Source organism: Dermacentor variabilis, chromosome 4 (assembly GCF_050947875.1).
Source record: "Dermacentor variabilis isolate Ectoservices chromosome 4, ASM5094787v1, whole genome shotgun sequence".
Classification (NCBI taxonomy): Eukaryota; Metazoa; Arthropoda; class Arachnida; order Ixodida; family Ixodidae; genus Dermacentor; species Dermacentor variabilis.
Window position 1 is genome coordinate 54115983 of NC_134571.1, and position 288358 is coordinate 54404340.

Genomic DNA, 288358 nt, shown 5'->3' on the forward strand with positions numbered 1-288358 from the left:
GGAGCATTGCTAAAAAGGTTTCTTGAAGGGACGCTACAAAATATAATGAACTGAATTCAGTCGAAAGTACTTCTGCCGTGTCGCCTATACTCAGTGTTCTACCTCAGTCCCTGATGATTCTCGTGCTTGTTCCTACTCCTGCGTCAAATGCATTTCCGCTGGAACGTCGCCAGACCATTTGTAGTGTTACACACTGACATGAAAAGGACGGCTGAAGTCACTTTTATAGGCATTACTGGCGACGCTCCACAGCCGCTCTCCTTGAATGCTAACCAGCGGGCCGGCATTACTGGTCTATATATATATATATATATATATATATATATATATATATATATATATATATATATATATACATATACATACATATATATATGTGAATAAACGAGAGAAGAAGGGAAACAGAGCGGCCTGATTTTGTTAATCGTGGCAGTAAAGAGTGTCCAGACACTAAAACCAAGGAAGCCAACGTGGAAATTATCTTTTGGTGGAAATTGAAATCTAGAAATTAATAAAGAAAAGGGGGGGGGGTAAAGAAAGTCGATGAAAAGATAACTTGTCGCCGCTAGAATCCGAACCCACAACATCGCCATTACCTGTGCGCTGCTCGCGCAGTGCCCTAAACGTTATCTTGTAAGTTATATTTTCGCCCACTTCCATGTCCGTTTTGTTCATTATTTTTCATACATTTCAATTTCAACCAAAAGGCAATTTCCCCGATGCTTTCCTTGACTTCACTGTCTGTAGGCATTAGTGTGGTCATGATTAACAAAAACTAACCCTTCGATGTGCCTTCAACTCTCCTTTATTCGTAGGGAGTGTCTCTAATCTAGCAGCCACCCGCCGTGGTTGCTCAGTGGCTATGGTGTTGGGCTGCTGAGCACGAGGTCGCGGGATCGAATCCCGGATACGGCGGCCGCATTTCGATGGGGGCGAAATGCGAAAACACCCGTGTGCTTAGATTTAGGTGCACGTTAAAGAACCCCAGGTGGTCAAAATTTCCGGAGTCCTCCACTACGGCGTGCCTCATAATCAGAAAGTGGTTTTGGCACGTAAAACCCCAAATATTATTATTAATCTAGCAGCCTTGATGTCATTAGTCAGCATACGAGGGTTTGCTAACCACGTGCCTGATCTGCTATGTTGACGTATCACGTGACGCCAGCGGGCAAAAAAAAAAAAAGAAAGGATGCTCGACATCCGGCCCACCACAGTTCCGAGTGGTGCTGCAGCGCTAGCTCTCGTACGGCTAGATCTAGTAAGCATACATACCAAAGTTAGTGGACGAATTGATAGCTGTTCCCGCCGCACAATTTGTAGTGCACCGTGGTTGGGCAACGGTTCTGGGCCGTGTAGGAACTTTTTTTTCCTTTCTTTATTATTTTTTTTTATTTTACGCACGGGTACCTAAGAGCAAGACTCGCTTCTGGGACATTCAATTGTTAAAAGATTCCTGAGAAACCAGAAATTAAATAAAATAACACTTGTCTGAACAATATATCTTGTTACGCTTACCCTCCTACATTTTGGAGAAGCTACAGGTTGCGCGATGCATCTGCAACTGCTCATCGTTAATTGCTACATAACAAAGCACTGTCGCTTGTTGTGTCTTTTCTTTATTGATCTGCTCTACTTTCTTGGTGTTATCCTTACGCGAAGCGACAAATTTTGTCGGTGCTAGCTACGCATTGTGTTTCTCAACAAGAAAGAAATAGACGGATAAAGAGAAAGGATTGACAAGATCTCAGAAAGATCGCATTGGCACCCGAGATTTATTCTACGCAAGCTGCCGCGCGAGGAAGGGCCAAGTGCGAATAAAATGAGCAGATGTAAAACATATTCTCCGTTGGAACTACCACGTTCGTGCGTCTTGTTGGCACGATATAAGCTAAGTTTCCTTTGGAAATCATTTACTCCGGTGTGGACAGTGTACGAGGCTGGAACGAACAAACTCAAGCCAAACAACATCGTTAATGACACGTGCCGAGTGATTCCGTATCGTGTTCGCAAATAATCGCGGATTTCGCGTGATATCAACGGCACTGAACGTAGCTGCTTTGACCCGCGCTGAATTTTGCTCCTCCGATCCACAAGGATGGAGATGTGGCCTTGTTGAGCACTACATTTTGACCAAAGGTAGTAGAGCGCATTTAAGCACAAAACGACAAAATTAGGCACATATGACGCACAGGCGTCAATTGGCCGAGGTGTCAATGTGTCAAAGCGCCTGTGCGTCCAATGTGTCTTCTGTAGTACTGGTGTTCGCCTACGCTCAACCACCTGTAGCCTCTCATCCAGCTCTATTCGCTCCATCAAGTCTCGGAAGTGAAGAACCCACTTCAATCGTTGCAACTCTTTTCCAATACGTTGTGTAAAGTATAGTCGCCCCATGTCTTGCATGGGATATTTCGGAGCTATTTTAGGATTGTCGGTTTTGCGCCAAAAACCGGGAGGCGTTGCGATCTGGATAGAAAGCTGTAGCATATGCATTGAAAAGTCATTAGCACTGCTTTCCAGTCTTGATACATGGGCTTGCAGAATGCAAATACCAAAGCTAAACGGGTAACCCATCGTCAGAGAGGAACATCCAGTTTTTGACCAGATCCTGAGGGTGTATATGGACCTTTCTATACTAGCAGAAAGAAAGCGAAAAATGGCCCACTTTGGTACTGCGATGACATCATCTTATTTGTGCTCACGAAAGAAACAACGAAAACATTAATTCCACTTTCTTCTGAACTGCTGTGTACAAGTTGACTAAGCTTACCCTCACACTGATATTTCTAAAGAGAATGAATAGCCAATACATTAAAATATACAAGTTTATTTATTCATAACAGCGTTAGGCTAACGGCCGCAAGGCTGGAGCTATAAGTGGATAAAGTATTGCAGATTACGATGTACTCTTCTTTTCGCCCCGACTTTATTATCGTACTTCACAGCCATGAAGTACGATAATAAACTCTCTGTATTAGTGGCCTAAACTCAATCACCATAACACTCTATGTCTGGATACGTTCCACGACGACCTGATGAAGTTATAAAGCGGATAAAGATCTTGAAGTAGTTACTGTTTGTGTATGTTCGGAGTTAAATATACCTTGCGATTCCAGTATAAAATGACTTTTTCGTAATTTGGTCGGTCTTTGTTCGCTAATAGAGCTGCCTAAACTAATGATCGTATTTTATTGGATGACCTTCTTGTTAATGGATATGTGCATAATAATAGGGAAAGCTGATGGCAGACAGCTAGATGCCATGCTTTTATCTTTTTTAGGACGAAGTTTTGCCGTACTGCTCTTCTAATGGAAAAACTAAAGTGAAGATCACTACCACGGCCCCCGGATTACGCAAAGAAAAAAAAACTTCCTTTTTTATCAAGCGGCCGTAAAGTTACAACGAAGCCTTTCTTGCCGTACATTTATTTCATGACGGGGGGAGGGGGGGGGGAGTGATGGAAATGTCGCAGAAACATTTATGCATAATTGCACCACAGGCATAAAATAAGGCAAAGTTTCTGACATATTTTTTTTTTATCTGGCGTAAGGGAAGCCTCCCACCACAGGACAAGAACAATCATGTTGTTGTCGTCCTTATTCATCAATCACCATGAGTCCTTGCTATTCCATCGACCTGTACATTACTTCCACTGAAAAATGGTTCGGTTACCTGCTAGTTCTTTCAATGCTCGAGACATGTTAACGTACACGTAATGAGTAACCAGAATGAAAAAAATAAAATATATGTTCCCGCCATCTTAAGCACATAGAACGGATAAAGGGAGCGAATCTTTTATTTTCTTGTCTTGTCTAAATTTTCGCCTTCTTAGTAGAGTAGCATCCAAGCAAATAACAATTTCTAGAAGCTGGTCGAACTTGACGGCTGACAAGCCGCGCGAAGTTCTTGGCGCACGAATGCAAAGTAAATGGTTTAACGAATGAGCTACAGACCCAAGCCCTGACAACAAACGGAAATTTTATTGCATAATGAAGGTCTTTACAAGAACAAATAAGGGCATTATCCAACGTAAAGCAGGCACGTGTCGCTCCACTGGCCAATCAGAAACAGCAGAAACAAGCAGACGAATCCAAATTGTAAAAGAAAGAGGAAACGTCAAACAAGATTTCAGACATTCGAAGTGAGAGGCATATTGCAAGACAAAGTTAAATCTTTTGAACATAAATGCCTTGTGACCTTAAAGGTATGAACTTCTGATTTACCTTTTGCATATGTTTCCGAATTAAGCTTGTCGATTTATTTGTGTTTTCCTCTTTTTCTCGTCTGCGGAATGTGCCACGTGTGTCAATTCCAATGTTCAATAATGTAATAACCATGCGTGTTCTTACAAACAGGTTCCTTGTACAACACAACTTCAGATGGAACGGCCAGCACTTGCGGCAGGAGTTTCTTTAACCTCTTTCCTTTTCCTTATGCACTTTGTTCCTTTCCCATCCCGAACCACCAGATCAATATAGAGTCAAGCAGTAAAGGCATAAGCCCTCAAGAAATAAAGGAGCATTGCTAAAAAGGTTTCTTGAAGGGACGCTACAACATATAATGAACTGAATTCAGTCGAAAGTGCTTCTGCCGTGTCGCCTATACTCAATCCCTGATGATTCTCGTGCTTGTTCCTACTTCTACGTCAAATGCATTTCCGCTGGAACGTCGCCAGAACATTTCTAGTGTTACACACTGACGTGAAAAGGACGGCTGAAGTCACTTTTATAGGCATTACTTGCGATGCTCCACAGCCGCTCTCCTTGAATACTAACCTGTGGGCCCGCATGACTGGTTTATATATATATACATATATATATATATATATATATATATATATATATATATATATATATATATATATATACATTTATATGAATAAACGAAAGGGAAACAGAGCGGCCTGATTTTGTGAATCGTGGCAGTTAAGAGCCTACAGACACTAAAACCAAGGAAGCCAACGTGGAAATTATCTTTTAGTGGAAATTAAAATCTGGAAATTAATAAAGAAAAGGGGGGGGGGGATAAAGAAAGTGGATGAAAAGATAACTTGTCGCCGCTAGGATCCGAACCCACAACATCGCCATTACCCGTGCGCTGCTCGCGCAAGGCCTCAAACGTTATCTTGTAAGTTATATTTTCGCCCACTTCCTTGTCCGTTTTCTTCATTATTCTTCATACATTTCAATTTCAACCAAAAGGCAATTTCCCCGATGCTTTCCTTGACTTCATTGTCTGTAGGCATTATGTGGTCATGATTAACAAAATCTAACCCTTCGTTGTGCCTTCAACTCTCCTTTATTCGTAGGGAGTGTCTCTAATCTAGCAGCCTTGATGTCAGTAGTCAGCATACGAGGGTTTGCTAACCGCGTGGCTGATGTGCTATGTTGACGTATTACGTGACGCCAGCGGGCAAAAAAAAAAAATAAATAAAGGATGCTCGACATCCGGCCTACCACAGTTCCGAGTGGTGCTGCAGCGCTAGCTCTCGTACGGCTAGATCTAGTAAGCATACATACCAAAGTTAGTGGACGAATTGATAGCTGTTCCCGCAGCACAATTTGTAGTGCACCGTGGTTGTAGTGCACTACAAATGTGTAGTGTAGTGCACCGCTGTAGGTGTAGTGCACCGCTGAATTTTGCTCCTCCTATCCATCCACAAGAATGAAGGTGTGGCCTTGTTAAGCACTACATTTTGACCAAAGGTAGTAGAGCGCAGGTACGCACAAAACGACAAAATTAGGCACTTATGACGCACAGGCGTCAATTTGCCGAGGTGTCAAAGTGTCAAAGCGCCTGTGCGTCCAATGTGTCTTCTTTACACCTGGTGTTCGCCTACGCTCAACCACCTATAGCCTCTCATCCAGCTCTATTCGCTGCATCAAGTCTCGGTAGTGAAGAAACCGCTTCAATCGTTGCAACTCTTTTCCAATACGTTGTGTAAAGTATAGTGGCCCTATGTCTTGCATGGGATATTTCGGAGCTAATTTAGGAATGTCGGTTTTGCGCCAGAAACTTACAGACGTTGCGATATTGAGCGCTGAATGCAAGTGCCACTGCTAAACGCGTAACCTATCGTCAGAGAGGCAATTACATTATGTTTTCAACCCGATCCTGTGGTTGCGCATGGGCCTTTTACACTAGCAGAAAGAAAGCGAAAAATGGCACACTTTAGCACTGCGATGACATCACCTTATTTGTGCTCATGAAAGAAACAACAAGAACATTAATACCATTTTCTTCCGAACTGCTGTGTACGATTTGACAAAGCTTAATCTCACACTGACAACTTCTTTCTTTTTTTTTTGATAAGCAGGAAGAATGGCCAGTCCGTTAAAATATAAAATTTTATTTATTCCTAACAGCTTTACGCTCATTGCCGCAGTTCTTTTTTGACTGGAGCTATAACTGGATAAGGTCTTGTATATTACTATGTATTCGTTTTTTCCGTTCAGGACAATGCAGAGATTACGTAAGATAAAAGCTCTGTGTATTAGAGCCCGAAATTTAACCACAAATCCACTCTATGTCTGACCTGCAGAAACTGTAAAGCTGATAAAGCTCTTGAAGAAGTTACTGTTTATGTATTTTCGGGGTTCGATGTAGCTTACAATTCTAGTACAGATAAGTGAATTTTGTGAAATTGGTAAGTCTTTGTTCGCTAATAGAGCTGCCTAAACTAAAGAAATCATATTTTATTGACTGCGCTTTTTATTCAGCGATATCTGCTTTACAAGAGAGAAATCCAAATACACTGAAAGCCATACTTTTAGCTTTTTAAGACGAAATTTTTGCGTACGGCTCTTGTAATGAAAAAAATAAACGAATGAGAAAGAATCACTACCACAGCCGCCGGATTGAAAAAAGGAAAAATAAAAACGTTCTTCTTTATCCAGCGGCCGTGTCGCTACAACGGAATCTTTCTTGCCGTACCTTTATTTATGAGAGGTTGAGGGCATGGGGGATGGAGATGTCGCAGAAATATTTATGCATAGTCGCACCACAGGCATAAGATAAAGCAAAGTATTTCATATATATATTATTTATCTGTGCTAAGGGAGGTCTCCCACCACAGGCCGGAAACAACCACGTTGTTGTCGTCCTTATTCATTCTTGCTCTTCCATCGACCTGTACATTACTTCCACTGTCAAATGATTCGGTTATTTTCTAGGTCGTTCAATATTAGCGACATGTTAACGTACACGTAATATGGAGCCAGAATGAAAAAAAATATATATATGCTCCCGCCATCTTAAGCACCATAAAGCCAATAAAGGGAGCGAATCGTGTACACTTTATGTCGCCCCTAAATTTTCGCCTCCTTAGTGGAGTAGCATCCAAGCGAATAACAATTTCTGGAAGCTGGTCGAAGTTGATGGCTCACAAACTGCGCGAAGTACCTGGCGCATGAATGCAAAGTAAATGGTTTAACGAATGAGCTACAGACCCAAGCCCTGACAACCAAGGGAAATTTTATTGGATGCTGTTTACAAGAAGAAACAAGGTGAGGGCATTATCCAACGTAACGCAGGCACGTGTCACTCCCCTGGCCAATCAGAAACAGCAGAAACAGGGAGACGAATCCAATTTGTAAAAGAAAGAGGAAACGTCAAACAAGATTTCAGACATTTGAAGTGAGAGCCATACGACAAGACAAATCTTTGAACCTAGATGCCTCGTGACCTTAAATATATGAACTTCTGTTTGACCTTTTGCATGTGTTTCCGAATTAAGCTTGTCCATTTATTTCTGTTTTCTCTTCTTTTTCTCGTCTGCTGAAGTTGCCACGTGTGTCTATTCTAGTGTTCGATAATGTAATAACCATGCGTGTTTCTACAAATAGGTTCCTTGTACAACACAATTTCAGATGGAACAGCCAGCACATGCGTCAGGAGTTTCTTTCTTTCAGCTCTTTCCTTTTCTTGATGCACTTTGTTCTTTTCACATCCCGAAACGCGAGATCAATTTAGAGTCGAGCGGTAAAGGCATAAGTCCTCAAGGAATAGAAGAGAATTGCTAAAAAGGTTTCTTGAAAGGATGCTACGACACCTAATGAAGTGAATTTTGTCGAAAGTGCTTATGCTGTGTCGCCTATACTTAGTGTTTTAACTGAGTTCCTGCTGATTGTCGTGCTCATCCCTACTGCTGTGTCAAGCGCATTTTTCCTAGAGCGTCGCTAAACTATTTGTAGAGTTACACGCTGACGTAAGAATGGCGGCTGAAATTTATTTATCAGGCAAGTTTTCAGACACCAAAACAATTAATCAGGGAGTGCCCCTGGGCTCCATTTTGGGACCATTATTATTTATTCTCTACATAAATGACCTTTCGCAACACGCTTCACCTTCACAATGCATGTTATATGCTGATGACACAACTATCTCAGACTCAGATTTATCTTTAACATCGTGAACTCATAAATTAAACAGTGCGTTAGCTAAAATTGTTACTTGGTGTCGCAGTAATCACTTGATTTTGAATCCAAACGAAGCTAAATTCATGGTTTTTCGCTCCCCTCAAAGAAGACTACCATTTTCACCCCAGGATTCCCTTGACTCACACTTTATTTCTACTAGTGACTGTGTATTATCATTTATTGGCATCTACCTCGATCAACAATTAAAATTTCACAAACATACTGCACAAGTTCAGAAAAGAACTTCTTTCGGTACACGAGCCCTCATATAAGCTAGCTCTTTTCTGTCTGCTCCTGCTCTACTTTCGCTTTATTATGCATTCATTCACAGTCATACTAATTACGGGATTGCTGCTTACGGCAATACGTATCAGTTCCACTTAACATCTGTTCAGCACATACAAAACCAAGCTCTGCGCATTTTTTCTCGCGGCAAACGCGGCAAGGTTCCCCGATCAGACAGCTTTCGTGGATGCAGCGTACATACCGGGAAAGCACGCCTACTCGGTAGCAGTAATCGACGGACACGGGCGAACGCGCAACTCACTCACAATTTACCCCAAGAAGCCAGAGGTAGCTGAACAAGCAGCGATAGCACTATCTCTCAAAGACTCGAGCTTCACAACTGTATGCAGCGACTCTAGAGCAGCCACTCGAGCTTTCGCCAAGGGCGGGACACACAAGACGACGCTACGAATCTTAGGCGGAAGTAACATCCCCGCTCACTACATCGTATGGTTCGCGGCACACGTGGGCAGCTTAGCGGGCGGCCTGCGGAATCTCAACGAGATTCCACACGAGGTGGTGCGAGGACTCATCGACCGCGTCCCTCCGGTTTCCCCCGCTACCGCACATATCCGAGTACAGGGATCAATTATGCACTTGCAACGAGCTCACTAGACACTTTCATCTAGGCGGACGAGAGTTCCCCCTCGTGGATTATCACAAGAAGCCAACAAACACTGACACCAAGGACCACATAGGGGAAATTACTTGTGCTTAATAAATGAAATAAAGAAACGATAAATTAATGGAAATTAAACTGGATGAAAAAACAACCTGCCGCAGGTGGGAACCGAACCCACAACCTTCGCATCCGAACCAAACCGTTCCCAACCAACTTCGTTCCGAACCAAACCAACCGAAGCGAACCAACTTCGTTCCGAACCAAACCCTCGTGGATTAGGCATTAACGCGTAGCCAGTCGGTCACGTTACGCTTGCTCCAAACGAACTCATACCCCACCCCTGGCGCATGCAGCACATCGGCCCAGACTACGACGGACAACATGTGTGTGAACAGTGCAGCGAACGTGTAGATTTGAACCGTATGCTGTGCGGTTGTGCATCGAGTGACGCTTACGCCAAGCACAAGGAACATTGGGACAAAGTGCTAAACACTACACGACCAACTTGTCCAGGAGGCCCGTGCGACCACGGAGAGCTTCGGGCTCTCTGTGCCGATGTGCCCTCAATACACCTCGCGCCTGGCCGAGTGTCCTTCCGGATCCCTACTTTGGGAGATAAAGTTTTACCACTCCCACATAATAATAATAATATCATACGCATATAGAATATTGCTGACAACTACTGATTAATTCGCACTCAGCTTAATTACTATGCTTTTCAGATGGATTAATAAAGATCTCGCACACAGTTTTATTTCCTTGGATTCCTTGAAGAATATTAACCCTACTCGTTTTGCTCAGAAAAACAATTTCTCGCTGCCTAAAGCTCTTACTAATTACAGTAAAATGACAGCATCATTCTGCGCTATTAAAGTTTGGAATACATTCCTCTACCCCATCAAAACATCATCATCGCTTACTGCATTAAGAAAAACTCTCAAAACCCATCTTTTAAATAAATAATTTTGTTATAACGTATAATTACATTTACTCTGTTTTCGTGTTTGTTTGTTTCTTTCCTTTCTTCTTTCTAAATTATCTTTGTAGTTATTTCACGTGATAACGATGCACTGCTACTGTTCATGTTAACTTTACATGCATATTTTCAGTGTTAGTATGAATTTGTATTTCTCTATCACATATTTATGTCATCACAAAAATGTATATATATGTGGACCCTCTATGTGGACCGGATATATATGGACCCTCTTCTGCATATCCTTCTTTTTTGGAGCCATGCTTTGAAAAAAGAAGAATGTTTGATTTATTTCATTTTATACTTGCGACGCACCACAGTCGCTTTCCTTGAATGCTAGCATATATATATATATATATATATATATATATATATATATATATATATATATATATATATATATATATATATATATATATATATGAGAGAAGGGATACAGAGCGGCTTGATTTTGCTAATCATGGCCGTATAAAGTCGGCTGACAATGAAGCCAAGGAAACCAACGTGGAAGTTAGCTTTTGGTTGAAATCGAAATCTAGAAAATAATAAGGATAAGGGGGGGGGGGGGGGTAAATGAAAGTGGACGAGAAGATAACTTGTTGCCGCTAGGAGCCGAACCCACAACGTCACCAGTACGTGTGCGTTGGTCGCGTAATGCCCTAAACGTTGTCTTGCAAGTTATTTTTTCGCCCACTTCGATTTCTAATATTTTAATTATTTCTGATATATTTCAATTTCAACCAAACGGTAATTTCCCCGATGTTTTCCATGGCTTCATTCTCTGTAGGCATTATGTGATCATGATTAATCAACTGAGCCCCTCGGTGTGCCTTCTACTCTCGTTTATTCACAAGGAGTCTCTGGAATCTAGCAGCCTTGATGTCATTAAGTACAATACAAGAGGTTTTTTTTTTTTTGCCGCGTACCTGCTCTGCTATATTCACGTGTTACGTGACGCCATCGGGCTATAAGAGGATGCTCCACATCCGCCCACCATGGCTCCAAGTGGTGCTGACTAACTCTCCTATAGGGCTAGATCTAGTAAACATAAATACCAAGGTTAGTTGGCGAATTGATAGCTGTTCCCGCAGCACAATTGGTAGTGCTACGTATGCCTAATGCGGGAGTTTGTGGATTTGGTACCTACTGGCGACAAGTTATTTTTTTCCTCCAGTTTTATTTCCATATTTCCCCCTTGTTATTTTCTACATGTAAATTTTAACAAACAGCGTCTTTCCCCCGGTTCTTTCGTTGACTTCACTGTCTGCTGGCTTCATATATATATATATATATATATATATATATATATATATATATATATATATATATATATATATATATATATATATATATATATAACATATGAAGCGGTAGGGCAACAAAGGTAGTAGACAGAAAGATAACTTGCCACAGGTGGTGACTTACCCCACAACCCACGCTTGCAGTTAACCAATTAACCTACCGCGGCGCCATTTGTCCAGCCATCTTCTTCGTTATTTGGGTACAAAATTAGGGCCTATATATGAATAATAAAACGTGTTACGTAAGTTGGCTTCTCCGCAATAATGAGTTGCGTGTGGAGAAGCCCACTTTGACAGTTCTTCCCGCTTTACAGGTGAAATTCGCAGTGTTTAGGCAAGCGCCTTACCCGAAAGGCTTCCTTGGCAACTGTAAGCGCTGCGTAGGTGTGAGCGTTGCACACTAAGCACTGATAATGATGGTATGTTTTCTTGAAGAAAAGTGTGAAAAACGGGGTAATGCGAAGACAGTGAACATGTGAAGCTATCTTGGTGTTTGTGACCTTGGAAGCGGACATATACTTATGCTGCTTCGGCGTCCCAAGACCGCGTCGTGTACCTAAATGTGTGCATTCCTCGTTTGTGATTTTTAGAGAGTTTCAATGTGATAGGATGACAACGCGTATTTGCTAGTGCGTCGCCAGACTTCTTTCCTGCCACACGATAATTGGCAACTTGAAGAATCGGTATGCTTGCAAATTAAAACAGAAAACAGTGCGAAAGATCAAAGACAAAGTGGTGAACAAGGTCCAAATAAGGGTTTCAACAACTTCGGTGTTATTTGACACAAAGCGCATTTGTGCACAAACAATAAAAAAATTCCGTCTCCCTTTCATCCTTTGAAAGTTGATGTACAGCGAAGCTGCTGTCGACGTTAGGCAACCACAACTGACGTAAGACGACGTAAGGACGTCCGTCACGTGCGCACACATGTGTACGAAAGTGCAGCGCACATCCTCATCCTTCCAGGCCTTCCGTCAAGCTCCAGTTCTTTACTGAACTAAATGGATGTTTAAAAGTAAATCGCGTCAGAAAATGCGCAAAGTACAACCTACCCGCAAGCTGCAGAAATGATAGCTTCGGATTGTTATTCGAATGTACGAGAAAACATAAATCTGTTACGCTGGAACTCAATCAGAAAGCTTTCCAGCTGCCGTTTGTTTTGGGGTGAGCACGGCACAAAAAAATGCGCACCAACTAGAGGCTAACAACTTGGCTGTAAGACAATGAAAAATGTACATCCAACGAGTTTAAACTCACGGGTGGGCTAAGTAACAAACAGGCTAGCCTATGATCCCTGCGCTTTCAGTACATTGTCTTTGTTGAAGAGTGTGAGCGCGATATGTAGACCGTTATATTTTCGTTTTCCTCACCTGCACATATCACCATCAGCACGCGTCGCGTCTTCTCCGTCGCCATAGCTCGAGCTCGGCAAAATAAAGCGCTTCCTCATCAGTCTGTTTACTGGGTTTAGTATTTAATAAAGCATGCGGTTTCTGTTTGCTTCGAGAATTCTCGTGCATAAGCGCGCGTTGGAGCGCTCCAGAATGGCAGTCAAAACAAACGCAGATCGTATGGCTACGTCATGTTTCACAGAACCAGTATTGCTGCCGGATATATATATATATATATATATATATATATTTATATATATTTCAGTCAGTAAGACAACCAGTCAATCGATCAATCAATCAAGTTATAAGTCAGTTTTTGAATCAATTAATCATTGTTGCGAATATCAGCTGCATGCAATCGGACGAGAGTAAATGGCCATCGCCGATATTAGAATATAATATTTCTTATTGACGTTTCCTCGCGCCTGTATAGGTTATTTTTTGAGCATGGTACTCGCGGAAGGCAGTCGCTGCTAAAACTGACGGATCAGGCGATTTATTTTCTACACTGAACATATACGGCGCTTAAGGCACACGAGAAATATGTGAAGGCGCAGACAGCCAGTGTATTGAGCCCGGCTTCCCCTCAGATATATCTCACTTATCACTCAGCGCGAAAACGCTCTTTTTTTTTTTACATTGGAATTTACACACTTTCGAGATACTGCATACCTGGAAATAATACTAACCCCGATATTCTCAAACGATACTCGACTCCAAGCTCTTCCACCAATATATCGAGTGGATCATGGCGTCGCTCTTTGACTAAAATAGACGCAACGTTTCCCAAGAATTGTCGTGGAGGAGCAATGCAGAGCACTGACCACTTCTACCGAGGGAAGACGAGGAGGGTTGGGGGGAGGCGCGCTGCCATCCACTTACTTCAGTCGAGGTGGAGTGTTGGATGGAGGAACATTCTAGAACACGGGAGAGGGGGAGGGGGTAAGCCTTTCGACGCTGCACCAGTTACACAGGAAACAGTGTATACCCTTTGCCCTGTACTTCTTGTGTCTCATGAATATTCGAGTGAGAAGTTGCTGGCAACGCACTGCACCCCTCATGGTGAAGTTAATGAACATACTGGTCATTTCGCCAGGGTGACAAAGTTTGACAGACGTCGATTTTAGCAACGGTATAGAGCTCGCAACAACATTCAACAGTTTCGTTTTCGTTCCGCTACCGCAACCCTTGACTTAGATTTACGCTGTTGCTTTGCGAGAAGGATCACGCTTCTGACCGCATCATGAATAGAGAATGCACCTGCTTCAGGGTTGTAGCCCGTCAAGTACCGACTGCATCTTATTCCCCATCGCTTCTTATAGGCGGGTTTTTATTGCCTGCTACAAACAAGCGCGGAGCTCTGCAGGCTTCGAACGCAAAAATGCTAGGCAAAAAAGGAAAACAACAACATAAATAAATAGAAAGGACATAAATTGTCCGTGGGTCATAGGATTACTAGTTAAAGAGCTAGAATTGCATTTCTAAGAAACTCTTTATTATAATATAGGGTTCCCAAGGAATAATAAGGCTTGCAGGCAGTGAGTTCGCCATAAACAACCCAATGTTACGGAAAGCAAATCCCCTAGGGAGGATCTTATCTCCAGCTGGGGGGCAGCTACAAAAATATACTCATGGCGCACTCTCCGCGTTCGAGTTACATTTCTTCTCGGTTCTGAAATCCTAGAACCAATATTAAATTATTGCTAATACATCATCCAGCATACGTTACAACAGAGTATAAGCTTGTATTTTATCGATATCTCTTTTACGTGTGATAGAATTTTGGCCAACAAAAGTTAATATTTTGTTTCAAATGCCCACTTTTCTTAAGATTGGGTACAGGTTGTAGCTGTGGCCGCAACAGTGTCTGTAGGTGAGTGGGCGCCTCCATCTTTCTATTAAGGCCTTCTTTTTTGTTGCTGGTTCATTCTAAAATTAAATTATATTTGTGTTTTTACGTGTCGAAACCGCGATACGATCATGTGGCACATCTCGTTGGGGGGCTCCGAATCAATTTTGGCCACTCTTCAACGGGTACCCAGTGCATAGTGCACGAGCGTTTTTGCATTTAGGCCCCATCGAAATGCGGCCGCCCTGGTCCGCGAATCGAACCCATGACTGCAACACTGAATTTGGGACTGCGCAACGCCACAGCCGCTAAGCCGCTACCGCCGCGGGTCGCTGGTTTCGTACTGTCGTTCTCGCTCCATCTTTGACAATGAACGCGCTGCCTCTGCTGTGCGTAAGATTAGCGACAAATGCGTCGGAATTGCGATCGCAACGGGAAGTACGGTGGGAGCGTTGCTCGGCGTCGTGAACAGTGTCGTGGGGGAAGCCTATTTGCAATCACGAGCGCTGGCTCTGACCGCTGCTGGCCGTGGTTCTTTATGCGCGACGAGGGCACGCCACACCTCCGGAGAGAATTGGGCGCGCCTATTCCATCCTATACGCTGTGTGACTTGATGCGACAGCCATGCATTGATTATGCGGGGCTTTGAGTAAGCCGGGAAACATTGCAGAAGGGGTCCATGATGCTGCAGTATTGCTCTCTGAAGACGCGCAAATAAGGTCCCGCAAAATTACCTTGCTCACCGATGTGAGAATAACGTGGAAAGGGATCGAAAGCTAAATATTTGACATTCAGTCAGGAATGAGGAGATTTATTTGTTACAGAAAAATAGAATAAAGTGCGTTTGGCTTGTTATCAGAGCGGTAGCATTGCTGCATCCTGGAAAAAATATCTGAAAGAAAACGGGAGGGAAAACAAGGAAATAGAGGATGGAACGCCAGGCTGTGTCTCGAGGCCTTTGTGTGCACAAGTGGGCTAGGTGGTGATCGGGAATGCGGAAGAGATTACGAAAGTGCACTCGGGAACAATCAACAGCAGTGAATGTTGGGATCACATGAACTCTGGTGAGCGCGATTGGGAGTGATGGTAAAGCAGAGTGAGGAAATGCCAACCACGAGTAGGCCGTAAAATCTCAGAAACAAGCCTCTATATATCCACATGCTGCGACTCGAGGAGGCGTTTGGGCCACGAATCCACCAAGCCAATTGATGAGTACGTCCGGTAGTATGAATGAAGGAAAAAGAGTTTAGGTTACGTTATTTGCACTGGCTCCAGATACGGAAGCCCAATCCATGTAGGAGCACATTAAACGTCTGAGTTCACATCAGGACAGGTTAGCACAGCCCCTCTCACTGCACCAGGGGTCTCCTGCTTTTAATACCGCCGTCTTCCCTAGGCAATTAGATTGGTGAATCTAATGACAGTATCTCGGCCACTCACAATCGTCGAATTAGTACCAATATCCCTCCAATGATGTCGCACCGTGTCACCTCCCATGCTACACCTTCGCCCCCGCATATGGCGCAAGCGCATAGCAATCCCAGGTCGACGCTGTTCCCATGATAGCCTTCGACGCTGGCTCCTTTCATTACTTAGTTTATCTTGTCAGGGTCAGGTTCAGGTAAAGTGATCCTCACGGTAATCCCCACGAAATGAGCTCCTTTGCGTGTCACAGTCTATGTTGGACACCGGCGTCGTCTGGGCCAAAGCCACCTAGAAGAGCGAAGGCACCCGCGCGAACTCCTTGGCAGCTACGTCACGGTTGGGAGATGGTTGTGTCGGATGAGAAAGAGGCGAGCCGGCGCCCTGTCGTGCCTAAAGCCCCTGCATCTACGCGCCACCGCTGTTTTCTTAAGTAGCGACAACCTTTGTTGTGCGCCGCCTTCTCCCCTCAAACCAAATCCGGTTCCGGTATTTCCGGTTCCGGCGTTTCCGCTTCCTGGAGTTGCGCTGCGGGAATTTCCACTTTGACTTCTGTTAGACGATGGCTGTGGACGATGGTGAGACGCCCGCGCGTGCTTAGCAGAGCTGTGGCAGTCACCATAAGAAAAATGCAAAGGGGACACGCTGTTGTTTTCCGCTGAAGTATAGTTCGCGGTTGTAGTTGTCCAAATGCACGAAAAAACGGCAGTGGTCTCCAAGCGCCCAGGCACTACATTCCACTGTACGTTGTCGCTCGTGCCACAACCCGTCGCAGGTTGACGCGAAGCAGCGAACACGAGCAGATCGCTGGTTACAGTAGGCAGTGGTTCTTGGATGGAATCGCATTCAGTTTCAACCGCAGTTCGTGCAATTAAAGCCTCTCCAGCGGCGCGAAAGTAAACAACGCTTCCACTCGGAACTTCCACTCGGAACAGGAAGCTGCAGCTACGTAAGTTCCGCTTGACGCCGGAAGCTAAGGCAGTGAGTGGGAGGGGAGCGTGGAGGAGGTGGGCAGGTTGGCGGTGCTCATGGCGGTACTTAACCTGGTCGGCGGAAACGTGTATGGAGGGGCTTTAGTCGCGCCCGGCAGCCACCGGGCACAACAATGCCACCCCGGCGACATGTAGTTATCACGCCTGATCGTTCACTTCCAGGCGGTTCTCTTGTGGTACCCGGTGGCCCTTCAGAGGGGGGGAGGCCACCCCGGCGACGTGCAGTTGTCACGCCTCATCATTTACTTCAAGGCAGCCCGCTTGAATATAGCAACGTCGTCTCCCCTGACCGTCACCAAGAGCCCACCAAGGCCGTTATGGTCAGTCGTTCACTCCGCGACAAAACTCTAGCCACGGATGAACCAATTATGGGCAGCGAGCCGACGGCCTCGTCAGATGGGACGCTGTACGTCCACGCCGAAGTTGAGATCCATGCACGGCTACGATTCCTTACACCTGCCAGCAGCCCAAATTGGCACAATCCCGCCGGAGATGGAGTCAGCGTACCATCCCAGTTCCCCGGTTTGTGCCAGTGATGTGCTACAAAACTCCCGCCGAAGGGAAAGGGCAACAAACCTCTGGATTTTTGGTACCTTAGGTCATCGGTTTCTTGATGCCGGATTGGAGGAAGCGACTGAACAATGACGACGCAGGGCATGAAAGGCGGATAACGACAGCTGTGGAGAAGAGGAGGGTGACGCTCGGAAACAGTGTGACACCTAGACATAAAACATAGTGTGCTCCGATAGTTGGAGCCGTACTGTAAAACTCAACAGTGTACCTTTTTCTGGCTACAATCATTTTTTTTTATTCTTGAAACGTCGCTCGGAACCCTTTCTCCCGGCACCTGGCATGGCACCATCCATGGGAACTTCGTTGGCCGCACGGACCCCCGACTTCACAACATCGCGCAGGCCGCGTCGCACCCAGCGCCGCTAACATGCTTATCCTTCTTGGCTTGTCTTGGCTGAGCGTGACTCTTACAGCGTCTATGGCTTGAAAAAGTTGTTTCAGTGTCACGCACGAGAACAACGCCTTTTTGTTTCTAGTTCAATTTTTCACTCTTCTTATAATTAAGAATACACATGAAAACATATAACCCGTCATCTGGAAATATTATGATAATATAGATCGAACCATATAGATATGTAATCTTCATACTCGGTTCTCCCGATGGTTTGAGACAATTTGTGTCAGTTGCTGGCAAGACTCATTTAGGCGCACGTTGAAGGAGAAGCACATCTTTGAAAACATGGATAAGCACGGCGCATCATAAGTCGAGCTTGCAAAATTGCGGCTGGTCGTTTCTCTGTGAGACCTCATCCGTCCGAACGCAACGATGCCTGGCTGTTGCTGTGCACCCAATTGCAAATAATTATGATGGCGATCCAAGTATCCGAGGGCACAGATTTCCTACTGACGCGACGATGCGGACAGCATGGACCACAGATGTTTCCTGGAAAGACTTCTTGACAATGAATTACACAGTGGTAAGCATTCCATTTCTGTAGTGTTACTCTGGGTTCTCAGACAAAAAGCTTTCGTTGCATGATTTATCCGTTGACGGTTGCAAATGCATGATTTTGGTTACGTACGGCACCATCGTAGCGCATGTGCGGACCATATTTAATTCTTTCGCTGAGAGACATGGTCTTCGAATTTGTCAGCGCGCTTGTTATTGCCATCTTTTGTCCAGTTTCATGCATTTTATATTGATTTTATTTAAGCTCTCTGATAAGCACTTCCTGCCAATGGATTACGTGATAACAACTGCCTACATAGATGTCAAAACCGAAAAGTCGAAGTTCCCCTGAAAACCGTTCGCCTGAAACAAACTGCAGTTCCAAAGTTGCGTGGTTCAGCAAGTTTGGGAATGATGGGTAGCGCATCGATTTGCCTAAACTTCGTCCTTCCGGCTTTAAGCGGCTTCGTGACTTTGTAAACTCGTCATTTTCTACGAAGTACTGTGCGATAAACAATTAAGAAAAAAAAATTGGAGGACGCTTAAGCTTCGCCTTCAAGAGTGGAACGCGACAGCGTTCCCGTCGACCCGCCAAGGGGTGTAAGACAATGGGCTACGGCGCAGCGACTACGCGCCCCGCATCGGACGCGGTGAGCGTCGAGCAACGCAGCGTTCGGCGCGACAACGAAATGTGCGCCTGAGCAAGCGACGCACGCCTGAGCCTTAGAAACAGCTCGTTTCTAAGGCAACACCGCGTTCACTAGAGGCGCTTTTGTACCGCTTTGAAGCATCGAACTCGTGGCTCAGTGGTAACGTCTCCGTCTCACACTCCGGGGACCCTGGTTCGATTCCCACCCAGCCCATCTTGGAAGTTGCTTTTTATTTATGAAGTGCCTGCCGTGATTTATCGCTCACGGCCAACGCCGCGGACGCCGACACCGACGCCGACGACACCGGCTTTTCTGCGACACGAGCTCCTTAACGCTATCGCGTTAAAACATTAAAACTGTCCGACGGCAGGACTCACAGACCCTCTATAGCACAGATGCCCGATGTTGCAACCATTACGCCACGGACGCATGCATCGAGATGGGACATTAGGACACCGTGTTAAGACGCCATGGCGCGTTTCGATTTGGCCACCTTGAGAGGCTGAACCGCTGCCATTAGTAGCGATTGTGTATGTTCGCATAGTCTTCTGCACTCGGAAAAGTATAGATTGTTCTGAAATTTGGGACAGTGGAAGCAGATGAATCGTGATAAACAAAGCCACGAGTATGTCTGAACTCACAAGAACGAAGATCAGACAAATGCATGTACTACCCATCATTACGACAGCGGCTGCACGATTGCAGCACCAGAGTTCCCCCTAATAAAATATTGTGGCAAACTCTATGCGCCAAAGTAGGCGAAGTAGGCTATGAATGCTTATGGCATTAAAAAGGACTAGATTTTGTCCTGTCCTGTCCTGTTTGTCCGCGCTCTCGAATGTAATCCTAATTAATTTCCCAATTTCGCCAAGAAAGTGCATGTTTTATGGGCAAATGACCATCTGGCCGCCACTCCATGCGTAATTTTTATTACTCGCCTATGTCACTAGGAAATCCTCCTTGACAGGCTCGGAAATAATCACTCTATAGAGGAGACTGGGCAAGTTTCGCCTGATTTTTTACCGCATTTTTCGCGAACCGGGAAGAAGTAAGCTGCTCATCGATTCCGCCAGAGGGCTGTGATAGACCCTCTAAATGCTTAAAATCGGATATCTTGTCGGGGTTGGAAAATAACCAAAGGTCGGTAGGACGGTTGGCTTTGGGAGCCCACGGTAAAATAACCAATGAGGCAGTGGAGGGTGACATAGGTTGGGCCTTTTTTGAAGTCAGAGAAGCACGGAGCAAAATTAGTTTTAAATTAAGACTTAGGAACGGAGGTGCAAATGCATGGGTCGCTAAAGTGCACGAGTACCTGTACTTGAAAGGGTGGGCACATAATCGAGGAAGAGGTCAAGAAAACTGGCAACAAACTACACGGTAATTGAAACTGTAAATAGAGAACCAGGAGTCATCAGAAAGGAAGTGAGAGAAACAGAGACAGTTGATTGGAGGCAGAGAATGGAAACAAAGAGGACCATGGAGATTTACAAGAAAGAAATTAAAAGGGAAAATCTCTGCGATAACACAAAGGGCAGTGCCTGGCTATTTGAGGCTCTAGCCGGTTGCCTAAGGATAAAAACATACCGGAGCAAATATTCGGAACTAGATGAGGCTCATGTGTATGCTGCAGCAAAAATCAGGAGACCACTCAGTACATCCTAATGTAATGCGAAGGGATTCACCCTATGAGCACCGTAGGTAACCTACACCTTCCAGAAGCGCTTGGGTTTAACGTGGATGGAAGCGTCAACCGGTCTGCAGTCGAGATGAGCAATAGATGTTTAGAGTATAGGCAGAAAAAAAAGCAGGGAAGAGATTGATACGACCGGATTTCTCACAGTCATAGCTAGTGGTACAAGGTAGTATTTCAAGGGAAAAAAAAGAAAATATTAAAGAGATGCATACAAAAATGCTAGATAAGAAGGCCGGCAGATCCCACGCCCTGTGGGAATCGATATAGCACGAATAGCACGCCCTGCTAGATGCTATGTTTATTTGTACGCGGAAAATTTGGGAGCGCTGCAATTATGGCGCGCAAGCGGGTATGTCAACTGGTATTTCTTTTTTTTTTGTATTTCACAGGCATCCGCAGTAAGCTGAAAAACACGAGTACTTAATATATAGAAAGATAGAAACTGCCTAATCGGACGTTTTCCAAAGCGCTCTACAACTTGTTAATTGGAATTTTCTGCCTACCATCGTTGCTTCAGAAGTTAGTTAATTAAGCTTGACTAATCAAATTAAGCAAAATACAAAGAAAGTGCGTCACACATTACATGAACAAGTGAGCAACATGCATTTGGTTGCGTCGTCTTAGAATGTATCGGCATATATTTAAACTATGGCTAAAGTTAGCTGAAACGCCCAACTGCTGGTTGCAGATAACAGAATTCTAGCCCTGGAGCTGGATTATTGAAAGAGGGGGACATTACTTGTACGAGAAAGCGAAACACGTACTCAGCAAATTACTAGAGAATCACTAATTCTCTTGTAAATAATGAAATGCCCATGTTGCGATTTACACATTGTAGCTGGCAAGCTTGCACGGCGTACCCGCCTCGAATTAATTTCGAGAATGTCGCCAGTTTAGAGATATGCGCCGTGACAGTCGCCGTAAATCTGCACTGTTGTCCCACTTACTTTTTAAGAAAACGCTCTTTAATGCACCGAACCACGGCAGTAACTCGAACGCCCATGTATTTGGTCCTACATATTGCGAAGTATAGTTCAGCTCAAATCGGGGACAATAATTATGCTATCTGCAACGGGTAATCTTTTTTTTAATTCCAGTAAAACTAAAAAAAAATGATCACCCTGTATATTGTGGTCTCATGCTACCCTAAAGCGCGCGCGCTTTGACCTCGAGGCGTCGGACGACCGCCGCGGGTACGAGCACTGCGAGCTGCCATGCTTATACAGGGCGCCGCGTCCGCGCCTGCTCCGGCCCGGTCGGAGAGCACGAAGAACATTTATTAGGCTGGGTTCCGATACAGACACAACGTTTACAAACGCGACACAATCTGAACCTAAGTGTTATACGGAAAGCATGGCCCAATGGACACCGGTGGCCGCTGACAGTGCGCGGCGACAGCGAGAACAAAGAACCCAGTCTTTAGTAAACAGCGCGAATAACGGGACACAGAAAAGGGACACACGACACGGGCGCTGTGTCGTGTGTCTCTTTTCTTTGTCCCTTCATTCGCGCTGTTTACTAAGGAATGCGTTTGCATCAACAACCCCGGCTGGCCACTACTCGAAAGAAACCCGCCTACAAGAGCGGCCGCGTGTCTTTCGGCCAGCGTCTGTCACCACGCGCCCCACAGAAGAGAAAACTAGAATGACGAGCAGAGGGACAGAGAGGGGGCAAGATCGCAAGGCGCTGCCTCAGGACATCGAGACACGACGGAAGAGTGTGCGCGCCCGCTGAGCCGAAGTAACCGTATGCCGGCAGTGGACAAGGGGCCGCCTCCGGCAGAGAGGGAGGGGCATGTACGCACCTTTCGATGACAGGATGTGGTCGCCCCAGGCCCCGTGTACTGCGCGCGCCACCGCATGTTGACATTTCCGCCTTCAGGATGACAGCCGAGTGACAGTGTTTTGTGACCCTCCGTCATACCGTCGAGGCAGGGAGGAGGGATACATGAAGCTCTGTTAAACGCAACGCAACAAAATGGCATCGCACTTTTTTTGCCAGTGCTCAAGAGCTATTTATATATATATATATATATATATATATATAGCTGTGGCAGAGGAGATCACACAAGCGCCGGTACTATAAAGAAGGAAAAGAAAGTACGACGTACGTTGGATTTGCATAGCGTATTTTACAATGTTTCAGCTGGTCCACCACTTGAACTAGCTGGCTAGCACTCCCAGGGCTAGTTCTAGTAGTAAAACATAAATACCCCAAAAAGTGGACGGAAAATCTGCGCCGTGGCAGCTCACTTGGTAAGAGCATCGCTCGCGTAATGCGAGGACGTGCGTTCGTGTCCCACCTGCGGCCAGTTGTTCTTTCACACGCTTTCATTCGGATAAATTTACCATTTCTTTAACTCAATTAGTAGGTACAAGTAATTCCCCCTATGTTGTTCTTGGTGCCATTGTTTGTTGGCTTCTCATGATATGATTAATAAAGATCGCGCCCAGGGTCCCAGGGTTCTACTAGGACACATAAATACCCAAGAAAGTGGATGCGGAAACAGCGCCGCGGTAGCTCAATTGGTAGAGCATCGCATGCGAGATGCGAAGGTTGTGGGTTCGGATCCCACCTGCGGCAAGTTGTTTTTTCATCCACTTTAATTTCCAAAAATATCGTTTCTTTATTTCATTTATTAAGCACAAGTAATTTTCCCTATGTTGTCCTTGGTGTCAGTGTTGGTTGGCTTCTTATGATATGATTTTATATATATATATATATATATATATATATATATATATATATATATATATATATATATAGTTTTAGAAACGAAGGTGCACACTTACGAAAATTGCAACTTTAATGTTTTTTTACGTTTCGGCCGTGGCACGGCCTTCGTCAGAATAAAATGGAAAGATGCAATTTTCGTAAGTGTCCACCTTCGTTTCTAAACCTGTATACCTATGCACCGGACCTACAGAACTTCTCATTGAATTATATATATATATATATATATATATATATATATATATATATATATATATATATATATATATATATATATATATATATATATATAGTAATGAACAGTTCAAGGAGTTCAGATGCAACTATTTACTGCGGGCTAACTTGTGCCCGGAGAGTAAACAAAAAGACGACTGCCGCGTTCCAAACAGGAGATGAGGAATGCTTTTTTCTATCGAGCGGCGCTTCACCTCTTCTTCTTCTAGTATTCCCCGACAGCGGTCACATATGATGCGAGTGCGTGCGGTGAATGCACGTGCCATTATGTCTTCGTTTTTGTTTTTTCACCAATACGTCGTTGTCCTTTTGGAAGTCGCACGAACCTGCGCGCGTAGTTTGAAAGGGGTCTCTGCCTTGTATCGTTATCCCCCCTCCAAGAACACATCGTCCCGATGCGTAAAGCGACGAAATTGTTGACACGCTGTCGTCCATAGTAAAACGGTATATTGTAATGAGTAGATGCGTTTGGTAGAATATTCACTGCCTCTCATAATATAGCTTCATTCTGACCACATGCACAGTTTCTGTGTGACGTCGGCATCGTGGTGAGCTCACTTGTCCTTCCGGCGTAGCTTGGTAGTTTAGGGAACTGATGCGGCGAACTACTCTGTAAGAGCCTAACTATAACGGTGCAAAAGCTTCTCGGACAGGCCGCGCGTCCGCACGAGAGTCCACACCCATATTTTGTCAACTGGTGCATGCTCGACTTCTCTCTTCGCCGCAAGTTGTATCGGTCCGCGTCGATGCGCTGCCTTTGTTGAATGTGGTGTCGCGCCATCTGACGTGCTTCTCGGGCCCTCTGTGTAAAGTTGCTGATATCGGGGTTCTCTTCTGCAACATTGTATCTAAGGGTGTGGTAATTGTTCGGCAAGCTGGGATGGCATTACTTGAGTGGTCTGAGTAGGCCCAACTCGGCGTCAGACTGTTGGTGCTTGGCGATCTCAGATGTGGTCACGGCTTCAGGAAACGGAAAGTCGTGTCCATCTTCCACAGGAGCAGATTCTACCGGCGCACGTGACAAGCAATCAGCGTCACTTTGCTGCTGCTAGATTTCTACACGACCCTTATGTAGCATTCCTGTAGCCTCAGACTCCATCTAGCAAGTCGCCCAGAAGGATCCTTCAGGTTTGCAAGCGAGTACAACGAGGGATGGTCTCTGATTGCTCGGAAAGGTCTACCGTGTACGCACGGTCGTAATTTTCCTATGCCCCATATTACTGCAAGACATTCTTTTTCCGTTGCTGAATAGTCAGTTTCAGCCCTCGAAAAAGTGCGGCTAGCGTATGCAATCACTTTCCTCTCCTTATGTTCTGAGCGAGGACGGCACCAAGTCCTAAATTGCTCGCATCCGTGTGAATGTTTGTGCGCAAGAACCGGGTGGTTTAAAGTAACCATCGTAGCTCACTGAATGCATCTTCTTGTTCACTTAGCTAGACAAAAGGTACATTTTCTTTCGTCAATCGCGTTAACGGCTCGGCAATCTTCGAAGAATATTCGACGGAATGTCTGTAATAAGCACAAAGTGCGAAGAATCGCCTAACTGCCTTTTTATCGCTTGTTCCAGGAAATTTATCTCCTGCTGCGGTGTTGTCAGGGTGATGACGGATGCCTTCAGAACCAATCACATGGCCAAGGAAAAGGCGCTCAAGGAAGCCGAAGTGACATTTTTGTGGCTTTATCATCAACCTTGCTGAACTAATAGCTTTGAGCACAGTCCGTAGTCGTTCGACATGCTGATCAAAGGTGGTAGAAAAATCACATCATCAAAACAAACAAGACAGGACTGCCACTTTAACCTGGAGAGCACAGTGTCCATCATCCGCTGAAAGGTGGCAGGTGCGGAACAGGGGCCGAACGGAAGTACCTTGAATTGGTATAGCCTGTCTGGAATGAGGAATCCCGTCTTCTCACGATCTCTTTCATCCACTCCTATTTGCCAGTATCCGCTCTTGAGGTCGAGAGAGGAAAATAATTTCGCATCACGTAGTCTATCAAGGGTGTCATCGATCCTCGGAAGTGGACTAGACATCCCGCTTTGTGACAACGCTCAACTTTCGATAATCAAAGCAGACGCGCAAGGTCCGGTCCTTTATCTTTACCAGCAACACAGGCGAAGCCCACGGGTTGGTCGACGGTTGAATTAAGTCGTCTCTAAGCATTTCTTCGACTTGGTTGCTGATGACCTCTCTGTCCTTTGGTGACACTCGGTACGGATGTTGGCAAATAGGCCTCACAGCTTAGTCGATAATGATACGGTGTTTGGCGATGGATGTTCTTTGGACTTTCCATGTGGTTAAAAAAATTAAATTATGGGGTTTTACGGGCCAAAACCACTTTCTGATTATGAGGCACGCCGTAGTGGATGACTCCGGAAATTTAGACCACCTGGGGTTCCTTAACGTGGACCTAAATCTAAGTACACGGGTGTTTTTGCATTTAGCCCCCATCGAAATGCGGCCGCCGTGGCCGCGGATTCGATCCCGCGACCTCGTGCTCAGCAGCCCAATACCATGGCCACTGAGCAACCACGGCGGGTTTCCATGTCGTTGAGAAACAGGAGACGAATTCTCGTACAAGGTTCTCTATGTGCTGCTTCTGGTTCGGTGATAGCACTGCTTCGATGTTGATGGATGTGAGTATGGAGTCTAGGTTGCAAGAATTGAGTAGTGCAGCCTCGGAAGGGCTCAAATCTGTAATCTGGACGTGATAGTTACAGTGGGCAATGACAGTTCCCTTCCCAACATGCTCGACCTCATTTCCAAAATTAGTGACAAAGACATTCTAACACCCATCCCGCCGCCGAACAAGACCCCTTGCCATACAGATCCCGCTTTCGGAGAAGAGACCAGTGTTACTGTCTGCTATTCCTTCATAGCCGCCGAATACGTTGCTTCTTGCGGTGACAGCTATGCTGAATCTTGGCGATATCGTGACGTCGTCGTCTGTAATCTGAAGCGCATCTGATCGTTCTTCACACTGGAACTTCACGATGGCGTGCTTCTTTGATAATGACACACAAGATTCCTGCAAGTCGATTACCGCACGGTTAGCCTGCAAAAAGTCCATTCCGTTATTAAATCCCTTGAGCAATCACAATGAAACTAGTGTCGTATGGGAAGGCGTGTATTCCAATTCTAGAAGTGCACCTGGCCACCGGGTCGATAAGGTGTCCTCCGGCGGTACGAGCTTTCGGTCCTCTCCAAGGACTCGGCACTTTCTTCAGTCTTCTGACAACTTCTTTTTTCATAACTAAATGGTCCGCGCCTTTGTCTACTGAAGCAGTGGTCTGCCTGCTGTTGCCCTTGGAATCGCGTGGATCTTGCATTTTACTTGTGTTTTTTTTTCTATCACGCCATTTTTCTCCTCAGTTGGCTGGCTCGCTGCTTTAGCTGGGTCTAGCAAACGTTTTACGCTGTGTTTACTGCTATCTGTGCTAGCGCTATGCCGTGTTGTTGCGCATATAACTGCAGCATAAAGCCCGAATGTGGTTATGCAATCTTTATGATATCAGAAGGAAAGCGCGACAATCTGCGCAAGAAGCAGTGCACATTGGCTGAAAGAACTTTGTTCCTACAAAGAACAGTGTTTAATTAAGGGAAAATGAGACATCCATGCAATCGTAGCAATCGTTACAAAAGAAACCCATACGGGTTCCTCGAAATAAAAGCCTCGGCGTTGAAGAACCGCCATTGTACGGTTAAAATCCTCCTTAACTCAACATAATCCTCCTTCATCCACCGTAATCCATCATAATACTCCATAATACACCTCAATTCACCTTCATCCACCCTAATCCACCTTCATCGACTTTAATCCACCTTAATCCTGTTTATTACACCTTAATCCACCTTAATACATTCACTAATCTATCATTATTTAAGTACTAATGAGTAATAATCTCTTATACACGGCTCGACATGCTTTGGTTCGCTTCCGGCCTTTCTTGGGTCACTTGATATTTTCTGTACCTCACAGCCCGACCTTAAAACAGAGATCTAAGGCTTTCGCTGAATAAGCCACACGCACAGGGATGTGCCACAAGCAATACTAGTTCAGACGCACAAAGCATCTCATCATGTGACAGAAAATTGTCTGGCGCATATAACTCGCCTCAAAGCTCCTTTTACGTCAGTATACCCCGCTCATACGGCTTTAAGAAAAAACCAACCACCTCACAAACGTCGCGTTCAGCGTTATCGATGCTGTTATCTGCATTTCTCGAAACATTCAACAACACTGGGGCGCGCAACTGGCGCAACATAACGCGCCTCCATAGAATGCTGCGACTGGTGAGAAAAAGGGCGCAGTGCGCGCGGCCGGCGGGCGAGAAGAATCGAGGAGGAAAGAGCTGCGGGGAGGAGAGTGTCGCTATTTTCAAATTATCAAGGGGCTTTAGACGGCGCACTCCTCTGGCGCCATCTATTAGCGGTCGTCGCAAGTCTTGCGCTGCACTATGCGCTTTTCTTTTCACTCTGCGCTCCGCGTTCGCTTTCATATTTCACTGTGCTCGTTCGCTCGGCTACTCCGTGGGAGAACGTCGACGCTTGCCGCAGGAACGGGCGCATAAGAGCTGCGCTCTAAAACACAGTAGCAAAAACTGTGAATCATGAAACGGAGTCTTTATTGGGCAAACCTGTGCCCAGAAAGCAGGTTAGACTCAAAACACAACGATAGCGGCGATCAGAGTCGGTGATAGTCGAAAATCTCATCTGCGAGTCAAGTGCGTCGGCTTTTATACGTGACCCGTTGAAGCCCCAGTGTAATTGCTGATGCCCGCGTGCCTTACAGAGAGCGCTATAGAATTCGTGTCGCGCATGCAGTCTTATTACACAAGGTCCGGCGAGGACATACACAACACATGGAATCAACGATGACATTACAGTAAGTTCCAATTATGCTAGCGCATCTAGCGCTGAGCGATAACCTTAAGTTGTTAGCGGGTGAAATACAGTCCCCGGGCAAAGGATAAATAACTACACGTTTGAGTATTGTGTTTGCTCTGCCGCTAACCATCACCTTGACTAATTTCAGTCTGTAGTTCCGGCCTGAACTATTCTTTTTTTTGAGCATCGGCGTCCCGCGGCGTAACCGCTCGAACGCGCTCGTGCCACAACTCGAGCGTTATTCGTCGTCTTCGACCACAGCTGGCTCCGTTGGCGCTCATCATGCCGGGGTTCCCATACTGCCCCTCCCTCTGCGAAGCAACTGACGGTACTAGCCCACTGCCACTCGGTGCGGTAATTTCAGTCTCAAATTCCTTGCTTCAATATATTGCGAAAGGAAAACGCGTATCGAGCTGGACTCAAATTTCCCATTAGGAAGTATCCCAATCGTCGGACAGCCTCTTTTCTCCTTTTGCTTTTAATAAGTAGAATACTTTTTGATCCTCTCGACCAAAACACGTGGCGGTCTTCCTTTCTTTGCTGTCTGAGCCAACCTTTCCTGATACGTACTTTATTTCAGCATTTCCTTTCTTATTTTTTGCCAATTTCTGCCATTGTCACTTTGCCAACTGCGGCTTTGATAGAACAACAGGCTTCACCTCACATTTTATTTGTATTCTTACTTCTTCAAAAGGTCAATTTGGTATGTTGACGGACTTATACGTCGGAAATTGGAAGCGCAGCTGTCCTGTCTCGTTTTAGGAGTGCCAATATTCTAGCGTTTTGTGGCAAAGCGCGCCGGATATTGCAGCGTGCCATGTGAAGCCAGATACAGTAAGCGTTGCAATAGAACGGTCCGTGCCCACGCGCCGCTGTAATTTCGTCGCGATGGCGTAGTGCGTGCTGAACTCGAGGTCCCGGGTTTGATTCACGACCGCAGCGCGCCCGCATGGCGATGGGGGCGAAATGAAGAAACACTCGTGTAATTATATTTTGATATATGTTAAAGAACGCCAGGTGGTCAAAATTAATTTGAACTGCCCCGCTACCAATGGCTTATAAATAGACCGCAGTTTTGGCACGTAGGACCCGAGGATTTTTAGATGCGGCATCTAGACCCGCAGTGGTTGCTCAGTGGCTATGGTGTTGGGCTGCTGGGCACGAGGTCGCGGGATCCCGGGCACATTTCGATGCGGGCGAAATGCGAAAACACCCGTGTACTTAGATTTAGGTGCACGTTAAAGAACTCCAGGTGGTCGAAAGTTCCGGAGTCCTCCACTACGGCTTGCCTCATAATCAGAAAGTTGTTTTGGCACGTAAAACCCCATAATTTCAGGATGCGGCATCGAGACGCATCAATCGTTTCGGTGACAGGCCGATCAGAATAGAATACGCTTATTTGCGATACTCAAGAATGAAGGGTGCAGGGGGTGGAGATTGATGAAATCTAGCTGGATTTTTTTTATATACGAATGATTCAGGAAAGTGAGAAATGGTTCAAAAAGGAAACTAGGCTGAATGAAGCAAGAAGAAAAGCATTTACAAAAGGCGAAAATTTAGCTAGCAAACGTAAGAAAAAAACATCAAAGACCTTTTACGTGACCTGCTTGCTTCAACGTCTTCGTAACGTCATCTACAATTGCCCGCGGTTAGAAGTAACCTCGTGTTACAATATGATTTTGGGATTATAGCCGCAGCAAAGCTAAAGCTTCAAGATTTCAAATGCACTGCATAAACGATTGATTTTGTTGACTTGTGGGAAACGTTGCCGAGGCAATATTAGGGAGAAAACATCATTCAACCTGATGATTTGATGTCAGTTACTTAGGTAATTTATAAATTGAGATGAAACAGCACCGTGTACTTTATCATAATGAATCACTTTCAGCAACTAACTCTGGTTAGCTGAACATGATATTTTGATGAGGTCCACGGGTGCATTGAGGCTTTTACTTCATTTTCAATATTTGTAATCAGTAATTGTTTAGTCGCACGCAAGATAGATTAGGTTCTTTTATTTTTGGACACTACATTGGCTGTTTTGCAACAACAAGAAAGACGTCATGAAGGACGCTTGTTAATCAATTTTCTGCTTATGTTTCGTTTATTTTGTAGCAAGGTAGAAAAGCAGGCACCCCTATAGAAAGATCTGGCTGGCAACTGCCACCGGAAAAGGCGCGACGTTCGCCTGTTTTTAAGGAAGGAAGGAACAGAAACATACAAATTGAAGAAGGAAAGAGGGATGAAATAACTAGGTAACACATCATAATTTCTACGAGCATTTTTGCGGCCTCGCGGGTCAGAACAATTGCATTTGAAGGTGTGCAACGCCCTTATGTTATTTCTGGATGCTTGCCCCTTGAGAGAAGGACTTTAGAGCTTTATGCAAGAGTTACACTAATTTGATTTTGTGGAATGCATGCTTTTGCGGTGAGCTGCTATGTTGCATCCCTTTCCTTTATGTTTCTTCCCCCTACTTTGCAGTGGATAACGCTGTTTACACCATTATTCGTGAATTTGTGAGACCCCCGCGGTACGCGTTGGCTTCTTAAGTCTTCTGGCGTACCCTACTGAACTCCCAGATTTGGACACCTCCCAAAAGATCCCAGTCACCGTGTCCTAAAAGCTACACCAGTTACTTCCGTCGCACTTGCCCTGCGCGGTGACCTTCCGCGGTGGCAGCACCTCGGGTTCGATGGAGCGTCAGTTTGTTAATATCGTTTGGAAATACTGCTCTTCGATCTGCGAAGGCGCTGACGGCACTGATCCACTGCCAGTCGAAGCGGTGATTTCGGTGTCAAATTCTTTGCCTCAGTATATTGCAAAATGAAAACACAAATGTATACAGGGTGTCCCACATAACCTGAGCCAAGAATTTAAAAATGAAAGGGGCGTCGGAAGCGAATTGAACCGAACACATACTATTCGCAATAGCCTATAGTAACTCAGACTATTTTTTTTTGTTTTCGCCATAGCTCACTGATTAATTAAATTTAATTACGCAACTCTTTTTATTTATTGGCTGAGGACCCCAATTATGACACGCAGATTTGTAGAGCACCTTAAGAAACCACCGATCGAGTTGTTTCCTTTATGATACGTCTCACGTAGTCCTTCTTTCCGGGTTGCAAAGAGAGCCCGCTAAATATATAAAAAAAGCCACGTGACGGCGTGCTTGCGCAATGGTATTAATAATAATAATATTTGGGGTTTTACGTGCCAAAACCACTTTCTGATTATGAGGCACGCCGTAGTGGAGGACTCCGGAAATTTTGACCACCTGGGGTTCTTTAACGTGCACCTAAATCTAAGCACACGGGTGTTTTCGCATTTCGCCCCCATCGAAATGCGGCCGCCGTGGCCGGGATTCGATCCCGCGACCTCGTGCTCAGCAGCGCGCAGTGGTATTGTGCTGCTCGCAAGCGTGCGTTCTGTGAACAAAGTCGGCTGCCATTGGGTGACGGCGAAAATGCATGCTGCTGGCCGAGTGCGGCCGATGAAATAAAGGACGCCCTGCCGCTTCCTCGTCGCCCATAGAACTGTATGAAAGTCCATGTCACCGCCAGTCACGATGCCAGTGACTGGCAGTCATCGCCAGTGAAAAGATGTTTGTTTGTAGTAGGCGCCATACCTTCCCAAACCCGATAGCTAATAGTCATTATTACCCAGAATTCTATTCAGACAGATATAAAAACTGTAATCAGCGGGAGGCCCAGAGACACATAATCTGGGCTTGCCCCAACATAGTGCAGGGGCCAAACCACGCATATACGAACGCGGAGCAGTGGGCGACCGCGCTGCTCAGCTCAGACTGCGCGGTCCAACTACAAGTCATCAGGCAAGCCAAAAACGCCACTGGGACCCAAGGGCTCCTAGCCGCCGTCTAAGGGAGGGGAGATAAACTTCTTATATAGACACTTTTGTTGAATAAAAGTTGTTTTATCATCATCATCCAATGAAAAGGCAGTTAAGAAATAACGTTACTGATCAAATCTAACAAGGTTATTCCTATGTACAGTGTCATCCTATACAGAGTTACATAATAGGTGCCAAGGTAAGGGAAGCTCAGGCGAGGACGCCTGAAAATTAGGGGGAGTGATGAAATTAGGAAAACTGCAGGCGCAAGTTGGAATCAGTTGGCGCAGGACAGGGGTAATTGGAGATCGCAGGGAGGGGCCTTCGTCCTGCCGTGGACATACAAAATAGTGTGATTATTATTATTATTATTATTATTATTATTATTATTATTATTATTATTATTATTATTATTATTATTATTATTATTATTATTATTATTATTATTATTATTATTATTATTATTATTATTAATGTCATTACTTCTGTGGCTACGCATAAGACAGTCTTGACGGCATTACAGTAATAAATACCGTAATAGTGTCTCGACACATCTCAGCACGCATCGCCACGAGCCAACATCAGACAGCCTTCACTGTTTCGTACTCATAATTATTCGTGGAAGAAAGCGCACAGCCTGTGACATCACATTTTCCTATTTTAACGACATTGACTGTACTTTTTCGGGTGTTTCCATTGCTGACATAGTGGATGCATAATTTTCATCAACTAGTGTTTTGTACCGTGAGATGTATACTCGCGCTTCAATCGCAGGACCAGAATTGATGTCACTGTTGATTGCTTTGGAACCGCACTTGGAACCACCAGGTGAATTGACGTTGCTATATCCACGCCTTTACCAAGGAAGAAGTTTCGCGGCCTAACTAGAGACTTAAAGCTGAGCGGGTTTACGGGCCAGCGATAAGAGCGGGCGAGCGGAGATGGCAGCGAAGTACCTCACGAGAGGAACAGTGTTCGCTCAGCGATCCCTCGCCCGGCCGATCGGAGTATAGAGCGGAGTTAGAGCGGACTAAGATTCAGGGGGTTAGAGCGGAGTAAGAACCCCTTGATAAGTTGAAAGTAGCCACATTCTCCTCCCCGCGGCGTTTCCTCCTCGATTCTCCTCGCCTTTTCTCCTGGGCTCTCACGGAACGGCCGCATGATTCTCTGGAGGCGCGTTATTTTGGGCCAGTTGCACTCCCCATTGTTGTTGAACATATTGAGAAATGCTGATAACCGCATTGATAATGCTGAAGGCAACGTTTATGGGGAGGTTGGTTTATTCCTCAAGCCGTATGAACGGGGTATACTGATGTAAAGGGAGCTTTGAGGTGAGTTCGATACTGCACACAATTTTTCTGCCACGTGATGAGATGCTTTACTTTGCGCGTCTGATCTAGTATTGCTTGTGACGCATCCCTCTGCGTGTGCCTTATTAAACGAAAGCCATAGATCTCTGTTTCAAGGTCGCGTTGTCAGGTATATAAAATATCACATGACCCATGGAAGGCTGGAAGCGAACCAAAGCATCTCCAGCGTAGTATAAGAGATGATTACTGATTAGCAATGTTAATTAATTATTGATTAGTGAATGTATTAAGATGGATTAAGGTGTATTAAGGAGGAATAAGGTGTGTTAACGAGAATTAATGTGGATTAAGGTCTAAGAAGGTGGATTAGGGTCGACGAAGGTGAATTAATGTGCATTAAGGGGAATTAGGATGTATTAAGGTGGATGGAGGAGGATTATGGTCGATGAAGGAGGATTCAGGTGGATTGGGGTGGATTAGGATGAAAGACGTTGCAGCACTAAAGATTATTGCCTGGTTAATATTTTTTGCATTACTCCATCATGACCACAATCATGATTGATTGCTCAACCTTCGTAATCGAAGCGCATTGAGGCAATGATTTCGGCTCGTGTTAAATAAATGGAAAAAGTTTCCCCACATAACAAAACCGCAGAAAGGCGGTTTTAAAACTTTCGCTATTAAAGCGAAGATTCCCGGCCTCCGACGACTAGATGTTGACATGAACAGCAAGCGTGCACGATCATGGAAACACCCCCGGCACATTGCCTGTTTCCGCGAAAAAAACAAATAATAATCGTTGCCCACTCATGCGTGCGTGGAAGTGCAGTTCAAAGCAAATTAAAGAAAATTCAAGGTGTCCTTAGGTATCGCCTAAGAGACGCGAATGCGAAAGCCTTGTAAAGCTTACTGTAATTCACCTTAATGCACTTCCATCAACCTTCATCGTCCCTATTCCACCTTATTCCACCCTAATTGGTATTAATCATCCTTCTCCAGCCCTAATTCACTATAATTCACTTTAATCGACCTTAATCCTCTCTTATCCCTCTTAATACACCCTAATTCTCCTTAATACGCCTTAATCCTTGTTCATGCACCTTAATCAACCTTAATATAACCTAATCCAACTTAACACACCCTAATCAACCTCAGTCCTCCTTTAATCAACCTGAATTCAATCTCTAATTAATAATTAATTAACTTGGCTATTCATTAACATCTTATACACGGCTGGACCTGCTTTAGGTCGTTTCTGGCTTTCCTGAGTCTCGTGATATTTCTTGTTCACAACACGACCTTGAAACAGAGATCTAAAGGCTTTCGACATATAAGAAAAAAAACGCTGTGTGGACTAGCTAGCGCTCATCGCCTGCAATACCACAGGTATACTTGGAGCTAAATTTTTCGGGGCCTGTATTCATTGTATGACTGACGCACACATCGACGTAAGCTGAAAACAATAGCACATCTACAAGCCGCAATTTCGATTTTCAGTACAACGGGCAACGTATCCTAACAATTGTTGTATTATTATTAACAAAGCGCTTGATGTTTTGTATAATTGTTTGCTCTTTATACAGTGTAAAATTTTTGAAGCTTCCCAAGGGGCAAGAATGGCGGCACTTTCAGATTATCAAGGAATTCAGAACGGAGCGCTTTGCGGTGCAGCACGCAGCAGGTAAATGATGGGTAGACCACCAATTTGCCCAAACTTAAGTCGTTCTACTGCATGTATGTAACCTGACTTTGCCAACCAAAGTCAGTAGGTCGCGATAGTGCCATAACAAGGAGCAGGAAAACAGAGTCTCCTTCTCTCCTTCTCTCAAAATGAACATATATTACAAAAAGTCTATATTGGGCACAAGAGTTTGAAGTATCTCGCCGTATATATTTCTGGATGTAAATGCGAACTGTAATATGAAAGTATGCGTGAAATGGCCGGTTGAAAGTTATGTAACGTTCCTAAAAATTAAGAAAGGCAAGACGATAGAAACATGAGGCAAAGAGTGCTGTGGCATTCTGTCTCTATCATTCGTCCCTTCCTTATTTTTTCGCGCTGTCGCACAAGTTGCAATGAACCAACTAGCCTAGAAAGCAACCAGTCTGGCTTATATAACCCTTGCGTGTTGACCAAATTGACCAAATATGCTTACCTTTTTTCTACATAATAAAAAAAAACCTTCTGTCATGAAACCTGAACGTGTCATGTCGACCCACAGGCACCCCAATAAAACGCCGACCTGCTAAAGGAATTTCTTAACATTGCTTGATTTGCATTATTTGATGTGATTTAGCCACTTAGTATTGTCGCACTGGGTCTGTGCCCGTTCTTGGCCAATGCTCCAGAAGGGGCATCTCCCACTACGATTCGAACTTGTGAAACAAAACTAAGCAAACCAAAGTGGTCTTTGTATGCCCTCTTAGCAAGCATCAGCAATCACCAAAGCTCCGCTTGACATAGATTCCAACGTGAGCGTCAGATATCTATAACATTTGTCTCCTTTCTCTTCCTGTTTTCATTTAACGCCCTTTTTCCTCTGCAGGGTAGCAAACCGGGCACGCGTCTGATGTACCTACCTGCCTTTCTTTGTTCTTTTTGTTCTCTCAGTATTTTTTTATTCCATCATGTGTGACACAATTTCTTTTACGTACAAAATCTGGTAAAACACCCGCTAAAGAAGTTTGAGATGCTCAGGAGAAACAATTGCCGGCTAAGCGTTCAGAACTACATGTTCTGCTTTTCAAAGCTGAACAAAAAATTCTGTAAGAAGAGAGCTCTGAATTGAAGTCAGATGCATGTGGCAACGTATAATCAGTGATTTATTCACTTTGTTCACTTTGCATGGTTTCAAAAGCAATTGATGCTATTTTACCCGGTACTGCGCTACTATCCCTGACAGTCAAAAATCCTTGTTAGGTATTTTTCCAATGTCATTATGTTGCCGTGCACTCCAGGACGAATAATCAACGCAAGATGTAACTTTCTCTATGATTGTAGGTAAATATGCCTCGTTGTTTTCTTCTTTTTATTCTTTCGTTGAACAAAGTTTTGAAATGGTAACTGATGCAGACGCTACTGTGTGCACGTGTCCATGCCTTTTGATCACACAATAGTTTTTTTAGCTTTTGTTTTAATAACATGTTATTACGGAAGAGGTTGGTGTCTTTAGGTTGCACTCCTCATCACATGGCGAACAAAATGAAATGATGAAAAGCATCGAGAAAGACTGACAAGCACAAAAACCTACAACGTTCTGCATACGACCCCAGGAAGCCACATACAATAGTACAAGCACACGTACACACGTTTATAAACACGCAGTGTCATAAACAATTAAAGTGCATGATGGCGTCCGTAAAAGCGCAGTTCAGATTTTCATACGAGTAGATCATAATTACACCACATAACCCACAGCTGCGTTGAATTAGCCATGTGCTAGACTTTGATGACCGTGGCACAAAGATTCAGTATGAAGCTAAGACGTCTATATATTCTGCCACAGCTTTTTGACAGAAGTCCGCTTACTAATAAGAACTCACTGTATTAACTAAAGGCTGTTGAGTCACCATAGTCCGTTCCGTACATAGCCCTCAATGCTGTGGAGGCTAGAGAGACTTCATGCAGTGGCTTCGTTCACACTTGGATATAGTTCAACGTTTTTTGACCGCAATTGTGCACAACTGTATTTTACATAGGCTCAGTATTGAATGAAACAAGTTTCAGTCCTTAAAAAAAAGCACCTGTGGTATAGCAGAGTGTGGGTGTAGGCCAGTTGGTGATTCATGATTTTTGGAAGTTACCGCATGCAAAAGACGAGACTTGAATAAAGGGACAACGCAAAGCGGTATTGACAACTGATGATTTAATGAAACGAACGCCAAGCTTATATACATAAGACACACGTGTGCACTCGAAAAGTAGCGTAAAATCAATAAAACGCCAGTAAAAAACACAGCGACCTTAAACACAGGTGCGATACAAATACGAGGAAAACGCTGACAGACTACATGGGCATGACACGTGTCATATATAGGATTCCACTAAAGTACGGCAGGTACTACATTGGACAAACCGGTAGGTGCATTAACGTTCGCTTGCATGAGGGTGAATGTTCCCTGGGCTTGCTGGAAGGTCGAACTTGGCTATTGATTGCCCTAGTTGCTTGGGCTGCTTTCCTTTGTTTTCAAAGATAGAGATTATAGGCAGAAAAATGGCCATCTGGAAAGAGAGATTGTAGAGGTAGTGGCCATGCGACGCTTTAAGGATGCTGATTGGGTTAGCTCGCCGTCATTTCCACTTTCTCAGACAGAACTTTAGTTTCTTTCCATGTGATACACACGTGTTCGGTGCCTCAGTATAGTCTGTCAGCGTTCTCTTAGTATCTGTATCGCACCCCTGTTTAAGTTCACTCTGGGTCTTTATTGGTTTTTACGTTGCTTTCGGATCCACACGTGTGTCTGAGCTATATAAGCTTGCCGTTCGTTTCATAAAATCATCAGTTGCCAGTACCACTTCGTGTTGTCCCTTTATTCAAGTCACGTATTTTGCTTGCGGTAACTTCCCATAATCAACACTATGGCGCACGGCTGCTAGTGCGTTGTCTTAGACCATTGTTGTTGTTGTTGTTGTTGTTGTTCCTTTCTGGTTTTTAATTTGCAACCCGTCGCGAGGAGCGTCATGTGCATGCTCGCGCGAGCGAACGCTCTAGGCGCGCAGCGAAGCATGGGCGAGCGCCTAGTGAAGCAGCCACAACTTTTCTTGACCGAACTTCTTGCGTAGCTTCCACAGCGTTGACTGGTATGTGTGGAACGGAGTATAGGTTTTTCTGGGGTCGGAAGAAATTTCGCTTCGCAAACAACGGCGCGGCGTCTTGACTTCTTCGCCTGGAAAGTGAACTTCCCTCAGCGAGGGATCATATTGTCGCACTGACGCACCCCATGGCGACTGTCCGCTGCAACGCTGTACAGACGCTGCTCGTTGTTCGGAGGCGCGCGTTTGCAAACACCGACGCTTTTCCGTCAGCTCACAAATTGCGTTTTGCTTCTGTTCTCTAGGCTGTGTAGACTGGCACATGGCGCCTTCCTTACCTCTCTTCTCTCCAGGGAGTCGTAGCTTCACGAGTGGGCTTTTTGTTTTGTATTCCTTTCTTTTAGCTTCTTCTTATCTGCTTTGGTTTCGCCAACATGTCACGCGAAGTTGTCGTCGGTACCGATCGTAACACGCTCGATACGCAGTACAGCCCTAAGCCGGCATATATAGTGCCTATTCTGCAAGACCAGAGCGCTCGGTTCTGACGCAGCAACGTTAGCTCAAAGTGGTGGATAGACGCAAATAAACAAATTGACAAGGACTATAGCGCTGCTATTAAATGCTTTTTAAACAGGAGGCTACTATTTAATGCGCATGCGGCCCGTCTAGCCTTCTTGTCACTGAAGAAAAAAGAAAGGATGGCTATAAAATCACGCACCTCGAACAACGGCATTCATAATGTAAAGGAGTGTATTCAACAGTTCAGCTGGTAGCGTCGAGAGTAAGCGAGGAGTGAGGCGACGCAGCGTAGGTACGGATGGATGGACGAGTGGCTCTCACTTGTGCCAAGCAGTGGTGCGAAAAGACATTTGAGCGCGAACCTTGCGAACTCGGGCTGGATTTCGTAACAACGCCCGTGCACCTGGAGTCACATAAGGCATGCAGCCCTATCTGAGCACAAAGTTTCAAGGTCATTTTATGGCGAGCGGGCTCGTCGCGGCAACTCGCGGATGCCTCGGAATCTGCGGAGCGCATAGATTTAATTTTCGAACCTTTACAGGCATAATGTTCTCATAAACCTTTGATGCGAAAGGTGCATTGATCTTTCCAAAGTCGTACTTTAGATTTTCAATTCCGGAACTTTGTGGGTTGATTGTTCTTACAAACATTTGACGCCAAAGGTGCATTGACTTTTATAAGGTCGTACATCGCGCCATACAATGAGACAAGCGAAGTCAACGCACTATCAGACAAGTTCTCCTCGTGAAATTAAAGAAAATTGTTAGCATGTTATCATTTGCTAAACATGCTTCATAGCATGCACTTATATAAGTTTATTTTCTCGTGTGACGCCTCGAGCGTGCGTCAAACGAATAAATTTACTGCGCCGTTACGATACATATTGCGCTAGAAATTAATTGCACACTAACTACGCCGTTAAAGTTTGCAGAGAATGTGCATGGTTCTCAATGACTCAATAAGATTCACCCGACGACCACAAATGCTCCGCATGCGACCATGCGGCTCTAAAATGGGAGGACGTGTCATAGAAATGACGATTAATTTACCCCGTTCTGAGCCCTACTTATAATTCGAGGCAAAATCAAGCTCTACAGCTAGAGGTGAAGTAGTTCTTGTTACCAATCGACGTTTTAAGATCATAGGAATAGCGGCTAAAAAGTGGTACGTGTTTGCAAAGTATTTTTCGTTCATAGAAAAGCAGGCCAGCAAGTATGAGAGGAAAATAAAATAAATAGACCGCATTTGCAAGTATATTACCGCACTTCTTGGAGTCGATGAGTCAAATGGGAATGACTAAGATTTAGGGGAGGAAGGAACTTTCATTTTATTCACCCACGCGGCTAAACTTGGGAATAAAATTAGACGAAACAATGGAGGCCGTCTCATGAAGATATTACAAGATTGGCTTATGAAATGTGTCATCCATTAACCGTTAGTCGCACCTCTCTAACGTATATGAAACGCACAAGCACATTCTAATATTTGCGCTTACTGTGCTGTAGGTCAATGTGCATAGAAGTCTATATCATCGGCTAAAATTCCTCCGCCGCTTTTGACGTCTACGTCATATGCTGTCGGACACTTTGTCGTTCAATGCAGGCATCAGGTTGTCGTAAGACAGAGTAGGGTCAATACCATTCAAATGGTAAGAACGATGTCGAAGAACAATATTTATGCTGGATTATGTCTCATTGTTCAGCCAGCCCAAGCGTTGTTCATTGCGTTCAAGTTGTTCGTCCTCGTTATTTTAACATTGTTTTCTTCATGCGCTGAATATACATTATCGTGCCGACGTGTTCACATCAGAACCTCCCAATGCAACAAGAGATCCCGTGTTCTCTTCTTTGAGCTTTAAATATTCATGAAAAATAATTTTAAGGGTTGAGTTCCAGGGGCCTTTTTCTCTCAAACATTTTTTTTAAATTTCTATATTCTAAAATACCGTAAACATAAAAAATATACAAAGTATTAACGTTGGATATATTTACCAGAAATGAATTATTATTATTATTATTATTATTATTATTATTATTATTATTATTATTATTCATACGCTATTTTTTTGCGTTTCATAACTATGGAATAAAAAGCAACAAAACTCCACCGAAACTCTGCAGCCTAAGCTGTTCTAAGTCTAAACTCTAAGCTGTTCCTGCTGCTACTTTGCCCAGAAAGCTCACACACAGGTCAGTACTCTTATAACAAGGGTTCTTATGTGTAGCCCCATTTGTACGACCCCTACCTATCTATCGCTGGCAAGCGCTGTTAATTCTGTACGGAATTACGCAATGAAACAACAAACTGTACATGAATACCCTCAGCCAAGAAATATACGTCTTGAAGCGCATAATTCCTCAGTTACAGTAAAGATCTTAAAATATTTCAACGTGACAGCGTTAATGGCCGCGTGTCGCAGAAACTCCGGTGTAAGCGTCGGCGGCGTTGTCCCTATATGAGAAAGATCATCCCGAAACAATCATACCGAACCACGTAGTCCCTACTCGTGGCGCATAGACGTTACTGAGCTCATTGAATTTCGCAAAGTAAAATGCGTAAAAAAATTCATAAAGTACGACTTGCACACAACCTATAGACATGATTGCGTCGGATTGTAATTTGAATAAACGAGAAAACCTAATTCTGTTACGTGGAAACTCAAACACACAGTCCTTCTCCAGCTGTCATTTGAGGTCCGTCTTAGTAGGAACGGTGCACTCCGCCTGGTTCCTTGCTAAACCATCCAGATGGCGCTCGCCTGCTCACATCAGCGGCAACGGCGGCGCCCGCCGGGGAGGGGGGGGATGAAAGAAAGAACCAGAAAGCTCGCCGTCGTGCATAGCGCTTTGTTCGCCGCCTGCGTTTACAGGAAAACATTACGGCTAGATAAGCTGCAGTTCCCAGGAAGCGTGAAAAGTAGTCAGGATTCTTTTAAATGCTATCACCTTCCACTCTTGAAGGTAAGCTTAAGCGTCCTCCAAGTTTTCACTTTTTTCCTGGATTTTGTGCTCTTGCTCGGTCAACTCCCTATCTAGTAAAGTGGACCAGCCGTGGAGATAATGCAACGTTAAACTGGGATGATCGCGGAGACGACGCGGTGAAACCTGGGCCGATCTCAAAGGCAGTGAAATCCTTGGTTGCGCGGATCACGAGTGTCGCGTGGTGGCGGTTTCCTCGCCTTGCTCATTTGCCAGCCAGACATGTAATAGCTACGTTGCAAAACGCACTAAAGGAGATGAGTGGTTGTGTAGCTTCCCGAGAGCTTCGTTTCACATATATACCAAGATGTTCGCTGAATGTGCAGAATTTTTTTCTTTTTTTTTTCATGGTGTAAGACTACCCGCTGCGGTAGCTCTGGCCATGGCGTTAGGCTGTTGTGCTCGAGGTCGCCAGTGTGATTGCGGCCACGGCGACCACATTTTGATGGGGGCTAAATGCAAAAGCACTCAAGTACTTAAATTTACGTGCGCACTAAAGAAACCCACGTCATGAAAATCAATTCTGAGTGCCTCCACTACAGCGTGCCTCACAATTCAATATCGGTTTTCACTCGTAAAACCACAGAATTTGATTTCGTGGTGTGACAGCGCTAACTAGTGTTGCAAGAATGTTCTGTTTTTACAAGGTAAATAGTCTAGGTGGTTTTTTTACCTGCAACTTCAATGCCTTCGAGGTTTCTAGATAGTTTGGTAGACATTAGAGTAAATTGATTGATTGATTGATTGATTGATTGATTGAGTGATTGATTGATTGATTGATTGATTGATTGATTGATTGATTGATTGATTGATTGATTGATTGATTGATTGATTGATTGATTGACTGCAATACCGTCTGCTTGTCAGACTGTTTACTCTATGGCTGTTGAAACTGCCGGCGTAGAAGCGCCAATTTCGCCGTTTAGTCGAAAGTCTATCGGTTCGAAGGCCTTTGGGATACCCGCATGACACCAGTATTGGATAATCAGCACCGATGGTTTCAGCAAAAACTTTTCAAGCAGAAAGACAACGCATGTGTCACAGCCGTGGTGTTATAATATAAAAACTACTTGCTGACCACATTTTTTAAAATGTACTTTTTGTTAAGTTTGAAGCGCTCTAGCGTGGTGTCATAGAGACAGTCCAAATATTAGCTCAAGAGTGCTTAAAGCATTAAAACGACAAAATTGTAAGTTTATAACCGAGGCAATTCATACATGGAAATGGGCCCTACGCTGGTATCACATAGAAACGCTATTTCAGGCGTTTATGCTTGAAATTATTCTGTTGTTGCGACAAACGGTTGTAGGGCCGCAAAAAAAAAATAATAAAGTTTCTTTGGTCTTTAGTACTAAAACGACGGTATAAATTCGGATTCGTGCACAAATCCGCATTCCGTGCACAATAACATTAGGAAGCTGACCCTGCACCCATCAAGACTTCACTAGCGTGGGACCAAATTACGAAACTAGAATAGCCTTCTTTTTTTCAATGTGAAGTTTGCATGCCCAGAGGCAAGAACTGTGGAAGATAATCGAAATCAATCATTCCCGCTCACTTCTCAGTTATAGATGTTTACTTTTAACATTAGGCTTATAAATAGCTTTCGGCCCTTTATATTAAGAAAACTGTTGTACCATCTTTATTTTTACTTTTCAAACAACTTACTTATGTTGCCTCGTCACGGAACTTTGTCGTAAGGAACGTCCAATTTCTATGTATCTGGCAAGTACGTGGTATCCGGTATTGGTAAGTACTTTACGTAGTGCCAAGTATACGCGTGCGAGTTCCGGTTGCTTGATTTCATTTTTTTCCCTTGCTGTGGCGCTACTGAAGAGGTACGAGTGAGCATAAGCCTATTCAGCTCGTGGATGAGCATACCGAGCTATGCTATACCTACCGATTGCCCAAGTTTATATGTAAGACTTACTTAAACCAAATGTACAACCTTAGGCAAGGTTATATTTGCAGTCCTTTGACCAAAGTCTTTTGCTAAATAAATTTGCTTAAAAAACTGTTCGACCCAAATTTTGCCACTTGAAGATATTTGATTTGGACAGTTATGGCGCATCATGTGGATTATGATTTCTCTTGAGTGTGACATCATGGTGAGGTTGCCCTGTAGTCATTGCAGTGAGGTTATATAAGTAGTCGTAAGCCAAGCATATTTACTGCTTGAATCATCGGGTAGCACGGAATCTGCGTACCTGTTCGCCCGTTGTCACGGTAGTGGGTATGTATACCTTGAAAAATAAAGCCGAGACGGCTGAAGAAGTCGCCATCTAGATCTGGCCACTCTAGACCCCACCTGTGTGTGCATGGTGTGTGACTCTCGCTCAGCCGTCACTAACTTCAGGAAAGGCCGTATTTCTCCCCAAGCTCTTCGCGTCCTCTGCCAAACACCACACTGTGAAGACAGCATGATCTCCCTGACATGGAACCCGGCCCATGCGGGCCCTGTCCACCCACAGCTTCTCAACGAGGTCACACACTCCATTGTGCGAGGCCTAGTCAACCGTGCCGGAGTCACTGGAGACGAGTTGGACACCAGGGACAATCTGACCACTTATAACAACCTCGTTAAGGCCTTTTACCTCAGTCGGCGAGCCTTCCACCACCTCACCCCAAGGCCAGCCGGGCGCATGCTACCACCCTGCGTCTGCTACAAACACGCATCCTTCACCCGCCCACCTTCACCTTATATTGCCAGACATTTACGCTACCCCCAACTGCTGATGCTGTGGCATTCACCCGGCTACGCTTTCGCATATGCTATAGGAGTGCCCAGCACACACATTAACACCATGACCCTTTCGTCGAGGCTGCGTGAGGCTGAGGTCCTCCGAGCTGCGATACAACGGGCTCGAAACATCGCCGGAATCATCTTAGGGACCCTGGACTGAGGGTTCCTCCCACACTGCCCTCGCCATTCAGTTAAAACCATCATCATCAGTTGAAACTGATGTATTGATTTTCTTAAGCGTCCTGTAAACATCGGCGGTCGCATCCAGTTCTACAGATCATTCAAAGTGAACGCTGAAGATGCTGAAGATCGCCCTACCACACCTCCTCAAATTTAGATATTTTATTTAGATATTTTACCTTCTTGTCTTTCTTATTTTCCTCGCTCAATTCTCGTTCTTTCTTTGCTTTATTTTCCTCCTATTATTTATTTATTTATTTATTTGCAGAGGCACGTATTATTAATAAAGATGTTTTACTCTCTCTCTGCGGAGCCCCACCCTCGACGACCAAACCTGGGCGACCCAACACGCCCGTGAGGCGGCGGCGGGGCAAGCCCTCGACGTGCCCTCAATGGAGGCTTAGGCCCGGCCATCATAAAGTGCTGGTTCTATAATAAAAGTTTATTCCCCCCCCCCCCTAAACCATTTCGAAGCCCACTGTTTTTGTACATCAACGTCTCTTTGCGTTAAAATGGCTCAAATGCCAAAATATACTTTCAAATCCGTACTGTCCCATATCTGCGCTGCGTTTAGAGTGCGAAAATAAAATAAAGAAGACAGAAGTTTGGTTTTAATTTTCTTCATTTCCTTTTTGAATGTAGGTGACTAGTTAATCAGTGACTAGCAATCAGTTAAAACTGATGTATTGATTTTCTTAAGCGTCCTGTAAACATCGGCGGTCGCATCCAGTTCTACAGATCATTCAAAGTGAACGCTGAAGATGCTGAAGATCGCCCTACCACACCTCCTCAAATTTAGATATTTTTCATTCTTGTCTTTCTTATTTTCCTCGCTCAATTTTCGTTCTTTCTTTGCTTTATTTTCCTCCTATTATTTATTTATTTATTTATTTGTTTAGTTATTTATTTGCAGAGGCACGTGTGTAAACACGGCGAGGTTAGTACAGCGAGCCTCCACAGTCTGAGTATAGCAGGCTACACATATGCAGCGAAAAGCATGCCAGGGTTGTGAACAACATGCTCTGTGCTGAAGCTCTCTGCTGGAGACCTTGAGCTCTGTCGCAGATCAGGCGGTTTTCAATTACGGTGTGGCTACATAATGTGGGGTGGCTCCTCTGTATTCTCAGCGCGAGCAAAAAACGATAATGCCGCTTTTCTTGGAATCTCGTTTACTTCGACTACTCACTGCGCGGTCGCCAAAAAGGCACGGGGGTAATGTTCCCTCTATACGTCCTCGACGCATATGTTATATATATGCGGCTATAACGCGAGTGATGCCGTAAAGAAGCAGGAAGCAACGCATAAAATCGGATACCCGTACCCCTAGGGCTTTATTCATCGTTACTGCGAACTGCCTTCGCAAAATAAAGCGAAAAGATAAGCGCTGATGTCTTTTATGCTGTCGGCGAGAACCGCGTGACATACACCAAGGTTACCAAACAAATGGCACTTCAAAAAAGAAGGCGAAAAATTCACCGACGATTACGGTACTCCCTAATGCGAAAAGTTTGAGCGCAGCTCGAGACGTGTTTTCACCTCGCGTGGCGATATTTTGTAGTATAATTGTGTAGGTTTATATCAGGAAGAGAACGCTGTGAGCAGCGCGCTTTGTTTCCGTACAGACGATACGCGCTACTTTGGCGCCATATCTCCCCAACAACGACGAGAGCGGCCCTACGTCGTGGGTCTCTGACTTTCCTTTCCTCCTTTCTACGAATTTAGGCTTTCTTTCTTTCTTTCTTTCTTTCTTTCTTTCTTGCTTTCTTTCTTAAAATATATTTGTTTGTGCAAAATATTACAGTACTGAAGCAAGCATTATGACGTGACATATTTTAACTCACACAGAATGGTGCGGGGCCCGCACAAGAGCCCGCAATAATGCATCGCACTCATAGTCATATTAACAGGACGAGTAAAGAAGGGATGGACTTCAGCTTCTCATTTTAACTCTATATTCGTAAAAAGCGTACAAGCGGTGTGCTTTTCGTTTTTTTTTTCCTTCTAAAGAGGGTGATGCTACTATGGATTCCAGAACGTTATTAGGTTCTGATAGTTAAAAAAATCATAAAGACGAGAGATAAAGAAGTGCTAGTTGGGGAGCTGACGTCAGGTGGGGCACAACGCTTGCGCGCTCGAAAAAGAAAAAAATATTTATTTGAAGATTAATAGTGAGTGAAGGATATCAGAGATAATAAAACGGAGTGTGCATATTTGATGAAGAGGGGAGAGGTTAAAGTACACTCCAACACAGTGCAAAAAAAGAGATGCGTCTGAACAATAATTATACACTCTTTGAATGATGACGAAGAGCATGAACAAGACAACTGCATGTGTAGAACAGAAAAGAAGTGAATACACGACCACTTTGCGCCACATTGCAGTAAAAGAAATATGATCAGGAGGTTATAATAACGTCAAATTGAATGCGATTCGGAACGAACGGGTGACACGCTTGCCGTATACCTGGAACCTATGGAACCACAGTATACACTATATATATTGCCGACGTTTATAACTCACAAATCACAGCAGCAGCAAAGACACTAAATAATATTTCCGCTCAGACTTTACCATGCCGAATCCATCCTCCTCGAGAATGAACAATGTATCTCCATGAAGGCAGGTCTTAATTCCTTCGATGAAGCAGCGGTAGTTATGCGGAAGATCTCGCACCACGGGAAGGCGCGATTCCGGCTTGGCTTGGTCCCAAATGGGGCACGTGCGCCGGACGAGCGCGAACAAGAAAATCTAAGGCATCGCTCTCAGCCTGCAAGCCTCTGAGCGCATTGCTGCCATGCGCGGCAATGATAAAGCGCGCACGTTCAGTTGATTAACGGCCATCTGAAGTCAGTGGGGGAAAAAAAAAACGCGCGTTCGCCCAAAGATTACCGATGGTAGAGTCGCAATTCTCGGAGCTTCGCAGAATTCTTTCGTGATCGGCGATGCAATTCAGTGGCGCAGAGAAAGAAAACGCTGCTGCGCACCTACTCCCTTGTCACAAATTTTTGGGGAAGAGACCATGCGAGGTACACACCCCAAATATCGTCACGTTGTGTAGTGACTACGAATAACCAAAGCACCGCGAAAAGTGTGATTGAGTGAATCCTTATTGTGTGCGGAAAAGTGCGACTCTTTATTACGCGAACTTAAGGCCCATATGAACGAGCAACACTCAAAATCCTCACAACGATAGCGGCGAGCGCATGCATTCGTAGGTCCTCGATCGTCCAATATGATTCTCCGGGATGTTTGGGCTCTTTATTCGCACGAGACTTGCCACAGGTCCTCGAATAAACGGTGGTGCTCAAGCTAGAGCTGTCGGAATAGCAGTTTATTGTATAGGAGAAGTTAGGCAGTCTATGAGAAGTGGCCGAGCTTGCTGCGATCGACCTAGCAGCTGATCTCCTGCTTCAACAGCGCAGTGTTGTTTCTGCCGCGATCCTTTCGGACTCGCGCGCGGCACTGTGTATGCTGGAGAAGGATTACCTTGGACCTCCATTGGTGCAGCGCGTCGGCTCAAAGCTCCGCCATCTCGTCAGCCAGGGCTGCGATTTGGCGTTGCAATGGGTTCCAGCGCACATCGGCCTGCAAGGGAACGAAGCCGCGGACGCTCTCGCAAAGCAGGCTCACTCCCTGCGCTTCCCCCTCGCTACCTCGGTCAGCGGCTTCGACGTGGCCAAAGCAACCATTCTGCGAACGCTCCGTGCGCAGCACCCGGACCAGCGCGTCGCCGCGGGTGCGTCACTTCGGCTCCTCCCCCGCGTGGGCTTCTCCCGGGCGGACCGCTCTTTCCTGCTTCGCCTGCGCGTCGGCTGCTACAGGACGGCTGCTAGAACGCACAGGCTGCAGGGAATTGGCGACCCCGCGTGCAGTAACTGCGCCGATAAGGAGACGCTCGACCACTTGCTACTTCGCTGCCCTGCCTTCGATGCGGAGCGCACGGACTTGTGTACAGTCTATCGGCGACTGGGACTGACTTACGATACGGCGACCGCGCTGCTATTCCCTGCAGCCCACTCGTCCATCGTGAAGCATGCTCTCTCAGCACTGCTAGACTACTGCAATGCGACGCACTTGAGAGCGCGGCTGTGAGCCCCGCACTCACATTCTTTTCTTCCCCCTTCCCACGTTCGCCCAGTCTTTCTCTCCTTCATCCTTTTCTTCCCATTCCCCCTTCCCCGTGCAGTGCTGTTGAGGTGTCCTCCTGTGAGAGACAGTTACGGCGCTGCACTCATCTCTTCCGTTTCCTTTCCAAAAATCACTTCACACACACACACACACACACACTATGAGAAGCATTTCTCCCGCAGAAATGCTTACCGGGCTGAATTTGTGCTTACAGCGTAGACGTTGGTCATCCTCTTCCACCTTCTTCTAAAGAGGAAGCCTTAGCTCGGGGCCAACGCCGATTTTCCTATTCAAACACATGTTAAACGCAGAAATACTCTCATGAGACAACCATTGAAGCGATTTGAATAAACTTCGTTGTGCTTGAGACATAAAGTTACATATTAGTGACAATAGTAAGCACAATTCTCGTTTAGGGCCCGGAAGTTTGAAAAAAAAAATTAAAATTAGAAGCGCGAAGTTTGCAAATTTGTACCTCTGCACCAAAAACAAATACCGTATTTCTGTAACCTGCATCTGGTATTTCAAATAAAGCAGCCAATTTGATATATGCACGTCAAGCTTCTCTGAAATTGTTATAATGTTTACGAGCGTTTTACAAAAGTACTGCTCACAACTTTTTAGTATTAGGTGCGGCGTATAATATATCGATTCTGTTACCGTTCAGTGTATTATTAGAGGCAGTTTGCAGAATTGTGATATTGCTTTTATTGGGGAGTTGCAGCGCTAAACACGTGAAACGCCCCTTTTTTGTCTGACCATTTTAAACAATCTTGCAACAAAAATGACGGCTTGAATAAGAAATATGCTTTGTACAGTCACTAGAACCATGGTTCTCTCTTTTTCTTCTTACACTGCAACAAACCTAATCAAAATCGGTGCTGTTGTTGTCGAGAAAAATTATTTCTGCCTTCCCACGTATTTATATAAAAGCTCCCGAGCTGCAGCTTCCTTTTAACCTGCCTACCTTTCCTTTCTTCGCTACCTCTCTCTACGAAACATACGAAGTTCTTCTCGTGCTTGCGCGATCAGTACGGCAGAATGTAAAACGGTCAAAATGCGAGATAATAGCTACACAAGCGCAGCTCGAGGGCACCCCAGATGCGTTTCTGTAAAGCTCCTGGATCTTCTAAATGTAGCATACCATTGCCGGCAACGGCTCGGGATTTGTTCAAAGAGAAAACGATTTATTTGCGCGAGCTCTACGAGCGGCATCACATTAAGCGGTTCTGTGACATTAGGCGGCCAAAGCTGGAACTTTGGCGTCTCTTTTGAGGCCGTTCGCTGTTTTCTCTTTCGCTTGGCCTGAACAAACGGAGAAGAGCTCGGCAACTGCAAAAGTTATTGTCATAACATATCCATATCATATCGAAGGGCACGCCCCGGTGCAAAAGGGCGCCACGGTTGGGAATAATAAAAAAAAAAAACGATGTGCATCAGGTGCATGGCATCTGCCAGCTGCTCATGCTCCAAACCAAGGGGCGCGCTGCAGTCATCTTCCGATGGCGTAGCTCGGCGGCAAGATGAAACCCTCTCGCTACTTTTAGAAGATTCGGGGGCTTTAGGTTTACGCCGCTTCACCGCTCCTTCCTCCGTTTGTATTGAATGGGAACAAATACCGCAATCGAAAATGTGCTGCTTCTTTTCGTGAACGTAAGCTGCTGCAAGAAACAAAAGAAAGAAAAAAAAGTAGCGCGGACTCCCTCGCTTGGCATGCCAAGCGCCTCTAGTAGCAAGCTTTATTTCTGTGCACTACAGGAGCAAGAGTATGCCTGTAGAACACCACACGTTGCCTTTGGCTCGCTCTTACGTCACTGTCCCGGAGTAAGAAAAGATACGATATCAGATCGACACTCCAAAAAAATAAAAATAAAATATGTGGGCAGAAAGTGGCGCGCAGAGCAAATGAATACTTTTTCGCAGTGAGTGAACTTATTTGAACTGCGCTGTATATGCACCAAGTCTGTATCCGAGATAGTTAGTAAGGCAACACCTTTGAAGGGCACAGCGTCGAAGACAGGTCAAGCGAGTAGCAAACAATGTTGTGTCTGCGTGTTCGCCACCCACTTAGCCCGTCTTTCGCATTGTTTTCTTTTCATAAACAAAGGGGGAAGAAAGAAACAGACTGTATGAAGCGTAAACTGATAACAGCTAAACGGAAAAACTACCATAAATCGCAAAGCCAATATAATAAATTCCATTATATACACAAAAAACCCACACAGGTACTACGCACATCTTGCAATTTACGAGAACTAAAGCTTAGGTAAAGCGGTTAATTAAAGGTACGAATTGGTGATGACGGGTCTATGCAGAGAAAAGTACCGCATGTATCAAGCAACACCTCAGGGATTTTGTCACCCTTGTGTCGCAGTAGGACATACTCATCCTCCAGGATAGGTACGTCCCAGCATTCGCTATGCTCATTCTGGAATAGTAGCCAAGAACACCATGGCAGGTACAAGTGGTTAAATGAAAGAAAATATCTTAAATGAAAAGCTTCTTCAAGATAATTCGTTATTCCCTTAACAAATCGGCGTGATTTAGAGATGTCTCTGAGCGACATTATATGTACAGCTTTATTAGAGTTTATAGTCTGAGATATTGTTTTTCTTACTCAGAACATAGCTGGACATACATGGTCAGCATACAAGGTGTATCTGAGCCACTTCATCGACACACTCATACAATATTTGTATACCACGTATATATATATATATATATATATATATATATATATATATATATATATATATATATATATATATATATATATATATATATATATATATATATATATATATATATATATATATATATATATACGTGGTATACAAATATTGTATGAGTATTGTATATTATATATATATATGTATGTATGTATAGTCGTCATGACAGCAGACATGGTCACGTACGTGTGATAGGATAGGGCTTGCAAAGAAAACTCCGCTTCAAGAAAAAGTGCGATTTTATAACGTCCTTGCGGGATACTTTCATTCCGCCGTGTTATTACATCACGCCGACGCAAGACGGGTAAGCTACCGCTACGTTACTGCACAACGGCAAGCAGTTTACAGGGACACCATTGAATGTAGCGGAATTATAAGGACCACGTCCCCATAACGTCGCCAAAACTGTCCTACGCCTCATCGTTTGCGGACCAATTTGGGTGCTCGCGCTTTCTGTCACGCAGACTTTCATTGGCAAATTACCGCTAAATTTCTTTACGTGTGAAGTTAAGCGACAGGTTTCTCGCTAACTAAAGACAAAGAAAGCGAAAGAGGAATTGTAACAACGGCACGGTCAGTTTTCGTCGCTTTTCTTAACGTTCTTTTTTTGTTTTGTCTCGTCTTTCTTGAGTGGTGAACATGTCATACAGTAAATGCCGAACTAGGCCTGGTTCAAGTTGTTCTGAAGAAGTTCAGCGAGGCGTATGCGATACCGAGGGTACATGGATCGCTTAGTTCGCTTCTGGAATCTGAGGCGCCATTGGGGAACCCGCGGGCTTCCCAAATAACGGATGGTTTTAAAAACGTTTGCGTGATGTGTTTTTCTTTTTAATGTTGGATGCAGAGTTTCTAAATCGAGCTCTGAAGCGCACACACCGAGTTCATGCTTTTCTGCGAGTGAACGCCTATGGTGAGCCCGAGTCACAGTACGTTCATAAAGGACCCAGATGGGCGGATGTGTACATTCTCAGGGAAAGGAGCGGTTGTCATTTCAGAGCATTGAAATATTTTGCAAAGCGCTTCCGACTACAACTACTCACTTTATCCTGCACAAGAAGAAATGAAAGAAAACGAATTGTTTGCATGCAGTGCTTTGTAACTTTGTGTGCAGCTGTAAAATGGGAACTGTTCTGCCATAAGCAAATACGCGTCCACACACCTGTGGTCTTTGTCACTTGTGCCCTTCTGTGAGCTTGCGTTAACGCAGGTGAACATGTGCACCACGGCCTCTTTTTCGAGTGCGCGAGACACGAAACAATGTGAACACTGCGGGAAGTTATAACGTTGCTATAATACGTCTGCATTAGAGCGAAACGACGTCTGTCGGCTTGTGTACGGCACAAGAGTGCAGAGGAGGCGACCGCAAGTGGAAACGAACGAGGCAGCTGACGGATGTGGCGCGAGCAGCACGCTGAAATGCGGCCACGCCGTCAGCAGATGCTGTCAGCGGATGCCTCGGCCTTCAGCAGATGCACTGTACGCTCCCGGGCAGGTCCGGACACATGCCAAGCGTTCTGATATAGTTGCAGTAGCGGCTGTACTCTTAGGCAAAGTTGCACCCCTTGGGGTGTATCTCTGCGACAAAACGATAATTGCCATCTGCCTTGCTTGCGCTTGCTTTCTTGAAAACTCCGCGCCCGCTGCTTTCCTTTCGGAAACGCTATGTCATGCTGATAAGGCGCCCGTCGTTCGTTACTGGGAAGTACCGGGTTCGAAGCGTTAAAGAAAGGAAATGCGGACAAGAAAAATGACGTTTATTGTTGTGCGGCAATATACGACTCAAAGGGTGTAAACTTTTCTTAGAGTGCGTGTTCTGTGTGCTGTATACTTAAATGCAACGATGGCCGCATTGCCTTATACGGGGGACGACAAGTGCTAACGCATTACTGTTGCATGAATCCCATTGGATCGCCTTCGTTTCTTTTAGACCGTCAACCATTCGACCAGAATAGTATACTTGGCGTTTGCAGAGGAAGGCGTTGTCGCTCTAAAAATTTTCGTACAAAATACCGATATGTTAGGCTGATAATGAATATTCGTTTCCTCTAACACACGCCATAATGCTACAAACTAAATATATGTGCGTCATGCAAAGTTCTTGTTTGCATGATGTTTGCTGTTGCGTAGTCATATGAAGTTACCTATTTATGTGCCCTTTTGTTATTTCGACTCGTTTGCAAAACTGCAAACTTCTGCACGTGTTGGACAATTCATTTGTACGCCTCTTTGCGGATGTATGCGTACCATGTATGAGCATGTTATTCTACTATATTCTTTTGATTCCAAGAGTTGCATGCAGAACTTATGTTTTCGTGCTCTTTGGCTAAACTCAGTGTTTTCTGGTACTTTTCAGGATTTCACTTTGCTTGCTATGCGATGAGGAATAGCTACTGCCACTTGAAGACATAACCCCGCCTTCAAAATTACGTCATTTACAAAACGTTACGAAGCTATGGTGTGAATCCTAAATTTATTCCTACGACCTCTTAAGGAAAGCACACACACAAAATTATATGCGCGTTAGCTAATATGTATCAAGTCAAGGCAGAGTAATATGGGCAGAGCTACTATAACTTGCATCGTAGGATAAAGAAACATCAAGACTGACACCACATATCAAAGTTAAGCTTAATTTGAGCGGTAGCACTAATGGCATGGAGCGAAAGGTTTGTCATCATCTTATTTTTCTTTCATTTTCCTATCAAAACTATGATCTGCGTGAAAATGAACTTCAATCTGCAATGTACTGTGTTCTGCTTTGGTCTTTAGACTTGTCCTGTTGCTCTTCCTTTCCTGTCTCCTCCCCTCCTTCCTATCTTCCATTTCTGTGTTGCTGTCACCTCCCTTCAGAAGAGCAAGCAGGCGTTGTGCCCCTTCCGGTGGCAGTTGCCAGCCTGCTCCCTTTCCCTTTCCTGCAAACTGTGCATATGTGTATATGTGTTCAAAACAAATAATAATAATAATAACTGAATTGAAAGCCATCAAGACAATATTGCCAGCATCGAACAGTCTTCAGATAAGACACAAGAAGTCACAATCGCTAGTGTCCCTTTTTGTGTCTCTACAGGTGGCTCGCTTGCGTATTACTCTGTTCATTGTTCATTGTTGGTGTTACGCATGCTCGAAATAGTTCAGTTTTAGGCACCACATTGTGCGATCACTTATTGTAGAGAATGCCGCACGCCCGTGAGAATCCAATGAATTATACGCAATTCTTCATTTAATGAGCTATGGTTGTTTAGCCGCCTCGTTTTCTAGGCGCCGTAGCTTCGCCACATTAAGCGCTTCCAAACGCCCAGCGCGGCACGCGGGCGCTTGTCGTATTTACTCTACTTGAAAGCGCAAATATTTAGTATACGCACCCTAACCGCATTGCAATCCCATTCCAATGACTCGCAATATAAATTCAGGTAGGCACGACCCGGTGCAACCAGTCAGAAACGGCACGCATCATCCGATAGCGATACACTGCAACCAACCAATTCCTGGAGAACACAATTACGCGATCAACCAGAACCACAGCACATCAAGAAGAGCACAGCGTTCCAATTCCGCTTTCGAGGACTGACGCTGCAAAGCAGCTTCGACACCTGGCACGCAGTCTCACAGTGACCGAGTGGAACTCGCCAAACTTAGAACTTACACGACTGCATCGACTAAACCCCTCCCTGCAACTCCGACCTCCACTCGAACTTCCTCGACGTGAAGCTACGCTTCTCTGTCGCCTTTGGTTAGGAGTTGCCTTCACGAAGGCATACTCTACATTAATTGGAGTGACTGACAGTGCAGCATGCGAGGTCTGTGGCACCGAAGAAAACATCGACCACCTGCTGTGCCACTGTCCAAGATATTCCCTTGAGAGACAAGAACTTGCCGAAACTTTCCAAAAACTAGACAATCGGCCGCTTTCTGTGCAGCTGCTGCTGGAACACCGCACCCATCGCCCGTCGGCCCATAAATCGGTGAAGGTGCTTTTGTGTTTCTTAAGGACGACGGGTTTGTGCGACCATCTGTGACTATTGATGCAATTTTTGTAAAACCACACGCGTCAGTGAACTTGCCGCAATTTCCTTTTTTCCTTCCTCCTCTCTCTCCCTGTTATCTTTGTTTTCCCCTTTCTCATTCCCCTGGTGTAGGGTAGCCAACCGGACGTTATTCTGGTTAACCTCCCTGCCTTCTACTTTTCTCTTTCCTCCCCCCACGATATCCCGGCACGCGAGATCACTGGCTCCGGGGCAAACCATCTCGACTGGTGTCGGGAAGGTGATCCCTGTTCCCGCACTACTACTGGCTGGTACTATACTCTCCGGACAACTTTCTGTGGCCGCGAAGGGAAAGCTACGGGCGCGTGGCTGCTGTACATGTGTTACGGCACCGATTAGTCCGGCAGCGTTGACAGCGCCTTTGGTTGCGCGGAACAGACGCTGAAACGACGCAGCTTCCACGTGCAACGGTTTCGCGTATGCCCAGACACGGAAGGGAAAAGCCGAAAAATAAGTAAACTTTCGCACGCGGAGTTGTGTTCCGCTTTATTTAACTGTTGCTAATAAGGTGTGTATGTTTTCTCGCATCCTGCGTAAACTGACGTGGATTAAAACGCCGGACTCTTTTCAGAAGCGCTCTCACTTGTGCGCGCTTTGCCTCCGTAGTTCCCCTTCATAGCCACAGATAGTTGTCCGCGAGTGTAATTGCATTGGCCGCACATCTCGCTTCCCGCTCTTCCACTGATGCGTGACCACCGTGCCTTTGCTCCTCAGCTCTGCCTTTTCTGACAATCCTCAGTGCTCTGCCCGTCTTTTCGTCTCTCCTGGGGAGAGGGGAGGGTATTTCGAGCACAGAAATTGTTGACGTGCGGCTCCAAGTCTGCGTGATCTTTCCGCATTGAAACGTGCAGCAGCCTTCGACTGCTTCACTCCTGCCATATCCTGATGAATCGGCCCGGATGCGCCGTCAGTACGACGCTTTCCCAAGGGTCAACGGAACAACTCGGAACCGCTGTACAAAATTATTGTGATGGCTAACGGTTCTCCCCATGGCACCTCTAGCCATTTCGACAACACTTCTGGAGGGGTTCCGGGAGCTCCTCTTACCCCATGGGATTGAACCACAGCATGCCCCTTCCCATACAGTTTCGGGTTCCAGTGAAAGGTCGGAAGCGGAAGTTTCAGCAAAGAAGAAAACGTAAGAAAGGCCTGGTGCACACAAATAATACAAGAACAAATGCTCATAGGCAGAGGCCATGAAGCTTATTGCTCTTGTTCTCGAAGCTGAAAGTGTGTTATTCCCACATTTTTTTGTCTTCTCGGTCTACTTATCGTCCTTTTTTCTTCTTTTGGCCATGGCTGCTGTTTCTATAGCATCAATATTAAGGTCACGAGCGCTGCAGAACTAACACTACGTCAGCAGCAGGCCTGAACAATACTGTGCACCTGTCATCTTGAGAGCGCTGCCTATGCTTATTGAGCGTTTGTGACTATTTCAGCTGCTCGTTATATATTATCCTACTGTGAAAAATATAAATCAATCCTAATTACAGCTATGTTTTGGTACATCACATGCACAAGAATTCATCTTGGTGAAAGCCTCCAAATTAATACTAAGCTGGCGATTACGCCATATCAGCCTGTTCGTCAAGACAAATTGAGAGAGAGAGAAATAGAGATAAAGATAGACGGATTGATGAACGCAGGGAGGTTAACCGGACAAGAGGTTTGCTACCCTGCACTGGGGGAACGGTAAGGGGAAATGAAGGATGGAAAGAATAGCGAAAAGAAAACAGACAAATTGAGTTGTCTTCAAAGTGAGTTCGCTAAGGCACATAATAGCGAATTACTATCTACACAGGAAGCCGCTGAACTTGTGTTCTTGGGATTATAATCAGTATCTAAGTAAAACTAAACCGTTAGAGCGACTTCTCAAACAGTCAAAGATGCCGTAAACCAAAGAAACTTGAACAAGTAAGCCGTTGGGTAATGACGAATGAATAAAGGGTTTTATTTACACAGATGAGAGCCCATAGGGCGGGTGGGACGCACGAATACTTGATCCTTACAAGCACAGGAGCAAGAGCCGCCCGAATAGTTGCCGAATGGCTGACATTCGGTTAGGTGGCACGACACATTTGTGACCATTGCACGTTCAGAACTGACCAGGAAAACAGAGAAAGGCGTGCGCGCCATGTCCTTGCGAGCGTCGCCAATATCACACAATTACGGCCACGAGACAGAAGCCGGAGGAAAAGTGAGCACGGGTCCTGGGATGCCAGCGCAGTGTGTCCATCTCCGCACCACGGTCTTGCGCTCACAACACAGCTCATCTGTCACAGAAGGACTCTTCCCATTGTGGCGAATATCTGGTGACAAAAGAAAGAGAAAAAAGAAAGAAACAGAGAAGAAATGAGAACGAGCATCATCGAAAGGTAAAGGCCAATATGTGTTCTGCGAAGTATGCAAAATATCGAGATAAGCGTTTCTTTCTATATGAAAATGTTGCTAAATACATGAACTTTTTCAAGCGCACCACTGCGTCTACGAAAAACGTTATTAGCGATAAAAAGGAACAACGTCTCATCAAAAAAGGCACCATATGATAGAAGCAGTGTTGTTATTACCAGGATCGAAACAATAAGATTACAGGCGGACGGACGGACGGACGGATAGATAGATAGATAGATAGATAGATAGATAGATAGATAGATAGATAGATGATAGATAGATAGATAGATAGATAGATAGATAGATAGATAGATAGATAGATAGATAGATAGATAGATAGATAGATAGATAGATAGATAGATAGATAGATAGATAGATAGATAGATAGATAGATAGATAGATAGATAGATAGATAGATAGATAGATAGATAGATAGATAGATAGATAGATAGATAGATAGATACCTTTAATAATTCGTGAAGAGGTTTACCTCGCGGGATGCCTAGTGTTCTACGCTATACTCGAATGATGAAGGAAAGGATACGCACAATACACAAAACGCACCCCAGCACCACAGCACGCACCATATAAACTAATCGAAACTGAGACCACAGTCACTGATGGAGGTCAATATGCCTTCGCAGCACACAAGCTTCCTTAGTCCACTGGGCAAGTAACACGCGCCATAGCTGAAGGAATGATAGTCTTGCATCTATACTCACTGAGGAAATTAGAGTTGTTTTTACTGTGAAAATCTTACAAGCGCAGGTCAACTACAGTTGTCATCGATATGAATAGAACAGCGAGTTTCTTTAGATCATCGACGATAATTAATGATGCATGGGCTCACATCTAGGAACCTTAAACATAACAAGACTATTTCAAAAACGGTAAGTCCGATATATATATATATATATATATATATATATGATAAGGTTGTCCCACATAACTTGAGCCAGAGTTCTAGGAAATAAAGGTTAATTGTTAAGTAACTTTGTTAACAAAATGTCATTTCATGTACTAAAGCATACAAGCAACTAGAACGCCAATGCATTTCTCCGCAAAGTTCGGGAATTTGTACCTCGAAACTGGTGTCGTCCTGAGAATTCGTTCCAAGTGGATCCGCCTCGCGAAGTCCACTGGTAGAATTTGTAAATTGAAATATGGGTCAGCTAGAACGTTAATTAGTAAATTATTGTTAATTAGTCGATTTCGCATTTCAATTATTTGACCATGCTATTTGGCATGCTCGGCTGCTCACAATGCTAACAAAATGCACGGGGGCATCACCTTGAAGCTCGGCTGTTGATGCGCCTGCCGTAGCGCAAGTTATTTCCGGGCGGAAGCGAGGCCGCCCGGCACGGGACACTCAGGACTCGGTGTCGCTGGGGTTGGCGACATCCAGGCGCCTGCCGCAGTACGTGGACATGTTGCAGGAAGAGGAGGACTCGCCGTCAGCGAGGGATGTCACCGGCCCCTTGCACACGGCTGGCGCACGTGCAAGGAGAAGACGTCATTGTCAATGAGAAGATCCAAGCCTGGTTGCCCCGAATAATGAAGCACAAAAAAATAAATAATGCCTACGTATCACAGAAAGCATAGAGATGCATCTGGCTCAAAGGGGTAGCATTTCGCTAGTATTCCGATGCGAGATAGTTGGCATGCCATCTCGGAACACTAATGCGGCGCAGACAAGGCCCGAGGAGAGCAGATGAACATGGTGTACGTGTGTTCCGCGCCTTTGCAGCGCAGTCCCTCTGCGCTCATACAATCTCTCCGTGTATTGTCTTGCTTGGTGCTACACTAGCATTACAGCACTGCACTAGTTGCGTGCACGATGACACGATGTTATGGCTGTCTTTGGGAACATAATTACACGGTGATACCATTATGTACATTATCATTGTTGTGACCACTACAGTAACCACATTTGACGGCTTTCGTTGGGCACATCTAGCGCCCCGCGGATGCTTCGGTGCCCACAACAGCGAGTACGGCACAGCGTGTATCTACTACAGCATACTATAAATGTCATGACGATATTAAATTTCGATCACCTTCCTGCACCATGAACTTTACCTTATTTCGAACGATGTACTCAGCTGATATTACCTGCTGATGCAGAAGAGTGGGGCTACCTTTTGCGCACTTTGCCCACGCTTGTATGTAGCACCTCATTTGTCGGAACAACTCAGGTGTTCGGCTTCTATTACAAAATTGTTCAATATAATGCGCTGTTAGATTAGCAGGTCTGTGTTCTCTAAAACGACGCATAAACCGACTACATGTTATGCAGGCTTTGGGTTTCAATTTATTGTTTGATTAGGCATAACCAGCACGCGTTCACTGGCGACGATGCGTGAGTCAAAACGCACTTTTATATAAACCGGCTTGCTGAGGCTTGGATAGTCTACCGCCCGAGCGATATAGTGGCGGTGGTGGACAAAAATGTCTTCCTCTTTCGCCCACTAGGGATTGTGTAGCCGGAGAGAAAAGGACATCGGCCTGATGAGGGCACAATAACATCGATTATGACAGTGGTCGTCGCCAGCATAACAGGATAGACTGAAAAGAAGAGAAGCAAAGCCAGTTTACGGCTTACAACCGCTTCCACATTAAATGTAGCATGCTTGACGCTACGAATTTCTGAGTCGGAGCAACATATTTTTTTTATGTGCGATTACGTTTAATCTCCAGTAATCTGCGAAACATACGCCATCGATGAGACACGACAGCGCCAGGGGCGGCAGTCTACGACATCGGGCGTGACAACGTAGGTTAAGGCAATGCACGTGGAGGTGGTTAGAGAGGTGTTCTACTGGGACAAACGAGAGTGGAGAAAAGGCAGCATCATAACCCGCTATCGCGATTCGTTTTTGCCAATAGGTTTCGGTACATAACTACCCCCCCCCCCTCCTTGAGAAGAGAAAAATAAATAAAGAAAAAGCGAGAACGATCGCACACGAAAGTAATGGACAATAAATAGCGTCTTGATGTCAACTGCAGTTATCCCGGTGATAAGCAGGTGGGTCTGTTGTGGTTATACCCATATACCACCATGCTACTAGGAAAAGTAACAATTATGCATAGCTTCAAAACATGCCAGTTGTAAAGATCGAAAACCCTTGTAGAGACCAACGTTAAGCAAAGCTTTCTTGAGACGCGTCAATAAAATTTTATTCAAACGGACATTAAACAGCGTCTTGATGTTCACTGTAGTTATCTGGGTGACCAGCAGCTGGGTCCGTTGTTACACCCATATACCACCATGCTACTAGGAAAAGTGACAATTATGCATAGCTTCAAAACATACCAGCTGTAAAGATCCAACGCCCTTGTAGGGACCAACGATATGCAAAGCTTTCTTGTAACCTGTCACCAAATTTAACGCAAACGGACACATGATGCACGCAAATTGTCAGGAACAACGCGTGTGACGCGAACGCGAAACGATATGCAACATACATACATACATACATACATACATACATATATACATACATACATACATACATACATACATACATACATACATACATACATACATACATACATACATACATACATACATACATACATACATACATATATATATATATATATATATATATATATATATATATATATATATATATATATATATATATATCTTCATGCAGCCCACAGGTTCCAGCTTTTCCGTGCAAATTGAAATATAATTGTCGCACAGTAGTGTAGCTTCGAATACAACCACTAATTCGGCACAAGATGGCATGACAATTCGCGATAGCACCTGTGTTTAACGAAGAAAAAACGTTCTGATGGAACAAACAGAGTATTCGCACCCAACTTTAAAATCAACTTGTCATAATAAATTTTTCATCAACATAGGAGCAATATTAAGTTAAATGAAGAAAAAGAGAAGCGGTACCATGGTAAATTTTTGCGTGCACAGCGAGCTGATCGTGCGCCATTACCTAACTGCACTTCGCACACATTCGGTATAGTAAGGTTCAAGTTGGATTTAAACTTACCCGCCGTGGTTGCTTAGTGGCTGTGGTGTCGGGCTTCTAAGCACGAGGTGGCGGGATCGTATCCCGGCCACGGCGGCCGCATTTCAATGGCGTCGCAATGCGAAAGCATCCGCGTGCTTAGATTTAGACGCACGTTAAACGACCCCTGGCGGTCAAAATTATTCCGGTGTCCCCCCCTACGGCATGCCTCATACTTCAATCGCGGTTTTGGCACGTAAAACCCCACAATTAGATTTTTTGTTGAATCATATATTAAAGAGCATAGTCCGCTTAAGATAAAGCTGGTAGTATGCAGATATGGAGTAGAAGAAGCCTATAGTGCGGAAAAGCAATGACGTAGGCATAAATATTGCTGGCTCTTCCGTAATCGAGAGTAGATGTAAGCACAGAATTGCAACCGGCAAAGCAGATTGATTAGAGATGATACGCGCCACAACCTCAAAATGGGTACAGTGCATGTTCGCAACGGCGCACCCACCTACACCGCACCGCATCACGCCATACTGTGCACTGTTCCATATGGACGCTGGCCAGCTAAAAGAAGAAAACCGACTGAAGATGGCGCCACGCTTCGTGGCGCCATCTCTTGAGGCTATGCAGAACCCGCGCCGAGAAACTCACGTACCGCTGACGTTCAAAGAGCAAAGGCAACCCTGTCTCAGCGCCAAAAGATGACAACGAAGTGTATGATGCCCTGTATCTGCTTTTTGAAGGTCCCCCCCACTATTGGAAAGTATAAATAAAAATTCAGCGGACTAGATGCTACAGCTTAAGGGGTAGTGTTAACAAGGATTAAGAAGAATTCGGAAGCAATATTTTTGTAACTTGTTTGGGTAGTAACTAGCACATGTAATGCGGTTCTGTACAAAGGAAATCTCGTCTAGATGTTGATACGCTATACCTTTGTCCAGTATAATGGCTACACCGCCAGATGACGCGGTGGCATCATCACGATCTTTACGAAAAATAGCATAATGACGAAGAAAGTTAGTGCGTTTGGACTTAAGATGGGTTTCTTGTACAAACAGCAGTTTTGGAGGGAGTTCGCAGAGAAGTTCTTGAACATCATCAAGGTTTCTAAGAAGCGCTCTAACGTTCCACTGCATAATTTCCGTGTCCATAATGAAGTTAATTTGGTGCTTTGCGTACGAAAAAGAATGTGTCTTAGCCTACAGAGCCGTTTGCGGCCCTCTAATTTTGGTTTTGTCTTTTCTAGAGCGGTCCGAAAAATTCCGCCGCTGCTTAGGTGGTTGCTGCACCACCTTGCTTGGGGCAGTGTCCATAGCCTTTTGCGAAGCGCTGGACACTCGCTCTAACGAGCGATGTGTACGTTGTGTTGCCTTCGCCTTGAGGGACGAAGGCTGTGGCCTCACCAGCCCGGAGGGTGATGGATCCTCCTTAGCCTCTGCGCTGCGATGGCTGCTGCCAACGCTAGAAGAGGTATCTGGTGTGGCCGAGTTCGAGGAGGGCAGGGCGGCCTCAGCTGCTCCCATCGTGGGGGCGGGTGGCGATCGCCTCAGTACGCTGCGCGTGCCTTGGGCGACCACCGGAGTCCATCGTGGTGCTGCCCCCTGTTGCACAACTTCGGCAAACGAAGTTTTCAATGCAAATGAAGGTGAAAGTTGTTGTCGTGCTTCGCGGAAACTGATATTCTCTTTGACTTTGGATAATAATGATCTTTTCTTTCTTCCAGGCTGCGCTAGATCTGGAATATGCAGGGTGGCTGCCATCGCAGTTCGCGCAATGGGCTTCTGCAGTACATTCGTCAGCAGAGTGATCTTTTGTAGCACATTTCGCACAAGTTAGTCGTCCTCGGCAGCTTTGAGAGGCATGACCAAACCTCTGACACTTGTAGCAGCGTCGAGGATTTGGAATGTAAGGTCTTACACGCAGTTTGAGGTAGCCTGTTTCTATTGCATCCGGGAGTGTGCTAGAGCCAAAAGTAAGTATTAGGTGTTTGGTTGGTAGTTGTTGTCGTGCCTTTGTTGTCGTGCCTGATTTTTATACGTTGTACATGTATAACGTTTTCTTCTTTCCATCCATTCAGAAGTTCTTCATCAGTAAGATCCATGAGGTCGTCGTCTGAGACCACACCCTTGGCAGTGTTCATTGTTCGGTGTGGACTAACAGTTATCGTTTTATCGCCAAATGCCACCAGGTTTGTTAGTTTCTCGTAATGCGGTTTGTCTTTCACTTCAATCAGAAGGTCCGCACTTGCCATCTTGGTGGCTTTGCAGCCACTTCTAATGACCTCCGTGAGGCATTTTGACACCTAAAAGGGTGAAATGTTTGTCGCTTTTTTGTCAGTGTTTTCACAGTGAATCACATGATACTTGGGGAATGTGTCTCGTTTCTTCAGAAAGAATTCAAATGTTGCATCGGTGCGCCCCCTTTTCGGAGGGCGATCAGTTAAGAAGGGTTTCGAGGGCCCCATGAAATGTATTGTTTCTTCGGTATCAATGCCAGTCACCCACCACCGAGCTCAACCAGGGGACACGGCAGAGATTGTTGTGAAGCAAGCCCTGTCATGCCAACTGTGCATTGTTACTATAACCACACATATTTTAATCAAGGTAGATCATAGCACATCAGGTTAACCCTTGCCGCCAGGAAATTCGGAAGTAATAAGAAGTGAAAAGAAGACAGGAAAGATGGAGAAGTGGGAGAGAAAGACGAAGATTGGAGAGGAGGACAGGAAAAGTCGATGCCGATTTCCTCCAGGTGGGTCAGTCTGGAGGTGCAGTCTATGTGAAGCCGAGGCCGAAGAGGTGTGTTGCCTCCGCCAAGGGGCCTTAAAGGTCCAGACACCCGGCATCGGCTCAACCCCCAGGATCCCCCTTTCCCCAGACACGACTAAGCCGCGCACGACTACACGCGGGAGGGGCCAACCCTCGTGTGCTGGGGAATGTGGTGTCGTAAGACCCCAAACGCCTGCTGACGCAGACGCCCCTGCGGGGGGTCCATGTTAGTATGTACGACAGTAGTCAACTCTAATAACTGTGTCTCGCACGATAAGCCTTTGCTGAAGCCATGCTGGTTAGCAAAGAAAAAATTATTCGATTCAAGATGTTGATACATATGAGACGCTATAATATGTTCGAGCTTCTGCAGCATATGCACGTTAATGAAATTGGACGGTAGTTTTCAGGGGAATTTTCACTGCCACTTTTGTACACAGGTACCACTTTAGCAATTTTCCAGTCAGAAGGGAGCTGGCCGGACGATAATGATTGGCGAAAGATATGGTACAACATTTTGCGTGATATGGAGGTTGTATTTTCTAAAACTTTACAGTTAATATTATCGACGAATGAAGCGCTTCATATTTTAACGTTATTAATGTGGCATGCGATACTATCTTCAGTGATATCGATGGGACCGATGTACTGTCAGTCGAAATGAGCGACTTCAGGAATGAGTAAAAGGTTTTCATTTGTGAATATCGATGAAAAAAAAACGTGTTAAAGACTGCGGGGCATTTACTATCAGGAAGTAGAACTTCATCTTCACCATATAACGAAATATGGTACGAAACGTGATCAGGTGATATTACCTGCCAAAACTTTTCAGGGTTGGACTTAAGAAGGGATGCCAGATCGTGGGAATAGTATTTATCTGTAGCCTCACTGAAAGCTGAATAGTAAGATTTCAAACATAGGTTATACCTTTCCCAAGCCGTGGGCGAGCCAGTGTGTTTTGCCCATTAGTGTATAACCGTTTCTTCTTACTCCTTAGCCTTTGAAGGTAGTGGGTGAACCATGGGTTAGTTTTATCACCTGATATTTTGATTAGCGGTACATACTTTTCTAGTAATGCGCAGAGCTCTTCCTTGAAAAAAAGTCAGTTTTCGTTAACTAACTGTGCAGAAAACAAAGGTAATAAAGTGTGCAAAAGAAACGTCTCAAGTTCATCGTTTATTTTGTGGTGGTCGCCTTTGTTATAATCACGGATAGTTTACTTAGTGACGCTTGTAGACTGCAAGGGGACATTAAGAGTAAGTTGAAGCAACTTATGGTCACTAAAGCTTTCTAAGTAATTTACATCACCGAATATTTCAGGGGCGCTAGTAAGAACTAAGTCTAAGATGTTATTGTCGCGGGAGGGTTTGGTAATCATTTGGAATAAATTATAATCTAACGCTAAAGAAATGACTTCAGTTGAGGATCAACAGGATGATGATAGCGTATTCCAATCTGTCATTGGGAAATTGAAGTCTCCAAGGAGATAAGTGATATCAGCGTGACATATGTTCATTGTTTTTGTAATGCTACTGCGCAGTTCAACGAGAAAGCACTAATTTGAATCGGGAGGGCGATAGAAGCCTTCAATTAACACTTTGTGGCGACGGGGTAGGCATACTGCCCATATGATCTCAATACACGAGTCAGTATTAATGACATGTGATGTAATAGTTCTTTTGACGCCCAGGACTACGCCACCACCTCTTTTTCTAACGAGGTCACATCTGTATATGTTAAAGGACTTATCGCGAGAGAAGATTTCATTATCAATTATTCCGCGATGTAGCCACGTTTCAGTGAGAACAACAATATCAGAATTGCAGTCGTCAAGAAAAGAGGCAACATGGTCTCGCCTGCGTAGCAGGCTTCTAATATTTGTGAATGATAGTGATAATGATGGCGCGGTTAAAGGTGACTTCGACCGATCGGATTGCGCGGTGTGGTTTGTCGCTATCTGCTACAAAGGACTACGGGTTTACTGGTGCTATCAAAAACATAATCTGCATCCTCAATGCGCAATCGGTCAAGTGAAAGCTAAAAGGCTTGGCTTTTCCCTTTGCAAATATAATCAAGTGCCTTCTTGCTTCTCGAGTAGTTGGTGAGAAATCTTCGCGGATAGGGAAGTTAGAACCTCTAAGTTTTCGTGCAGAAGACAGAATGTTCCCTTTGTCTTTAAAAATGGTCATTTTAGCTATAACAGGCGTTTTCTTGTCTTCCGAATACTTCCATGTACTATGGGCCCTTTCAAACTGAGCAGTCGACATTTCGATGCCCAATTTTTCGGAGCAGAATTTCGCAACCTTTTGTTCTGGAGCAGACCAGTCTTCTTTAACTTCATCTCCTAATCAAAAGAAGAGCAGGCTACACTGCCTCGTTCTGTTTTCTGCATCGTCGCATCTAGAAGTTATTTCATTCAGCCGATTAGATACGTCCCACAATGTTTCAATACACAATTCAGAGCCGGTAGCTGGTTAAAACGGGACAGCTGTTTCCAACGTTGCCACCCTTGTTTTTAGTAATTTAATTCATTTCCCAGCGACTGCGTGCTCTTCTTTCGAGCGTTTCAAATCATCGCGCAAAGCCTTTTCATTAGCTTCATGCTTGCGTGCGGTTTCCAATGCAGCTGCCTGCCACACTTGGGGAATCTTTAATATCGGCCAGCATTGCTTTGACGATGTTCTCCAGCTTATTGGTCCTTTCCAAGGCGGCAGCAAAGGCATCTGCTTCAGCCTTGTACATGGGACCGGGATTTTGTTCAACGTCGCCCGCGAGAACAAGTAAGAGCTCAAACAGGGCAAAACACATTTTTTGATAACAATGCAACCGACCGTCTAAACGCGTCAGTCCAATCTGTGGGACACGTGCGCTATAATACAATAATCACTAGTCTTAGCAGAAGGAACACCCTCAAGGTAACTAACCTGAAATAAAGGCATTTTTGAGAAACGCATACTTGCATTGGTGTCGTGCCTGAAGTGAATGATGGTTGGCTGGCCACGATATGGGGATACACACAGTAGTGGACGATTTTGGATTAACTTCGACCACGTGTGGTCCCTTAAAGCGCACCTACTGCTCGGCACACGGGTATTTTTGCATTTCGCTCCCATCGAAACGCGGCCGCCGTGGCTGGGATCCAATCCCGCGCCCTCGAGCTTAGCGGCACAACAACCGAACAACTACGCCGCCACAACGGGCTACGAAGGAGAGGACGCTGAATGTAACATGGGCGTCACAATGGCCCTTTTTGATCGTGATCGAAACGAGTCGGGATTGAATCTTTTTCATCGCGATTGGCTCCTTTGAGCAAGCTCGCGGAAGGGAGCCGACCGCGGTACAGAAATAAAATGAATTCCGACCTGCCTTGATCGTCATCGGAAGTACCTTTGTGACACCGGCATGAGGGTACCAACTGCATATCTTAGTGCTGCAATAACTCTACCACCTTTACTGTATATACTGAGCGGCATATTCAAGAGTAGTGCGAAGCAAAGAAAGTACAAAAAGAAAGAAAGAAAGAAAGAAAGAAAGAAAGAAAGAAAGAAAGAAAGAAAGAAAGAAAGAAAGAAAGAAAATTCGCCACTATCCCGCCTTGTAAAATTGGATGTACAGCGAGCAAAGCTGTTGCCGACGTTACGCAAGCATCGCCCCCACAAGCGACGTACGTCACGCCCGCATGCACGTGTGCAGAAGCGCAGCCTGCATCCTCATTCTTATATAGGCGGCCCGCCAAGCGCAAGTGCATATTATTGAACTAATTGCATGTTCAATAGTAAATTGCGCCAGAAAATGCGTAAAGTACGACTTACACGCAAGCAGCAGACATGGTTACTTCGGATTGTTATCCGAACAAACGAGATAACATAATTGTGTTACGCGGAAACTCAAAACACAAAGCCTTCCAGCGGCCGTTTGTTTTTGGACCCTCCGCTCGGCGCAAGTGCCTTATTGAACTAATTTCTCAAAGCAGAATGTGTCAGAAAGTTAGTAAAGTACAACTTACAGACAACCGCGGTGTTCTTACACCGTGCACACAACCTATAGACATGCTAGCATCGGGTATACGTGAAAACATAATTCTGTTGCGCGGAAACCCAAACACAAAGCTTTCCAGCTGCAGTTTGAATAAAGTTTCTTCATTTCTTCCCTTGTTTTCGTGCGGGCACGCCACGAAAAATGCCGAACAAGTCGAGGCTAACAGCCTCGCTGTAAAAAATGGAAAAGAAAGAAAGAAACAGAAAAAAAAGAAAATTCGAGGCTCACAGGAGAGCACACAGAACACTATAGAAAAGGATAAGTGATATGTTTGGAAGCCAATTTCGCTTTCTCTCATGTCATTGTTGGACACATCTATCATACGTGTTTTACATGGCCTAATTTGTTGTCACGTGCACCTTATCATGGGGTTTCTACGAGCATTATTGTTACAGGTGGAAATTCCTACGCACCTGTGGAGAATCCGCCTATTCGAGAGCCGCTGGACGGAGCACAAGCAAACTCACTGTCCACTAAGAGAAACGATTCATAAGTGCGGGCAACGGCGTTACGCGGTATATCGATATGCCTGCCAAGGATTTTGCAGGAAATCACGCGGCTTTCTAGCGACTGCTCCAAGCTGCAGCACGGAGTTTTTTAATTGAATGTTTCTACAAACCGCTTATTGCAAGGTTACTCTGCTTATGTGAAGTTTTGTAACACGCCCTTTGCGCGCTTTGCTTGTGCTTCTCGTAGCCCTGATATTGCCACCTAAATCCTCCTATATTGTGCTCTACGACTGTTGACCGAGAATCGAAACGTGGGTTGAACATCGCGAAACGTTGAGCCAGTCACCTTCTTGACCTTCGTTCGCGGACCTTCTTCACGGCCTGCCATGAATATTGAAAATAAAAAAAAATTAAGAAAAAGGACAACCAGTAATATGGCTTGTTTTCTCATCGCTGAGAAGCCTGGTAGCTCTTGAGAAGCGTATTTTTCCGTGGAAGTGTTATATAAAAGATGTTTTTAGAGTTTAGAGCTCCCACATGTGACTTCTTCAAGCGATCTCTGTCTCTGCTACGGTCAACAACCTTGTGTTAAAGAATCTTTTCGTCGGGCCAAGCAATTTACACTACCATTGCGCTGTCAGCTTTAGCGCTTTGTGAAAAACGTACCTCGAAGACCTGGCTGCTACTGTAACAGATCTGACTGTTACTAACGCCGAAGAACAAGCGAGACTGCTACACCGTATTCACAAAGCTTCTCTTACGCATACTGTCCTCTATACGCCATCACTGTGGTGATATTCTCAATGCCAGGGCGTTTGCGCAACCTGAGGCAGAAACGATAAGCGGTTCGTAAAGGTTCCTTTGAAGTGGGTATCAGGTGATGATGGGACAAGGGGTAACGAACAAACTCGAGCCCTAGGGGGTGTGCACGTAACACTGAGGAGCCCCGTGAAATGGCTGGACGTGAAATATCCCAGCCGAACACCCCGCACTCAGCTGAAAGGATCCAAGAACCACAGAACACTATTACGAAACAAATCCCAAGCTATAGGAGATGCAGCACTAACACGTTAGGCGCAGACACATCCACGAACCAACGACGATATTCAACACTACGCCGAGAACAGACAGTTCAATACTGCATGTCCATACGTATGCAGGAAATACCCCAGTCCACTGCATACTTACTGCAAATGACCAGGGATACTGTCACCTCTACACATTTTAAATTGTTCAAACGTCGCACACTCCCTGCCCCAACACAGCCGGCAGAGTTAGACTGCTGTACCGCAAGAGCTACATACGGAAGTCACTGTGGCTTTCATAAAGGACGTTATCGGTTGTGGTTAACTGGACTCAGAAAAACGGAGAGGGACCCAGTTCGTCTCTGACACCGTCATCAGGCCGATCGCCCTCGTGAGTGGCTGGCGGCCGAACGCCGGCCAATGTGGAAACGCTGTTACACACGGGAGTTTTCGTGAATACGTATTCATCATTAATCAGTCATTCAAGTGTCGACATCTTCTGCTTCAATACTACGCGGAAGGTTACGAATAAGAAGTTGCTTCAAGGTGAGCCTGCAGGGCGGGTTGATAGAAAATATTTTTGCCAATTGCACGAAAAAAGTCACAAGAGGGTGTTATGCACAGAGTATACGCTGGCTAACAAGTGATAAGTGCTTATCTTTTTTTTAAGAGGTTGAAGACACTGAATTTACCGATGCTGCTCAACTTCCGCTCCACTTAACACGGTGGTGACGACTGAGGACACACACATTTGTTGCGTAGTAGTTGCTTTCCAACATTTTTGCGCTTCTTTCTTGCGAGCAATATAAATACTGCTAGCACCATTTCATAAAATTCGTTCACAGGCTTCTTTTGTAAACTTGTGGCGCCTCTAGAATTCACTCGCAAGTGAAGCAGTTCGAAGATGCTAGTGCGCAGGATTTACAGCCGACTACAATATGCACGGCTTCAACGGCTAGTAAGCGTTAAGTTGAACTCTGCAGGGGAACAGAGCGAGAAGACGAAGAACAAGAAAGGGAACATACACCAGCGCTCATGTGTGTTTCCCTTCTTTTCCTTCGTCTTTTCGCGCTGTTCCCCTGTGGAATATGTGGCGACGAGCCCAAAGTGTCACGGTGTTGTGTTAAGCTGAAACTGCACTGAAAGCTTCTCGTACACAAAAGAAAAAAAAAAAAAACAACTTGAACAACCTCTTTCTGTTCATCTCTGTGTTCTTATTTTGTTTTTTGTTTGTACTTTTCATACAGAATCTAACAGTAGCACTCCGCTCATTTTTGGAGTTCGAGGAGTTCGAGGTTATAGCATTGAGGGTTAATATTTAACTACAAAATACTTTGTATTAAAAAGTGGTTAGTTCGATGTTGCTAGCGCCATGGTTTCTTAAGCGCACTTCTTTTTACCGTGCTTTTGGTCAGCGGCTTCATTGAAATCGTTGGTTGCTCTCTCTTCCTTGAGACTGGACAGCCGGCTTGTGAACGTGCTTCGTAAAGATCCCTTTCCTATGGACGTGTAAAAAAAGAAAAGGAAGCATTTTGATTTCCCGGAATGCGGGTAATAAAATATAAAAATAAAAGCTGCCAGAATAGGGATCACAGAAAAACCAGAGCGCACCGCCACGCTTGCTTTATTCCACCGTTGTGGGCCTATAATGACAAGGCGTGGGGCGCACAGTTGGAAGGCTTTCCTTGGTCTTCAGTTATGGCTGTCATCGCAATGGTGTCTCTCAATACGTTAGCAGTCTTGAAAGCGGCAGCAGCTTCTCGCAACTACATGAACATGTCAAATGTACTGCCACAAATAGAGCTACAAAATAAAAAGTAGCAATATATCCTTTGACAGGTCGCTGAACTGCTTCATTTCTTCAGGGAAGTTCTCTTCAAATAATCAGTCGCTAACTGACTCCGTTACACTTGTGATATATTGATTCATATGTATTCTTTGATCCGTACGCACTAAGAATTAAGCCATTTTAAGCAATGAACACCGCGCGTTGAATATACGACATTGAACATTTCGACTTAATCCCTTTTTCACATTCCTGTAAAGTCCCCTACCGCTCAAGAACCTCCAACGTGCATCGTTGTAGTTAAAATATGTCGACAAATGCCTGAATCGCCGTTTTAAGCCTATGTAATAAATCAATTACAGCATTTTGTAGCCGATGATGAACAGACCGCGCATTATTTTACTTAATAACAGTATCAAACTACGGTTTCACAGTGAATTGTCCTAACAGCACTTCTGTCCGTCATCTGTCATTTGCCGTAAAAACAAACAAACAAACAAACAAACAAACAATTAAACAAACATAACAAATGAGCAAACAAAAAAAAACGAACAAGCAGATAGTGAAAATCTTTTCACATAAATATGGACTCTCGAGAAGTGCGCCGTACCAACGTAAGGTTTAATAGTTGATGTCAAGAAGTGAAATAGACCTTTATATTAACAAAGAAGAAATTCTACACTGGGTTACAACAGCGATGCAACTGCGCCATTTTCTGCGATTCTCTTTTGTTGCGCCATAGCAGCAGCAGTAGTTGGGTTAGTGCATCTTTCGTGGCAGTGGTTAATGCGATAAAGAGGCAAGAAGCATGATGAAAGTGCGCTAGATGGACGCTGATGTGTCTTGGGTAGTTAAGTGACAGCACTGGCCGCAGTTAAACGACATTGGTGCGACCTCTTGTGAAATAGAGAACGATAAGATGGTGGGGCTCTCGCTTAAACTTGCTCTTGGTGCCCGTCGCAGCTTTTCCAGAGAATACTGCAATTGGATATATGGCGTCCGTTATTAAAGCCGCGCCAGACAATTCTCTTTTCGCAAATTTGCGTCGCCTGCTGTCGGCACTATTCTGCATTTCTGCTCGAAATTTATGCTCCAGCCACTCCAGACTGGTCCCGCCAAATTGAAATCAGTTTCATGCGCTAGTGTTCAGAATGCCGCTCTTCGTTATTTCATTCCGACAGCTCAGTGCGAAGCACGGAGCATATCAGTCAGTTATATTCTTGCTCAAACCACTCGCCTTTCTTATTATTACTGCATTTATTCTGCATAACGTGTTTGCATCTTCGTGGGAATCAAAATTTTGAAATCCGCATTCTTGGACTCCCTTACGTTGACGTCATCTAATATGAATGCGGGTAATTTGGCGAGTGAATCGTTGCTGGCACTTTTCTGCTAAGTTTTGTGAAAGGCAGCTACTCCGCGATAGAAACCCGTCGTGCGTGGCGCATGTCTGTTATGCTTTTCACGTTAGGGCATATAGCGTTTTTTTTTGTGTGTGTTTTATAGTGTTCGCATTGAGAGTTGTTTCGCTCGCCCTAAACGCCTTCGTCGCCAGTCTATTGCCATAGTTTTCAAGTTGTCTTTCATCGATTTTCTGGTGCCACCTCACTTTTTAATGTTACTCGCTTCATGAGACACTGCATGGCCAATCACACCGCTTCAACTGCTTTATAGCGTTTCTTGCCTCCTTCTGTTTCAACCAATGCCACCGAAGAAAAGAAATTGAATTTTTTTTTTCGATGGTGAGGGCTCGCACCTTGAGAAAAAGAAAGGAAACAGAAAACGCAGAGCAACAGAAATTAATCAAGTAAAAAGATGTGACTACATCCGCTTGCGTGAGCCTGAAATGCGTGCACAAATGGTAAGACCGTGACTTCGAACGTGACTTGATACGTCAGTGCCGGGCTTTTCAACCTATACGAGCAAAATTACATTTCAGCGTTCCCATAACTGCAAGAGTGCGTACCAAAATTTTCCTTACTCTCCATCGCGTTCTCTTCACAAGTTACATGCGCGTCTCGTGACTATCGGCAAACAATTTTTGACGACCCCCCCCCCCCCTCCACACCCAACAAATAATGAAGATTCCAAGCAAGATCGTTCGGTTAATGTTTCCTGCCGTATTGTTGCACGGGCACGGTATTGCACTGTCATTCTTGATTGGCGTGCCAAATCAAGTGCGGAAGTCATGCAGGTTTCCAACACTGGTAATGAAAAGATAATAACAGAGGAGCTGCCCTCGTCCGAAAAGTTATTGACAATATATGGCAAGCGAGGAGGCCCGGGAAATACCAAAGGGTGTAAATACTGCCTTTCCCGTCCAGATGCATCGATACAATAATTATTGCGCTCTAGCAACCACACAAGATATTTACATCTACACCTTTGTTATGGAAGAGTACTTCTCGTCTTCCCTCTTCGCTGCTTGTGATGTGAGTGATTTATTTTATTTACAGCGCGTATCCGGCAGGATATATGCAATATATAGGCATTCTACCAATTAGGAGTCTGCGATTAGGAGTTATCATCGAAAACAACGGCGAAAAAAAAACTGCGCCAATAGGCATGGAGAGAGAATCTAGGTCAAAGGGTGAGCAGGTGAATGGTGCAATAGAGTGGCCGGAAGCAAGCAATTACGTCAGTGTCACTTGACGCTGCTCCCATGGTCGGAAAGGAGGAGGCGTGCTAATTCGGTTACGGCATGGTGGCGCAGCTTTAAGCCGGGCGCGCTCCGATTGCACCATAATCTTCGTTCGTCGAGGTTTCAGCAAGCCGCGGCGCGGATTTCGCCATTCTGCGCGGTCGGTGGGTTGCAACAGTCACATTGTCAAATGCATCAGCCTCTTGTCTCGCTATAGGGCGTCCACAAGTAAGTAAGTGGTCATTTCTAAAGATAGAGCAGTCGCTGCTGCGGCGGACAGAGGGCGTCGCCAGGGCGAAGCACTATTTTTTTTTTTTCGTTTTCTACCCCCGTCTTTTGCTCACGCTGTTGGTTTGCTGTCAGCGCGAAAACGCCAGGGTGCTACGTAACACCTGAGCTTCTTGTTCGGCACAGCTTCGAAGCTTCATATATAACTCTAAAGCAAGCAAAACAAGAAGCTGTCCTTGTCTTAGCTTTAACGATAGACCGTGCCGTTGAAGTTTGGTTATCCTGCCGGTATTCCTGTCAAAAGAAGAAAAAGCAAAGAGAAGGGAACGATACTAAGAACCTAAAAAATGTTCCTAAAAAAGTTCCCAAGAAAAAAGCTCAGTAGACTAAGGACGTGCTCGAGACAGGAGTCGATACATCATGTCCGTACTTTCTCAGTGTGTGTCTTCTCAGTGTCAACCACTCATCACAGCAACAGCGTGGGTTGGGAAGTTCAGAAGCAAGAGGAGATTGATTAGATGCGTGAAAGCGCGAAGAACAGCCGCGTCTTGAAAACAGTGGCAAGGGTGCGAGAAGCAAGGCGGCGAGCGCTTGTTTTCAACTCGCAAAAGTGACGTGCAGCCGAAAGCAGGGTTATAGTCCGAGCGGAACTGACGTGCGAAGCGCGGAGGCAGTGAGGCTGAAGCTGTGGCTTGCGAGCTGCTTTGTTGTCCGACTTGTTTTACTTATAGTTTTTACCTCACGGTCCATTTTGTGGCCCTGTTGTCTGGGATTAAGGGATGAGATACCGCTTCGTCACACCTCCTGCTTCCACGCTGGGAAGTCGGGAGAGGTGGGCGAGCCGTCTTCGGCGGAGTCCATCCGCCCAGACGGCGCAGCCAGGGTCGCGGGTCTTCTGTGCGGACCGGCACGGCCACTGCCATCGTAGCGGTTGCGATGGAAAGAGGGCCTCCCTGCGTGTGCGCAGCGTCGGCCGCGCAGCCACGTGCCTGTCACTTCAATGGCGTTCTCGGGGCTGCCTGTCACTTATCGGCAAGCGTGAAAACCTTACACGGGGGAGAAGTGGCGTATGCGTAATGTCCTCTTTTTTTCCTTTTTAGACAAACAAGCGTAGACCATGTTTTAACCGAATGGGTACTGCGGAAGCCTGCAGTGCGGAGGATATGTCACCGAAGGGATAGCTGGGATTAAGCCGAACGTACAGCGACGCTCAAAGGGAAACCAAAACTACGTTCACGAGAAAGTTTCATAGCTAAAAGAATGTTTACTCTGATCGGCAGATCGAAAACGCTGCCTTCCTGGCGCAGCTGGACCACCAAGTACGGCTGACCAGGAAACTAGCCCGTTGCAGGGTGAAGCCGAATCATTTGGGAAGTGCAAACGCTGAAGCCTTGAATAAGGGAATACGGAATGAGGTCTTCGCCATTCCATCTGCTAGCCTTCTCCACAGGTCTGTTAGCATAGTTAAAGTGTCTCGCGAAGACATTGGCGCTGCAGGCTCGACCCCCTCCCTGCTCCAACTTAATGAAGATGATGTTTATCTCTTAAACTGGTAAAGTTGCATTCTCACAAAAGGGTACGGAGTGTTATTTTGTAGCTTCGTGTTTTTTTTTATTTCGTCATCGTATTTTACATGGACGATGATTTGTCACAACACAATCATTTAGTCTCCGATGCAAAGGACAAGGTAGGCACGGTCATTTCCTTTGAAGCCTTCTCACTCGCTATTATAGCACGCATTGGTGAAATATAATTCTATAAAAGTTTAATATGGATATCTGGATCGCTAGACCAGCGCTCTGAGAAAAATGAAAAAAAGGAGTGAAAATATTATTGACTCATTGGACGCGAAAATGTGGATTTTGCAAGATATGCACAGTGAAGAAAGAATCTGTGCCCTGATAGAATAACTGAACGAATACCAAGAACCTTTTTTCGAAGGCTGCTGAAAACTACTATCAGTATAGTCAAATCGGAAAATGTGTGCGTACGTGAAGGGGGAAGATGAAAAAAAGAAAGGAAAGACAGGGAGGTCAACCAGACGTACGTCCGGTTTTCTAACCTGCTTGGGGGAAGGGGCTTAAGGGATGAAAGGAAAGAAAGGACTGGGAGGGAAGAAAGTACTCTCACTGTGAACACGGGCGGTTGTCTATTACATCATGCTTATAATCGGTAACTGAGGCCAGCAGATTTCATGAATCGTAGTAATGCCAGCGTTGCTTTGTTAGCCTGCGACGCGTGGGGCTATGGTCCGAGAATCTTAGTTCCTGAATATGGTCTGTTGTATGATCGGTTTAACACACTCCGAAGAGCATCATGCTCGACATCTTAGAGATTACAAAAACTCAACACGTGCTCGATTGTCTCTTCACAGTTGCACGAGTCACTGATCGGTGTGTCGGATATTCCAATAAGGAATGAGTAGGCTTTCGTAAAAGCCGCCCCTAACCGGAGGTGGCACAGTAAAATTGCATCACGGCTGGAGAAGGACGATGGAATCTGCAGCTGCAATATAGGATCCAGCCGGTGGCGACAGCAGTTGGAGAAAATCGGGGTGCGCCAGGAATTTTCAGTCTTAGTTTTAGCAAGTAAACAAAGATGCCTCGCAGCGTCTGTCCTTGATAAGGGTATAGGAGCTGCCAGGGTTTCTTTGTGGGCTGACCGGGCGTCATGATCAGCACGGTCATTTCCGACCATACCACAGTGCCCCGGAATCCATTGGAAGACGATGTCATGTCCGCTTATGAGGGCTTGATGGAGAACCTCTCTGGTCTGAGATACCAGTTTTTCATGTGTCTAGCGTCGTAAGGCTGACTGCAGACTCTGAAGTGCTGCCTTGTAGTCGCTAAAAATGATCCACTTTCGAGGTTTTGCTTTTACGATGTAATTAACAGCAGCACGTAGGGCGGCAAGTTGTGTTGCAGTAGAAGTCGTTATGTGGGACACTCAGAACTTAAGTGTGACTTGTAAGCCACGGATAACAGCGCCTGTGGAGCTGGTGCTGAGACGGATCCATCGGTGTAAATGTGCGTTCGTCCTTCATATGCCTTCTTCAGTAACGACAGTGTCAACTTACGTAGAGCCACTGTTAAATGACTGGTCTTCTTCGTATTTCCCGGAATCGTGACGCGTGCTTGTGGCTGTCGTACGCACCACAGGGGTAACAGTGGTCTTGGTGCTGGTGTAAAGCCCGATGGAAGGTAGCCTTGATGTGTCGCAAGAAGTTTGGGAAATGTGATTTGAGGTCTTTGTGCGGGCAGAGTAGCAATATAGTGACTGGGTACGCGACACAGATGTCGAATGTGTGCTCTAAGGTTGTCAATCGTTATATATGTTGCAAGCAAGTAGTCTCTAACAATCGTGGTTGTTGCATGAGTCGATGCACGTCGTGGTAGTCGTGGAACTTTCGGGGGTACGGATATTTGATTTAGATGTGTTCGCCAAAACCGGCGAGCTGTACCGTAAAAAGCCCAGAAACTCTGTACAGCGGCAGCATGGCCTGTACCGAAGTGCCCCAGGTTTTCCCGCACAGGAACTTCCTTATGTAGACAATCGAAATTAGTCTCCGCTTCGGGTAGATATAGCGGGGGCTCCATGAAAGACCCCTGTCAATAATTACACCTAAGAAGCGTTGAGACTTCTGGTACATGATAGCCTGGTCAGTGAGAGAAATAGGGTATGGTGTCACGGGCTTGCGCGTAAACGTGATTAACGCGCATTTTTGATGGACACATTAAGGCCTTGTTTGCGCAGATGAGAGCAAGTTACGGTGGCTGCCCACTCAATTCTTGCGCGCACTTGAAGACGAGTCATCGCAGAAGGCTAAAGAGAAATATCATCAGCGTACATTGATGCGTGAATTGTCTTGGGTAATATTTCAACAAGGCCAACCATAGTTAAGTTAAACAGAATAGGGCTCAATATCCCGCCCTGAGGGACGCCACTGTACGTATAATAGATGGTCGTCAGGCCATCTTCGGTCTTCACAAAGAAGGACCTTCTGGTCAAATAGTCGCGGATCCACTGAAACATTCGGTCACTGATTCCAACAGCCTCCAATGACTCGAGGATCGCTTCATGTGTCACGTTATCGCACACCCTTTACACATCAAGAAAGAGAGCCACTGATATCCGCTTGAGACATATTTGTTGTTATGAAAGTTGTGAGGTCAGTAACATCGTCTTTCGATGAAGAAACGCAGAGGTACGCGCGGGAAGGCCTTAACAGCAGCAGCAGAACCCGGAAAGTCGGCAAAAGAAGCAAAGAAAGCTTTAAAAATAGCGCCAAAGTAGATCTCCAATGAGCGACCCGATCCAATTAAATGCTGGGCGCCTTCGCCTTGACATGGCCTCTAATTAATCGAAAAATAGGCTTATTTAAGAAAACGCGGTAATTAAGCGTGATACAGCCTAGCATTTAGTGTGGCGGCACTGGTATAAGCAGGCTGTGAGAAAGGTGTAGCGTAGTGTGACGTAAAATAAAACCATATCTGTAAAAGGATCTGTAGCGCAGTCAGCTCTACCATCTACGAGGGCGAATCAGAGAGTATACGCCCCTACTTCTTTAAAGCCGAATTACGGCTGTAAATGCGAAGTCAGCATATCCATTCCCAAGCGGTGGATCTTACTTGGACCAGCCCGAAAACTTCGCTGCACGGCGCTGCCGTCAGCTCTTCAAGATGGCGGTTGTGCTTCACGCGTCCACGACGTACGAGCAACGAAGCGTGATTCGTCTTCTGTTGAGCAAAGGAAGGATGCCCATCGAAATCCACAGGGAAGTGTAGTCCACGTATGGGGAAAATTATCTCGCTTTGAGAAGTGTGAGGTGGTGGTGATGTGATTTCGCAGAAGGCCGTGAAGACTTCCACGACAATGCGAGGCAACCATGTGGCAATTAGATCTGCCGATAAACTCCTGTCACAGCAGTCCTGCGTGCCGCCAGTCACAGCGAGTCCGGACCTCGCCCCTAGTGATTTCCAAGTTTTCGGTCCCCTGAAGAAGTTCCTGGCAGGACAGCGATTCACGTGCAACGATGAAGCCAAGACAGCAGTCTGACGGTGGTTCCACAGTCAGTGAGACCTATTCTACCACTGGGGCATGTCAAATTTAGTGCTGCTATGGGACAGTTGGTCTGAACCGGTGTGGGAACTAGGTGGAAAAATAGAGTAAGGTACGTGGAATAGTACGTTATATTTGTAATTACCTCTATGTACCTTATTTTGGCTAATAAAATATGGGGGCAAATACTTTCATACTTTCTGTAAATAACTTCTGTAATTACTTTCTGTAAATACTTTCTGTAAATACTTTCTGTAAATACTTTCTGATTTGCCCTCGTTATTGTAATGGGGGATTCAATCCGAGTGCGCTTAATGAGCCCGGCCCGCAAAGCAATATTATAGCTACGCCTTCTTTTACTATCGCCCTCACTATGCAAAGCGTTCTATAAGATGCATTACGAAGAATTAAGAGTGACAGAAAGCTGAGTAACTTAGTAGTGATACACAGCACGAAAAAAAAAATTATGGAGTTTAACGTGTCAAAGCCAATTTCTGATTATGAGGCACGCCGTGCCTCATACCACCGGGGTATCTTTAACGTGCACCTAAATCTAAGTACACGGGTGTTTTCGCATTATGGCCCCATCGAAATGCGGCCGCCGTGGCCGGGATTCGATCCCGTGACCTCGTGCTCAGCAGCCCAACACAATAGCCACTGAGCAGCCACGGCGGGTACAGTACGGAAAGGCGGGCGTGCAAAACCACGGACATCAGAAGAACGCGGAGGAGAACGCAGACGGCCGCATCCCGTTGCCTTAGCCTGAGAGATCGCACCGCTGCCGTTGCAACCTCGGATATCATGCTGTTAATCGTTCGTCTCGTTTTTTCTTCCGCAAGAGGTCACACATAGGTGAAGAGACTGCTGCGTTGAACAGCTTTTGCGCCTCTATTTTACGGCACGACGTCCAGCGTGAACCTCTCAGCGTGTTAAACCGGCTGGACTCGAAGCCGTTTTCGGAAACGAAGATTCTTTGGACGTGGCACCGTGCTGGTCGCTGGCGTAGGAATGAATGAGAAGGTATGCTACAGTATACTTTGAATCGATGCATCTCTGCGACCGTTTATAGACTTGGCGCACGTGTCGCGCGTGCACGACACTAGCGCCCTTTCTCTCGCCTTCGTGTTTGTCAACGCCTGCCGCTCCGTACCGTGAATAATATGGCAGACCAGACATAGCAAAAGCTTAACCGCGGAAAGTAAAGCAAAGAGATAAAAAGAGGGAAACCCGTACATTGCATCGATGCGTTGCAACAACTGTGACGGTTCATTAACGTAGATTATGGACCACGGTATGGGTGCCTTATTGTTTGGATCAATTATCGAGATAAGCGCACACCGAAGCCAGTCAAAGGCGAGGGTTGCCCCTTTGCTATCACAGGGGATAACTAAACAAGGAAACAAGCACCAGACGAAGGTTAAAGCAAAGCTGGCGTGCAGATAACTACCGAAGAAACGTGCTAAACAGGTAGTGCTCGCCGTGGTAATCTTGCGCGTAGGAGGATCTCGTGTTACAGACATGCGGAAAATTACTGAGCCGCATCTAATTAGACGATTCGAACCGAAGCACGTGCAATCAAGGAAGTTTGCTATTCTAAATTTCTCTGAAGAAACAAACATCTCATGCATAAGATTTCGTGACTAAGCCTGCCGCTAGAGGACTGAGGTAACAGCAACAGAGACAGAACAATGGCGACTGGTAGAAAAAAGTACAAAAATAAAACATACGGTTTCTCACGCAACGTTGAAGAATTTTTTTACTCGATTAACTAAGGTATAAGTACCTCGCTGAATCACGTGATGCACTCAAGAGCGCGGTTTTTCCTGACGAATCCCTCAGAATGGTGGAACAACTAAGCAGTCGTACGTGTTGTATGTACGTGTTCTGGTAGCAAGCTTTTTATTTTATTTAATTCAGGTCCGTGCTTGGGTTTCTCCGGCTATTTGTTGGGCCAAAGATTTGTCATTCTGCAATGACACACCCCTCTTCTTTATAACGCCAATAATAATCTCCAATGCGCAAAGTGGAATGTAATGACGAAAAAGAAGAAAAGCAGGCAACGCTGCTAATTACATTGCTTGAAATGCACGGGAACTGATAAAACAAGGCGCTAAGGGCATTTGGCAAGGTAAATGTGTTAATGTTATTCGTAGCGCTAGAGATATGAGTCACTCTAACGCTAATCGTGTTTAGGGAAGCAGGAAAACGCCTTTGGCAGTGAGGTAGTAAAGGACTGGTGGCACGCAGGCATTGCTTCAGGCGGCTCAGGTTCTGAAGACGAAGGAGCGATAACGCAGCTAGGGTACAAGTGCAATCTTTTTGGTCTAATGACGATGGAATAACGAGAAGCGAAGAGAGGCCAGGCAGATGACGCTCATTCCTCTTGGTATACCGAAGTAGTTGAAAGCTGACTTTACTATGATTCCACCACGTCGCTCCAGCAAATGAAGGGCGCAAAAACTACGAGATAGCTGCCCAAACTTCGGTTCCTTAACCCTACTTCTGTATTGCATATATCTCCCAAGGCACTGCTGTCAGAGTCTGTTTGCTGAATTGAAAGTTTCCAACAAAGCACTGCTTAGGGGAAGGTAAGTTTATGTGCGCTATGAAGAACTCCTCGCATATTATCAAGAGCACTGTACCTTTGTTCGTGACAGTGTTTACTCTCTTAAGTAACTACACCGCGTCGCGATATCGAGAGTGCCGCGACAGAAAAGTACTTTTCCCACACGGCCTTCCATTCATCAGACTTGTGTAACACTGTTGTGCTTTCAAGGGGACGCGAAATGACATCAGCGGCGACGCTAACTTAGCACATGGCTCTGATGCGCTTTTATCGCGCTGCGCGCCAGCACCGGTTGCCCAAAGCGTCGAGGCATTTTGGTTCAATATAGGCACTGTGATACGGAAACCAATATAGCGGGTCAATAAACGAACAGCATCGACAGTGCCGGAGGGAAAAGTATTCCGAGCAGGAAAAAGAGCTAGAGGACAGCCGCAAGAAAACAAAAACATGGAGAAGGAAATGGCAGCGGAGTGACGAAAGGAATAGCGCTCGGTGTAGCGAACGCGGCAAACGAATATAAGGGGGAACACAAAGCACGTTGCAAGAGCCGTCCACTAAAAGAAAAAGGGAAGGATGTATATACAGCCTAGGAAGGGCGGAGGGGTGTAATCAAAAAGCCATTGTAGTGCCACGAAGAGGCACCAGGTATAAGAAGCTGGTAGAATCAAGATTCGGAAAGGAACAGACGTAATGCGGAGACGTTGTATGAAAAGGCACAATAGTCAAGAAAAAAGAAATCACATGCAGTATACTTCACGATTACGACCAGCCGGGGGACTGCTCTTCCTTTTTTGTTCTTTGCATCGTTGATTGACTGATGTCACGTTCTTACTGGATAGACACCATTAAGTACGACATGGTCAGTAGTTGAGAAGCGTATTTTCCATCGGGGAAAATTGCTGCTTCTTGCTGAGGAAAAGAAAAAGATCCGGAACAGAACTTAAAGGAGAGCACGTGACACACGCACACAGGGGTTTAGCATAACAGATAATGGCAAGGTGCTTCGGGTGGGAGAAATTGCAGAGAATATGAACGGTCGTCGTATAGCCAGAAAGAAGGTCCCCTTGGACATACACAAAGAAGCCAGGAAAGCTTACAGCAAGCCCAGCAAACCACAATTGCACCTGGGCACTCGCGAATGGCTTCTCAAAGCTGAACAGCCTGCACTATGTACAGGGTGTTTCATGTAGCTTGAACCAAGGATTTAAAAAAGAAAGTGGTTAGCCGCAGCTGAATGAAACCAACGGCATATGGTTGCCATCATGTGGCGCTCCTCAAAATATTTTTTTTATATTCCGCCTAATTCGTTAAGTAATTGAGCTCAATCACCCACGGCGATAATGGAAGAGAAAATAGTCTAGAGGAATTCGAAATCCCACAGGTAACGCCGGAAGAAGTAAAGAAAGCCTTGGGAGATATGCAAAGGGGGAAGGCAGCTGGGGAGGATCAGGTAGCAGCAGATTTGTTGAAGAATGGCGGGCAGATTGTTCTAGAGAAACTGGCCACCCTGTATACGCAATGCCTCATGACCTCGAGCGTACCGGAATCTTGGAAGAACGCTAACATAATCCGCACTGTGACGCCGATGCCTAGAGCCGCGGCTGCTCACTTGGCCACGGTCCGGGCGCACGGTTCTTTCCCTCGAAGCACGGTTGAGAGCGCTGCAACACAGTAGCGCATGAGCGCCGTCACGTGTTTTTATTTCATATTTCGCGGGCTTTCTTTAACGCCGAAAAAAATCACCACGCACGTTGCCACAAGAAAATTTGATCGGTTGTTTCTAAATCCCCTTTACAACGTTACGAAATGCATTTGGCCTAAAGTGATCATTAAAAATGTTGCATAGTCGATCTTACTTCATTAACTAATTAGGCGGAATAGAAATAAGAAGATACTCTAAGGAGCGCCACATGACGGCAAACCATATGTCAATGGTTTCACTCAGCCGCGGTTAACCCCTATTTTTTTTTAATCTTTGGTTCAAGTTACCCGAAGCCCCCTGTATATGGCCATTGACTGCCGGCAACTTTTTCATGAGAAGCCACTTGTTCTCTGTTCTCCACAAGAGCATGCGACAACGTTCGAACATTGAGCTTAAATACGGGAGCACTTAGGAACTCATGCAAAAAGGAGTTGCCAGTATTCCCACTGTTCTCCGCGTGCGTGAAAAAAGAAAAGAAAACGCCGTCAAAGCAAGAAAGGAGACGAAGAAGAAGGGGAAAAAAAAAGCCGCCAAGCACGTACCGCTGGCATTCTTGCCGTTGCTGCAGATGCTGTTGAGCGACACGAAGCGGTCGTGGCTCTTGGTCGACGACCAGCGCCGGCGTCGGCGGCTCGCGGCGCTCGAGCAGGCGAGGACGTTGCGGAACGCCTGCCGGTACTTGTCGTGCATGAAGCAGTACGTGATGGGGTTGCAGCAGGACGACACGTAGGCCAGCAGGTGGACGGCGGCGAAGGCGCCGGCCGGCACGCGGCTGTAGGCGGCGTGCGCGTCGAACACGGTCCACGTGTGCAGCACGTACAGCGGCGTCCAGCACACGAAGAACTCCAGCACCAGCACCGACAGCATCCGGATCACGCGCCGCTTCGAGGCCCGGCTCTGCGCGAACGCGCGTCGACGGCGGCGGCAGCCACGTTAAGCGTGAACCCTACGCGTAGGCGATGCACGTAGCCGACATGTGTATACACACATCCTGGTGTTACCAGAGCAAAACGTAGACGGGGCACGAGACGAGAAGACGACACCACAAGCGCTGCGCTCGTGGTGCGCTTGTGGTGTCGTCTTATCGTCTCGTGTCCTGTCTACCTTTTGCGCTGTTAACACCAGGATGGAAAACCAGCAAGCCCAAGCTGCTGATCTATACACATGGCGTCGGTGGACGTGACCAACGACTCCCCGGGCGTTTCTGGAACATCATTGCCTTCCTTGATTTGCCAATACAAACGGAACGATTCGCATTCGCTCTCGTCCCGCCAAACTAATATACTCAAACATTTTACGCGGAACGTTCGCGCCCGCTTTCGGAACGGATTTCTGCTGGTGAGAAAAACATACAGCTTCTTAAGCGGCGAGCGGTGAATCGAAGACGTTTCGACAGAGCAAACGTTTCGACAGAGGAACTTGTTTTCGCCTAGCCCCCTGTTTCCATATTCCTCTCTCTACTTCCACCTGGAGCTATCACGAGAACATCAAGCCACAGCCCTCGAGCACTCATATCGATTCATTTGCCATTGTTCCCATTTTACGTAAAATGGGTGCTGGTTACTTGAGGAAACCGGGAGCCGCTGTAGTGCGGATGTTACGCCGGCAACATGTTCCGCCTCGAGCATCACGCACTGTCGGCACCATCTATGCACGCTCTAAGAACAAATGGAGCAGTGGCAATTTCCTTTCCCGCTCTAAGTTTTTGTTCCTTGTTTTTCTCTATGGTCGAAGGTTTTCATGCACAGGGACAGAGTGTGTTCTGTTAGGAACGTACTCCATGCGGTGGGATACAATGGCACAGACGGGAGCACAAGCGAACAAACCGCACTTCACTTTCGCCACCCCAATGACTCAAGTAAATAGAGTTACATAGCTCAGGCCTATAAATTCCCAAGCCGCTTCCTAACGGCTTATCCACAAACTTAAATCCATTTCATGAATTTGATCATTTATTCACTCTTGCCTTATAGAGTCCACGCTAGATCAGTCAATATAGTAAAGCGACAGTTATCACTGTCGAGAGGAGGTTGGCCTTACGGTCTAAAACGAAATTTTTTTTTTATTTTCGACCAAACGTCTTCCGAAAAATTTAAAATCTTCTGACAGATCGTTTCAGTTTTGATCTGAAATATTTTAGTTTTGATAACGTCAATTTATATTACTCTCGTTAAGTTCTTTTTTGTTTCGTTTGAGTTACAGTTTTGGCACGGGGGGCCACTTCAGTACCCAAATGTCCCATACTGTAGCAATTAAAAAAAACGCGCCTGTCGCAGCGATGGTGTCTCCTGTATCAATCATGTGTCTCAAGAGCCAGTGCCGCGAACACATCACATTAGATTGGCTCCTGCTACTGCGTAAGGCATAGAACATCAAACCTGCTCAGAATAATACTCGAACTGCAGGAGCTATACGAAAGCAAACACTGTCACAGGAACAATGCGCAGAAACTATTCGGCAATGTCTCTATCATATAGCCGCCCGGCCGACATCTGCATTCTACCTCGGAAGAATGCACTTCCTTTCCCCAGCGAACGCATTAGCCTGATGGAATCGCGAATGCGATCCTGCTGAAAAAGCGCGTCTCCGCGAGCACAACAAAAATGGCCTGTGTAGGTGAATACAATAAGCTTGATACTGCGCAAATCGTAATATTTATAGCAGGTTTTACTACTTTGATTTCGCAGCACGTGCCGAATTCCGTAAAGAAAGCAGAAATGAAACACCAGTTTGCCTTCGGCACACGACTTAAAGAGTATAAGTTTTGCACTGGAAATATGAGTGTCCCTTGTGCGCATTTCAAGAAAAAAGAAAATTGAAATCCGCAGCACAGTAGACACTTCGACCGTGTTACTTCCATCTTGAAGTCATACATATGCTACTGCCTCGTCAAAGGTTAGGTCAAGGCTTATCAGCAATTTTTCCATTAAACCTTGTTTACAACCATGAAACTTACTTCAATGTGGACATAAAGCCGATCGTAACAAAAGTGATGGGTATAATACAGTGTACTCAATGCAAGCAGCGCAATAGCAGCTCTCTGTACTTGGTTGTGTTGCTCGTCAAAAAATTATATGCTTGTTTCGATATGGCTGAGACACGATTGACTAGTGGTGTTACACAAATTCTGGGACCATAGCGCATACTGGAAGAATTCTAAACGTCCATCTCCACAAACTGTGATCTGGGTTCTATTTCGACGTAGAAAGCACGCGTACCATAGCATGCCAGATGTATTTTGGATCTTACGTATTCAAAAACGTTCTTGGTTTATCGAAACTAATAGGCCTTGGCCGACATATTGGGGCGATTCCTCTCGTTCAAAACCGGCCGATCCGTGTGGCAACGTAGGCAGAGCCTTTCAAGGACCAACGATGAAGCTCGAAGAGCAAGAGCATTGTCAAAGTTGCTTGCACTATTCCGTCCCATAAGTCAAATCAGTAGACATTTCGATCGAAGTTTTGATTCGAGCATGTGGATTACAACATTTTCTTTTGCTCAGTGGCTATGGTGTTGGGCTGCTGAGCACGAGGTCGCGGGATCGAATCCCGGCCACGGCGGCCGCATTTCGATGGGGGCGAAATGCGAAAACACCCGTGTGCTTAGATTTAGGTGCACGTTAAAGAACCCCAGGTGGTCAAAATTTCCGGACTCCTCCACTACGGCGTGCCTCATAATCAGAAAGTGGTTTTGGCACGTAAAACCCCAAATAAAAATAAAAAAAACATTTTCTTTTTTCCGCCGTAACTTGGCTTAACAGATTTGCCGCACAGCGGGCCGTACGATACTGTTAGCGCTATGGCGCGAATTTAGATTATTTTTTTTACAACGTGTGGTTCTGCAGCGCGCATTTAAATCTAAGCACACGCGCGCTTATGCATTTCGCCTCCGTCGAAATGCGGCTGCTGCGGCCGGGATGAAACCCGAGACCGCGAGCTCCGCAGTGCAACGCCATTGCCACTGGGCTACGCCACGAAGGGTGCCTCTAATCCCCGAGTAGAGTCACCGCAAGTGCCTCCGCGTTAAACTGCGCGCTGAGCACTGCGTGTTGCGCATCTGAACATTTAGGGACAGTGGGAAAGCTCTCGCAGGAAGATAGACGCCAAGTGATGAGCAGTGGGCCAAAAAAACGAAAACCTGAGGCGGCAAGGCCCAATCCGACTACATTTGTTATCTTGCAAGAGTGTGCGCGCGCCACTCGCTGCGCTTGTTTAGCGGCGCATAGCATTTCTCGATGGGCGTTGCACAGCGGGGCTTCCTTGGTTACGGATCGACGGCCATGTAGGTTCAAACGGTGGTTATGGCCGTATCATGTGTACTTATATGCAGGTTTGCCTCTAGAAGAAGGTGGGCGACCGGTACTGCGGTAGTTCATCTTATACAAAAGGAAATCCAAAAAGCTTGCATTCTGATATAGGATCCAAGGCTGGCCCATTTCTTCGACCAAGATTTGCGGAGATAAAACGCCGTCTACGAGTCTGCCAATAGTCGTCGCCGAAAGCCTGACATCTTCATTACGTGGACGACAGCAGCTAAAAGAAGAAAAATAAGAGGCGCCCCCGCGACGCCGGGACAATTCCCCTAGGCGTTCTACCCTATGGCGCAATCCTATTAACTATAAAAAACTCGCGTATATTGATCAAATCGATACCGGAGGCTCTGAACGGCGCTGTTCGCGTGAAGCAATGTCCGGCATCATTTTTGCAAGGATTCGTATACCTGCAACTACCTACATCCTTCGCACGGTATATATACAAAGGCAAGCGTTTCAAGGCGTTTCGCACTGCCTACCTTGCGGTAGTTTCCCCTGAAGATAAACTGTCTCCTTGGCATTTTTTGGAGCCTGGCTTCCACGTCGGGGGGTGCCATGAGCTGCGGCATGTTGGGGTTAGTGTGGTACTCCTCATGTACCACGGCCGTCGACATGAGTTCCTCATCTTCTTGAAGGCAAAGAACAGAGGAAAGAGAGAGAGAGAAAAAACGAACAATAAGTTTCGCTAGTAATGTTCTGTGTTTCTTTTTTATTTTGTCTCAAGCCATGGTATGGCTGGCGGCACAGGCATATACAGGCAAGGCAGGCGTGATTCATGCTATGATTAGTTGAACGTTAGTCATCATCAGTGTCACAGCAGTAGCGTATAGAAGTCCTGATACGAAACTGGCCATCTCATAACAATTCCTTAACTATACACCGCTATTTTGCCTGGTTCGCTGCCAACTCGTTGAAGGTTGAACTTCCAACCGCACGTCGAAGTACCTGCCCAAACTTTAGTCAAGTGCATTCTTTTCACGAAGTGCACCACTGGGTCCCCACTGCGCTGCTAAACAGTTCCACAGATGTGCTAGAAATTCAGGAAATCCGTATAACTGCCACTTGTCAAGCATGCAGGAGATCAAAACATCCCTCCATCAGCTGCACCACACGGGCGAACAGCGAGTCAAACGGCTATTCCTGCGCTCAACCCCTAATCCATACACAATCCACGCAGCTATTCTATATAAGTGTTGCGGAATTTCTGCGGAATGCTTACAAACGCCGAAAGATTAGTTCCGAAGGCATGCAGCGTTATTGAACGGTGCATGGCACCATTTTATTATCGAATGGAGGGAACGTAGAAATGGTCGGGCGAAATGGACGGATGTCTAAACCTGCGGAACAGTCTGGATGCGTAGTCCGTGTCAGCGGAGAACGGGACAGCGCCATTTCACTTGCGGGTTTGTATTTTTTTATGGTTTATAGAGTTTGAATATTTTACTTTCCAAATGCTGTGGGAGTGGTGGTTGCTTCACAGTCTGAGTATCATCTCAGGTACAACAAATTGTTCACCAAGAAAACGTGCTACGTGCACTGCTCACTAACCGATACTGTTTATGAAATTCAGCAGAACAGTATTGCCACTACCAACGGTAATGTAGGAAGCGGCGCAATAATTTTCCCTGCGAATACCCCCTTCCCTGTTTCGAGTTAGCATCTAGGGGCCGTACAGAATAAGCATGACAGCGATTACTCTATACTGTTCACTAACATCCTCTTCATCATGAATAAGCGCAATGCCCTGACTGTGCTGATCGACACTCGTAATGCAGATATTGTTGTTTTAGTCGAAACCTGGCTTTCAGATAAAATTGAAAATTCAGAACTTTTGTGCAGTAAGGCTTACAATATCTATAGAAATGATCGAATAGGACGATGTGGCAGTAGGACCTTGATCGCTGTTTCATCTGACATCCCCTCTTTTGATATGCACGCGCCTTGGCAGATTGAATTGATGTGCTGTTGTATTCACATAAACAACAAAGACGTGATATTTGCCGCTTGCTTTTAACTACCCGATAGTACATCCACATTTTGCAATGAACTATTTGACTGTCTGAACCAAAGCGTTGTTGACGAACATCCAGCAGCATTTATATTCTTGCTCGGTGAATTCAATTTCACCGGCATTGACTAGGCTGTTGACTTCCCATTATTAACTCTATCCTCATCCCTATGTTCAACCTTTCTTGATAAATGTTCGACCTTTGGCCTTAGCCAGCTTGTTTAAAGAGCCTACCTGTGTCACTGCAATTTCTGCCAACATCCTTGACTTCGTCTTCACCACATCTCCTGATTCAATTTCTTCATTATCAATTCATCATCATCATCATCATCATCAGCCTGGTTACGCCCACTGCAGGGCAAAGGCCTTTCCCATACTTCTTCAACAACCCCGGTCATGTACCAATTGTGGCCATGCCGTCCCTGCAAACTTCTTAATCTCGTCCGCCCACCTGCCTTTCGCCGCCCCCTGCTCCGCTTCCCTTCCCTTGGAATCCAGTCCGTAACGCTTAATGACCATCGGTTATCTTCCCTCCTCATTACATGTCCTGCCCATGCCCATTTCTTTTTCTTGATTTCAACTAAGATGTCATTAACTTGCGTTCGTTCCCTCATCCAATCTGCTCTTTTCGTATCCCTTAACGTTACACCTATCATTCTTCATTCCATAGCTGGTTGCGTCGTCCTCAATTTGAGTAGAACCCTTTGCGTAAGCCTCCAGGTTTCTGCCCCGTAGGTGAGTACTGGTAAGACACAGCTATTATACACTTTTCACTTGAGGGATAATGGCAACCTTTATTATACCTCAATTATATACCTGGTTTAAGCGATCATTCCATGATTATTGCCTTATGTTCGCCCCAGCGTCTAAATTACTGTAAGAAAATTCATGACTACAGTAGAGCAGATTTTTCCTCTATCAATAACGAGTTACAAGGTTTTGCCGATTTCTTCTTTTCACAGTTCTCGGAAAGGTATATCGCAGAAAACTGCCTCCTTTTCAGAAATAAAGATGAAACACTAAAATTCAAAAATATATTCCGACTCGCCTATTATCTCTATGCAAACGGACTCCTTGGTTTAACTTATGTTTAAAACGACTTCTTAACAAGAAATAAAAAAAGCGAATTTTTCAACGCTTCAAGCTGTCTGAGGGAAGCAAAGCGAAAGCTGCCTACGTAGCTATCGCATTTGAATATGAAATGGCCATCCGCTCAGCCAAGTATTACCTTTTTTTCTGAAACACTACCAAATCTGCTCACAATTAACGCTAACAAGTTTTGGAACGGTATCAACGTAGCGCAAACCTAATGAAATGGTTCCGAAAACTGACGCTGGATTTTTTGTTACCCGTGAGCTTTTCTGAACAGCTTTCAGCAACCAATTTTCGCTATCTTTTTCTGACGCTCTAACCGTCCCCACGTGCAGTTACGTACCTTGAGATGGAGCCGATTTCGATCGACGTTCACGGCGCATGCAATTTGATCAAAAAAGCTAAATTTTCCTCATCGGCGGTTGTGGACAACATAAATTACAAATTCCTTATAAGTAATTCGTATGTTCATATGCTTTCTTGTCACATATATTTACTATGTCATTGCAGAGTTCAGCCCTGCCGGAAGACTGAAAGACGGCCAAGGTGATTCCAGTCCACAAGTCTGGCGATATTCATAACCCCTTAACCTGTCGGCCGATCTCCTCAACATATTTATTCTATGCAAGCTGCTAGAGCACGTAATGTAGAGCAACCTTGTCAGTTTTGCTGAGTCTAATAACTTTCTTACGTCCCAGCAGCATGACTTTCGTAAACATTATTCTTGTGAGACTCAATTACTAGCCTTTACTAATGATTTGTCTTCCGATTTAGATCAAGCTTCAGTGATTGACTGCATCTTCCTTGACTTCGCGAAAGCTTTTGATAACGTCTCACATCGACTACCATTACTGAAACTTAGCGCACTCCATCTTGATTGTAGCTTGCTTAAATAGATTGAATGTTTCTTGCAAAATAGAACACAGTATTTTTTCTATTAATGATCCTGACTCTAAGTCATGCTATGTAACATCCGGTGTTCCTCAGGGGTCAGTCCTTGGATCTCTTCTTTTTCTAATTTATGTTAATGACCTGCCTGATTCTGTTACTTCTAATATAAGGCTCTCTGCTGACAACTGTGTTCTGTACCGCGTAATTTCTAATGAGTCTGACTTCTAGGTTCTTCAATCTGACCTCAATAAAAGTTCCTTCAGGTGAGACACGTGTCTTATGAAACTAAACATTAACAAATGTAAAGCAATGATGGTGTCTCGAAAAATTGACCAGTCCACTTCTCAAGGCTGTGATCATAACGGTAGCCCTCTTCAGTTCGTCGACAGCTACAAGTATCTAGGCGTTCATATTGCTAAAAACCTGTCTTGGCAGAAATATATTCACGATGTTATATTATTAAGAAAGCTAAGAGCGCCCTCGGTTTTCTTCCCCGGAATTTCCGCCTAGCTCCCGTTCCATTGAAACTATTGTCACATAAAACACTCGTGCGTTCTAAACTCGAGTACGTTTCACCCATATGGGACCCGTACACTAGCTCGCTGGCACAGTTCTTAGAAATCAGTTCAAAACCGCTCAGCTAGGTTTATGCTCTCTAACTACTGTCGCTTAGCCAGCGTTTCTAGCATGAAGCAACGGCTTGCCCTACCTCTCCTTTCTACTGGACGTCGAATTTTTTGCTTATGTCTGTTTCATAAAATATACTATACTAATAATGACCTAAAAATGACATTTTTTTCGACTCTAAGCCATTCGTCATGCCGTATTGATCATCGAATGAAAGTTAAGATGCCCCAGTGTAAAAGCAATGCGTACCTCGAACCTTTCATTCCGAAAACAAGTCAAGACTGGAATCGCCTTCCCGCCTCCATCGTCGCTATTCCAGATCATGATGTGTTCAAGTCGCCTATCTGTAATAATGTGCTGCTTCATTAGCTATCTTTTTTTTTTTTACTGTTACCAATCCTCTCCGTAATGACTGTATGGCCTTGAGAGAAAATAAATGAAATCAAATGAGAAGTTGGTTCCAACCATGTAGATAGTGTTTCGCTGCGAGAAATCTGTATTAATCGTAGCACTGAAATGCGATTCTCCATTGAGCTCGAATTCTGTTCTTCTATACAAAGCCTGTATTCCTATCATTATAAAAAATCAAGTGGTAAAGTACAGGTTTTCCTGTGCGAGTAAGAAAAGCTACCGACTACCCTATCTTTTACTGCGCAATTCAATTTTCTTTGTCCTAATAACAATCGGCCCCTAAGAGAGGGTTAAGATTTTCATAACAGAGTTTGCATGCTTTACGCTCACGAGTTCCGTAAGAGGTAGAGAGAATTAGGAAATTAGGAACAGCAATATTGAGGCAGGACCACCAAACATACCTCAATGATAATAAAAGTGGAGCTGAATCTCACGCTTACGTTTTCTTGTACAAAACAAACATAGCAGCTTGCCAGTGCATTGCAAGGAGCAACTGGTCAACTGAACAAGTAACATATTGCGAAAATTTGAAGGGGAGGAAAGAAAGATTGGACAGACCGAAGTTTCCTAGGCCCGTATTCGCAAAGTGCTTTAGGGCTAGAATGGTTCGCAAGTGTCGATCACAGCCAATCCTGACACGGGCCATTTTATAAACTAAGGCCACCGGCCAATGGCAAACAGCACTTACAAACGAGTAGCTTTGTGAATTCGGCCCCTATAGTGTCTCGCTAATGCGCAGTCTTGTATTTCACGCAGTACGTTACTTGTTCAGTATTAACGAACTAGTCGGGAACATAGCACTTCTGAACGGATTTGCGAGTAATAGACATTAATTTCTGTTTACATGAGAAGTGAGACGTGGAAGCATCCGATGTTATCCAACATGGGCGTAAGCATTCGCCAAATCAAGATATCCATGCACTATCTACTGCGAAAAAATGGCGGAGGCTGTACTCAAAGTGGTTACACAGCTAAACGATCAGCTTGATGCTCTACAATTACGCGAAACGATTTAATATATTTGTGATAACAGACCATACTAATTGGTAAAATCATTTAGAACGGAAACAGCTAAAGGAACACGCAAGTTACACAGCACGAAATCATTACAAAGAACAGAACATACGGGAACGAACGAATAACAATAAACTTAGTGGAGTCGCAAGAAGAAATTGCGTCTCGCTCGTCCGATAATCTCTACGTTGCCTCCGTTACACAGTGAAACATTTCCGTGCACAATTCAGCAACTGCATGCATTCCCAAATAATTTCGCGGTATTTGTAAGAGTTCTGCATAAGCTGCGCAACACTTCTGAAGAATCGCTGCGCTGACTGTGCATAGATCAAGGGTCTGCGTGCGGGCGTTGCCGTTGGATTCGCTGTTCACCCGTGTCGTGCAGCTGATGAAGGGATGTTTTGATCTCCCACATGCTTGACAAGTGGCGCTTATACGAATTCTCTGAACTCATATTCCATCTGTGGAACTGCTCAGCCGCGCACTGGAGACCCACTGAAGCAATCCGCGAAAGGACTGCCCGGGAGTAAAGTGTGGGCAGGGTCCCGATGTAAGATCCATGGACACAAGCATTGGAGAGTCTCCGTCACGCTCGTCTAGTCTACCGACATTAAGAGAGTTTCTGCGGTCCAATATAGGCGGCGGTGCTTTCGAACCGTTCGATTTGGAACGCGTGGAAGGCCGATGGATGAGCTGTCACTAAACGATGTAGAACTCTTCGGCATGCCTCGAAGGCGGCCGTTGCAGTGGGTGAGGGAGCGCGTCGCGGCACCCACGAGGTGCGCCGTTCATTCTCAAACCGGCATTTCCAAAGGCGCACCGACTCGGAAATTCTTCCACCGCTCTACGCCAATCACCTGGCAGCATCACTCCTCAAATATATAGTAGGAGCCGCACTTCAATAAGGCGCCTCGGCGATTCCCGCGATTGCGGGTTGCGCGATAAAGGCATTGCCCGCACGAGCGCCCGGGCGCGAGCAAGTGAGCCGAGGATTCTAATGAAGAATATGCAGATTTAACGTACATGTCGAAATCTCTGTGAAGCGAAGCTTTAGTGAAGCGGCTAAATGAATGCTTTACTAACGGCGATGCGCCCCGTTTTGTTTAATTTTATCCTATGCGACGTGTAATCTCGGGCAATGCTTTTTTTTTTAAAAGCACGTAATTATACAAAAGGTTGATGCCGGCTACGTTTCTTCAAAGGGCAAGCAATACTAAAATCCACCACGAAGGCCTCACGCAATTTTCATGCCTTGTTTTGTGTTATCTTATGTGTCACAGGGGCAAACACACCCGTTCTCAAGTATTGGTAAAGAATGTGCGCGCACCCCTTGACATATACGGAATGGGTAAAATCAAAGGAAATCTAGTAAATACTAGATTTCCTTTTATTTAAATCAGGTAATCGGCTAAATTTAATTCGCTATTATATTAACAGGTCGGTGTGTTGGAGAGATACCTGTGAGCCGACATTACGATTTGAAGTTTTATGCAGAGGTCAATTTCTTATTAGGCGCAACAGAGGCGCACTTACTTGGACTACTTTTTCAGTCAGCCAAGCAAGAGTCACACAGGGTGTCTCAGCGAACTTTATGCGAGCAGTTTAAAGGGGGGGGGGGGGGAATAAATTCAGAAAATGCGGTGGAAGACCAACGGTATTCGATGCTAAGACCTATCTAGCACCGTATAGGTCTTACAATCGTATATTGCGCTGTGTTTTTATTATAATTTGTTTCTTCTTTAAATAGCTTGGCTAGCGTTAGCTGCGACACACCTTATAAGCCCGTTCGCTGGTCTGCATTGTTTACAGATGTGTACTTCGTATGTATATGCAAAAATATGCCCGCCGAAACACTGAACAACGCAGCATGCAGACAGCAGCCACGCCAAACCAGGGAGGATAGGCAAGGAAAGCTTCTTCTAAGAGTTTGCTTCCGAGAGCACTGCACAGCTACAATTTCTGGATAGAGTCAAGGTAATGGTTGAGGCGGAACAACACTCAAGAACATGTAGAAGATTAGGGAATGCTAAGGCTATTCTGGAGCAAGGTGCTGTCGAGATCGTATACTTGACAAGAATTAACACAGCTCTGTGAGCCTCAATGCGAGTTGAAGCTCGACCTTCCGAAAACCAGAGAGCGCTGCAGTTCGGGAAAGATCAAGCCGCCTAAACTCTGTGCGCGATATGACGTGTTGCAGTTCGATTTTCTCTTCTTCCTTTTTCTTTTCTTTCCCTTCTTGTTTTCTTTCAAGCTGGTGGACGTGAAGTCCCTTTCGGGACGCAATCGCCAGCCGCCGTGTCCTTCTGTATGTGAATTTAATTTATTTCTGGGGTTTTACGTGCCAAAACCACGATTTGATTATGAGGCACGCCTTAGTGGGGGTCTGCGGAATAATTTCGACCACCTGGGATTCCTTAACGTGCCCCCAATGCAAAGGACACGCGCGTGTTTGCATTTAGGCTCCATCGAAATGCGGCCGCCGCGGCAGGTATTTGATCAAGCGCCCTCGTGCTGAGCAGCGCAACAGCATAGCCACGAGGCCAGCGCCGCGGTTTTTTTTTTTTTGCATGCGTGTACGTGGAGTTTATGTGTGTTTACGTGATTAATAATGATAAGGTGCGGTTGTATAAGAGAAAGTCCTAAATAAAGTGGGAGTGCGGCGCACCGTGGAGCTTCGCGCGAATATTGTTAAATTGAATTCGCATTGCTTTTACCAACGATGCGCACATATTAAAGTGATTCGCGGTAGAAAGCAGGAAAACGACGATTATGATGTTACGGAAAGGAAGAAGCGTACGGCTATTCATAGGGAGCTTTTAATGGCCGAGGAAACCTGCCTAGAGCAGCGAAGAAACTAAACTCTTCCTCGTCGTCTACAAGGCCACCGTCAGCGTCCTCTTCTCCCGACATTACTGTGATAATATTATTTATTTACCGAAACAATCAGACGATCGATCCTAATGCACGACTGGAAGTCTGTCGTCCGAGGAGTTGATAACCAGTTCGAGGCGGGCAAAGATCCGACGCCGCCAATTTCTGCAGCGTAGTGAATTGCTGCCAATTTCATCCGGAAAACCGAAATCTAACTGCCGAAAAGCGTAACTGTCCCGCCCTTAAGTAGAGGATCATAAAGAACACGAATGTATACAAGGCTCACCATCTATAGCAAGCATTTAGCGAATGAGAACACGGTTCGATAAGGGCACTCGCTTCATTCTAGCTCGAAGGTGAGGCGTGAACAGTCGTTTTGCTCATGGTCTTCTCCTAAGGGTTTGACAGTTATGCTCTTCGACAGTTAAACTCCTGTTCTCACGTCGAAATTGGCAAGAATACATTACGCTGCAGAAATTGGCGGTGTCAGTTTTCTGCCGAATGGAACAACTGGAACCCGCCATAAACTCATCGGACCAACTTGAACAGGCACACGGAGACGCTGTTTGCGAGAAGAGGGAGGTGGCACGGCTATACGTCTTTCGTTATTGCTTTCTCTTTTTCTTTTTTTTGCGTTACAAGGCGTCTGATCGCATTGAGAGAAATTGCCACAGCCCGCATCAAAAAAAGAATCTACTACTACGGGTTAACGTACGGTATATTGCTAGCTTACATCCTAGCTTACAAATGCCAGTCTCACAAGCAACAAGTACCGCGTCTCCAGTGAAATGGCAGCTGCGCGTGCTTTTTATACGTCGTCACTCTTTCCTGAAGTTTTCCGAGTAACAGTGACCACTCTGGCGTCTGACGTTGGGCAAAATCGTTCGATTATTCAGGCAAATGGCGACAGCAGCACGACGAAATAAATGTTCGATACAAGCTGCTATTCACGAAATGACATTTACGCGAAGCTGGCACGCGAATAAGAGTGGACCTCATCCCTGCGGCAGAAAAACGTCGATTCGCGCTGGGGGTCATTGGCGCCCGAGAACCATTGCGGCCAGCCTGGGCCAGAAGCTGCTCCCCCCCCCCCCCCTCCATAAAAGAGATAAGAGAGCCTGAAGCCGATACTGTACTCTGAGCTATAGTGAGAATAACGTCGCGAAGCGAGCAATTTGCTGAGGAGGACGAATGGAACGCTAGCAGGAAAGTCTAAAGCAGAGCACTTCTTACGAGTAATACCTTGAGAGCGCGATTTCGCGCTGACCGCTATCCACTCACCCAAAATTAGGTTGCAGACATCGTGCCTACATCGCTCAAAGTCGCTAGGATGGGAGAACGCGCTGTATAGTTAATTCTAACTTGTTCGCGCTTCATTACACTCTATGAGACTGGTTCTTTCTTTCTTTCTTTCTTTCTTTCTTTCTTTCTTTCTTTCTTTCTTTCTTTCTTTCTTTCTTTTCACTTCTGCTTTCTCTATACTCGTTTTCTCATGTCTCATTGTAGACTGGCAAACTGGAAGGTATCGCGGTCAACGCATGTACCATTATTTCCTTAGTGAAGACCCGGTCTCGATCTCTAAAAAAACTGCATAAAATATTTTCTTCATTTTCGCCATCATTGAACTGTTGACTAACAGTACGATAACGTGTCCTACGATTATTTTGTTTGTATGCTGCATGCAGTCGCGTTTGGATGCGCTGTGCAGCTTGTAGCCACTTCGCGGCACTATCTCGCGCGTTTTAAATGTGCCCGAGCTAAATGTAATCGTGCTCTACCTTATCACAGTGTTGATTACTTTTAAAGGTATATTTTTTTGTTGCCTCCATAGCGGCCCATCCGCAAGAGACACCTCCATGTCGGGAGCTGCTGTTGATGGATATCCAGTGCAACGAAGTTGCAGCCAGGCTACGAGGGACAGTGGGGATTGCTATGAAGTTTCGATGCGCTGTGATTATAAGACGTACTATGTGGTGGTATCGTTTGTCATTGTAGCTGGCAGTGAGAGTGCCACTTCCTGTGTCTGCTCATATGCCCACACAGTTTAATAATATTTGGGGTTTTACGTGCCAAAACCACTTTCTGATTATGAGGCACGCCGTAGTGGAGGACTCCGGAAATTTTGACCACCTGGGGTTCTTTAACGTGCACCTAAATCTAAGTACACGGGTGTTTTCGCATTTCGCCCCCATCGAAATGCGGCCGCCGTGGCCGGGATTCGATCCCGCGACCTCGTGCTCAGCAGCCCAACACCATAGCCACTGAGCAACCACGGCGGGTCACACAGTTTCGTAGCATGGGGAACGGCATGGGGACATACCACAGGTCACACAAAAAAAAGCTGTCGTTCATATTTACGAACGTCTTTGATGAATTTCTTCATATTACTTTCGTCATTGCAGATAACATACGAGTATATCGCAACTTCTGCTCAGACAAGAGAAAAGGCGTACAGCTGGCATCACCCGTGATCCTTGAATTCAACCGCGGTGTTCGGAAAGCATGCTAAAACTCGGTTGCTCGCTTTCCTCCGGCAACACGGTAAAACGGTAACCGGGAATCCGGTAATACGCCCACGGGGCGGCTTTCCGGACAAGCTAAAGCTCTCTATTCTGCGTAAGAAAGGCAAACGTGAACTAGTCACTAGGCAACAAGCTGCACGTACAAGGCAGTTACAACCACAAGGAAAACACCATTATAGTGTCATTACTACTAAGCGAGCTGCCCGCGCCAGTGGAGCCCTCGACCAAGGGCCCCGCCCTTAGGCAGCCTTTCTTTTTCAGTTATTTTTCCTCTTCTTCCATAAAGTTTTCCACACACACACACACGCACGCACACACACACACACACACACACACACACACACACACACACACACACACACACACACACACACACACACACACACACACACACACACGCGCACACGCACACACACACACACACACACACACGCACACGCGCACGCACGCGCACGCACGCGCACGCACGCGCACGCACACACACGCACACACACACGCACACACACACACACGCACACACGCACGCACACGCACACGCGCACGCGCACGCGCACGCACACACACACACACACACACACACACACACACACACACACACACACACACACACACACACACACACACACACACACACACACACACACACACTACTGGAACAATGCGAAGCGAGAGGGCGAGCGACAGTCGTTTGTGCTACCAAAGCATAGCTTCAAGAAACGTGATGTAGGGCAGTGCTCGGTGTATAATGAGGAAACTTGCGATGTTACATGCCGATTCCATACAGAAAAAAAAATCTTTGTCTCGGCATTTTTCTTTTCTTTTTTCGATAGAGTAAGAAATGAAATGGTGGCTGGAGGATGCAGCTCACTGTACATTGCACAGATAATATAAATTCCGATGCTGAGGCTTATAAATAAGGCACACTATGTACTAAGTAAATATTAATGCACTCGACAGTAACGTGCCTCAACAAGGGATCACTCGCACTTGTTTATAGATGTACATGGTGGACGTTGGGCATGCACGATGCATTAGGTGTACTGGTGTACATACCACATTGAGTGTAGTCGGTCTTTGGACGAATAGAATGGATGCGAAATCAAGGGATGCGCAGCCACAGTTGGCAGGGTATTTGGTCGAGTTACCTAAATTGGGAGTTGGAATGGTTGTGGGTGTATATATAGGATGGGTTCCACTCACGCAAAACAAGGGCCACTTGAGGTTTCTGGGAGATGTCTGTTTTATGCGGGGTGAAGTTAATCATGTTGGTAGAGATTATGGTAGACTGGAGCTTTGTGTACTAGTGCTAGGTGGTCAATGCGAGGCTACTGTGAATATCCTTTTATCATTGTTTCCATCAAAGAACGCATAGGCGTGGGTGAGCTCCTATTATTTCGCAGCATTTTGCCGCTTCAAAAATTTGTGTTCACGTTCAAGAACAAAAGAGAGAGACAGAAAAAAAAATAACACGGCGGCAACGTACACCCTCGATGAAATAAGATAGGACGACCCATTGCAATGCTCGTTTCACTAGCAACGAAACTCGCCCCGTGGTACTAATTAGATAAGCCCCTCTCAACCTCGCTGCGATTCCTGAAATAACACTTACTTGGAAGCCAGCTCCTGTAGTATAGCTCTATTTGCGGCTGCGGCGGGGACGAATGTCGCCGACGGTAATCGATAGCGTCTGGGCGCCCCGGAAGTGTGCGCCGTAGTGAAACTTGATGGAAAGAGAACGTGCCGCTTATCAAGTAAGACACTCGATGTCTTATAACGACATTTGTGCCAGGAAGGAAGAGAATCCCAGTGACACTCTCGAGAGCGACTTGCTTGCTTCACACTTTAAAAAAGCAAAATGTGGCAGCACATATGAACATTTGTTCGTCTCCTTTGTCCTGCTTTTTTTACCCTATCATTCTTTATTGTTTTTAATAGTTACTGATGTTGTTGAGCATACCAGCTCAGCATGCCAGTTGACAACATGCCAACATGACATATCAGCTTATCACGCAGGCTTACCCCTACTAGTTGTAATATTGCTTTTATCGCGAGTATAGTGAAAAACAATGTTCTACGAAGCTCGCTGTCGGTGAGCACTTCGTTATTACTGCGAAGTTAGAGAATCCACGGTGGCCATCTGTAAGCGACTGCATTTTTTTTCGTCTGGTTTCTAAATGCACAGGGGCAATTCGTTTTGCATTAATTGGAAGTCGTCAGTGTACATTTCGGGTTTTACCGCTGCAAAAAAGCTGCACAAGCAAACGTGGGAGCTCGGGGTAAATTTCTTTTTCCCAGTGTTTTTCTCAGTTTCTCAGTTTTCCCGGCTTGTTGTTTCTCTATATCTTTGTACAAGTCTATTTCGACAGTTATTGTGAAACACAAGGTTGGATAGCTCTTCTTGCGCTGCGTCAGCGAGCATATTCGAAGGAAGAAGAAAAATTGATTAACTCTTCGAGAATAACGTTGGCTGCGCTTGGAGGGCATTGCTGAACGACTAAAGCTGAACGTACAGCAGAGTGCAAATTCGGGGTTGTTTGGCGCATGCCCAATACATGCATGAAAGTTCGGGGACGATGTGAGGATGTCGCCAAGGCGGATGAGTTTGTTATTGTCGGGTTAGTACGGAGAGGGATCTTGCCAGCGAAGCTATATCTGTGCCCAGTCTCACTTGAGGGGTGCTGTTCGGTTTCGGGAGCCGGGGCGGCGCAACCCCTGCATCGGCGCGCCAAGGCCCGGTGGACTAGCGAGCAGCAGCACAGCGTACTTTTGTTGTCGATCTTCATGCCATGGCAGAGGGTGGCGCCGATGCAGCTGTACACGAACGACATGATGACCAGTGGCAGCAGGAAGAGCGTCACGTCCAGGTACACGTTGAAGACGCGCTCCGAGGTCACGTTGGGCCACACTTCTCGGCATTTCTTGCGCTCTGCACGGGAGGAAAAAAGAGAAGGAATGCGCTGTGCGAAAATGGCGGTAGCATTACCGAAAAAGATGCTAGCAAAAATAACACTTCCCATGCTCCACCGTCTAGTGCTGGTTTCTTAAAAGCTCTTTGCGGGAAGAGAGAGAGACGAAGAGCTAAACAAATGAAACCTAGAAAGTTATGTGTATGCTCCGCCTCCTGATGCGTGAAACTTGAAGAAATCCAGTCACCTTAGTAGACTTATGTTTGCGCACTTACCCACTGTATGCAGTGCCATCATCCAATCCTAATAATAATAATATTTGGGGTTTTACGTGCCAAAACCACTTTCTGATTATGAGGCACGCCGTAGTGGAGGACTCCGGAAATTTTGACCACCTGGGGTTCTTTAACGTGCACCTAAATCTAAGCACACGGGTGTTTTCGCATTTCGCCCCCATCGAAATGCGCCCGCCGTGGCCGGGATTCGATCCCGCGACCTCTTGCTCAGCAGCCCAACACCATAGCCACATCCAATCCTCACCTCCTCTTCTTTCTCACGTAAGTATCCATGTCGAATAACAAGCCACATGTTAAAATCTTAGGCAGATTTTAGGATTTCTTCTTAATAAAATTTTTAACCTCTGCTTTGCCATGTGCAAGAGCACTTCAGCCTCGCAGGCAAAGGCCGCTACTATACGCCTTTTACATATGTATGATAAGTTATTTATTTCAAAATTGGCTAAACAAACATATTACGAATAGTAAAATGGTTCACTGACCGGCGCCAGAAACATGCATTTGCATTCCGGAATCTGTACAGAACCGTTCGCACATCTTCGTACAGATATGGTAATCCTGAAGATCTGGAAGAACGGCTAGATGCAGACTAGAAAGACTTGAAACGGATCTCTCCTGCCTCAGTTGAGAAACTCCGTAGTGATGCCGATACTTAAAGCAGGAAAGCCGCCAACAAGTTCTGAAGCTCTTCGGCCAATTTTTCAGACGCCAACGATCTGCAAATTGCGAATTGCTTGAGCGAATGCTGGCTACTCGGCTTTCGTGGCGGCCCGAACACAACCATAAATACCATGCAGCTGAGACCGCATTCAGGCCTTACGTAAGTATGGAAGATGACCGAGCTGTACTGGCAGATACAGTCCTGCACGTCTCACCTTACATTCCTGTGCTGCGCACTGTTGTGGCCACTGACATAGCCAAAGCGCGCCATAATGTAAACCACGAGACCATTCTACGAAACTTGGACATGCTCGGCTTTCCACTTCAGGTGAAGGAATTAGCGCTCTCATTCTTAATCCACCGAACATTTTCTGTACGTGTAGATGGGCAGAAATTCGGTTCTTTTACAATAAACCTTGGGCTACCACAAGGCTCTGTTCTGGCACCACTATTATTTAGGCTTGCCTTCATGCCTCTAGCGTATAAAATACAGGACGTTGATAATATGAGATTTCTAATTTATGCCGACGACGCCACACTGGGGTCCACTCACAGAGACCTTGTGGTACAATGTAAACAGCCGCAGAAAAGCCTTGACATGTTACACGAATACATGCAATCCGCTGGACTCCAGATATCGAGACAGAAATCCAGCTGCATACATGTTGCCAGCAATTGTGTTAAAACTAGCAGCAGTACTAAGACATCTGCTCGCTCACATGAGTTGCGCGTCTCACCCTGGATGACGGAGCAGATTTTAGCAGTATTGCAGCAGAAGGGCTTTTGGTATCATAAAAGAAAACAGCATAAGGATAACAGCCATTACTTGGGTCAGTACAAAAGGGTACGCAATAAATCTGCGGCTGTTATGTGTACACAAAAAAAAAATACTATAGACGTTTAATTGAACAGAGCTCCGGTAACTCTAAAAAACTCTGGGAAATCGTGAATAGTGTTATAGGCAAGCCACACAAACAGACGTTTCCTGACGTGGTTGATCAGAATGTTGTAAACAGCTGTAATTCGTATTTTACTACCGTTGGAATTTATTCAGATACTAATCTAAATAATACAGATATAAACTTTTTGTTACCAAGCCCGCTCTCAAACTCCTTTCGTGTGGATGACATCGAACTTAACGACATACACTCAGCATTAGCAACTATTGATAGTCATAAAGCTGCAGGTATAGATGAAATTACAGTACGTATGTTAAAAGAAAATATTGATATTCTAGGTCCAATATTATGCCACGTCTTCAATCACTCACTTGAAACCGCCACGTACCCAACGTCACTAAAAACAGCCCGAGTTGTCCCAATATACAAGGAAGGAGATCGCTAAAGCCCTTCCAGTTATCGACCAATATCCGTGCTCAGCGCCACTAATATACTTTTCGAGAAAATCCTTGCGAATCGAATCAATAGCTTTGCACACAAATGCAACATAATTTGCCCACACCAACATAGTTTTCGGCCAAACCATTCAACCTCATCAGCGGTGCAGTCTTTAGACCAAATTATCAATTGTGCTTTAAATGACAACTATCTTGTAGTTGTAGTCTTTCTCGATTAAAAAAAGGCTTTCGATACGGGCGACCATTCCATCCTTTTGTACAAGCTAAAGCATTACGGTTTTCGGGAACGGATTTTCGATTTGTTTTCTAGTTACTTCAATGAACGTCATCAGATAGTTGTCATAAATAATGCCTTATCGTCACCACAACGTATTCATACAGGCGTGTCCCAAGGGTCTGTTTTGGGACCCATTCTTTTTTCAATATACGTTTCCGACCTTCCACGTGTCTTAAAATTCGGAGAAATGCTGATGTATGCAGATGACCCCGCTATAATAATTACAGGCAATAGCATCGAGGAAATACAATCCAAAGCAAACTTAGGTTTGGCAAACGTTTCTAAACGGTTTTCAGCCAACAAGCTTACTGTAAATATCAAGAAAAAAAATACTACATTTCACTCCCGTAGAAAACAAGTAGATGCCAACTCTGTAAACATTAGTACTGACAACTCTCTACTAGAATATACTCCGTGTTTTAAATATCTTGGCGTAATCTTTGGTAGACACCTGCACTGGCAAAACCATTTATTAGCAGTGGGGCGAAGGTGGCATCGGGTTGCTATAAAGTGCTTTAAGCACGTGACTTTTTTGACACAAGTACATCATGTACATTATATTTCTCCTTTATCCACAGTCATCTCTCATACTGTCTGGAATCATGGGATGGGCCTACAATAGTTATCTCCAGCCAATAAAAAAATTGCAGAAGCGATCTTTACGGATCATAACGCAATCTAACCAGGATCCCCCAAGCAACCCATTATTCTACGACCTACGAATATTACCCTTCGATTCACTACGCCTCCTAAAAACAGCGACTGTCGTAAACAGTATCGTAAGAAACAACCACCTCTTCCACATCTCCCTCTTCCATACTTCATCGCGTACTACCAGAAATGTATTATTAGGCAACTTAAATCTACCGCCCAAGCACAACGTTTACGGAGAACGACGGCTCTCTTTCATTGGTGTTCAGATATGGAATACTCTTCCACAAGAAATAAAATACGCTCAAAATTTTGCACGTAAGCTAAAAAATTCTTTAAGCGCATGCGTTAAACATGTTAAAAGACATCTATCTGCTGTTCGCATCCCATTTATTATTGTAATATAACATGCACGATGTTTTTGAATTGAATCGACTGTTCCTCGTCACGCGTTCCTCATTAGGCTTTCCTTCTGTCATTTGTATTATGTATATATCCCCCTCCTCGCTCTTCCAAGTTTTTATTGTGCATGTGACGAAGTGTCTGCATTATAGAATTTCATTTCCTGGACCCATAACTACCCTATGGCTACGGGTCCAAACAGTACTGGACACACGTTTATTGTGTTTTCAATGATAAACAAAGAATTTGAATTTGAATTTGAAGCAGGGCAGAAATTCAGTTTGCGATAGCGACTTCCATCTCAAGATTGGCTCATCTCTGATCCCCGAGACTGAAGAGCTGCGGGTTGTTGGCCTGGAAGTTCACCAGTTGGGGTCTTGAAGGGGATGACAATTTTAAGCAAGACATCAGCGGGGACAGTTCACATGATTCGCAAAATTGCGCCACGGAGTGATGGAGCTCGCATTGACGTGGCTCGTTCCCTCGTGCGCTCCGTCCTAGCCTCGCATTATATATCAAGCGCAGTTCCTACGACGGAGCTCAACAGTGGGACAAACTTGAGGTTATCAACAAAAGTATCATGAGGGCAATTATGACTCTACCTCGTCGAACACCTATATCAACACGACAAGAGCCCTCATTGAGCAGCGAGAGCACGCAAGACAGCTTAAAAGATGCCACATACAGACAGTCGTTGCCCTTCAATCTTATTTCTACGTGGACTGGGCCATGACCACAAACTTGGACAATCATCCACTATGGTAGTATACACCACTAACCAATAACAAGACGACAAAGCTAAACCGGCGGGCCCAACCGACCACACGAACTGAAACTACCATACCTACGGGATGCTGTGTGATATACACGGACGCGGCGGATAACTCAAAAGGAGGACAAATAGCCTTCTCGAATCCCACACGCCCTGAGGTCCAAGCCACTCAAAGCCACTCGCAGGCCCCTTATTATTTGAGCTGCAGGCTATACACAATGGGATAGAAACCCTTGTCAACTTGCCTAACATCAACGAAGCCAAGATCTATACTGCCATCCTCGGCGCAGGTCAGCAGTAACGAAAACCTTGCAATTTTCTGAGAAGGTACACAAAATTCAAAATTCTACACGTATGAGCATTACTTTCCACTCGGCGCAGACACATGGTCATGGTCACAACAATAACTTTGTGGACCGCACTGTTCACTCTTTCTCGAGAACCGTAACTCCCCCTCTTTCCGTCTCCTCTGACCCCTGCTCTGTTCTCATTGCCCGGAAATCGATCCTGCGGCGTGAAACGCGTCCCCTCATCCTCCCGTTTTTCTGCTCTCCTCCCCACAATCTTTCTCGGGTGGAAGAAGAAGACTCTTTCCGGAGACTTCGTGCCGGGGCGGCGCTTGCACCAGCCTTCACTTGTGATTGGGGTGAACCATACGAAGACACTGTTCGGTGTCCGAAGTGCTCCGCTTCTGCGTCTGCAGTGGCTGCACGCCATATCTACGTTGGACGTGCCATGGGACAAAGCTAATTCGCAAAAGCCTACTTAAAGGTCTGAAACTCAACAGTGATCAAGCTGAAGTCTATGAAAGGCAGATTATTGACAACACATTTTATAAGTCACTATTGCAGTAACTCTATGAAAAGGGCCTGCATGCTTATATTTAGTTCCGTAGTGACATTATACCGCGTGGCAATCTAAACGGGAAAAAAATCACACGATGGGTTTTGTTCAGGCGATGACGGGACAGGCGCAACAAGGAGCAATAGAGCGAGTAGAAGCTCAGGGATACTGAAAAACTAAGCGCTTGCAATTCTAAATTATGGGGTTTTACGTGCGAAAACCACTTTCTGATTATGAGGCACACCATAGTGGAGGACTGCGGAAATTTCGACCAACTGGGGTCCTTTAACGTGCACCTAAATCTAAGTACACGGGTGTTTTCGCATTTCACCCCCCTCGAAGCGCTTGCAATTCTCTGCATTCAGGGAATTCGCAAGCCGCACATCAAATGCTTTAAGGACCACCGCTTACATCTTGACATCTTGCTCACCTGCTGAACAACAACCTAAAGAATGAACTCCTCAACTTAAACGACCAGGTACTCTGCTTAAGGTGTACAAAAATTCCAAGCGTCACGTGGCTTTAAACGCCACAGCGTGTTCCAGACATACTGTACCGCGTTTTGCAAAGTCCGATGGAATAATGCTGATACTGCCAGAACCACAGGCGTTCTGTCCCGCGTTCTATAGTAGCTTTTGATCTACCGCTTTAATCGCTTCGTCTATTTGACTTATGCGTTTATGTGCCGGACCTTCAATTTTTTAAAGCGCAAGCTTTACTGGCCGCGAACTTGCGATTTCGCCGTGTCGGTGCGCCGAGGAGGCAAATGGCGTCACAATGCGCGCCTCGCCGTGGGTATTTCTCTCTCTCACTCTCGCTCCCTAGTCACTACTGCGCATGCGCCACTAGTAGCACCGAGCCACAGGTGTTCCCCCGCTGCGCAACACCGCGCCTTTTCGCTGCCGCCGTTTGGTATGACGCCACGTCGCCTTCCTCGTCGTTGCGCTCGCCTCCGCTCGCTTCGCCAGCTGCGTGGCATGCCTGATAACATGTCGGAGGATTGAAAAGGAGAGCTCGCGCGCGCCGCAACCACAGTTGAGGCGGCAGTATGGACGTCGACAATTCTGATAAGCTGGAGGAGGCCTGGAATCGACGTCGGAACGAGATGAAGAGGAAATGAATCGCCCAGGAAACAGACGAACAGGGCGCCGAACGACTGGCTAAACACCGCAACATAGCTAGACAACCAGACTAACCCGGACTTGCAATCAAGATTAACCAAGACTAACCATGCTATGCCTTCGCTTTCGCTACGTATATCCTGGCATAGCCGAGCTAAGCCATTGCCATTTTTTTTTTACCCGCCGTGGTTGCTCAGTGGTTATGGTGTTGGGCTGCTGAGCACGAGGTCGCGGGATCGAATCCCGGCCACGGCGGCCGCATTTCGATGGGGGCGAAATGCGAAAACACCCGTGTGCTTAGATTTAGGTGCACGTTAAAGAACCCCAGGTGGTCGAAATTTCCGGAGTCCTCCACTACGGCGTGCCTCATAATCAGAAAGTGGTTTTGGCACGTAAAACCCCAAATATTATTATTGCCATTTTTTTATTCAATCTGCTTCAACGTAAGTGCGAGCGATAGCGCCCACAAGTAAAGCTTTCTTCTCCTCATGCAATAAGCGAAATGGAAGCAGTCATTGGTCTGCTGTGGAGCGCCAAGTTCGCATTTGAAGGGGCCTCAGTGCGAGCGCTAATTGCTTTCGGAGCTTTATGCGTCTCATATCTTTTGCCAGGTTTGAGCGGCGCCGTTGACGGGACGGTCCTGCACCAAAACAGCAGCGGTAAAAGCCCGGAACCGTTATTAAGGCGAAAGCCTTAAGTGGCTCTTACCCCCGATGGATGGAGGGGTGAACTTTATTGTGGTCCTTTAGGGCTATGGCCTTGAAAAAAAACGCATCGTCCAGTCCAATGATAAAAAAACTATCATCATGAGCACAGGCTCATACCCCCTCCCCCCCCCCCCCCCCCCCCCCCCCCCCCCCCCCCCCCCCCCGTAAGCTAGGAAAAAATGCAATGGCTCATCCCTCTCGTAACGCAGAGGCTACAAACATTCCTGAAATTGAAGCGTGCACTACATACATTCACTGGAACCACGCTTACAACGTACAGAAACGTTTTGTGCGTCTAGTCGAGTCGCACAAAAAAGGGACCTTCTCAACCGCTCAAACCCCGTAAATAATGGGTCATACCCCTGTGAGCTGTGAGGCTGAGACTACAAGTGCTCACCAAAGTGAAGCGAACAGTGAATTCATTCATTGAAATCACCCATACAACACACAGAACGGCATGCATTTCAATCCTCTGCTTTAGAGGATGCAACGTAAAATCGAAGAGTAACATCGTTCGCACGAGCGTGACCCCGCTGTACGAGCGTGCGAAGCCGCAGCTAAGCGTTGAAAACGAGACGAAGCAGGCAGCAACGCGACGATGCGAGACCGTGCATTACCAAGTGTGCAGCAGACTTTCGCCTTCACGTGCTACTAGGAGTGTAACGTGCTGCCAAACTGTATTGCGATACCAATTATATCGACACTCCAGGCGCATTTTACCGTAGGCGTCACCATCGCCGCGATGTTCCGTACAAAATCCAAGAGCGATAAATTCGTCGCCGCGTGCCGTATGCTTTATGTGCGAGTGCAAGCACGCGAGGGAAGCAGACAATCACAGCTCAATCTGGCGCAACGAGGGAGGAACGCGGAGAGCAAAGGCGCCGTCTTCCGTCGCGCATCAGGCCGTCCGTGGGTGGATGGGACGGAGGGAGAGGAGTGGCGGCGTCGGACTCCGGCAGTAACTGCCTATTTCGCGACTGGGCGCAAGGGAAACTGATGATCGCGGCTCCACGCGCGCGAAGCGGAGGAAAGTAGAGAGGCAGCGTAGCAAGGAGTGGAAGGGGGGGGGGGGGGCGGGGGCGGAGTGCGGCTTTCACTCGGCCAGCAACTGCGTACTTTGCGCGGCGGCGTGCGGTCGCATGCCTTATTTTGAGAGCGATCTGCAGGCGACTCATACCTTTGTGCGTGCTGTTTCTCCCCGCTGTTCGCGTTAAAGCGATAGACAGCACGAAAGTCACTTCGTTTGCTGCTGGCAAGGCTAATTTTGATTACCTCGTATTCTTTAACGCACACCCAATGCACGGATATATATATATATATATATATATTTCGGCTCCATTGATATGTGGCTGCCGTGGCCGGGATTTGGTCCAGCGACCTCGTGCTTAGCATCGCACCGCCAAAACCACTAAACAACCACGGCCGGTCACTTATAGTGTAGACGTATGGTTAAAAATAAAAAAGTGCTCGCGTAGCGAACACTGCCCGTGAGACCAGCACCAAGCGAACGAGCCTTAACACGACAGTCAATTTGTTAGCAGCATCTGCGGTCATCGGGAAAATTAACAGCGGGAATAAAAACAGAGACACTGCAGAAGTCAGTGATTAGCGAAAGATCTGAAAGAAAGTGTAAAGAAGAGAGTTTCGTAAGTGATTTTAGCTTGTACGGAGTTCTTGCTGATATACTAAGGCGATGCCTACAAAAGGCTTCAGTGGCTCTGCAGAAACGATACCCTTGTCGTGCTGTCCTATTTTCGCAGCCGACATTAGGTCGTCGAGCTTGTCCCATTGTTTGCATTGAGCTCCTTTATTGTCTTTTTATTGCGATATTAAATGATTACAACCACGTTGACCACCCATTTCATTCCAAAATAATTTGCTCAGACATGAGCCCTGCTAGACGCGACACGAAGGGGAGCTCCAATAATCATTGGCTCTTTTATTCTACCTATCAGACTCAACAGACGAAGCAACAGGACAGGAGCTATGTCATCATTCCACAGCGCAGGAACATTATAACCGAGCGCAATCTTACGCAAACAGCGTCCCTCCGACCTGCCTGCCCGGAGAGATAACGAGAACGGCGCAGATGAGAATATTTGCGACGCCATAAGATGCCAAGCCATCCCTAACGGCATTTCGGCCGCGGTCAGCGTTAGCCGCGTTGCATCGCTGGCACAAAAATGCCTTACGCAATTTCCTTGACGATGGGCGAGACTCGGACCTCACGATGTGCGCTAGTCATGATAAGGCCATCGCATTTCCGCACCTCACAATGCAGGTCTAATAGTTCTGAGCACTGCTGGAAAGTCCGCGGCTGCGGTTGTTAGGGTACAAGGAACGATTAACTCAGCTATAGTGGCCCACCAGCATATCGTTTTATTTGCTTGCGTGCACTGTTTCTTCAAGTAATGGTATAGCGTAGCAGCAGAAAGATAAATGAAACTGGCAGTTTCGCGAAACGCGAATCGCTGACTGCGACAGCTAGGTTTAGCGTTGTGCTTGAACTTCTCGGACGGTGTTCTGCCTAGACGCAGGCACGACTAACGAGGACGCGACATACGCGAGTGCGTGAAAACTTCTGGCACTCTTGCAAGCCTCAACACGCCGTGTAGGGCCTGCAAACATATCGTGCGGGCGCCACTACGCTGCCCGTAAAGAGCCGCGCCGGTCAAGTTACAACACTTTCAGGTTTCTTCACTGATATCGTGTCTCACTTTTAACAACGACCTGAGAAAGCTTAAGATAAAAGGCATGAGCTGTGAATGTTATGTTACGCGAACTTTGTCTGCGGGCTGCCATTCTCAACATACTGAGGAATAATTTACTCAAGACCGTAAGACCTGGTCCGAGCAACTTCACTGATTGGATAGTGCACCCATATAACCAGGATATACAATATGTATAAGCATAAACAATAGATATACCTTAATATATGTTCAGCCCCACGGCGACGATGGCGGAGAAAAATCACTTCGAGTGTCCACATAATTGCCTGTCCTCCACAGCATTATGCGCATATACGTGTGCCAATTTTGCCACATGTCATCAACTCACGAACACCAGCCCGCACTCACATTCCTCGGGATTCCTTCACGTTTCTACTCGCACCCACTCACACTCACTGAGCCACCAGAACTGCTTGGAAGTTCTTACGGCCAGTGCCACATGAAAGGGTAAACATATAATCGCCATTGAAAGCACCATTGAAAGCACACCTTGAGGTAAAGTTGGAACGTTATTTAATGGTTGCCAAGGCTATTCTCGTGTCCGAGAAATTACCGCTTCTTTATTTCACCACAAAACGAAGGCCATTTAACGGTTCGAACAAAAAATAAGGCCACACTATTTCATGATAGAGCACACTATACATTCCCAGCTTGAACATGGTCTTATCATGTCAGGAGCTGCCAAGGGGGAAATTCAACACACAGGCGCATCTTTCATCTGCGTAAATGCTTCCTGCTTTTTCCTACGGATAATCCTTTTTCTCTGTACTAGTCCACCTGCTTTCAATATGCATGAAACTTGCACAGCGAAAAAAATATGCAGTCACTTCGTCCCTACGAATTGAGGAAAACAGTCATCACACAGCTGACAACCGTTGACAGCCGCGATGAATTTCGGCTGACCTTCGATATTTCCACATCCGTGTTCCTAGAATCACTTATGCGCGTGATACGCCACGATCGGATTCCACTGAAAGTATGATCCGTGTTTTATGTTACTTTCCACCGTTAAATTTAGTCACCGCGTCGCTTGGAACCGCGTATATTCGGCGTGACGCCTCAGGGGTCGGCAACGTCTCTTCACAATCCGCGGGGATCAATTGCCGAGCGACTCCACGCGGAAATACGCTTCAGTGTACGATGTGGTCGCCGCTGTACACCTGCGAGACCTGCGTCGTAAGACGAACATGTAAAGCGATTAGAACCGCATGTAGCTCGTACATTTTTACGTGTACATTTTTAGACTGTCGAGGAGCGACAGTATAGTGTTCTACGTTGCCGCATTGCGCCTTCACACGAGCAACATATTAGCTAACAAAGTCAGCAGTGTTATTGATTCATGGTACCGAAGGAACTCGTCTAAACACCAATTGTCAGGATGCATGTTATTCTCATGCAATAAACAATTGTTGTTTCGATACAACGCTGATGTTGACAGCACACTTAAGCTGCGTCTGACAGCCAATATGTAGCCCAGTACATTGTGACAGTGCCCTTATAGGACCTGCTGTTACACTGGAATCACTGATTACGCGTAGGACTTATACCGTATACGCGACAGAGTTAGCATTAGATGTCAACCTAGTGAAGGGCTGATGTCGAGAGTTTGGCAAGGAAACACGGCGCATGACTGTACAGAATTGAGGTGCCCGCATTGTTGCGCAGAATTTGCGGGCTGCAGTGTGCGAGTATACGTACCTGTGCATGCTCAGCCAGAGTGCACAACGCATGCACTTACTTGGGGAGACCAGCTGAAGCATGTAGCCTTTTCTTTTCCCTTCCAAAGCGCTTTACAACACACGTTTCGCCTCTGCGTGTAAACGCCAGCCCACTATCAGCAAGGTAATAAATCTATGATAGCATCCCGCCGATCTAGCTGGCATATAACATTGACGTCAGTTTTTATTTTTCTCTTGACAAAACACAAATGCCGAGAGCAGAACATAGAAGACGGGAAAAAAATGTCAAGCACTATTGCCAATTGCAGTTTATCATGCTCATGCAGGTATGCACGCAATAAATTTCACTTGCCAGTAGCGCTTGCCGTGTATTCTACAGTGAAGCTGTTTATGGCTAGGGTTCCGCGCATTCTTATTCTGCGTCAGCAAAAATGTGGATCGACCTTGGCGATAGTGGAGAAAGGGTCTAAGCGCAGTGGCACATACCCGTGTGGACTCCAGGTGACGGGCCCCGGGACCCGTAACGCACCCTTCAACTACCCTTAGTTGTCACACTTGAGACCCAAGCAGGTACCCAGCACGAGGGTAAGAACAGATACTGCGGTCGGATCTTAGCCCGAAAATCCGACCCGCGTCGGCCACGTTTACGTTCGCACCGCCCTTTCTTCGTCGGCTTTCCAAGCGCTTGCGTATCTAGTTTCCTTTGCTTCCGCTCCCCCGTGGGGGCGGTGCCGTCGAAACGTCCTGCGCGTCTACTTTCCTCCGGCTACTCGGGGCGGCAGTCCCGTCGTCCGCGCGAATAAAAAGCCAAAGGAAAATTGCGGTTCTCCATTTTGAATTCCAGTTCCCCGCTGTCGCCGTAATGGGGAGGTCGTGTATAGTCCGGACCCCCGAGGGGCAACGCGCCTAGGAAGAGCGACGCCCCGCCTGCGCTTGGCGTTTTGTGCACGATCTACATCGGTGGTGTTTGCCGCCTGCCGGAGACGATTTCAGTCTCGTCTCTGTTCCTGCCGTCGCTCTCCGTAGGCGCCTTGCCACTCGGGAGTCCGGACTTACGTGAATATGATGGAATTGGTACAACTGTAACAGAAATGATACGAGAATGTGCGTGCCTACTTATCGTCACGATTACCCCCGATCAAGGCAATAAATGTGTTCGTACCTTTCTCCAAATTTTGTGTGCCCTCTGTGCCGTGTGCTAAACAGAGTGGAATGGGTCATGATTTTTTTTCTTCTTGTATGTCGTGTATTGTGGCTCAAAACGAAAAAGAAAGGAAGGAAGAAAGAAAGAAAGGAAGAAGGAAAGAAAGATAGAAATAAGGCAACGGAACATCAAGGACTGATGGAATGAACGGCGAACAGCACTCCCTCCATTTCCATCTCCAATAAAGATTGGAACCAGTTTTTGACGCGGCGTGCCCTGGCCTTGAATAAGGAGGATGGGCTTACGCTGCCCTGTAGAGAATGTCTCGGATATATTGAAATCACCTCACCGTGAAATGACTCTGACAATGCAAAGCAAGAGTGGGAAAAGAAAGGGATAAATTTGAGGCATTTTGGGACCAGGTAATTTCTTCGCTTTCACATTTTAATCTCCTCGCTACCCCTGGGGCGCTTTGTCTTCCAATGATTTTTTCCAAAAAGAGATATTCATCATCAAATTTTATTCAGCAGCGAAGATTCTGTACCTAGCCTACCTCCTCCTGTCTGTACGCCACAGCGCGCACGCAGGGAAGACGCAACGATTTAGCAAGTGCAATGTAATAACGAATAAGATTGAGACATAAAACTTTGTGCATGTTTAATGAGCGCGCGCGTTTTACAATGATCGCCAGACATTTACAATTCTCTGAACGTTCGCAAAGCTCTGTCTGCGAGCAAATAAGAACAGATGAAAGTCATAACGCTCAGTACTCTCAGCGTGTAGTAATTTTCAAAGCAAATGATCCGGGTGAAAACCAAGTCACTGATGAAGCGAGAAAAATCCTTTGGAACCCGTCTTGCGATGTCTGCCCACGTTAATACGATTAGTATTCGAGCAACGTAGCGAGACACCATGCAGCTGTAGACACTTTTATTAATGTCAACGCTTTAGGCCTCATTCACACGTACAGCTGTCAAGGGTCCTCGTCACGGCACCGGTTTTCTTCAGGGGAGAGGGTTCCCGAGTCGTGTTTTCCTCAAAAATTTCACCGACGATTATGATACTCCATAATGCGAAATTTGAGCGCAGCTGGTTAAGTGTTTTGAATTCATGTTATATTGAGGCAAAGAAATTGAATATGAGCGGCAGGGTGCTCTTGGCGGCAGCGCTGAGCTTCTTCTCTTGAAGCCTGTTTAGCAGCAGCGGCAGACGAAGCACTTCCACCGGTTGCGTCGCTCATTGTTCATAAAGAAAGATAGAAGGAAATGGCGCTAGATTCTGCAGCCCCTGAGGGAGCAAGGCGAAGCGTCGTCAGTGAAGAGGGGGTGGAAGTAAAGGAGGGCAGAGAAAGAGGTAGGATGGTGCTGAATGGACACCAGTGCGCAGGAAGAAAGAACACGGGCACGCTGCTCATGTGGAACGCATTCCCTAACGAAAGCGGTGCAGGCCCAGAGCGCATGCGCAGTGGGTCGGCACCATGAAGCATGTTTTGCGCGGCGCTCCCCTTTCCTGCTCACCCTTTCGCCACACTTCCCTCCCGCTTTCTGCCTCATTGTTCTACTCCACTCTCCTCCTGCGCTTTCCTCCTAGCGCTCTCTTCGTTATCGCCGTCTTTCATCCCTTGCTGCAGGCCGCGTTCGCTCTTTCATCTTCCGCTGTGCTCGTTCGCTCGGATACGAGGAACGCCGACGCTCAACGCAGGAACGGGCGCCTAAGAGCTGCGCTCTAAAACGGGTCGCCGGAGACGTAGATGGAGCTCTACGTTTCCGTCGACAGCACAGTGACGGAGCCCTGCCCCTTGTTACGTATTCGACGTTGGCGCTCCATCCACTGTCCGCAGTTCACTGCCACCAGCTGTACGTATTCGACGGCTAGACGCTGAGTGCGGCAGGACGACCGGCCCAAGGAACAGACGACCCACACAGCGCCAGGAAGACGCCAGATGACGTTTATTCTTTCAGCGACGCGCTTCTTGAGCAGTAAGCAGCCAATCAGGGGGTGGCAAAATAAAAAAGAAAAAGATATCGTGGCAAACGGGGCGATCTTATCTGCAGATTCCAACGTAGAATGCGACCAGAACCACGAATGTTACGCCCTATAAAATGGACCAATCAGAAATTAAGAAACCGACGCTAAATACTAAATACTAAACGCTTAAGAAATTACGCATTCACCGCCAGCATCACCACTAATCATCTTAAATCAAAGAAAATAGCATACAAAGCTTCGCTTACATCGATTCCCACTGTGCGGGGGATCCACCATATTTTTTCCTTGTTAATTTTCCTTCCACCGCTTTCGCACCTTAGACGAAAAAAAATTAAATCACTGCAGCAGACGCAACCAAAGTGAGGCGACTAGAAGCATCCGCTTGCCTATCACGGGACAATTGTCTGCATCTCCTTTACATTTTTTGTGACTAGGCTTCAAGCCTTTCACGTGACGCTCCCTCTTGTTTGTTTGTTTTTTTCCTTCATCCATGTTCGTTACGGCAGGTACCTTCCCCCAGAGAGTGCGACCGAAAGCCGTCAAAGTTCTTGTCACGTAGTCCCGCAACGTTCGTTGTTGGCGCTGCGCCAGCCTCGGCGGGAGCAGGAAGGATATAGAGTTTCCTACTCAAATCACTATACTGAACTCTAGCTGCCACTGCGGCTGTTCAGCTACCATGGGAAGGATGGTTAGTACACGGATTTGTCTGATCTTCGTTCTTGTGGCTCCATATGTTCTCGTGGCTTTATTTACCACGTTTATTTGCCTTTATTGGAGTAAATATCGACGCAATCGTACTTCTCTAAACGCGCAACGTAATGAAGCTCTGCGCACCTGCGTAGAAGCTCTGCAGATTGTTGCACTTATAACGCAACATTAGTTTGAAAATGATCAGTCTGCAAAGTCACAAAGCCGTTTGAAGCCACAAAGAGGTAGTTTGTGAGCTAATCCATGTACTGACTATATACATTTCCATGCTCGTAGAAACACCACACTTGCAGCTCCCGTAGACTCTAGCGCCAGAGTGCTCTCTAGTAACTTTCGTAAGAAGCTCGACGGGAGTAAAACGTGTGCGCAGCCCGTCATATCTGTGTTCAACAAAAGTAGCGATTCCCATTGCTCTGGCGAACACCTGCACCAGCTCCAGCAGGACTACACTATATCTCGAATGGATTCCGTAGAGTTGCGACCGGAGTTGGCACGCCGTATGCCAACAATTCGAACGTACTTCTCTGCGGTTCCTATTTTTGTTATCTCTCCTCCTATAGCAGTCAACCCGCCCTTGCTTCGCCACCACACCAATGTATGCAGTCTTTACTGCAAGATTGCTCAGCCATCGTACCTCAGTCGCCACCGTTCCTTTCCTTTTCTTTTCCTCTTTCCCACTTGTAGCGCCGCTACTGAGGTGCTGGGTTAATATCCTTAACCTTGTGTTTCTTTCTCATTTGTTAGTGCCGAGATGGCCTCGTCTCGCCGCATTAGAATGAGATAATTTCTTGCATGATCAATGTAGGGTCAATCATGCCACGGCGATCCCACCGACTAAGTGGTGCACCTGCCAAGCATTAGCATTCTTGAAAAGCGCCGCACGGATTTCCGCGATAATTAATCTAGCGCTCTGTCATATCCTACATTACAAAGCACGTGCGGCACAGTCCTCATGGCTTGTGTAGTGAGTGTCATATTAACGAGCATTCAATATTGCCGTCTCGTTGCGATCTCTCGGAAACGATCCAAAAATCGCTGAGACGTGCGGATAAACGCAACAGGAAAAAAGTAACGCCATCTCGCGCCCGTGGAAATTTTCGTCGACAACGATCCAACAGAAGTCATCATTGCTCATTTCAAAGAGCAAAAAGTCTTCGCGGTAACGTGTCCCCTTGGAGATAATTTAGCACCTAATGACTCTAGCGGCGACAAAGGCATTGTGGCACTTCGATCAGGTGATCGCGGCAGCGCAATCCCGCGGCGTCGCGTCACATTAAATCGCACTTTTGCGGGCACTCGATCACCTGCTGCGAGGACACCCCGAGCTGCAACAACGATGTGCGCATCCACTGATGCGGTCTTCACCACGAACGTGACGGTTTCGTAAACCCCAATTACCACGCAAGTGCGAAGCCTCAAGCCAAGCGCGCCGCGATGCTACCGGCCGGAGTTTCGAAAGGCGCTCTGTGGTTTACAGTTCCGCGTATGTCGCGCAACGCATGGACGCAGAACGATTCACTTGATCGTAAAGCTGCAGGAAGTCTTGCGGCGTAACCGACACGATCACTTCGCTAAGGTCACGGGTATAAGGAGCCATCGATCGTCCGTGTATTGAGTTTTCTTTTGCATGGCGACAGGTGAATTGCTTATTTCTACGCGAACTCGAACAGGCGTCTCGGTGTTCGGCGTTCTGCACGGTGATATTAAAATTACATAGATAACAGGAAGGCATCTCGTCTGGCGGATAATTCGCATTATGAAAGAAATGCAGAGCGACGACTAAAGTGGTGCGATCAAAGAGTTCAAGGCGTTTAGGCTTTCATACAGTATACCCTATAGTTCACACTCATATCTCTCTCTTTCTCTTTCTCTCCTGGTCCGCGTTCTTTCTTTCATTTCCTTGACCCTATTATATCCAAAACGTAAGGCCAGTTGTCGCCTCGCGAAGCCGCTTCTATTTATTCCTCCGTGGATTCCAGGTAGCAATGTTTTTGCCATATAATGTCTTAGTAAAGGTGTAATTAATGTATTTTCTTGCAGTGCTACTCTATTTGTACTTTTTGTTCGCGTGACGGGACTTCAGCGCGTGCGGGCTGAATGTCTGTTCAACGGTGAGCTTCACTGGTCTGCTTCATCAAATTTTTCTGATTCTGCTGCAGAGCAATATAGACGAGCATATCCTATAAGCGCTTCGGGTCGCAGGTCGCTGCCAGTGAATGGTGCCCCATTTGTGCCCAAGCATAGAAGAATATTCCAGTCGATGTCCCTAGGCGATGAATCGAACCTGTTAAATTATTTAGCCTAGTGCCTTCGAAGAGCTGCTCCTCTCTTTTTATTTCTCTCTCTCTCTCTCTGTTGACGGAGATGTTGGTGCTTGCATAGACCACGCCGGATACTGTGCAAATGGTGTAAATGTTTCTAACAAGGAAGATAAAAAACAATCTGGTGAATAGAATTATAAAGTTAGCGACAGTGTTCCGCAACATAATGTACTCAGTCCAGTTCCCTTTAACTGTATAACGGCTCAGTTGTTTCATATCTTGTCAACTTCTTTGCACTTTTCTCTTGACGCAGGTGACCTGCGTAGGTGGGCATCAATTCTACTCCTCGTATTTTGACTAGACAACGTTGCGTAGCCAACGAACAATTGATTTACCCTTGTGTGCTAGCAGCACTGTGTTGTTTACCGCGTTCTCAAGAGCATTCGTCACGCGACGGTCGGCTTATGCTACCCGCGCGTTGGTGAGTACGGGTACGGGCGATGGTTAGCGAGACCGGAGTTTTCGTACACATGCCACGATTTCACATGTCATGAATTCTCCAATTTAAAATATCCAACTCGCTGAAAGGTGGACGATAAGGTTGTATCGAGTGCTGAGGTAAGACTAGCAGCGAACCGCTACGTGCGAGCGTCGGTCGATGTCGCGTACGTTGGGTTCAAGGTTCCACGGAGAACACTAAAATAGCTTGGACAGCTGTTCGAAGATGGAGGACGTGTGTGTCGAGTGAGCTCCTGGACAACACTTTGCAATGCGCTGCACGCGGTTTAAACCATGGAGCCGGGATCTGAAAGAGGTGCGACGTAATGCTAACATATTTCTTTGGCATTTGCCACTCAGTGGTCGCTGAGATTTCATTGTTCTTTTTTTTGCACATTGTAAAACTGCTTGGCCAATCGCCGAGATGGTTGAGTACATAGCGTCTCATCTATGCAAACGCGCAATGAATGCTGCGAGGAGTGCCCGAGTAAATTTATCTGCTAAGCTTGTCGTTAAATTTGCCGAATACCTGGTAAATTTTTCCGCATCTGCACAAGCGCTCGTGCCTATTGAATATGCGAAGTGCAGACTTCAAAGGTAAGTGGTTCCACCGAATAGCAGCACGCTTACAGAAGACGAACGGGACAGAGATAAATGCTGAACGGAGTCCTCAATATCGCTTCGATGACACAAACAACACGGGACACCTTTTGCCTGACAGGTCTTGGTGCATAGGCTCCAAGCTCGTGTATAAGCGTCGTCGGGAAAGCAACAAAATCTTGTTTGCATGGCAGTTGAACATTTAAAAGAGTAGTTTTACGACGTAAAACATAATAACAAAACAAATGAAAGAAAAAAAGCTTAAGTATCTTTTAGTTCTATCGCTTATATATATATATATATATATATATATATATATATATATATATATATATATATATATATATATATATATATATATATACATTTTTTATATTGAACGACTGTGTAATGAATCGTCTTGGACTTTACTCGCTTTAATGTATTAATAAAATTATAGATTTCTAAATTTATTACTTTAACACATATGTAACAACTGCCTGACTCTTGGCCAATCCCTGTGAGTTGGTATGTGCCAAAGACATTAAGTGTATCATCATCTTCATTATTTCTCTAGCTCAGCTGTTTTCTCCGTGGTTTCCGCGCACATCTTTGGAGAACCGCCACGGTTCGTGGCGCGGATGCAAGTTGGCGTCCCGTGCCTCTAGTGGGGGTGGCGACTTCACCGGGGGCTGCGTCTAGGAAGCGGACCGGCCTCCAGAGCGACACCGACGGCGACGACACCAGTGACTACTCGCTCAGCAGTGAGGACTTCTGGGATGCGCCTTCAAGCCTGTGCGCAGCCGCAAGGCGAAACGAAAAAACACCACCAGGGCATCCACGTCCTCGAGCGCGCCAAGGGTAGGACCAACTCGGAATACCGCAATCAGTACGATTCTACTTGTACCAGAACTCGCTACTGACAACCTTAGGTGATTAAACAGACAGTCTGTTTCGGTGGAAATTGAAGCCATGGCACCAAAGCAAGTCGCAGACGTTAGAGTCAACCCACGAAGAAAATGTGTTGGCTACTGACGGCGCACATGAGTCTGTGCTGGGCATTTTGAGTAAGCTTACAGAACTTGGAAGCATGAAAGTCCGCTCGTATATCCGACTGGACAGTGGCTCTACTGCTGGTGTCATCTAACGTGAACGCCTCCATCTCAAGCGCTGACTTGCCGATTCTAGTGAAGCCAGCTGTTGATGGCGTCGCCATAACCCATGTGTCTCGCCTCGGCACATCCCGCTGTGTGAAAATAATTTTCAAAGGCGAGACGCTCCCTTCGAACGTCAACGTGAGCCACTTAGGCACACTGTGCGACCATTTATCCCAAGACCACTCCAATGCCGCAATTGTATGAGCCTGGTACACGTGAGCGCTGTGTGGGAGAACACGAACGTTTTCTCACGCTGCAGCGAGCCCCACGCTGCACGCTCTTGTGCAGCCACGGTTCTCAATTGCACCGATTGCCTGGGGTCCCATAATGCTTTCCCGAAGGACTGCCCAAAAATAAAGAAGGAAAAGGCGCTCTTGAAGTAGATGGCAAGAGACCGTTCGTCTCGTCTGGAAGCTGCTGCGGTCGTTAGAAAGCGAAGCGCCCGACGCCGTCGGACTTCAAAGAACGCCGATGCCTCTGTGAAGAATACGCCACATCCGACAACGCCTCCTCCTCTGGCCCCTAGGCCTGTTGGAATCCAATCTAAATCTGACAACGGGGTCACGGTGGAGAAAAATACAACTTGGTCCGCACTACTAAAGCCACAGCCGAAGCCAAAGCCGATGCAACAGCCGCAGCCGGAGCCACTTCAAGTGATAAAGCGCGCCGCTGTAGAGCGCACAGCGCGAGTTCGTGACAAATTGCCCGAAGAGGACCGGCAAGTGCTTACGATGCTCCGGTCTCTGATGAATACTTTTCGAATGCTCTTGAATAACCTGCATACTCCGTCAGCGCGAAGTGCAGTGCAAGTGCTGCATGCTCTCAATTCAGTGCTTGCAATTCTGTGCCGTAGCATTCTATTTGCACTGAAGTCAAAAAAGGCCGCGGTGTACTTTACCAATATACTGCGCCGTGCTGCAACGTACTGCTAACGACCAATGGCCCCTTGCTCTTCCCAGGTGACTTCAACGCGCACGACCGGCTATGGGGAAGCACCAAGAGTAGCTTCAGACAGCAGAATGACGGCATCTCAATGTATAGACGGGGCGCTTGCTTGGACTTGACTGATTTCAAGGAGCTTTGCTGCGTGCACAAACGGAGTGCACTCTTTTCTTCCCCCAGTGTAGGGTAGAAAACCGGACGCTCGTCTGGTTGGCCTGCCTGCCATTCCTCTTGCTTTCTCTCTCTCGTGCTCTTTAGCGTGCACCTAAATTTAAGTGAACAAGCGTTCCTGATTTTCGCTCGCGTCTAAATGCGACCGCCAACGGCCAGGATCGAACCCGCCACCTCGAAATAAGCAGCACACACGCCGTAACCATACGAACTGATCCTAAACGTAACCATTAAATCTGGACGAACTAGTTTGCTGCAGTTTAGCAACTGCCGCGACGCTTATGCGAGTTAAACTTGGCATATTATTGCTAGATAGTTTTAGCCAGGCACATTAACCTTTCCACCGATGCTTCCTTTGGCGTCACCCTACTGACCTCTTAACTGTTGTTACCCAGCTGCTACAAAAACACATAGAACAATGACACCATCCACACTTTATATACTCATATAATATTACCATGAACTTTCACCGTTGCTGCTGGTACCTGGCAGAATCTTGCTCCTCTCTTTCGATCGCAGAGTGCAGAACCCTCTGTCACTTTAACGACTGTATTCTTATTTGTTAGCGTAAAGGCGCGGTTGCAGAACCTAATCTTCATAATTATTTTTAGCATCGCCCTTCTTCCTCTTTTTCTTTTCTTAAAGTAAGAGTTACGCAGCACAAGAACGTTTCCAATGCACTTTAGTTGACAAGGATTTCGCACGATCTTGACACTGCCCTTACTGTTTTTTCTACATAAGGCTCTAGCAACAAAATACGGTAACGAAATTATACGCTACACCGGGCTAAAGAGTTGCATCCCACGCTAACTGGCGCATCGCTGACGTCGCCTTACCGGCGGCGGACCCATCGTTTCCAGAGCTTGTTCAGTTCTCTGCTGATGAATGCAGCGAAAGTTTCCAGAATGAATTTCATTTCATTTACGAAATGTCCATATTTTTGCCACTCCGCACTGACTAGGTAGTTTCGAGAAGCAGTTCTCAACCTTTGTGACGTCTTAGACAGCGGCGCTCTTTCCCCCTTATTTATCTTTTCCGTCTTTTCCTAGTGGAGCCGACCTCCGCTTTCAGGTCACATGACGTGCATTTTTTTTCAAAATGTAAGCTGCTAGTATACTTAATTTTTTTCTGAACTTTCCTTTAGTGTCAATTTAGGCCCATGAGCTATAGTCGTGGCGTCGTTCTGTGCGCCCGAAGATCTAGAGCAGGAAGTGTACGCGCGATGTGGCAACGCACTGACCTCCACGCAGGGGCACCAACTGCGAGAGGACGGCGATGGGCAGCATGGTGACCATGGAGCAGAGCCAGACCATCAGGATGACCTTGTAGGCGTGTGACCGGGTCTGCCACCGACGGGACTCGAGCGGCCGAACGATAGCGAAGAACCGCTCCAGCGAAATGGACACCAGCGTCCAGGCCGACACGGACACTGACACGGCTGCGAAAGAGAGAGAGAGCGAGAGAGATTTTATAACACTCATTCCAGGATATCATATTTCATGCAGTTTGTTCGCGCCTTTCGTCTTGTTGAGCATGCATTCGATTGTAGCGACCGACTTTCACGGCCACGCCGCGGAGCGACCCTGTCCACGTTAGAATATGCTGGGCCCGTCGGTTACCCGTCGCGGTTGCTTAGTGGCTATGGTGTGGGGGTGCTAATCACGAGGTAGTGCATTCGAATCCTGGTCACGGCGGCCGCATTTCGATGGGGGGCGAAATTCGAAAACACCCGAGTACTTAGATTTAGGTGCACGTTAAAGATCCCCAGGTGGCCCAAATTTCTGGAGTCCCCCCCTGCGGCGTGCCTCATAATCAGATCGTGGTTTTGCCACGTAAAACCGTATATATATATATATATTTTTTTTTCGGACCCGTCGGTGAAGTGGCACCGCGCATGCCGTGACGTATGCCTGCTTGTCGTGCCGTTATGGTCGCTCAAACGTTTTATTTTTGATACAGCGCCGAGAGAAATATACACTTTAACTTTTATATAAAAAAATATCATTCCGCTCACGACGTCTTTGTTGCAGCCGTATCGTTCTACTTCCTAATGGTTTCACCCGTCCCGAATAAGTATACGTTCCAAAGATTGGGTTGAAAGCTGTTATTGCACCCGCTCTCTGCTGCCGGAAATCTAGCAGTGCTAGCCTTTCACCGCTTCATACCGCCCTGACCTTATGTTTTAGACGGAAACCTTTGCAACTTCTAGACGCGTCTGGGTCTTCACACGCCACATCGCTGCTTTTTTCGCAGTGTGAGCTTCCGCAGCAATCGGCCACCTGACTTGACACACGCAAGCACACGCACACGCACGCACGCATAAAAAATAAAGAAAAATAAGGCGGGAACTCCATTAACAAGCGGTGAAACAACTTGCCTCCCCCAAACAGAAAAACAAACAAACTAAAATAAAGCAGGGACTTCTTCCAAGAATGCGGTCACTGTTTGCACTGAAAAGACTCGGCCAAATATAGCGAATAGAAACATCCAACGAGGCGATAATGAAAGTTGGGGTCAGTGGGTAAGCGCCTTTTGCGAGCAAGCGGCTTTTTTCATTTCCGTCCAATCCGAGGACATCCTGTGCAGGTGTCGCTCCTATGCCTGGGCTGCCGAGAGAAACGACGACGTAAGACGGCCGCAGCTGCCCACGCAGACCTCCCGAATCCCGGGTTCGTATTGCAACGATGCCTCTGTCAGGCAGCACGTCTAACAGCTCCTGTGGGACTGCGGGGATCTTAGCCAGCTCCGGGCAAACAAGCTAGGCTGGGCCCTACGAGGCGTCGACGGCACCGCCGGATCCTAAGCTTGCCAAGGGGACGCGCTACTTTCCCTGTGGTAGTTTTTCTTGCGAAACTGGCGTGGCAGTGGCTCTAATAAAGGTTCTGATAGGCCTCTCACTCCTGCCTAGTGACCCTGCTCTTCCACATAGGCCACAGGCCAGTTGTGTCTGTAAACAAATACTAATTTATTCCTTCATTTCAATTGCAGACGCGTTGCGGCGCTGGTAAACATCGCTTGGATGATGAAAACGCGGTAGTTAAGTAAGATTCGAGAACGAGAGCAAATAAACCTCCTTTTTTTTTTAATTTCGCCATACCCTTGATGATGTATGCCATCTTCCTAATACGTGTACTGGAGCGTCAGCACTAAGCTGCTATTTAATGTTTGTCTTGCGAACTTCAGCGTAGCGTAGAATTTGCAGCAACGCTGAGTCACGAGTCAGGGCCTCTCTGTCCGTCTGATTCTTTATGGATTCTGTCTGGAACCATTTATATGCATGCTTCAGGTGTACAATCACTCCCTTAAGCGTACCTATGTATTGTTGCACGAAGCACATGCTCTTGGAGAATGGTTCTGTTCGATACCACGTTACTATCGGCGCGCTCCCACTTGGGGAAGCTCAGTCGCAACATATTAGGAAAGAAAGGTAAGCGTAAACTTGGGGCGGCAAGTTTGCGCATGCCTAAAGAATAAAAACGCAGACTAAATGTATGAGCGAACACGAACAAGCTGCCCTCTCCCCGCCTACTTCTTTTGTTCTTGTGCACTTTGTTAGAAGATCGTGCCAAGCTGCATATGGGGCAATTCAAAACAAGCTTCCATAAGAGCACTAAAACGTAATATTAGTACAAGCTGCATTTGTAAATTATACAGTATCCTGGGGCGGTATTTTGTAATCATTCTAAACAAATCAGCAGAATCGGCAAGCAATAATGCTTGAAAGTTGCGACCACTGTAATAGCAAAATAGTCTCCTTTACCCTGTAAGAAGACTTAGCCAGAGAAGGTGCGGAAATAGGATTTGACGTTCTCGCACTAGCTCACCATGGGACCATTAGTATTCAGCACGCCTATGTTGGAGTAGTTTAACTTTATTTATGTATTTTCTTGTGCGCGAACAGGGGCTACGTTGCACTCGAAGCGAACCGAATATTCAAGCTAGCACGTTTTGACAACTCCTTTTTCTTAAAGAATAGCCAAAATGCGTAATAATGCTTAAAAATCAGCTACGTCACACTGTAACGCCTGCGCTGTCATACTGGCGCAATAAAAAAAAATGCAGTTAGGCCTCGTCCCGATCGTGGTCGACTTTCAAATAAATGCAAATATAGCCTTGAAAGAATAATTCACGGACACTGATTTACAGTTCATGTAAATCAGAACTTCAGAGATCTGTTGCCGGCATAAGGGCTTCTGCAGATCTATATTCCTGCCCTTTTATAAAGCGTCAAAGACGTTATATCGGTTAAGTTGATTTGGCATGTACAGCTTTTGCAATACTGTCGAAGTCACAATGGAATTCAGCGGAATGTGCCAACTCTTGACTGCTCTCCCTCAACTCTTCACTGAGCCTTCGACAGCCGCTTGGAAACCAGGAATGCGAGGCAAGCTGGTGGCTGGACGTCGCTTTTACAAACGTCTACTGTTTTCGCGTGAATGTGATGAGCAGTGTGTCTCGTGCCACTTTGGTCGTTGAGATGAGACCATTATACAGGTCCTCTGCTTTATACTGTCCTTCTTTTGCTTAGCTGATAGAGGCTCTACTTACTGCGCTAACCCGACTGGAGGACAGAACGCTCACAGAAGAAAATATTTGGGTAGCATGCACGAAGTCTACTGCCATCCCCATAAAACGCACTTAAACCCTGTCGAACTTTCAAAGATGCACCAGCGCCTCTGAAAGCACAGTGAACGCAGACGCGTGTCAGCGCACATCAGTTGTTATCTTCTTTCCGTTCCTTCCTGCTTTCTGACAAAGGATGCGGACTAGTATGTTCGAAGCGCGTGTAGGCCATTGTTGCAGAGTTGAACCCGTTCAAAGTGATCCTGCCGCCGTTCGCGTCCGTACCAGCAGTTATGTTACGTTGGCTGGGCTGGGCGTATACACTAATGAAGTCACGCCTCACATTAGTTTAGTATACAGCTTGGAAACCTGTATAGCAATACAAAACTCACATTAGCATTATAAGGCAGCTAGCAGCGTACCAAAGAACACCAAAAAACGCGTACTTCTTCCCTTTCTCTACCTGTCTCTGCACTCTAATATGCCTGAAATGACGCTGCCGGGCTTGCGTAAGATTTAGACTAAAAGCGCTGTCCTCGAGATCGCGCTCCAAGATTTCTTTCTCTAGACCTGGCTTTCCTCTTCGCTTCGTCGAGGTGATCTACATTCTTAGTTTTCTCCTAAAAAAAAATTGCGTCTAGACGCAATATTTTAGGAGAAAGCTAAGGAGGTGGATTCTCCACCTGCGGTTAGAGCGCTCTTCTTTCTCCGTTCAAACGGCACGGAAAGGTGAAGTATTATGTCAGACCACAGACAAGTGAGCCTCTGGGACATGCCGGTATTTCAAGGGTCGCCGCCTACAACAAAAGAAGAATAATAAATTCCCATGAACGCGGCAAAAAAAAAAAAAAAAAAACGGAACGTTAGCTGGTGGAGTATGCGAGCAAAAGAAGTCGCAGGAGCTGCCGAAGGAGTCGCATAGCATAGCGATCATATAGCAGTGGAGATTCTCGTATGCTGGCGGATATTACAGAAGTGTGAACGGCAGTCACAGGAAAACTTCATCGCGCCCTCTCGTCTACGTTGGCAATGTGCCTCTACGGTGAAATGTCGCAAGGTGCAACGCAAGTTAGACTCTGGCTAGTTAGGTATACGTAACACACGTTGATAATGATCTTCCTCCACGTGGCCTGAGAAATGAAACGCACTTAGCAGCAACCAGCGACGGTGATGCTGACACTCTCATGAGAGCATGACGTCGTATAGGTTACTACCAAAAGGCGCTGAACTGGATGTTGTCCAAGCTGTTTCTGAATATGTTTTCATGCGTTCATTTTTGTCGTCGTTTTTGCAATCTAGTTTTGAAGCGAACTGGAGCCCTGGACAGCTGCACTTACTTTTAGTGCAGTGTAGTTTACATTCGCAGCTAATGGTCTTCGTAGCAGATTCTATTTTTTTATCAGCTCGTTCATTTTCTGTTTACGGCACTCTTTTCTTTTAGAGCGAACTGTTATTGCGACTAGAACCAATCGAAAACGTTACCTGACAATTTTCACAACGTTATGGAAAAGGAAAACTACATAAATCACGAAGTCTATATTTTGGGAAAAGTTGGGGATTGTTAAAAGCAAGGGGCACACAAATTTTGAATACTGTTGTGTCAAGTAGGAGTAAAAAGTAAAATTGTTAAACCTTCGTTTTTGGCCCAACACAGAAGCGTAATATGGTATGCGTGGTATGCTTGCCTGAACAGGCCATTAATGGCAGGGGGACGAGCACCGAAGGTTGGAAGTGCCTAGGGTAATTATGCGCTTTAAAAATGTTTGCTGAATACTCTTCTGTCGATTTTTACACCTCATGCACGTCATGTAGTAGCTGTTTTTCAGTCTCCTTGGTGAACTATGTAAAGTACGGTGCTTATATTTCATTGAAACAGGAAACTTGTCGTGTGCGACGAGCGATAAATGTTTCATATCATTAGAATAAAATTAGAGTCTTTGTACAAAGTTACTTTTTCAAGCGTTTCATAGTGTCATGTTGCCGCTATTGGATATATTTCCCTAGGTAATACGACAACTATGCAAGTCGCCAACTTCTAATTAAGCGAAATTAGTGGGAACGTTATGTGCAGTGTGTGGCGCCTCTTTGCTCTTCTAAGTTTAGACAGACGAGCTACAAAAAATGACTGAACCTCTGTTTTTTTTTTCTCTCCTTACTTTCATGTCCCATACGAGGTTTGCAGTTGGTTTCTCCAGTGTCGCCTGTAAACTAGGCAAGACAACTTGTTTATATTTCGTGACAATATCGCGCAGGTTATAGATTACGCGAAGTTCAAAGTATTTATTTGTGGCGTTCGCAATCAATTCTGCAGGCAAGCGCTCCGGAGCATTTACGAGTTTGTTTCACGAGCGGCGCAAGATTTATCCCGCTGCCGTTATATGCATTATATACGTATGCCACTCAGAAAAAGAAAATATGCCGACTAATATGGAGACTCCCTGTGCGAGGTTAAGCGCGAGCGAACCGAATACGTCTTTTGCAAACGAAATCTGAATGAAGTGCCCCCAAATGCGACGTTGCCGATATAAGCTACGTTTCCCTGATGCGCGGAAACAACCTTCGCCAACTTAAACCTACTCAGTAAAAATGTACCCCACCAGATACGCAACCAACCGCCCGGAGTGCGGTCAAAAGGCCCACCTTGTATCACACCACATGGGAATGCCAACTTAAGACTGCAGTCTCCCAAAATCTTAAATCCAAGAGGGGAGCAACGGGAGGCACTGCTGGCCAGCGACCGCTGCGAGGACCAAATTGGTCTCGTGTAGCGAGGCTGTTGGAGCCCTGGATAAAAGGCCCCAGCCCTGCTAAACCTAGTCAAGAGTGACTGCGACGGACCACCACAAAAGACCCAGTAAATAGAGACCAATAAACGTTTGTGATGATCATTATGATAATGATGATGAACTCTGCTTTAAACAATAATTATATCTGGCAGAAATTAGGGGGGGGGGGGATCATAAATAGAATGTGCCCCGAAATTTTAACGTTCTTGGCCTGACAATAAGCGTGACGAATAATTGCTGAGCCCTCGTCTTTTCTTTTTTTTTCCTCTTCGGTATCTGCATTCTTTATACGACGTTTGCCCGGTGTCCCCGCTGAACTCAACGAGGCGCCTTGCTTTTCATCGGTAAATTAAGGGCCACAAAATGGGATATGCGTAGGCAGAGTTCCACATGGGTGAGTTTACGGCGGCTCTTGAAATAAATTGCTTGTGGAAGCGATCTGGAGCGTTACGAGCTTGTTTCACGAGCGGCGTAAAACTTAGTCCGCTGCCTTGACATAACCACAAGCGCCACTAAAATTAAATATAGCAAATATGTAGTGAAGACTTTGCCCAATTAGTGTGCGAAGTGATATGCCTGAGGATCGAATAGAACCTTTGATAAATATCCCTTTAACATGTGCACGAAAGTGTTACATGAACTTCTCACGCTACGTTTCCCACTGTACAGAGGGAAGCCCATGTTACGCAGAATTTAAATCTGGCGAAAGTATAGGGCACGCCATGGGTATTGTGCAGAATTTATATTGCGTAAAATTGATAGTATTTACGCTGATTACGTCCCTCGCAATAAACTGTGCAATTAAGCACTCTAGAGCCCATATTTAATAAGCTTTTACGAGAAGCGCAAAATTGGGCAAGCTGCTCTTGCATAACTGCCAATGCCACCAAGATCAAACTTAGTAACAATAAGCGGACTACAATGCAAAATCTGCGTGCGAAGTTAAGCGCATTAGGATCAAACACAGTGGTTGCGAACAATTTCCAAAAGAAAAAGTAATTACAAATGTCAAGTTGCCGTTTTTAACTGTTTCCCAATGCCGGGAAAGAACTCTGCGGTAAACAGGCTTCATGCTTAACAGGATCGGGAGGCACGTTAAGTGCAATGCGTCCTGAATCATTAACCTTACTGGCTTCATTAGCAGCATTACAAAAAAAAATGCACAATATCTTGTTCCTCGCATTTCAATCTTTTTCCTACGACATTTCCACGCGTGTCGACGTTCGCCCGCTGATCTCAGTGAACTCAAGGACGTACCTTGTTTCTGTTTTGTGAAAGTAAATGCCGGGTCATGGGTAATTTGCAGGCAAAGTTCAAAGTGGGAGGATTCATTGCAGTGTTTGCAATAAATTACGCATGCGAGCACTCCGGAACCTTGTGAGTGCTAATTACACGAGCGTGCATTTTAGCCCGCTCCTTTGGAAGAACAACAAATACGACAAAGATTAAATTTCGCTGAAATAGTAGGAAAATGGTGTCAAGTCCTTCTGCGAAAGTAAATGCGTGTGAAATGAACAATGTCACTGCTAAAAATATAAGCGATTGTTCAAGAATGCCGTACTGTCGTTATCAGCTATGCTTCCCAATAACCCGAGATAACTCTCTTTTAAATAAACTTTATGTTTCCAGGGAACGGGAGAATCATGTCAGTGCAATGCGCGTGTGCAACGTTGCACGAAGCAATGGTACGAAGCCCAAATTAAACCGTGTCTTTTGATCTTTGATTTCTGCTATCAACGAGGAAACTGGAATTCCCGTTGATAATACCTCCCACAGGTATATGAACGCTGGAACCTAGGGCCGACTTCTTACGCACCCCCCTCCCCCCCCCCATCTTTGTTTTTCTCAACAAAGCGAAACATACAAATCTGTTATAAATCACGAATTCGAAAAACCCACTCGCCACCAACGTGACTGATCGGTTCTGTCGGACTATAGAGACGTGCATCAAGCGAAGAAGGAGAAATTCGCTCTAACAAAGAGTCAGTGCGAAAGCGAAGCCGCAATCTCAGAGAATTTTTTTTATTCGAAAGTTTGCCCTGCGGCGTAAAAATTTTGGTGCTTGCCAAGTTATACATACACGTACAGTTACATACGATGAAATCTAACCATCTCAGATATATACACGCGCCAAGCTGTGCATAATGCATTTGGTTTCCTGAAGCGCTTTATCTGCGGGCTGTCCCTACAATGACTATAAGCCGGTTGCCCCCCAGGTTATGTCTCACAAATTTCTTCCCTCCTACCTGCTCCGATGGAAGAAGCGCAAGAACAGCCCGACACCTATGGGACGCCCATCGGAAGGCCATTCATAACCGGACTACTCCAAGGTCGCGCGAAGCTCCCGGCGTGCTGCACGCAACTACACACCCTCCCCCTCCTCTTCCCGGCTCCTTCTTTTCCTCTTTGATCAGTGCTGCGCCTTTCAGCGGGCTCTTGTCGCGCGCAGCGCACGCGCCCAGCATTTCTCTAGGGCGCGTGGCTTTTCTAATTCCCCTGCTAAGATGTCGCGCGGCGAGTCTATAAGGAAAGCGGGGAAAGCGCGCGCCGATAACGAGACGGCTCCTTCTGGTGCGACGTCTTGCGGGCCGGCATGGCACAGCCGCTTGCTGCTTCGTCGACTCAGTTACAGCATACACAGGGTGTTTCAGCGAACACTTTCAGAAATCTTTAAAAGTTGCCCTGTGGCAGATATCGCGATTCCAGTTCATGAGCTGGTCTACTCGAAGCGATACTTTCACAACAAATTGAGATGCAAAATCGGCTTATTAATAAAAGTTCGCTAATTTAGTTTTTACCTAATTACATTATGGCCCATATTGCAATTTACAAATTCTAGCCGTGGAGTTCGCAAGGCGGATCCACCTGGAACGAATTTTCAATGTGACACCAGTTTCGAGATATAAATTCCCGAACTTTGTGCAGAAATGCATTGGCGTTACAGCTAACTTGTTAACGAAACGTTGTTTCATGCACTGAAGCGCACAAGTAACTGGAAGGCCACTGCATTTCTCCGCAAAGTTCAGGAATTTATATCTCGAAACTGCAGTGTCATCCTGAGAAGTCGTTCCAAGTGCATCCACCTTGCGAAGTCCACTGCTAGAATTTGTAAATTGCAATATGGGTCATAAGATAATTAGCTAAAAAGTTGCCTTGTGAATTATTGTTAATTAGTCGATAACGCATTTCATTTTTTTTTGGAAGTAGTGTACGCCGCTTCGAGTAGACCGGCTCATAGACTAAAATTGAGCTATCTGCCACAGCCAACTTTTAAGAAATTTTGAAAGTGCTCGCTGAAACAACCTGTATATTTTAGTTCACTACAACTCGACGGCGGTGAAGCACAGGCAGCGATTCTTGTAGACTACGTTGTTTCACAGGCTGGTTATCAGGCTTGGACGCCTTTTTTTGGGTGCCTATTAATGCCAAAACATTACATGTCCCATTACGCACAAGTCCGGCGTCGTCGCCACCGAGCGATGGCACCAAGAATGGTTGATGGCGCAAACAGTCAAAACACGTCAAAAATGCTCGGACTGACGAAAAATTTATCGGGGAGGTTCCTGTAAACAAAGTAAACCAATGGCATTCAAAGGAAAATTTGGTAAATTTTGGTCCCGGTGTGAGTCCAACCTTGGGCCCCGCGGGGTGAGCGACGTGCAAGCTTTCCCGATTTTACAGCGGCTCTACGGTTCTGGTTAACTAAAGGTGTGCCTATAGTGGGCGCGTCATTGGTCACGTGACGGCACAGCCAATGGAGAAGAGGTGGTGCCACGTCTTGAGCGCATAAAACGAGCGTACAAAATAAAAAGCGTGAATGTACAGTTGAATGCCACTTCGAGTTATTGAAGCTTACCGGGCAAGCAAGCGCGTTTTGATCTGGCCTTACAGAAACGCAGTTATAAAACGCAGAATTTTCACCGAAGGGACTCTAATGCTGTCGCATTCCCACACGTAAGCAGTGTTAAGTCTATCTGTCGAAATTTTGCATCATCGTCCATTTCTTTCCTTTCATTGTGAGTTAACATCCATTAAGAAAAGCTCATCTATAGGCTTTGCCTCATCCGTCCTCTGTCCTGCTTCGTTGGGTCTTCGCTGTGGCCCAATAAATAAATAAATAAATAAATAAATAAATAAATAAATATATAAATAAATAAATAAATAAATAACAGGGACAATTTCCCGCGAAGGACGAAACTCTTAATGCGATAGCAAGGATTAGCGTTGCGCTTGAAATCAATTGGACTAGGAGGGCGCGCCAAAATATTTCTCCTTTAAGATCTCTAGCGCGCAGTGCAGGGCCACTAACAGCAGGACCCCTAACAGCACTTTCAGACTGTAAGCACTAACCTTTCAGCAATTTTTTAGAATCTCAGGAGATTTAGGATATAAACGGCATCCGCTGTGAATGAAATGTCTCATAACTTTTGTTTCCGCGCTGAAATTCTCAAAATTCTGAGAAATAATTCAGCTCAAGATGAGGTCTGAGGATTTTCGGCGGTTCAATATTATAGCACCTACTTTGCGTATATGCAACACACGCAAACATGTTGCACACACGTGCTTAGATATGTGCGCAACATCACGGCGACGGCAACGACGAAAATTCGCCCGCAAATGTCTTAATGTAATTGCTATGGCAACAATAAGCACATAGGCAGGGTGATATGGCTAGCGGATTGGAACTTAGCAGTCAGTGAGTGTAGTAAAACTCTGAAACTGGTATTGTATGGTTGACATTTTCATAACAAATATTTTTTTCTTCTTCCTCTTCCCCAGGTAGATGCAACAGAATGCGCTCCTTCGACGTACTCAACTTACTGCACTCAGTGGAGGACGCTCTCGGAAAAGTGGCATCAATGGCGAAGCGCACTCAGCGTGGCAGCGAGACATTTGTAAAAATCATGACTGACGCAACCAATCTTTCCGGCAGACTACGCTCCCCTAAGTTCAAACTCGCTGCTGTAGTTGGCGCAAGCACCTTCTATCTTATGAAAAGAACGTGCACGGCTGATCGTGCGATAAACTGCAAGCGACGAGAGCACGGTTCAGGCGCTCGTATGACCACAATTATACATTCGAGCTGGCGAAGTTAGCTTAAACAGATTAAACGTTGGCCCGGTTCCACCAGCGCTAATGGAGGGCGACGCGTTTCACAGAATATGAAGCACGCGCACGTGCGCACATTTCCACACCTCAGCTTGATGAATTTCGAAGGCGACGATAGATGAGCGACGCCCTATGCTGGTCTTATAGATGAGCGTGGTACGGAACACACGTTCGCATCGGATGGAAGACCCACAAGACCGGCATCGCTAGAGCCGCGTTTTCTGCTGCGCCCATAGCACGCCCCGATCACGGGACTGCGCCACTTGGCTGTCGCCGGCAGTGCGATAAAATGGAGCCTGTCGGCCGACCTTCGCCGAGCTGCTGGCGATGATAACAATCTCGCAGCCTCTTTTGCCCCGGTGTTCCACTAGTTTCCCGAGGAGAAGCTTCCGCCTTCCGAGCTGTTAATGAAAGTGCACCGTATAGTGGGAACGCCTCTTACGCGGTCTTCGGAGAAGCAGCAACATGTCCCCCGAGGTAGACGGTTATTAATGCGGGAGCATTATATGTCCCACGAGGCAGGAAAGTCGGCGTTGTCCGCTACGAGCGGGAATAAAGATCGTCATTGTCAGTGACGTCATCAGCGTCTTGTGTGACGTCAGTAGTAATACAGAATTAAAGTTAAAACAAGTTAGATTAAGTGGACTTAAAGGGACACCAAAGGCAACTACTAAGTTGATGTGGACTCTGGTTATCATTCTAGAAACCTCGCAGTGCTTATTTCTTGCAAAGAAAAGACTCCATTTACTAGAAAATTGAGTCTGAAGTGTCCGAATACCTATATTGAAATTCAAATCTCCCGCCACCCAACCGGGGGAGGGGTAACGTTACATACGCCATCGCCGCACTTCGCTGCCGTAGGTGAGCGAAACGGTGCCCGACAGACTGCTCTTTACGGTTCTCTGCGCCAAACGAAAACGCGCGTCCATGTAGGAACTGAGCCATGACAGGAGCGGTGATTTCGCCGCTGCAGCTGCTTTTTCGTCAAGTGGCGTGGACCGTTCGGGCATGCCGCGACACCACGTGGACGTGGAATTTTCTGCGCAGCTTGTGCGGGTTTCGCGAACCAGCAAAACTAACAATGCACTGCGCGGTAACGAAACTATGGAAACACAAAAGCGCGGGCGGCGGAGAGTCGAGTGAAAACGAAACCTTTCGACCGCCCGCGTCGTTGTCAAGGTCAATGGGAAGAAGTTATTTTTTTTTTCTAAAAATGAAATAGAACTGGACAAGTAGCATTTTCGTTCGTCTTATAATGCAATACAATGATGTTTTCTTTTTGTTTTTTTTAACAATGAGTGGTTGAGTGCTAGTGAGATAATTTATATGAGGGGTGCCTTCGTCATCGGGAAAGTGCTTAAATGTCCCAGGGGAGTTTCTAATCGTGTATTGCATATACCTCAATTTCTCGATTACTAAGGCTCTGCTCGCGATAATATTGACGTCTTAAAGATTTTCGAGTACTGATGCATCACTTTAGCTTGACCTAATAATTGCCATTAGTGTTCCTTTAGGGTGCAGAAAAGTGAAATAAGGGGAAGTAAAGTGAATGATGTTGAATGAAAGTGGATTAAGGGAGATTAAAGTGTATTAAGGTTGGCAAAAATTAGAACAAGATGTACTAAGGTGGATTACAATAAATTAGGGTTGGTGCAAATTAAAGCGAGGTGGAGTAAGGTGGATTAAGGTTGGTAAAAATTATAGCAAGGTAGATTAAAGCGGATGAAAGTTGATTAAGGCGGTTTAAGGTTGACACAAGTTATAGCAAGGTGGATTAAGGTGGATTAAGGTAGAGGTGTGAAGGAAACGCTACAATGTATGACGTCAAGTATCATAGACGTAACCAATAAATTAGAGAAATCATTATGCTTTCACATTAAAATTACAGGATACTTAAGTGACTCAATCTTTTTTTTTTCTTCCTCGCACTGTGTCACGCGGTGTTGTAAAAGCTTATAGGGTAGTAAAATTTGGCGCAGGTTCATCGTAGGCAATGCCAAATTGTTGTATACTACAGGAGACCTTGCTCGCTCTGATTACTTGGTAAACTGCTGCAGTTCACTGATTGCAGACATATGTCACCGGCCTGTCTTGTATGCATTCAGCGTCAAACGTTTAGAAAATGCGGGCTTAGCGAGAAAGCTGCATATTTCCGCAGCCAGGGTACACAACCTGGTATTACCATTCCCAGCATGTGCGAACAGCATAGCCTTGCTTGTACGGTGACAAACTGCTCGGGAGTTCAAAGTTTCGTACAGATCCCGCGGTCCGTAAATTTTGCATGCCGACTGCAGGTATTGTTTCGTTATATGAGTGCACGTATTCGACGGCAATCTGCGTAAAAAGGAGGCCAGCGGCTGATGCTGCTATAGTGACGTAGAAGTATACCACGGGGACTAAGTAACTGTCTTTTATTTATCTTTTATTTGGTTAAATCAAAATACAAGAGAGTTATCTCACCTATAATAATAATACTAAGAAATATCTTTGTAAAATGAGAACCGTGTCACAGGGGTAGAAAAATTTTGAGCGGAGTTGCATAAGAGAGAAAATTAAGTCTACGCGTAGTCCTCGACACTCTGAAACATGCTGAAACAAAATACGACGGCAGGTTGCACAAAATCCCCTTAAACTTCGTAAAGTAGCGACACTCTCCTCCTCCGCCTTCACTCCTCCTCGTTTCTCCTCACTTTCACGCTCCGTCCTCGACCGTGGCGCCACCTACACTGCTCGAGCGTAGCAACGACGCCAACATGCGCTCCTCGCCACTCCGTAGATGCTTCTCGAGCAAAAATGGCGCTGATGCACGGCGCGAGGGCCCACGTGATGCTATTAGGCCAATAGCGACGCGGCGTCGGCCTCGGCAAGAGCACGCGAGGACGAGGCGGCATTCTTCAAAGCGTGGCACTACTTTACGAAGTTTAAGGGGCTTCAGGTTGTACCACACACCGTTTTGAGTCCCGACAAATACACACGTATAATGAGTTCTCAACACGTACACAAGGTCACGATATGGACCGAGATAGTCACGCGTGCAATTGAAACAAATATGCAGATCCCATATTATTATTATTATTATTATTATTATTATTATTATTATTATTATTATTATTATTATTATTATTATTATTTGTTTTGAAAACGCATGTACACTAGACAGAAAAGGCAATATAAGGAGCAGGCTGGCAACAGATGACATATATAATAGACACAAAGTGACACAACAGTCAAAATCGGGCCTCATCCCACAAGACCCTCAAATATGAGAATGATACACATATTACACCACAAACATACACAAACACTAATGAAGTGCGTATAAACACAAAGATGTAGTGGGTTGTATTTACATATTTGTACCCGACGCGACATGAAGTAGACGTTTTTTCATGTAGTCCTGTTTCTTCAAATAAATGCCCAAGTGATTTTTGATTCTATTCAGGACGTCGCTATAATTCGATTCGTTGACGCTGCGACAGCATTCCATAGGCAATGGAATGCAGACAACGCTCGTGAATGGATCTTTGTGGGGCACGTTAAGGAACCCCAGACATCCAAGATTAATCCTGATCCAACCGTAGCAACCGCTACGGCATATCTCCTAACTCTGAGCTAGGGCACAAGATCCCCTAAATCTAATAATCTTGTACCAGAAAAAAAAAAGAAAAGAAAGAAAGAAGTTTGGACCGAGCGGGATGAACGAATTTTCCCTTAGTGGTCACGAATGTACATTATCACAAGTGTTGTACATGACAACCCACCGACGTGGCCTACTGACTTTGGCGTTGCACTGCTGAGCACGAGGTCGCAGGATGAAATCAAAGCCGCGGCACCTGCATTTCGATAGGAGCGATATGCAAAAACCTCTGTGTATAGTTCCTTATTTTATTTTTTGTTAAATGAACTTTAAGGAAGTGCATTATGCATTTAACGTGGACGTTAACGTTTAACGTGCACGTGCATTATGTATTATGCATTTTGTGCATGTTAAAGAACGCCAGGCGGTCAAAATTAATCCGGAGTCTCCCACTACGACATGCCTCATAATCACGTCGTGGTTTCGCCTCGTAAAACCGGATAATTAAAAGAAAAACTTCTACATTACCAGCAGCGGTATGTTTCGCAGTCGTCTGAATTCTCTTGATAGGCGCCTTTCTCTGTGCAAGAAGCTCTTGGATCTTGGTATTGCCTCAACAGAGATAAGCTCTGAAGGCTGTGTCGAATTTTCTTGTAGACTGAATTATTAAATTGCTTTTGTACGGTAATTAATGTGCACTTTTAGTTGCCTCTCTGGGTGAGTGAGTGAGTGAGTGAGTGAGTGAGTGAGTGAGTGAGTGAGTGAGTGAGTGAGTGAGTGAGTGAGTGAGTGAGTGAGTGAGTGAGTGAGTGAGATAATTTTATTATAGTTGCCTCTTTGATCACATTGCCTGTACATGCTTGTCTTATTCTTGCAATCTTAGAGCGTCTTTTTTTTTGTGATAATCTTCGTTATCTACGGACTTGATTTGCTAGTGCTTTGCAATTTTGCTTTAAACTTGAGCTTTGTGTATTTATTATAATTTGTTGCTATCGTCTTCATCGTCGTCATCGGCGTCGTTGTCGTCGTCGCTGTTGTCGTTGTTTTTTTTTTTCATTTGTATGATTTCAAGATAGCCGGACCTGCTCGTGGCCAAACTTCTAATTTTTTTTACCTTTTATGAAAAAGAAGGATAAAGAACTTGTCTTCATTATATTTTTTGTCTTTGTTGTTTCACCTACTTATTATTTTGGAATAGCCGACCCTATCTCTGACAAAATAACCCATATTTTACATTCAGTAATATATGTCAATATCAAGATGAGGTGTCACATCCCTGTGCAGAGGCGGACGGGTTTTCGAATGTTTGCAATGAAAGGGGTGCCACCCATACTTATGGTATTGCTGCTCAACTTTAGCCGTTTGAGATTGTGTTCGAGGTTCACCGTGACGAATATGAAGGTGCAATACGTTGAGAGATCTTCTACTTGAATGTATGCCGAAGTAGATATTGAACGATGTTCCTCGTAGAGTATATACTAACTATAGGGAAACCGCCATTCCTTGCTATAGCTTTGATGTATCGAAGCTAACCTAAAAAAGTTGCTGGCAACGAAAACTCGATCAGCTCACTGAGCGCTCTTTCCGTCGATGTTGGTGGCTGAGAGAGAGAGAGAGAGAGAGAGAGAGAGAGAGAGAGAGAGAGAGAGAGAGAGAGAGAGAGAAAGGAAGAGGGAAAGGTAGGGAGGTTAACCAAGCACGTGCCCGGTTGGCTACTCTACAGTTAGGGAGGGGAAAGGGGAAGAATAGACAGGGAGAGAAAATAAAAATAATAGAGTCAGTCGCAGAGGAACCTCCGCTGTCACAAGCGTTCGTGCAGGTGGCAGTGTTCTCAATGAGAAAAAGAAATTACTTTATACTGTCAAGAGTAAAATTTATATCTGTCCCCACTAGTTTAAACGGGAAGCAGGAGGTGGGTATTCTGGATGCAGCAGTTAATAACACCACATCTCGTCTTGCTGTCTCAACGCTACGAAAAAAGTAATAAAGGAACATCGGAAAATACGGTCTAGGGCGGCCCTTACACCTTCCTTCACCTGGGTTTGGGGTCCAACAGCCGAGCACTCGCTGTACCGTCTAAAGCATCTACAGCGGACTTTCACAACCTATTGTGACTATGCCCAGGAACGAGGAGTACTCGATATAGTATACTAAGTGCTGCCAAGCTAAGTGCTGCCAAACTCGCTAAGCGGTAACTGCAACTTGTACATTAGGAGGGCCTCCACATTATTATCTAAATAAACATCTAACCGGTAGAGCAAGCTTCACGAAGTCGAGAAAGCAATAACACTAAGGCGATATGTAAGTTGAAGTAATTTAAGGTGCTAAATTACGCTCGTGGAATTTGCACATTAGTCAGTCGAACCGTTAACGCAGGCATGTACAGACTGTCAGGTTGAACGCTAAACCAAAGAACTTGTGTTCTGGTGCTGTAGTTGTGTCACGACTTGCTTTGTGAACGTGAGTACTAGTGAAATACCCGCGTAAACTTTCCATCCTCTTTCCATCGCCTTAGCTACAGCACAGAACCTCATTGAAATGTGCGAGGTCGTAATTACTATGATATTAATCACGATGCCACTTATTCTGTGCTACTTCTCTCATTAAGGGAGAAAAAAGAAAATATTTATTTGTTAAAGGCATTTTTTTTCTTTGATAGTGTGCGGTTTAAGAAACAATTTGTCATCCACCTGGGGTATGGGAAAAGAACTTTCTGTTTGCAGAGCCCTATGGGGTTTCCTTCGTTGCTTCGTTCTACATCTAGAGATGCTGGACAATTTTGCTCTTTCATGAATGCTGAGTTGTAGAACCCTAGAGTGTAAAGCCATTCTATTTCCGCCCACAGTTACTCGAAGGAAAGAAGCCAAGGTAGTGTGTTTTCGTTTTTCTTAGAGGAAGCTCTCGATCACTCCAGACCGAAAGAACTTGCAGAGACTCCTCGAAAAGATACGACAAATAGGGGGAACGCTGTTAAACGAGGAAATAGCGTCGACACATAAGAAAAAAATGAGTTGCCAAGTGCGTCTGCAAAAACAACGATGCCTTAAATAATGCTTAGCGTATCCTACCGTCGAGACAGCAGATGCGCTTCTCTGAGCTCAGGGCGGTTTGCTCTCTTACGCAATCGAGTAAGTCGTTAATCATCAGACTCTTAACCGAAGTCGTGACTCGCTGAGTTATACCACGCTCTATCTGCAGACAAACAGAGGGAACACGCACACACAGGCGTGCGCGTGTGTGTGCGTGTGCGTGCGTGCGTGCGTGCGCGTGTGCGTGCGCGTGCGCGTGTGCGTGCGCGTGTGCGTGTGCGTGCGTGCTTGTGTGCGTGATTGTGTGCGTGTGCGTGCGTGCTTGTGTGCGTGATTGTGTGCGTGTGCGTGCGTGCTTGTGTGCGTGATTGTGTGTGTGTGTGTGTGTGTGTGTGCGTGATTGTGTGTGCGTGTGTGTGCGTGTGTGTGTGCGTGATTGTGTGCGTGATTGTGTGCGTGTGTGTGTGCGTGTGCGTGTGTGTGCGTGTGTGTGTGCGTGTGTGTGTGTGTGCGTGTGTGTGTGCGTGCGTGTGTGCGTGCGTGTGTGCGTGCGTGCGTGTGCGTGCGTGTGTGTGCGTGTGTGTGTGCGTGTGTGTGTGCGTGCGTCTGTGCGTGCGTCTGTGCGTGCGTCTGTGTGTGTGTGTGTGTGTGTGTGTGTGTGTGTGTGTGTGTGTGTGTGTGTGTGTGTGTGTGTGTGTGTGTGTGTGTGTGTGTGTGTGTGTGTGTGTGTGTGTGTGTGTGTGTGTGTGTGTGTGTGTGTGTGTGTGTGTGTGTGTGTGTGTGTGTGTGTGTGTGTGTGTGTGTGTGCGTGCGTGCGTGCGTGCGTGCGTGCGTGCGTGCGTGCGTGCGTAACTAGTTGGCGCTTTGTATTTTTTTTCCGGAGACATGGCGGCAGAAGAGTGCATTCAGGGGATGGAAAAAAAAGAACGCACATGACTTCGAAGAAACTGTGTTCGGCGTGATGCAGGAAGCATCGATATCATGTGATATATTCAACTACCACTGGTATAGTTCTGTTAACAGGAAATACGACCACAACACTTATGTTTCAGCAATTCCAGAGACAACTGAAAGCAGAGGCGGCTACTGCGCGAAACAGGCATGCAACGGCCGCGTTACCGTTATTCCATTGGTGCGAAGCGTGCGTCGTCGACAGCTAGACGCCGATGTCATTGAACTTTTCGAAATCTGCCCTGGATGTGCCAACACCGCCAAGAAATAAGCAGGTCTGCGCGCAGTTAGCCATGTAGACCACGGAGAGCCGATTGAAAACCATGCTTTGGAATTATGATCACGCCTCTGGGCGTTAATCACTCGCGTCCCTCGTCCAAATTTACGGACTCTCAGTGTCTGCGAAAGCGACGTCCCAGCTCTACGCACTATGGCCTTGCTCTCTTATTTAGGATGTAGAGAGATTTCTCCTGCCGCTACACAGCTTTCGTAAATGAGGTAGAGAGGGTGAAACAATGCGTGGGAAGGTTTAGTACTGGGAATCCTGCTTGGTTACCCTGGGTTGGTGAAGGAGGTGACGATATACAAAGCGAGAGAGAGGGAAAGGGAAAAGAAGAGGGGAAAAGTGGTGACGATGCCACACTCCACTGAGCTTAATTGCTCTCTCCAATGTATAGTACGTTGTATACCTATTGCATGCGCTCCTTACATCTGCACGACGCAGGAATGTTACGGCATGAGAAACAGAAACGTCATGTTGCGCCAATACGAATACAATCAGTTGTACAATAACATACCTCACGTAAAGTACATCTATCAGCCGACTATACATTGTACAAGGCACTGCAATCAGGTGCACGATCGCTATCTAAAAGCAGCGCATGTTGTACAGCTGTGTAGCCGTTAGGCCGACATGCGAAACCACTCACCGGCTTCTTCCATTGGAAAAACTGTACTTTGCTTCCTACGGTTATTAGTTATGATCGTCGGCAGGCTGTAAAGTGGCAGCCTTCAACATTTAAACGGAGGCTCCTTGTTAGAGCGGTGGCATATTCTGGGGAGTGTCTTGCGCAAAGTGAGTGAGAGAAAATGAGGAAGGGTGAGGTACCGACGGGGTAATTGAACAAAAGAAGAGAGCCTTCGGTTCGTCGACATGTCAAAGTAGAGAGGTACCTGAACTTGCTCCCAGCGACGCCTTGAACGTCAGCGACCACAGTCGCCTTCGCCTGTATAAATTAAGTATTCGTCGTTGCCGTCATTCACGCTTGTAGGGTTCGTGCACTGTTAAAATCAACATCTTTTCCCTCCTCGTCGTGACGTCTACCTCTCTGCAGTTCGATAAAAGTCATGCGCTTCGCTGCATCGGGACGCGCGCTTCTATGTGTCTCTTGGGTCTATTCGGTACAGTCGAGCTGCTTATGGCAGCTTTTTAGCCCAGGAGGACGTTTCTAGTGGGTACTAGAAGAATTAATAAAGTTCAAGTTGAAGTTGAAGTTTATCCTGAAATTGTAAAGAACAAGTAAAAACAAAATAAAATAAAGAATGACTTTGCGCTTATCGCCTGCTGCATTCCTGCTCAAATCTCGCACCAAAGTCGCATCTTATGGTAAGGATCATTCAGTGTAGCGCTTTGCAATGTTCCTAAGAGGAAAAAAGGTAAAAGAAAAAATGGTTCCTCAGAAAAAAAGAAAAAAAAAGATTCCAAGTTGTCTATGTCTGCGCCACTCGGAAGCACCCCCGAGGGACTAATGGAGATTTTGAAGACCATGCTTTGTCTCATTGCAGACTACGGAATTGGCATATAGTCACCATAACTTGAACATCACATACCGTGAAGGAAACAGACGAAGGCAGATTCAAAGTTCATTTTCTTTTTCTTGGGAATCAAGGCAAGTAAATGTGCCAAAGTGTTATATTGAACACTGCAAACCATAAAATTCGATCTTCCCGGAAAATGTGGGCAAGAACAAAACAATGCATTGTAAAAGTAAAAGCGAAGCCTTCTTTAAACGATTTAAAGACAAATGCCTACGTTCCTCAACACATGAAAGGTTGTTTCCGCTGTTTATGTCAGATAGTAGCAAGACGCCAACGAGACGGACCTCACTCTGCCATGGCCACTGATAAGGCTTTTCCCACGCGCATCGGCAACTCCGTCACCCGGGACTCGACACCCAACCTCGTCTTCGTCAGACACTTCGAGGACGTGGGCTGGGAGAACACCGCCATGGAGATCGGCAGCGACCACTACATTCTCGAGACCAACTTTAAGGTGGCTCGGTGTAGGGTCAGGAAACTCACGTTCGTCGATTGGGATCATTTTCGAAAGATTCGCGAAGAATCCGGAAGAGCCAGGGCACCTGCCACCCTCGAAGAATTGTGCGCAGGCATCCGGAACGACGCTTCTGCAGCCACCAAGAAAGTGGAAACCGATGCCGACGTCGAGCGAATGGACAGCAGATCGAGGCCAAAGATGGAAGGGTCAAAGGCTCAATCGTGGACTCCGAAAGAAGGTCTCGGAGCTCAACAAGGTCATCGATGACCACTGCAAAACGCTATGCCAGCAGCAGTGGGACTAGCTCATCGAGTCCATCAACGGACGCATGCGCAACGTCAAGCCCTGGGGTATGCTGAAGCACCTTCTTGACAAAAGCGGCTCCAAGTCATACCAGAAGCAGGGGTTGGCCCGGGCCCTTCACGAAGTCACTAGGTCTCACACGATCGATGAACTCGTCTCAAAACTCATACAGAAGTACCTGCCCGTCATCGCGACGGGGGTCCGGCGACCCAACTTCCGGACCACCGAGGCCCTCCTCGCCCTGAACTGCACGAAGACATCTCAGTTGCTGAGGTCAAAGAGGCCACTATCGCAAGTCTACGCCGGGTCCGGACGGAGTCACCAACAAAATGTTGAGAAACCTCCACGACTCGTCGATCGTCTTTCTGACTGACAAGATCAACGAGTCCTGGAAGAGCGACGTTGTTCCTGCAGAATGGAAGACGGCCTGCATGGTGCTCTCTCCCAAGCCCGGCAAGGCCCCGAACATCGAGAACCTCAGGCCGAGTTCTCTAACGTCCTGTGTTGGCATGGTCATGGAGCGCGTCGTCCTCAACAGGCTCAACGGGTACCTCGAAGACAACCAGGTTTACACGTACAACATGATCGGCTTCCGCTCCGGACTTTCGACGCAGGATGCCATGAAACAAATCAAGCATCAGATCGTGGGCCATCGTTCCAGAGACGTCAAGGCTTGGTTCGGTCTAGACCTCGAGAAGGCTTTCGGCAACGTGCTCCACACCTTCATTGTCAAGACCATTTCGGACCTAGGTTTCGGTTCCAGATTCCACGGCTACGACAGCTCTTTTCTAACGGACAGGAAGGCCAAGCTTTGCAATGGGGACTTCCACTCCGAAGATGGGCCACTCAGAGGACGGGGCACTCCTCAGGGCGCCGTCATCTCCCCCACACTGTTTAACATCTGTATTATTGGTCTTTCCGAGAGGTTGGCACGCGTCGAGGACGTCAAGCACGCCATTTATGCCAACGACATCACCACCTGATGCTCCAGCAGCTGCAAGGGCAGAGTCGAAGAAGCCATGCAGGAGGCGATCGATGTTATCGAAGAGTATCTCCGCCCTACCGGACTTCGATGCTCCCCCACCAAGTCGGAGCTTCTGCTTTACAATAAAGGGAAGGGAGGCAGACCCAAAGATTGGAAGCCAGTCTCCGAAAGCAGCATCAGTATCCGCGCTTTTTACGGGGGGTTGATGCTCAGGGTCAACATCATTCGAGTCCTGGGCATGTTTGTCGAATTCAACGGCGTGAACGGAACAGCTCTCCGCAAGATCATCGCAAAGACGGACAACGCTGTCCACCTCGTTCGCAGAATCGCAAACCGACACCGAGGACTGAAGGAAAACAATCTCATCAGGCTGATCAACGACTTCGTACTATGCCACTTCACGTAGACGATTTCTATGCACAACTGACTCACAGCGGAGCGAGACGAGCTCAGCGCTCTCATCGGCAAAGTAGTCAAAAGGGCTCTCAAGCTACTCATCAGGACCCATACCGAGGATCTCCTCAAGTTAGGGGTGCATAACACTGCCGAGGAGATTGCCGAAGCCCAAGAACGCGCGCAACTCACTCGCCTGGTCACCATAGCGGCAAGTAAAGGCATCCTCGAAGAGCTGGGTTACCACCCTGCGGGATTCCCGATGGTCAGTACCCCGATCCGTGCATTCGAGACAAGTTCGAAGTGGCCCCCGTGACCCGAAACGTCCATCCCGTTCACAACGTGGGCAGGCGCGAGGCTACAGAGCAGCAGCGATCCTCAAACAGATCGAGCAACAAGACATCAAAGCAAGCTTCGTCGACGCCCGGAGTACAGCGATGGGAAGACTTTGCCGTCCTTGTGGTCCACTCCAGTGGCAAGATTTCCAACAGCGCCTCGATTCGCACTTCACACCCCGAAGTCGCCGAGCAAGCCACCATCACCCTTGCCCTGCTAGACGGTCGTGGGTCCGAGATATATAGCGATTCCAAAACGGCTATTAGGGTTTTTTTAGAAGGGCTGCATCACCGAGCAAGCTGCTCGTCTTCTTAGTGTCTCGTGTCCGTATGCTCTCACGCATCATTCGATTCACTGGTTTCCCGCTCACGGGCCGGTCGAGAGTGCTCCCCGGAACCTCAATGAGTCTTCTGACGAGGCTGTGCGTGACCTCACCGACAGCGCTTCCCCTACGGTAAGAGGGACAATCCCGCTACTCACAACGAGGTTATGAACTTCTTCTAGATGTCTAGAAGGGTATTTCTACCCCCAAACCACAAGTTGCATAGGGCGCAAGCCGTTTCTCCAAGGCTATTGTGTGTGTGTGCGTGCGTGCGTGCGTGCGTGTGTGCGTGCGTACAAAATAAAAGGAAAGAAAGATTATCACGTCGGCATATGCCAATGCATTCAAGAAATGCCGTGACTCACCGCTGCTCTTCTAGTGCTTTAGCGTCTGCTATAATATGAATTCAGTTCGTGCCCATTGACCAACGCTTCCCTTTCGTGTGCGCTATTGTAACGTAGTCGTCGTGGCTTGAGTTACAAGTAAGGTGCTGTCGAAATCATCAGCGCCGGAGTTGTGGGTGTGACTTTAGATACCACCAAACTTATATTTCTTATATGCTTTTCTTTATTACTTTGGCGTTTGACCTCTCACGATAACAAACAACAAAGTGCACGCTTTTCGCTGATCTGGGCAAGTTTACCGAAAACTCTCGCTTAGGCCGGTTCAGTCGTGTCCCGTCTCATCTTTCATCTTTCCTCTCATTTCCTTGTTTTGCTCTCCTCTAAGACGGTTTCGCTTCGCTCTATTGCAGCCTCGTAAGTTTCGAAAAGGCCTGTTACGTTGCGGTCACGCAAGGACCTCTCGTTCTTGAATAAGCTTGTCCTCTCTCCTTCACACACAAACACGCTTCTTGTGGCCTCTTATCGTTTCTGCGACCGCTGTTAGGTGTTTTTCGCTCTCAGTTTTCAAGGAAGGACGTAGGACGAGCATTGTCCTGTGTTCTTCTATTTTGTGTTGCCGTCGTTTCCCGCGCTGATTCAAATTGAATAAAGAAAGTAAGAAAGAAAGAAAGAAAGAAAGAAAGAAAGAAAGAAAGAAAGAAAGAAAGAAAACAGAAGAAAGAAAGAAAGGAAGAAAGAAAGAAGGAAAGAAAGAACTTATATAAGGTGCAACTCAGTGGTCTAAGCGTGATATGCGGCCGCCGAGATTCAATATTGTCTCCTTCCTGTCGTACTGCTTGCCTAACCGATGTGGCTTCCAGTACGACTATCGATCCAAAGGGAGCAATACTCATAAAGAACACACCGTTTCATTTGGCTCCGTTACGTAAGGGATCGACGTGTAATGAAACCGAGTACGACCTAAAGGCTTTATTTCAAGTGCGGTGATAATGTGAGAATCATGGGAACGTGACGACGGCAGTGCCTTCCTTATGTTTGACGAAGTATGTTGCAAGGTCGCAGAGAGAGATGGTGATGCAGACAGACAGAGAGAGAGAAGAGGGAGGGGGGGGCTCTTTAATGAAGATTGGATATGTGTGCCTGGCGGCACCCCAAACATAGTAACACATAGCCTTGTCAGTCTCACTCCGCTAAAGAAGCGTAGTAGTCATCCAGCCGGGGCTGCTTGCTTCTTCTTGAGAGATGTCTTCTCCCTCCACGATCTCCATCCTGCGCTCCATCTTGGCTCGTGGTCGCAGGGCTGGGCCCAGGCCTACCCGCGCTCTCTCGCCGAGGTTAGGCCTAGCTAGCGCGCTAGGTTTGGCTGTGCCGCGGCGTAGTCGCAACTTCACACACTCGTAAAACGTCAAAAAAGTCACCCACCGTGAAACGTCCGGTACCGCTGAAGTCCTCACAACCTGCTGCATCGATTAACACATAATTTACTCGGTTTCGAGGAAAGAACCCAGCCGAAATCATTGAAAAAACCACAAGCCGAAATCATCGCATCCGCACTAGTCGGCTTCTTCGTCTTCCTTTCTGGAGGGAAGCATTATTTTTAATACACATTCGCTACAATTTGTAAATCTACTTTAAGCCGGCTTTATGCGTCTTATTTCACGTGATGTTGAGTTATATTATGCGACCTGACTTCGTGCATTTGTTTGTTTTGTTTTTGTGAGCTATGTTTAATGTATTATTGTGACAAGGGGGAGGTGGTAGGGGGTTGTTATTAAACGTTCTAAGTGTGTTTTGTATGACTTTTTATTATCTGCCTTTCTGTATTTTTTTTAGTGTCACATTGATCTTTCATGTGATCTTGTACATTATTCTCTGCGTGAAGATGTGTAGCTGGCACTAACCGGCACCGGCACCGGCAACTCTTTCTAGCAATATTACGAATGCATGAACAGTAAATAATTGCAATTTAATAGACGATACGCAAAAGTCTGTAAGCAAGCTTTCCCGCAGAGATGACTTTCCCTAGCCAAGCTGGCGGCATCACTGCTAGCAGCGCTGTTAAAGCTGCGGCATGCGTTTTGAAACTTCGGACGGTGCGAGGAACGGATGATGACCGGAATGTTGTCACTGACCCACACGTTTATACTGGTGGTGAAGCCAAAGTGGCGGACCCACCACTTTGGCTGTGTAAAGAAGGTATATGGAGAAGCTCACTTGCAGGGTTTTGCATGTCGTCTATCACTCCGTTTAATCGACGGAGGCGTTGCATTAACTACCATGAAAGTGTATATATATATATATATATATATATATATATATATATATATATATATATATATATATATATATATATATATATATATATATATATATATATTTGCAAGCGCACTTGTGTCGTAACATTTCGAATCATCTATCACCTCACCATCGTAACTTATTCTACAAAAAATTGCGTGGCGAATGCTTTGAAGTTCAGGAGGAAATAATTAGGAAAAGAAAAGCGTGAAGCTCTGTCGAGAGTGATCGATGAGTAGCATGCTTCGTAAAGATTTATCATCGCCATATGCTGCCATATCAATGGCAAGAGCGAGAAAGATAGCTGGGTGTGTTTGAAAACTTCCATAATAGACAGCTCCAAGAACACCCAGAACAGGAAGAAAAAGTAAAGAGAATGCGATTCCTGTTACCTATTTGTTCATTTGCAAACATTAATGCTAACGGCCAACATAGATCGCGTCCCTCCATATTTATGACTGCAGACGTTCTTTTCCTCGTTGTAGTTTATGAAATGAGTAAGTGGGTGTTGACAGGCGTTTCACAGAAAGGAAGATCTTGGACCGTGGCCTCGTGTGTCTGCGATGTAAAAAGCCGCAAAAACACTCCTGCGTTTCTTGATATGCATCAGCCTCTATGAACGCTTGACGACTGACTCAACGGTAAAAACGTTTATCTTTACAGGTCCCAGTGCACAATGCGAATTTTTCTCTTCCATCTGATCATTCAGTCCTCTTTCCCCTTTCCCTATGCAGGTTATCCCACCGGGCTCCGGCTGGTTAACCTCTCTGCCTTCCCCTTATGACTTCACACACAAACTCTCTCTCTCTCTCTTTCGTGAGAACAAAGTCACCTTGTTTGTTCCGGCAAATATCCGTCGTGACACAATCCTAGCCTTCATTTTTCCGTGTTGCGGGTGGCATGTGCCGATTCTCAACCACAGACAAGTTCTAACGCACGCTCATGTCTGTTAATGCACTGTTTTAACAAATTTGAAATGCGAACAGTTTCGAAACTACGCCATTGCATTGTTTCGTTTCCAGGTTCATCTGCAAATGCGGCTTACTTCAGACTCCAAAAACTTACACTTGGGACAACTGCATGCTTGAATGCCGGCTACAGACCGATTACACATCCCGCTTCCATGTAATAGGAATGCAACGACGTTTGCTGCTGTTCGCGTTTCCCTTCTGTAGCCCCGTACGCAGGTTTAGGGTTAGCTGCATAGGCCTTCCCGCTTGCCTTATTTGATGGAGATACGGGGGTCTACGTGATCCTCTGTGCCTCATTCACGTAACCAGCAATTTTCTTTAGCCACATGCGCTCGTTTGCCTCGCTTAAACAGTGTCAAATCGTGGGTCATGCATCTGCATTAAACTCCAATCGAGTTTTTAGCGGCATATAGAGATACGTGATTTCAATATCGTTTAGTTGGAATGGCTGAATATATTACGCCTACGGAGTAACTTCCAAGGGGAATCTAAGACAGTGGTGTGCCCAAGATCTGGTCCTCAGTGCTATCCTGCAGTCCCGAGGTAAATTACTCACTGATCATGGCAAAACTTATCGAATAAGTAACGAGCCACTCACGAGTACGCTCTTGAATTTATTTTCGTTGCGAAAGAAGTCGCACTCAAACCGGCCAGTTTGCGTACTCGGAGTAGCGAGTCTCTGACGAACTTTACGACAGGATCAATAGCAGGCTTCCCGCTTTAGTGTGGCAATGCCGACTGACATTTACGATAAGCACGAAAGTTGAGTCAGGAAAGCCGTAGCACGTTTGACATCTTCCTCTTTTACAGCTGTTTCGAAATTTATACCGAGAATCCACGAGAGTGCTCCGGTCTCGATGTATATGACGACATCATTGCGATGATGCATATACAATGTCAGTGATACAACGCTTCTTCCAGAACGACAGCTTGCAGAAAACACAAAGCAGAAAAGTGCGCGCTGATGACACTAATGCAGTAATCAGATGGCGTGTCAGCCTCGACTCGCCCTCGACCGGACATTTACAAATTGGTCAACGCTCCCCAGCGGTTAGCGTGCGTGCTGATTTCGTTACTGCGCAGACTACATTTCTTTTGGCGAGTGTTTGTGCCCCGAGACACGCCAAGACGAGCGGCCTCTCAAGCCGAAATGCACTTTCCTGACGAAGTTCGCCTTCGGCACTGTTTTGAAGAGCCCACTGACGACATGTGCCTGCGCAATACAGCAATTATTTGCTCTACTATTGCCGAATTCACTCACGACGGGGCGAGTGAAACCATTACGGATGCCAGTTAAAGCCATGTCAATGGCCTGGCAGGCGAGAAACCACAGCGTCGCAACAGCCGACTGCATTGGTCCTATTTTTTGTTTATTCCAGTGAAAGAGAACAATAACGGCGCGCTAATTTTATCATGGCCTTTATCATGGCCTAATCATTATTGCCTAATTCACAAATTTTGACACGAGACGTCTATAAAACCGGTCCGAGGACTTGCTAAAACCGCATGTAACAAAAACATGTTATACTATGATGGCTTATATATTTTCAACCGTACTACCCACGCGCCTTACTTTGATATCTTTGTTTAGAGCAAATAAGCAATTACTCGATCATGTATGTCCACGTGCACAGATGGCGCTGTTGTCGCACCCAGAATGACACAATCAGAGCTAAATTTGTCCTCTCGCTCGGAGTTAACTGGGGTCGTCGATCGCCAAGTAGTCACGTGCGCTCCATGCTAGCAAGAGTGGTCGCTGTTGAGAGAGCTCGCTCAGCCATAGTAGGTGAAACTCACCAAACTCAATCTGGCGCTCTTTAGAAGTCATAAGGCCTACAAGTGCGCGATTTCTTACAGACGTTCAAGCTTCCTCGGCTATGGCTCTCCCGCGTTCGAAACGTAGGGTCCAGAAATGGCGTGAAGTAACTCGGGCTGAAAGTCCTAGGGATATCCAACCTCTTTGATCGCAGCGAAACGCATCCGTCTCCACAGAGGGAGCGCAAGGAGAGGAGACAAAGGCAAGTGCAGGAGCCCCAACCATCTACGTGGATGGCGGGCTAGAGACGCGCACCACAGTCTCAGGCGCCACTATAGGCGCCACCTATAATTTGTTTACCCTAGTACGCAGACACCCTCTACGAAACAAACGGGCCCACTACGAATAGCGAGCGAGCGCGATGGCAAAAGTTAGACCGTAAGAGACCCCCACTAGCTGTAATATCAGTAAGGTATGTACGCTTTCTAATGCGTGAATAAATGTAGCTTGCTTATTTAAGGTTAGGTTGGTATGTAACCTGTGTCGCAATATGGAACGGGTTCGTTTTTTTAGCTGTAAAAAACGTGATATTAGTCAAAAAGGTGTAAACCATATGTTAGGGGTACACGAGCATCTGCACACAAGGCATTGCGCGGCTTCTGCTACTGCGCCTTTCTTGAACTGTAACCCAAGAAGAAATAAAGATTCAATAACGCAATGCGGAACTTGAGCAGAAAAGCTTGCTACATTAACTGTTTTTTTTTTTCCTGATGTTCGAAATGAGAAGAGTTTAACCCGGAAAACACTTTCAACGTCATAGCCAGGGCCTCCGAGAATTGCATGCGTCTGTTTATCGCAAGGATGTTTACCAAGTCTGCGAAGCCCACTTTGTGCACCGGCACATTAAGTAAATTAGAGAGTTGCGTGTGTTGTAAAACAAATACACGACTGACGTTGATATCGAATTTTCCCCTTATGCGAGCGCACACCAAAGCAAACGAGAAAGTGCAACAAACAGCAAACACTTCTTTTCTGCGTAGGCAAATTGCTCGCAGCTATACCAGTGGTTTACCAGTGAGCGCGGCGAAATACGCGTCCCTTGCGCACGAATTGAGGAGGCACAAATGAAGCGTCAGAACCAAGAGAAGACGAAACTTGTAATACTTAATACCAGCAGGCTAACTTCCTTGAAAGCCACCCCATTACAGGAAACAACTATAAGGCGCGGCCAAACATATTTCACTCTGAGTGTTTGTTGAGCGCTTGCAGCGCATGCTATTGCGGTCTGACGTGAGCACTTATGGCGTTTGCAAATGCTAAGCGTGCCTACCACCTTTCGGTTTCTCTCATACTTTCTCGCTGTTCTGTGCGCCTTTGAGTTGTAAAATACCGAACTCTTCCTTTCTCTACACCACTTACTCTCCGAGCAGCATCAGAGAGCTTTACGGGTAGGCTTTTCTGCGTGTATAGTAAGTGTGCTCTAAAAATGGTGGCAGAACGATACTGAACCACCAACTAAAACTCTTCGTCACTGGCAAACCAGTTATGCGGAATTCAGCAAGGTGGAGGAGGATTCGTGAGAAGGAAAAATTGTCATCCACCCTGGTGTTGCGCGAAGCTAGAAAGGAAACCCGTGCGGGTTTCTGAGAAAGAAAATTTCGCAGTTAAAGAAAACTTCAACTTGGTTGAAATTTTCCGGGGCGGCCGCTTTCCAGGGCGGCCGCTTTCCGGGGCGGCCGCTCTACCATCTCAGCTAACCCGGAAGCGAACAAATGACAGCGCAAGGCCGCATTGATCGAGAACTCGAATCAAAGCGACAATTTAAGCGACTTCTCTTGTGAGAAGTCTGTTATGCATTCACGTCACCTGACTTCAAAATAAATGTTCGTTCGTTCGTTCGTTCGTTCGTTCGTTCGTTCGTTCGTTCGTTCGTTCGTTCGTTCGTTCGTTCGCTCGGTCGTTCGTTCGTTCGTTCGTTCGCTCGTTCGTTCGTTCGTTCGTTCGTTCGTTCGTTCGCTCGTTCGTTCGTTCGCTCGTTCGCTCGTTCGCTCGTTCGCTCGCTCGCTCGTTCGTTCGCTCGTTCGTTCGCTCGTTCGTTCGTTCGCTCGTTCGTTCGTTCGTTCGTTCGTTCGTTCGTTCGTTCGTTCGTTCGTTCGTTCGCTCGCTCGTTCGTTCGTTCGTTCGTTCGTTCGTTCGTTCGTTCGTTCGTTCGTTCGTTCGTTCGTTCGTTCGTTCGTTCGTTCATTCGTTCGCTCGTTCGTTCGTTCGTTCGTTCGCTCGTTCGTTCGCTCGTTCGTTCGTTCGTTCGCTCGCTCGCTCGCTCGCTCGCTCGCTCGTTCGCTCGTTCGTTCGCTCGTTCGTTCGTTCGTTCGTTCGCTCGTTCGCTCGTTCGCTCGCTCGTTCGTTCGTTCGTTCGTTCGTTCGTTCGTTCGTTCGTTCGTTCGTTCGTTCGTTCGTTCGTTCGTTCGTTGTCTTAATCTTTCATTTCCAGAAAGTGTTCATGCGATGAAAAATGAACTAGCCGGGGTCGCTTAAAGGCGCTAACATGTCCTAAATACGATGTATTAATAATACGCCGCTTTGTTATATGCTGTGAAAATAGCCACTATTAGTAGCTCTACACGTTTTCCTGTGGCTAAAACCAACGCCGGCTTTGTCACTGCGGCTCAATTCATGGCAAACTTATTTTGCTTTTGTCTGAAAGCTTCACCCAATTGCTGGGTGTTGCTGAATTTGGCGACACATTCATGGCCACTTAACGCCTCTTCTTGGTAATCGGTAACATGGTGCTTCAGAAATGCCGCCCCCCAATCGGATTTGCGCAACCGAAAGCCCAAACTCCTTTGTTCACCTTTTGTGTTCTCTGGTACTCTGCTTGCGTTCTTTCGTGTACCTTGCGAATAGCACCCTCTAACTTCTGGTCCCTCATTTCTAAAGGTCCTCAGTGTTTTGTCTCGAATGCTTCGCGCGTTCCTGCAGTAAGAGAAACGCGCTATGTCTTCGTATGGTTCTTGATGAGCCTTATCTCACACGTCTGTCCCACGTGTGCTTTCAACGACTTCTGAAGCCATCGAACTTGCTTGGTTCCGTTGCGCGACTTTGCTCGAGGGAGCCATTGGATCACATAGGCTTCAATGTTAGCTGGCTTCAGTGCTCAGCAAAAGCGGGTTGATCTCGTAGTTCGAGAGTCTCACTCTTAATTGCAAGCTCAATTCGAGCTGCCCACTATGACGATGCTATGCCGCCCCCTGTCCGCCCAATCCTCGAATATGGATCTACAGTTCTTAACCCTTTTTATAAAAACGGTATTAACAATACTGAGTCCGTACAAAAGAAAGCTGTTCGTTTTACCTACCGTCGCTACGACAGGAATTTTTCGCCTTCTGCTAACTTCTCTAATCTTAACTTGACCACTCTGGCAGCACGTTGCCATAACGAAAGCATAAAGTTTCTGCACACCGTAATTAACTCTACACGCGGTACCCGCTTAGATAAATATTTTAGATTTGCTGAACCTTGCCGCACTCATAGCTCTCACAACCTAAATATTTCGCCACTGCAATCTAGAAGTCGCATGTATAAACATAGTTTTTTTTCCCTTCATCAGTTGAACGTTGGAATTCATTGCCCGGAAATGTTCGTTCATTGCCCCTGGCCACCTTTTGTCTGCAGTTGACATATGATTTTATAGCCACTCCTGCTACAGCCCAAGATGGGCAGCAGTATGTAAAAATAAGTAAATAAATACATGAAATAAATCTGATAGATGCCGGGCACGGGCATTTAGTTCGTAGATCAGTACCTAGAGCCCGCACTGGCAACTTGCTGAGGCTGCGTAGCTTCGCGGGGAAGTGCAGTACCGTTAGGAACTGAGAGGGATACACCCGCGAGTATACCCAACAGCCTTCTGTATGATCACGTATCGTAGATTTCTGGTCGAATAATCGCAAGAGCTGTGAGTAAACGCTTCAGCTTTGGCTTGACTGTGCAACAACCCTGTTCCAGCCATTTTAGATATCTACGAGGACAGCCGTCGCCATGCAACCTCCGGCTGCTTCGGGAACAAAGTGATAATGAACAAAACGGAAGTCGAATGCACAAACTTCTTTTGTTCAGTGTTCAATGTTTATCATACGCTGAGAGCGCTTGCAAATAGTACGTTGTAAACGAAGATCGTTAGACGCTATTTAAAACAACCTTATTTGCTCAGGGCGTGTTTTGCGAATGCGTGGCCTAGAATTTATAGTTGACGGCCTCGATTTATGTCAACGTGAGGAGAAAACAGCAGCCAAGGTCATACAAAAATTCTTTAGGTTTCGTAAATGTCACTGCCAATACACGTGCCATAATAAAAAAAATAACTAATTTTACGTGAAATATAAAAGGCGGCATTGGAGTATAGGCGCCCATCACCATTTAATACCGAGTAAAAAAAGAAGAATGTCTGTTTTCATTCTTCAATTATCTGTTTTCATTTTCATTTTCATGGCAGTGCCTTGTACGAGGTTCCACGATGCCCGCCACGGACCAGTCACGTATGTGGTGAGTTTACATACATGCGCTGTAGCTCACCCATCACGTCCACGCTCCTCCATCTTTCACGGTCAGCGGAGCCTCTTCCTGTGCACTATTATATATCTCAGAGATCGTCAGATCGTCTTACAGCCTTGGTCTAAAAATTATTAACGACGGCCTTCGAGGCCGCGTCACGGGTGCATGTGCCGGCACGGGATATTTCTCGAGAAATTCCTGCAGATGCGATGTCGAGTGCATACAGATAGTACAGCGTTCGACCGATCGGCTACTGATCGGTACATCTTCACATATGAAGCGGTTCCAGAGTATTTTATTTATTGGGCTTGGGACATGGCTTTTATTTTATTTACTTAGCTTTCTTTTTCTTTTTCAATCATTGAGATTCTCCGCCTTCAAATGAGCGCGATAATTCGGACAGAAAATGTCAACCTGGTAATACAGGCAGTAGATTTGAAGGTCTTGCACACACAGCAAGCAACGTCCTAACGCTTATCGAATTCGCAATGCTGTCTTACTGCACGACGGCCCCGTTCTTTCGATGTTACGAATTCTGTTTCCTGTAAGGCTCACTCGTTCGTTGAAAGGCACTTCCGTTCGCCAAGTATTACATAAGTTTGGAGAAAAAAGAAAAAGAGGGTCTGGCCTTTTGTGGAGCGTGTTCCAGTTTCCGGAACATTTGTTAAAACAATGATACCAGCTATAAGTTTTCAGTTATGTAAACACGGCCAAGGAAATGTCATAAATGCGCGAAACCTGTCCCAAATGCATACGCAAAAGGAAGTAAACTGCTGAAATCGCATTGTTTTGCGCAAATTAAGCCAACGACCAGAGAGGAAAATTCGGTGCCTAGCACTTTGAAGTTGCTAGCGATTTACCGCCATCAAACAATGGCAAACACCTGCCCAAAATTTATGACGCAAATGTGTCGAGTACATTGCCCCACGCAACGCAAGTGCTGGGCTGCACGAGACGTTGTTAACTCCAGGATAAGTAAACAACTCTACTTGTTTTCTGAGTGCTGATATCTAACCAAGCGGGCGTCTCCGCACTGCAACACTTTCGGAATGTACGCCAGCGCATTCGGGCATTCGGTCGGCGATACCGTTCTCAGAATCGGGCAGGTTATGGCCACCGGGGAATGCGTAGCGCACGCAGACGCAAAAACACGCGCTCCTCGCAAATACGCGAGTAGAGTTTCGGACGTAAGAGTTGGGACGTGTTGAAGCACCTCTTCAATGAAGCACACTAAAGAAACTCGTTTATTGTCGGCGAACTTTTGTCCGGAAACTCAATACTACAGCAGTGACACACTCTACAAGAAAAGTTAGCAGGAGCCAATTCAACAGTCGACCGCGTCTCCACGCCGAACATACTTTCACGCGCCCCCGAAGGCCAGGAGACACGCCGTGACTTCTCATTGGACGGGAGACTCGGGCGCTGCCGTGTGCGCTTGCACGGGGAACAGGCGTTGTATCGCCATGCGCGAGGCGTTGTCGGCGCTCTCCTAATGGCGATGTTATGAGTAGTGCCTAGGGGCTTTGGCGATGAGGCGCTTGGAAGGGTACCTCACGAGAGTGCTCGTAACTGGCATGTGGGGAGCTCTCTGCGGCAGTATTAGGCATACGAGAAATTTTGTTCGCTTGGCAGCTGTATTTCGATTCAAAAATAATAATAACAACATGCCCCATAACGCTCACATTCAGCAGTCCCCGTACCAACATATGAGGGTCCCGTTTAAAAACTCGCACGTTCTAATATATAACATAGGGTTAATCGATATATGGAACTCTTAGGGCACATGTTTCTTTTTCGATACCTATACGCTGGTTGCTCAGATGTTACGTTGTAACTGGGAAGCGCGTCCAAAGCAGTGGCGCGTCGGTCATTCAAACACCCGCTACCGAAAATACAGTGAACAATGTGGCAACGCCTCCTCCCCCCGTCCCCCCGCCTTAACTCTTCATCATAATACCATCATAATACCTTACCACTTCATCATAATAGCCCCCTTATAGGTACATCAAGGCGTCTGGATATTAGCCTGTAACCTTCACATTTCGGTCAGCTATGGTAGCAATAATGTGCTGCAGTTGCACGTTTGGTCAGTGTATTCCAGAATCATAGTGCTGAAGTGCAACTTGAAGTCAGGTATGCGACTTGATGCCCAGTAGGCAGGATTATATTTAGCATAATCGTGACGACATTGTCCTAAAAAGCAACTTGCAAGCAACTAATTCATCAAGCAAAATCACATGCCACGTGTACTATTCAAACAAGGAAGCTTTTTCAAACGAATCATACGTGGAGGCCATGCATGACCGCGTGCGAGCAGCCAGGATAACGTCACCAATATTGCTGTGTTCTAAAGATGAAATGCTCGATGAAATGCTTGTGTTCTGCGACAGAGGGAAATAAAAGTCTAGATTCATATGTCACTTGTCTGACCGTACTTCCTTCCGCCTGTTCCATAGGAGTCCATTTTTCACTCTATCTTTCTGAATCTCTTTCGAAAGACCGACAATTTCGCACGCCATAACGGAAGGTCATCTTCATCTGTCACATCCATTGGTATTAAAGAAAAAAAATAAGAAGAAGAACACGCTAACAGCTCTGGCGTTTCAAACACATCAAAATAAGCAAACAATTTCTTTGAAATGTCGCCCCCTCTCCGTCCATTGCCCGATGTTACAGTAGCACGTTTACACTTTATTTCCTTTGTCAACGTTGAGAACCGCGGATTTTGCCATCTATTAAACACTATGTGGCCGATCGCGGACGCCGACTTCATTTCAAGGACGACGCAAGACTGTTGCTGGTCAGGCCGATAACCCAGGTCGCATCGAGCGTGACTCAAAACACCTCCGCCTACGATGGACGGCAAAGATTGCAGCCAGTCAAGGTGAAACGCTTCACGTAACCCAAGGTTCATTATCGCAACTTTCGTTTTCTTTTTTGCTTAGAATGCCCCGTGGTTTCACCGAGTTCGCGTAAAAAACTGGCTTTCTCAGCACGCCTGCCGCGTTGTCGCCACATTGGTTTCCCCATGACCACAGGGCATGTTTTTGTTTGATGAACTGCACCGGCCAAGCGCAGCAGTCGAGAGCTACAAGTTAATCGGGAAGTCCCGCACTTGGCCAGCTTTCGCAAGCTACGCGCTTGTGGCGTCGTGTAAAACCCCGCGGATGACTACACTGCAACAAAGCCACGTGCATGGGCGATTCCTAATATCGCAAACCACGAAGGATCGATCGGCACTCATTTCCTCTGACATGCTTTTCTACGTACTTTTCTACTTATCGTGCACGGCATGCGCGCGTACGTGATAAGTTTTATACGCCCCCTTATAGCGTTTAATTGCTCGCTAGACGTGAGCGCTCTTTGGCTTCTCCGAGCTTCTTGCATGTTCAGTAGCTGAAACCCCGGCCATACTTCCATGAAGGCCTCTTCGAAGAATTAAGCGCACCTAACTCTGCGTCCTTACTACGGTTGCACCGAGGCACAACTTTTTCCCGCTCAACCGCGTTTCGAAATGACCTGTCGCTGCACAAACAACTCGTAATCGGACATGGGGCACGGTCGTCACTTCTATACACAAGGTCAACACTCGTGTCACGTATAGGCCGGTGTGGCAGCGCTTGAAGGGAATGACCAATACCCGTAAGTCGCTAGGGGGTCATTGTCACAAAAACGGCGTCGTCCCGAAAGCGCTAGCGGAAAGTGCGAAAAAAAAAAAGGATTTCGAGATCGCGGCACAAAAAAAAGTAAAACAACAACAAAAAACACTTCCTCCAACAGAACAGATTGGAAAAAAGAAACAACACGACAATATCTCAAGTTCTCCCTGCCAGGTGCGCTGTTTTTTTGCGGCGTAAGCTTGAGGCACGAAAAACATTTCATGGACTTATAACACGGTGAATCTACAGGAATAAATTAGAGGAAAAAAATATAGTGGCGCTCGTGTTACTTGATGCGCATGCGCTGTGTAGCACGTGACCATTGTGTGACACGTTTCCAAAGGCACAATTACACATAAACGCAAGTAAGTGTGAAAATAGACGCAGTCTGACATTTCTGGTAAGTCATTTACCATATTAACAGAACAAGCACTGCCTATACCCGCTTCAGCTCGATGACACGATGACAACGACGACGGCGGACGTAGGACAATGACGACTTCACGACGACGACGTGTCAACGAGACTTCCTTGGCTGTTATCGAAGGCAGAGATGAGCTGTTTTTGTGAAAGGACTGGGCTTATAATAATTATCGCGCCGAAAGCCGCAACAGTTTAAGACAATACAGTTATCCGTTGCCTTGAAAGATTCTATTTTTAGAAATTAGTTACGTCGACAATTTTTCACCCTCAACCTCAATATTCTGCAAAACTCAAGTTGAGGTCTTGGATTCTCTCCAAGTCTAATGTTATTTCCGTATATATGGTATCATGCGTGCCTACGAAAATGGCTTAAAGCACGCATCTTAGGTGTTAACACTAAGGATAACGTATTGAAAAAGTAACTGTCGACGTTCATGCGATTACAATTCAAGCAATGCAGCGACACGTCGTATGGCTCCCCTCTCGCCCTTCCCTCTGCACATGCGGCGCGATTTAGCACCGTGCGCGCTAAGTCCTCATCTCTCTGGGTGGCCTCCGAGATCTGTGGCACGCCGATGCGTCTTAAGGCTGTGAATTAATCCTGCGCTGTCTGGGGACATTCTTGGTTCAGCGCTAGAACGTCAGGCTGCTGTGCTTGAAGAAGCCGTCTGGCGCGCTTTTCACTCTACCCAGCAATGCAGGAGGAGGTGGAATAAACTTTTATTGTACAACCAGCACTTTATGATGGCCGGGCCTAAGCCTCCCATGAAGGGATGTCGAGGACTTGCCTCGTCGCCGCCTCACGGGCGTGCTGGGTCGCCCAGGTTTGGTTGTCGAGGGCGTAGCTCCGCAGAGCCTCATGCAACCTCGACGAGAGAGTCGTGGTGTTAGTTTGTGTGTACTGCGCTGGGCACTCCCACAGCATATGCGGAAGCGTAGCCGGGTGAATGCCACAGCACTGGCAGTTGGGGGTGGTGTATAGACGTCCGGAAATATAAGGTGGAGGCGGGCGGGTGAAGGGTACGTGTTTGTTTGTAGCAGACGCAGGGTGTTAGCCTGCGCCCGACTGAGCTTGGGGTGAGGCGGGGGGAAGGATCGGCGACTGAGGTAAAAGACCTTAACGAGATCGATATAAGTTGTCTGATTGTCCCTGGCGTCCAACTGATCTCCAGTGACTCTGGCGCGGTTGACTAGGCCTCGCGCAATGGAGTGGGTAACCTCGTTGAGATTGGGGAGGTGTGGGTGGACAGGGCCCGCATGGGCCGGGATCCATGTTAGGGAGATTATGCTGTCCTTAGAGTGTGGTGCCTGGCAGAGGATGCGAAGAGCTTGGGGAGAAATACGGCCTTAGCTGAAGTTAGTGACGGCGGAGCGAGAGTCACACACGATGGTGTTACAGGCGGGATCTAAAGTGGCCAGTGCGATGGCCACTTCTTCAGCCGTCTCGGCAGTGGGGGTAGTGACGCTGGAGGCGTGGTGTAGGACTCCATCGCGTGTGGCGACGGCCACAAATCGTGTGCCATGGGAATATTGGGCTGCATCAACAAATGCGACGCCAGGTACGTGAGCAAGGGCTTTTATGATAGCTCCGGCCCGAGCTTAGCGCCGGGCCCTGAAATTTGAACATTCTTTATTAATTGAAGAGATGCGTAAGGAGGCTTACAGACAGACACCAAGAGGCTGAAGCAGGGTAAGAACGTTATTCACACGAAAAGAAGCACTCGAAGGACAACGAGCGCGCGCTAAGGCTGGCTGTTTACGAAGTCGGTCAACCGGCTGAGTTGGGGCGTGTCGCATCGAAACCACCAGGCGCTGGTGAAAGGGTAACCTGGTGACGGTGTGAAGCAGATATCGCGATCGAAGGCGGTGTATACATTGTATTTCATGGGCGCCACCATATTGCTACGCAGTGGCGCCATCTATGGGCAGCCGGCGTGCTGGCTTGGGCAAGCATGTTAGGTACACGCTCGGCGGTAGTTCCTGGCGTATGTTTCCGCGCTCGTGCGGTCTTTTTAGTATGGCGTGCTTATTCTACGTGGTAAATGGTTCTGTGAGACGTTCTGAAGTGGTTTAAGTTGGTATGGCCGGACTTTCTGCTGGCGTTGAGGCGGACGGAGCACGCACCGCGATATGTGCGCGAGTGTTTGAGCCAACAATCAGCCTCGGAGATCAATTTTGCATTTCTGAATGTTCCATTCATAATGAGAACTTATTGCAGTATTATCCTCTAGTTCTAAGCTCCACTTTAGGAGCAATGAAACGTACGCGACGATCGTAAAAGCGTGGGTGCCGTTATGCTGCGATAGGAACTGTGCTGTTATGTACTTTGACAAGCGTTCAAACTGTTAACTGCAGATTACAACGCGTGACTACTTGGTTCGGCGAATGAGGTTTCCACCCATGAAAAAAATAGTTTTGGTTAGCAGTAACAGCATAGCTTACAGTGTGAATTAGGCTCGCCCAGCAAAGCGACCGTTTACGAACTGTGCGAGCGTCCTAAGCAGTGGTTGGTGCTGGGTTACAGATATCTTTTTTCCATATAGTGCATGGTCCAAGCATACCGCATCAACTTTTATATATCTATAAACGTTGTGCGGCGTGACTATGCGAGGTCGTATTGCGGCGTTAGCCTCTTTTCTCTTTCTTTTTCGAGGAAGAGGACAATCAATGTAATTTTCGGTTGTGTTCCTTCCGTTCTCTACGACGCACTCACGCGTATTAGAGAAATATTGTCCTCAAAAATAGCCATCGCATTCTTATTATGCGGTCTCTTTCATATCTTATGGCTTTACAGGGCAAAAATGCAATGCCAACGCACATAGCTTACATATGTATCATGCTGGTTCACCGACCGCAGTGTATCGCTGTGTTGAGCAGCGCCATCGGCCTCATGCAGGAAGGCTAGCGTGGACATATAGTGATTTCAAGCGTACTAGACTTGAAACGCGTGATAACGATGCCGGTGTACAAAGTTATTTGACAGCGCCTGCCGCTTAGATGTTTTGTCGTTGCCTTAGGTTGCCGTACACGAGCATGCGCTCTTGTGTTTTATGTTTTAGTCCTTACGCCAATCGATCAGATAGTGAGCAGATTTACCTTCTCATGCTGGTAATACAGAGACACCGGTTCTCATCGTTGATTTAAGACCGATATACGCAAAATAGTTCGCAACACACACACACCGCGGCTGATAATGCGCGTCACATGCTTGCGCCCCCAAGAGATATTTCCGCGTACTGTAGCTAACGATGCAACGAAAGGCTTCCCTGACGACCTTATACGAACGGACATGGCGTAAATTTCACGAAGTACGATCTAAAACGTCTCGAAATCGTTCCGCAGCACGCGACAGCAATACTTTCAAGCAGCGCCGCGCCGGATCGCCCAAGCCAGAGAGGAGGAAAGGCTCGCTGTGCGCCCTTTTCTCCTCGCCCGATGACAAGCTCTATGGGAGCGCGAAAAGGCGAGGGAAAAAATGGCGAAGAGAGCTAACCGTGCGTGCGCGGTCGAATTCGCTGACAGCGCTATATTGGTCGCTGCCGCGCGCTTATCGCCGGGACGTTGAAAAATTGGAGCCTGGGTTTTGCCATTTCTAGTTGGGCGGGCCCAAAACAGAGCGCGAGAGGACTGCTGCTGCTTTTAATGAAAAGAAAGCGATGTCTGCCTGGCTGACGTTCATCCACCTAAGTTAGGTATCTTCGCACGAATGAACGGTGCAGTGAAAGTGAGATAGGAGCTCCGCACTTAGTGCTCGAAGCGGTAGAAGATAGCGTTGGAGCCTGAATGGCTGCTTATGAAGCCTTAGTTCTGCCGCACGGCAACGCGAAGGATGCACCACTTTTTAAGTAATTGCGTTACTGTCTCAGTATAAACAGTCTCGCGCAATATTAAGTTCTAAACAAAAACTCCAAGAGGACTTTTTTTCTTCTTTTCTTTCCCTTCCTGCGGTGCTCTACAAGCATTGGTCAACATAACAAGCTAGTGGAATGCGATATAGTTTGCTAAGATTATTACTATAGACTTGCCTGTTTTCCAAACAAAGAAATCCCTGAGGAGCATGGAAATCTGTATCCGCCACTGAGCGCATGTCCAATGGACAACGCGAGAGCAAAACGGGAGTAGCGCGCCTCCGATAAGTTCAGTCACGAAGTGGTAAAAGGTCGATGAATAGACTTGTCGAACGAAAAGACCTGCGAACGTATTTGCACCACACACTTTTCTGCACTTGAAGCGTAATGTTATGTGCTATGTCGCAACGTTTCCGTCTACTGAAACATGTGCTCCCTCGCTCGGACTTACTTCAGCATCGCGGCACCCATGACCTGGGACGTTAATGAAAGAAAAAAAAATATGCAGATCCAATACACTCTTAATGCGAAGCATTCTTCTCTGGATGAAGTCACGCTTTCAGGGCGGGCAGGCAGGCGGTGTATCCCCTTGTTTAAGCGGGCGTGTCCAGGTGAGGGTGAAGTCTTAAATTTATAAGTTTTCTTTTTAGCTCTCAATGTCATATGCATCTACATTATATATATATATATATATATATATATATATATATATATATATATACACACACACAGTTTCTTCCAGCGGCCACTCTAAAAAGCTCGTAAAGGTTGCCTGCCTATAGCACAATTCTAGTTCATAAAGTGATCTAATCGAAGCCGAGGAGACTACTTGCTCAAAAAAATTGAAACGCATGATCGACTAAATATTAAAAATGTACTAATTAAGTTTTAAACTAATTACCTTATGGCCCATTTTACAATTTACGAATTCTAGCCGTGGAGCTCGCAAGGCGGATCCACTTAAAACGAATTTCTAGGAGTCTCCTAGGAGCGCAGGTAATGTAGCGTGTCCAAATGTAATGATGCACCTATGCGGCGGTCTGAGTTCGCCGACCCCTTAATCGCGTGAGCATATGTCGACAGAGCGAGGTGCCCGTTATTTGCGTGACCGTCGTCAATGATATGTCGCTCATGAGAGGACAGGTTTGTTTCTACTACAGCATAACCGAAATGGCTAAGTGGCAACCTACAGTGGGGGAGGGTAGACAGAATAGATCAAAGAAACAGCGGAGCAGCGAAGCACGAGCGCAGAGAGAGAGAGGTGGGGTGCACACAGACACGCGCACACATGAAAAGGGACGCGGGAGTGTTGGCAGAGTCGTCCAACTATAGGCGACTTGAATGAAGGTACTTTAGTAACTGTATGTATGTGCTGTTGATTGTTTATCACTGGAAATGTCATAATCATCACCCAGAACCTGGTGTAGTTTGTCAGGCGAACAGCCAGGCTAACATCTCCAGCATATTATTAAAGCTTGTAGCCCTTCCTTTCAGCGGCGTAGCCAGAAATTTCGTTGTGGAGAGGGGGGGGGGGGGGGGGCTCACGTTCCAGCTCGGCCTCCTTCTTATAGAATTTGTGGAAACATCAAATACATGACTAATAACTGCATTGCCATTGCCAAAGATGCTGCAAACGAATTCTTGAACGCCACGCAATGTCAAGACAAGTAAAATATGCATTTTTTCATAAAAGAATGTGCTCGTATGTCTCAAAAATTGTGCCCGTAATAACTGACATAAAGCTTCCATGTTTACTCTCTATTTAATAAGTAAAGAAAATGTCACACTAACTTTAGAAATATATCAGATTGAAACCAGCAAAGCAGTGCATGCCGCTGATATGAAAAATGTAAAGGCCATGAAATTAACAAGTTGAGGACAAATATTTTAGCGATACTTTGTCATCCAAGAACCTTGTTTACATTTTTGTATATATGCAACGGCCAGGTCCTTTGTTAAAATGTATTGTCACCAATGCTGTCAATGATAGTGTATTATAATTGCACCGATGTTATAGTCGCAACAGAGAGCACATATAAAAAGCCGTTATGCAAAATATACGAGGGCGACTAAGATGATAGTGTGCGAATGCGAATATATGGCAAACGGGATACCTTATTTAAAAGTAATCTCCATGAGCATTTAGACATTTATCCCACTGACTAACGAGTCGCGTGATTCCCGTCTCATGAAACTCCTTGGGTTGCTTTGCCACTTTTGTATTAACCACATCAGCGACGTGGGAACGGCCATTGTCGTGGAGCAAGATGACGCCATTCGTCAATTTTCCACTTCGTTTGTTTTTGATTGCGACATGCAGACGATCTGGAGCTCCACAACATCGGTAACAATTGATAGCCTCTCCAGGTTTAGTAAATTCGATCGATGATGGCCCCTGACGATCGAAAAAAAAGTCAACAACACCTTTCCGGCAGAAATGACGGCCTTTGCTTTCTTTGGGGCTGGTGAATTCAAATGTTTCCACTGTAAGCTTTGCCGTCGTGTTTCAGGCTCGTAGTAGTGACACCATGATTCGTCCCCGGTCACAACTGCATACAAAATGTCGTCACCCTCATTGCGCTGCCGGATTAGATGAGCCAAGGCCGCGCCGAATCTCTCCGTCTTCTGGCGGTGGTTCAACATCTTGGGCATCCAATTCGCACACAAGAGCCGATAACCGAGATCTTCATGAATTATGGTGTGACCCGAACCGTGACTGATGTTCACATGCCCTACCAATTCATCAATTATCCTCCGCTCTTCTCTAATCAGCTCATTAGCCTTTAAAACTGTGTTGGGGGTGATTGCATGCTGGCTTTGGCCCGGTCTTGTATCGTCTTTGCAACTTTCACGTCCTTCTTTTAACCATTTGCTCCAACGCTTCCCAGTGTCCAATAAAATGCAATGTTCAACGTACACGACAGCCATACGGCGACTAATTTCTTTTGAGGAAACACCTTTAGCTGTTAAACCCTTCACGACACCACGCTGTTCAACACTTAGAGTGTCCATTATGCCACGCAACCATGTTCAGCCCAGTGTATGAGAACATTAAAGAACATTTATCCTCACACCTGCATGTCACTTGTATATGAGAGATGCCTGTGTGTTACGCGCATGCCTCGCAGATAACGAAAAGAACCATTATCGCTCCGGATTGGTTGGCTCACTTTCATTTGACTCGCCCTCGTACATTACAAATGCGATGATACAATTGAATATACAAATGCGAAGATACAGCTTGCTAAAGGGCAAAAAAGTGTCACTGGGAGCAAAGTTCACTGCACGTATACACAAAACCTCGCAACAAGGTATTTAAATATATGTATACGTCTCCAATAAATCTACGTATCTAAGAAAAAAGTCACTATATGCAATGCGCCAAACAAGGCAAATAAACATATTGTGCAACCAGATATTCAGAAATACAGCCCCACGTCCTTCCACCCCCCGCCCCTATGTATCGCGCGCGACGGAAGGCGGCGCGCTTCCTGTCCGCTTTTCTCCCTTGCGCACACAATACTGAGCCACCATCGTCGGCCCACCCATGCCCCCCCCCCCCCCACCAGCCTACGCTTTCACTTGCACATACAACACGCGGCGCGTGGTCACAATGTTATCGCTCTTGGACTTTATGCGGAACATGAGGGCGGCGGCGATGGCAGTAATGCGCCTGCAGTGTCCATATAATTGCTGCCGCAATAATATAATAAGAGTATTCGGCAACTGAAGCGTCCCATGGCCCATTACTTTCCGCAAAAGAAGAAGTAGTAACGAAATCGAACTTTCACCATGCGACAATTAGCTGCCCCGCAACAATGTCATTTTTCTTGCTTTTGTGGGGCGGGGTCACGGAAGTGAAAAAACTCAAAGGAAGGTATGTTGGCCACAATAGAATGTCTACTTTGGGCAGCTAATGTGGCTACCGAAACAATATCGAAGAAAACGTGAGACTTTAACAATCGGCTTTAACAATCGCTTTAAGAACCATACGCATACTGCTCGGTATCCTACACCGACGAGACAAAATTTTCCAGGGAGGTTGCGCATAACCGAACGCGTTGCAATCCATCGAGTCCCCGCAGCAGGGTTGCCAGGTTATCGGAAGAAAAAGTAGGCGAAAATTCCGAAAAGTAGCCAAAGATGTCGCCAACTGCGGCAAAATCTTTAATTGGTAGCCTAAAATAGAGCCGCGGTGCGACAAACGAACATTTGCCCATTTTTAACGCGAAAATATAGAACAGGCGAGCAAGACCTGTAGTTTCCTGCTGCGCTGATGACAAACAAGAATAACAGAAGAAAACAGCAGTTATCACATAATATTGTATCTGTTACTTAACATAATGTCTGACCAACTGATGTCCATTGATAATTTCTGCCACACACTTGCGTGCTTTCTCATAGCCGAAGTGGTATCGCCAGTTTCAGTAGAATAAACCTGCTGAACGCGGTCCTCGCACAGATGGTTATATTAACTCTATGCCACAATGACTTCGTTTTAAACGTTCCCATGCGAACTGTATGACGTCACACACGTTCTCCGCTCCCTGGTACGCAGTCGCATAGTCAGATAGACATTGGCACCTGTAATGTCATGGCTGGCATGACGTTTTTTTGGTTGTTGCAGTCATTTCTGACGCGAAGAACCATGGTCTTCGAATTCTCTATACAGGTAATCGTCGCTGGGGTGATATTAGGACGCCGCCTATTGCTTCCGTCCTTCCGAGGACGCAAAAGCATCGCCTATAAGATTGGTGAATTCTTTTCACTCGGAGGGAGCTGCTTGGGCCTCTTCAATTATCCGTCTGTGACACAAAGAAAACCCATACGGATTCCTCGAAATTCAAGCTTCGCACTTAGCTACATTTGGGTCGATGTCTCATTTTCCGTTCATTAACACCTGATTTCATGTGATATTTCGTTGCACAGAGTAAATATGATTGCAGAGAAGACAATTTGACCATGATATGGTCACTGCCCTCCTATACTCCACTTCACAAGCTGTTTGCAGCGCTATGGAAGGTATAGGAGCCTCTTAGCCAATCAGTGCTGCAGGAGCACAGCAACCGCCGTATTTCTAGCCTGTGCCTATTTCACAAATTTTATTATTCCCAGCTCAAACAGCAGCCATACATCTGCGCACCACCATCACGCACGTCTCGCTGAATTGGTCAACCGCTGAAAATTTCACGCCAACGTGCCCGCACGACTACATTTTCCAAGTCATTTTTCCTCCGAACAGCAAGCGACTGGAACGACCTTACCCATGAAATTGTAGCCATCACCTGTCCATCAACCTTCCTAGAAAAAGTTACATCCCACCTGTCATCATGAAAAAAATGTTTTACTTTCTCATATTAACCCCACCCCTTATGTAAAACCCCCTACAGGGGGTCGTTAAGGAAATAAAAAATGAAATGAAATGAAAATAGTCCGTCCAATATTTGAGCAGTTTAGGACTAGATTTAAAACATTAAACACAAAAACTTAAAATAGTTTGGAGTGACAATTTTGAATTATAGAGAGCGCTTTCAATCAATCGCGAAACTGACAGCAATGACCCGCAGGAACACAACTCCTCGGAGACCTGTTACAACGTTACATACGCCGTCCCCTGTGTGCCCTCCATCGAATGTCCGCTGTTTTCCCAAGCTGACGAAGCAGATAGCTTTGAACGTTCTTGAAGGGCTTCGCGTCGAGTGCGTAGGCAGTTCAAGCTTGAATTCGCTTACCAAGTCGACTGCAAAACTCATTCAGGTGAGTGAGCGAACGCTCTGCCGGTAGGCAATGGAGACGGAGACGGTGGGCAGAGTGTTGTCACCGAAGAAACGTCGTGGTGGAAAAAGCGGTGAGCGGATAAGGAAGCTGGACGATTTTTATCTGAGCGTGTTTCGAAGGATGGTGCACAACTGCTTCCAGAGAGGGGAGATTCCGACTCTCGCCAAGGTGGTGCAGCGTTTCAAAGAGGACGACAGACTACCGGCTGCGTCCACAGCAACGATGCAAAGGATGCTGAAGAAGCTAGGCTTCCCATACAAGAAACGGTCTCGGAATGCACTACTGATCGAAGGAACGCACATCGCGCAGTGTCGCCGCCGGTACCTGCGCCAGATAGCGGAGCTACGACGTCAGGATAGGCCAGTTATTTTTCACCGATGAAACCTGGGTCAACGCCTGCCACACGCGTAGCCGGGTGTGTATTGACGCTACCATCAGGTCTGTGCACGAAGCACGTCGATCCTGAATCTCGACTGGTCCTCAGAACCCCAGTGGCAAAGGCGGCATACTGATTGTGACGCATTGCGGCAACGAACGAGGTTTTGTCGAAGGTGCTGTGGAAGTCTTCCGAGCTAAGAAGAGTTCGGGCGACTACCACGACGAAATGAACGGAGACCACTACGGAAAGTGGTTCTCGAAAAAACTTCTTCCACAGCTTTCACCAGGTAGTGTTATCGTCATGGATAACGGGTCATATCATTCTGTGAAGCAGGATCAAGTGCCGCGCATGAGCAGCCTCAAAAAGGACATACAGGCATCGCTGTCGGGAAAAGACGTTCCGTGGAGTAGCGACATGGTGAAAGCGGAGCTCATGAAGCTGGTCAATGAAATATGTTCATCTAACATCAAAAAATTAAGTGGCTGTTTCGCGGCAAATACGAGACGAATGCGTTAGCATTACGTCGCATCTCTTTGAAGTCCCGGATTCATGATGTTTAACCGCGTTTATGTGCGTGCGTGCGTGCGTGTGTGCGTGCGTGTGTGCGTGCGTGCGTGCGTGTGTGCGTGCGTGCGTGCGTGTGTGTGCGTGTGCGTGCGTGCGTGTGTGTGCGTGTGCGTGCGTGCGTGTGTGTGCGTGTGTGTGTGTGCGTGTGTGTGCGTGTGTGTGTGTGCGTGCGTGCGTGCGTGCGTGTGTGCGCGTGTGTGCGTGTGCGTGCGTGCGCGTGTGTGCGTGTGCGTGCGTGCGCGTGTGTGCGTGCGTGTGTGCGTGCGCGCGTGTGTGTGTGTGTGTGTGTGTGTGTGTGTGTGTGTGTGTGTGTGTGTGTGTGTGTGTGTGTGTGTGTGTGTGTGTGTGTGTGCGCGCGCTAACTCATTAAAAATTGATGTAATTACTCAGAGTGAGAAATAGCGAAACTTAGAAGGTGAAGGAAATTACAATAGAGAACTGCTGCCAACACCGCCATCAAATTTTCTACAGATCTCTTGATTTGTGTTCCCCCTGTCTTCAGCGCTTATTTATGCATTATCTATTGAATTCGTCGGTGCGGGCACGTTAATTACACTGTCAATCGCTAGTTTCTGATCCCAAACATCAGCCTGTATACGGATGAAGCAGGCACAGCAACAGAGGAAGCGAACGCCTGTCACATTCGGCTGCGTAGTCGGAGACTTGTCTCAACGAAGCTGACCAGCTATGGTATACACGCATTATGTAGGTAATTTGCCGAACCACTACGATGAATGTGAGTGTAAGCTCAATTATGAAGATAAGACAAGTCCAAGGAAGACGGAAAGAGCTTTTCAGGTTTGTTTCTTGTAATACAAAGAAGACTCAAGATTCTCATTTCTTTACTTTTGTAGAGGCCTTACGCGTATACTTTTATAGTGAACACAGTACAAGTATATATGCGCCATGTTTCCGGACAAAACAAATCCACCGGGAGGTAGTACCGCCCACGTCTATTGCGGTTGCCCACGCTTGCCCTTGCCAACGTAGCACATTCTAATCAGAGCCACATCAATTTTCTGCTAACATCTGCTAAAACAGATGTTCGTCGCGCCAAGATGTTACCAAAGTGCACTTCACTCGCGCGTCTTCAAACGCTCTTCCTCCGTGTCTTCTTTGCATAGCTGTCGGAATCTCAGAAGCCGCTTGAAAGCGGCTTCTGTGTTGGCGTGAGGGGCAAATCTGCGACTGTACGTGAGATGTACTGCTCGCACGACACGTCGTCGGGGCGATGTCGACGCCCCGTTTTTCGACAGCTGGAGACATTATACATGCAAATCGTGATCGATACGTCTTGTATACGCACTCCATCTGAACGCTCTCCGGTTTCCAGTGGCGTTCACGCGATGGAGCAACGCACGTAAGGCTTGCATCGCAGTGCGATCGCACTGATATAGACAATGTAACGTCGGTCCATGAAACGTATCATGAACTTGCTTGTTTGATACGAAGCTCATGCGAACGTGCATGAGCGGGCACCTTCTGATTCTTTCACAGCAAGACTGTTTGCCTTTAGTTGGTCGGGGATTTCTCGCGGCGCGTCCACACGAAAAAAAAAAAAGGAAGCTGCAGAAATTCTGATAATTGTCTACTAATGCGTAAGCATTGCTTGGTTCTCCTGTGACTTCGCTTTTGCTCCGTTTTGCTTACTTGTTTTTCCTAGCTTACGAACGTCTGCCAATGGCCTTTCCAGTGGCAAAAAATGCTTAGGCTTTTTGGATTGGGACACCCCGAACTCGGGCCACCCCAATATTGCGACACCTCACAAGTTCGAAAACACACCCAAATTTCAAGTTGGTCCACCTCCAAATTTACGTTGGCCCACCCTCAGATTTCAAGTTCGCCTGACCACAACATTAAGTTGACCTACATCAAAATTTCAAGCTGTTCCAACCCCAAATTTATGGTGGCCCACGTCCAAATTTCACGTTGGTCCACCCCCAAATTTAATTTGGCACACGCCCAAATTTAAAGTTGGCTTACCGCCTAATTTGGTGTTGGCTCACCTCCAAATTTCAATTGGCCCATCCCCAAACTTCCATTAGCCCGCCCTCAAATCTTAAGTTGGCCCACCCCCTAATTTAATTAGGTCCAGCCACAGTTGGCCCACATCCAAATTTCAGTTGGGCCACCCTTACTATAGGCTTCCCCACGCATTTTCCAAGTAGCCCTATTTATCGCTATGCGTATTCACTTTTTATTTAATTTATTTTGCTTTAAATTGTACCTTATGGCTTAAAAGGCACCAATCATCTACATTTACACTATCATAACGATTACATGTCCTCACAGTTTACGCAGTTTCTTGACAAGGATGGCGAGCTCGCCAAGGAATGCTTACCCATTTTATACCTTCAGCGATTAAAGAAGAAAAATTCAGCGATTGAAACAAGAAGTGCATTCATTCTTTGGTATCACACATACTACATACAGCACACCATTAGTGTGAATAAAGAACAAGCACAATACAAGCGGCGCACCCGCTAACAATGCGAAGTACATAGCGCTCCCCACGTACGCTTCCCGGTAAAGATTGCTGTTGCGCAGGCTACCGCGGCGACGGCAGCTTGCGACGTGGGGCGTGACGTCAATAGCTTTTCATATACAAAAGAACCAGCCTAGAAACTGATGTCATCGTTGTTGCAGCACCGCTATGGAATTGTCAATACATAGTTGGGACTCCCGAGCAGCAGCATCAATACGAGAAGCGACAAAGGCAAGAGACACTGCGATACCACCAGCGGCAGCGTGCTGCGAAAATTACCCCATTACTCCCATTAGAACCATTACTCCAAGTGACCATTACCCTAAAGCAATAAACCATTGCATTGCCCCCCTTAGCAGTTTAGGGGTGGTTTCCAACAGCTGCGCTGGACAACCGCTTTCTCAGGGCAGGGATGGCGAGTCAATCTTGTTTCTTTCCTTCTGTTCCTCCTAAGTGTTCTTTAAATTGTGTTGGCACGCGCCATCTTCTTTCTCTCCCGGTGGTGCCGCTTTCAGGATTCGATTTGCTGCGCGACGTGCCGCGAAAGCAAAAGGGCGGCGCGGAGGCCTCGTGGGCGACCTGCCGCGTCCGCTGTCTCGCCACGCGCATACGTGCGCCAAGCGATCGATCCCATGCTAGTCACGATTCCTCGCGTGACTCCCGCAGTAGCTGGTAGGTTGGGGAAAACTTTATGTAATGAAGTATTAGTTCGATAGAAACGACGTGTGGCGAACTCTTGCGGGCAGTATTTCTCGATCATTATTCTTTTTCAACCAAGCTAATAGTCTCGAGTTGTGGCCCCGGGGGAAGTAAACGCGCCAGAAGCGAATGTGAGTTAAGCGCGTAGTATGCTCGCGTGACATAGCAGGCGGAAAGCTCTATTTGTTCACGTGTCGCCACCATCGCACAGCCGTGTCTTTCCTGGTACTTTTCAATGGCCGTTAATAAAGGCCGTTAATAAATCTTCCGAAAACGATGAAGCATGTTCTCAAGGTACAGAATTTGCGGAACACTTGTATTTTACCTCCGTTCGCCTAAAGGGAAACATGGAGACTGAGGAAAGACATGGTTGACTCCAACATAGTATCGTCGAGTTCTTCCCCGTGATGTTTAAGCTGGAAGTGCCCTGCACACATAGCACTTGTCAACGTTTATCAACTGGGCGAAAAGAGGGTGCGTATTGCATGCACTGAGATGGTCAAATCAAACAAACAGTAACCACGTATGAATAGGTTACACTTTTCATCTTAAATTTTGCAGAGAAGTTAAGCCTTAGGCAATTAGCCCTGTTTGGCGCTAGTATGGAGTTGAATTGCTCTAAGAATGAGTGGGCTACTCTTCACTTTATTCATATCACGTTGCTCCTACAAATATCGATATATCGATCGTCACTGCCGTTTGCCAATGCCTTCCTCTAGCTGTGTTAAGAAATCAGTGCGAAAAGCTCTTTGCTTATACGATCGATTATATACCGCGTCTCGAATTGGACAAAGTCAGTTCTGAGGGTGGCCCACCCAAATTTTGGGGATGGGCCACCCTCAATGGGCTAAGTCAATTTTAGGAGTGGGTCAGGTCGGTTTTCAACGTGGGTCAACTCAATTTTCAAATTAGACAAAATCATTTCTATTTCTTTTTTTGAGGGGGGTGGGGTTGCGGACCACGGCGTCGGATGGTGAACATCAACGGCGTTTAGACGTCCGACGCTGTGGCGTTCACCGTGGGATTTCGCAGTCAGAGTAGCAGCAGGTCCAGCACTGGGAACATGATGTCACCACTTGGTCACGTGGGTTTTCTTGCCATCGGACGGCGCTCGCCAGATATTCCGCTTCATGAGGCGTATAAGTATTTGGCCTTAAAACAACGGTCTCTCCCCGTTCACCTATATAATGTATTTCCTCGCGTTTAGTGTTGCTAGGACCTTCATTAGGTTGTGCGCTAACGAGGAACGCAAGGGCTGGTTCTGCTTAAAAGGCGCGGCAGCCTTGCTAGTGCTGTAGCATACGCATATCAATGCATGGAGTGGTTGTCTAGCAAACATAGAAGCCTGAATGAAAGCTTTTGATATTGGCTGTCCAGGAAGCAATGGAATTACCACAGTAGTGATTCCTGGAAAGAAAAAGTTTACCCGTTCGCTGGTACCAAAAGCATGTTGTACTGTATACGTTGCTCAAAAAACCTGATATGACCTCCTGGGGTGCAAGATAGGATTTCGTCAATAACGAGGATGTTTCGAAAAAGTAATTTATTCCTAGATCGAGGAATTCTGTCGCACGCTATCTCCCTGATGCCAGTGCTATCTTGAAGCCGCCAAGGCTTTCGCCGTGCTCATGAAATGAATAACAGCAATACATTTTCCCCTTTATTTTGTTCTATCGATTCTTTTGCTAGACTATAAACGACAGTGCAACAAGACATTTCATAGGTGCTTGTGTAAATTTTTACGCATACTGTTTTGAACATCCTTCTGTTTGATGGGAAAGCATGAAATTGCCCGTTGAACAAAAAAGCCGAACCCATATGTAGCAGCGAAACGGCACATATATTGCCATTGGCTGCGATGCCACGCCACGGGCGCGCCTTGACGGAGCAAAGCGGGCGGTAGGGAACGCCTACTGCAACAATAACGCACCAGGTGTTGCGTGAGGGGAGAGGGCACCACCGCGGCGCCACGTCATCCTCGCTCTCGCTCTCGGAAGGCGGCGCGCTGTACGGATCTCTCTTTCATCGAGGCCGGTTTAGCTGCTTCGCGCGCCTGCCGGCCTTCGTGGTCGCTGCTGCTTCCTCGGTCTCTCATCGCGCGGGATGTCGGCGGTACGCGGCGTTGGCACCGCACGCTGCTGCTGCTCGCTGGCTCGGGCAGCACGTACCGCTATGATATATTACTCGCAGCGCAAAACTCAAACGAGAGCTCCGCGGCGTTCAATTGGACATTAATGCATTCGTATTCGCAATTCATAAGGATTAAGTACTTAGGTGCCCTCGGATTTTTAGAGCGCAGCCCTTAGGGGCCCGTTCCCACGGCGAGTGTCGGCGTTGTGCCTCATAAGCGAGCGAACGATTATAGCAAAGATGAAAGCGAACGCGGAGCGGAGCGGGAAGTGAAAGACGGCGATCGCGAAGAGACCCCGAGGAGGAACTTGGCGGAGGAGAGTGCAGCGGTACCATGAGGCGAAAGGGGGAGGTTGGGGGTATGGGGAAAGGGTGACCATGGCTACGAGTTGGCGCCAGAGTAGCGCGCTTCGTTTGTATGGAAACAAAGCGCTGCATGTGCGGAGGTCTGTGTGCGGCGACTGCTGTGATACGCGGTCTCGGGTCGCCCACGCTAACGCGATTTCCCGATTAGCGAGGCAGTTGCGGCACACTTCGCTCCGTTTGCAACTTGCCGCACGAGACAGATTGTCCGCGCCATCCAATATATCACGAAATGGAAACACGTATATAACTGCGTTCAAATTTCGCATTAGGGAGTATCGCAATCGTCGGCGATTTTTATAGCGATAACAATAATATGGACACTCACAGAGCATTTCTGCCGCCGGCGTCGGCGTCTTCGTGATGTTCTGTTTCAAGTCCAAGAGCGTCATCGCCGTGCTCCCTACGCTGTATGTGCGAGTGAAAGCGTGCGAGGCGAGCCGGCGACCACGGCTCAATCTCGCCCGCGCAAAAGGGACGAATGCGAAGAGAAGCGCGCCGTCTTCAATCGCGCGCGAGGCGCACGAGATTGCCGGGTAGAGGGGAGTGAGGGGGACGGCGTACTCTCCGGCTGCAACTGTGCATGTGGTGGCGGCGCGCTGTCGCGCAACCGTAGCTTGAGAACGATCTGCATTGGAGGCAGAGTCCAGGTATGTCGGTGGCTCGCAGCTTTGTCTGTGCTATGTGTCCTCGGCGCTAGCTTTGCGTTGAAGTGATAGACAGGACAAATGACACTTCGCTTGCTGCTGCTGCCGCGTTTCCTCACGTCAGCGTTTTGACAGCCAGTGTCCGCAGTCATCGAGTGTTATGTGTTCATGTTTGTTGTGCGCGCTGACACCATGCTTATTAATTTAGTTGGCAGGCGAAAGTTTAGAAATTGATACGGCCGATAAAAGTACTATCCTTACTTCGTATGTCTGTGTTCTAACTTGCTATCACAATCTATGCTTCGCCATTCGGGTGAAACTGCGTGTTTTCTTTTTCTTAGTGAAGAAAAGTAACCGCAACCACATGATCCCAGTTTACTGACTTATCGTATGGCATATGATATAACCGGACTTAAGTGAAGTCGTCTTGACTGGCTTATTTTTTTCTTTAGCATTTCAGCTCACACTGGGGGATCATTGCTAATGTCATCGATCACGCCAGATAAGCTGACACGTAAGACTCTGGGGTGTGCCATTCTTGCAGGTGTATAGCGGTACCTATACAGTGTTTCTGCGCTCTAGGTGTTAATTATCACATGGCTCAAAGGTACAGATACTCAGCTGGTACCTAAAAGAAAGGTGCTTTAAGTCGGAGCAGAAAATTTTCATTTTCTGTTGTTTCATATACATGACGACGACACCTGAGACAGACACCTGAGACGTCATCTCTAGAAAGCGAGATATATAGCAAGAGCAGTTGATAGCATCAGGTTGTGGAGGTTGTGATACATCGATTGTGGAGGCACATTATGCCCATTCGGTTTTTATAAGTGCACGTTGCTCCGTCTCCGAGACGCTTCATTCACGACAGCAAGTAATGCTTCGCCTGGCATTCTTCTAGCATCAAACAGACGAACATTGCATTCCCTGCCCTCTTTAAGGAGCACCCACGATTACCACACATGATCGTGATTTCCATGATTTGATATCAGTAATTGTCATAGAACGTGTTGTAAGATTAATAATTTATTTTTTGGGCAGCTCGGAAACAATTATGTTGGTTTGTTCGTTACTTCATAGCTTATTTTTATTGAAGTGATTAGTAGGAGAGACTATGGTACCTTCATGACGGCACCAGCTAATCCTTGCCACTTTGCAAAGGAAACAAATATCAGCAATAGAGTGAATAGTCTCACAGAGTATGGCACTCAGTAGAACACCAGATGTGTAAACACAATATAGTGCCACGTACGTGAATCACAAGGTTTCGTGCATGAAATCAGTAAACACGTCCATATATAAAGTAAAATAGTTTGAATGACCAAGACACAGAACACAAGTAATTGCAATGCGAAACACAGAACACAAGTAATTACACGTAGCATATATTTTTTTTTTTGCTTTTTGTTCATCACAAGCGCTGACGCTTCCGCGAAAGGCGCACGTTTGATGCGGTGGGCAGAGGATTGATGCCGACGGAGCAGGCATCCATTTATCTATGCGCCGTTTGTGCTCTTAGCTTTTTCACGAAGATTTATCACCATGGCTGCTCTCCATCCTTATATCTACTAGAGCGCGCTTTTCGTGTTGCAGCTTTCGTTTTGTTATTTGCAGCAAACATGAAACATGAAGCTATTTTTTACCACGTCGACAACCAGGACGATATTTCATCGAAGCCTGTGGCTGCTTTATATTGTCCTCTCTTTCTTTCGCAGAGCACTTGACATTTCGTTTCCCCCTCCGCGAGGCTTCGATATTCGTTTACTCAATACGAGGTGGAGCAATGGCCCTGCTCACTGCATCGTTTAGTTCCACTGTCTAAACGCCATGCCCGCGTGGAACCTGTTTACGCCTCTCTAACATTTTATATATATATATATATATATATATATATATATATATATATATATATATATATATATATATATATATATATATATATTCATTCATTCATATTACAAGAGCCAATAAAGACACCAAGGATAGCATAATGGAAATGCAAATGGATTTCTTGATGCATTTGCAGTTCCATTAAGTTATTTATTTTATTCATATATTAGGGAAAAGTAATTTTCTCTGTCCTGGATGATCATTTTTTAACCTTGCCAGAATTTTCAAAAATCGCCGGTTGCAGATAACATAAATCTAGTCCTTGGGCTAGTTTAGTCAGAGAAGAGGACATTACTAATCAATCCACATATTAAACTAATTAAAGGTTCGCTAATAATTTCTTAATACCTTTAGGGCTCATATTGCAATTTACGAATTGTAGCCGGTGAGCTTGCAAGGCGTATCCATTTGTAATGAGCTTGCAGCATGACATAAGTTTGGAGATATGCACCATCGAACTCACTTTAAAAATGCTCGGTTCTTCCGTTTGCTTATTGAACAAAACGCTTTTTTATCCATTGAAGCGTATAAGTAACTCGAACTCCCACGTAATGCGTCCGACACTTTAGGAAATAATGTATCGAAACTTGTGTAATTCTGGAAATTCACTTCAAGTGGATGCGTATTGGAAACTCATAGGCTACAATTCATAACTTGCAGTATGTGCCGTAAAGTAAGTAAGAATTACTTAGTTTTCGTTAATTAGTTGAATGTGTGTTTTGCTTTCTCGTGGTAGCAATGTCCGCCTTTTCGACTAATTTAACTCAAAGACAAGAATTACGAATTTTTGTTTTTGAATATTACTGAGGCGAGAATTGAAGCTGAAACATGCGCATTGTGCTACGAAAGCGACGTCGCCGAGAACCGTTGGTCGAGTGAGCTCTGAAAGTTGCTTCGAAAGAATGTGTGCGTTTGTGCGTGTGTGCGTGTGTGCGTGCGTGCGTGCGTGCGTGCGTGCGTGCGTGCGTGCGTGCGTGCGTGCGTGCGTGCGTGCGTGCGTGCGTGCGTGCGTGCGTGCGTGCGTGCGTGCGTGCGTAGGTTTCGAAAACGATGGCGCATGCCCATGGTCTGGCATCGCTCAAATGGTGTGCACATCTTTATTTGTTGTTTCTATATTCTTAGCATGCAGCTGAGGCGAACGCTGCTCCTATGTGCTGCTGATCTCGCACATCTGGCCTTTCAAGGGTGTGCCTGATGTTTCCTGATGTTTTCTTTATGATTGCATGCGGCCCTTGGAAATGTTTTTTTTTCTTGGCTTTAATGACCTCTTTTAGCTAAGACACTGCATATTAAGAGATGTCATTAATACTCCTCTCGTCTTGTTTGCTTAGCGCAGATCCAGAGACTCACGGAGTTCCTGTCTCTCTGTCTCTCTTACTCTGGCTAAAAAAGAAACAATAAAAATACGACGACTGTGGATCATTGCGCGTTCGCGTTCCGTCCCTCCCCAGCCAGAATAACAGGAACGACATTTCACGCATAGCAACAAAGATGGCAGAGAGCGCGAGGTATATACTTTTGGGACAGAAATGTTTTCTGTGTGGACTTCTTCTGCCTCGAATAACTGAGGACGACGTGGTTGCATTAGCATTCACGCAGAGTGGAAGACTTAATGGCCCTCTGACCACAGGGTCGCATTGTTCTTCGCGCACTGCATAGCCTGCCAGAGAGGAGGAACTTATGTACTCCAGATGCTAGCGCAACACGCTCGCTAACATCCGTCGCTCGTAATGGCTCCCTAGTGCGTGCCTGGAAGCGCTCTGTTCTCGCTTGCCCTGAGGCCTGTTTGTAAGCAAGCGCTTTGTGAAGTTGCCATAAGGCGCTGCAGCGCGGCTGGAAAGCACCGCTCTCACATCCCAGACTGCTTAATCTACTTCACGAAATGCTGTACCTCGTAACCTGAAAAACGCTGTGTCCGCAACGAACATATCAAGGCATCTCGTCTATAACGGACCAATCGCAACAAAAGGCGCCTAGTAGTATATCACTTTAGAACCTATGGGCTCGAAAGGAGCACTGTAATGCTTTCCCCTGTTTTTGTCGATGATAATTGAGCTTGCTTCCAGTTCTGCTTTCCCCGGCGGGGCTCGGTGGCTTATGCACGCAGTGAATTGGAGCTTATATAGCAGTGGTACGTGTGCCTTTTTTATTTTTTTCTGCAATCATACCGAATTTCTTGCGTTTAGATCGAAGCCTTCTTTGCCTCTTCCTTCGACTTCTCCACTGCCGCTGCTGCTGTCTTGCGCGACGCGCCGAGAGGTGGTTCAGATCGTGCATATGCATGGCACAAGCGTGGCAGAGAGGAAAGGCGACACGAGAAACTCGTTTGGACATTTCAATTGCGTCGCACGTGCACAATGCCTTCCGGGGATTCCTGGGAGTCGCCCCCATACCCTCTTGAATCTCTGTTTATCGGTGACCCCCTGCAAAAGCATTGTGAAAAACGCAGTGCTATTTCTGCACTGAATGGAGGCAAGTCACAGAATAGGTAGAATCAAAGCAGTCCCGAAACGAGCCAATCCTAGTCTTGCCACTCATCGCACGTAGTTCCCATACGTGGGAGGAGGTGGTGAGAGGGAATAGACGACACGAGAAGGCCATTAAACGCTTCTACTAGACACGACAGCGGTTGCGGACAAACTGCATAAATTTAAGTTCAAGTAACGGTACAGTACGTTTCTGCTGTTTCTGAAAAATAAACCCTATGCAAACTTGTCAAGCGAGCAACTGACGCACCGTGTGCAGACGCGAAGGCGCATCGAAGCACCCCAGCCTTCAGGCGACACTTCGGAAGCTGTCGAACGTGAAATCTAAAGGGGCTTAGTCAAATCAACACTTCTGTACCCGCCATGGTAGCTTTGCGGCTGTGGCACAGCTCGAGGCACTGGATTCGATCCCGACCGCGTCAGTCGCATTTCGATGGGGGCGAAATACAAGTTTTAAACGCTCGTGTACTTAGATTTTGGTGCTCATAAAGAACTCCAGGGGGTCTAAATTAACTCGGAGTCCTCCACTACGGTGCGCCTCATAATCCCATTGTGTTTTGGCCCGTACAGGCTCATATTTGAATTGAAGTTTAGCGCTTCTGCCACCGATGCGATGTGAGGCAATGACAATGCTAACCTCGCATGTTATCAACAGTGGCACACAATAGCGCCTCAAGGAAACCCTTCGCGCTGTGTTTTCTGTGTACTACGTAGACAAACAGAAGTGGTGCACGCAAGGTAAAGTTTAACGTCAACTCACCACTCTCGCATTGCACTAAAAGCTACAGAACCTACACATTCGTCATCAAAATTCCTCTTAATTATCGTCAATCAACGCAAACGGCACAGAAAGCTTTGCTTACATCGATTCCCACAGTGCGTAGGATTAACAAAAGGGAATTTCGTAGCGCAGTTTCTAGAACGCTCGATGCATATTAACAAGGAAAGCACTGGAAAGAACGCAGTGTCCCAGTGAAACCGACGAATGTTCGACTGACGTCGCTATTGGTACTAGTCGCTCCGAGCCGCAGCACGACGTAACCGAATATTTGCGGGCCTGATCGAAAGCACCGAGTAAAGTATGCGACGCCCCCGGTTAAATGTCGATGCGTCATCCTTGCACTAGAGATACTAGGTGAGCGGCGTGCTGAGGCGTTTAGACGCCCTCCCGCTGTGAGAAGGTTCTGATTTTGACGTTCTACATCGCCATTTCCCGTCCCTCAGTGTAGGGTAGCCATCCAGACGTATTCCTGGTCAATATCCCTGACTTCTCTCTTTCCGCAGGCATGTGCGTGTGCGTGCGTGTGTGCGTGTGCGTGTGCGTGTGTTCCTCCTTTTAGGAGGAACAAAGCTCGTCGCAAAAGAAACCTAGTGGCAAGTTTCGAAGGTGAAAGAGAGAATGTTGAAAGGCCTCACTTTCAAAACAATGCTTCAAGAAAGAGCTATTTCCCAAGGGTATATATAATCTGATGCAGACACGACGCGAGCGCGATCACCTTCCTGGTGAAGCAACTTAGCCGTGTGTTTCGCGACTAACTATGTGGCCTCTTCTCGTTCCACCACGCTCACCTCAGTTGTTTCGCTGCAAGGATTACGGCGAAGATGCATCACTACAAAGAACTTTTCCCAAAAAGCCTCAAGAAATTAGCTTCGACTTTAGTGTTATTACACTTCAAAAGCCTCGCTGTCACATCCTTCACGTCATTATAGATGCTGGCACGCTGCTATGATCAGTGTTTTCTTTGTCAGGAGCTGCAAGAGTTTTTATGTACCTTCTGCCTCCAAAAGTGAATTTGAGCCGCTCGATTTTTTTTTTGTCACAGCTGCATACGAAGTAACAGAGCAAGTATAGCTAAATAAATTGTTGCCTTTAATTCAAATGTGGACATAATGAGGAATGTGTAGATGATATCGGCACAAAATAAACCAAAAACAACCATGACCGCAGGTGGGAGAGGCGAGGTGGGAACAAGAGGTGTCAGTCCGAATGACAACAGCACAGCGGGAGCGTAGCAGTGTTCGACTCCCACATTAGGACGATGCCGCAGGAAATGCTTAGCAGCAACTCTACTTGCTCGTTTGAACAGGCCAGTGGCTGAAACAGCGGCACAAGTAATGGAGGCTGTGGAGACAATGCTCACTGCTCTCCATTAGCCTAAAACATTGCTGACGCACGTCTGTTACGTTATGGATTCGCTTTTCGTCATCACCTTTCGTTCGCCCCTCCTTTAGCTATCATCCATCTTGGCAAAAGTCGAAAGTGGCCTTTTTGCTGGCAAGCAAGCAATATGGTGGGAGGGAATTCGAGTCACGTGTCGGATGTGTGCTCTCAGGTTATCTGTATCAATATAGACTGTCAAAGGAGCGTCTCTGGGTGTGGCCACTGTCGCAATCGATGACAGAGTTTTGGGGAGACCGAGACAAGTCCTGAGTGCTTGGGCTTGCACGCTCTGTAGCTTGCGGATATTCGTGGTGCAAGTATTTCCTAGTACAGGTATTTCCTAGTATAGGTAAGGCCTTACTCACGTTATTAAGGTTCCTGCGGTCTACGGGGCTTCACGACAGACTCTAAGAATGCCGCCCCCTACCGCTCTGTAGTGTACGCGCTTTGTTCGTGCTTGTCTCTCTTTTTTTCTATCTCCCCTTCCACTCTATTTCTCTTTTTATCCCCCTTAGCCCTTCCCCCTGCTCAGGGTAGCAAACCGGAACTACCTCTTCTTAACCTCCCTGCATTTCTCTGCATTATCTTATCTCTTTCTCTCCCTCATCTGTCCCTACAAGCTGCAGTTTCCTTTTCCCTTCTTGTGGAGTAGCAAGTCAGAAGCACGTCCTTCAGACGGACCTATCCCTTTCAACAACATTAAGACCTACCTGCGTCGTGTTTGCCCTCCGTCAACTAGAGCATTTGCATGTGCACGCATGTACACAACATTATCTTTTTAGTGTTGGCCAACGCCTTTCCAAGCCAGAGCGGTGGACTGATTTCTATGTTTCTCTGTCTTCCTCCTTTCTGAAGAGTAGGCAGCGGTCATGTCCCTTCCGGTGGCGGCTGCTGGCCTGCTCCTCGCTTTCCCATTCCTGTCAAGTGTATATATGTTTTCAAATAATAACAATAATAATAATAATAATAATAATAATAATAATAATAATAATAATAATAATAATAATAATAATAATAATAATAATAATAATAATAATAATAATAATAATAATAATAAATTGTTCTTTGCTTATCAAGGCTGAATTGCTGCCCCATTATAATCTTCCAACGAGCTTACATATACTTGTCTCTCTACATTTTCCTGTTGTTAATATTGCAGCTTTCTTGCTCTTCCCGTGTTTGCATTCTCACAAACCTGAAGGCTGTAGTTATCTGTCCCACACATAACGAGAAATTTCAGGCGTTCTTCCGAATGGCGTGATCAGTTCCCGGACCGTCGTTAAGTTGTACGGCTCTTGCAAAAAGCAGCATTGCATGCGAAGTCTGGCACAACGCCCGCAATTCGAGCAGCCGCGACGGGCCGGTAGCTCTTTCTGTCGCCGTCGGTAAGCGCAATTGCTTCATCGCGCAGCTTAAACCAGCCCGCCTTTCTCTTTCACAACCTTCACCGACAGTGCGATGCCCCGGGCTATTACGGCGCAATTTTGCGATCAATCGAGTGGTTCCCTTAACTACTTAGCACGTATGCATGGACACGTGCACGATGTGACTCCTCCAGGCGTGTCGACGCACGTTAGTACGTGTCGGCGCTCATATGCGTCATGAGCCTAAATATTCATACACACGACTCGGCTCTCTAGGGGTGCGCTAATGATACGCTCCCGAAACGCTGCAAATGCACGCAAACTTGCTTCTTGTATAGAACGTTCGCGGCGGTTAGATTGTGGAGCTCAAAAGACGTGCACGAGGCTACCGACTGGGGTGCCACACGGCGCAGCACGACGTGTTCCGAATGCAGCCCAGTGCCTGACCGAATTGGAATCGCCTACTATATTGACTGCACAAAACGACATATTGCACGCAACTAGCAAAGTGCGGCGCGCACTCTAAAAAAAAAAAAAAAAGTTTGCACCCTTTGGGGTGTAAATCTGTGGCACACAACAACAGTCGTCATCTTGCGTTTACATTCTTGAAAACGCCGCGATCGGTATACTTTCCTGTCGGCAATGCTATGTCGTGCTGATAACGCGCATGCCGTTCGTTACTAGGAAGTACCGGGCCCGCAGCGTTAAAGAAAGGAAATGCGGACAAGACAGACGACGTTTATTGCTGTGTGGCAAGATAAGATTCAAAGGGTGTTAACTTTAATTCTTAGAGTGCGGTACACTTGAAAAGGTACCCTGCTGACATTATGCGATGTCAGCGCACCCTGATGTACGAATAACGGTAAACGCTAGTTTGCGTGTTGCGCGTGCAGATCCTTTTAACGAATAAATGGTTGTATGTCATAGATGAATGAGTAGTTTTACAAATCTCAGCTAGGAACAAAACAACAACAACAGATCTTTAGCTCTGGCTATGAGCAGAGCAGCTATAGCGATATGAGCAGCTACGAGAGTGACTGAACTATGAACAACTGAATGTCCGCTCGCACACTTTGGATGTCGCCCCACTGTCGTACTCTTTAACGACGATTTCGAGTCCAGTAATTTGCGTTTTATTAACAGGGGGACACACATCCGGGCACTGCCAGTTTCTTATAGGCTCAGACGACCCGATTTACGATAAGCAGTGAAAACAACGGGGAGAAGTTCTCAATGGCGCTGAAAACGGCATTATCAACAAACTGCTCGCGCATAACCATCGTCGCGACGGATCATGCAGCACTGTAAAGTGCTAAGGGATATCTGATTTCAGGAAAAGAAAAAAGAGAACAAAGTACGCGCATTCGGGCGTTGTTTTATCGGAGGACGCACCCACGACGACTTGGAGTCATCGCTCACCGCCATCATGCTAAATAAGGCCCAGCTGTAAATTTTTACCAGTACTAACGTTCTGTTCGAGGCTTTCGCGGTTGAAAGCGTTGCATCATGGCGAACAGTAATTCACCCAGAAAGCAGTGGTTTTCTGCATTTAATCAGCGCGAATGGCGGCTGTCGGGAAGGGGAATTCAAGCCAGATGGCGCTCAATGCCTACGCGGTCATGTGTTCAAAAAAATGGTAGCGCGTGCGTACAGTGACGGTGTAAGCTGTCTATAGATCATGTTTCGAGAAGACAGCGGCCGAGTGATGAGTCGACAAAATCGATCAATAAACTTGTATCAGCTTTACGTGTCGCTGCTTGTCCTAAGCTTCATCCGACTTTACACATGTGAGTATGCGCACATGCAAGAGGAACAAGTCGTCCGTTTTCTTCATTGACGCGACGCACTGAGAGGTCTCAGCGCGTTTTAGTCTCCGACACAAGATATATTGCGGTTGGCATAGTAACAAGAAACAAGCGCGACTAGGCACAAGAAGAGGTCGCTGAGTTGTACACAATGTTCCACAAGCCAAGCGGACAACTATGGTTATTATCTGGGCCTTTCATCTAACATTCTCTCTCTCTCCCCAAGATGCTCATAGGTGGCTGTTGTTCTGTACGGTCGTTTTCCACTTAGTATGACACGCGATAGGGCAGTGCGTGTGGTGTTTATCGATCAGTAAAGCCACGTTCAGAGTAACCAAGCCAGAGACAGCCGAGCGATAAAAGCGGTCGACATGGCGGCGTGCACAAAAGCAAAGCCGCGCTGTTCACATCAGATGTCGCCGCTTTCGCAGATTCTGTCTCGGGCGCCTTCGCAACTTCGACGTACGCGTGTACTTCCTCTTACCTTTCCCCTGTGGTGACATATATTATTATTATTATTATTATTATTATTATTGTTGTTGTTGTTGTTGTTGTTGTTGTTGTTATCATCATCATCATTATTCATGTAATCATATACAGACACCATACGGAAACAAAGGGGCTAGAAATAGATCCATAAAACAGACATCAGGCCCACGCGCTTGAAGAGGAAAGAGAAAAAAGAGAAAGTGAAGGAGGAAATAAAGGAAGGAAATATTAAAGCATAGCCTGTGTTTTGAAGAATACGATCAGCGACCCGTCATTCGCAGCTGTAACATATTAGCTGCATATCAGCTGTAACATATTATGCAGCTGTAGCATAGCGCCGCCACCGGCGGATATTATGCGTGATCCTTCTCTCGAGCAGTGGGGGGCCGTGTGGGCCAGCCCAGACCCGGTCGTCCAGACCAGGGCCGTGGAGTGGGCCACACAAGTCTCCGTCAGCCATGAGTTGATGGCCATCTATAGCACGTAATCGTCCGCCACATGCGTTCTGACGAAAATTCCCACTTTTTCCATCGAGCCTAGCGCTCCGTTTTCAACGTGCCGCACGAGACAGATTGTCCGCGCCAGCCACTTTATATCGCGAAATGAAAACACGTATACGGCTGCGTTAAAATTTCGCATTATGGAGTAATGTAATCGTCGGTGAACCTTTTTCGGAGTGTCGAAGTTTGTACGCGCACAAAAGTACCGACGTTACCTTACGAACGCGCGCGCACACACGTCCGTCGACGCATGAAACACGATATTGCGGACAATGCCTATGGCACCGATGCAGCGAAACGTGCTATGCGGCCAGCCACTGGAAAAGTACGCGAGTTGCAAACCTGAACAGCTCTCACACTAACCGCGCCATCATGCAAAGTGATACGCGGAACACCAAGATCGGGCGCGCAACAACCAATCCAAGGATGACCGGCGAGGAGGAAGAAACCTAATGCGACAACGTTGCAGGTTTTGCATGCACACGCAAGCGACCCGGCACAGACGTCCACACACCCACGTGCTGACCGACACGACGCGGACATATGCTAGACGTCACTGTTGCAATCTCCGGGCCGGATCTTCATTTCGAGCGCTGCGCCTGATGCGGCTCTTTCCTTTCGGCGTTCGGATTGGTTGCAGCAAAGCGGCGAGCTTGTCCGCGTAGCAGTAAACCGATCGCGCTCGCTGCCTCGTCTTCCGCCGGTTATGGCCGCTCCACGAGTGGGTCCCCGCCGCTCTGGCCGCTTCCGCCTGCGCCCGCTTCGGCCGTCAATGCGAACGTGCCCTATAAGTCGCGCTGGCGCTCACATATGCAGAGAATTATTGATGAAAGACAGGGAAAGCAAGGGGATGAAACGTAGACAGGTCAACGATGACGAGCATCCTGGCTTCCTACCTGAAACGAGGTTGAGGGGAAAAAAGGATATAACCTTGACAAATGTGTTGAACGTATGCAGAGAATACTAGTGTAATGAAGGCGTGGAGAACTTGAGGCTGGAAGAAAAAATGTGAAAAGGTATACGTGGTTGCTGAATTTCGCTGCGGCTTTGTCACATGAAGCACGGAATCCGTCTTCGTCCTACGCTGTGCGCGTTTTTTCGCGGAGCAATACGGGTTTTGGAAAGCTTCGGTGGAATCCACCAGAAATCAGCAAAATTGTATGCTGGTAGAATTTTTCGGGAGGTTTAGATAAGGCGTAAACAATCGCAGAAACTGCATATAGAGCACCGCAATGAAGCAATTATTTTAACTCACAAACACTGCGTCTGTAGGATGACCAGGAAGGCTACAGACGCTCTATCGGAAGCAAATCATGCAGTAAAAGAAGCCCGTATTAACGCGCAAGGGTGCCTTACAGAGAAAGATTAGGGGCGTACGAACATTCTAAATTTCGAATACGATTCGCATAATCCCCTGCAATTCAAATTGAGAATTCACCATTGGAAGTTGTCAAATATTCGTTTCGCTCGAATGTAACACTTATTAGGGCCTCGAGGAAAACTGACCGATGGATGTGCGTACCATTCGGAAAGATCCCACTGCGGGATACCTGTAGTCGTTGCACAGGGGTACGTGTTCCAGAGCGAACGCGCAGGGATTACATTGTCTGCTCGCTAATTTTCAGCCATTCATTAAGAACGGTTCGCTCTTAGTCCGCCTATATACGAATATATTACGATGTTATATTTGGCGTGTCTCACTATGTTTACATCTTTTATAACAATCCGACTTCTTCCTTCAGCGACAAAAACTCTGCATATGCTGTAACATGTTAACATTCTGTTCTCTTGGTTCATTACTGTCACTGCCGCGATGCCCCAAATAATTGAAAACAGCTGTTTATCATTTACAGCCGTTTCAGTTACTCGGACGTCTCACTGATAATTGTCGATGTGTATGAGCCTGACTTCTTTTTTAACAAACGGACACCGTGCAAACATAATTGCTGGTGCTTCGGAAATAAGGAAATAAGAAAACATTTAATATTCAATTCGATATTCGGGGGTCGTTTCTCTCCAGTATTCGTGTTCGATTCGACATAGAAATTTTCTCATTCGAACCCCGCTAGAGAAAGAAAAATCGGCATTTCATGCGTGACGCAAAAGCACTGAAACACTGCTCGCGCACATAACTGTTTTAACTGCTCTTCCCTATCCCGTTGTAGTCGAAGGTTCCAATTATGTTAATTATTCCGCCTCATAAAAGCGTGTTTTCTTAGCATCGCACTCGTTTTATGGTGGTTTTTCACGCTAAACTGCGTCCTCTGCCAATATTCACAAGCGGCTACGATCGAGATACGCCGTATATACAGGGTGTTTCAGCTAACTTTAGCCAGAGTTTAAAAAATATGCCGATGCATTCTAAGATGACGCGACCAAATGCATGTTGCTCACTTTTTATCTAGTGTGTCACGCATTCTTTTATTTTGCTTAATTAGATAATTAGTCAAATTAATTAACGAACTTCTGAATCAACAGAGTTAGGCAAAAAATCCCAATTAGAAAGTTGTAGAGCGCTTTGAAAAACGTCCGATTAGACAGTTTCTAACTTTGTATGTTAAGTATTAGTGTTTTTCAGCTTAGTGCGGATGCCCGCGAAATATAAAAGAACACCACGTGATATACCCGCTTGCGGGCCGTGATTCCGTAGCCACCGTAGCATTCCGTAGCCACCGGAATGCAGCAGGGAATCGAGCCGGCGACCTCGTGCCTCCCAAGCACTGAGCCATAGAAACACTGCGCGGCGGGTTAGGGCTAACGTTTTACAACGAGTGAAAAATGAGAGAGAAGTGGTTCTTGCGCTAGCATTTTCTCCTTCCCCACAAGAACCACTTCTCTCTCATTTTTCACTCGTCGTGCCCCTGCACCTGTCATCCTTGTGCCGCCTAATTAACTGACACGGGGGAAAGAGTGAGGCGAGCAGGAATGGAAGGAAAGGGGAGGACGAGAGGGCGGGGATAGAGGAACGAGGGCGAAGGGGGAGGGGGGGGGGGGTCGTAGATATCTTATGGCCGGTTTCTAATTACAAAGCACGGCACGTCGAATTTATTGCGCCGCACAATACCATTTACAAGCTCGCCGATGTCGGGTGCCGCATTGTTCCCACGCTATGGGCGTCCTTTCTGGCTTGCCAAACTCCGCGGACGCCCACCTTTCACGGTCATTAGCAGCGGCGAAAAGGTTTCTCGGTTGCTCACCGCGAGGAGGCTAGCACTCCCATACACTTCCGTTAAAAGCGTGCAGCGCTGTGAGACCTAAAGACAGCCCGACTATAGCTGCAACTGTATAGCCAATCAGGCTCTTGAATACTAAACGCTGTACTGCCGTTAAAATTAGATGACGTTAAAGGGGCACTAAAGAGAAATACTAGACACTCTGGACTAATAGACAGCTATTGAAAAGCTTTATTTTCGTTATTTCGCGGCAATAGGTTGGTTACTACAAGAGAATCATGAAGGCTAAATTTCTTTTTTTTTTTCATCTCCGCGCAGATAATTCGGCGTCATAACGCAAGCCATCACATCCTAAATGTCAAAGTGCATTCTCGTGTTTCGGTCTTTGTGGCGCAGTAAACCTAATGCAGTCAATCTCTTACCGCTGAAACATTAAATATTTCGATGCGGACGCCGCCGAAATCGCTGACTTCACGGTGAGCTGCAGCGGGAATATTAAGGTGGCATTGCCCCCTCGTAATTCGTTTCTGCGTGTTTTTCTAGCTCATCATACCTCACTTTCTAGCTCGCCAAGATGCGTAAGGTAGGAGTCAGCAACCACAAGTCAAGTTAGCCTCCCATTTAGCGTCCCTTTAAGCTTGCCGCATACTTTTGCTCTCCAAGCAACCGTAATCAACGACGCTTTATATTTGAGATGCCCAAACAAGTCTGCGCGTCTCCTTCTATTCGAAGTGTACATCGGGGAGGGAGAAGAAAGCGCAGGTTGTGCGCGGTGGTTGCGTCGGAGAGTGGCGAACGCTCTCTCTGCAACACATGCCCATTTGACTCCAGCAGTACAACATTGCCTTCCGCAAAGCAATGAATTAGTATTTCGTAAACACGCCTTAACACGGGAAACGGTAAATTGCAGTCTGAAATGACAGTGCTAGCAACGTTGTGCCTTGAAATCTCAATTTTGTAGCTTCATTTTATATATATATATATATATATATATATATATATATATATATATATATATATATATATATATATATATATATTAACGCAGCGCCTATGCATCGATAGATAAAGTTGCGCTCATGTTTGGAGACTCAGGGCAGCACATTGAACAACGACATCGGTGTTAACTGATGTCGTTGGCTGGTGGCATGCTGCACGGTATAGTATAGCAGGGCATGCAGAGTACCGCACTGCGTCCTTTAGCTGTTCCCACTCGGCGGCAGATGGCGCGCGAAGGCCACAGTAAGTAGAGTTACTGTATGTGCTACCGCAGGTAGCAGAGTTGCGCGTCTGTTTTATCACGCCGCTAGCGCCTCTATTGGCAGAACGTCATCACGTGGTAGCCAAGCAACCGTGCATTGCGGAGAAGCAGATGTTCGGGCCAATTTTTGTATTTCCCGACGCCGCCGCTGCAGCGAACTGGATTGACACAAGTTGTCGCCAGTCAAATTCAAATCCAATCCTGCCGATCTTGCCGTTCGCTGTCCACGTGCGTGCTAGCTGCGTAGCAACAACGCAACGTGCGCAGCGCATCTCACGTTTGTTTCGTCGGCCTGCCTCGTGACACCTTACTGCAGTAATTGTTTTTCTTCCTTTGTAAAACTAGTGAAGGGTGTTCAGGTAAAGACACCTGAACAAACAAATTTTCAGCCAACTGCCTATTGCGTCAAGTCTGTATGAGATGAAATTGCTTGACTAACAGCTACGTGCTTTTTGGGCTGTGCTAAAAAAATTCACAGCTGGAATATTAAAAGCTACTGCAAGTCTGCATATTTTTAAATAATGGAAGCACGTAGAGTTATACAGGAGATTTAGCTGGAATTACCAGTTTTCTGCATGTGATGCACCACACTGCTTTCACAGAAGTGTCGTAAAAAAGCCAGCTCACATTTTCATGATTATGCACTGCTTGGGTTGTTTCTGAATATCAAAGAGGTTACTACTAAGTAAAGATATTTAATCTACTACAGCTTATGTGAACCAGGATGCAAGAGGAATGAATGTCGTCATTTAACATACGGTAAGGGCCTGACTGTGTTTTGAATTATTCCCTATAATGTAGCTATGTCAATCCTGTGAGAAAAACGTTCGCTACACTCCCACAGAAGGCTACTTTTGGAATCCCTGCAGTGAAAAGGCACATAATGAAATCACACTTGCAGGTGTAGCTGATATCCATTGCTTGCTGGTAGATGGATATGTTCCTACACAAGATCTAATGGGGTACCAGAGTCGAAATATCAATCGTTGGTCATTGATTGACCAATAATATTTTAGACTGGCTACATGTTGAGAGCTATGGCACATAAGCAAGTATGAGCCTCATTATATTTAGTACAGTTCCCTTTGTAAAAGAGCACCACTTGATAAAGCTCACTATATCAAAATATTTGCACGCGCATATACTAGTGTTTGTTTTTTTCTCTGAAATTCGCATTGTGATTTTATTGCAAAAAAAAAGAGGTAGTTGCGGCTCGGTGCTTTTCGTTACTGTTTACATGCTAAAAGAGCACTGCACTGCTCTTAGTAGCGTATTTATCTCTGTTGAAACAAAACCTGAGTGCCAAGCAGTATTCAAGCGAAGGAAAGTTATTAAAGTATCTGTTTACCTCAATTACTAAAGTTTGTCCAGTTTTTAATACGCTATCTTATTTCGAACCTTATACTACTTTGTGAAGTAGCTTTTTCGCACGAAAATTTTGTAGGATTTGCGGAATCTATGAAATAACATCACCATATTCCCTAAGTTTATTCGGTGCGATCTAATCGTTACCGTCGCGGTTCACGAATGCTACATCTGATCGGCGTATATAGAATACACAATCTGTTCTAGATACGCGATACCCGCCGTGGTTGCTCAGTGGCTATGGTGTTGGGCTGCTGAGCACGAGGTCGCGGGATCGAATCCCGGCCACGGCGGCCGCATTTCGATGGGGGCAAAATGCGAAAACACCCGTGTGCTTAGATTTAGGTGCACGTTAAAGAACCCCAGGTGGTCAAAATTTCCGGAGTCCTCCACTACGGCGTGCCTCATAATCAGAAAGTGGTTTTGGCACGTAAAACCCCAAATATTATTATTATTATTAGATACGCGAGTGCCCATACGTTATTAGGGCGGAGAAAGAGCACAGGTGAATGCAACTCCAAAGAAGAACCAATATACGCGCTGCATCTTACGCCGCGCGCTAAAAAAGGGCAGCGCCTTTTTCTTCACAATCTAATCAAGTCAGCTGTTTCGATGCGCTTTGTTTGCGATTTGGCGGAAAAGCGATGCACAAGCGATGCAAAAGCGCCCACGGTCGATCGACGATACGCTAGACATGTCGCCTGCAAAAACGGAGTGCGGCTTCGCCGCATAGACTTGGTTGCTTCCCAGGCAAGATGGCGGACCTACGCGCAACTCTGCTACCTACGGTAGCATATACAGTAACTCTAACAGTAAGAGCTTGGTGGCGCAACCCCACCGCCCCGTTCCAAAGGGGACGTTCATAACATCCATCCATCCAGCAAGTGGGCGGGCGCATTCTGAGGAGGTGGCATGTGCGCGTCGCTCAATTAATGCCTACTTTCCGCCTCGTCCGTTCTATCGCGGTCGCGATCTCGGCGGTCTCGAAGTACAGGTTTGCTCGAAAGGTGGCCGCGCCTCGCCGCCGTGTTTACCGGAGGCTTCGGTGGCCTTCTGTGTCCTTCTGGCGAAGCCAGCTACCAAAGAAACCGCGTAAGTGGCGGCCATTGCAAAACAAGCAGCGCGATTAGCTTAAGCGTCGTAGTGCGGTTGTAGGTGTAGTCAAGACTGTGACTGCGTAACCGACTCACGGATTGAGTCTCAGTAACACGTATCTTTAAGACCCGTTTACAAGTGAGCTAAGGCTACGGTAGTTCTAAAGCATGAGCTTACAGCGTCAAAACAAAGCTCATCGTGCCATCGCTAGCTTATGGTGTTTCGGAGCAAGTAACGCTTCTTCGGGTGGCAGGGAAGCATCTCAGCGAAATAAACAACTTTTCTTACGTAAGTTGCATTGGCGTGATATATACTCGTGGTGTCAGCGGGAGACCCAAAGCGACTCGATCACGCATAACAACAGCCTCTAAATTTCATTGACTAAAACCGAAGTTACAGAATGATCTGATGATAGACTAGACAACGCCGCCTTTTATTTATGACTTCTGCTTTGCAACGAGAATTATTTTCCTGTAAACTTGGACGGATTTCCACTAATTCTGATATCTGCTTCAACATCCCTGCAAGAGAAGGCACGCGACGTTGCACTAGGCAAGCGCGACCGATTATAAAGCAGGCCCGCGCAAGCTTTGCGCTTCTTCCTGCAACACTTACAAGGCGCACCTACCTTTTGTTCGCGTCATGCACTCGTATGTTAGAAAACGGTGTATATATTAACAAAACAACTCATACGCAAGACTTGTTCAAAAGGGCAGCTGCTGCCTAATCGTGCTGTTGGACGCAATACTAGCGAAGGCGGCAAACGAACGAAAAGCTTTGTGAACTAGGACCCGTGTGTAACTGAATAAATTAATAGCTTTTGGATAAATTAAAAGGAACCATAAGTGGCTTTCCACTTTAAAAATATGCGCTGGATTGGAAAGCCGCGCATTATGTAATTCAACTACTGAAACACACGAATATATTTCAGCGATGCATTTCAATCACGCGCTTCGGCGGTGTACCTTAATTGCCGCATAAGCACAGATTTCGCCATTCAGAGCTCGCTGTACTCGCCGCGCGGCGTTCAGCGCAGACGGTGCTCGTCGTGTTTGGATAAATTAAAGTAAAACATGACTTCTTAGATGACGATCTTTTTTCATTCAGTGTTGGAAGAGCTATGGTAACTTGCTGCTCTCTCTCTCTCTCTCTCTCTCTCCTACTCGGCTTTATCTAAGTTATTAAGCTTTCCTTGAATAAAGTAAAGCCTATGTGGTCCATCTCGTGTAAACGGGGAAATAGAAAGAAAGCGGGTAAAGCTAACTGTACAGGAATGTTCGCTTTGCGAGCGCAATGTCATGTTTCTCTAATTGTCCTGATTGTTATGAACCTTTGTCTCACTCGTTTCTTGAGGCGTGACCTTAGGAACCGACTAGCGCGGATTTGCGACAGCGGTGTGACCTATAGTGCTATAGCATCACACCGCCATCGCATATAAGTTCGTTCGTACTAGGACAAGTTAGCAACGTAAAGTGTTAACATACTCAAGTCGTATACTGATCACACCTCGTTTTGCTTAAACCCCGGCTTTCGCGTAGGATATACCTTGTTGATCATTCTGCGCATTCACCATATTATTATGAAGACAATCTATGTCGTGTTCATTTTTATTGCAGTAGCGAATTCCCCTATGACCATCACGACCTCTTGATCGCCGCGCCAGGACACGCCTCATTTATAAGGGTTTGCTCTCCAAGGGGCAGCTTGCAGTAATCAGGCGTGATTACCGCGTCAATAGGAGAAAATGTAGCTATACTTGGCACAAAAGGCCCGTTGTCTCGATTCATATACTAAAAGAATTGCTACATGTGACGGGGCAACGCGTCAGAGAAAGCCTTCATGTGCGCGGTAGTGGCGCGTCTGGCAAGCCGCCAGACCGTGATAGATATAATGCACCATTGTAGTCTTTGCCGTAAATAAACAGAAAGATGCGACTTGGTGCCACAACGTCAAGCTGCAAATAAATGAAGATGATACAGTGTACTGCGAATATGGCTTCTATAGCTACAACAAGAACCATGAAACTAATCGCAGCGCGCGAACTAGTGATTATACAGTCGGCGTGGCGTTCCCGGCTCATCATCTCGTAGAGTCTTCAGGAAGCTCGCTGCAAGCCATCAGCTTTTAATAAATGCAATGCAGCATTATCTTCGTGGCGGTAAATAAACCGAAATGTAGGACAGTAGGCGTGGCGCTACAGCTGAGATAAATGAAGCTGCTAAAATCTCCTACGAAGAGGGCTTCTTGAGTTACAAAGAGGACATGCAGTGAAGATAATCGCAGCGCCCAAGCTAGTGGTTACGGTCGGCGTGGCGTTCCAAGATCGTCGCGCCCTAGATACTTCAGGAAGCTCGAAGCTTTCTAGTACATTTCCACAAGAGATGCCTCTGAGGGAAATGCGGATTGTGAACGGAGAAAAGAACAAAAGTAAACGTCCAGGAGTATGACAGCTTCTAGCGTCTATATAGAGCTCGTTAATCTAGTTTTGTGCCCCTTAACTCATAAAAAGAAACAACAGAACGGATGGTACAGGACAGTAGTGATCTTTCATGTGTTATCTGGTCGCATACATGCCTTTATAGCTGATTTTTTTGCTTGCATTGACAAGATTCATAAGCTATCATATGAAGTTCACCATCATATGAGCGAGACAAGTATGCCCCCAAGAAGAGGCGGCCGCGTCAGTGCAACACCGGAGGGGACGATCGCGTCGTCGACGTGGACAAGCTGTAGGTCTAAACGCGAGCTTCCTGGCTCCAATTCCGCAGGTCCAGCAGAAAGTAGTTGAATCAGTATCGATAGATATCTCCAAACCATCGTTTCAAGCGAGCCGCGCAAGCCCGAGATTGAATGTATGTCCACGCTTGCCGCCGCGCACACGGGCCTTAGACTGTCAGTGCGAGCAAGGACAGTGCACTGAAAAGATACCATCGGACACTGCCATTAAAGCCATACTGCGACAAATAATTGATGCCTTGCTGCTGCTACTGTCTGGTTTAAATACGCCAGTGGCGCTAAAATCTACAAATATCATGCGAGCTCTACCTCTACCTAACCTCTACCTCTGCCTGCGATGACTGTCGTGTGCTATGAAGTGTGCACGTACGCGTTGCAGAGAAATATTATGCTGTGCAGCCCTCGTCACCGTGTTCAGCATACCCCCACCTTCTCTCCTCTTCAGGTCCTATCTCTGTTATTACCCTTACCACAGCGTGGAGTAGCATTCTAGATGCACTTCTCTCAGGCCGCCCTCTCCATCTTTCTGCCATTAAAAATCTCTTTCTCTCACACCGTGAAAAACTGAAACCGAGTTCACGAAGCTTTTGGTTCGACAGAACTGTCTAAAAGCTTAGATTATTGATATCTCGGATAGCACAATCGAATAACAGGGTCGATCGTGCGGTCACTAACATCGCTAACACGATTTTTTGTGCGAACCGGCTTAGTATGCCTACAGAGCACCTCATGAATACGGGCCCTATTCCTGACGCTTAAATGTCTCAAGAAGAAAGTCTGGTAACAGGCACCACTCTCACAGTACGAGGTGTTCAGATAGCATCCTACGTTTAAATTGCTGCGCTTGCCCTTTACCAGCTTAGGTGGGGGAGGGGACACTCAAGTACACGCTAAAAATTGAAGTTCACCTTAAAGGATCCCAGGTGGTCAAAATCCCTCCGGAGTCCCCCGATACAGTGTGCTTTCAAATCAGATCGTGATTTTGGCACGTAGAATTCTAGAATTGATTTTTTTAAGAGCCTAACTGAAATGGTAACACGGAGCGCGAATTAGCAGAGCTGTGGTCAGTCGAGTAAAACGGAAGAATAAGCTGCTGGGTGAGCACCAGCGTGAGCAGCAGCGTAACCACTGTTGTTCGCGTATGTTCCAGAATGTTGGAGGGTGGAAAGAGGCAACCGGAGAAGGATAAACAGTGAACATAAGTCAGTCGGATTTTTCGTCGTGTGATGACGCAGCTAAATTGCAGCGAACATTAAACTAATATGTCGTCTCCCAGACTCCCAGTGAAAATGAGTGGTCACGAAGCCAGAGGAAGAGAGAGGAAGAGAGATAGAGAGAGAGAGAGAGAGAGAGAGAGCCATTTTATGAATCCTGGAAAGGTTTGCCTGGCGGCATACCAATCACACTAATCCAGATGAATAGTATGGCATGAAATGACATGTACAGTGCACTGCCACAGATACACAACACATACAAAACACACCACAACACGCTGTGTACAAACAATATAAAATATCTCTTTGAGACCACTGTCTCCAAGGGCGCTGGTGAGGCAAGTTGCAACAAACTAGGATTGCTTATAAAGAATGCAGCTCGTGCAGGAACTTCGTCTCCGCGGGGTGCCACATAAACGATGTTAGAAGGACAGAGAGAGGTAGTATGTATTCGAACAGAACAGGCGAGAATCCCTCGCCGCATTGAAGTACCTATTCGTCGAGACTACCTATAGTTAGCCCTGTGTCGTAACTTCCTTTACATTTTCCCCCTTTCCTTCGCAGGATGCTATAGGCAGGGAACTACCACGATTGCCAAGGAAACGCGCAACATGTAATCACACAAAAAGTAAGCCAGACCTGGTAAATATAGAATAACAGCTAAATATAATATAAGAGGCAGCTACGCGAAACACCATCCGGAATCGACTTTGGTTTGTTCGCCTCACCAAGACACCGAACGTCCAAAATACGAAGAGAAGGGAAAAATATCTTGAAAGAAAAAAAAAAACATCGTTAATCGACTGCAGTGCAGCAAACCGTTTGTTATTTACAAGGTTTACTCGCTAGTTTGTCGGCGACGCCTGGCAAAGACGAGTTTACAGGCATGTTTATTAGGGGGACTGTTGATGGGCTACTAGAGGCATGGCTACTGTCTAGCCTTCCTTTGGGTTGAGGCTTTATATCTCGCATTTCGCTCCTGCCGCAAATTGAATTTTTCATTTCATTTATTTATGCCTGCACTCTTCGTCTCAAGTTGCCTTTTCACAGCTTTGTTTGTTTTTGTTTGTTTGTTTGTTTGTTTTTCTTGCCCGAGCAGTAGTGCCAATTTGATGTGTTGCACTTGGCAGAAAATCAAATTAGCCGTAGTGAATAAGAACGCACCTTTTTTATTATTATATAGTATTTAGGAGATGTCGCATTTAATTGGCGCCGGCTACTCCTTTTCACACACGGATATTAAAAAAATAAAATAAATCATAAAAAATAGTGAAATCCCAACAGCCCAAACTGCGGTAACATAAGTACACTAATGTCCCCCTATGACTGAAAGACAACTGCAAATCATAATAACACAAAGTTCAGTCTCGTAAGTAGACTAATGCCACAATGAAACTGAAAGTCAACTCCGGAACACAGCAACACAAGGTCCAGTCATATATGTGCACTAAAGTAAACACAAAGTCCAGTCACTTAGCTAGACTAAAATAAGGGCTCATAAGAAATCACGAATTAAATTCTTAAGTTACAAAAAACCAGGCATTGCACTGCCCAAAGTCGGGTAAAAGAAGAACATAGAATGCGCTATCACACTTAAACACCCTACGCAATACTTTTCGAGAATATTGTTCGCTTCTAGAAATCTTTGAAGGGCCAGTAACGCTCGTCGTTGCAATGAGTATGTTGGCCAAGGACCGAACATCTTCCTGAGGCTAACGGGCGTGCGATCTAATGCCACTAAATCAAGTGCTAATCGTTGTCTGTGTTTGTCGTGTCAGGGACATTATAGCAGAAGATGGTGTACATCTTCATCAGCGTGGCCACAAGTGCAGTCCGCACTATCAGCTCTTGAAATTTTTATGTAGAAAGAGGTTTGCGTACGCGGTACCGAGCCGCAGACGGCGAATCAGCGTTTCAAAGGCTCTGGTTGTATTTAATGTGGACGGGATTTTAAATTTCAGTGATGGTTCAATGTGAAATAAATCTGCAGACTTCGAGCTCTGGTCAAACCATGTCACTGTGCAACCCCGGGCTGATATCTGTCCGATCATGCGGCACAATTCGCCTTGTGTTAGAGGGAGACCATGTGTGGCATTATTAACATGCGCTTGTCCAGCTGCCTTATATTGTGCTACACTCCCAGGGATAATGCATTGGCTAGGTATCCATTGGAACATTACTGTGCAATTTTCTTCACTTGCTTGTGTGAGTTTGTTAAGTATCTCGTTAACTAACGCCACATTTTGCGAATTACTGATGTCACTATGAAGTGAAGACAAAGCTGCCTGCGAGTCACAAAGGATGATCCATTGTTCCCTTTTTGCATTTCACCTATTCGAACGTAAGGTGCTCGCACACTATGCGAGCAGCACTCGAGAGCATCGCAGATGTATGAGTTTTTTCCCTTTGTTATTCCCGATATGGAGAGAGAAAGATGGGAGGTGCGAAAGGCAAGGAGAATAGTCGGAATACAAATATCCGGTTCGCTACCTTCAACTGGTGAAGCGGTACGATGGCTGCGAATGCACATGAGGGGTAGTTTCTTCCCCTCCTTTTTGCGTAGGCAGTCGCGGAGCTCAGATTGCGCAGGAAACGCTGTTATACGTGCGCGCCTGCATCACTCTTTATTTCCTTCTCCCTATCCTTTCTTCCTTTTCTGCCCGCTTCCCCCTCCCTAGTGTACGGTAGAAAACCTGGTTGACCTCCCTGCCTTTCTTTTTCTTTCTCTGTCTCCCTCTGTCTCTCTTGCTCCTTTTTGCACCATCATTAGAGAACGAAGAGACGACAGGCATCCTTCCCTACTTGGGAATCTTACGAAGTCACACAGCGGCATGGCACCACTGTAATGTATAGCCTCATCAAGTGGTAAAATTGGTTTCACTTCCGTATTGCTCGCTACACGCCGGATATGTCACTCATCAGTGACATGAAAGGCGGCTACGTATTTATTTTATCACCGTGTCCATGACGTAATGTCCTCTTGGGTAGACTACACCGGCTCCACCTGCCCACTTGCGCATGAAGAGTGAGAGCAAAAAGAAAAACAAATATACAAACGGACAAACTTCCAAATGCCACAGCTGCACCCCTAGCGGTGTATCGCTCTTTCAGTTTTCTTATACGACACATGCGTGGGAGGAGCATTTCATGGGACGAAAGAATGCGGGAATGCTCTGAGCCCACATCAAGGCCCACATACCGTTCTTATCTCGCCTTAGCGGGGACGCCGAGCTAACTGCCAATGCGTCCGCCAACGCGCGTCCGTTGGGACCCTTCTGTTGTACAAAGAATGGTGTTCTATGTCCGTAGCGCTGCGTCAACACCGTTCAGAGATGCGTTGCGAGAACGTGGTATATTGGAAGACGAAGGACGTCTGAAGGTTAACGCGACCACTCGACCAACGTAAGGTCGAGGACGGTTTCTGTCACTGCAGACTTTTGCAGACTGCATTAAGTGCCTTTTCATACCTTCTAACCCTTACGAATATTCCGTAACGCTTACGAAGTTGGGCTCCTCTTACGATTTCACGAACGTTGCGTGAACTTTTGCTAAATATAACTTCTGTCCGCGAAATTGTTTCACTCTTCGCGGTCTCAGAACGCGCCGTCGGAAGAATTATGATGGCGAAAGGACGCGAGGGTGCATTCGCTTCGAGCAAGCATATACAGACAGGTTCTTGAGGCAGGTGAAAACGGCAAGAGCAAATTCGCTGAAAAATAATCACTGTGATCTGAAAACAACGTCGCTGTATTCTGCAACGAAAGATATTGTTTCAAATGAAGTGCGTATGGATCCCTCAAAATACCTGTCAGAGCAAGCTTTAATTAAATTTTTAAAAATCGGTGCTGCTAGCCCCCCCCCCCCCCTCATTTTCTTTATTTTTCGGTTTTGTGTCTGTCGGATTTTATGAATTCTAACGTTTATAGGTTGGCAGTTATGCCTTTGCTAAACGCGTGCTTTTTGGCTTACGTCACTTCATTATGGAATATTCTGTAAACATTCGATCTCGGGAAGGCAGCATGGTGTGATAAAAATGAATGAGCGCCTAACGACGCTTTCAGACATGCCTTTCATGTTTCTTTTTTTTTTTCTGGCTTCCGCTGACTCTGCTGCAGACACTAATTGACGCTGTCTTCGAGCTCATCAGCAAGGTTACACTATAGGGTCCTATAGATTATACATCCGGTACTGGCGAGACTTTCAGCTGACGACGTTCACTCCGAAGTGCGAGCCTTGCATTCGGAGAGCCGTTGGGCAACGCGACAAATCTCCTTCATCAAATAAAAGGCTGCTAGCTTCCTGGCCCACTGACTACAGCAAGATTTCTTTTCTTCATCCATCAGGGAATACGCCTTTCTTTCTTTTTTCTTTCTTTCCTTCAACGCACTCACCGACGCGTAACTACGTTTCCATAAGGAAGTAACAAGTTTCGGTCGCACTTTTTGTTTCTTTTCCTTTCCCTGACATTTGGTGCGCTATATACTGCACCGGTCGCTGACAAGAACGAACCTCGTGTTCAGTTTGCGCAAACGAAAAAAAAGGAAAAAAAAAGACACGAGAGCGTACAGAAAGAACTGCAGGGAGAAGAAGGGTGGACATGAAACATGTTTTTCGCAGCTCGGAGAGAAATCGCAACACCACGAAAGCTAGAACGCAACGTGTCTCCCGCTGGACGCGTATTTTCATTATTTCGTACAAGCCACCGCGGGGCCTCCCATATGTAGGTTCTCTCAGAACTCTCAGTCATCCTTCTTTTTTCTTATTTACCAGAAAGTTCAAGAAAGAGATTTAGACAGCTTCTAATGTAAGAGCTAGTTCTTTGCACAGTAATACAAAAAAGAAAAATAATATATGATCATGAACAATTCCTACTTATTCTTCGTTAGGGTTCTGTTAACACTTATTAAATTCTATAGAATATGATCCGGAGCCATACACCCTCGCTGCATCATGGTAATTGAGATTCTGTCATTTTCATTTCAATGAAATGCGCTTACTGATAATGGCTTAATCAACCAGTGAGATAAAGCTAAAACAAGCAGCAAGAAGAAACTTTGACCCATTACTTGGAGCAATGGTCACAACTGCAGGTTCCAGGGAAGAGTGGTTAGATTCGCGCATATACTCTGGAGGGAAGTCTGTGCGCAGCTGAAATTAGAGCGAGCGCTTCGGGATCAGAAAGGTCAACACAGCACCGCAAGCGTGGTAGCACTGAATGAATTATATTGTTAGAGAGAGAGAGAGAGAGAGAAGATGCATAGAAAGACCAGCAGGTTTATTTATTTATTTATTTATTTATTTATTTATTTATTTATTTATTTATTTGTGATGCCCTCAAGGTACATAGTTGTACATTGCAGATGGGAGGGGCGAGAATGCATTCCAAGAATAAAAAATACAGTATTAGTTCTTGGAATTCACAGTGCAGGGAACAAAAAAGATATGAGAGAGAGAAACAGCAAAGGGAGGAAAGGCAGGGAGGTCAACCAGACGAGCGTCCGGTTCGCTACCCTACGCTGAGAGAGGGGAAAGGCGGAACAGAAAGCGGAGAGCGGGATAGAGGGAACACTGTGTGCGGACGCCCCCTTGAGGCGAGTACGCCTCAAGGGGGCGAACGGATTGAGAGATTCTACGGAGCAGCATAAAATTCATGCCCCTGCAGAAGCATGAAAGCTGGTCGCGCTGCACCACTGTTGGGCAATACTCGATTGCGCTTGACACTTTACGCGGGGCTCGTGCGCCAAGCACATTCCCAGAATGATGGCGTTAGTGCTTGTGTTGTGTGCGTTGGTTCAGAGACCACAGTGAGCAATACTGCAGCGGACAAAGGTGACATTGTGTGCGTAGAAATTATCTTACTTTTGAGGATATAGCCCCACCGTTTGAAGGTCGCGCTAAACAATGGGGTGGTATAACTGCTCGTAGGAGCGAGTGCAAATGCCGATGGCAAAAGTATTTTACAAACGGAAGTATTTGTGAATTTGGCCTACGGTTCCTGAAGTGTATAGATGGCATTTGCTGTATGACTATTTCTATTGCCAACCGGCCGAGCAACACACTGAATGTTTTGCTTTTCTCTACACAGTGTGTTTTTCATTATGTTTTCTCCGTTTCTTTTTATGTTTGTTTTTTTGAGCACGTCGCTTTGATTCAATGTTATATATACCGCTGCACTTGAAACACGAGAAGATGACAGCGAGGACAAGCCACTGTTTGGCTTTCTTATATTCCTGCCCCGTCGACTGTGCCGTTTTCAACGCGAGTCACCGGACCCAACCATGTGCGGTCTTTTCTGTATGCGTGCCTGCGACTGTGAGGGTGCGAGTGACCATGCGTGCGTAGAGTCTCAGAAGCTTGCGGTTTCATCACCCAATGCACGACGTCTACCCAGCTGTTATTCGACAGCATAAAGTTATAAAATACCGAACTGTCAATATAAATACAGCTACACAATAATGCAACCACTGCAGCGTACACCTCACGAAGAGGTACAAAAGAAACACACCGCAGTGCCAAGCTACAACGTAAGCGCCCACAGTTTAAAAACTGTGGCACAGCAATTCACTGTCCTTTGGCGGTATTCGCGTACGCTTAAGGGAAGAGGGAGGGGGAGGTGAGAGAGAGAGAGAGAAGCAACGCACCTGACCGTGAGCGCGATCGTTCACTACAGATCAACAACAAATTATGCCCCTGTCTTCCTTCACGAGTCGGGGAACGCATCTTTCGTTATTACGGTAGGTTTCCATAATCTCGCCTCTTGGCTACGATCCAAACGGTTTCTTCGAGAGGAGGGTTGAAACGTTCGATAGCAGTTCTGAGGACGCTCTGGAGTCGCAAACAGTAGATGCAGCGCCTCCCCATGGCGAGCTGATCCCTTGTTAGGACGTTTGCGCGATCGTGGCGGTTGTCTCGCCTAATGCTTTCAGCATAACCGAGAACAATTATTTGCTGTCCACGACTAGAATCAGTCGCGTAAACGCGTAAAATGCAAAGCGTAAACGCGAAAAATGGCATCGATCCTACCCTATTTATATTACTGTATACATTCATGACAACAAATAGCCATTGATGAATCATACGAAGGAAATAATGTATGTATTTTCTTTCCTGATCTATTGATGCACCGAATCATCGCCTCATTTGTTGTTAGGAGTTATAACCCGAATTCCAGGACATGCGATTTGGGCTTGGAGAACTGCCGTGTCGGGAGCCACACGTATTGTTTGCAATCTGTAGGCCCCTTGCATACGACAAGTAGCTTGGCCTCGATGTAGTATTAACTGCTGTTATATTTCTTCAATACACTTGTCTTAAATGTCCCAAACAAAGGTAGTTCCCACCCTCTCTTGTGTTATACAGCTTTGTCCAATTTCTAAAGCGTATATCTCGTTTTCGACTCAAATCAATATTAAACTATTTTGATTGAAGAGCTTTGTCCTGTAGTCCTACCAGGTAGTCAATAGTCCCACAGCTTCTCGAAGCCGGTGTCTTTTGTGCCTCCTTTTCTTAGGTCTACATTTGCTAGCGAAAGCTGCGCTAAATATAGTTCCAGCTTTAACTGTGAACAAACGCATTCGTACTTCGAAAATTCGGCTATTTTCGCCCCGAACCAGCGCACCATATTCCCACAAAGACGCAACGTCTTTTAGGGCTCTTTATTAAAGGTCGGCTGCTTGCATAGCTTTGACTCGCACTTCACCATACGAGCTCTGAGCGAACAACACAAGCCTCAGTCCAGAGCCAACGTTCAGACAAGCGCACTTGTCTGATTGAGCGCCGTGGTGAAGTGAAACGCTGGCGCCAGCCTCAGGCTTCCCATGTTCACCTACACTGCTGATAAAGTGAAGCCTGGCTCTGACTGGCCTCATAGTTCTGCTGTGAAGACAAGGCAGTGCGGAAGGTAAATGTGTATGTAGATCTAGGAGCCCTGGATTTAGTGCTACAAGTCAACTCTGGTGGACTGGCCGAGAACCGGGTATGTCAACCTAAATTAAGAAAGAAAAATGTAAAAAAAAATCAAAGAACAATTTAAGACGGGTAGGTCAGAACCAAAAGAAATAGTCTGCGGATATTTATTTCGTGACTACGAAGGTGATTAAAGTGACTACGAGGGATAGCCTGAGCACATGCGAGCTCTATGCAATCAATACAGGGTGTTTCACTTAACGTGAGCCAAACCTTAAACATTTGCAAATGCTACGTAGCTGGACAGAACCAAGGTAATGTTTGCCTTCGCTTAAAGATACTGAGAGTATTTCTTGTAGTTCTCCTAATTAGATAATCAGACTTGATTAAATAATTAACTTTCCAAATATTATGATTAGATGAAAAGCGTCAACGAGAAAATTGCAGAGCAACATGAAAAACTTCCGATACAGCTTTCTGTTGCTCAGCACGTGCCACAGAAAAGTGTTCTCCGAGCGTGAAAGTTGCCCGCGAATACATGCAATATTGCCGTGCGAATGGCCGCTCCAGGTACTTTGCGTGTATTCGCGAGCTTCTTTCACGATCGGAAAAACACTTTTATGTAGCGCGTATGGAGCAACAGAAAGCTGTATCGGGGGTTTCTCAGGTTGCTCTGCAAGTTTCTCGTTGATGCTTTTCATCTAATCATAATATTTGTGAAGTTCATTATTTAATTGAGAATAATTATGTAATTAGGCGGAATGCAAAATAAAAGCTATCCGAGCATCTCCAAGTGACGGCAAACAACATTACCTTGTGTCTGCCCAGACGTGTGGCATTTGGATATTTTTAACGTTTGGCTCAAGTTAAGTGAAGAGAGAGAGAGAGAGATATGATAAATGAAAGGCAGGGAGGTTAACCAGGACTGAGCCCGGTTGGCTACCCTACACTGGGGAAAGGGAAAATGGGAGGGAAAGTTACGTGAAACACCCCGTATAAAGCATAGGGCTTCTTACAGTTAATTAATCGGGAAACCCGCGATATATACGATGCTGGTGCCTGCGTGACAACGTTGAGAAGTGTGGAACACATTTCTCATAACTGAAGCGAGGACACGGCAAAGACGCGTCTGGTGACCAACGACGCATTCTCTGCCAGAGCGTCTCGGTTGTTGTCACAACAACGTGCAAGTGCCCTTTTTTTGCTATTATCATCTGCAGCAGCATCAGCATCAGCTTACTTTATGTCCACTGCAGGACGAAGGCCTCTCCCTGCGAAAGAATCATGAGGGGGAGTTAGTGGCCGAGTATTGTACCAGGGAGGCCAGCTCCTGTTCTGGTGAGGGAGTGCCTTTTGTTGAAGCTTAGTAGGCCTTCCTAATTTGGTTGCACCCGGATTAGTATAGCCCCACTCGTCCTCGGCATCTTTTGGCGGTGTCAGGCGCCACTCCAAGCCTGGAGATGTAGATGTTTTCTGTCATAGCAGTGAATAATGAAACATAAACACTGGCGTGTTAGCTTTCTGGTTATATCAACTGCCAACACTACTGCGCACGCCATGCTAAATATTTAAGAAAGACCAGGCTATGTTTGCTTACTTTGGGCCAGTATAATCGCACATTTCCGTTTCTGTCTTTGAAGTACTAGTATAGGCGCGAAAATATGAGAGAGACGTCGATGACAGGGGAATTAATAATAGTTACGAAGGCTCCTTTCCAATAAAGTATTTATTTTCAGGCCCCTACAGTGTTTTAGGCCGACACACATCCGAGTCGATGAAAGCGACCCTCTTAAAACTCGGCTGTCCTACGGTGCTACAAGGCTCACTAAGAAGCTCATATAAACGGTGGCGCCATATTCCTCCCTAAGCAAGTATTGTGGGAAGCTCTGCGCTATCCTTCATATAGCCGGACATTGTTGCTGGCTGCTGGCAACCACCGTGACTGTGCGCAATACGCGATTCCGTTGGACATAACTCTGTCCCGTATGCTGGCTCGTATGGGCGGTTTTAGAATCTAAGGTGGGTCAAATTTGCGGGACTGCGATGCCGTCACACGTACGATACACGTGTGTTAGATAAAATAAAGAAAGAGAAACCTTGGACATCTGAATTCAGCACGCGCTTCCTATTTACCCGCACTAGAGCGTGGGCGCTTCCTTCACTGACACCTCAAGGTGATAAATTTTCCTACATATGTCTCATGGTCAACGAGTGCCTTGAGGCGCGAGCTTTCTTGCGTGTCCAAGATTGGCGTAATGATGTCTCCCCATTGCTCAGTTCCTGTATCGCAAATTTGCATTCCACCGAACGTGCTAGTCGCACCAGCCCATCGGGGCTATAAAGATAGCCAGCTCGTGCGGTGCGATTTTACGACTTGATTAATATTAATGTCTTCCGATGGTAACATCACAGAACTGCGCAGCGCCCCATCACGTGATGGTTGGTTGCTCATCTATGGCGCATCCGGTGGCTCGCAACTTAGTTCAATATGGGCGAACAATAACTGCGAACACCTTTCTTCCGCTGACATTATCTTGAGCTAATGTCGCAAGTGACCAGCAATGTCTGTACTGAATTTCAAGTGGCTATCGAAAGGTAATTTGGTTAGGCGTAACACGAATCTTTGAATCTTTTACGACAGTCCACGAGATCGGCTGCGTCATTCCAGAAGTAGCAAATTTAGGGTAATAAATGCCGCAATTACACTTGTTTCCTAGCTGTCGGAAGACGATCCTGTTCACTATATTTCGAAACTAAGTACGACATGCGCAACAGCTTCTCTGGAAATTCCAGTCGTCACCGGATGTGCTCGCTCAAACTTAGGCTGCCTTTAAAGCCCAATTTTTTTTCTCTCTCTCTCCTCTCTCTGCTGTTTTTCCGAATATAAGCTTAATAGCGAGTAAGGCTTCTATTACGTATATTAATAAAGACAGGTTATTCTCCATAACATTTGCAATAGGAGATGACATTACTCTTTGCAAGATGATTAAGCATCTGCAAAACTTTTGCTGCGGTAACATTAGCACATTCAATAACTATTTCCTCGCCAAGAAGCAACCAAATGAACAACTGCTGAATGTAAAACTAATACTCGCCAAGAAGCAAGCAAATGAACAACTGCTGAATGTAAAACTAATAAACAGGAATGCGGCACGTGAACGTTCGGTACATCAATAGCTAATGTTGCGTTAAAAATAGCCGTCAGTTTGGCTTGGTGAATAATACTCTAAGTTAGGAGTTACTAGAGACGAAAATATGCAACTGCATAGTGAGAAAACTGGTTATTTTTTATAATTAGTTTAAAATATAGATTTCCACTGAAGTGTTGCTTTAATTGCGCTAGCAATTACACGGACGCAAGATGCACTTTTGCGCTGTCGCCATTGGCGTTGTCGCGCTGTCAGCGTTTTTGACGCCTACGCGCGACCTACGCGTGTGCGGTTTAGAAGGTCTCGAGAGACGCCCGATGCGATTTTTGGCTGCAAAAGCAACGAAGCCAAAAGAAAGCACCATCACACTGCGTTTAATCGGCCCTGCCGAAGCCACGGCAACGTGGCGGTGTGCTGTGCACCACGATGTGTGAAAACCACACCGCGGTGCACACACTGGTCTAACCGCAACGGACAGCAAAAAAGGTACATGCAGAAACACCTCTGGGAATTGCCTAAGTATGCGTAAGCATTGTTACACTTGCTCGTATCCATGCTGCCCGGTGTCATAACCAATGTTATGAAACTTGCTCCGACCGGCATAAAGCTTATCAACCCTTAGCAGTCGTTATCAACCCTATCGGACTAGATCCGACCCTTATCGACCCTTATCGGTTGGTATCAGCCTTATCGGATTCAATCAAATCCTTATGAACCCTTATTTGTGTTTATCAATCATATCGGACATGATCCGACCGAAATAAGCCCTTATCGCTCCTTAGCACGTTATCCATCCGCGTCGAACCATTACCAACCGTGATGAGAGCCATATAACCCCTCATCACTCCTTATCCTAATCAATTCACTGACTGCTTATTTGTCATGAAGCGCTCAAGCCCTCGTAGACAGGTGGCATTTCAGTCGGTGAAGGAACACCCCAAAGGAAGGCGCGTCCGGCCACCACCGAAATCCAATGGCGACGTCGCGTGTTTGGTATGAAATTTTCGCAAAATCGGAATTTTCGTGATGTCTGCAATGAATCAAGTCGGCTCTATACATGTGGTTCTAGAGAGGGCTCTTATTCCAACACCACCAAATCTTTCAACAAAGCCTTCGTAGAAACTGTTGTTTTATACATTACTTTCTTTATGGCGATTCGTCTTACGTGACCGACAGGTTTCCTCGTCGGGTAGACACATAAATGCTTACCCGTTTGAAACTTCAAGGTAAATCTATCTAGTCCTCTCTTTGGGCGTTAACAAAGGTTGTCATTCGGCCTCACGACGGGCACCATCGAGATACGTCCCCTGCAATGCCGTTGACGGTGATCCTCATCATGACAGTTTTCTGAGACGCCTTCAGCGCAACGCTAAACTTCGATATCGCCTTCAATGCACGGTCCTTCTGGCGATAGTGACTGAATTGTTGCACAAAGCTCTTGACTGAGTGTTCGTGAAGCCTCTGTTGGGGGGACCCGCCGTGGTTGCTCAGTGGCTATGGTGTTGGGCTGCTGAGCACGAGGTCGCGGGATCGAATCCCGGCCACGGCGGCCGCATTTCGATGGGGGCGAAATGCGAAAACGCCCATGTGCTTACACTTAGGTGCACTTTAAAGAACCCCAGGTGGTCAAAATTTCCGGAGTCCTCCACTACGGCGTGCCTCATAATCAGAAAGTGGTTTTGGCACGTAAAACCCGATAATTTTTTTTTTTCTGTTGCGGGACCAACTATGCACGTGGGTGCTACTGCCCACTGGTTTGCACGCTGGGCACGCAGCAGGCGAAGCTTTGGTTTCCTGCGCTTGCTTGCTCATTTCGGGAGTCGCCCCGAGTGAACACTTAGTCCACAAGCACCCTGCGAAAAGTTTTCAGCTAGGAATTTTTTTTAATCTGCCAAAAGCTTTTAGAGACAGTACAATTATTAATGCTGACGCTTCGTTTCGTAACTACCTCATAAAAGGGTCCTAAATTACTATTCCAGCATTGCGCGAGGACTTTCTTCTTTAATTTATTCATAAAATCCGCCGCGCTTCCTAACCCTGAAATATTCATCTTCTGCGCCGGCTTATCATCTCGGTTAGCTCACCCATTCCAACTTACAGGTAATCCTATTTAAGCACGATTCAACATGTATTCCTTTATTTTCTTTTCTTTAAAAAGCATCTACCTGCTTTTGCTAGATATATTTGAGAGTATTTTACTTGTCTGCGTACTATCTGTTACTTATTCATTGTTATTGAATGGAGAATAATCTGAAACTGAAACAGCCTGAAAATGTAATTTTGATGCATATTTGATCATGAATCTTTCGTTCAAGCATGCACTTTGTCAACAATGTGCTCTTGTGCCTCTGTGTTTCATGTTATTATTGTTATTTTCCTGTTTTCGTTCTGTGCCATGAAAGCTTCGCGTGAGAAATTCGCCGTAGAAGCGCTGTACGAATTCATTTTTCCATGCCTCTGCCAGCTAATTAACGAGGGGAAAGCACATCAGGTCTTTGTTTTTTCTTTTGTTTCTTTTTTTACTTACTACCTTGGCTTCCGCACTTTCGCCCTCATCAAAATATGGGCAAGATTTTTTTTTTTAATTTATAAACTGTTTCTTGCACTTCACCGTGTATTCAGTGTTGTTCTCTAATGGACGTAAAAACTGGGCACTCACTGTGACGTAGAATGAGTAGAATTTTCGGAAAGCGCACAGACATCAGTCAAGAAAATAAAGGTCACACAGAGAAGTGAAAATCTATTCGCAATGTCACTCAGAAGAGCGGCTTAATTCTAAAGTATATTAAATTCAGTTAATTTTATTTTTATCGCTGCTGACATTCACTCCTAAGCATTGTGCATCCGCTGTATTCTCTATATTCTAGTTTCTTTATTTTTTTTATCGTGTAATCCACATTGTTTAACAAGAAGAGCTCATTATATTACCATATCACTATATAAAGTAATTAAACAGGTAACAATAGGTAGGGCAACGCTCACGTGAATCACACGACTATATTTTTTTATTTATTTTATTTATTTGATACTATCAACCCCGATCTTGGGGTCATTACAGGGAGGGTGATGTGTCAAGAATACACGACACATAATTTTCTTTCTATACAACATACAAATTCACTGGCGCTCTTGGTAGTTAACAGCAACAACGAGAAAAAAACAAAGGAGCAAAGAACAGTAGTTATACAAAGAAAAGTCAATGAAAATGCTCGTAGTGAAAATTCCCATTATACAACCTCGCAAAACAAAGTATCTAACGCATTTTCAAATTCGGCAGAGCCCTCGTTGCTCACAACTGCATCAGGCAATCTGTTCCACATTTCAATCGTGTCAGGAAAAAAGGAGAAACGAAAAGCATGAGTACGTGTTAAATAAGGTTGAATAGCTCTGCTATTGTTGAGACGATCGCATCTCCTTCCTGGAGGTTGTACATATAGATCCTTGTTTATTTTTGTTCGCCCACTCATGATTTTAAAGAGGAACTTTAGCCTATGCTTACGTCTGCGTTCCTCCAGAGGCTCTAGTTCACAAGATTTTAACAAGGCTGTAACAGACTCCATGCGTCGGTATTTTCCGCATATGAAACGGACTGCCAATTTTTGTATTCTTTCTATTTTTGCTTTCAGGACTTCCTGATGAGGGGACCACACAACACAAGCGCACTACAAGACTGGTCGCACAAAAGTATTCTAGGCTGTTAATTTCACGTCCCGTGTAGCGCATTCCAGTTTTTCCTTTAAAAAATTTAGTTTTTGGTTTGCCTTGGAACATATATTATCAAGGTGTTAATGCCATTGCAATGTGTGCATAATATTGATTCCTAAGTATATGAAAGAAGCTGCATTATTCAGAGGATGGTTTCCGATGTGGTATATGAAGGAAAGTTCGCTCCTACTTGAGCGAATATGCTTAAATGTTGTGTTGCTATAGTTTATTTCCATGCCTATATATGCCTTTTAAACTCAAAGAGAGAGGGAGAGAGAGGGGGTGGAGAGACAGTTGATTGAAAAGCAGTGTTTTGCTTGAATTATATTTGGCCGGATTCACAGCTGGGGTTCAATCGCTATATTATTCTGCTGAGGTAGCGGGTTCGACTAACTGCCGCGGTGAGCGCAATCGTATGTGCATGAAATGCGATGGCTCTTGTGTACAGTGCTTTGAATGTGCACTAAAGAACCCCAACTGGCGAAAATTATTCCATTCTCTTCTATCTATTGTAGCCCATGCGATGCTTTGGTATGTTACAACGAATCAATCAATCAATCAATCAATCAATCAATCAATCAATCAATCAATCAATCAATCAATCAATCAATCAATTAATCAACGTGTTTGACCGCATGCTACTCAACAGGGGAAGAGGAAAAAGCATAGAAAAGCCCTGGCACGGCAGGCGTGGAAGTATTAAAAAATAAAGAAATAATATATAGAGATTGCTATTGTATCCTCGCTATAACCATCCTAAATAACCAAGAAAAGCATTTAACACGGACCTCGTATTATGGATTCGTTATTTGACGAAGACAAACACCCTTGTACAAGCGGAAATAAATTAATACTTTAGGTATCATTATTACTATCGAATTTATCAATTTTTTTTCAGGTAATACATACTTTACTATTATTATATGTGTGTCTATATATATTATTTTTCTGGCTGAAGAACACAGAGAAACTGAGTATATCCGAGGTACTGTCTATCTCAATCTCTCAACAGCATCCCATGTAGAACGGCAAACCACAAAAATCTATTCTATTCCCATCTGTTAACACCAGTGCGATCCCAGGAACTTCCCCGCAAATGCATTATGTTCGGAAACCACCGGCGAGAAACGAGATAAACGCTACCGAAAGTGCCACGTGCCCGTCGAGCGACACAACCGGTGCCGGCGACGGTTCCGGCTCGTCTGCGTCACAAATTGGCCGGTTCGGCTCTGGCTCTCTTCCGCCTAAACTCTCGGCACTTCATTCTTGTTTTCAGGTGTGTGTACGCACGTGCTGACGTCTGTTGACATTCTTTTTCCGCGCGTGCAGGATCCGCGAGCAGAGCGCTTTCGACACGTGCACATTGTGCGACCCTGCGATCGCTAGCCTGGCTTCGCAGTGCTGATATCTATTCCTGCTTTCGTGCCTCGTTCAAATCAGAGACTACATGCACATTCACATTTCTTTATTCTTCTTGTGGATCAGCAATGCCAAGCGTGTTCAATACTAGTACGCGTTTTAACATATTTCCAATAAAAAGAGAGAAAAAGAAAACGTCGATATTTGCGAGGTCCTCAGAGCAGGTTGTGAAAAGCCGGGATATTTAGCAAAACACCGCTTGCAAATCGGCAATTTATCGGGTCATCTTAATGTAGCAAGTACTAAGGTTTACGGTAGCCATCAGAAAATGCAACAGGCGTTCTTAGACCGCTGCTAGGACTGGAGCGATCAGTCGACAACTGCGACACGGTTTTTCCCTCAACTTTCAAAATCGTTTTCAAATGTGCGCAGCTGATGTACAACGTTAGGTTAGACTACGTTGTCGAGCTGACGCGACATTAGGAGGGCGGCGCCTGGGTTTGAAGGATAACGAGGAAATCGCGCATTCGCACCCACGCGCGAGCTCGGTCATGTGCACAGCCGCGACACGTTTATCATTACCGGCAAACTTGAGACGCCGCGAGCAGCTGTGAATTGCAGAGTGGCACGTGGGCACGTGTTGTTCACTTGCCGTGTGCGGGCTACCTGCCAGCCGCGAACCACGCTTCCGCTAAACACGCGAAGCGCACCTCAGGCGGTCTCGTTTCCCAGATCCAGGCGGTAAAGCAGCGACCATCACGCTACATGGGTTTTGGGTGCAACAGCTGGACTAAATTGTAGCATATCTGCGCAGATGGTGTCGTAGAAAACTTTAAGCTCTAAATGCGAGAAACAGAATGGCAACCATAACGTTCAAAAGTAGCAGCAGCACCTTGTACTTTTTGACCTAGTGTGTGCATTTACGCGAAAAGATATCTCCGTTTCTACGCTTTCTATCTCGTTTGACACTCTTACTGCTCTGCTTAAGGTCCTGGCGCGTCCAGTAAATGAGTGTACTTTTACCCCTCTTGCGTATTTTTCACATCGCATTTTGTCTCGTTAAAACATTTTCTGTGGCAGCCAGTTTTTGAATAGCCCAATTTATCGAACAGTTATACAATATGGCCGGCGCTTCCCCTGCCGTCCAGGACCACAGCAGTACAAGCTTCTAAATTTTATACAGCGAAACAAGGCTGCAGCTGCAATTCAACAGCGCATTGTTTCTCACACTCTCTCTATATATTTTTTTGCGTACGTTGCAGGGATTATATTCAACGCTTGGGAGAAAAGAGAAGCTTTGAAACATCTACACTATTTTGGATGGTGATGGATGGCGTAAAGCCTAAGGAAGATAGAACCTTCTCGGATTCAGAGGAACACGTCGACCTTTTTTGAAATTGCCGCGGCACAGTGAGGCAGGCGACCCCTGTCTTTGCCTTGTTTTAATCACGACAACACAAGCGAAATAATTTAGCCGTGGAAGATCCAGTTGTTGCGAAAGTGCTCATCTATGACGAGGGCTGGAGAATTCGCTGTCTATGGCATAACTTTTATAGTAGTGTGTATCACTCTGAAGCAGAACAGAGATTAGCGAAGGCCTCTTGGAGGCGTTCGAGGCGGGAGTCGACCTCAGTAGGATATGATAACACCGGTGGGAATGCCGATTACGCAGTTATTGCATTAATTAGAAGGTATGCCAAGAGAAGGAGAAAGAGGCCCTAATGTTTATTGAGTGACGAAAGTAAGAGATTCTAGGCTTCCAAGCAGAGCCTGCTATCTGAACGCTATGGATAACAAACTCACATGTAAAGGGAAAGTAAATGTCAGGAAATTTGGAAATAAAAAGTTACAGAGACGTTTCCCTTCGTGAACGCAGGTTACGCGCATGCGCACGTGTGCTACTCCCTTTTTATGCATTGGACGTATAGAACGTTTTAAAAACGCTTTGATTGTGTGTAAGTGAGGCGGTTCTTTCAAGGCTTATTTGTTATTTTGTATGTTTCATGTCTGTTTTTCGATTTTTATAATGTGTAAAGTGCCATTAGGAAATATGGTAAGGCACTGTAAGGAAATGTAGCCTCTATTACTTCAAGCAATTTCGCAATGTACTACTGAAGCTATTCATTTTCCCTTCTTCGTCCTCTTCTGGAGTCTTCTGGGCACACCAAGCCTGCGCCTTTCGCCGGACTTATCCAGTTCGTGCTCGGCGCTTGGTGACGACTTCGGGGTCGATCGACTCGCGCTCGGCCTGCCGCCGCTTGCATCCCTGCTCTGTGCTTGTTCGCCCTCTCGATCCCGAGACGAACCCGGTACGTCCACAGCGCGCACTGAACCCATAGTAACTGTCAGAGGAGGTCAACCCAGGGCGCTTCCACTTACCCTCCCCCTCCACGACGCTTTGCCTCCTTTCTGCTTACACACATCGCTCAACGCCACTTAGACTTTCCTCTAGGTAGCCTTGCTTTGGCGCGCGCTCTAGGATGCCTCGATGCCACGCTTCGTGGGAGGCGGCGCTGACATCGAGGCATCCTTGTGCGCTGCGCGCGCTCTGTGGCTAGGCGTTGCATTTACGAACTCATATGCTTTCCTTATTAGAATGGCCAACAGCCCCACGTGCGACACGTGCAACAGCGATGAGACGCTCACACATTATCTGTGTCTGCCCGCGATATAGCGCCCAGAGACAAGTGATGTGCAGAGTACTGGACTAGGTCAGTGCTCCGAAAGAACATGCGCGTTGATGGCCTTACTCGCGTTGTTAAAGTTCCTGCAGTCTACGGGGCTTCACTATAGACTTTAAGAACGCCGCCCCCTACCGCTCTATAGTGTACGCGCTTTGTTCGTGCTCGTCTCTCTTTCTCTCTATCGCCCTCTTCCACTCTCTTTCTCTCTTTATCCACCTTAACCCTTGCCCCCCGTGAAGGGTTGCCAATCGGAACTACCTCTGGTTAACGTCCCTGCCTTTCTCTATATTCTTTTCTGTCTCTCTCCTCCGCACTTTTCCGGGACCGCGGTCGATACTCTTCTCTGCCTACAGGCGTCTTCCTCCTCCGGCGCTCGCTTCCCTCGCGGCGACACACATAATCTCGCCGATTTCACAGGCGGCATCCACGCTTGAGCGTAAAAAAGTATTCCCACAATCGTGAAAAGACAAATTGCGTAAGTGCTTCAACACTTCGTGCAACAAAAGCAGTATCCGTTCTGAAACCTCGCGTGATAGCGACATGGCACAATGAAATAAACATGGCAGTCTCGCGCGAGAGGCACTATGCCGATTCGGTCAAGAAACTTGTTCTATAAGGCATACGAGCTAGCATGAAATATACAGGACATGTAGAGTCCAGATTACAGGTCTCATTAGAATGGAAAGCGAATGATATCCTAATCTAAACTCTCGGGACATATTCCAATGGTGACATAACCGACCCGCAGCATCCCAGTAATTCACCACCTATTTAAGTACCGGTTGCCAATTCAGCATGCTAATTATGAGGTTTACTGAAGGAATTACGTTGGCTAGTTACGGCTGCGTAGGACATGACTATGACGACCTAGGTACCATCACTCCCCCCCTCCCTCTTCCCCCAGCAAAGTTAGGGCCCCTATCATAGACCTGCTCTCAACCTAAAGTGGCCCACAATTGACTAGTGCCCCCCCTCCCCCATAAGCTCTTTCTGGATATCCTCGCAGTCTCACAATTAAAAGGCATACAAATTACAATGGTTAGGAAAACGTTTTTACCCAAGAGAAGTTGCATGAATACGAGCCCTGGATAGTTCTTTATTTGCGAAGATCTGAGTTATAGACTAGTTATAAGGGCTACCTTTGTTTAGGTTCCATTACACTTCTTGGTTATAGTGAGTAATAGTATTAACGCTACAGTGTACAAAATGAGATTTGAGATTTGATTTACTTCAGCACATCAGTACATATCTACAGATATAAGTCACGCTGCTAACACATTTCGTGACCCCGCGTGTTGCATAATGGTGTGTGTATCAATTCCGTCTGAGTGCAGTCCTAACACACGGCAGCGTTTGAAAGAGCATGGCTGCCTTTTGCTTCATTCCTGTCACTTATGGCACATTCCATGTGTCACTTTCAAGCGCTCTTGAAGCGCTCTACCGTCGCTCTTTAAATTGGGCTTGCCGAAATCCGGAACACACAACACATTCGCCTAGTTCACTCATAGCGCCGTGTTCCAGCTCAGAGTGCTCGGAGGTGCTCTCACGTTCGAGCTGAGGGCGACCAATATCAGACGCGCGGCTCCCCCAATTCCTCTGGGAGCTACAGCTGAGCGCTCGGGTAAGTAGGATTTATCAGAGTCCAATCGGGATGGAGTACCGAATCGCTACAAACCGAGTCGAAGCGCGGTATGGTAACCGTATGGCCACCATGTATCTGAACTTCAACAAACAGTCAATTTGGAACGGCGTGCCATTGGACTATAATGAACTATTTATTAGATACACGCAATAGAATGCGCAAACCAGTTCTACTTTCTTCCTTTTTCAACCACTTTCTTCTTTTCAGCGTATCTTATTGTTGTACACCGACTTTTCCGCAGGATCCATTACCCCTCTCCGTGTGGTCAGTAAACACAAGTACTGTATCAGCTGCGGCGAGCTGAAATGAAAGCGACCGTTTTGTCGGCACACAACGCTTTTGTTCCTCTGCAATTTGCACTGTAATTAGCATAGGCAATGAGCGTCCCTAATACGAAATCAATTCTACGCCGAGCGGCACACAGGCGCAGCGCACTAATTACTGCGCTGTCTTTTCCCAGTCAGCAGACAAAGCGCTTTCCTTCTCTCGTGTGTCGATATTTATATTAATTTGTGCATGCACCGTGGCTACCACTCAATATTTTATTACCATAAAACAAAAAAAAACACATCAGGAACAGTTTGAACACGGGCAGAACCGTGTAAATGCTCATGTGTACATGTCACGACGTACTTACATGGGCATTTTCAAGCTGCTTAGACGAAAAACCGTTCTAGGAAGCAAGGATTCTGCGACCTTGGTCGCAAAGCTCTAGCATCCGCAAGGCCACCAAAGCAGTAATGCGCTTCTTGAAGGCAACTGAACTAGACGGACGCTTGTGACTATACACGTGAGTCAACATTCTTCTCCGCAGCTAGTCTACGGGATTACACAATCGCTGTTATATCGTATACAACGGCAAGATGTTTAATGAGCGCCTATACCTGGATATGCGGCTTCACCCAAAGGCTCCCCGTATCTGACCAGCCATTGCCAGAAGTGTGTGTACTCCCCTATCATTCAAAAATGCAAAATAGTCAAAAAGTACCGCCAGGAGCCCGCACGCGAGGTTTTTGAAGCCTTCAGAATCTTTACACGCGGCGGCCGATTGCATGCGTTAGTTCTTCGTCACTTTCCCTTTAGATCAAGGAAAAAGAGCATTTGTCATGCTGATTGCTTTTTTCTTTTTCATGCGTATTCTTTTCTGTGTCACACTACCTCAAGCTATAGTTTATACGACTTTCCTTCTTATATATATTTCCCTTTCCCACGTCTAGGGTAGTTAGTGTATGTGCGTGTGTGTGTGCGCCAACAAACTACTCTGCACCAACGAGGTAATAAATAATTAACGCCAATAAAAGGCAATAAATATTGTCCCAGCTAATTGGCGTCTAAGCGCTACGTTCACAAGGCCGGAATGAAATGACTTGCTGGCTCCAAAAAAGGCATCAAAGTTAAAATTCTGGCAGAGATGAAAGCACCTGACGTCTGCAGCTTGCATCAACAGACGAACGGTCACAACTCGACACCTTACGGCCAGATACTACAACTGAGCCACAAATATGACTCACATTTCTTGTTATTAGGTAGTTCCATAGAAAATTAGAAGGCTAGACTGTGTTTGCCTACCAACGGGACATAATTTTCGTGGCGATGCAATTTTTGACGAATTTTACTAGTGGGTCTGGAAGCGTCATCAACATATTAATACATCTGCGCATGCTTTGATATATCTCTACATGGGCAGTTAAGCCCTATCCGAGGTTACTTTTTTTACTATATGAAGAAAAATTGGATAGCCTACCCTAAGGCCTGCCAAAGTAGTTTCTGCGTTTCACTTTTAGACAACTTATCATAACACCTAGAAAGAAGATAAGCTATAAGATAAAATATGACGTATAAAATAAGATAATACAATAACGCGCCTACTTGTTGGATGTTGACAAATACCCTGCTTTTATAGAAAGCGTGCGATGCTTTTCGCTTGTAAGCGAGCCATATCATCAAGAGTGAAAATAAAGCATGTTGCCTTGTATTGTCGCCTACGTCTTCAAAGGTGCACGACCTTGCAGCGAACAACTTTTCCTCCATCTACTTTCTTCACAAAGAATGGCTTACGTGTAAATGAAAAATGTATTTTTGTTCCCTGCAACGAAAACAACTGGTCTAATAACAGCGAGGAGCGTGATGGTCGATGGTCTTTTTTTTTTGGAATAGTGGAAGCTACACTTCGCGAGAGAATTTCCACTAAATCCAAAGAGCTCTTCCACAATTTTTAAAGCACTGGGAACGTTAACGTGCCGCCAGATACACACCCGGCTGTGCAGTTGTGGGCTCTCTGTATCAAAGCTTTACCTTTACTGGCTTGTTTACAGAGGTCATAGTCGCACTAAGCGTGTCTAAGTGTATCCTCATGGCCGCCGTAAGCACAAGCAGCCTTGTCAGCCATTCCAACACGGAAGGCAAAATATTTCTTAAGGCGAAAGCCTTAGATGGTGCTGGATCGAAAAATCCGGCGATAGTCCGGCGTAATAGCAGCGAAATTCGAGTGCATGTGCCAACAAGCCATGAATTTCTTTATCAATAAAAGAGCTCCATTATCTCTGTTCGCGTTTAACGGACACCCTTCTAAATAATCGGCGTGGCTGCAAAAGTATCTGCGTGCGGTCTTTCTGGTTTTTCTCATATTTGCCGAGTATAGTACAGGTATCTTATACGACATTTTGAGGAGTATAAGTACGTCTGCGACAATTGGAAATAAATCTGTTGTTGAAAGTTAGCGCTGTGTGCTTGTCTAATTTGCCTTTCTGTGTCCCTTCCATTCTGTCTGCGCTACAAGAATGTAGAAGTTACCGTGTATACAAGCCCATGTAGCTACCCTTGTCGATTAAAGTGCTGACATAAAAAAGAAAACTCAGTGCCCATTCACTCTGTTAAGAAGAATGACCAGCGAAGCTGTGTATGTGAGCCCCTTAATGGCGAACTGCACCTCCGCCGGGGGTCGGCCCGGCATCGCACTATCTTTGGGATCGGCTCACGTATGGGTAGTGTTTAATGCCTGTTTCACTTCCGCCGCGGGTCGACCCGGCATTGCACTATCTTCGGAATTTTATTCGACACGCGGACACGCTAGTGGAGAAAGTGGCCATTAACAGCTTCGCTGTGAAAGAAATCGTTCAGTGCACCTGCGTATGTGTCTTACTTGCCACGACCGTTCTAACGTGCCATTAAACACGCAGAACCAGTGGCGATGTCTAGGCGACCGAAAAAGACAACAAGAGAAAAGCAAGTAAACAGAAAACAAATAATAAGAAGTAACAACACATTCAAATGAGAATGCGAAAGTAATTTAACGAATATCTCGCGAGCGCGTAGGCTTTCGCCTTTATCCTCTTTAGCGTATGCTAAAACATCTGGCAACTTTTATGTAAAGGCTATCTTCAAGCCATAGCCAACGAAGCAGAGTATAGCACCAGGTCGGCAGAGTCCAGGTGAAGTCGGGGTAATCGCGGTGAAAGGATCACGCACGATGAAACAGTCACATGAAACTCGACCGCTCTTTCTCTTTACCAATTTACTATACGCGAAGGCAAACCCAACCACTCAACGTTTCCCTACATGCCTGTGTGACACTTCTTCGCTATTTTATTACATAAGTTCCTTCAATGGCATGTTTTTTTCTTTGAATGAACACTTAATCAGCACATCGTACCGAGTGTCCAGATCATTTCTGACCGATTTAAGCCTGTCCACACCACATACTCCTAATGGTGTGCATGGTCTTTCTTTCTTTCTTTCTTTCTTTCTTTCTTTCTTTCTTTCTTTCTTTCTTTCTTTCTTTCTTTCTTTCTTTCTTTTTGCGCAGTGCTTAAGGGGAAGCTTTAAGGCAGGCCCAACTCTAATGCCAATTTTTAAAATACATGTATAACAAAGAAATGCTTTTCTGGAATGACCCCTGGACTGATTTTATTGACATTTGTTACACTTGAGATAGAAAGTTCTATCTCCAATCAAGATCTGAATATAGAAGGTCACTAGAAAATCTAGCGACTCTTGGAAGCGAAATTTTCATTTAGGGTCTTAATCTTTTTACAAAGATTACCGAAAATGGGGGCGTCCCCTTCACCTCCCCCCGCAAAAAGAAATAATAAAACGACAACAGAAGCACGAAATTTACACATCCGTAACAAAGCACCAAAAACAAATATTGTTGTTCTGTACAATTTTTTACAATGTTTACGGGGCTTTGCAAAGGTCCTACTCACATATTAGAGGAGTAGTTATGAGCCATGTATAACAAATCAAGTTTCTTCGCTTTACGTGTACTATCATATGCAATTGATACAACCCGCCCTTTTCATGTTCCTGTGCGGCCCTCTGCTGCACGCTACTGGAAACGCTTTGGAAAGAGACCGGCGTTTTCGCCGGTTAATTTGTGTACTTGGGCCCATGTTGAGTGTGCGTCGGTTGTGCGTATCGTGGACCTCATATCGCATCGTTCCTGGAAGTCTTGTAGCACTCACCGACTACTTGGTGAGCAGACCTGAGCGCGCTGCGGTGTTAACAGTGCTGTCCAATGGCACTCGCTGAATTCCGTCTGCCGATGCGGCTGCCTTGTGATTTGTTGTCGCCGATGTCTGCTCTTGCACCTCGATTTTTTTTTATTCCACTTACACATTCTTTACAGATTTGGCGTATTTAAGAAGTCTCGAGTGCAGCCTTCCACGTCGGACTTACCGAAGCTGTGCATTTGTTGACATATATAGGCACAGATCGTTGTTAGCTTCAAATATTGTGGAAACGGTGCATCATGGTATGAAATAATGACAAAGGAAGCAAAACATATATACCTGCGCATATGGCTAGCGTTGTTCCACCCTGAGACGAGTCAATATGAGCCGCCGAGACACTTTAACAAATTCAACTATGTCCCAGACACATATATTGCGGGCTGTGATTATTTATTCTCGTTTTTCTTTAACTTCATACTTGCAGTTTATGCACGCCATAACGTATAGTCAGAGAACACTGTGCTCGATATAAGCGCTCATTTATAGGTCGTGTAGTTCTCTCGCGAAAACGCCAATGCCATCGATGACACCGTTGGTAACTGAACGAGGCGGTTGTTTATGCTGCTGCATACCGAATGCACTGTCTATTTTGTTTCCTGTTCCACGCGGAGGTAAAGGGTGCCTCTATGGAATTAATGTGTCAGCATAGCAACACGTACAGACCCACCCAAACTTAGAGGATGCGACCGGCAGCCTTCGGAAGCGGTGACGGACAGATGTTAGCACTGCTCTGTGTCGTCGCTTGCCGCTTATTATGTACGCGCCGCGCGAAGTAAATAGTAGTAATCAAATCGCTACTGGGCCACAGCTGAACTATTACAGCAGTCCCCCTCGTCGTAGCAGCTTATTTTTAACTTCAGGTCTACCAGTAGCGGGTGCAAGAACTAGGTGGGGAAAAGCCTATCCCGACTTTCACTAAACAGGATCAACACTGGTTCAAACTTCATGTGCACTGATTGAGAGGATTGAAGCTTCTGCGTTTCAATGTCGAAGCCATGTTTCCACATTTTGAGCGCAACTAATTATATACACTAGAGAAGGAGCAGTGGCTATCGCGTTATCAACGGTTCGGCTACCGATTGCGTGGGATTCGGTCGAACGATCATGGCCGGTACGCTGATATTGTCCGTGAAGTCGACAAGCAAACCCGTCGCGCTACGACAACTCGCGCACGTCGGATGCGTCGTTGTGGGCCCGTTATGATGAGATGGTCTCAGCGACACGCTGTGCTGAATAGTTGGCCTATCGTTGACGTCAGCATCTTTTCGGTCTCGTTGGTCTCATATTGACCCAGTGCTACCGGGTCTTAAACGAGTACGGGAAGTCAGGCACGCGCTGCCACCACCATGAAGAGAGGGCCTACGCTGCAAGAAGGCTTCGACAGCATAGTGATGTTCTTGAAGAATCGCCAAAGCGTAACGCAGAGGTTTTCGATAAATTTACTAGCCACCAATGCAAGACGGCAACTGCATGCTTCGCGGTGCCGTCCGCACGAAGCCTTGGCCACTTTCTGTTTTAAAGTAGAGTTACAGTTGTACGATATGCACGTTTCCAGCACCGCACCGACGTACAGCTACCACTGGAGTTCCAACGTGGTACACGGCATGCGTGTTTGGCGCTGGGCGCGTCCGGGTGCTTTTTTTTTTTTTTTTCATTCGGGGGGGGGGGGGGGTTCTTTCCACCAATTTCAGGTCGCGCGTGCGTCCCTTCCAAAACGTTTCGCGACTAATTTCCCTAGGGCAGGGCGCATGCGCCATCGCACAATGAAAAAGGCAGATTCTTATGTCATTTCTCATTGCTGAGTTGGAGAGATGTAAACTTGATAGTTTCGTTTTCTGCAAACTTGCGGTCTCCTGGAATTCGTATTAAAAATTGACGGCATAAATAAATAATCCACTTCCGACTGTCACCAGATTTTAACTTCTTACTTAATATGTGACAAACCTCAGCAAATTGGGTGCTCTGGTTTAAATTTCTCAAATAACTTCTCAAAGGAGCCCCCGGCCGAGCTAAAACCAACATAAATTCATTTCCGGGAAATAATACGACGGCCGAATGTCGTCGAAAAGCTGTAGAAGAAACTCGCAAACATTTCAAATGTGATCAGAGAAATCAATCGATCAAGCACAAGGAAACCCGCAGCAAAGCGGCTTTTTCTTTTGGTGTTGTCGGTCCTGCAAACTTCGAGCTAACCAATTCAGCACTGCGAATACCCTTCAAAAGCGAGTGCAGACTTGTGGCACGCTCTAACAGTAATTGCAATTCAACGTAGCACATTTTCGCATTGTAAGTTAAAGATTGTGCTCCTGCGTTAGATATCAAAACATTCGCGCCGCTGTGCCCTTTCGGTTATTTTTTGACAACTCTAAAGGCAAAGTCGACCGAAGCAAATTATAGAGAAGCAACTTACAGAATACTTGTACAGCACAACTGTAGGAGCAGTTACACATAAGTTGGTCCTGCGAATTTGGCTTCGATTGCTGTATCTTTTAACACTAGCAAAAACTAATCGCGAACTCAACAATAGCAGAGCCAATTCAATTTTTTTGCTATGAGTCGCCGCTCAGAGTACTTACTTATCGGTCACGATATAAGCGAAATCATCCATTTATTCACTGGAGTTCTCGTTTGACGGTATTAATAAATAGAAAAGTGCATACGTGAGAACTGTTCCAGAATTATAGTACTATATACAAAATGAGCGAGATGCTACTGATAAAGACAAATCATAGGATAAAATCAGCCCGAACGGGAGACGAATTCACAAACCATTGCGTTCTTGAGCGTTCTTAGCCATTTGTGTAAAATTCCTGCAGCACGAAGTACTAAAGCTGGGGAAGAAAGGTCAAAAAAAGGACGAAGTAAGAAAAGGATTGCAAGAAGGCAAACACGAGCGCTCGTGTTTGTCGTGTTGCAATCCTTCTTCCTTTGTTTACCTTTCTTTCCGCACTTTAGTGCTTCGCGCTGCAGGAATTTTACATCAGGGACTTAAACCAACACGCCCACATCGCTATTGTTATTCTTTGCCATCTGTAGGCTGCCTTCCATAAGAATATGTCTAGCATCGAGATTGGCTGCATTATGTTCTTACGAACGGACTAAGGCGCGCCAGCACGGGTCGACGTACCTCTCTGCCTTTCTGGTAAATAAAAGCTCTATCTATCTCTCTTTCTGTCTCTTGCTCATACGAACAATCCTAGCGTTAAAGCTTTCTTTCACTACGGCCCGGTATGTGTACGGCAGCATTTTATTACGACACATCAGACAGAAAACTCCTTTTGGTACTGGAGGAGTTTCGAAAAAAGAAAAAGAAAGAGAGAACAACAAGAAAGTGGCAATTTTATATCGGTCGCCACCACAAGGCCCGTAATCCAGCTTTACGCTTTCTTTCTTGCTTTCTTGATTTGTTTCTTCCTTGATTCCTTCTTTTTTTCTCGTTGACTGAGAGTTGTGTTTGCGTACCTATTTACGGTGGACGCGCGCCTGGTTTACTCGGAGGACAAACTGAGCCGAGAGTGGCTGAAAGAAAAAAAAAGAGAAAAAAAAATAAACACGCCCCGCGCGTTTGTGGAGTCTTAATGTGAGCGACAGCGTTCTACTCGACGGCTCGCAAGCTGTAAGAGTTCATTGTTGCCACAGGCAAGGCGCTCGTATAAAGCTGAATAATTCGCGCACACGCTTAGACGGCGCAAGTCATGAAACAGCGTTATTTCCCTTATAGTGAAACCAGTTGCACGTACACTGAGAAACAAAGACGCTGTTACATTCCAAGGATGCGGCCAGCAAGGTATCATCATCATCATTTATTTTTTCTTTTCCTTAAGGACCCCTGTCCGGGTATTACATAAAGGGGGGGGGGTTACAGAAGATAAGGATGGAAACAAAGATATGGTTACAATTTCTTAGAAGACTCAGCCTCTGGATTCGCATTAAAACAAACAAACAAACAAAAAAGCCAAGAGGCACAGTGAATAGAATGCAAAAGCAAATCAGCAGAACAGTCACAATGTGAGACGGCAATCGCGAAAGAATGAAGGCACAGTACGGTCATTATAAGGTTAGCGTTTGAGGTGATCAGTAAGCAGCTGCTTGAAGATAATGGAGTTGCGCTCATTGACAACTCTATCTGGTAAATTGTTCCACACTATGATGGCGCCGAATGCAAGCAGCAATGAAAAACAAGCCAAGCACGGACATCTGCTAGAACAACAACTGACGCAATTTAATCTCCGTCGTCCTTTCATAACTTGTAAATTTGTTGGCTCCCTGCGTATCAAAATAACGCAACGAAGAGCACGGAACGTACTTGAAAACCTCGTTGAAAATGCACTCATTCTAGACATGTATTAGGTACTCCACCGCGTAAGCGCAACTATGTTCCGCCATTTGTACTGATGCGCGCTTGCTGTCTGATACGCGTGTCATACGCATCTTTGCGCTTCGAAGTGACGAAGCCCGTTTTTGACGTTTACATCTCTGCGCATGTGTAATGTCAGCTGTGCATTTTCATCATCTGTGCGCCTGTTAAGGTCGGACCGCATCGCGGCTCCGTGTACGCGTTTGCAACGCAGTACATTCGCATATGCAGGGACTAAGTATATATTGTTACGTGTAGCTGATGCGCAAGTCTGCTTGCAGTATATTTACACGTAGACCAACGGTGGCCAGGATGGCGAGCCTAAATCAATCGGGAACACCGTCGTCTTCCTTCTCCTCAATGCAGCCACACTGTGGCGGCTGTTCCGTAACATCACCCCCTGGCAGTAGAAGCACCGTCCCAGTGCTTAAGCTACACATCTGGGGTGAAACATGTGTGGTATGGCTTAACGTAACAATATATAGTACACGATGCAACTTGCCCTCACCTTCTGTTTATGCATGTCCCAGTTGATCGAGTACAATAGGCAAGCTTCATTTAAATCTATAACATAACTCCGCTCCAGTCACCATTAGATGGCGGCTCCTTCCCTTGTTATTTTCATTTGAATAAACAGATACATGTATACGAGCTTATTGCAAAAGACGCGAGCCTTATCAAAAGGCTAATGCCGACAGCCTGTGACTCTTTTTCAGCGACCAATGACATTTCCACGACGCAGCCAACAACCCAGCCTTCGACGCCAGCTTCCCAGCAGTCCATGTGCCAACGGAACCTGCGCAGCGATACCCCCTGCAGAGGGGAAGGAAGGAGAAAAGTAGAAGGCAGGGAGGTTAACCAGAATAACGTCCGGTTGGCTACCCTACGGAGCTTGACGCTGCCTACTAGCGACGATCCCCAAAGCGACGGGCAGGGCCCCGGCTGTCATGCCCACCACCGGGAAACTAGCTGGAGCGGCCGATGGAGGTGAGGTCGCTGGACATACCGCATTCCACATTGCACAGAAGTATGCCTACCAGTTTCAATGTTTCGAAACAAGGTACATGTGCTTGTCGGCAATGTTCCCACGATGTCTTGATAGATACAGGAGCAACTACTTCGGTGATGAGCTTAGTTTTTAACGAACGACTTGGCTACAAAGTGATGTTTTGTTGGGGCAAACCTGATACCTTTCGGGCGGCGAGCGGCGAGCCGCTGCGCCCGCCTGTTGTGTGTACGGTGTCTGTCTGTTTTTCTGGCAAGGCATCCAAGGCCGAATTCGCAGTCATTGCTCATTCTACGCACGATGTAATCCTTGGTATCGATTTTTTGCAAGAGTGTCGTGCTACTATAGATGGCGGAGCAGACGATATTCTCTTGTCCGCTCATGTTCAGCAACCCGGTTTGCCGCCGGAACAACCTCGTCGTAGTTCAAAATGCGCTTCTACCGGCTTGGTCCGCAGCCAGCGTGCGTCAGTTAATGCTTCTGACGCCAACGCGAGTTCAGTTGACGCTGTGATTCCGCCCTTGCGTTTGCCTTGCGTGAAGAAAAATATCCTCGTGCCGCATTGTGTGGTTTTTCTTACCGACGAAAGCGCTCAGCTAAAGCTATTAAATTGTTCATCTGAGTCCGTAAATTGTTCATCCTCGCAGAAACGCCAAGCCTTAGTTACACCGCTGTCAGACACGATAAAGTTTTTGATTTTGCTCAGAAGGCATATAAAACTGAGCTACCGAATAGACGTACTCGTCACACGATAGACACAGCATCCGCCTGCCCTCGCTGACAGAAGTTGAGTTTCCGCGTAGGAAGGTAAAGCAATTTCACAGCAAGTCAGCAAGGGCTAACGGAAGGCAGAAGAGGAAGACGAAGATGTGCTGTACTGCGAGCTTCTCCGTAGGTGGCCAACCTTGAGCTATGAACCTCCCATCCTGTAAATAAACGCGATCCATCATCATAATACAATGTCCAGCGGAAGCATCGTCTAGCGTCTGCTTCTACGAACAGTTCAAGCTTAAGAACGTTTTTGTGAATGTTGTATTCACAAGAACTTGTTACGCTTGAATTGTTCGTAAGAGCGAAATCCATCCCATCCTGATGTTGGGCGCACGATTAGTGAAGGTAGCCGGCCATTGGCAAAGAACACTTACGAAAGAGAAGCTCTGTGAATTCAGCCCCTGATTCTCTATGCGGGTATTCTTTACAAAGTTGCCAGCTTTGTCAGGACGTGTCCCTCACATCTACTAATTTAGAGAAAGAAAGGTGAATCAGCAAAGGCCTAGAGGTTAACCGCGTTCAGTAAGACTATATTGTTATGCAATGCTTGAAGTGAACTCGACGCTAATGCCTGTGAAATGGGCGCCGCGGAAGTTGGGCAACATAAAGGAGCGCGTCCGCATACAGTACTTCTGTAGGTAAATGACACGTAGTTCGTTTTGTCTTTTCACAAAGTTCTTTTCATGCGCGGGCGACGCAGCAGCACCGATCGCTCTTTTCCGGATTCCGTGTCTGTTTTCTGAATAAAAGATGTACGCGATCCCGGGCGCAGGATGAATGTACACAACCTAAAAAAAACGTAGACATCTTAAGTGTAGGAGTGGAAACAAGTAATGCGCGTACTTACGCTCCATTTTTAAGCAGCTTAAGTGCAGGTTCATTGTTACACTAACAAACGGGGGGTGATATATCCTTCAAGAAAAAAAGAAAGAAAGAAAGAAAGAAAGGGGCCGGTTGCCATATGTATTATTTCTTAAACTGTCAGTAAGCCACTCTTGGAGTTTTTCAAAAGAGGTGGGCGTCCCCTGCTTAGACGTCCCGTGTACACACGCACGTTCGCGCGACGATTAAAGTCTAGCGTTGTATATTCAGAAACGATAAATGTCCCGCATAGCGAAAAATAGGTCCAAATATACAGTTTCATATACCGTTCAAGAACACCTTCTCGGTATGCTAGAAGCATTAATAGAACGGTTCTAGTTAGGCACATCCCGCACAAACCAATATTTGCGCAGTATTGTAAGAGCTAATATTGGCTGCTTGTGAGGACTGTAATCAAGCTTAGCGTCTTTTGAGGAACACACCAACTATTCTGTTCACTATACTGTAATGCAAAGTAGGACGCTGGAAAAAGGCTAAAATGTACAATCAAGCTTCTCAAGCTATCGCTTTCATCGGAGCCTGTAGGAAAACACTTATACAGAACGCAACGCAGTGTTCCGGACCTACTCTGAAATTATTTAATTTCTAAAGAAAAAGTGCGGTAAAGAGGCATATGGTCAGCAGCTATAGCTAGACAATTACAAGACGCCCGCAAAAAAAAAAAAATCCTCATTCCTTCTTCCATATTTATTGAATAAAATTTCACTGCCACTCCACTCTATGAGAGTGGATAACCACCGAAGCTGTGTATGTGGGCCCCTTAATGGCGAACTGTCAGTTGCCGCGCGTGAAACGCCAGATGCACATAATTGGAAGGCAGGACGCGACCAGTCGCTCCTGTACGATATTGTGCCTCGGAACATGATGCCGCACCGAGGGGCATATATATATATGCATGTATTGTTGCAAAACGCGGCACGACACCTTCTACTAACGAGTCCCAACAGCATGAACAGACACGCGCCTCACAGCATTCCGAGGGCACATACTGCTTCACCGTAGCCAAGGCGATCGTGCGTTGATAGACGTGTCGCAGTGCAGTAATGTTTGTGACGTCACTCGAAAACGGCAGGCGATCACACACAACACAGGCCACACAAAATTTGTTTCCCCAGAAACTGCCTCTGAAACCTGGTCGTTTCTCCGTTGAATCCTACCAAGTTTGCGGGATCGGGGCCACATGGATGGTTCCCATTTCTTTCCACTTCGCGGTCCTGGCAGGCAGCACGCTTACGGGGCCGCCACTATACGGGAGAGGGGAAGGAAAGTAAGAGAGACACGCAATCGCTTGGAACGCCGACAAAGAGAGGGCGGTGCGAACGTAGGCATGGTCGACACGGGTCAAAGCGTAGTATGTGTTCTTATCAGCTTAATATCTGATACGGGTTCTATTTGGACGTAAGTTATTAAAGTTATTTCTGCAACTTGGTGGAGTGCTTAAGGCCTGCGCCACCTCCACCGCAGATCGGCCCGGTATTGCACTATCTTCGGAATCGGCCCACGTATGGGGAGAAATTCTCGATCCACACGGCTCGTTAGACGCACGCAATTTTTTCTAGAACTAGCCACATACAGATTCGCTGTAAAAACGACCACTTACTACGGATTAGAGACCGTGTTATGCAACATCGAAGCGGTACAACACATCTTGCAATATATATATATATATATATATATATATATATATATATATATATATATATATATATATATATATATATATATATATATATATCCTCTTAACCAAGGATTGGATAGTTTTCGAAAATCACATACAAGGTCCTATGATGAAGCGGAGCCAATTCGTTTGGAGCTTTTGAAGTCGGCGCTGGTCAAGGGCCATTACATAACCACTTTATTTGTTCCACTTCCTTTCCCTTTACATCCGCAGCGAGTTAGATTCGCATCACATTCCTGACCTATCGATCATATTTTCATTAATACGGTTCTATTCAGGCACGCCCGCGTTCCTGATATCTTCGGTGCGCCCACAGCAGCGCCGCCTACTTTATTGGAGTCTCGGCTATCACTTTCTTTCATTTCTCTCTCTCTTCTGAAGCACCCCCCCCCCCCCCCCCACTGCGCTCAAAAGCCCACCAGAAGCAAATCGATCGCGCTCAGCAGGGAGATTATCGAGCGAAAAGCTTGCTTTTGTAAAAGTTCGCGACGCGAGCCAACTTCAACCCGCTTTTCTATTCACTCTGACTTTTCGATCCTTTTTATCGATGCGATGACGCAGATCAAACGCCATAGCTGTTTCTGCGATGATGGAGGCTGTTCATGCGATGACGCAAGCTAAATGTTTATCGATGACAGAGACACTTCAGTATTCCTTCTGAACACCAAGACGGATGTTCATTCGCATCGGCAGGTGGCTGCCAACACGACCATACTAACCACCGTCTTGGACAGCGTAGGAGATTACAGAACATCATTCCAGAAACACAAAGAAGGATCTGCTATAGCCCGCAAGGAAGCTTCACGTACTTTTCGCACATTTCTTAGAGACATTTATTGTTGCATTATATTGTTGCTTTATTGTTGCATTATATAAAACATTTTTCTTCGTTCTGATGCTAATAAGAAATCCGATTACTTTCACCTCACGCACTACATAGCTTCGAACAATCCCGGTTCGGCCGTTCCCTCCGGAACCAGCGAGTATCGCAGAAGGCGAATAGCGCGGTTAAACTTAATCAGAACAGGCGGTCACCTATGCTGCACCGACCGCGGCACAAAATGCGATGCTACTATTTTTGCTATTACCCACATGGCGCTGTAAATATACCCGTTATAGCAAAGATTACATTGACCTCATTTGCGTCGCTTTCAAGTTCGTTAGTGCTGCTGCGCGCGTCGTCAGTAGCGGAACTCTAAGAAAGAAATGAAAAAATATGTATATAGAAAGAAAACACGGCGAGGTTACGACTGCTCATCTGGACTTTTTGCGTGTCCTCCCTTGTGCTCATGGCTGGTTGTTAAGTAATGAGACCGGGGGAAAATAGGCCTCGAAAGGGCTGTATATATTATACCAGTCGTCCAAATTCAACTCCTGCGACTAAGGAATGTAGAAAGACAAAGAAAGAAGGCAGAAAGGAAGAAGAGCGGTGCAATATAGCATCGCTTAATTCATGCGTAGCATACGCATAGTCAGAGCGCGCTGTATCAGACACGGGAACGCGCCCAGTAACAGCGTGCTCTACGAGAACTGTCAATCTGTACAGTCAAGGCACTAGAAAGAAAACACGGCGAAGAATACAGCGCACAAAAAAAATAGATTAGTGCACGTTCACATATGCGTTTGTGCTTTCCCGATTTCGCGCAGATAACGCGAAGCCAACTGCCCCAGCTGGGTAACCAGCTGTCGATCACGTGATCAAATCCCGGCCGCAGCGGCCGCATTGTGATGGGGGCGGAATGCGAAAACACCCGTGTACTTAGATTTAGGTGCACGTTAAAGAACCCCAGGTGGTCGAAATTTCCGGAGTCCTCCACTACGGCGTGCTTCATAATCAGACAGTAGTTTTGGCACGTTAAACTCCACAATTTTAACCAACTCTCAAGGTATCGTGTCCACCGGTTGTGGCTTCATGTATGATTATAATTATCACATCGAAGGGGCAGCTGAAGCTGGTGCCAACATATTAGAGGCGCGACCGCACCAATTCCAGAGTCCGTGCTCCGTAAGTTCTTACACCGCTACGCGAGGGTCATCTGCTGGCGCAGCCTTCAGCGCCAGCGCACGCCCCTTCCACTCGAGGACCCCATCTTGTGCGAAGCGCACGTATAGAAAGCTGCGAGACGCAGATCGGCTGCGCGTGTTTTCCTGACGGTGCACGTCGCATTCCTTGCACGTCTCGCAGATCTGTATCGTGCGTTCTATCCTGGTGCAGCCGGAAAAACCGCAAGGACAGAAACTGGCCGGCGCGAAATGTGAGAGAGGGGGCGAATCCTCCGATGAACTAAGCGACAGCCTGTCAGCTGTTGACGCACCGTAAACCACGGGCCTAATTCCTCATCTTGTAGCGCTCCTGCATATTGGTTTCGATGAATCGCTACTAAAAAAAAAAAAATAACAACAGGAAAAAAAAAGCTGAACACTGCTAGAGGCTTTAACGATGGCAAGGGCCAGCTGGGCCTTGCTTTCATACGTAAGGCGAAATGAGAGCGACAACCGAGATTTCAAAGCATAGCAAGGGCATCGTAACAGTTGCACCCTTACTAGAATTCTGTATACGTCAACGCGCCACATTCTTGGCGAAACAAAAATACCCGAATTATTGCGAATATTCCTCTGAGGACCGGTGTTTTCTTGGGATTCTTGCATTGTATTGAAAGCTGTGGCACTGTATACTATCCAGGACTTCACCTTCACCGATAACTTCACCTTTGCTTCAGACACAAAAGGGCTGATTTCTCAAACTGTTATGCCTAGCGTTCAGAGAGAAACGCCGTGCTTTTTGCCGTGCAAAACAGCCTTCACGTTAATCGTGTGTTTTAAGTGGCCCCATTCTGGATGGCATGTCTCACTCTGTTGCAGGCCGTCCCGCGCAGATTACATAAATTCATTTGCACTCAGTATTCGAAAGTTAATTCTATTGTTAGCTGTGGCGTTCTGCTCAGATCGCATGGTGAGTCATAGAGCGACCATGAAGTATAAGTTATTGAACTTCAGTGAATGCATCAAATTTGATTCGCCCGAAATGTCCTGCACAGGAATTACATCACACTGAATGTCAAGTTCGCGGCGTTTCGACACAACAGTGGCGCTGACACAACAGTCTGTCAGACGATTGGCATACGACAAGAGCTGCACGAATAGCACCGCTCTTATTGGTTCCGCGTCATTTTATTTTTCATGAAAAATGAAACGTGCTAAATGTACTAAATCACCGCAGATTCGCGTTGTTCGAGCTTCCGCGTCGTTTTCTTGATTTGACTAATTAAATTAAGCTAACTAAGAGACATCAACTAAGTACGTACGCTTATTAGGTTTAACCCAAAGTTTCCGACTCTTTCAACAGGGTTACTTCGGTAAGCTGCATCAGGTTTTTACAGATACGGTTTGCGGCAGTGGCGATGGTTCCCCCGGGAGACGACCTTTTAAAGTGTCCTTCAAATAGACTGACTTCGGTCGAAAGTCGATTAATCATCTCTGCAATAAAAAACAGAGTGGTTCTAAGAGGGAACAATTTCTAATAACGAATCGCACAATGTAGTAGCTAGTGTCAGCCAGTTGGGAAAAATATAAGCTTTGTTTCACGATATCCGCATCAGCGTCACTTGAGTCTACAGATCAATCAGCTAACTACTCGGCATGACGAAGTGAATAACGAATGACAGTGTTGAAACGTTGCGGGGTTCGATGGTGTTTTGGTGCGCTGTCACACATTACTGTGACAGTTTTAGTCGCATGTGCATACACTTTTGCGTGAGGCGTTGCAGCTTAATTTTATCTCATTCCTTTCTGTCAGTCATATTCAAAAGCTTTCCAAAGGGCAACATGAGATCCGAAAAAAAAAAAGAAAATTGGAGTCTGTAGCGCCCAATAACCGAGCAAGTATTCAATATCGATCACGACATCCGCTGGAGGTGATTGTGATACTTGAAAAAGACAAATTTAGCTTGAAGTTTCCGTGTTGCAAAATTCGAGACAACTTGCCGCACTTTGGTGCGCTAAATGGTAGGGTAAATATCGTTTTACCAACGGTGCTGCGAGAAATCTTCACTGCGATTCAGCCATTGGAAATTTGTCTAGCTTTGTCAACAAAGTCTGCCCCGTTCTTTCTTCGAAAATTGCATGCATACCAACCTTTTTCCCGCAACATTACGTCTGCGCAAAGTGAGGAGCACTGCTTCGTGCGTAGTAAAAATTAAAAAGAAACGAAAGATAGAAAAAAGAGGAACTGAGAAGAAAACACTGGGTTTCGCCACACAACTATCAAACGTAGATCGGGGAGTTTTACCTGCGTCTCACACGTCAGCAAAAGAAGGCATATCAGACTGCGCTTTCAAATGATAAAAGGCTGCTCTGTAGCACTTCTGTACTACTTCAAAAAATTTTCAGTCATTCAAGACAACTAGAAATGTTTCAGCTCACGCACCAAAACACGCCATTCGCTACAGGGACGGCAAGATGAAACAACAACTCAACAAGAATCCAGGCAGCATTGAAGAATACCAGCTAAGCAGCTTTTATCAACAGCGAACCTAAATTGCCCCGTTTAACGATCGGGGTTAAAGATCGTAGGATACCCAGGCAACTTCGCGAACATTTTCAGGCTGCAACATGCGAGAGCGCAGTGAGAAAAACTAAACAGCTAAACTAAACTTACCTTGGAGGTAAGGTATGAGCTTGCACATGGCCGCGCCAAGCACAAAATTCCTGAGGACACTGCCCACCAGAGTGGTGGGCATGCAGAATACTCCCAGCAACAAGTCACTGATGGCCAGGTTGAGCAAGAACACGTTGGTCACGGTCCTCATGCGCCGACGCTGTACGAGCGTGATGATGACCAGTGAGTTTCCCACAACGGCGCACACGAATATGATGGCGTACAGCAGAATCCTGAAGGCCGTCTCGAAGCTGATGCCTGTCCAGCAGCCGGCCGCGGCGGTGGCCAGCGCTTCGGCAGCGGCCGTCTCGTTAGACAGCGCGTCGCCGCTGCTATTGGTGGACTCCGCACCGCGGCACATATCGGCGGTCAGCTCGGGTCACCTCAGTGCGCGCGTCGTCGGCACACCAACGACGTAAATGACGAAGACAACGTCTTCATGGTTTTCCTTGATGCACGCGCGCTTCTCGAAGCGCTTTCTTCCACCGACACCCCAAGCGCGCCGTTAATCGCTGCGCGAACTACCGAATGCGAAGCGACTCGCCACGCTTCTGGCGCCGATCGCCGCGTCGGGACGCTCCAAACAGCCCATAACTACCACGCGCTGCCACTTCGCCAGGCGAAAACGCGCGCGCGCCAGACGCGCGCCGGTGCCAATCGACAACACGCGAACGAAGGCGCCGCGAGCGCGTTCGCGGCGCGGCGCGCCTCACGCGCGCTTGGACGCTAGCGCCACCTGGACGGACCTTGAAGCAAACGCGCGGCAGCGCTCCGAAAAGCCGCATTCGGCAACGCACCGCCGCGGGGTACAGGCACGCTCGCGGGCCGTCCCGCACGCGCCTCCGGAGCGCTGGTTGGGAGATTCTTGGCACCGTGCCTCCCGGCGAAGCCACCCACCGAAGCGGCGTCAAGTCATAAAAGCGCTTCGGCCAGCCGTCTCGGTGGGTCGGTAGCTACGTGCGCTGAATAAATTAAGACAAACCAACCTGGTTCGGTTTCGGCTGTATCATTCGCTGGTTCTCGCTCTGGCGTCGTTATCGACGACGTGCCAAGCACGTGAACGCGTGTACCTCGCTTCTATAGTAGAACCGTCCCTTGAGAGACACCGAGAGGCCAGAGGTCACCGGGTGGAAAGCCTGGAGGCCAGAACCAGCGGCATCCGGTTTCTTTTATTGTTGTTATTTTCTGCTCAATAATACAACCAAGTCATGTAACGTCGACTAAACACTGACTAGCTTACATTCCACAGTTACGAACTTTTCCATTGATTCATTACATTTAAAAGCCGAAAATCAGCACTGAGGTTTTGAGAGACTTGTTAAAAAACACACAGATGGAGGTCAAAATTAACCGAGCGCCCTCCAATAGCCCGCACGCGGAGCTCCCGGCAACAGGAAGACCTTCAGCATTGCGATCTTGAAGTAAGAGCGCTTCCAATTAGTTTTGACGACCAGCGTTCTTTAACGGTGCTCGAATATTGTGTCGCAGCAAAATTACCCCTCGCGATTTACTGTTTTAACAATTACTCAGGTCTTCGCTGAAATACGCCCTACACCCCGCATGTAATAGCTGCAAATGAACTATATTCGCTTTCTTAGGAAGCTCTTCGCTGTGTACGCGCTCTCTTAGCAGCTCTCCAGCAGTCATTTCTTTCCGTGGCCTTAAGCTCCAAGGACGCGCGGATAAGACAATCGACAGCCCCTTTGCACCACCTCGATAGGTCACTCACCGCACAAGAGAGTACAACCCAATGCTGCTCATATCATGCAATTACCATATCGAACAAACGTCGTGGAAGATGAAACCTTTACCCCATGCCGAGAACTAGTTAACGGTGCCGCACAAGAATTCTTTCTATAATAAAGAACAAATAAGTAAAAAGAAATCCACGCGGAAAGGAAAGAACCCGGACCCAGCTTTGCAGCTTCCTTTAGCTAGGCGTCTTAATTCATTCTCGTTCGGACCTCTTCAGCTTTAAGCTAGAAGCTTAAACGAATTCCTAGATATTATTGTTGAAGTTCTCTATTACACAGAAGAAAAAATACAAAGACGTGACTAGTAGAAAAAGAAAGCCAAAGCTAGCGTATATATATATTTTTTTTAGTTATGGAAAACAGAAAACCCTTAAAAAATTTTCACTCTGGCCTATATTTAGTTGCATGATCCAAATGCAAATTTAACGGAACCATTACCACTGTATCCCGTTTTTGACAAGATAAAAATTGTTGTATTTGAGAAAAGAGCAATACGAACTGTGGACTCTCCATCATTGATACAGAACGTTGCCAATTTGCGGGAACTTACTGTTCAAACATGATTTACCAATTTCATTAGCGAACATCTAATCATGTCAGACAACGGAGTGGAATTTAGGGGTAGAAACAGATTCTAGTCGCCGAGTCGCTCATCAGAGGTGGCTTTTGCCTCCGAAGTTTTTGCCCAAGCGCTGGCGAATGACGCGCCCTGAGAGCCAGTGGAACTCGGCCACATTTTACGCAGGAAATAGCGATTTCCTACGCAAGCGCTGCATGAAGGTGAATGACGGCGCGTTGCAATGCCGTAGCCGAAGAAAGGACAGACAGCGTGATGTGGGGAAGGGACGCGGACGGTATAATTTACAGTCACTGGAAAACGTTTCTGACTACTGCAAAGGTACGCGGCCTGCCAGCAACAGTGGGTGGCGGCGGCGATATCCCTTCCAGACCGTGGACGCGCTACCAGCGAGCATTGGTAGAAGACGGATTTTCCCCCTGAATTTAGCGTTCCATTTGGCAAAACAGGATCACCTTTTGTGTTTCTTCAAGTGGATATCCCAAGTGACACCGGGATAGTGACCGCACTGGAGAGAGAGAGGATATTTAATGGCAGAAAGGTGGAGAGGTCGGCCTGAGTGAAATGCCTCTAGCCTGCTACTCCACGCTGGTGAAGGGGTTTGGGGAACGACAGAGATAGGATGTGAAGAGGAAGGAAGGTGGTGGTATGGTGAATATGATGACGGCTGCACAGCACAATGTTTCTGTGTAATGCGTACGTGTACACTTCACAGCACGGCACAGTCATCTTTGCAGGCAGATGCATAAGTTACTGCAGCGTGGCGAAGAGACTGTGTATAGCGTTCATAATGTTTGCCGCTGTTAGCACTGGAATTACTGCACGGGAAGCGACGAAAGTGCATAAAATGTGCGGCGATGCTTTCGATGCTCGCGAACTCTCCACGTCGCTTCATGGACTTAGTCTTGCGTCAAGTTCCACGTGCGGAGCTGCAAACATACTAGCATGCGCTCAATGAATTCGTTTAAGGCGTAGTTTACTTGTAAACTGGGCCTCGAGGTTGTGCTTGCGCTAGAAAATGTAGCTTCACAGGCGATGGAATGTGTAGTTGGTGTTCAGGTTGCCTGCATGGTGCTCGTTTTCGTCCTTTCAAAGTAAGCAAGCAAGCAAACGTAAATAATGCTTGCTGCGGGGCTGGTTGATCTGTATAATCGGAGCGAAGTGCAGGTGGTAATTTTTATGTATATTTCTGAAGTTGCTCGTGACGTATTGGGGATAAAATGCCAGTGTAGCCGCAGCATGCCGACAACTTCCCGTGTTGCGGCTACTGACATATTTGCGAACGCGTTCTTGTAATGTTCCCATTGATTTGTCAAATAAGCTTCCTGAACGCAATGCTGCACGTTGTAATAACTCGTTAGCAGCTCTTCATTCACGCGAGACGTAAGCTTGTATTCGTATGCAGGCATAAAAAATGTGTGTACGAATGTGGTTTTCCTAAAGTATTTTTGCACTTTTGATTACGCCGAACTTCCACTTCCAGAACGTTTACAGTGTTCTGGAATGCTATATTCTTTGTTCTTGATGTTGCCAGTACTTAGCAGTGGTGCGGTTCTTCTCAAAATCCCCCTATCTTTTATGATCGTGCTCCTTCTATTGTAGACCCTTTATTTGAGTCGGATCATTAACACGAAAGAAAAGAAAGGTACTTTAGAAAGAAGTTGCGAGGTGACGGTAAAACTGGCTTTCAAAAACGAAATCGTAACCGACTGTTGAGCACTTCTATGTTTTAAACGATACTCTGTCACCGCACTCTTGGCATAAAAAGATGTACGAGGCTGTTTATAGAGGTGTAATACCTGTCGGTAATTGGCAAGCATTCAAAACCGTGCTGCAGAGGGCTTGCAATAAATCACTATTCTACAGCTACCCTGCATAAGGGACACCATACGATTTGTATCCGACTTGCTTTGAACAATACCTTTGTTGAGCGAGTTGGTTCACCTTGACAGGTTTCATAAAAACGCGCTAAACAGGAAGACGAAAAGAAGACATACGGCACACTGTAGAACTGTTTACACACTTATTGGTGTTTTCTTGTACTGGTAACACGCTTACGGTTAGGTCCTTACCCAAATTTGTAGAGGACAACAATGGGCTATAACTAGACTAGCCATTTCAAAAGACGAAGTTCGAAACTATATAGTCAATCTGACAGGCTTGAGCGCACAGAAATATCCGGCAGGAGAGTTTCATATCCCTCCCTGTGAAATTCTCTTGTCGGATACTTCTGTGCGCCCGAGGCTGTCAGAAGGACTGAATTGTTTTCAACTACGTCTTTTGTCGTCGCGCGTCTAGTTAGAGCTCCGTTGTCGCACTCTGTAAATTTTCGTAGGGCCCTGACGGTAACGTTTTACCAGTGCGAAAAGAAAACACCGTTTACGATGTAAACGCATTTACAGTGCAGGATGGGCGCTTAAGTTGCAACTGGCGTTCATTTCAAACGATCATCTATTTATGCACTGCAATAAACGCCAGTTGTAAGTTCAGCGCCCGTCCTATTGTAGGTGTTCTTTTCGTCTTCCTGTTTAGCGCGTTCCTATCAAAACTGTCGACTTGCCATGCGCTGTCTGCAAAATTAGCATCTCCAGAAAAGCATGCAATCACAAATTAAGATGTGGAGGCAAACAACATATGTATTTGACAACAATAACATACAGCACTGAAGAAATCGTCTTTGTTGCAACACCAAGTTTTCACACAATAGCAAGCATTCGACAGTAAAACATCAGTCTAGCCCGACGGCTGACATTATTTTAACATTACAGCTGCAGAGTTAATTGCTGGCAAACAAGGAAAGCGTGAGCTTGGAGTCAGTGTTTCGACAAGGGGACATGGGAGTCATCGTCAGGTGCTCCTTGGCTCCCTGTTCCTTATGGTGTGCCAGCTGAACCTTCTGCGTTATCAGCCGTCGGCCGGTGGAAACCTGGTTGGTCGACGTTTGCTTGCAATTAGTATCAGAGTCAATGTTTGTTTACGCAACCGCATTCTTACTCACGCTGAAAGTTTATTGCTAGGGAATCAGACATAAATGGAAAAAAACTCACGCTTGCGCTAACAAAATTGCCCCCCCCCCCCCCCCCCCCCCCCCCCGAAAAACCGCAAGGCGTAATAACGTTCCACCATAAACAAGATAGCGAGTTCAATCCATGTTTGCATCCAATCATCTTTGGTGTTTAGCACTACTGATGCCGCAGTTGTGCATTTGTCGTACCTTTTTCAAATCCAGGGTGCCTCCGCTGCCAGGCAGGCTTTCTTGTCCTTGTTCTTCCAAACAACGCACGTAGAATAACAGATAAGCGTATATGACCAATACGAAGAGAGAGTGAACAGGCAAGGCAGCGAGGTTAACTAGACTTTATCCAGCGTGCTACCCTACATGTGGGGTGGGAGAGTGGAAGAGAAGACAAGTCTTGATGGACATGCACTAGGCAGGTGCAGCGTAGCTAAAGTTGGCCACTCAAGTCTGTCCCCTTCAAATACTGTGCAATAGCTGGAGTGGCTTTCTGGGCTTATGACCTATGAACCAGGCACCAATACAAAAGCGAAATGCCTGACCTGTGTTCTTCAATCTACGAAAATGTTCCTGCAATCTCTTATTGATACATCGATCCGTCTAGCCAATATAACACGGTTCGCATAACAGCGAAATTTCGCAAACATAGTAAACATGGCCACTGCACGGCACTAATATTTACCTGTCTGTTCTTGTAAGCACTCTGCACTACTGAACACGAGGCCTCTGCGCGTCATTACACGGCTCGACAAATACTGGACAATTTTTTTCGGACACGAAAAGACAGACACAACGCTGTAACAGTTCGACACAGGGCCTGTCTAATCCTTTACTTACTGTCCTGTCTGTTTTGTTCACGTTGTAGTTAAACATGCGATAGCTTGAGTTGCCACTTGTAGCTAGCGTGCCGATAAAGTCTAATCTAAAGAAATGACCCTGCAATCCCTTATTGATACATCGACCTGTCTAGCCAGTAGAACACGGTTCACACAACAGCGAAATTTCGCAAACATGGTCACTGCACGGCACTAATCTTTACCTGTCTCTTCTTGTAAGCATTGCACCACTGAACGTGAGGCCTGTGCGCGTGATTACACGGCCCGACAAATACTGGACAATTTTCTCGGGCATGAAAAAAACAGCCACAACGCTGTAACTGTTCGACACAGTCCCTGTCTAATCCTTTACTTACTGTAATGTCTGTTTTGTTCACGCTGTAGGTAAACATGCGAGAGCTTGAGTTGCCACTTGTAGCTAGCCCGCTGATAAAGTGAATGAAGACCCCACATACGAGTGTTCCCTTTAACATTAGACTGACTTTACATTAGGTAAAACTCATTATCATTTTGCCTGGCCAAGGTTCAATAAGTACAATACACAGGATTCCAGTCCACAATTTATGTTTTCAAATATACTGTGAATTAGCGATTAACTGCATAGTAACATACCTCTACCCTACCATACCTCTGCTGTGGAGCATTCCATTGGCGAGTCTTTGGATAGTCATAGCAGAGCTATCAGTCCCTCCTAGGCAGTCAGGTGCTCCCTGGGAACCTTTAGTCTCTTCTGGGACTTCAGATGCTCATTGGTTCGTTGTACTGCCTCAGCTGCACCCCCCAGGTTATCAGCTCTCGGCTCGCGACAGCCTGGTTGCAAGGCGGTGCTTTGCTTGTAGTAAGTACTGCAGTCAATGAAACGGTGGCTTTCTTGGATTTTTCTCTGGCTGATGCACAAAAATGCTTGGTACTGCCTTCCACCTAAACCTATTCAGCATCGACTCTTGGCTTCTCAAAAGCATCAGCAATGAAATGGTCCTACATTTTGTCCAAGGGGAAAACAAGGAAAATGGTGCTGGGCTGCTAAGCACGAGGTCGCGGGAGCGAATGCCGGCCACGGCGGCCCCATTTAGATAGGGGCGAAATGCGAAAACACACGTGTACTTATATTTAGGTGCAGGTTAAAGAATCACAGGTGGTCCAAATTTCCAGAGTTCACCACTACGGCATGCCTCATAATCAGATCGCGATTCCGGCACGTAAGACCCTATAATTTACTTATTTAAAACAAATACGAAAGGAGAATGTTCATAAACTTCCTTGGGGCACCGCTTAAAATATATCAAGTGTAAGTAGTCACAAAAAACTGGGTCAGGAAATTTATAGAAAAAATGCAGAAGAAAGATCTTCTGTATAGACCTGGGGCTCAATTAGAAAGCGTTATTCCTAGAAACTGACTCCTTTTATTCTGTGGCCATTTTATGAGCATGAGTGAGATGGCTGCAAGATGTGGATGAAATGAAAAAAAACCGGTGCCTTTTCGTTCATGTCTTATTTTTATGCCAAGTACGCAGCTATGCCAATTATGACATGTATGATATGTGCATTATTATTTTCTGGTGACCGTTTCTCACCGGTGACAACGTGGGAGTATCTTTTGTTGAGAAGAAGTACACATGATAACGTCGCGTAAAAAAAGAATCACCAGCATTTTATGCGCAATCTAAGCCGTATTTCAGCTACGAATATTTCACAGATCTTGCCATACCTGGCGTAAAGATATCTAATGGATAAAGTGTCAGTAATCCACTAAATCCTTCAACAACTTCGCTTCAACATTTAGAATAACACGCTTACTTCAAACGTATGTACGTTGCTTTCAACAGTACTAATCAGAGACAGCCGCGCAGGTTACTTGAAAGGTATGTACCACGTTTTTTTTTTTTTTTTTAGCAGCACCACACAAGCCGATTGAAACAGCAGCTATATGAACAGAGCGAGCCGAACAGCTCGGTGGGAAGTTCGCACTGTGTTGTTTTCAGTAGCGCTAAGCAGAGCAAGCCCCGCAAACTGAAGAGCTTACCTGAAAAGTGGGCACTACGTGATGGGCAATAGCGCGAAGCACAGCGAGCAGCGTGAGGCGAACATGAAACAATAAGCGCGGAGCAGAGTGGGCCGAGCGAACCTAACAGCTCACTCGAACTCCATCGCTTTCGAAAACTCCAAGCAGAGCAAGGTGCGAGAACAGGACATGTCAAGTTGAGCAATCAAACGCAAGTACAGTTTTGAATTTGGGGACGAAAGTAATGGCTTGAAAGCCATTGCTCTCCAGCAAACTGCGCGTAAGTTATTGAACAAACTTACCTCGCACACGCGGGTGTTCTTCGAGGGCGCGAAGTTTCTGCGGCCAGTTCTGTGCAGCCACGCAGAACGTCGATCCTTGTCGTCCTTCCCGCGCGGAATGCAGAAAAATGCCTTTGCGGACTCCATTTGGTTGCTACATGTCAGGGTGCTACAACCAGGCATAACGTTACGGAAACTTGAGACGCCTACGTTCGCCAGAAACAAAGTGCTCTCGCCGGCGACAAAGCGCACGCTCTCCATCCGCTTTGCGTTCACTACGTGTTCGACGTGCCTGCTGAAACACTTGGAAGAGATATGGCGGCAATAGGTAACGTGACACGAGTGACCCAATCACCGGCGGCGGCTGCAGGCGGCGGCGCGTGGGAAACAAACGCGATACTCTGAAGTTTTTGCCTTGATTCTAATATAAGTGGGTGTCGAGCGCTCTCTTTCTCCTCGCTTTACCGCGCTCCTTCCTTCTTATTTCCTTTTCTTCCCCACTTGCCCAGTGTCTGCGCATGGTTCTGCGCAGCTCCGAGATTCCCTCCGATTACACGCTGCAGATGCCGTTATGTTTCGGCGGCACAGGTGTGATACTTAATTGCACGGACTGACAGCACATGACGCGTAGACTCTATAGTTCACAACTACTCTCGCAGGAAAACGTTCGCTGGGAACAAGTAAACGTTCAGCAGAAATTGGAGAATTGGGATAAGCCAGCAAATTTCCAGCAATTTGCACAGAAACCCAAGCGGCAGTGAAATAAAACGCTGGCGGCATCCCCGATGTAACTACTCTGACCGTGTATACGGGAATCCCCGCTTCGCTTTTGTTTTGCTTATTGCCAAACGAAAACACGTGCCACAGGACAAGGAATGCGCTGCGTTTATTAAAGGACAATGAAAAAAAAAAGTGACCTAAGGATGAAGCAACGCTGAAAACCTCGTTATGCGGCACGTGGCACTGCTGCAGTCGCTGCGCGAGGACTCGAAGGCCAAATTCGGTTGGAGTCGTTTCATAACCGCCACGCACCGCACTGAAGTTCGCGTGGGGCATGTCCTGCTTAATTTCTGCGGACGGGAGTCGCCGAGAGAATGTTTATAGGCGGGGTCACTCGTCCTTCCTGCGCACTGTTTCAGCCACTCAATCTTTCTAAATTTCGACCCTTCAGGAGCAGGTGACGCCGTGGCGCAATGTTCCAAGACTCCTTTCGGACGAATGTGACTCGTGAGAGAAGCGCCTGCGTTGCCCCATCATTTTCGGTGGGCGAAAATGCGAATAAGTGGTGCACACCTCCCCTTGCGATTCTGTATGGCACAAAGAGTAGATGGGGCCAGGATTGATATTCGACTGAACAAAAGAGCGTATGGAAAAGCATATATCTTACTAGGCAAGACTTGAACGAAACTCTCTGCTTTTGAAAGCAAACACGAAATCATAATGACAGGTACAGGTTGAATGACTGCCTCTAACAGCTTACAACCTATTTAAAACGGTAAACAAAAATGCGAGGCAGGAAACGTTTCGAAAGAGAATTGTGCAGTCTAACTCCGCCAGAAGAGAAGACCCCAAATATTTATCTATTCTTATGGTACCCGGATGTTTTCAGCGAAAGAAACGGTCGTCCGGAATTGTGCGCACTTCCAAATGATGCCATAATTAGAAAAAGTAGTTTCGAGAAGCACACACTTACAACTCTATATCTTAGCTTGAAGGGCATTAAAATATCTGCCTTAAACGTGTGGGGAAGCCTACTTACTGGGCATTTTCTGCGTCGCTTGCTGCTGCCAAACTAAAATTCTTTATCGCGAGGTCCTGAAATTTGCTAACACACTATCAGATACTCGTTATAGACTTCAAACGATCATGTTGTCAGTCTAGCATGTCGGATTTAATGTCCAATGAAGTGAAATTCTGTATTCAGGTACTTTAGTTCCTCATCGAGAGAAATAATATATGTACAATTTGTTCATTTCCTAATGCTAATTATAATGATTTGTTCCTTTCCTAATAACCTAACACTTTGTGTTAAGTTATGCCAAGAAGGTCTTGCGTGCTTTCATGAGGCGCTTTATTTGGTATCGTTTCAAGGCGGCGCTACGAAAACCCTGAATGCTCATTGAGTTTTTGCGTACAAAACAATAGCTGTAGCACTTTCGATACACATATCGATATATTTCCTAGTCGCGACAGTTTCGTACGCGTTAGCTCCACGAGCCAACCATGCAGTGCCTTTCTCAGAGTTAAACAAAGAAAGAAAGAAAAAAAGGGAGAAAGCAAGAAAGAAATAAAGGAAGAAAACACGCACATGGACAGGCGGTGTAACTTCACAACGTACGTCCGAAGTCATTATGATAGGAGTGAGCGCGTAGTAAAGATAGCGCTAATGACGAGCAAGAAGACCAAAAATGAAAGTGGCGTGAGTGTACCCACTTCAACGAAAATAATGGTAGAGCACCCACTGCGAAGTGAGCAGTGCGGAGAAATTGATTATCCTCCTCACGGAAGCTGCGTCCAATGGTGCATGCGGCACTGGAGAGAGAGAGAAAGGGCCTCGGCAGAAAGGTCATCTAAGAGGGCAGGGGTGAGGGCAGAGGCACAATATATCACAAAATGAGCTGGGCGCCGGTTTCATACACGAGGGCGGGCGCCTTCGTCTGGCCCCTCGCGTCTCGGGAGCCCATTTGCAGCGGCGATCTGATGACCGGCTCCGAGAATGGCGTAGTGTGTTCGCTGGCGGAAGAGACTTTTCTCATTGGAGGCTTCAAGTGAACGGTCTTCTTAAACCTAGGCTAAGTAAGGGGCCCCGAATGCGAAGGATTCTGACTTATCGGGCTCGAGTATGCACAGCCTCTTCGACTTTCCTTATCGTTTGATTCAAGCTCTTGGAGAGCGATACTTGTATGTAATTATTGCGGGCTACTTCATGAATACGCTCAACATATCATAACGTTAATGATTCTTGGCGACGAAAAAGCACTTCTCCTTCGCATTTTCACCCACTCGCAGCGAAGTCCGACTTATTGCCTCTACATGGTATAATTGCTACATGCATATTAATAGACCTGCAGTAGTGCAAATGATCTCCAAACCAGTGTCGCATAAACAGCACGCTTTGACCAAGCCTCTTTGCTTAGGTTTAAGCCCGAGGCATTTGCATATTTTGCCATCCACTGCCGTCGCCATCCGATCTGCCTGTTCCTTGGGCCGGTAAACCATATGAAGCGAATCATTAGTTTCCCTTGCGTGGTTCTTGGGCATGGCTCGCCCACGCAATTAGAAAGTAGGGGAAAAGCCACCACAACGCTCGAAAACGTCCGTGCCACGGTTCTTCAGATCCCTCTTAAACATATAAGTCTTCTCCTCTTCGCTTGTGTAATTCGTGCCGCCTGTCCCTATTCGCAAAGCGTTTCGTGAGACAAGAACTGCGCCACGGCCGCAGTGCTGAGCTATCATTTTTCAATGACGCTTTCAAACAATTCGTTGCAGACGAATCTGCTCTTGCAATTGTCACTTCCTATGCGGGCAAGAATTCTTCGCTCGATCTGACAAATTATAGCGTCATCTGTTTCTTTATTTGGAAGCCGCATGCCATGCTCATACTCTGGCATAAAACGTTCAGAATATGCCGAATGACATTTATTCTACTACACTCCCTTGACTCCCTCAAAGTTTTACTCAATCTTGCTTAGAACTGCTGGTAACATGACAGCATTCTAATAAATTTGCACGTACTATGTCAAACTTCTCAGCTATATGATACGCAATTGCACGACGCTTCTAAGATACTCTAAAAAAAAGCTGGCCTTCAAGAAACATTCGCACAGCGACCTTCCTGAATGATTGCGCTGTTCTACACGTGTGATACACCATCCGCTCTTAAGGCACGGTCTTATTTGAACATTCAGATATCTATCATAAAAGAATAGCTTTTAATGTATTTTTTCTTGTGCATAAGGTTACAGACCGTTACGTCCTAATGTTCATGTACAAATCATTTCCTCTCTACTGACACTTTATAAAAACAAACGTAGTGAGCATGCAAAGGTAATTAAAATGCCGCATTCTATCAACGTCCCAGATTAATCGTCCCCACCAGTATCGTTACGTTCAACGTGTTTGCCATTTACGATGCATTATGTAAAGATATTGTTAACAGCCGTACATCACAATGGAAGGCCGCGTATAATTCCGGCATTAAATTTTAAGCAGGATTCAGGATTTCCCCCACGGCGCCTGGTACATGTGAAATGTAATGACGAAGAAACAAGAGTTCCGTGGACTACATTTTACGTCTCTGCATTGCTGGTTCAGTATATCTGGCGAAAAACCGCAGGGAGAGAAAGGATGCATAAAAAAGGAGGGAAGTTAACCACAGGTGGTTCGGGTTGGTTATCCTGTATGGGAAGGAAATGGTCGGGTGATAAGAAAAAGAGAGCGGAAAGAGAGAGAGAGAGAGCGCGATAGAGACGAGCACAAACAAATCACGTACACTTAAAGTGGTAGCGGACGGCGTTCTTAAACTCTATCATGAAGGCTCGTAGAACACAGCGACCTTAGTATCATGAATAAAGAATGAATGCATTTGGAATCCGCTTTCATGAACAGACGCCGCGGTCGGGCTGCGACTGATGTCCTGTGAATGTATGTTACCTTTGTGGGACTCGAACGTTTTCACCATGTGCCGTTTACGTTTGTGTTCTCCGGATATACAGAAACCGCCTGGGTCACCACGCGTGGACAGGCCATGCTGTCCCACTTGTGGATATGCGTCACATTTACGAACTCTTACGCCTTCCTTATTAGGATGACCAACAACCGCACCGCGCAACACATGCAACTGTGATGAGACGTTCACACACATCTTCTGTGTCCGCCCGCGCTATAGTGCCGAGAGGCAAGAGATGTGCAGAGTCCTGGACCAATTGAGAGAGAGAGAGAGAGAGAGAGAGAGAGAGAGAGAGAGAGAGAGAGAGAGAGAAAGGAAGACGGAAGGGCAGGGAGGTTAACCAGACTGAGTCCAGTTTGCTACCCTACACGGTGGGAGGGGAATGGGGAGTGAAAGAGAGAGAGTACCAATTGAGTAATCGTCTACGATCAGAACTAAAAACTCTAGGCTAGTGGTCCCAAGGAAACTCTTCCCATAACCGCAGAACGGCTGCACAAGTGAAGCATGAGCTGATGGAGTGCTAGTGGTGATAAATTGGCTTCAACATACCTTTTAACGAGACACAGTGACGTTCGAAGTTGACTCATTGCAGAAGAAAAAAACATCAACGTGGTACTACTTAGCATAGGCTGTTTGTGATGTCATGCTCGCGCATTTTGCGAACACTCGCTGCATGTTCAAGTGCACTATCCTTTGTAGAAAGCTCTTAGATGCCGGTCATCACTGGTGCACAGTAAACGAAAGAGTATTCTTGGTGCGCGGGCTTCATGCCTTCGAGCAGACTTCCTCCTTCTGTCCAGGTATTGCCAAACGTACGCTCCTGCAGCAGCCTCTCGCCCCTTCTACTTTAGGAAAAAAGCTATACTTTTTATCATATCATTTTCACTTTGTGAAAGTACTGGCAAAGAATATCAAGACAGGAACGGTTTTGCTATATCTGAGGCTTAGAGAAAGAGAGAGAAAAGAAAGAGACAAGGCAGGGATGTTAAACAGGAAAGCCTCTGCTTGATAACCCTATGGTGGGAGAGGGGAAAGGGCAAATACAACGAGTAGGTATATATAGATAAAGGAACGATGAGGTGAACTAGTGCACGTGCCTTGACAGCCGCACGCAGTCGCAGGCCAGTCGTCCTTAATATGCACAAAAGGGCGTTCGCCGCCTTGTGGGCTGGCGATCGGTGAGGGCGGTGTTCAAGGAGCAGCTGCACGGACGGTGGAAGATCGTCCAGTAGTTCCAATAGTGGCACAATGTGGAGTCGACGCTTTCTTTGCAGCCGCAGACATCGTGCGCGGCACTGTCATCCATTGCAATTACTTCTGAACTTGAACGCCTCTCCTAACCACAACGGAAACAGAAGTGTTGGCTGGCGTCGGTGCAGTGCGGGTGGAGGTCGGAGTTGCAGCCAATGGTTTAGTTCGTGCAGTTGAGCACGCCTTGTGCTTGCTGTAGTTCACTCGGATAATAAGAATAAATATGGAAAACTCAGATGCACCAAGTTCTCATGGACTAGGTGTTGAGAGAGTAACTGTTATTGGTCATTCGTTCGTCCGCCCCTGAAAAAAAAGAAAAATACCAAGAAACTCTTCCGAAATTCGTATACCGTACGCTTATTCCTACAGCTATAAAACATACATGCGCAAAGTGAAGTTTTTTTGCGTGAGAATGACGAAATCAACAACATAATCTTCACACTGGAAATTCGAACTGAGTTGGTGACGACGGCATTTCACTCGAACTTGCCAGGGACTGATTTACATATTTAACCCATCTTTTAGGACATGTCGCCAAGTGTCTTCTTATGCGCAAGCGTACATGGCCGGCCTGTGAAATCGGCGAAGTTTGAAGCCGCAAATGAAGCGAGAGCCGGAGGAGGAAGGAGCCTGGAGGTGGAGATGAGAATCGCGCGCCTGGCAAGATACATGATACAACGAGGCGAGCACTGAGCGCGCCGCAAAGCAACGCCACATAAAAGAAAGTCTAAGTGGCCTCGCTTGTATATGGCGGCTACTGCGTATGACACGGCCGCGCAAGCTCTATCTTGAAAGCGATCTGCGATGCGACTAGGCGTCTAGGCGCACCCAGGGCCGATAGCTTCGTGTGTGCTGTAGCAACCATACGCTTGCTCGTCACCCGCGTTCACGAAGTGAAACGTCGCTGAAATATTTAGTAGTACGAGCATCGAGTGACACTCGCCTTCTTGCGCTGCACTTAAGGTTCACCTCCTCAGACGACCGGCGAGGAAATTCGAAATAAGTCAGAAGAAAAATAGAAGTAAAATAGTACAGTACAAAATTCATGGGTTTCATTATATATATATAATATCAGAGTATAATCTTAGTTACAGTTATGTAACTGAAGTGTCTGCAGTAACTAAAATTAATTAGAAATTGCTGAGACGACTGGGAACAAAATTCAAGATAAATAAAAAAAATCAAAACGTTAGTATAGTACAATATTCATGGGTTTCATTATAGATGTGTTATCGGAGCATAAGTTAAGTAACAAGTTCAGTTACTGAAATTTCTGGAATAATTAGCATTATTTGAAATCACCGAGACGACGGGGAACGATATGCAAAATAAATAAGAAAAAATGAAGGAAATGGTACAGCACAATATTCCTGGGTTTCATTATGATATTGTCTCTTGGTAGCGACAGTGAAGAAAGCAGCCAAACCGTGAGTGTCGAAACTAGCATTTTATTGGGTGAACCTGTGTTTTGAAAAGTAGGCTACACTCAAGGAATAACGACAGGGGCGAACACAGTCGGCGATCGTCGAAAAATCTCATCTGCCGGTCCAGCGCGTCGGTTTCTATACACGAGTCATCGAAGGTTCCAGAGTAATCGGTGTTGCCGGCGTGTCTTCCAGAAAGTTCTACAGAATTAGCGTCGCACACGCAATCAGATTACGCAAGCTTCGGTGGCAACCGAACCATCGATAACATTCGAGAAACTTCCGATACATGCCGGCGCGTCCCGTGCTGAGCGATAACATTTGTTAGACGGAGAAAAGCGCTCACCCGAAAAAGATAAACAAGCCCACATGTAAATATATCCGAGCATAAGGTTAGTTACAAGTTGAGTTGCTGAAGTGTCTGGAATAATAAGAATTAATTAGAAATAACTGAATCATCATCATCTTCTTCTTCTTCTTCTTCTCTTATATCCACTGCAGGACGAAGGCCTCTCCCCGCGATCTTTAATTACCCCTCTCCTGCGCCAGCCGATTCCAACTAGCACCTGCACTGATTACCTAACTAATATTACCTAATAACTGATTACCGCACACCAAAGCGCAGAATCGTAGACTTTAAAGACTCGCCACGTGAGCACGACTTTGGCAAAATCTTGGAAACCCGGAACTAGAAAGCGGAAGTAATGACGTCACTAATAACGTTACACACAAGGTGGCATGATATTTAATCAGTTAATTAATGAAAAATAGTTGCCTCCAAGTTGGGTTCGTGGGTTGTGTTCGCGTAAACTTAAACTCAATAACAGCAACGCTGAGGTGCGAGTACCAGAGACACCTAACTCAAAGACTGGAGTCGCCTACCACTTTTTGATACTGATTGGTTTTCTCAGAGCTTAAATTTCGCCTAAATAATCTCAATTTGAGGAAAAGATAGCAAGATGACGCTGGAGAATTATAATCACGTTGTCATCCTGTAACCCTTCGTGATAGCTGTCAAAAAAACTTTGTTTTGGATCAAGGAATGTTTCCAGAAACAAAGCAATACGGCTCAACAAAGCTTTACTAATAAATAACATTGGAAAAAACAAAATTATATATTGAAAATAAATTACTTCCATTTGGGATCTCTTGGCCTCGATTTCTATAGCATTATAGAACTGAAGGACAAGATGTTAGTTTAGTCGCGAATATCTTAAATCTCACGCAGTCAGTTCCTTCTACTGCAAAACAGAAGCAGTGGCTTTTCTTTTCTGAGCCTGGAAGAGCACGTAATAAGTACACCAGACTAATTATCCTTAGGCGGCTATTGAGTAAAGACCTTACAATCATATTACAACAGGAATACCTGATGATCCCAGCAACGCTAATCACTACACCAAGGGTGGCAGCGTTTCCGCATTTTTGTACGTCTAATATCTCTACTCCAAATATAAAGCGCGTGTACTAGAGCATCAAAAGCAGATTTCTTCGGCGCTACTTTGTGTTCATTACTACATGTCGTGCTCATCCGCGTTCATCCGTTATATAAAGCCATTTCACTTTACCGCCAGTGGCTTTTAGACCGAAGATGCGCAAGTTATCACGCTCATTTATTTGGATATCTGCCTTCAGCCGGCTGCCATTGTTGTCAAACGAAACACGTAGTTTTATCGATTGTTGCCGGAATTTCACAATCAATTGTCTTTACCTAAAGTTCCTGGCTAGCGTAAAGCAAACCACTCAAGCATTCTGATAAGTTAAGTCTTTGTCTGTGTTCCGCTTTTGATTTTATTCTCTCTTGCAGCTCATTTCCCTCGTTTATTAAAAATTATTAGAAGCCGAAGAACTGCATCACCTTGCTTGTTACGGCAGATATACCAAGGAAAGTTTTCGTTTATGTTGCGCACGTGCGCAACTCATACACCTGGTATTCAAAATTAAGCTTTATGATTTTCTTAAAGTTAGGCACTGGGAGGCACACGAAGACCTCCTGTGCAAATAAGTTATGTGGTCAGAGGGACACAAAGAAGAGATGATAATTATCGCTGTCAGCGGCCCAATTAACTAAAATTGACGAAATAACTTTTTGTTGACTGCAGTAAGTGTGTACGTTAGTATTCAAAACGTAGCGGCAGTCGTGTTTCTACACAGCATCAGTTGGAGAAATTCTTCTATAGCGTGTCTGTGCTCCAAGATATCCGACTCCAAATTTACATTGTCGTTCGCATGATTACGCGTGCGAGAGAAGGGGGATCGGCGCAACGCTCCTCCCTGATGTGACGCGGCTTTTGCTTGCAGCGTTTAGTCTGACAATAAGGCGGAGGCCCATAGGCAAAAATGATAAATAACGCTCGGTCTTGAGCTTCGGAACGTTTCATGGAGAGAAGCGAAAACAGTCCGGGCAGTGGAATCCAATCAAGCGTTTGTCCCGCATTCCCTTTGGCCCCTGCGTCTACCAACTCACGCAATAACTGTGCTTCCCGCCGACCATTTCTTATTTAGCGCCTCTGTACCTCAGTGTCCACGTGGGGCTGCGTAATGGCACTGCACGTGGGCGTCCTGCGTAATCGCGGAATGGTAGTAACCAACCACAGAAAACAGCCCGACTGAGGATGTTGACGCAGCCTTCGCATTCATCTTCTCGGCAGCTAACTAGCTTCCTCGCTGCCCGCGTTTTACTAGTTGTTTATACGCTACCCACGAATAATGTGGAGGTTTTGTGCGTCATGAAATTCTTTGTCGAATGACGTAGGAAATGACAGCCCACCCACCATGTTGTGTAGGTGTAGTATCATTCTTTCGCTGTAGTGGAGAGGTGTTTCCTTTTATTTTTATTGGTGCGTTAAGAAAACATTCTTCACGAGGCAGCTTTACTGTCTGGGCCGGCCATGCTCCCCCGCACGAGCCGTTGTCGCGGGAAAGGTTCACAAGGAAAAGTAATCGCACACACAAGAAAGCATGCGACTTTCTCCAACATCTTTATTCTTCCCCTTGAGGTCGGAACGTCAGTGCTTAGCTCCTTGGCGTTCATTTAGAGGCGTCGCACAGATTATGACTTAGTTTTTGAGGAAGCATTTCAGCAGCTGCTTGGGAATGTACGCAAGCCTTGCCTCTTTCTTGATTGCTTTTTTAAACCATGTGCTGCTGCTGAACGTACATCAAACGAGAGTGGGTGGGAAGATATATATGAGTAAATTGGAATAGGACGGGTTTCGTAAGTAGCGCAGTCATCTTCCTTTAAAACACCGCGCCGTAGCAGCGCTCTTGCATATGCGTTTAAGGCCATGCTCAACTCATTTCGCGGTGGTGACTTGTCCAACCGGTTTAGGCTGGAAAGGAGAGGAAATGGCTTTAGGTATCGAAGGGAGTGCACTCACTGAGAATTCTCTACGTCAGTTCGTCGCAACCACAAGGGTTTGAGGAGCAAGAAAAAAGGCTACAGGGAGTTAACCAGGGAACGTTTGTTATCTTACTGAGGGGAAGATGACTAAAAATTATGCAGATCCCACACACTGTGGGAATCGATGTAGGCGAAGCTTTCCGTGCTGGATGCTTTGATTGACGATAATTAGCGATGATGCTGACTGTTAAAGCTTAATTTCTTCAACGTTTAGGCTAAAACGAGAGTGGTGAGCTGATGTTAAACGTTACCGTACGTGCACCACAGCTGTTCGTCTGCGTAGTACACAGAACACATAGGGAGAGGTGTTTGCTTGAGGCGTTGTTGTGCGCCATATTTTGTAACTTCTGAGAGGGTTGACCATTGTCATTTCCTCACATGGCGCATCGCATTGTGGCAGAAGTATTAAACTTGAATTGGATTATGGGGCTGTACGTTCCAAAACCACACTTGGTTTATGAGGCAAGCCGTAGTGGCGGACTCCGGATTAATTGGGGCACCGTGATGTTCTTTAACGTGTCTCACAATCTAAGTGCATGTGCGTTTTCTATTTTGCCCCCGTCGAAATGCAGCTGCCTAGATTTGAATCAAATCCACGCGCTCTAGCAATGCCACAGCCGCAACGCTAATGCAGCAGCCACACAAGTGTTGATTTGACGGTCGACCGCTTCCGCAGTGTCTCCTGGGCACTGCGGTGCGCATTAATTAATGCAGCTCTGCTTCTGCACACCCTGCGTAAGTTGCCAGCTTGACATATTTACATGGCTTTTATTTTTCAGAAATAGCAGCAACGTACTGTACCGTATCTTGAACTCAAGCTTATCCTGTTTCCCCGAAACCGCTGTCGTATAGCATAGGCGTTTTCTTGCCTTCTCACGTCACCTCACCCCTCTCTTATACTGGAAGTGCCTCTTCTCCCTCTCAGTCTTCTTTCTACAGTTCCATCTGCGTCCCCTCTGGTCCTACTGCAACCTGGTCCTACTGCAGTATATTGCATAAGGAAGTCTATTAAACTTGAGCACCACTCATGAGGAACCATGCTTAAGAACCGCTGGCAACTTGTTTGCTTGTAGAAAGGAGTCGATATAAGTTGTTTTGGCCGAACATATTCTGTGAGATAACTTACAAGGTAACGTTTGGCAAAGTATCATCGGGACTCTTGGCACTTCTCATTGTCCCTCGAATTCTTGGAGCACGTTTTCATAAGCTTATTCGACACCGCCATGCCTATAAATTCACGTCATACGAGGTGATCATCTTCATTGCGAAAGTAATTATATGACCACTCCAGGCGCATTACCTCCGTCATTGTCGCCGTGATGCTCTGTATAAAGTCCAAGTGCGATAACGTCGTCGCCGCGCGCCATAAGCTGTGTGTGTGAGTGAAAGCCACCGATGGTGGGGCGACGATGTCTGCTCAGTCTCGCACGCGCAAGGGAGGAAAGAGAGGAGGAAGCGCGCCGTCTTCTATTGCGCGCAAGGCACCGGGAGGAGGGCTGGGAGAGGGGGCGTTCTACTATGGCGGCTGCTGCGTATGGCGCGGCCGCGCGGGTCCTATCTTGAAAGTGATCTGCAATGGGTACAAAGACTGTGTTCTGCCCACTAAGTTGGTGTTGAAGCCAGAGGCAGCGCGAATGTCAATTCGCTCGCTGCTACTGCTACGCTTCTTCACTCAGCGTTTTGACAGCGAGTTTCCGCAGTCATCGAGTAAGATATGTTTAGGTTTGGTTGTGAGCACGTGCATGCTTGTTAATTTAGTCAGTGAGCCAATGTTTACAATATGATACGCCCGATAAAACTACTATCTTTACTTCGTATAGCTATCTGAAATTTGCTATGGCAATCGATGCTTCGAGTTTCGGGTGAAATTGCGGCTTTTTTAAGAAATCCGGACATTTAAAACATCGTTTATTGCGGATAATGTAATTGTAGTCCTTGAGCTGGAATATTCATAGAAATAAATATTACATCCACAAGCAATCGAAACACATATTCGACTATTTAAGAAATTGGCTAATTAACGTCTAAATAATTACTTTCCGGCAGACATTGCAATTTACTAATTGTAGCTGGTGAGATTGCAGGGTGTATGTACTTGCAATGAATTTACCGAATGACATCAGTTTGGAGATAGGCGCCATCAAACTTGCCTCAAAGGAACACTAAAGGCAAATATTAAGTGAAGCTAAAGCGATAGATTAGTGCTCAAGATTCTCTACGCGGCGTCAATATTATCGTGAACAGAGCCTTAATAATAGAGAAATTGCGGTAAATGGAGGAAATGATTAGAGACTCCTCCGGGACATTCAAGTATACTTGCCCGATGAAGAAAGCACTCCTCAGTTAAATTCTGTCACTTCTCAACCATTCGCTGAAAAAAAAAGACAGCTTTGTATTGTATTATAAGACAAAATAAAATGCTACTTGTCCAGTTCTATTTAATTTTTAGACGAAAGAACTCATTGAAATTACCCTTGACAACGACGCGGGTGGTCGAACGGTTTCGTTTTCTCTCGACTCCGCGCCACCTACGCTTTCGCGTTTCAGTAGTTATCGCGTAGTGCTGCGCTGGTTCTGCTGGCTCGCGATGCTCGCACAAACTGCAAGTAGCAGAGAATTCAACTTCCACGTTATGTCGCGGGATGCCCGAACGGTGTACGCCACTTGACCAAAATATAGCTGCACAGGCGAATACGTCGGTCTGACTTTACCTGTCTTGGCTCGGTACCGCCGTCTGCCGGGGGCTGTTTTACTCACCGACGGCAGAAAAGGGTGGGGAGGGCGTATGCAATGTCACCACTCCCCCAGTTGGGTGGCGGGAGATTTGAATTTCGAAAAAGGTATTCAGACCCTCCAGATGCAATTTTCTCGTAAACTAAGTCTTTTCTTGACACGAAACAAGCGTTGTGAGGTTTCTGGAATGGTATTTAAAGAGTACACGTCAACTTAGGATTTGCCTTGTAGTGTACCTTTCAAAATGCAGTGTTCTTCCACCTACGTCGAAAAATAAAGGCCCTTTATGCATTGAAGCACAGAACTGACTGGAACACTCACGTATTTTGTCCCACACTTTGAAAATTAATGCATTGAAACGAGTTTCACTCTGAGAGTTCGTTCAAAGTGAATACGCTTTGAGAACTCGCCGCCTAAAATTCGTAAGTTGAAATATTTGCCGTAAAGTAATTGAAAAGTGAATTAGTGAGTTTTTGTTAATTAATTGAATGCGCATTTCCATTTCTAGTGCTAGTATTGTCTGCCTTTTCAAATTATCCAGTCCATTACCGTAAGTATGCTATCAGCCACAATCGATTTTTGTTCTAATACCGGGAAACTTGAAATTGATCACACCGTATAATACTACTCTGACTACAATATTTACGTGCGTAGCTCCGTAGAACAATATATTGTGAAAAAGCCATGATGTTTCTTGTTTTTCTTCTAAGTACAAGGTCGAATCTGTAAAAAAAAATGATACCAATGAAGTAGGTGTACGATAGCGTACGCTACGATGTATACTTTGCTGAGTAATGCAATTAAACTAAAGAAATTTTGCCGTCCAGAGCTATATTTAAACTGTGTTTAAATAGCCGGCTTCCTTTGCGACAATAATTTGCTTAAAGCGAACCCTGGAAGTTTCATTCCGAGGTTCAATTTCCCCGTTCCACCTCTCCAACGTAAGTTATATGTCAATTGCTAATATTAGCTAAACCAGGGGCTTTCTTTTGAATTCCAAAAGGAAATTGCGCTATTTGTTGAAGAGGCGAGTATTGACATTGAAGGAACGGCTATCAGACATAGCAAAAGTATTATGCTTTTTGTCCTACATTCCTTGTTACTTGCATGAATAATGTGTTACTTCAGCTTTTCTTGTAAGCCTGAATTATTTTTCTCAACTTAACATATTTATGAGCTTTCGAAACTGCACTATGCGGGTTTAATCTGACATGTGCACTTTTTCAAGCGCCCTTGCACAATGTTTCAGTCGTCTTTATTTTGGGTGTCACACCACTCCTTACGTAATGTCCCTACTAGGAGCGTTTGAGGTGAACGAAATGAAAGGAAATGAGATGCCTGGCACCAATTCTACCATTTGAACAGAAAGTCATAGCCACAGACAGACGATATAATCACCTTGGTGTATACATTAACGAAGGAGCGATTTCCTCTAACGTCCTACAAGAAAACGAGAAGATGAAGAGGTAGGGGAATATAGCTTTAACGGAGCATGTAGTCCTTTGGGGCGACAATAATTATGAGGTGTTGCAAGGAATGTGGAAAGTATAGTAATAATGCCAGTGCTAACGTTCGCGAATCCCCTTTTGTGCTTCAAATTAGAGATCATGTCATCGTTGGAAATTAACCAAAGGTCGGCGGGCCGGTTTGAACCGGAGGCTCAAGACACAACCACGAATGAACCAGTGCAGGGTGACATAAGTAGGGCCGGTGTTGAAGTCATAAAAGCGCAGAGCAATAGCAGTTTTAAGAAAAGACTCAAGAACATGCATGAATAATAATGGATGGCTAAAGTTCCCAAATATCTGTGCCGTGAACAAAACTGAGCACAGAATGGAGGAAGAGGTTAAAGGGATACCAAACAAAACTTTTGCCGCCGAGATTTTTAGCCCAAATGATAGCTTGGGCACTGAAATTGGTTCACACAACCACCTTTTAGTTCATAAACTAGCGGAAAATAATGAATTTCATGCATTTTTCGCAAAATACCGCGTCTAGCCGCCGCGCTGTCAACTATAGAGGTATTGACGTCTTTGTGACGTTGTTTGATCCGGATGCTGGCGTGAAAGCAATCTCCCGTGGCTCTCCAACCAGGAGGATGGCGCAGGACGGCAGTGAACGACGTCTCAACATCGCAGTTGCTCTCGGCCGCATAAAAGCGGAGCTTGTGCCCAAGTCTTCACAATCGCCGTTTGTGTTGTGTGCTGCTTTGTAATGAGGTCAGTGAAGAACCTCGCAGAACGCAAGAGAATACCTCTACGCTGCTGCGCGCAAAGGTGCAGGAACAATATCGTCGGGGGCGACAAGCCACATGTCATACACTCCTGGCCGAGCCGAAGCATCGAAGTATATGAATAAATATGAATATATAGGAAAGCGCCTAGGTAAGTTACGCTGTCTCCCTACGTAAACGCGAATCAAAACAGATTCAAAACTATTCAGTAACAGAACCCCCAGTGCTGAGTAACTGTTTTTCACAAAACGTAGCTCTTTCTTTACATAAAACAGGGATTTTTAAATGTTCTCAATTACTGAGGCTGCGGTCAAAGAGAAATTTGAACAGCAACCCACAAAGGAGGCGTTCATATTGAAACATCTTTTCTTTTTTTCAGAAATGTTTCGCCGCTTCATATCAGATCAGGCTCATTACGTTTAAGTGTCTCACAACAGTGTGTAGCGTGACACCTTCAAGTTTTGAAGAACAAGACAACGAAGGAAGTTGGCGTCTTTATATCGAGACACTGTGACTGAAATGGCTAGAGTGAAATAGATGTAGTAAGGACTGACTAGAACAAGAAGTACATGTTGCTGGGCTATAGTCAGTTAATTCTGCTGAGTAGGCCATAAATATGGTCGCTTGGCCCAAACAAGGAAGCACGGGAGGGAACAAGGGGAGCGCAAGTACAAGAGCGATTGACTAGGATGGACTAAGACTAGATAAATTGACTAGGACAAGCATACTAGTTGACAATTTGTCGGCACACCGTTTCAAAGGGGGTGCTAGTAAAATGATCATCATCTCTACCTTACAAATAGCTGAATTATACTTGAGGAGGGCATAGCAGCACAGCACCTATGACGTACACGACAGTATTTCAGGAAAATAAATACTGAGGGGTACAAGCTGTTTTGTACGTATTTGTACGTATTTGTACGTATTGTACGTATTTGTACGTTTCTTTTATACTAAATAACCACTGATGCGAAAGCATTATGTGGATCACGAAGCAGAAAAATCGACAATGTGGCTGGAGATGGTACAAAAAATCACGTAGTCACAGGGATGCGCTCGTGCCACGGCTCGCGCGTTCGTCATCGTCGTCGTCTTCCACAGCTGGATCCGACGCCGCTCATCATGCCAGCGTTCCCACACTGATCCTTCCCCTGCGAAGTCGCTGACGGCACTGGCCCACTGCCAGTCGGTGCGGTGGTTTCGGTGAGCTCTGTCGTGCGCTCCGATGGACGAACTTTCGACTTCGACTTCTCAGTAGGTAGCTGCGCCCGGCTCTTTTGGAGGTCCACGGTAATACGCGAACGAGGCCGAGGCACGTGATGGGAGAAATCATACAAGGCTACGTGAAGACGATACCATCACGTTTCGTAAAGCTAGTCGTCATCGGGAGGACGTCGCAATGCTTTCGCATTCATCCACGCAGGGCTACCCAAGTGGCCTTAACTTTTTTAAGTAATTTCCTAATTAATTAGCGATTAATTTATCACATTTAGTTAGTAAGGAACGAACTCAGTGTGTTGCCGGCTTCTCAAGAACATTGGATTGTTCCCCAAATGAAGGGTTCTGAAAGGTGAGGTGAACCCTTCTAGCGCTTCCGCTTTTGCACTCCATACTTGGTGCACTCATTTGCAACGAAAGAAACAGGGACCCATTTCACAAATATTTTCGTTCGTAGATGGTCTCTGCCATTAGCCAGCTGCATTCGCTAATAATAGGCCCAGCATCATCATTGGCCGGCATTTGCTATTACGAACAATTCTAACGTAAAAGCTTTTTGTGAGTACGGACCCACCATTGAACTCATAAACATGCGTCACGCTGCTTCAGAAATAGCTGTTTCTTTCTCATTATTACAGGTAAAGGTTTTCATGTTTCGCCAATGAAAGGATTGGGCATCGAAGATGTTAGCAAAGAAACACAACGAGAAAAAGGTACGTGTTAGTGAAAGAAACAAGAGACGCTATGGAAAACAAGTTCTGCGTTGTCTCTACGTTTAGCGTTCTCAAGAGTAGGTTTTTCTCATTTGTGTTCATCTGTGAACCAACATTGGCAGAATGATAGCGTCATGTTGGCACAATACCTTTCTTATCTGTTTGTGCTTTTCCACCTTCTATAGCCTTGAACTATTATTGCAACTGCAGACAACACCAGCAATGTCCGATTCGCTTACGGCTAACTTCCATCATCCTCTCCTCTTTTTTTCTTGTAAAAGAAGCATGGAGGGTACGTTCGAATGAGGGAAACGTGGTTATTTTACGACGATCTTGAATCTGTTGGAACGAGTAATGCGTGCACGTCAGCTCAGGAAATTTCTTATCAGTTTGGCAATGCTCCTTTAAACATTGACGTAATTTCGGGTGTCTGGAGCCGCTCACCAGAAAGGATAAGAAAAGAGAGTTCCCTATTGCAACAACATTTTCTTATCAGACAGAACATGTACATCGTCCATATTACGTCAGACTTAGAAATCTATGTGGCCTGCTTAGGTCTTATAGATTGGTATTTCTTCTGAAAAACTAAAAGAAAGAAAGTCAGATGGCCTAGCGTCAAGAGGTCGTTAATAAAAGCAAACGATCGACGAGAGCCAAGAACGCGAGTTCATATTGAGTCGGAAAACAGGCAAGGCTCTGGTAACCGTCATTTGAAATTATAGCCACAAAGCAAAGATCATTTGTTTTGCTTCTGTAAAATTAATGCACATTTTACTACAAAAATAGCCCTTTAGATAAATTTTGTATTTCTAACAAGGCTTACTGCTGGCCTCGTTCATGGTACACAGGCAAATTAAAGGCGTGACATGATTTGTGTACGTAACTTGCGTAAGAACACAACCGGATTACAGTAAGGTCTACGTTTATTTGTGGTCAGATATGCCGGATGTTAAATGGCTGTTTAAATGTAATGAACGGCGGTGTTATTTCAGTTATTTCACGCAACTTGTGTGTAACTTTCTATGTCTTCTTGCCCTATAAGTTGACCCGTCGCGGTTGCTTAGTGGCTGTGGTGTTGGGCTGCTGAATACGAAGTCGCGGGATCGAATCCCGGCCACGGCGTCCGCATTTCGATGGGGGCGGAATGCGAAAACATCCGCGTGCTTTGATTATGTGCATGTTAAAGAATGCCAGGTGGTCCAAATTTTCGAAGTCCTCCACTATGGCATGCGTCAAAATCAAAAAGTGGTTTTGCCACGTAAAACCCCATAATTTTTCTTTTGCCTTGTAAGTCACCTAAAGACAGCGTAATGCATATTAGCTATTAGCATATAATTCCTTAATGCTTAGCGCTTTACCGAGCGGCTATAGCCTTGCACCGTAAACAAAGTAAACAAGCTTTTTAATGAGCTCATTGTGGTGTACAGTGAAATATTGGGCATAATGGGTTTGACTGTATACTCGGCGGCCTGCATCGTACAGACTACTATCAACATCGGCGTCCACAGCCTGCGGGCAGCGGTTGTAGCAGCACCGACTGTTTTCATCTTTTTCATCGAGACCAAACACGCCATGTAAATCGGTCCAGACTTCTTGAAATCAACACAACTTTGCTCTGTTCGAGCTGGCCTGTCGGCCGTTCCTGCAGTAGTGGACAAAACACAAGAAAATTGGAGAAAATACACCATTCTCTGCCATGAAAAGGTTGACAGGGATGACCCGAAACCTTGAATGTGCAAGGACACCCGCTGAGGAAGCAAAGGAAGCCCTTCTTTCGAGTAAAACTCCTTTTGTTTACATCACGATTTCCGCCTACATGGCGCCGGAATTTCGGTATAGAAGTGCATTCAGTAGAAAAACATTCGTAAAACAAGAACAAACGCAAAACAACGGTAAAAGTATACTCCAAAAGCACGTCTAACTGATATTACAAGTATTTAGAGAACTGCGGGAGCGGATACACTGTCTTTCAAGAAAAAGTTGAGCATTTACCTCGTAGCAACGCACGTATGGAGGCCGCCATTTTAAAAGGGACTGGTGTTCACGAGTAGAAACGGCTTTAACTTTGGATCCAGTGGACCTATTTTGATGACTAAGGTATCACTGGATTCATAAAAATACGAAGATAGTCATAGGAAAAAGACTCGAGATCGCTACTCGTGACAGAAGTCTGAAATCTGTCGTATACCAGCAAGTGGTGCTGAGAGCACACTGTTGCTTGATTTCACAGTTAAAATCGTCTAAAGTAGGGACAATTGCTCCTGAGCGCCGTGTTTCTTTCCCCAAGCTTTGATTTGGCGACAGTTTAAGGGACTTCCTGAAACCTTGCTTTGAAGCTTGACTCCTGGGGGCAATTTTGTGAAGACTGAGCTACCAAGGACAAAATGGCCAACCATAACATAAGGAAAGAATACTTTCTGAGTAAGAAAACGAATGAAGAAACCAAGACATCTGGAAAAGCATTGGAAGGATTTGTTAAACCTGGGAAACAGGATGCTCAGACGGCATTGAGGATGACTAGGCAAAACGGACGACAAGGAAAAATCTCCGAACAACGGAAATCGATGGAGGACCTTTCCCAACGAGAAGGAGGGAAACAAAGAGAGACCACAAAAAGAAAACAGGGAAAATAAAACATGACAAAAGACCAGAAAAGGTGAGAGACAGCCTTGACAATGAACAAGATGGAACTGAAGAAAATGAACTGAGTGGAATGGAACCCAGTCATCTTGAACAAAACATCACAGAAGATGAAATTCAATCGTATGATGGCTCGGATGTTGAATAGTCACCAACAGAACGATCGGCCAAATTTCTTACAGCAGAGGAAACGCAAGAAGAGTACAAGAGCAAGAGGAGCGGAAGCATGGAGCAATTGAAAAGGAGTGACAAGGAGAAAAATACATAAAGAAGATGGGTCAAAAACAAACATGGAAACAGCTGAGAATCCAGTCCTTTCGAAGATGGCAAAGACTGACAGAGTCTTCGCAAGAGTCATAATGAAACTGTCAGGAATAAACAGTGAAACCAATGAGGCAACTGACCAAATGGACACCTTTCTGTCAGAGTACACGAAGATGAAAACAATAGCTTAGAGCTAAGCCATGGAACTGGAGTTTCAGAAAGGAAAAATTCAAGAGCTTGAAAAAACCGAAAGAACAGGCAGAAGCTACGCTGACCTTGTTAAGCAACGACTAGAAAACGATGTCCATGACTCTGAAATCTCAAGAACTTCGATATCTGTCGTCACATCAACTAAAATAAAAACAAATTGAAATCAAGCTTTAAAAACAAGCTTGATCCAAGAACTCTTGGGCTCACTGATCCCCAACTTCGACCTGGGAGAGATGGTATGGTAGTCAGCAGCACTTCAAAATGGGTGATAGAGATGCTAATGAAAACTATCCAGGAAGACCCAGAGTTCAAAGGCCTCCAATTAAAAAAACCAAAAGGGAGAAACCTTGAGGTTAAGGTCGTCGACATCGACGACAACTTGGATGTAGACAACGTCAGTGCGACAATCATCATGCAAAACGACCCAGAGTGTTCACCAGAACATTCAGAAGTAATACAAAACATGGGTGGGGAGAGGGGAGGGACGGGATCACGGCAACCTTTGCCTTGAAGCGAAAAGATGTGATGGTGATAAAGAATAAGTAGTTAAGCATTGGGTGGTCGAAATGTCCTGCCTATAACAACATTTTTGTTGCACGATGCTTCAAATGTACCACCTACGGACACACGAAATCACCATGCAGGGAGGTCAACCGATGGTGCGACAACTGCGGACAACAGGACCATGACAACAAGGACTGCAAGAATGAAGCGAAATGTTGGATTTGTGAAAAGGGAAGACAGGGGACTCCAGCAGTAAGAAAACACTCCATTGTGTCCTTAAGTTGCCGAATTTACCAGGAGCGGGTGGCAGCGGAGAAGCAGGAGGATCCTTCCTGAAATCAACGAGGTACAACCATGGCTTCCCAACAGAAAGCACAAGCATTAGAAACATCAAACAACCCTAAGAACAACGCAGCAAGAGATATGGCCAACGCCAATAACAACAGTACACTAACAATAATAGAAGCCAATTTCGCAAGAGCGTTTAAAGCATCGCAGTCATTAAGAAACATTAATGATGAAGAAAAACACGACATATCAGCAGTCCAAGAACATTATAGATTAGAGAATAAAATATTAGGTTTCCCAGTCAAACGCAAGATCATTGCGCATACCAAAAATTCTAAGACCGCTGTAGTAATAGATAATAAAAAGGTATTAGTATTCCCAATTTTAATAGAAGAAATAATAATAGTAGTAATGGTTACTAAAGATAATACTAAAATAATAACAAATATCTAATCGTAAACTGATATAGTCTACCTCAAGAGTCAGTATCACACATACTAAATAAATTGGAAAACATTAGCCATGACATAGCACATAACAAACTCATAATTCTAGGGGATTTTAATGCTGAGAATAAAATATGGGGTAGTAAGGCTTGTGACGAAAACGGTGAAGGCCTATTAGAATTTACAATTAGACATGACTTAGTGATACTAAATGATAAGCATTCTCCGCCCAAATTCAAAACAACAAGGGCGAAAGGATGGATTGACTTAACCGTGGTAAATCAGGAATTAAAGGAAGATATTTTAAACTGGCAAGTGCTAAAACACTTTAACAACAGCAATCATAGAATATATATTCACAAAAAATAAGTAAACCCGAAGCCCCACCGGAGTACGCCTTAAAACTTAACGAAGGACACAGTTATTAGAGGAGATAAAGAATGAGTCATGGTTTCGTGAAGTATCAAATGGATTAAATACCAAAAATGACATTGAGGAAAGAATTAAGGAATTCTATAGTAAAATGGAGACGTTATATGAAAAATACAAAAATATAATGGAAACCTCAAACAACAAGAACTCATGGTGATCTGAGGACTTAAAGATTAAACGTAAAAAAGTTAGAGCCTTGCGTAGAAGGTACCAAAGATCTAGAGGAGAAATGAGAACTGAGTTTAAAAAGGTCTACTGCTATTGACAACATGATATTTATAATAACATGATAGAAAACGCCAAAGGCAAGAGTTGGCATAACGTGTGTGAAACGTTTAGGGAAAACCCCTTCACATTACCATATAAAGTAGCACGAAACCAAGTAAAACAAAGAGTCATTTTAACAAGTACAGAAAAATAGAATGAGAAAATGACAAAATTCTTAGAAGAAACGATACATTACATATTAGGCAAACTGTATCCTGTCACAGAACTAGAGGGTCTAGAACAAACAGAGCAGGATAATCAAATAATGAAAACAAATCAGATACCAGGACCAAAAGTTCAGGACAGACCATTCAAACAATTAGAATTAAACACCATAATAAAACACATACGTGAAGATGTAGCAACAGGTCCGGACAATCTAAACACCATAATAATTCAAGAAATACGTAAGGAACATAATTTTTTTTCTAAATCTTTACAGTGCGTGCCTCAAAAGTGGATATTTCCCTAAGGAATGGAAGTCATACAAATTTATACTTGTCCCGAACTTAAAGTAAGAAGGAGAATCAGGAATAAATGAATATGTACCCATAGCTATTAATTAAACATTAGGGAACATGCTACAGAAATTATTAAAGGACTGCACTTATCACTTCGTAGCGACCAAAAAGTTATTACAAAAGAATCAATACGGATTCAAGCAGAAAACTCCCATGACGATGGCCCTGCAAGAAATCAAGAGACTTATGCTAGTTAAAATAGATAGACAAAACTTAATTATCTCATCGGATATTAAAAATGCCTTTCATTCAATTAAACCTACAGTTATCAAGAGAAAACTAGAAGGCATAAAATGTTACCAAAACATTACAGATCTTATCTATGATATACCCAGAGACCGCACGCTCAACTAAGAAAGTGAAAATCAAAAAATCATCAAAAACTTAAAACAGGTTTGCCGCAGGGGTCTCCCCTCAGCTCACCCTTGTGGAATTTAACTATAGGATACCTTATCGAAATAAAATTACCAAGTGAAACACATATCCAAGCTTTTGCAGATGATATAGTTGTAACAGTTAAATTTAAATCCAGAATTGACGCAGAATATAAATAAAATGCAACCCTTAAAATTATTCAACAATGGTCTGAAGAAAAGGAAATAAACTTCAACCCAGACAAATCAAAACTCCCACTTGTAGGTAAAAAGTACGAAAGTCAACCATCACACATAAAAATGAGTACACGAAGAATTACAATGGTAAAAGAAATTAAGATTCTAGGAGTAGTCTTCGACAATACATTTTCTCTCCTACCGCACCTGCAACATGTAAACGATAAAAGGGCTGCATTAACCTATAATATAAACAGAACGTTTAAACAAAGATATAATGGCACCCTAATCAATTAAGCGAAATTCACATTCAAAGCATCGAAAGAATACTTCCTTATCGATCGCCAGTTTGGCACGAAAGAAAATCTATTATTGTCAAAAAGCTTAAAGGTGTTCAGAGATTACCCTTATTAATGATCACAAAAGGATTGAAGAAAACTTCAAACATAGGATTAACAATATTAGCTAATATGCCCCCAGTTTATCTCACAACAGAAAACGAAAACCAAATGTACCACATACTACGGGAACAAAAACATTTTTACGGAAAAACGAAACATTTACGAGCAATGAAATAAGTGAAAAATATTCTTTTGAAGGATCATCCAACAGACAGAGCAGAATACCACTTTACTAAAAATAATATAACAGAATTAAAAAATGAATATCTACACAGACCGTATTAAGATACAAAATAACATAGGAGCAGCATTTACAATATTAAACGAGGAAAACCACATAATGACAAGTAAACAATATCAACTACCGCCCTACTCGAACAATTTCGATGCTGAAACAGTAGTAATTCTGAAAGCTATTATATACATAAAAACGCTAGACAATTCGGACAACTACCAACTATTTACAGATAGGCTGTCTGCTCTTCAAGCTAGTAGAAACCCGGTGAACGACAGTTATATAATCCAGCAAATTAAAAGCAGAGTTAGGAACAGTAAACTTTAAAATTAAGTTAACATACACTGAAGGACACAGTGGAAATTACGGAAATAATTCAGCTGACGAGCTATATAAGGAGGCTGGAAAACAAGGCACACACGTATAAATGCCATTTACCAAATCATTCATTAAAAAAGAACTTATGAATGGAGTAAAACTTAGATAGCAGAAGGTCAAAGCAGCTACGTAGACCGATGGGTTGGTCGCGGGATTGAATCCCGGCCATGGCGGCCGCATTTCGATGGGGGCGAAATGCGAGAACACCCATGTACTTATATTAGGTGCACGTTAAAGAACCCCAGGTGGTTCAAATTTCCGGAGCCCTCCTCCCCCCCCCACCCCCCCTTCTACGGAGTGCCTCATAATCAGAAACTTAATTCAGAAAACCCCATAATTAAGTTTTAAAGGTGGGTTAAATGGGTTAAAAGCATAAAACAAATACCCGACCACTTTCCAAGTAGTTCCCATACATCACAAGCAATTTCAGGCCAGGGCCGATTTCCACACTATTTTGAAAGATTTAGAGTAAAGGAACGCATCACATGCCAGTGCAAGGCAAAAGCCGAATAATTCGATAACTTTTTGGATACATGTCCAATGGTTCATGTTGGAAGAATTCAATTGGAAGAAATAGTTGGAAGCAACTTATCTGAAACAAAAGCTGAAATCATAAAAAACAAGACGAGAGCAAGTATACTAGAAAAAATGATTCAGATAATCAATGAAAGCATTTCACAATATTAAAATAAACGATTACGCAACTATTAGATAACTACACGGCTCTTGAAATCCTAAGCGGGCGATTCTCCTTGCTGGAAAGCTGGAAGCCGAGTCTGCTTTTGGTGCTCAATAGGTCAAACATCATTGCCAACACACACACACACAAAAAAAGAAAATGAAGAAAAACAAACAAGGCAACAAACAAATAACATGGAGGCACGAACAAGGCCTAAGAAGGAGTATTTTACGTCAAGATAGAAGATCAAACTCCATGTTATTTCCTTTGTTTTTTTTCTTTTATTGTAATCAATAAATGTCTGCTGCTGCTGGTCCGTTCGCTTGGCTGTCGTCGTCGATGATGGTAGAATCAATACTTCATTCTTCCTCTTTATTCTTTCCCCTTCTCTTTCTAATCACTAAATCCGTATTTGACATTCCTTCCAGACTCTTTAAATTTTTTTTTCATCCTAACCTTTGTCTCTATCTTTTACGTCTACCTGCGATAACTTGGTGTTGCAGGCTGGGCATCCTCTTTAAGCCCTTCTCACTTACTGTATACTCTGGAACAGCTTATCTTGCCAGTGAAGCAAAGGATAGAGAGGGTGGAGCTTCTGCATAATCATATTAATCCGTGAAGCCAGCAGTTACTTTCGGTGGCACTTTCTTTCCACGTTGCGTACGCCCGTTGCCCATCTTCACAACCTCCGATATAGCCCTGGATGGTTAGTAAAATTTGACGAAACACTGGTTCTACCGTTGAAAATGCCGTATCTAGATCTCATATATGTTTGTGAGAATTACGTTCTCACCAAAGTTCTTTTTATTTCTTTTCTGATCAGATATGTCTACAAACGTGCCACTCAGCTGGTAACGGCTGGTAACGTAGAGCGGACACAAGACTTGTCAAGTGAGCAGCCGGAGAATGCGTAAAAAGGCCACGAACATTTGTAGCAACAAATGCAGACTGTGCATTTGTGTGTGTGTGTTTTTTTAGTGTCGAGCTTGGTTGCATATGTGCCGTTTCAATGATAGGTAGCATGTTCTGTCAAGGTTCAATACTTGTCGAAATATATCGTAACAGTTTGACATTGTTGTCTTGGTGTCCCCAAGTGGTGGTAGTGGTGATGATATTGTAGCAACCGGCAGGTTTAGCATGGCGATCAAGGCCGGTAATTGCTCCACCCGAGCGTCCCTTATAAAATCACTGTGGTGCTTCACCACATGTCCATCAGACCAGTATCTGTTAAGAACACGATAAGGAGACGTTATGTTTCTTTGCAGGCTTTAACTGGTCCTTCGGGGAACACAAGGTGTTGCAGACACGTATGTGGAAGGTCCTTTTGTTGCAGATTTTTCAGGAGAGCGTCCCTTTCGTCTCAGAATTTTGTGCACGACCACAGCAAGTGTTTAACGTCTCCTGTCTCGTCTGTCTCGTCGCATGTCGTACAGTTCGGAGAATTGATGCATCCCGTCTTAACCATGGTAGTGCACTAGCGTTTTGGTGTCCACAACTTCTGGACAACGTTAAGCTTTTGCATGTTCGTTAACAGTAAAATGAACGCGCGCTTCTTTTCTTTAACGCAAGGAAAGTGCATCGCTATTTCAATGGTAGGTACAACTACGCACTATGAGGGCAATTCTCACAGTAGCGGCCTCAGCAGCGTAGCGTCTATGGGGTTGCGTCGCTGGACTCGTGGTCGCGGGTTCGATCCCTGTCGCGGCGGCAATATTACGACGGAGGGGGAAGGCAAAATGTTCGTGCACTTAGATACAGGGTCACGTTAAAAAGCCCCAGGTTACCAATAGTATTTCAGAGTCCCCCACCATAGCGTGCCTGAAAATAAGTTTATGGTTTTAGCACGTAGTAAAACCCTATAATGTAAATTAATTGGAATTTTTGCAGTTAACGTTCTAGATGGCGAATATCGGGAAAGTGAGTGAGCTTCACCGACGGCCATGGTCTTTGAATATACATTCGCGCGCTAGCACAATATCAGGTTCGTTCACCTGCGCGGTCATTGAAACTGTACTTGCTGTTTTCTTTACCGAAAGAGGTCTCTCTTCCGGTGCATCACGCGGTACGCGAGCGTGGCTACACGACCTATTCACATTGGCCCGTCTCTTAAGGATACCGCGCAAACGCTTCGCAAGGAGATCCACCTCGGCTGCACTCACTGCTAACGGCTGCACTCACTGCTAACGGAGAGAGAACGCAAACGAAATAAATCAAGGGTGGCGGGTGAAAGTACCACGTGACGTAGTTAAAGAAGGTCTCACAACCCAGTGCGAGAGATAGGTAATTTATTATAAAGGCAGAGAGGTCTGGGCTAGTATGCTCAGACCTGCTAACCTGCACAACAGAAGCCAGCGTTTCGCATTTTAAGCTTTAGGCTCTCTGTATCGTGAAATATGCAAAGAAAAAGAAAGTGATAGATGGCTTTGCTACAAAGACGAAGATAAAGACGATGATGGCGTGTACATGAAAATGCAAATGCTTAACAATGACTGCCAATGACGTTACAGAAGCGACAGTGACAACTTGACGACAACAATGCCACCACAGGTAGACAAATCACCCATCAAGGCCTCCAGTAATAAATCCTTAGGGACAGCTAGACATTTCTTTTCGGAGGCTCATATAGTAAACAAAAAGGAAAAAGAAACATGATGATGATTGCGACCTATCGACCACTAAACAACCTAAAGAACATTAACACACAGCGCAATTCTGCCAAAACGTAGTACCCCAACGAACAGCGAAGTTCTCGTTACCGAGAGTGGCTGGTCGTCAATGTCACGAATGAGCAGAAGATCGATCCTTTCGACAGGCAAAATCGAAGGTGGTGACATAAAAAATTACGATCAATATCTTCGCGGCCGTACAAGCCACACGCAGCGCTATAAGCCATTATGACGGTGACGAAGTAGCCTTTTGGGAAAGCACCTCACCACAACAGCCTTTAGAGGAGCAATTCCATTCAACAATGCGCACTCCTTTCACCCTCTTCCCAACCTCCCTCCTCTCTAGTCAACTGGAACAGAAAACAACCAGACAAGTGAGACGCACCGAAGAGTTGGGCGTCGGTGCTTATCGTGAAATATTCTTCTTGTCGTAATTTTGGGAGACGCTCAAACCGTATCGACTTTCAGGCTAGGCGTAGTTTCGGTAATGTAGAAACCATTACCTTATTTATAATGGCCGGTAACTAAAAAAAGAAATGCAACAAATGATTCTTACAAGAAATTATTCTATTCGCATCCAGCACTGATAAACAGCAGACGTAACTGGGTTACAGCAGCACACCGCAATTGAAGGATTAGTGACGATAATGTTATGCGTCATTCAGTGACGGCTTCCGGGTTGGAGCCCACGAGCTTTGCCAGGGCACGTTGCCGGACTAGTTCGTTTGTATTCATTATAGACACGGAGCAGCGCAATACGAGAGGCATCAAGAATAAGAAGACACATGCACTGCAGTAAAGCACGAGCCTTACTGTAGTGATTAATGATGTTGACAGACTGGCCAACCATATATACTTTCACGTAATAAGGTTAGCTTCGAGTCTCATTATTACGGCGCTCTATTCTTGCCGTAGCCGCTACGAACCATTTTCCAGCCTCCCGCCAATATCTGGTTTGTTATTGCACTGTTACACTGACCCAGCCTTGACGTATTCTGTGATTCGTCAGGATACTTTGACGGCTCCTGATAACAACGGCAAACAACTTTTGCGAACTGGAAACGGATGCAGCCTTTCGCTGAAAATTTATCCTATAGGAGCTCTGTAGTTCATATAGCTGCTTACCGGAAATGAATAAAGGTTCAAAATAATTCACCTGTACACTCTTATAGAAAAAATCACGTCAGTTACTAATCAAAAGCTAATCACTTCTTGTCATATAATTCACTAAGATCTCTGCGGCTTAAAGTAATAAAGTCGCAGGTCGGATCATTCACTGCCTATGTAAAACAGCAAAAAGATGAAAAACGAGAACGGCATTGCTGCGCGCTTTCATCATTAGCTTAACACCATCAAATATTGGTGCTTGAAGGTGATGCTTGCAAGGAATATCACGTTTCCGGTATTTGTGTTCCACAGAAACTAGCAAACGATGAAGGGGAACAAAGGAACGCACAATACAATGACCGGGATACTGCGCGACACATTTTTGAGGATCACCTTTTGTCTCTAATAGAGACGGTATAGGGATCGTAGGTTTAACGTGTGAGTTTCTTTGTATTTGGGTAAATAGAGTTACGAACACAATTTTGTATAACCTACAGTCTGTACATATGTGCATCACAAGGCAACACACCGCCGTTAATCCAGCATAATGAAAGAAACTGCCGTTCATCTAAAGATTGCAGTAAGGCCGACACTACGGGACAGCGTAATGAAATACGGTCAGGGCAAAGACAGTATTCACTAAGTGCTGACAAGGGACATCACTTTTTCCGCATGGCATGCCCGAAGTTTTCGAAACAACCGATTTTACTGCCTGGACTCTTAGCTCCGATTTTGCATTCCACCAAGACTCCACCGATGCGATGCTACCCTGCCTTGTCGGAGTAGCCTTTTAAAACGTTCTCCCTTACATATTGGGATGACTGACAATGCTACATGTGATGACATGTGGTCGCGAGGAGACAGTCAAACACGTTTTGTGCGACTGTCCTCAACTCAGTGTTCAGAGACGATTGGTCGTCATTGCGCTTGCTTGGATTGAAGACAGCCCATTGTCAGAACAAACCATATTGGAGTACCGGCCCCACAAGCCGTCGCAGCAGAGGAGTACGAATGCATTGTTGCAGTTCTTACATACGACAAACCTGCACGAGAGACTTTAGCACTGACAAGTGTTAACTCTTATCCTGTGCTGTGAACAGCAGTGATTGTGCGCATGTGCTCTGTCTCTCTCTATACCTATTTCCTTCTTACCTTTCTACGTGCTCCTAATCTCCGCCCTCCCCCTGTGTAGGATAGCGAACTGTATTTCGTTCTGTCTTCTTTTTTCATTTTTGCCCCTGCCTCTACTTTTCGTTCATCTCTCGCTCTCTACGAGGTCTTACTTAGTAAATACAACTATTGCTAAGTTTTAATGGTAAGAGAGCGCTTACTCATTCTAAATTTCTGAAGGTAGTAAACAGCTTCCAAAAAGACAGTAATGGCTGACGAACTTCGTATCTGCACCCACTACTACCTTATCATTCTGCCCTTTCTTTCTAGTATATATATATATGTATATATATATATATATATATATATATATATATATATATATATATATATATATATATATATATATATATATATATATATATATATATATAAACCTATCCTTTCGCTCTGCTTCTGACCTTTCTTTGCAACACCTCTGGCGAGCGCCCACAACTCCGCCTGGAATGACAGCGCGCAACATTCAATTGTATATAATTTCTGCAGAGAGGGCAATATCATCATGGTGCTCTAGGTATTCGCACCCGTGGCACGTGGCGTGGGCTGGCTAGGGAGCTGCGCAGTCCCACCGCAGCATTTGATGCCAGAACACACCAAATAAAGGCGTCGCTGTCTGCTTGCCGGCATGCCTAGCATTTATCTCTGGGAGCCTCAGCTAGCCGTATGGCCCGGAAGGCATCACCCTGAGCCAACATTTTTAAACAGAAAGCTTTACAAACCGCATCGAGTCGGGTTACGCCGTCGCCAGCAATTTGACCTTCATTTGACCGCAAGCTGAGCCTTAGCGTTGGCAACGCATCACGTGACTCGCCATGCCAAGCTCCGCCGCCGCAGGCTTGGCGCATGCGCTCTCCGCAGCTGGGTTGCCGCCTGACCACGTGACTCACCGCGCGCCTGGCAAAGAGGAGCGCCGCGCTCGCCTAGTCATTGCGAATTCGGCCATGAATGAGAGCGAGGCCGGGCCATCTGCTCTGAGCGTTGTGCGGGGGGCGGGAGGCTTCGAGCAGTCGTCGCCAAGCGGGGTCTACCCAAGCCTAATCACAGTCACAATCTTATGGGCATCATTAAGGAACCTGCAATAGAAGTCGGTGGTAACTCCGTTAGACAGGATAGCCGTAAGCTTTCGCAGGAGACGAAATATCTGATCAAGAAACGCCACTGTATGAAAGCCTCTAACCCTACAGCTAGAATAGAACTGGCAGAACTTTCCAACTTAATCAACAAGCGTAAGACAGCTGACATAAAGAAGTATAATATGGATAGAATTGAACATGCTCTCAGGAACGGAGGAAACCTAAAAGCAGTGAAGAAGAAACTAGGAATAGGCAAGAATCAGATGTATGGGTTGAGAGACAAAGCCGGCAATATCATTACTAATATGGATGAGATAGTTCAAGTGGCCGAGAAATTCTATATAGATCTATACAGTACCAGTGGCACCCACGACGATAATGGAAGAGAGAATAGTCTAGAGGAATTTGAAATCCCACAAGTAACGCCGGAAGAAGTAAAGAAAGCCTTGGGAGCTATGCAAAGGGGGAAGGCAGCTGGGGAGGATCAGGTAACAGCAGATTTGTGGAAGGATGGTGGGCACATTGTTCTAAACAAACTGACCACCCTGTATACGCAATGCCTCTTGACCTCGAGCGTACCGAAATCTTGGAAGAATCGATAACATAATCCTAAACCATAAAAAAGGGGACGCCAAAGACTTAAAAAATTATAGACCAATCAGTTTACTGTCCCTTGCCTACAAAGCATTTACTAAGGTAATCGCAAATAGAATGAGGAACACCTTAGACTTTTGTCAGCAAAAGGCCCAGGTAGGATTCTGTAAAGGCTACTCAACAATACACCATATTCACACTATCAATCAGGTGATAGAGAAATGTGCGGAATATAACCAACCCTTATATATAGCTTTCATTGATTACGAGAAAGCGTTTGATTCGGTCGAAACGTCAGCAGTCATGGAGGCATTACAGAATCAGGGTGTAGACGAGCCGTATGTAAAAACACTGAAAGATATCTAGAGCGGCTCTAGAGCCACTGTAGTCCTCCATAAAGAAAGCAACAAAATCCCAATAAAGAAAGGCGTCAGGCAGGGCGATACGATTTCTCCAATGCTATTCACAGCGTGTTTACAGGACGTATTCAGAGATTTGGATTGGGAAGAATTGGGGATAAAAGTTAGTGGAGAATACCTTAGTAACTTGCTATTCGCTGATGATGCTGCCTTGCTTAGTAACTCAGGGGACGAATTGCAATGCATACTCACTGACCTAACGAAGTAAAGCAGCAGGGTGGGTCTAAAAATTAATCTGCAGAAAACTAAAGTAATGTTTAACAGTCTCGGAAGAGAACAGCAGTTTATGATAGGTAGCGAGGCACTGGAAGTGGTAAGGGAATACATCTACTTAGGGCAGGCAGTGACCGCGTATCCGGATCGTGAGACTGAAATAATCAGAAGAATAAGAATGGGCTGGGGTGCATTCGGCAGGCATTCTCAGATCCTGAACAGCAGGTTGCCACTATCTCTCAAGAGAAAAGTGTATAACAGCTGTGTCTCACCAGTACTCACGTACGGGGTAGAAACCTGGAGGCTTACGAAAAGGGTTATACTTAAATTGAGGACGACGCAATGTGCTATGGAAAGAAGAATGATGGGTCTAACGTTAAAGGATAAAAAAAGAGCAGATTCGGTGAGGGAACAAACGCGAGTTAATGACATCTAAGTTGAAATCAAGAAAAAGAAATGGGCATGGGCCGGACATGTAATGAGGAGGGAAGATCACCGATGGTCATTAAGGGTTACGGACTAGATTCCGAGGGAAGGGTAGCGTAGCAGGGGGCGGCAGAAAGTTAGGTGGGCGGATGAGATTAAAAAGTTTGCATGGACAGGATGGCCACAACTAGTACATGACCGGGGTAGTTGGAGGACTATGGAGTTACGCCCATTGCAAGGCAAAGGCCTTGCAGTGGGCGTAACCAGGTTGAGGATGATGATGATGATAATGAATCACAGTCATGTATAGTCACTGACCTAGGTGCAGCCGTCATACCTGGCTGCACGATTACTGTATACCTAAGTATAATAATTACAGCTAAATCAAAGGTTAACCAAGTGAACTCAAGAATTAACCAAGCTAAACGAAGCTCTAGCGTTGCATATACAGGATTGGCTGAGCTAAGCAACAGCGAATTTTTTGGCACCCGCCATGAGAATTGAACCTACGACCTTCAGATTTAGACCCTTAGAATCTACCAATTGACCTACGAAGTGCAGTGCTTATATACGCAGTTTTTCACGTGCGCTAATGGTCAAGGATGTATATGGCCGCCATGTATACGAAAATCAGGCAGCGAATGCTTAACTCGGCGTGTTTGTTTTTTATCGTTCCTTTTACTTACCTAATTTCTTTTGTCTAGCCTATATCCACTTCAATACAGAGCAACACAGGTGATGCACTTTTACATCTGATCTGATTCTCTCAATGTACGCGCAACGGTAGCCTCCTGAGAAGGCCATACCTGAAAAGTATAATGGTGGATGTGATACAGTAGTCCTTGCAGGCGTTAGCCACAAGGCGCAGCAACGCGAACATACTGCCAGATATTTAAATTACACTCCGGTTAAGACCCGCATGGACGGCTGCAGACACTGCGTGGATGCTTCGTTCTCTATCTTTGATTTCATTTGTGCGTCTTATTAGACCTTGTAACTTTTTAAATCGTTTATCGCAGTAAGTCGCTGTCGGTTGCGCTAATACCACGACCTGAGCAGGTGTGCAAGTGGGTCTTATGGTGTGTGCGTATTTTCATGGAAGTGCCGGCGCATGTTTTTTAATGGATTTAGCGTTTCGAGCGTTTGAACGAGGGCCTTCCCAAGAGATCTCCGATTACCCTTGTCTTGCCCCAGCTGGCTCCATCTTATGCTGGCAAGTTTTCTAATTTCATCACGCCTTCGAAACCTTCTTACTATTTATAGCGCAGCGCTGTCCAAAGCAGGTAATCATAAGCGTACTTCACTTTAGCTACGCGCACTGCGCGGCGACAAAAGGACGACGTAGGATGAGTTGCGGCTATAAACAAATTATTCGTTTTTCCCTTAAATAGTTAGACGGTGTAGTACTAAAAAAGAGAAAAAAAGAAAGGACAGCACGTAAAAAAAAAAGGAAACAGCGAAGAGAAAGAACAAAAATATCAAATGACTTAGCTGAGCCCTTTAAAAAGACTGCCACAAACTTAAAATACATATTCTATGCCCGACATCGATTACTGAGCGCACACTGGTGCGCTTTTGAGGTGCCCCCTCTGTACTGACAGAAAGTTAGAAGCGCTGCAAAGAAGCGTATCTGACTCCCCCTCCTCTCTCTCACCTTCCCGCCTCCCCTCCCTCTCCCCCCAAAAGAATTGGAACGTTGGCTGGAACGCTCTATGGCTAAAACAAAGAGAAAGAAAACATCGATTTGTTAATTAAGTATTTCTCCACTGTGGGGAAAACATGTTTTTGTAGGTTACGCCAGATTTTTCTTATTCTGAAGGAACTACTGCAAACAATATTTTATGTAATAGATAAAGATAAAGTAGAATGAGTGCAATATTAGCGCATAAAAGTTTTATTGGCGAGAGATATCTTATAAAAGATATAAATTGCCAGAATCAAAATTGTGGGACAAAATTGAACAGAGTATGTAAAGACACGCTTGTATCTACTAAAAAAATAATTAACAAAAATTAGGAGATATACAAGATGTTTTGTCATCTAAGAGGCACTACCTCCAAAAAGAAAGAAGCACAATTTTTCATTGAATGTCTATTCCACTACAAAATATTCCTCCACAAGCACTGTATGTACAGTTGGGCGTGCCAGCCTGCGGGAGCCGATGTTCCGGTCTGGTTTTCGTCGCCGTCGCTCTCAAAGTCCGACGAGAAGGCAGCCTCCTCAGAGTCGCCGCTACTCGATTCATCGATAAAATCGGCCGCAGCCGCAGCGTAATCAGGATATGTTCGATCTTTCGAAGCGCGCTCGCTACTCCCGGAGACGGCCATTTTTGACCTTTGACGATCGCGAAACTTCGGAGCACGTTGAAAAATTACCACCTGGCAGGAAGAAATCGAACTGCTTAGAAACAAAAATACAGTTCTCCTCCTCCACGTCCATTGGCACAGTGTGTCTTGAGAAGCACGGGAGGACACGAAAGCCGCTTTCGTGTCCTGGATCAAGGATCTGCGTTTCAAACCATCGATAGCAGGCGGCCATTTTTGCTTTTTGCTTTCACTATGGCGAAACTTCGGAGCGCGTTAAAAAATCACCGCATAGAGGGAAAAAAGCGACCTGCTTAGAAACGAACAATATAGATGCCCTCCTTCGCGTCCGATAGCGCAGTTTGTCCAAAAATTAACTTGAAAGTCAACTAAAGGAGCAATTTTTGTCTCCCATTTCCTCTGAGAAAGTGTCCAATGCTCCTGTTCCCAAAACTCATTCATTTTCTTCATTGGCCAGCCATTCGGACGCCCTACACTCACGACAGCAATTGGCTTGATGGCAACACTACATAGCCGCTGGGGTGACCATTCACGGAACGCACGTAAAAGACACATGCCGGGGCCGTATTCTGTAACGGCTCGCTTTGGAAACCGTTCGGGCTGGCTGGTACGTCAAGGTGGTGTCACTGGGAGAAAGAGTGGAATGTCGCGGCGCGAGGGAGACCAATCAACGTGCGGGGTTCTGTCGCAAGGTCACGTCATCATTTTTGTTTGTACTTGGGGATGATATAGTAATTGAAGGATGTTGCTAGTTCGGTAAAAAAAAATATTGGTTTGTAAAGAACACTTACACATTTGATATCCAGTAATAACTGAGCTTCCGAGGCAGACAGCTAGAGGTTTAATTTTATCTGCGTTGCTTTATTTATTTTTTGGTCACCAGGTGGTGCGCCATACGTTAAGCGATCAAAGCGGGTTCTCTGTGTTTAGGCAGCTGCTCTAATACCATTTCGTTTAGCCGTGGCTGAGCTTCTTAGGGTGGACGATTGCTATGAGGGTTCCGTCCACACATCCCATAACTTCGAGAATCTTGCCGCGGCCAAGGAAACGTTCTTGACTGCGGTTTTCTCCTGCAGCTATAAGAGAAATCTCACACCCCTCTTTCTTTTCCCTCAACCGTAATGACCCTAGCGACGGCTATAATGATCCGACTGACTGACGCTTGCGACAACCCAATAGCTTCTACATTCCAGACGCACTGCTGCAAACAACCGGTAGCTATAAAATACAAAAACAAAAGAAAAAAGAAACGAAGCGCGCACAGCACTTACGTCGCAGTGTCAATGCTACTAAATCTTGTGGTCCTCGATATTCTAGCCCATCGCATTCTGTTTTTGGGGCGCCTAAACTGCCTTCGAACTTAGGACAGGGAGTGACTGCGGATCCGGATCATGAGAATAAAATAATCAGAAGAATAAGAATGGGCTGGGGTGCGTTTGGCACGCATTCTCAGACCATGAACAGCAGGTTGCCATCATCCCTCAAAAGAAAAGTGTATAACAGCTGTGTCATACCAGTACTCACGTACTGGGCAGAAACCTGGAGGCTCAGGAAAAGGGTTCTACTTAAATTGAGGACGACGCAACGAGCTATGGAAAGAAAAATGATAGGTGTGACGTTAAGGGATAAGAAAAGAGCAGATTGGGTGAGGGAACAAACGCGAGTTAATGACATCTTAGTTGAAATCAAGAAAAAGAAATGGGGGCATGGACAGGACATGTAATGAGGAGGAAAGATAACCGATGATCATTAAGGGTTACGGACTGGATTCCAAGGGAAGGGAAGCGTAGCAGGGGGCGGCAGAAAGTTAGGTGGGCGGATGAGAGTAAAAAGTTTGCAGGGACAACATGGCCACAATTAGTACAGGACCGGGGTAGTTGGAGAAGTATGGGAGAGGCATTTGTCCTGCAGTGAGCGTAACCAGGCTGATGATGATGATGATGATGATGATGATGATGATGATGATGATGAAACTGCCTTCGCAACTCGCCTTCGCTCATGTCGTACGCGTCGCACCGTTGGCTCTAGTCAAGTCACTGTCTTAGGCCAACGCTCGCCAGCATCACAACCAAAGAAGCCACTATCGGCATCCCTCTGGTCGCGCCGGCCAGCGCGAGACCAGCAGACCGCCCCGGTTGCACTCAAGATTAGGCTCGCCACCGCGCGCGACCCTCAAGCCATCCATTTCTCCGCGGTTCCTCTCGTTGCAGACGACGGGTTCCTTTCCAGACAATTGACAACCTGTGCGACGACAACTAAATTTGTTGTCACGTCTACCAGGGATGACGACAACGAAGCGCCGACCAATGGCGTTCGTGACAGCGAAGCGGTTCCAAAGCTAACCGTTACAGCACATGGCCCCTTAATGCGTGCCCAGGGCGCGTGTTCCCAAAACGATGTTACGCTATTAGTGTTCGTAAGATCAAATTGCAGTCATTCGTGATGCCGGAAATAACGTTAGCAAAGTGGCCGCCCAATGAAATATAGCGCTGACGAACAAAAAAGCTTGATAAATTAAGTCCCAGGGACAGTATTCACCAAATAATATTTCAGTAAAGCCGTTCGTGAGATGAAATGGCAGCCATTTGTCATGTCTGAAATATTTGCGAAGGCGACTGGCCAATCAGGAACAGTATCCACGAACGTACTGAGTGCTAGAACCAAAAAAAAAATAAAGAAAGCTAGTACTCTTCCACTGTGTGCCGAAGGATAACCAGAGAAGCTGTATTGGGACGACTATATTAACAGCTACAATGATTTATATGGTTATTGCTTTATTGATTGTATAAGGGCACATACACGCAAGATCGTCTTTGTTATCGCCTTTATTCTCTTTCATTCGTTACGACAGTGATTGTAGCTTTGTCGTCGCTGTTGTACACTGCGACAGGTTGTACTGCTGCGCTAGACACCTTCTTGCCAAAGGTTAAATCTATACACGACCGGTGACGCGTGGTCGGCACTTGACGTCAGTGCTGCACTCAATTTCAAACCGTTCCAACAGGAAGGATACAATCTATTTGCCGTCGCCGCGGGAAGTGCTGAGAAAGGGCGCTTGCTTCAGTCCACACGCTCTTTCCCAGCCCTTCCCGGTACGAACAAGGGCGCGGGATAACAATCGACAATTCGTCCCCCACCCTCATTCTTGTCCCTCCCGCTCCACTTGCCTGCCTGAGGAAAGAATACATTCTGAGCGACCGCCACGACTGATGTTTGTCAACATCTGGGACGCTTTTTTCCAGATCCTAGCCATAAGCAGCTTCGCTGTAATATATATATATATATATATATATATATATATATATATATATATATATATATATATATATATATATATATATATATATATATATATATAACAGCAGGTATATTTGCAATACACACGCTTGGCATGACATCAGTGCTTCCTTGTTAACATGGGTCCGCGTTAGAGCTCCTCTCCGTCTCCTTTTTAGACTGGCACAAACAGTTTCTTCAACGCATACGGCGTACGTAGCTATTAGCACTCTGTACATACATAGAGGCCCCAGCTTTTGCAAACAAGTGACGTAACTGGCCCTTTACTGACAGAGCGACGTAGACCTTCCCGGCGTTCCTTCAATATCTGCCAGAGACAGGTCTATTTTTCTTTCCTTCGGTGAAATTGATCTGGTGCTGAGGTTACTTTCGTTCGATAGAACGCTAGGATCCTGCGCTTTAGCGATTACCTCCTACTTGTAAAAACAGCCGCTTCTTTATTGAGTGACGTTAAAGGCTGCGATAGAGGTACCCGAAAATTGCAAGGACCGAGCAAAGATGAAAAAATACGTACCGCATACCGAAGCTAACATTGGTAAGAACGTGTTTCCATCTTGCTCTTCAATACAAGGCATCGGTTCCGCAGAGTGCTTGCGATGCCCAACTAATGCTTCAATAAGCTGCTAATGAGTGCTGACACCTGTCAAACTTCCGGCACATGCTCCTGGGAGGCATTCACTCACTTGGAGCGGCGTCTTAAGGATAAGATGCACTGGATATATCGTGAACTAAGATAGGGCATCCTGAAGGCGTTGACAATCGTATATATAGGTTTACTTAGCGTGCAAACTTAAGACACACTGTGCTTTAACAATCAGGGGCCGAATTCACAGACATTTTTCTTTCGTAAGTGAGGTTTGCCACAGGCCCGCCGCCTTCAATAATTTAATATCTATAGTGTCAGGATTGGCCGAAATGATCTCTTACGAACAATTTCACTGTTAGTGCCTTCTGCGAAGGAAAGCCCAGGTAAAAATAAAAGATGTTTCTATGTAAAAAGAGCACCTCTGTGACATTTCTAAAGAAGCAGAAAAACAAGACGAAGGGAAAAATAACTGGCAGCAAAGACTCTGCTTCAGTGCTTCGTTTCCCAGATTATAGCAAGCTTCAAATTTTTAAGAAAATCGAAATAAAAGGGGGCAGATGTTCTACCGAGGACTAATTGATCAACTGCAACTGCAGCCGTTCATCTTTTAGGGGTCTGACCTGCTGTGGCATGAACTGTTGGTCTCGACGGACTAAGTTATGCAGGAAGAGCTGTTACAGTGTGCGAAGCTACACATAGGAAGAGCAACTGTTGCTCCTTTGCAGCATACGTGGCATAATTATTTATTTAAAGCGGCATCGCTTGCTTGAGGTTAAAAAAAGTAACGTATAATTCTAATCACACTGCGTTA

The 288358-nt window shown here is 45.8% G+C and overlaps 1 protein-coding gene and 1 pseudogene across 7 annotated transcripts; one reads left to right on the forward strand and one right to left on the reverse strand.

Moving 5' to 3' along the window:
* Positions 1 to 58075: 58075 nt before the first annotated feature.
* Positions 58076 to 240408, reverse strand: LOC142579171 (cholecystokinin receptor type A-like). Of its 7 annotated transcripts, none has more exons than XM_075689124.1 (8): positions 239750 to 240408; positions 125621 to 125818; positions 103296 to 103457; positions 89575 to 89720; positions 85326 to 85680; positions 72203 to 72301; positions 59830 to 60027; positions 58076 to 58457 (listed from the first exon to the last, which is right to left on the reverse strand). In XM_075689124.1, the coding sequence occupies exons 1-7, from the start codon at positions 240108 to 240110 to the stop codon at positions 59909 to 59911; spliced, it is 1440 nt and encodes a 479-aa protein (XP_075545239.1). In that variant the 5' UTR covers positions 240111 to 240408; the 3' UTR covers positions 58076 to 58457; positions 59830 to 59908. The 7 variants fall into 7 exon arrangements, with proteins under 7 accessions (XP_075545239.1, XP_075545238.1, XP_075545235.1 ...); XM_075689123.1 differs by having other exon boundaries at positions 89575 to 89723; XM_075689120.1 differs by having other exon boundaries at positions 103200 to 103457.
* Positions 234742 to 234921, forward strand: LOC142580587 (U2 spliceosomal RNA; annotated as a pseudogene).
* Positions 240409 to 288358: the final 47950 nt, after the last annotated feature.

Coding starts and splice junctions, on each gene's coding strand:
- LOC142579171 (XM_075689119.1), bottom strand. CDS start 240,110: ATGTGCCGCGGTGCGGAGTCCACCAATAGCAGCGGCGACGCGCTGTCT. Junction 103,458..125,620: donor GTTGGTGCCCCTGCGTGGAG/GTCAGTGCGTTG, acceptor CCTCCCGTGCAG/AGCGCAAGAAATGCCGAGAA. Junction 85,681..89,574: donor TCAGGGGAAACTACCGCAAG/GTAGGCAGTGCG, acceptor GCGTTCGCGCAG/AGCCGGGCCTCGAAGCGGCG.